Raw genomic sequence first — 288,358 nt, 5'->3', positions numbered from 1 at the left:
TTACACCAGGACATTTAACCGAAAGACCCTGAAGCTCCCGCATCTAGTATTCTTGCACTCGTTTCACTAAATTCTTGCTTTCTCCAGACGATGACATTTACTTAAGGATGAACTTTGTAACTCCAGGTGTGAGATTATAGCCTTAATTAACTTCTCAATCACTGGGCTCACCTAAGTTAATTAAAATCGACTGGTGGTGCAGGAGAGGGACGCCTTCATGTGGTGGCACTGATATGACCAGATGGCTCTGCTGCCAGGTTATACAAACGTCCCTCATGTCTCTCTCCCTATCCACTCAAAAGGAGGACGGTGGAATGCAGGAAAGGAGTAATTTCTCTGAATTCACGTTCAGATGAACCTTGGGTTACTAGGACTACTACTACTATTACTACTACTACAATAATAATAATAATAATAATAATAATAATAACAACAGCAGCAGCACCAAGTATAAGGCGTGGTCGGATTGAAGGACACAACACCTGGTCACTTCCACTCATAGTCTTCTAATCCTGCTCATAAGTCGTGTTGCTTTTAGTCCCGTCACACTCTCTCCGTGCAATATTTATCAACCCTCTGTTAGTCGGGACAGCTCTAGATGATTTTATTTATCTGAGTTACGTAAGTGTAGGAACCTGAGCGAGTCAGTATTGTCACAGTTAACCCTCTCTTGGTCGGGTCAGCTCTTGTGTTTTCTTCCAGCCAACGCCAGACGATTTTGATGAGATAAGAGTCATTGGAGCCTGAGATTGTGGATGTCACTGTTAGTGCTATTTCTGTGTGTGTGTGTGTGTGTGTGTGTGTGTGTGTGTGTGTGTGTGTGTGTGTGTGTGTGTGTGTATGTATGCATAGTCCGTAATTTTTTATCATCTCTTCTTTCTAATTACCATTCTTCTTTATGCCCTCCTTTGTGATGCTCGTTCATCTTCTTCTTCCTTACCTCTTTGGTTTTCCCTCCTCGTTCTGTCTCTCATTTTCCTCTTCCACTACTTCTTTCTTTCCCATTCCTCCTCCATTCCCATTTCTTCTCTAGATCACACCTTTTTCTTCTTCTCTCTCCGCGTCCCCTTTCTCTTCCTCCTTTTCTTCTCCTCTTCCGCTTCTCTTCAGTTACTCTTACTCTTTTCTACTTCCTCCTCATTGTATATCTTCTCTATTCTCACCTCAATCCCTGTAAAAGTTTAAAGTCAGAGAGAGGTTGCGAGTAAGGTGGGACAGGTGCAAACCACACACGATGAAGTATAAGAGAGTGGTAGCAGAGAAGTGGTACCGTAGAAGTTGGTGCAGTGACAGTGGTATGGTATTATGGTGCTGTGATATAGTAGTTTAGTGGTATAGTAGATAGTGGTATATTAGTACAGTGGTATTGTAGTAGAGTGGTGTAGGAGTAGAGTGTTATAGTAGACAGTGGTAGTAGATAGTGGTATAATGTAAGGTTGCGTATATCTTATTGTTGTGAATTGGCATTACCTTGTGAAATTCCACCCCACAAATTCAGAGGCAGTCAATGGGACTCGAACCCACTCCAGAGCGTCCCCGGAACATGAGACCCGTACCCAGACCGACCAGACCACCGAATCCTCTCTTCTTCCCATTCCTCTTCCTCTTCCCTCCCTCTCCCTTTGCTCCCTTCCCTTCTCTTCATTCCACTCCCCTCATCTCCCTCTCCCATCACCTCTCTCTTCTCTCCACTCATTCCTTCCCTCTCCTCTCCTTCCTTCATATCTTTTCCTCCTCTTTCGCTTCTCCTCTCCCTCTTATTCTCCCTCTGATATTAGCTTGCTTCTTCTCCTTCCCATTCTCATCCTCCTCTTCCTTGTCCTTCTGCCTCCTCCTTTCTCCTTCATTTTCTCCTCCGTCCACTCCTTCCATACTCCTCTTGCTTCTCCCTCCTTCTCCCCGCTTCCCTCCCCTTCCCTCCTGTTTTTTCCACTCTCTCCTTCTGTCCAGTTCCCTTCTTTCTCCCTACTTTCCACGTCCCCTCTTCTTCCTCCCTCCTCTCCCTCCCTCCAGTTCCCCTCTTTTTCCCCACTCCCCGTCCCTCTCCTTACCTATTTCCTCCCCTCCTCTCCTTCCCTCAAGTTCCCTTCTTTCTCCCCATTCTCCGCATCCCCTCCTCTCTCCCCTTCCTCGCTTCCTGTCCTCCCTTCCAGTTCCCCTCTTTCTCCCAACTCCCCTCTTTCCCACTCCTCTCTTTTCCTCCCCTCCAGTTCCCCTCTTTCTCCCCACTCCCCTCTTCCCCACATTCTCATTACTCCCCTTTTCCCCTCTCCACTCTTCTCCTTCCCTCCAGTTCCTCTCTCTATCCCCACTCTCCACTTCCCCTCTCCTTCCCTCCTCTTTCCTCCCTGTCCTCTTTCTCTCCTCTTTCCCCCCCTCTCCTTCCCTCCACTTTCCCCCCTCCTCTTGTTCCCTCCTCTTTCCCCCTTCCTCTTTCTCCCCTCCTCTCCTTCCCTCCTCTTTCCCCCTTCCTCTTTCTCCCTTCCTCTCCTTCCCTCCTCTTTCTCCCCTCCTTTCCTTCCCTCCTCTTTCCCCCTTCCTCTCCTTCCCTCCTCTTTCCTCCCTCCCCTCCCCCCCTTCCCCTCCCCCTTGTCATAAAACCGGTGGTGTTATCAGCATTCATACCGGCTGCCATTACCCGCGATTGGCGCCCCACACACCGCCATTAAGGTTAAAACTTCATGAGCACCAACACGCGTCCAGGCAGGCACAGGCACGGGTGAGGCAGGGCGGGGCGAGGCAAGGTGGGCTTAGGCAGGGTGGGGTGAGAAAGGCAGGGTTAGGCAAGGTGAGTTGAAGCAGGGTTGGATGACGCAGGGCGGGGTGAAGCAAGGTGGGATGAGAGAGGCAAGGTTAGGCAAGGTGAGTCGAGCAGGGTGGGGTGAGACACAGTGGAGTGAGGCAAAGTGGGTTGAGAAGGGTGGAGTGAGGCAGGGAAGGGTGAGGCAGGGCGGGGTGAATAGGGATGGGTGAGGCAGGGCGGAGTGGTGCAGGGTAGGGTGAACAGGGATGGGTGAGGCAGGGCGGGGTGAGGCAGGGGGATAGAGGATGGAGAAAGCAATAACAGTGGAAAAGGGGAGGAGGGAGGGAGAGGTAAGGCGGGAATTGGATAGATGAATGAGAGGCGAGGCGTAGAGGGAGAAGGCAGGGAGAGGCGAGGTAGGGAAGGGAGAGACGAGGAAGGCAAGGGAGAGGCGAGGTAGGCAAGGAAGAGGCGAGGTAGGCAAGGGAGAGGCGAGGTAGGCAAGGGAGAGGCGAGGTAGGCAAGGGAGAGGTGGGGTAGGCAAAGGGGAGGCGAGGTAGGGAAAGGAGAAACGAGTGAGGCATGGTTGAAGTAAGGATGGGTCAGGCAGAGACAAGGGTGTAGGCAGGATTGGATTGTAAGGCAGTAAGAGAGGAGGCAGGCAAGATTAAGGCAGGGAGAGGCTAGGTAGGGAGAAGTCAGGCAGGAAGGGGAGAGGCAGGGAATGGTGCTTTTGGCTATGATGCGAGAAGGGCAGAGAGAGAGAGAGAGAGAGAGAGAGAGGGGGTTGGGGGTGGGGGGGATAGAAAAGGCTAGTAGGGTAACGATATAAGCTTGTGCCAGGCAGAATAGGAAGTGAGGCAGGAAAGGATAGCAGGATTCAGAGAGAGAGAGAGAGAAGGGGAGGATGGATGACCGACAGTGTGTGTGTGTGTGTGTGTGTGTGTGTGTGTGTGTGTGTGTGTGAGATTCCTTCAAGACATAACACACACTTCCCTAGCTTAATTTTTTATTACTCTTGCTTCCTCCAGACGATTTTATTAAACTTCAGAACCGCCTGTCGTACTGGAGGGGTTAATTAAGGCCTAACTAACCCCTCCAGTTCCAAAGCTCTATCCTGGGCTGAGTAAAATCGTCTAGACACTGCAAGACGAAAATTAAAAAGAAAAATCCCCCGACTCAGCTGAATAAAATCGTCTGGCGTAGGCTGGAATAGAGTACGAGAGTTGTGCCGACCATGGGAGGGTTTGTGGGTCTACTATTGACACTCCCAGGCTGCCAGGACTTGCATACAGCTGAGGGAAATAGTCTGAAGATAGTTGGAATAGAAAGGTAGAATTTGGTGGCAGAATAAGACAGTACTACGGTCTTCGCCCTTCCTGGAGCACTTCTTCGTGATTAGCACCATGGTCTTCAGTTAAGTGACAGATAAGAGTACCGTGGCTCTACATTTTTCCAGAGCACTTCTTCGTGACTAGCGCCATATTTTAATAATCTTCAGGTCAGTGGTAGATGAGTACCATGGCTGTACATTTTTCCATAGCACTTCTTCGTGACTAGCACCATAGTCTAGTAGTAATCGCTTGTTACAGTTCGGTGTCAGAATAAGACAATGTTACGGCTCTACATCCTTCCCATCGCACTTCTTCGTGATTAGCATCATTTTTTTAGCGTCAGTCTCTAGTTTCAGATCAGAATATAGTGGGATAGATGGCAATTTCAGGCCAAGTTAAAGTGAATAGAGTATAGTTAGCATGGGAGACATCGTAACACCTCCTCCTGTGCGATTTATTTGCGTACTACACCTTAATGTTTCTCTCGCCTCGGATGGATAGATACGTAGATAGACAGACAGATAGGTAGATAAGTAGATAGTTAGGCGAAGAGACAGACAGACAGACACAGATAGATAGGTATAGATAGATAGATAGAAAGATAGGTCGGTAGAAAATAGATAGGTGAATAGACAGATAGATAAATAGATAGCTAGGCAGATAGATAGATATACAGATAGATAGATGTTACTTGTCGCCGTAACATCGATATTATGGATACTGAATTTTCTCATAGTCCTGTAAGTCTCACCTGAATGAAATCGTCTGCCAGTAGAATCGAATATAGAGTTGTCCTCCCATCAGAGGGTTAAGGGCGACGGTACTCACACTCGACCTCCTATCACTCACCCTCGACCTCCTATCACTCACCCTCGAAAAAAAATCCTAACACTCGAGCTCCAATAACTCATCCTCGAAAAAAAAAAATCGTCTGGCTGGAGTAGTAGAGCTTTCCCGACCATGAGGGGGTTTTAAATAGACATAGGTTTTATCAATCACAAAGCACTTCTTTCCGAGGACGTGTTTTATTTATTATCACTGCCACCAGACGATTTTCCTTAACTGTGGAGGATTTACATGTAACTCTCATAAACCCTTTCACCGGTATGGGTCCTTTCTCTCGTTGATATTAACATACACAAGGATATTAACCTCCCATATCCGAAAATAAGTTGCTAAGGAAGAGGTGTTAGGGAGCTTCCATAACCGACGAGAATACGGGTCATAGTCGGCTTGTTTTCATCTGACTTAACTAGGTCACTCCCACAACTCAGATACTAAGTCGTGGTTACATGGAAATCGAGTCTTTTGAGGTGCGAGTATCCTTGGTTACTAGTCAAATTTCCCCTCCAATCTGACTACACCTGGCCACCAACTAAGCTGAAAGGGAGGCAGAAAATAAGAGAGGCAGTATTTTTAACCCTGTGCATGACATTTTCCATACAGTGTCCTCTTATAGGCTAAACACAACAGCCCGTAGTCTCTTTGGTTAAGGACGCTCCCAAGCACACCTTCCTTACCGACTTATTTTTTAATGCCACTGAACAATAAAGTTTTGTACGCTATTTATGGAGAGTATGACGATATTAGAATGGTTGATATAACTTTGAAGATAATGATAAGTTGTAGTGAATAAAATAAATGGCTTAGGAAGAGGCGTTAGGGAGCTTCCTTAACCAACAAGAATATAACCCAAGAGCAATTTCTCTCGTACATAAATAACAGGGTAGAGGGCCCTGTACCGCAGCACATTCATAGGCAACATCCACACGAAACAGTTGTAGGTGCGGATGGGAGTTCTTCATTACTGTAACTCACAGAACGTCTCACCCGCACCCGCCCGCGTCCGGTGAGGCCACTTATATGGGTTACAGAGATGCAAAATTCCCGTTCGCACCCGCCGTCACCAGCAAGCATTCGAAGGACGCGCGGCCTTAATCGGACAGAACACATGCCTTTATTGGGACGCTTGTTTCGGCGTGTGGTGGTTCCTCGTCCGTATTTCGATGGTTCCTCTCCCGTTTTTTACACTTCGGGAGTTTTAAATTAATCTTAAACACCTAAATCGAGAATCTGAGAAAGGAGCCTCGAAATACCAAGCCGTACAATTGTGTGGCTAGTTTTAGGCCAATCTGTCCAAAGGTAAAGACGTGAAAGCGTGGCAGGAAGCGTTGATGAGAAGAACGAAAACACCAACACCACTGCTAAGAAGAAGAAGAAAAGAGAGAGAAAAAAAGACGTTATCGGACTGAAGGGGTTAAGGTGTAGGCTAATGTGCCAAGTAAATCAGTGAGAAAGAGGCGATACGGAATCTCCAGAGTCAACAATAACACGGTGCTGTGAGCGTGACACAACATCCATGGCGGTGGTGTACGTCCGACCCCTTTGCACTTTATGGCGAGTTATTTGAAGCCTTCCCTGCAGCCCCGCCGATTATGGCAAATACGGAGGAATTGTTTTGGCCCAGTGATACTTCCTGCTGCCTGCTACGAGGGCATTAGGCGAGGAGGGGCCGCCCTGGAATTGTCTGCAACACTTGGCCGCGTTTTCTCGTCGACTTAGGTAGGAGGCTCTCTGGCTAGCACCTCTTCCTTACCAGTATATTTCTGTATTTCGATACCTTATATAGTTTTTTTCTTTTTTATGTTACGTATGCAATGTGTCGAAAAAACAAAAAGATTAATGATTTACAGAACGATACTAAGCTGTAAACTGTAAAATCGTGTCTCATACTAGAAAACCTGCTAAGTTGACGGGAATACAGGACTTGGGGACGTATTGTTGTCGGTTAAGGAGACTCCCTAGCACTTCCTCCTTACCAGTTTATTTTTGTATCATGTATGCTAATGTGTTCTTGTATGTTATGTATGGAATGAAAATATGAAGGTATAAGTAACGACACGGGGAAAATAGTCTATAAATAACAAGGTAAAGAAAATAAACAGTATAACATTCAGGTGTATTACGCAGAATAAATCGCTAAGGGACAGGTGCTAAAAGATTCCTGAGCTAACTAGAATACAGGTGTTGGTCAAGGGAGCCTCCATGACCCATGAGAACACAAATACTTGGTTCCCTCCCGCGGCCTGCCAATTTGCAACACGAGACTGGCCAATGTATCCACCTACCATCACACCTGCATATTATTACACACACACACACACACACACACACACACACACACACACACACACACACACCTCTGGGCCTTACCACCTCTGCTTTACCTCCTGCCTCGCCTTCCCTTACCTCTCTTACCTCACCTCCCCTGCCTTGCTCCCTTACCTCACCCTGTCTCATATCCTTTACTTCTCTTGCATTACCTCCCCCACCTAACTCTGCCTCACTTCCCCGCCTCGCCCTTTCTCACTTCCCTAGATCACCCTGCCTCACCTCCCTCACCTTGCCCTGCCTCGCTTTCCTGCCTCACTCCCTTTACCCTGCCCGGCCTCACTTCCCTGTCTCACCCTCCTTTACCTCGCCCTGCCTCACCTCCCTGCCTTCCCTTGCCTCCCTGCTTGTACGATGATTATCCTCTCGTAACAAGCAGATACATTGGAACCTTGTCAGTTACTGTCACAATCACCCTGCCTTGTTAATTGCCTCACCCTGCCTTATTTGCCTCACCCTGCTTTGTTATTAGCCTCACCCTGCCTTGCTATTAGCCTCACCCTGCCTTGTTATTTGCCTCACCCTCCCTTGTTATTTGCCTCACCCTCCTTTGTTATTTGCCTCACCCTGCTTTGTTAATTGCCTCACCCTGCCTTGTTATTAGCATCACCCTGCCTTGCTATTTGCCTCACCCTGCCATGCTATTTGACCCACCCTACCTTGCTATTTGCCAAACCCTCCTTTCTTCCCCCCACCTCAGCTTCCCACCTATTCACCATCACTGAGGTGAATAGGTGGGACACTTCATACTTCACAGAGTGTCTTACCATGATTTCCCTCCCGTCATTAAGATGCTAGTCACGAAGAAGTAGCAGGATCTCTTGAGTGTTTGATCCATCGGTATTAGTTTACTTAGCTTAAATGTTTGTGTTGATCGCTTCGTGAAGTTGCCTACGTCACCTCCCTTCCACTGCCCCGCCACATCACGCCTCACCTCCCCGCCCGATCGTCTGCTTCAGAACTTGCGATTATTTTCCTTTCGTAGCTAAGATTATATTTTTCAAGAAGAGTTATGGAAAGTATGGCAGAGTGGGAACGTCCGCGGTATAGGAGGGATCGACGTTTGTGTAATGTAGTTATGATTTAGTGGGTCCTGTCAGAATTTCACATGAGGGATAAATATGTGCCGCCTCTTGGATTCGAATCGTGGCCCATTAGCGATAATAATAGTATAAAAAAAAAAGTCGAGGAGCATTGCGCAAGGTAAATCGCCGAAGAAGAAGTACTAAGAACCCTCCATGCCGCTTAAATTACTATCGCCGCTTAACTGTCGAGAATACGAGCCTAAACTATCCTGCCTGCCTGTCTGCTTTCTGCCTGCCTGCCTGTCTGCTTTCTGCCTGTCTGCCTGCCCCTCACACTCCTCTCTCGCCTCACTGAGCAGAAACAGCCTGATGGTTATGGTAGATACTCAAACACATATCTCCCCTTACCGTCAGTTGAGGAAGCTCCCTAACACCTCTTCCTTTGCGATTTGTTTTTTGATATGGGTGGTTAATATCCTTTTGTACTTTATATTTGCAGAGTATGACGATATTGGAAGGTTTTATATAACACAGAAGAGGACTGAGATGCAATGAACAAAATAAATCGATTACGAAAAGGTGTTAGAGAGCATTCCAACCGACGAGAATACGGGTCTTGGGATCGTAAATAGTGACTTTGGAGAATTCGTAACATCTCCTCTTAACTGATTTATTCTGCACATTACACTTCCATATCCACACGTATGTTATTTATGCAAACTACGTTGATATTAAAACGAAAGACGTAGACTGCAAGGGAATGCCAGGATGGAAAACGCTAAATAAATCGCTAAGAAAAATATGTTACGAAGCCTGTAGTGCGACTTACAATACAGCCTCATTTCAGTACCGTGACGTCATGTACTTAACCCTCCTACCTCAGACGATTTTATTCATCCAAGAGAGAGAGAGAATGAATGGGAGTGTGAATAATGTATGGTATTTCTCTCCTACAGCTCTCAGACGATTTTTTTTTTTTTTTTTTTACAATAACCCCTCCACTCTTTAAATTTTACTATTCGTATCTCCAAGCGATTTTCAGATAAAGGAAAGGCCTCATATATTGGAGGGGTTAATGAAGGCTTTCTCTAACCCTTCTTGCTCCAAAAGTGTCTCCTGTGCTGAGTAAAATCGTCTGGAGGTAATAAGGATTAACCACAAAATACGTCAGCGGATCAGCGGGTTAAACTTATCACATCATCATCATCATCATCAACCCCTCCTGCTTCAAAAGTTTCTCCTGTGCTGAGTAAAATCGTCTGGAGGTAATAAGGATTAACTACAAAATACGTCAGCGGATCAAGGGGTTAAACTTATCACAGCATCGTCATCATCATCATCATCTTCGTCGTCGTCGTCTATAGTACAAAGATATATACATCAGGATAGTTGACACATTTCCTTGCCGTGAGCCGTTCTAACTTTGCAGGCTAACCTAAGTCTTCCTTTCCTAGGCTGATCATCCTTCCAGTAGTTACCCCTAGCCTAGATTTAGGAGAGGGATGCCTTCATGTGATGGCATTGATATATCCAAGCGGCTCAACTGCCTGGTTATACAATTTTCTCAACTCCTTCCCTGCCCCCCCGAAAGGAGGATGGTGCACTGCAGGCGTAAGACAACTTGAGCCTACAGTCAATCGGGTTCACGTTTCAAATGAACCTTGGACCATAGCAATAACAACCCCTAATATAGCCTGTAATCTAACTCAGCCTTACTTAACCCAGGCCGTCTTAGCCTAATCTAACCTAAGCAAACCAAACCAAACCTTACTCTAATCACGCTCACCCTGTCCTAATCAGTCACCCTTTGTTACTCAGACTCACCCGAACCCTGGCCTGACCTAATCACGTTCACCCTTTCCTAATCTGCTTCATCCTAACCTAATTACACTCACTCTGTTCTAGTATGACTCAATCTAACCTAACGTAATCCTAACACATTACCCTTACCTGATCCTGACAAACAAACCTAATCGGATCTACACTTTCTTGGAGGAGAAGAAATGGCGAAATCAACACCTCTGAAATTTGCATCTAAGGAGCTAACTTTTGTCCCTTTTAGTCGTCGTTCTTCACACGCAGGGAATACGTGGGTAGTTCTCTATTCATCGGGTCGTTTTGTGATTGACCTTGCAGATTTTGTAGCTCTTATGTTTTACCGATTTATTCCGCATGTTATATCTTCATGTCCTCATATGTTACTCATGCAGACTGTCCTGTGTTCACTTTAACTAGGGGTATAATTTCCACGTCACCATCTTAACTGTGGTGCTGTAACAAAAGATAAACCTTATACTCAGTTTTTTTTTATTGAGGCGAAGATGCACTTGACAGATTGGTGATTATTGGCTGAATGCAACGTTACTTCATACTCTAGCATTATTAACTGACAACAAATATCTGAGGGGGAAATCTGGGTTAGTAAATATTTTTTGGACATGTTGCATTCAGCCAGTCATCGTCAACGTGTCAAGTGCATCTTCGCCTCAATAAAAAAAAAAAAAAAAAAAAAACAGTATAGAATAGAATGCTAGTCACGGAAAAATGCTTTGGAATGGATAAAGAGCTATTGCATTGTATTTTGCTGTCTCAGAGCAACCGGAAATATAGTTCAAAAGGACGAAAATCTCCGGCTACTTAAAATGAATAAAGTATATGTCGGCATTATCTCGACATGAATACCATACAAGTGAATGCTAAGGTGTATAATAAAAAAAAAAATGCGAAGGAAGAGACGATATGAAGCCTCCTCTACCACTTGTAATACTACCCGTTGTGTCTTGTGGTCTGGCACCTGTTTTTTTTTTTTTTTTTTTTACACTTCTAGAATGTTAAACCTCAGTACTCATCTTTATGCTGTCTGTCTTTTTTATAATGACGTAGTTCGCATGCATAAAGAAGAAGAAAAAAAAAAGGGAGGGGCACTTGGAAGGCGCAACACCCTAGCCCACCAACTGTTCCAGGCGTAACATATTTAACCTTGTCGTGTGACCTTAACCTTCTACAGATTACTCCTAAAATCGAATTACTTAACTCTTACATAATTCTTAACCCTTCCACCAAGTTTTGTTCAGTCTGATCAAAGTTTGGGTTGACTTTACTCATTGACGTTAATTATTGATATTTCCCTGTGACCCTGACCTTCGACTGATTGCTCTCAAAATCGAATCTCTTTGTCGTTGTTTTTACCTGACTACATCCACAAAGTTATTCAACATCAAATAAAAGCCGCTTTAATTGACTTTGCCATGTGACCTTTATCTTTAAAATATTCCTCTGTTAAACAATATACTTCTTGGGTGACCCTCAATTCATTCATCACATTTTATCCAAGTCAGATCAAAATTGTCTTATTTTTGTTCACGCAGACACACTTACCGTATCGATCTTTGACCTTTCTTGTGACCCTGAAAACTTTCTGCTTGTTCTCAGAATTGAAGCTCATCGTTCTTGCCTGACCGTCAACTCTTCCACAGTGCTTGGTTCAAATCATATCATAACTGTTTGAATTGACTTTGACATATGGCCTTTCCCTGTGATCTTGACCTGTCACTGATTGTTCTCAAAATCGAGTCCTTTGATTCCTGCTTTATCTTCAGCCCTTCCACAAAGTTTGGTCTAAATCGGATAGCTGCTTAAGTTGACCTTGCTACGTGACCTTGACCTTTGCCCTAGTGTTTCAGATTACTTGAAGTTTACTTATTCTCTGAAACTCAAATCTTCCACCAAGTTTAGTCACAGTTGGACATATATACTACTTGAGTTATTTAGTCAACATACACACGCATGGGTCGAGCTTTGACTTTGCCTGTGACCCTGACCTTTGACACATCGCCCTTGCCTTACTCTCTACGTTTCCTAAACTGAATGAAAAATACACACACACACACACACACACACACACACACACCTTGTGGGATTTTCATTATTATTATTATTATTATTATTATTATTATCATTATCATTATCATCATCATCATCATCATCATTTCCAGGATCATTTATAAACTGACACGACTCTCAAGCGAAGGAGAGTAGAAAATGCAGTAGGCTGGTGTGTGTGTGTGTGTGTGTGTGTGTGTGTGTGTGTGTGAGAGAGAGAGAGAGAGAGAGAGAGAGAGAGAGAGAGAGGAGGGAGGGGGGAGAGGTAGAGAAACTGTGTTGAAGGGTGGGAGGGGGGTGCGGGGGGAGAGGTAGAGAAAATGTGTGTTTGGGGGTGGGAGGGGGGGTGAGGGAGGCCATTAGGAGGCTGGGGAGAGCAAGTGTCTGGCCCAACGACGCCCAGGAGTGCCGGGGAGCGCCGACCCCTGATTGTGGCATCAAATATTCACATGCAATATCCCGCAACCTCGTCACTACCCACACCCACTCTCACCACACCGGGTTTCTTTCCTCTCTCTCTCTCTCTCCCTCCTCCATCACTTCGACCCCTCCCCTACCCCCCCTTCTTTCTGTTCACCCCTCCCTTCCACCCTTCATCTCCCTTTGCCCTCTCACCCCTCACTCCCCTCTCCCGCACCACCACCCTTCATCTCCCTTCCCCCTTCACTTTCCCCCACTCCACTTCCCTCCCTCTCCCACCCCTCTTTTTTCACCTCCACCAAAGTCTTATTTTTCTCACCCTTCTCCTTTCCACACTCCTCCCTTCTCACCCTTCTCCCTCCCACACTCCTCCCTTCTCAACCTTCTCCCTCCCACACTCGTCCCTTCTCAACCTTCTCCCTCATTTCTCTCGCATTTCTCCCTCATTCCTCACCCTCCAGCCCCCTCTCTCCTTCCTGGGACCTCCCCCATTTAATATGCCTTACCTCCCTCCCCTCTCTCTTTCCTCCCTCCACCCTCATTCCCTCTCCCCCCTTCCCCTACACTGCCTCGTCATCATCCCTCACTTTTCACCCTCACTTTCCCCTCTCCCGCATTCCCTCTCAGCTCCCCCCCTCCCCAATCCTCTTACTCCTCACTCTAGCACCCCAGATCCCTCTCTCCACCTACTAGCCCTTCTCTTCTCCCTTGTCCACCCCCCTCCCCTTTCCCTACACATCATTCTCTCCCTCCCGCCCTTCTCACCTCTAGCCTCACCTACATAGACCTACATCTCACCCCTCTCCCTCTTCCCCCTCTTACTCCCCTTCCTATTCCCTCTCTCATTCCTCCCCCTCTTCCCGCGCTCACTTCTTCTTTTAGCTGTCTCATATCTTCCCCTTTCACCCCTTCCCCCTCTCACCCCGTCCCCTCTTCCCCCTTCCCCTCTTCCCCCTTCCCCTCTCACCCCTTCCCCTCTTCCCCCTCTCACCCCGTCCCCTCTTCCCCCTCTCACCCCGTCCCCTCTTCCCCCTCTCACCCCTTCCCCTCTTCCCCCTCTCACCCCGTCCCCTCTTCCCCCTCTCACCCCTTCCCCACCTCCCACTCTCACTCCTCCCCTCTTTCCTTTCTCTCCCCTCGCCTCCCCCAAATCTCTCTCTCCAGATTTCACTTATCTCTCCTCTTTCACTCCCCCCCTCCCACTCGTCACACTCCTCCCTCACTCCCCCCTCCCACTCATCACACTCCTCCCTCACTCCCCTCCCCCACTCATCACACTCCTCCCTCACTCCCCTCCCCCACTCATCACACTCCTCCCTCACTCCCCTCCCCCACTCATCACACTCCTCCCTCACTCCTCTCCCACTCATCACACTCCTCCCTCACTCCCCTCCCTCACTCATCACACTCCTCCCTCACTCCCCTCCCCCACTCATCACACTCCTCCCTCACTCCCCTCTCCCACTCATCACATCCTCCCTCCCACTCATCACACTCCTCCCTCCCCTCTCCCACTCACCACACTCCTCCCACTCCCACTGGGGCAGGAGAGGGACGCCTTCACGCGGTGGCCTTGATATAATTGAGTGGCTTCTCTGCCCAGTAACAAACCTCTCTCATCCCTTTCCCTGTCCCCCGAAAGGATGGTGAACTGCAGAGGGAGAACTTCAGTCTACCGTCCACTGGGTTCGCGTTTCGAATGAGCATGTGATTACAAAAACAACAATTACTACTACTACTACTACTACAACAACAACAACAGCTACTACTACTACTACTACTACTACTACGGTACTACTACTACTACCACCCTTTCTTGTTTGCATCAGCCCTTCAAATCAGTTACCATAATTACCTCAGCTAGCGGAGTTGGAGGAGGTAATGTATTCACCCTTTTCTGTTTGTTTATTTGTCCACAAGATATCAAAAAATGTTATTGATAGATATCCAAAAAATTATAGGTGTTGGCGGAGGTATGCGCTCTCTCAGTACTGTATTTTCGTTTCAGTGTTGTTTTTGCTATCTCCAGACGATTTTATTCAGCTTTGGAGAGACTTTTGTAACGGGAGGGGTTGGATACAGGCTTCAGTCGCCCCTTCAATACGAGATGGCCTTCCTGATTTGAATAAAGTCGTCTGTAGGAAGCAACCATAAATAGAAAATACGCCATCGGACTGAAGCGGTTAGATCCTGGAGAGAGAGAGAGAGAGAGAGAGAGAGAGAGAGAGAGAGTAGCGAAGTGGTGACATGTGGAAGTGTCTGGTACGTAGGAGGAGTTGAGCGTCAGGGAACAGGCTGTTAAACCTCTGTCCAGAATCACTCATAAAAGCAAAATATAAATAAATGATGATGATGATAATAATAATAATAATAATAATAATGATAATAATAATATAAAGGAAATGGAAGAACGACAAATATAACGAAGCCGATACATAGACAGCGAAAACATCGAACACACACACACACACACACACACACACACACACACACACACACACACACACACACACACACACACACACACACACACACACACACACACACACACACACACACACACACACACACACACACACACACACACACACACACAGCGTAAATAATAACCCCTGCTGGCTCCCGGACATCGCCTGTAGGGAGATTAACGCAAAGTCCAGCGTAAAAATCCTGCTTCATGTTAAATTTACGCAAAAGCCGAGATCAGAATGACGGATGAATGACCACAATCAGACTCCGTGATACCTGGGCGCGTATTCATAAATCCTCCTAAGCATCAGTCCTAGATAAGATTGGTTTTATATATACAGGGTGGTCTGTAAATAGCGCTTCACGTAAACTCATTCGCCTTTCGATATGTCCTGTGTTCTGAAAGGATCTTAGTCTACTCGAGTGGGTAAGAGGGTGGTAGAGGGTGTGGGCTTTCGATGTGTTTTGAAATGACGCATCCACCTACAGAGTGAAGTGGAGAAATCGCTTGACAGTGGAAGAGGAGCGTAATATATGGACCACCCCGTGTCTTTGTCTGCACTCCTGTAGCTGCCAGACACTTCACTAGCCTAGTTTTAAGTTGTCTTCGCTCCTATTACTGCCAAACACTTCACTAGCCTAATTTTATAAGTTGTGGGTTTGTTGTGATATTGTGTGTCTCCACTTACGAAGCTTCGAAACACTTCACTATCAAATTACAATGAATACTGAAATAAAAAGATAGGATAAACAAAACAGTCGTTGGTAAGAAGGGGAGGAAGGAAGGAAGGAAGAAAAAAGGAGAGAGAGAGAGGAGAAGGGAGACTGATAGTGGAGAAAGGTAAAGACTGAGGGGAAGAAAAGAGGAAGTGGAAGAAAGGGGGCATGGAAAGAAGGGGGAGAGAAAAGAGAGGGTTGAAGGAATGAAGGGGATAGTGGAATGATAAAAGAAATGGTCATGATACTATATATTAATGGTTTCTGCATCACACTTTTCCCCTCAGCATTCGACCCCCTCTCATATATTAGCCCCTTCAGCACGATAACGTCTTCTTCGCTTTGTTTATGTTATTTTCAAACAATTTTCGGCACAGTCACCCTCCCTGTTATCTGATTCACAATACACGTCGACATTTGACACCATAGTTTGTCTTGTGAGCCTTTGAAAGATTTTGTTCCGCTTTGAGACGCCTCGTAACAAAAGTATTTAGTGTTACAGTCTGTTTGGTTTCATCTGACAAATATTCGTCACCACTGTCATGTCAGGTGATGGCCAGGTATAGTCAGATTGGAGGATTAATCGTACTAGTAATCAAGGAGGCTCATCTCTGTCTCATAACTAAGGTTCATCGAATTTCATGCAACCACGACTAAATATTCGAATTATGAGTGTCCCAACTCTGCAAGACGAAAACAACCCGACCGTAGTACTTTCAAAATCGTTAAATTGTTTTCAGACTTCCTCCATTCCTTGTACTGTCTTAATTCTTTCTGTGTTATGCCTCCAGAAATCTTTATTATTATTCTTGTTTATAGTATTCTGACGCTTGATTTTTTTTTTTAAGGGGATCCGCCTTTATTCTTATACTTTGTCACTCTCCTTTTGAAGTTCTTTAGTACCTTCTGTAAATGTGCTGTTGTTGTGTTGTGCTTCCCTTCCTCCTACTTTTAAATTTTTTCGTTTAGTGTTCTCGTGACATTTTCGTTCATTTGTTCTTTTTTGTCGTATGGTTTAATTTTTAGCTACATGGACGTAATCTGCACTATACTCTGTTCACTTTAACTCAGCGTAAAAAATTATAATTCTCTCTCTCTCTCTCTCTCTCTCTCTCTCTCTCTCTCTCCTCTCCTCTTCTCTTCTCTTCTCTTCTCTTCTCTTCTCCCTTTCTTCCACTCCTCCTACCTTCCTTCGTCTCCATCCTCCTCTTTCCCTCCCTCCCATTCCTCCTCCCGGCTCTCTCTCCCTTCCATCCCTTCGTCCATCCTTTCTTCTCCCCTTCCATCCTGTCCTTTCCCCTCTCACCCGTCTTTCTTCCCTCCGTTCTTCCCTCTACTCATCTTCCTCTTCCCTCCCACTATCCCTCCCTTCTTTCTTCCTCCTATCTCTCTCTCTCTCTCCTTTCATTTTCAGTCTCTCTTTCCACTCTCTCTTCTTTCTTTTTTCTATCCATCCATGCTTGCTTTTTTCTCATTCTTCCATCCCTCCTCTCCTTCCTCCTCCTCCTCCTCCTCCTCTCTCTCTCTCTCTCTCTCTCTCTCTCTCTCTCTCTCTCTCTCTCTCTCTCCCCTCCTCCTCCTCCTCCTCCTACCTCCATCCCATCCATTTTCCAATCTCATATCCCTCCCTCCCTCCCACTCCTCTTCCCCTCTTTCCTTCCTCCAGTCTCTTTCTTCCCTTCCTACCCTTCCCCTCCACATCTTTCTCTCTCCCTCCATCCCTCCCATCTCCCTCCATTCTTTCCTTCCTACAGTTTCTTTCTTCTCTTCCTACCCTTCCCCTCCATAGCCTTCTCTCTCCTTCCATCCCTCTCTTCTCCCTCCATTCTTTCCATTCTCCAGTCTTCCATTCCTCTCTCTTTCTAACCTTCTTCTATCAGCCTCTCTCCCTCCTTCTCCCTCCCTCCATCCCATCCTTTCTCCACTCTCCCTGCCCGATCCCTCCCTCTCCGCTCCCCTTCTTTGCTTCCTCCTCTTCTCCTCACCTCTCCCTCTCTCCTTTCCTCCTCCTCCTCCTCCTCTCATCCCATCCTTTCTCCAATCTCCCTCGCCGCTCCCTCCCTCCCTCCACCCCCCCACTCCCCCAGACACCACTCACAGTTTGTGGAGATCCGGCTGACTTTCATGAATTCGTAATATGACAATCTCGCGCGGAATTCTTCCCCATTTGCCCCTGTAACTCATAATCGCGGCCGAGAGAGGCAATTTGGACATTTTTGAGAAGCGGAGGGGAAATGAAATTTTTCTCCACCCCGACCTTTTTTGTGTTATTTGTATTTTTGTGGTGATTCTTGTGGCGGGTCTGGCGGGAGGTGTGAGGTGCGTGTGTGTTCTGGCGTGATCGTTTTAATTAAAAGCACCGGGTTTAGGATTATGCTCCAGTTTAGAATCTGACTCTTTTTCGCGTCTTATTTTTGATTCCGCAGCGCCTACGCTCAGATACAGGTGGTAAATCGCCTTCAGGAGATTCATATTTACGCCTTATTGCTTGAAAGGGATCGGAGACACTGATTAAAAACTTTTTGCTCAGGATTATGCTCCTGTTTAGAATCTGACTCTTTTTGTGTGACTTATTTTTGATAACGCTGCGCCTTTTCCAGCTTGCACACATATACAGACGAATCTACTTGAGCTTCATTTCTGCCCCGTACAGCTGGAGAGACGAACGAAGAATCTGTGAAAATCGCAGGGTTTATTATAGCACTCCAGCTTAGAATCTAACTCTTTTCGTTTCTTATTTTTTGTACCACAGCACCGACTCTCAGACACAGCTGGTAAATTGGCTTGAGGAGCGTCATTTCTACACCTCGCTGGAGAGAGCAACGAAGAAACGCAAGACGAAGGCTAAATTTAACCCCACCAGTTCGAAAATTGTCTCCAGAGCTGAGAAGATTCGTCTGGAGGTAGCAAGAATCCAATATAAATGACGTCAGCTTAAGTGGAGATGTTAAAGACACAATTTATGCTGCTCCTTACAATCTTACGCTTAGCCTTTTTACCATCGCCTACCAATTTTTCGAACAGTTGGCAAATCTTCAGGATTTTTTTTTTCTCCTTCGTTGTTATTATTATCGGAATGAGACACTATCAGTTAAACCTGTAACATCCATTCCTGTATTACCCCCTTCTTAGTGTAGGGACCCTAGGCTAGGCTACTGTATAATCCAGAACTTTTACGGGTGCATGACCAACATACGCCCCTGGTGGTGTTAGTTGTATAGGACCGAAAACCCTCTAGTCACTTAACGCTTTCGAACCCATGTACTGAAGAATGGCGACTGCGACTGGTGCCTTTAGCCATTAGACTATGATACGTGTAAATTAACATAAGAGAAATGAAGGACACGAATGAGCGGTGGGAACTTTCTCTTTCGATATCCTATACACACACGCATGGGACTGTAATATTTTCGTCAGCGTAAGAGGCCATCTGGAAGCGAGAAAGGCTTTTTGGAGCAGGGCGAGAAACAGATGTGGAAACTACGTTAGAGTGGCTTTGTTTCTGAGTGAGAGATTCTAAATAAGCCAATAACGGAGCCTCAGCAGGGTACTAACATAGGAGAACACATGAAAGGTCTTACTACTGTAGCTCTTTCTGTCCACCTTCGTTTGGGACTGAACTAAGATCAGGAGGATTGGTAGACAAGCACGCTACCGACTCGACCGCCGGAGACAATAATGAATTATAATAAGTACCGTAAGTCTCTAAGGGTGAGATGTTTGAACACCTAAGCCGACCAGAGACCAGCGTAGGGCTTACTGTCTCTGGGCAACTCGGGGTATGCACTCTGGCTCATATTCGAAGTAGCACTGGAGTTTCGTAATGTCTCTTCCTAATCGAATTTGCACAGTACACTTAAAATATCCTCTTGTGTTATTGATGCAATGACATCGATGTTAAAATAATCGGTATACAACAGAGGAGAGAACATGGTGTAACAAGCAAATTACAGGATGGTCGATATATAACTCTTCCCTTCCATTACGCCGAGCGATTTCTGCTTTGTGGCGGGAACAGCACATCCAGCGTTATCAGTGACTGACTTGCATCATTTATATCCTACTCCAAATGCCACGCCCACATCAGCAGACTGAACCATCCTCACAACACATACTACCAGGTGAGTTTCTAGTGCAGCGCTGTTTATGGACTACCTTGCAAATCGGTAAATAAGATGCACCACCAAGCCTCCCATCCCACCCAGTGCTGCCCCTCCGCTGCGTCACCAGGCACAGGGACACATAAATCCAACCTGTCCCGGCCAAATTAACAGCCAGTTCGTTTTTCTCAAGCATTTTACAGAGTTTGTTGCGGACTTTTAACTGTGATTTTTACACGCTCAGGCTTCAGTAACTCTCACACGGTATGCTCTGCTCCTCTCTTGGCGTGTGTACCATCACACATACGCGCGCGCGCACACACACACACACACACACACACACACACACACACACACACACACACACACACACACACACACACACACACACACACACACACACACACACACACTTCAACATAGTTCGCTGGCACCACCAATGCATTGGCTGAGTACCTATCATTCCTAGTTGCAAACTACCAGCCCGATAGCGCAGGGATGTGACTCTTGATGCGGGTAGGCGGCATCACTCGATTCAAATCTCCATCCACCCTTTGTGGGTTAATAAGTAAAACTAGTACCTAGGGTGACACCTATACGGGAGGTAGCCTAACTGTGGTAACCTGGATTTACAGTGGCCCTGTATCCCATAAGAGTGGGATAATAACCCGCCACAGACTCGAAGGCCAAAGTTATGGAGATACGCATGGTGGCTAAGTACCTGATGGCGTCTGCCACACCTTTATTAACCTTCAGACCGTCGTATAAACCAACGTTTTTTAATCTCTCGCCAAATGTGATCTAAAGTCTCTTACCAGCGACTTTAAGACAAGCCACAGATGTCTCAACAAAGAACTAACTTTGACGGGTGTATCCCCACGAGCACATTACTGTGAGTCTCTACTAGCGTCTGTTGGATAGGAACTGCTTGGACTTATCATTTTATATCCTTACAGAGACCAATAATCATGCAACTGTTAATGACGTCTACAGAAATGACTGATGGACTACGAGTGTTCAAAATAGCTCTCTCTCTCTCTCTCTGTTTACCCGCGCCACGGAGCGAAAGCGGGAATTAAATTTTACTCACCGCACGCGCGCGCGTGTGTGTGCGTGCGTGCGTGTGCGTGCGTGCGTGCGTGCGTGTGTGTGTGTGTGTGTGTGTGTGTGTGTGTGTGTGTGTGTGTGTGTGTGAAAATAACTCAAACTGTTGTATCCAACTTTAACCAGACTTGGTGGAAAGGTTAAGGGAACCATGGAAGCGACCTGTTGTTTTTTTAGAACAATAGATTAAAGTTGAAGGTCACGTGGTTAGGTCAGAGTCTGGCCTAACAGAGTCAACTTTAATATCTTGTGTCAGATTAAGATCAAACTTGAGGAACGGTTGATGGTACAACAAGAACGAAGTGACTCATTTTACAGATCAATCAGTCAGAGGCCAAAGTCACATGGGAAGGTGAGAGTTCGACCCGTTGCATCTGTGTGTGAACAAAATAACTAAAAGTTTTGATGTGATTTGTACCAAACTAGGTGGAGTTGTTGGGGATCAGCCAAGGGCTTGACCAATTATTGTTGATAATAGTAGACCAAACGTCAAGGTGACATTGCAATTTCAGCTTAAACAGAGCCTATCAGTTTTAGACCAAACTTTGCGGAAAGATTCAGGATAGGGGAAGGAAAAAGGTATTCGATTTTGAAGACAATCAGTTAAAGGTCAAGGCCATAAGAAAAGGTCAGAAGTCAGGGTCACAGGGCAAGGTCAACTCAGCGTTATTTCGGTTTGGGCCAAACCTAGTGGAAGTGTTCAGGGTCAAGTAAGAATGAATAATTCCATTTTGAGAGCAATCATTTGAATGTCAAGGTCACAGGAAAGTCAGATGTTTGGCCCATAGGCCAGTTGATGGGCGAGTGTATCGCATCATCTGAGTGGTTCCTCTTGTTCTTCATATGTTGCGGTATAACTGCTATACTCCCGAGTTACTAAAAATTGAGGCTGATAGAAGTGAATATTGTCTTAATGAGTAACATAATTTAATATAAGGTAACTGAGATAAGATCAGCAGCACAATACCTCAGACTTCGTCCAGTGGGAGAGTCCGCACATTTCTTTTGATTCTACCCTTACGGTACTCCTGTCTTCTCTTAATCTATGTATCTCTTTATTTACCGTCCCCGCCCCGGAGGGGCTCGGGGACAGGTATTGTTTTCACTTGGTTTGTCTGTTTGTTTGTCTGTTTGTCTCTGTCCGTCTGTCTGTTTGTATGTCTGTCTGTTAACAACTTTACGCGAAGATTACTGGTGTGATTTTGACTAAAATTACAAGGATGATGGGTTATAACCTTCTCATCACATGATTAATTTTTGAGCCAAATTGGGCCAAGGACCAGGCTGTAGAGCCAAAAAATGTAAAAAAAATATATATATTTTTTTTTCGTCACAGCTCGTTTCAGATTAGTCATATCGACATGAAACCAAAACCTAAAGGTGCATTTTTCAAATCTGCATCCTACAACATGCCTCATTGTATCAGGGGGGTCACCCTCCAGTTAGCGTTAGGGGGGTCAGTGTGAGGTGGGTCGGGCCTAAAATTTCAGATGGCCATAAAATCGTCATTTTTCACCCGATTTACTCCAAATTTGATATGTGACATCTTTGACTAGATATCCTGTTGTGTTTATACGTCAGCACTAAAATGACTGCCGGGGACGGGTTTGCTGTGCCTTGGTACCGCTTTTGGTTTCTCTTTAAGATCGCAGAGAAGTACTAAGCCCTTCACTACGAACTCCCTTTCCTTAGTTGAATAAAATCCTTCCCTAAACGTGCCATGATTCCCGAACTAACGATCACTTCCCTTGAAGAATTCCTTGTGTCTCTTGCGGAAGGACAATGGAAGGAGAGTGCATAAACTTCCCATATCTCCTGTTCATCGAGAGAGGGAGAGAGAGAGAGAGAGAGAGAATCATAGTTACGTCACAGAATTAATCGTAAGTTAGACCGTGAGTCCGGTCCCAAAACATCAACAAACAAGCACCCCTGGCGGCAGAAAAGAGAACCTTCCATGGGATTTGCAAAATTAATGCGGCTCTGGCCCTGTGAAAGAGCGCGCCATAAATTTTATCAATACCTTACCAGATAATCATTCCATAATTAACAGAGGTTACTGAATATATCTACCTCATTTACATAATTAACCCTACAGGAGAGCTAAGTCTGTGCCGGCCCGGGAAAAAGGTTAATTTAGTCGTTGTGCGTTGAGAGATACACCGGGTTCTATATTAGACTCTTAAATTGGGATAAGTTGGGTTTGCCTGTTTTGTTTATGTTAAGTTTTAAGTTGGGTTCGCCCGCTTTGCATAGGGTTAGATTAGTTTAGGCTGGCTTGGTTTAGGTTAAGTTTGATTCGCCCGTTTTGCATATAGGTTAGATTAGGTTAGGTTAGAAGTTCGGTTAGGTTAGGTTGAGTTAGGTTATGTTTGATAGTCGAAGAGATACCTTCATTAGATTACATTTCAGTAGCCTTATTAGTTTCCATTCGTTTGGCTTATTAATTGCATTCGTTGGGCTTATTCATTTACGCTGATTTACAGGTAGTGTACAAGATAACGTTGATTAGGCTTTTTACGTTTCCAGGCTTATCGGATTGCACTGGTTATTGCGTTTGCTAATTACCTTACACCGATGATTAATTAGAGGTCTGTGGTTTGATTTACTTAATTAACGAGGCCACTACGATGATATATGGTAGTTCTTTCTTTTATTTTATTGATTGATTTATTTTTGACCCAGATTTTCGTCTGTTTGGAGCTTATTTCCCGTAGCTCAGTAACCGAAAAAGACAGTGCTATGGCTCCACGTCCTTTCCAATGCACTTCTTTGTGACTACCATCATAATGTTACTCTCTTATTTCAACTCAGTATTCAGGACTCAGAGATGGCAATTTTAGGCCAGGTTAGAGTGAAAGGAGTCTACCATAGTTTATTCTGGTTACCTGCGTAGGATTTTGTTCATTTTAAATAAGACTTTTCGTAATTAAGGAGAAAATGAAAGCTATATATATTACCCCTCCGATTTGAAAAAAAAAAAAAAAAAAAAAAATCGTCTGGAGGTAAGAAGAATAAGGTAAAAAAAAAAATACGTTGTGGGACTGAATGGATTAAATTGGTTAAAGTTAATTACTCTATTATTGATTTGCCCTGGTAAAGTTAACCCCTTCAGTTCGATGACATTTTAAATAGATAGATAGATGGGTAGATAGGTAGAGATAGGTATTTATATATTTATGTATATATGCAAGTGTTGAAAATCTTTATGCCTCCAAAATGACCTCTGATGAAGTGTATTAAAAACTGCCTCCATTAACACTTTCACTGCTATTTCATATGACTCATTCTGGGATGCTGATGATGAATTATGAAGAAAGGATGGAATATGAAAAAAAAAAATGATGATGATAGTGATGATGTTGATGGTGGTTATGGAATATGAGAATGATGAAGGAACATAAGAAAAGAATGATGATGGATAAGAGAATATATAAAAAAAAATGATGGATGATAATTTAATGCAAAAAAGAAAACTAGCCGATAATGTTGATGCTATGTAACAGGAAAAATGAATGACAACTGTGTAAAACCTGAAATTTCAAGTTTTCCTCCATAAAACATTCCAATCAACACTGCTACTTAGCGAAAAGTTTAACTGGTGGTGGTGGTCGAGTGGTCAGAGAAATGGTCGCATGTCTGATAGGGCGTGGGTTCGATACCTTTTGAATTTCTTAAAAATAGACTATACTGATTTTTCATGTCTTAAAACACCTTCGCTAATATCAATGCATCTGTTATGAGTTAGGGAATGTTGGCATGTCAGAGAGCCCCCTTCTTTGCTATCCTTGTCCTATTCTGGTATTTTGGTCACAGTTTTAGAGGAGTTGCCTAGCATGGGCCAACCGTCCTACTGTAGGTATCCTCTTTTCCTATTATGGACGGTGGGTATTGGTGCCGAAATCCTGACATGTAAAGGTGTATTGCAGATGGGATGGCTGATGGCTCTCTCTCTCTCTCTCTCTCTCTCTCTCTCTCACACACACACACACACACACACACACACACACACACACACTGGAGAGGCAGAGGTGCGCTATGTATGGACCACCCAGTTTAGCGAGACAGTGAGCAATGATTTTCGGAACACGGCAATGCGATGCTCGAAGCGAGAGAGAGAGAGAGAGAGAGAGAGAGAGAGAGAGAGAGAGAGAGAGAGAGAGAGAGAGAGAAAGAAACAGGTCTTCCAGAATGTTTTAAAAATTTTCGACCTAAAAAATGGGTCGATGGTAGTGTCGGCAACTGTACAAAGGAAAAACTAAACACCAGAATATAAATAGCGTTGTTGGCTTCGTAGTTCCGTTTTGTGAGCGATTTTTTCTGAATATTGGACCTCAACATTCTTTTGTACGTGATATATTGGGTGGTCGATAATATAACGCTCCTCTTCCACTCCGCTGAGGCAGTGTTGTCAGTGTCTACAGTATCTTGCATCATTCACTCATTTCACCAGCCCTACGGCCACATCCTTGCCCATATCAGCAGAGTGAGCCGTCCTTGCAACACATAAAATACCTCGGGGTGAATTTCAGGCGGAGCGGTATTCATGGACCACCTACTGTAGGTTGTATCAGTAACATACAAGAGGATTCTGAGGTGGAAAGCGCAGAATAAACCACTGAGAAGAAAGCGTTACGGTATCTCCAAAAGTCACTTGTACCCTCATAGTCGTTTTATACCTATAGTCAATTCACTCCAACTTGACAGTGATTTTTGACCTTCTGCCGCCTGTTTCCCTTACTTCAGTGTCAGAAGAAACTAATTTTAAGACCTATATTATTTTCATAGCACTTCATCGCTACTATAGTCGTTTTACGTTACCTTGGCCCAGATATTTGTTCCTTGCGGCTTATTTAACGTAACTCAGGCGCGGAATAAGACAATACTGTGACTGCATCCTTTCCACAGCGCTGCTTCGTGACTTGCATCATGTTCTGACGTTAATCTCTCGTTACAACTCGTTATTCAAAATGGAGAGACGGCAATTTTAGTCCATGTTAGAGTAAAACGGTTAAACCACCATACTCTAGTGTTAGTCTCATAAAAGCTTTGAAGGTGGACAGATGGCAGCCTTACGCCTACTTAAAGCGAACAGAGTATAGGATTCTCAAACACCTGGGTTGAGCAGTTAGAACAGGTCATCCCATAGAAACCAGCTTATTCGGCGTCTCACAGCCAATCTTTTGACGACCATCAACCTGTAAATAGAGAGTTTTTTTGGTACTATACTGTTTCCACGTCAACCTGGCCTAGATTTTCGCCCTTTTGAGGTTTGTGTCACGTATCTCGCAGCCAGAAAGACAATGTTTATGTTACAGCTCTGCGTCCTTGTCACAGCTCTTACTCGTGACCAGCTTCATATTCTAGCGTTAATCTGTTATTCAAGATTTAGAGATGGAAATTTTTGACCAAGTTAGAGTAAGAGGAGTATTGCAGTGGTAGTAGTGCCATGGAGTTATTCATCCCAGACGGTGATGTGAAAGTGCCGGCAAAGGTAAGAGAGAGACTGCCTTATCCCTGACACACAAGAACGGGATCATTTCTAGTTGACGAGTTAAAGTAGGGAGGTGAGGAAGTGGCAGCATCTTCCCCCCAAATACCATCACCTGATGCCACCCCCCCACTCTCCCAACTGTAACCCGTCAGCCAGAAATGACTCAGTTCTTGTGCGACTGTTGTTTTTGTCGTATCTGTACAAGGCAGTGGGATATATGTTCTAAATGACGAAAATCCCGAACTCCTTTCAGCTCAGTTGATGGTCAAGTGTAGTCAGATTGGAGGGTCGATGTAAGTAGTAAACCAAGGAGATTCATGCATGTCTGATAACTAAGAATAATCGAACTGCTTCCATTCACGACTTATTGTTTGGAACGTGGCAGTGGTTTAGTCCCTTTAGGTGAAAACAAACCGACTATATGGGAGTGCGAATTTTCAATACCTCTCCTTTTTATGTATATGTGAAGTACGTTAAGGGTTTATTTTTGACCTTTTAAGCTCTGGATAAAGTTTTGATGTTTTAGTTATTTTGTCTCCAGTTTATGTTCAAAAATTGTGTGTGTGTGTGTGTGTGTGTGTGTGTGTGTGTGTGTGTGTGTGTGTGTGTGTGTGTGTGTTTTACCTGTTACTATGTTATTTCAGTTCCGTAATTTTTGCTTTATTGTCTGAGTGCTTTAACGTTCTTTGTTATTTTTATTTGTACCTGTATTGTAGCGTTTTTTATTTTTTTATCTTTAATGTTTTTTATTGTGATGTTGATTTGGCTCATATTTTCCTGATGTTTCGTTAGTTTTGTTAGTATCGTTAGTTTCCTGATGTTAGTTAGTTAGTGTATGTGATCACTGTCAGGTCTGATTATTTTTTGTATGTCAATTCTGGGCATAGACTTGATAGCGTGTTCCCTGAGGTCCAGCAGTTCTTTACGTGCCACACACCTCCTGCTCATGAGATAGTTAATTTTGAGAACTGGCCTCTGTACACACTCAGCTGAATACGATCACATTGCGGTGGTTTGAATAGCGTACCAGGGTTTTGGTGGACGTGAGAGTTATGGTGACATCATTAACACTCTCAGGTTCCTGTGTTCATGCTCAATTGAATATAATGGTCTAGCGTTTGCTGAAATTAAATACTAGAGAAAATGCAACATGGGAGGATTAACCGCGTCAGTATGCTACCGTCTCTTTTCATATTTTGTTACTCCAGCCGATTTTATTCAGTGTAGGACAGACCCCCACTTGCGAAGAAAATGAGAGCTGCACACCATATAGTTACACCACCGTTGATAATCTGGAAAAAGTTAAATTAAAAAAAAAACAAACTATAGAGCATAACCACAAAATTAATACGTAACAGGAAAACGGGAAATACTGAGAAAATAAGATAATTATAAATATCAGATAACAAAATATCATAAATTACAAAAATAAAAATGAAAATAAAATAACGACAAAACAAATACTAATAACAAAACAGAATACCCGGTACATAACAAGAAATGACAAACTGAAACTGCTAAAATTCTTAATCTGTTCACCAAGAGAGCTTAATAAACCCGTGTGGCAGTATTAAGTATAAATTAAAGTAGAAAGACACAGTTTACGAGACAGTCTTAGACATTTTCCAGACTACTTCTGTGATGTGAATAAATGTACTTGTTTTTATTTGTAAGTGATACGAAAGAATTACAGAACAAACAGGCTACGGAGCACATTTGAACTGAACTCGTCCCGTACCATAACCGCGTTCGGAGCCGAATACAACTCGAGCTTTTTTTTGGTGTGATTGTTTTGACATCTGGTGGTTCCTCGCCCTTAATCTGATGCTCCCGTGTCCGCCTTGTTACACTTTTGGGCTATAAAATAATTCTGAAGGCCCAAATCGATAGTTTGAGAAAGGCGTCTCGAGATACCAGGCGTAGAAACATGCATACAAATCCTCATGCCATTCGACCCAGAAATACAGTCGTGAGGCCGTGGCAGTGAGGGTTGGTAAGAACGACAATACTAATACCAAGAAAAAAAAAAAAAAAAACAGCGTAGGAAATACCAAGAAAAAAACCAGCATAGGAAATACAAAAAAAAAAAAAAAATCAGCATAGGAAATAGCCCCCCCCCAAAAAAAAATAAAAAATAAAAATAAATAAAAATCAGCTTAGGAAATACCAAGGAATTATCAGCTTGGGAAATGCCAGGAAAAAAATTCAGCTTGGGAAATACCAAGAAAAAATCAGCTTGGGAAATATCAAGAAAAAGAAATCAGCTTGGGAAATGCAAAAATGTGTTATGGTATCGAAAAGGCTTTAAACTCTTCGCTAGGAAAGGCCAATCCATTGCTGAATAAAACTGTGTAGTAGCAGCAAGAAGAAACCAAAGCGCCTGACCTATGGGTTCATTTCCTTCCGGGTCGAACACTGAAAAGTATGCAGTATTATATCATTATGTGTTCAGTCATGTTCGCACCCTGTTAAAGTTCCCTCGACGAAAATATATATACTCTCGCTCACAACTCAAAATTTCCACATCCTTTCTTCCAACATACACTCGCCTTCCACACCCATACTCGTGTGTGAAGCACTGGATAGGGCCGAGAGACTTATCCAGCGACAAAGTGGTGATCCTCTTCCCTTAGGATTATTAGTGCTCTTCAGGGCTCGTAAAACAACGGATTCAGCGTGTATAGGCACAGTTTTCCACGCGTGTCAGGTGTGTGCGAGCCGGTCGCTGTAATACCTACGTAAGAATAAAGACCTTCAACTTTGACAAAGGAATGCAGGATGGTCCCCACACAGCTTCGGTACAGTGACATACTTCCGTGCAGGTTGTCGGGATGATTCATGGACGTAAGAACACAGGATTCAAAATTTGTCTCACTGCATAGTCTGATCTTTTGACCCCATAAATCCCTTCAAAAGACGTAAATTTAAAATAATGATGATGATGATGATAATAATAATAATAATAAAAATAATAATGATAATAATAATAATAATAATAATAATGCGTCTGTGAGTATTATACCCAAGGAACATTATACCAAGTTTGAAGCGAGCTGGTGAAGAAATAAAGGACTGGCAGCAAATTCGAAAGTGTTTGGAAGAAAAAAGAAGAAAAAAGCCGAGTAAACACAGTACGTCTCCGCCATAGTGTGGAAACCTGGAAAAAAAGAAAAGAAAAAAAGTCATGGTAATAAAGGAGTTAATGAAAAATTCGAATTTCTCCACGAGAAGAGGTATTGCAATTTTACTTAGCATAAGTGAGACCTGCTGTGGCGAAGGCGTTGGAACTAATCACTATTATCGATTTTATCATGGTGGCATTAATAATAATAATAATAATAATAATAATAATAATATTATTATTATTATTATTATTATTATTATTGTCGTCGTCGTCGTCGTCGTCAAACCTGACTAAGATCCCTAACCCCTTTTACCTCAGTGTAATCAGATTAGAGGGTCGATTTCACTACTAACCAAGGAGGCTCATTCCTGCCTCGTAACTAAGGCTCTTTGAATTTCGTGCAACCGCGACTTAGTATTCAAGTTGTGAGAGTGGCTCAGTTCCGTCAGAGAGAGAGAGAGAGAGAGAGAGAGATCTATACCAAATAATTGTATGTTTGGTGATCTTTGGTAATAGTATAGTTAAAACCATCTCCATCAACCCCATCACTACTGTGGCATACTTCATACTGTATCCTTGCTGCCACCACACGATTTTGTTTATCTTAGGGAAGTCCTTAAGTAATGAGAAACCAACTTAAACCTAATCAGTATGCCTAATCTAACCGAGTCTAACCAAACCAAACCAAACCTATCCTAACCTAAATAAACCTATAATTTAAAGGTTTGAATTTCGTTAAACTCGATTTTGCTGATCTACCAAAACCCTTTCATGTCGTATAAACACCCCCGCTAATACCAATACACCAGTCTGACTCAGCCTTGGCATGTATTCAGTATGGACGGTAAATGTCAGCGCCGAAGTGGTGATAAGTGAAGGTGTATGGTAGGTAGGAAGACTGCTGGGCCTTAGGGAACCAGGTACTTAGCCTACACCCAGCGTAAGACGAATGAAAAAAAAAAAGCTAATCCAATAACCTAATCAACTTAATCAGTGAAACTCAGTCATACCCAGTCTTAATAATGTATTGTTATTATTATTATTATTATTATTATTATTATTGTTATTATTGTTATTATTGTTATTATTATTATTATTATTATTATTATTATTATTATCATCATCATCATCATCATCATCATCATCATTATCATCTCAATACAATAACGATTATCCATATTTTCTTGATTACCCCATACCTTTTTTTTTGGGGGGGGTGAAGTAATGGTACTCAAAATTCAAAAAACGTTTCCCTTACCTCTTTCACTCATTGATTTTTCTAGTATATTTCCTCTAATGACTGGCGATTAAATTTAAGCAGGTGAGAGACAGGTAAAGGTGATAATTGATTCCAGGTGTGTGTCCAGGTGATGTCATTATTATTCTCTCTCTCTCTCTCTCTCTCTCTCTCTCTCTCTCCATTTATCTATATCAGTCTGTCTCTCTGTCTTTTGTCTTTATGTATCTATCTATTTATGTCTATCTATCTGTCTTTCTGTCTGTGTCAGTCTGTCTATCTTTCAGTCTGTACAATCTGCCTAATCAGTCTATCTGTCTATCTATCTGTCTATCTATCGGTATGTCTATCTATCTATCTATTCCCTCGCCAGTCCGGAGCCTCGTTAACACAGTATATTTACACTGTTTTTCTTTTTATCTATCCATCTATCTATCCGTCTATCTGTCTATATTCCTGTCTGTCTCTACTTGCCTGTATACCTGTCTATCCTCCCAATCTATTTATCGCTTTACTTCGCTGTCCGTGTATCTGTCTATCTATCTATCTGTGTTTTATCTATTTGTCTTCAGCTCATAGAATAGATATCATAGGCAGTCATTGTAACACACAGCCCCCTTATTGTTTTCTTTCCTTTGTGCTTCTTTTTACTCCTTTATTTATATATCTATCCGTCTGTCTGTCTGTCTATTTGTGTTTACCTATTTCTCTGTGTGTGTGTCTGTCTGTCTATCTGTCTGTCTTTCTGTCCATCTATCTATCTATGTCTATCTATCTTTCTGTCTATCTGTCTCTTTCTGTCTGTCTGTCTGTCTGTCTCTATCTATATATCTATCTATCTATCTATCTACCCGTCACCTGTCCTGAGAGCCTCATTAGCACAGTTTATTTACACTTTATCACCCTGTCCCTCCATCCATCTATCTATCCGTCTATCTATCTCTATATCTCTATCAGTCCATTCATCTCTATCTATCTGTCTATCTATCTATCTGTCTATCTGTCTATCTCCTTCCCTGCCTATGCTCATTAACGGCAGGTGGCCCAGGTGTTAACGTTAATTGCATCTCCTTAATTGTCTACTCAAGGTGTGCCAAGACGCTGAGAGAGAGAGAGAGAGAGAGAGAGAGAGAGAGAGAGAGAGAGAGTGGTGTAATTAGGGAGGAAATGAAGGTAGGAGAGAGAGAGAGAGAGAGAGAGAGAGAGAGAGAGAGAGAGGAGGGGGGTTCAGCCTTTGTTCTTATAAGAGGCTGGAGCTGAACAACAAGTCAAGGGCCTTATTCTCGTGGGCATAAGAGGCTCCCTAACACCCTCTCTTTAGCGATTTATTTTCTGTATTTGCATAATCTCCTGGCCTAGGCAGGTTCTTTAGCACGTCTGCCTCAGTGATTTATATTTTATATTAAACCTCAGTATTCCCCAGCTTAGGAGTCTACCTGGCACCTCCTACATAGCGAATTATTCTGCATGTAATTACTTTGTGTTTTCGTAGGGAAGGCGCCTTTCTAGAGCTTCTTCCTTAGCCATGTTACGCCTCGTTTGTGAAATTACCTAATCCATTGCTGGCCAGTTCTTGAAAATGCCTGATTGCGTTAAGAGATCAAAAGTTTCATACGCATATATTTTTTTGGAGAAGGAACCAAAGGCTAATTTATTCTTTGTCGGAATAAATTAGTGAACCTGTGACATCAAGTGATCACGGATACAAAAAACGTTCGACTAACTCACAAATTACTCAGCTGTAACAAGCACTTCATGACGCCATTTTTGGATACCGACTTGACGCGACAGGAGTTGTCACTACCCTTTCAGGTGTTGTTACTGTGCCTCCATAGTGAAATGTGTGTGTGTGTGGGGGGGGGGCCAGGATATTATTGAAGGTAACATGAAAATAACTGGTTGAAATGTACTGTGCAGTGCATATTGTGAACAAAAATTTACTGAGGTATGAAAATGCTAAATGACGAAACAAAAACTGCCAAGCGAGTACTTTCACTGTAAACAAACTTGACCTTGTTTCTCTTGGTGGTTCAGATAATGTTGCCAAAGGCAGTGGCAAATAAATGGCAACTAAGGACGTCATAGTGAAGAACATTGATCATGAATAATGTGTTGATATTAATCACGGGGGAGAGAACCTACAAAGCAGTGTCTAATCATTATAACAACATTCCACAATCGCTTATACGGCAATATATCAAACAGTGCAGGTTGTCTAGAAAGTGCAGACAGGAAATAGCCTTACGAACGTAGAGTGACATACTTTTTTTTTAGTAAGTGTGCATTTAACATTTCATAGTGTTTTTTTTTAATGGATGTTTATTACTGCATCAAGTTAGCAGTGTCGTAGCCAGAGGGAAGGCCAGGGTGGCACTGGGCATCCCTGAAATATGTCTGTTCTCCCCAGTGGCCATCCCAAATTTCCGAGGGAATATCCCCGGATTCCTCTGAAGAATTTTTTCGTGGGTCACCCTAAAAATAGGTTTCGTCATTCTATGACAACCCCAGTTTTAGATCCCAGCTACGCCCTGCAAGCAATCCCAGTCCATGATAGTGGGCAAGATCCAGTTTGTCCAACTGAGCAGATTTATTGTACGATTCATGAACTGGGTCACAAATGGGCCGTAACAGCGATATAGGCTATTTTCCATTTTCCATCGTAGTATTGTCTTGCACGGTATATTAGTCAAATAACACGCAAGATTTTACTATGCCACACTGAGGAAGCTGGTGGTACAACGGTAGCACATCCAGCTTGCAACTGGAATATTTCGAGTTTGCATCTCAGGCCAAATGGCATGTTTGGCAAAGTTTGTTTCCCCCTTACCCCTTATCACCTGGAAATGAAATGGGGATCAGGATGTAAAGATTTAATGGGTTGTATTTTAGGGGAAGATTGAGCCTTAGCAAAAATTAGTATCTCCTTTAGTGACCTCCGTGTAGTCGATAGGTGCCACAGTACAGCCGTATGTTAGGTGACATGGACATTTTGTAGCACCTACTGCACAGCGAAGAATTTGTTTACTACTCCTTACTATTCCTTTGTATGCCATTTAAATCGTTCTAATACTGACATAGTTAACTAGAGTTGCGTCAAACGGATGCTGACCTGTAGTGTTCAGAATAAATTGCTAGGGAAGAGGTGTTACGAAACTCCAATGCCACTTAGAATGCGACCTTTAATCGTAAGCCATCATCTTTTTGTACCTTATGCAGACAGTCAGACAGACAGACGGATAGATTGATAGGTAGGTAGGATGATGGATAGACAGACAGACATTGAGAGAGAGAGAGAGAGAGTACACTTTACATACACTGTAAAACCACAATACACACGCACGTATCACAGAACACCATCCACCCACAGTCACACACAACACCATCACTCCGCGCAACACCCCTCCTCCCCCCAAAACCATCTCCGCACAGAACACATTGGCTATACCCGCCCCGAACACACACACACACACACACACACACACACACACACACACACACACACACACACACACACCAAGCACACAGCATCCTCGCCCCCCATGACAGGAGGTGAGGGTCTGTGAGCACCTGAGGTAAACAATATCCTCACCGTCCATTAACCCGCCAGCCGCCGTCGCCGCCTCAGCCTGCCTCGCCGCTCCTCCTGCATTCAATTTGGCATTCATTTACGTTCTGTCTTTGATACCGGAAAGCCTCTTACCCGGCGACCGTAATCCCAGGAGCGCCTATTACCCCAGCGTGTCCAATTAGCCCCGGCGCCTGCAAAACACTGCCATCTAGCGGCTTAATTAAGGTGCCAGACGTCAACGCCGCCTCCTCTTTGTCTTCGCTCCCCTAATGGCGCCAACTCCTTTGTCTTTATTGCAGTCAATTTGTGTCGCCAGCCATGAAAGGCCCTGAGGGAAAACACTTGTCAGCGTTTGTCACACTAAGTGGCACTCGAAGGCTCCGCCCACTTACACGCCTGGACCAATCGCACGCTGTGTCCCACCGTAGCTCCGCCCACATCGAATTATCCAATCAACAGTCGTGATTTGGAGATTTTCGAGCCACTCACGCATGAGGTACCATTAAAGACAAGGCTAAGTTTCTCCAATGAGGGTAAGTGTTACATCAACTGGCATAATGACCCTCTCACTACCCCCGCCACTTCCTCAGGAGAAAGGCCAAGACACCAGGGAGCGCGGTTCGACTCTGCCTGACTGATTCTTAACTTGGTCGGGCGTGGCCAGGCAAACCAGAGATGATTTTTCCTCAAAGGTCGTTTACTTTATATCCAGTTTTAAAAGTCAGTAATCCTTTTTCGGAATATACAATACACTCATTTTTAGATATTATATTAACGTATTACAAAAATACCATCCATATAAGTTTAAGTTTGTAACAGTGTGGCCCGTGTTTGGTGTAGGAAGGCAGACTCTGGCTGGTGCCAATAGATGGCAGCACCAGACAGCATCCCAGTAAACACGTCTGGCTTATTAGATCTGCAGCACGTCAGAATTAGAAAGACTTAGATAATTAAGGAACGTGGTAGAAGTAGACCTTTAGATATTTATGTACAGAAATGAAAAATACTCTACTGTCAGTCTTTGTGGATAGTGGATAAATCAGACATTGCCAGCAATGCCTAAATTATAGCCAGTCCATTCTTCCAGCACCTTCCTGGACCAGCTGATTTATTTAGACCCAAAATGGCGGGAAGTGACCAAAATTTTACACCCGAGGGGTTGAAGAAAGTGTGGTGGGAGGAGGTTGGGGGATGGGGGAGTGGAGGTAGCGCCACGATCAATAATCCTGTATAAGGCAGTCAGGTTGTTGGGTATGGAAAAAAGACCACATTCTCGTTGGCAAAGAAGATATCGTAACACCTTTACCTTAGCGATTCATTTTGCGTGACAACATCTTAATCCCTTTAAGCTGGTGACGTCTGCTTTTAGTTTACTCCAGCAACCACTGGACGATTTTCGAATTGTGGGTTGCCTTCATAAAGCCCTTCACAGCGAGACGGCCTCCCACCCTAAGTAAAAATCGCGAAAAGACAAAATAAAGGAGACGTCCTCAATGTGAAAGGGTTATCATCCTCTTAAATTACTGATACAGACAGTGGAATGGATAAAAGATAACATAAAGGCGAGCTACAAAGTGTCCTGTACCAGCGAGAGGAGGCTACGAGTCAAAACTAATCTAACAGTCTAAAATAATGAACCTGTATGTTGCGGTTCGTCAGTGTTTCGTCAAGCTGGGGGTTACGAATGAACGATGGAACTTTAACCTTTTTCTTCTTCATCAGCTTCTTCATCAACTTATCTTTCTTCGTCATCATCATTGTCATCTTCTTTTTCTTCTTCTTCTTCTTCTTCTTCTTCTTCGTCTTCTTTTTGTTCTTCTTCGCCGTTTCCTCCTCCTTTTTTTTTTTTTTTTTTTTTACGCCACCAGACCATTTAATTCAAGATAAACATTGTAATTTTAGTCACCTAATGGGAGACTTACAGCGAAAAGTTTCCATTTAAAGTCTCCATTAGCCCTTTCAGTACGAGTTTCTCAGATATTTTTGCTTCCTCCATTTATTTTAAGAGAGACATGGTAGGAATTGGGTTAAAAGGCATTCTCCATTAACCCCTTCAGTGTGAGGACGTCTTTTATAGTCTTGCTTCAGGCGATTTGATTTCAACTGACGGGGATCTGTAAACACCTCAGTTCAGTTGATGGCCAGGTGGAGTCAGACTGGAGGGTTGGTTTGAGAAGTAACCAAGGAGACGCATTCCTATCTCATAACTAAGGGTCATCGATATCCATGTAAATACGACTTAGGGTTGGAGTTGTGGGATTGGTCCAGTTCCATCAGATGAAAACAAATCAGCTATATCGCTTTATGATTTTATTGACGTAAGGGGAGACCTCGTAGGGAAGGGGTAAGGAAGTGCCAGTTAACCCCTTATGCACTATGGTCTTATTCTTTATTGTTGCCGTTGCCATACTACTTCATTCATTTTAGGGTGAGATCTCTTTGAAGTGGTTGACCCCTTCAGTCCGATGACGTTGATTGATTGATTGATATTGGCTGCAACCAATAACAGTAGTAAAGTAGGGGAAATAAAGTATCATAATACATTTGCTTAGCTTCGAAGGGCATCCAGTAGTGGAGGAATTACTGGAGGCTAAGTATATAACGCCCCAGTTCGAATTGTCTGTCCTATAAGGTGGAGAAATTCGTCCGGAAGAAGAAATATGAAGTACGTCCTCGAATTGAAGGGGTTTAGGGTTAGGTGGGACTTGAAAGAGTAGGTCAGACTCGAAGGGATGGGACTTGAAGGGATGAAACCATAAGGGGATTTTAATTGGTGGGGTGTTTAAGGGTGAGACTTTAAGGGGTGGGTGAACTTGAAAGGTGAGACTTGAAGGAGTTTGACTCATGAATCTTCTTCTACCCCTCTACCCTTCTCCTCCTCCCTCCGCTCACTTCTCTTCACCATTCTCCACCCTCCCCTCACCTCTCTTCTCCTTGCACCATTCTACTGTACACCCTCCCCTCGCCCCTCTTCTCCTTGCACCATTCTACACCCTTTCCCACCCTCCCCTCACCTCTCTTCTCCTTGTATCATTCTACATCCTCCCCTCCCCTCCCCTCACCCCCATTTTCTCTCATCCCAATTTAATTTCCCTCCACCATTCTCCACCCTACCTTTACGTCACCGCACCGAATTTTCACACTTAGGCCATTATGATTCACTCTAAGCTGAATGCAATCGTGTGGCGTTAACTGGAATAGCATACTAGAGTTGTCCTAACCGTGTGAGAGGTGACGTTGACAATATGTACGCTTTGAGGCCCGTATGACAAAGTATCGCATGCTTGAACACTGAACTGCTAAGTGGCATGCAAAATCCTTGTTTTTTACGACAATTTCTGAAGCAAGTAGATGCGATGGAGCATGTTTGGCTCTCCTGTATATGTGGTTGCTGACTGCGCTTAGTAATGTGGGATGCAGGCTAACCATAAATAACTATGTGTTCCAAAAATTACAATAAAATATTGTGGGTTTCCATTCCACTTTCGATTTAACGTTAGTATTCGACATTTACTTGCCACTGAATTAAACCGTCAGGCGTTAAGCTACGTGAAATATAACACCGTGAGTTGTCCTGACCATGAGAAGGTTAATTGGAATAATGTTAGCATTCTCAGGCTCCCGTGACTCACTCAGTTGAATAAAGTCGTCTAAAGTTAGCTGGGGTGAAGTACGAAAGACGAGGCCATGTCAGGGTACGCTTCACTTCATTGCCTTCATGTGGTGACACCAGTATAACCGGGCAGCCCCATTGGCATAAGACAAACATCTTTCACTTCCTTCCCTGTCCCCCCGAGAAGAAGATCGTGGACTGGGGCAGCTTCATCCTGCAGTCCACTGGGTTCACAGTCAGATGCACCTTGGAACAGAACTACTACTACTTGGTCATCATACCAAATCGCATTCCCGTCAGACAAGAGGCTTTCCAACACCTCTTCCTTAGCGATGTACAGGGTGGTCCGTAATTAGCGCTCCCGAAAATCTGCTCAGTCTGCTGGTTTGAACGTGGTTGTGGCGGTGATAGTAGGAAATGAATGAATGCTGCAGGTCGGACATTGGTAACGCTGACATACCCGTCCCCGCAACACACAAAAATTCACCCGGAGTGGAAAAGGAACGTTATATACGGGTAATTTAATCCTCGGCGACTTATAATGCATATTACTCTCGTGTTATGTAGTAAGAGGAACGTAACGTCTTAGCAACTTTTAAGATGGCCCCATTTCAACTCCAACGCTCGTGAGACTCTGCCCGTTATGAAAGCTCACGACATCGCTCAGAGCCTAAACTTCATGCCTCAGATTAGTAAAGGGGATACTCTCATTTTATACTTTGCCATGGCCTGGAACAAAGTCTTACAGAAAGGACTTAGCGAGATTAGACGGTAAGAGAAGACTACTTTTCCTTTGGACTGTCACATCTCTGACTAATCTAATGACAGTCTAGTTGTCGTCATATTCTTTCTCATTTCAGTCACCTCTGGGTTACCATGGACCATTGTACTAGAATATTTTCTTTTCCTTTCCTGTATGAGTGATCTCCCTATATCAGTATCCTCATCAGCTACTCCTTCTATAGACGATAATTTAGTCCATAGTGAAGTTAGGGACAATTGCGTTCGATTTCAGCATATTCATGCGCCCTTAAACGCTGGTAGGCAGAATGGTAAAATTAATGACATTCAGATTAAACATGCACGACCTATCACATACATTTTACCTGATCGCGCCGCCCCCCCCCCTCCCTCCCTCTTCACACTTTTCACCCCAGTTGCATTCCAGCACAAGCTACACACCACCACTCCTGCCACACCTATAAATCACCACCTTAATAAGTAAACTACAGTACTTTGGTGCCCACCTCTCAGCAGACAGAGATGGGCCTTGCACATGGACGGCATCAGAAAAAGAAAAACTAATGGTTCCCTAGGTTTCCATTACATGAACCAAATAACATGTAAAGCAGACATTGAAGGTCTTGTTTTAAAAGGACTTTGTATTTATCTCTCTTTTGAATATTGCGACACCGCTTGAGATCTACACAATGAAAATCATATCAACGACGTAAAACCAAACCTACGAGTACAAAAAGGAATCTAACTTAAAGTCAAACGTACTACATCTGTCACTTCGCTAAACCATGACATCAGCCTTGACCCACTGGCAACAAGAAGGCAGATAAACGAGTAACGCAGGAAGCATTCCAGCACGGGGGGAAGGAGAGAGAGGAGAAAGTACAACAAGTGTGGGTAAAAGTAGCCTACAGGTCGTACGATGTGTGTGTGTGTGTGTGTGTGTGTGTGTGTGTGTGTGTGTGTGTGTGTGTAAAAGAACCTGCGAATGGAGTACGGTATAATAAGTGGAGTAAACCTGTAGGTGCAGGTGTAAGAGGGATGCCTCCAATCATGGTGGGAGGACTGAGCTGAAGAATATATGAAATTGGTGGAATAGGATGAGAAAGCAGAGATTAGGATGTGATGATTTTATGTTTAGGCAAGGATTGCTGGAGGCTTTTCTGCCGTGTGGCCACCCCGTGGAGGGAGTTACCGGAGGGAAAATGCATCAGAACTACAGACAGAAAATAATTAAGCTACATCTATATCACCCTCGTATTTATTTTTAGATTTTTGACCATATGAATGATTTCAGTGGTGTACACAAGCAAATACAGGCAAAAACACGCATCTGGGGTACGATGGATGTGAAAATGGGCGAGTTTTGTAGGACACATGAATCTGTTAATCCAGTGTCTTAAAAAACACAGCACCCAGAATGTGGACTTTAGTGCGATTTTGAGTCCCAATAATTACCAACGATAACATTTGGACGCATAATCACAGGGTTCTCCATACATCACAATGCTTCGTCCTTATTTCAGATTGATACTTGTGGTAAGAGGCTCTGTACTTTGGTTGACTGTACGTGATTAATTTGTAACGGAAAACTCCCCTTTTTGAGAGTAACATAGCGTAGCATAGGTATTCTAATTTGTATCTTGTTGATAGAGCTGCATAACATATCTGTAATGAGATTGCAACGATATGCTGGAGGCATATAAAACCATTTACCCCCACTAATAATTTAGGCATCTGCCCCCCTTGCTCTCCCACTTCCATCGTGCTTGACTACGCATGTTATACGAAATCACAAACAGCTGAGTTGGAAGAGACAAAGACATGCATTTACTTCCTGCACATATACTTTACCTTCCATGAGAGACAGTCACAACCTACCACATATATCAAGCAAGCATTTGACATCTTATTTTTCTCATTCATTCCCTGAACCATCCACGTGTGGAATCATTCATCTCTCATCTCATGTGGTGAACTCATAATAGATATTTTAAAAACTTGGATAATCAACCATTACATTCCTATATTCCCAGGCCTTGATTCCTCACACGATCCCTGCCTATTCTAAACTGCCCACGACCAGCATCCTGCGGGGTATCAATATCAGTATGAAGATCAAGGACAGAGATTAGGTAGGCTGAAACCCGAATGAATTCTCAATGGTAAAAGTGTTGTTCGTGTAGAATTTCAAAACATGAACCATGGATTTACCAAGTTTATGAGCTCTGTTGTAATGCATGTTAGTACGGAGATATAGGCTACAGGACAAAGGATTTAGCTTTATTATCCCAAGAACGTATTTTGAGCTTAATTCTTGCTGTTGTTATACAATTTCATTCGATTGAAGAGTACCTTGTAATTATTGATAAAGGGGTTGATGAAGGCTATTTCTAACCCCTTTCACCCCCTCAAAATATCCCCTTATCTGAACAAAACAGACTGAAGGTAGACGAAATACAGCAAGAGTACCGTACATCATCTGATTAGATAAGGACCACGGAAGATTAGACAAGTGGTGAACCTGTTGGCAGCAGGGACTTAGACACTTTAATATATTTCATTTAATATTAATAAATTATCAGCAAATCTAACTTCTCATCTCGTTAAAAGATAGAAAGTACCATCATGTCTAACGTACTTTATATATTGTGTGCCGTGTAAGAATTCATAGCATTTTGCAATGTCTTATTTAAATCGTGACAAGGGGAAAAGCGTTTTGGGGTAATCAAAAAAAATATAACCATGTAAGGTCCTGCAGTCCAAAAGGTTAGCAAAAAATATATTTGTTCGGTTTAAATAGTACTTAGTTCCTCTGATTTCCAATATTGCCACGCAGTGCTTGGCCCATCACTTTGGGGATCGTTGTCTCTGAAGGCCAAGCAGGTTTTTCTGAAGTAATGACAAAAGTTCGGGAGAGTGGGTGAAAATCTCCGCCTAAAGATTTTACACAAACTATCAAACAATATGCCAGGGGATCTAAATCGGTTAATGAATGGACGCGTCTCCAAATAGTTAAGTTAGACCTAGTAAAGCTAAGAGAAAATGTTGCTTCCGATCATAAAAACTGTATGAGGATATTCCCCAACTCAAGTATTTACAGAACTGTCAAAGCTATACCAGTAAGAATAAAGAGTTTACAGGGTCTCAGTCTGTATAGCTCAGTACTAATGGACAGAAAACACTTATAACAGAAAACTTTAAAAACGATGACCTAAAAGCGTAGACCAAAAAGACACTATTTTTCTCTGATCAAAAGGGTAACCAAAGAAGTGAAAAACCTGGTTCCTTTATATCGATGCAGAGTTATCAGTTGTCACAAATCACCTCTTTTTTTCGTATATGAGTCAAATTACAACCCCGGTAAACAGTTCATTGACACCTGAGCGGTTCCAAACTATATGCCTTGTTGATTAATTCGGCAGCATTTCATATTTTAGATTCATTTTTCAGTCTGGTTACTTGCTTTTATACTTACTTCCCTACCCCCTAGAACGAGGAGGCTGTATTGCAGAGGCGATTTCACCTCGTCCACCCCCCTCCCCCCCAAAAAGGAGGGTGGGGGGGAAGTGGACTGCAGAAGAGGAATGTCAGCCTGAAGTCCACTGGGATCACGTTTCGGGTGAGACTGGAGCAACAGCAACAACAACTACAACAACAACTAGGCTACTACTACTACTACTGGTACTACTACTACTACTACTACTACTACAATTTTTCATATTTCCAGACGATTTTGTGAACATACAGAACACCATAACACAGAAGGGGTTATGGAAGAATAGATCTAACTCCCCCGGCCAGAGAAATGCCCTGATAAAGTTGTTAGGAGATAACAAGAGTAATACGAAAAACTTGTCCTTAGATTGAGGGGATTAACACTATCGAGACGCTGTAAAGGAACAATTGACCATAACTGATATACCACCACCACCACAACCACCATCCACCTCCTCCTCCTCCTCATCATCATCATCATCATCATCATCATCATATATTTTCCCCAGCCCAGCCAAGGAAAAAGAAAGCCTGTCGACTACATATGGGTCGTGAGGACAGATAAATTTTTCCTAGGCCTCAGTTGTCTTGCAGTGATTTTTACACTCAGGTACCCATTTTTACTGCAGGGTGAACAGGATCAAGGAGTTGTTGTGGTGGTCCCAGGCTCATCTATGGAATGCTGGCCTAACTTGTCCTCCTCCTATAGCCCACAATCCTCCTTCCAGGGCATAGGGACTTTGTTGATGGACGTTTGTATAATCAGGCAGTTGGGTTGCCAGGTAATCAAACTGGATCCACCAGTCTTACCGGTACTAGAATCGAACTTGGGTTTTCCCAGTTGGAAGTTGGACGCAGTAATCAACGCGGCACCGACTCGCCTATCAAAGTGGCGGTGAGATAATTGGACAGGATAGAGATTGAGAGACTGCGTTGGAGAGTAAGATGGAGGTGGAGGGGAAGGGAGAGACTGAAGATGAGATAAAAGGATGCTGTGCTGAGAGAGGGAGAGAGAAGTTGTGAGCTGGAATGAGGGCAGCCTGATTGCAGAGAAAGATAGCATGACATAGGGACGATTCAGCTGTGGCCACCCGTTATGGGATACAGGGTCTGGCGGTAAATATATGTTCAAAAACGTACACACACACACACACACACACACACACACACATACACACTGTACCATAAACTGTAGCGCATTAAATATGAGAAAGATCCCAAACCCTTTTGTGCTCAGTTGATGGCCAAGTGAAATCAGACTGGAGGCTTGGATTGACTAGCAACCAAGGAGATTCATGTCCGCCTCACAATGAAGGATCATCGAATTTCATTGACCACGGCTTAAAATTGAAGTTGTGGCAGTGACCCAGTTCCCTCATGTGAAAAACAAAGCCACTATACTTAAAGCATGAATACAAATATATAACAGAAAGTAGGAGGGTTGCGAACTTGCGACTTCGGAAATGAGCACTGATTTCGGATACAAAAACGAGACGCATTTTTTATTTTTTACTGCACAATTTTTGTCGCTTTATTTTTCATACTATTTATATACTCCGTTCACTGCTTGACATGAGGGAAATATACTTAATTCGATTAATCTTTTGTCAAAGCACGAATAGAAAGCCTTAGGGGTGATGGAGGAGGAGGGGAGGGAGAAAGAAGAAGAAGAAGAATTAAGATTAATGCCTGTCAACTGCACGACGGTCTGTAAGGCAGACAATCAATTTTTACCAAGTCACAGTCTTCCCCGTAAAATACTTAACCATCCAGATCCCCAATACTGCTACTAGGTAAAAAAAAAAATGTCCAAAAGTCAGTTCGGTCTTGGAATCGATCTCGGGTTTTCTGTTTACTACTACTACTATTATTATTATTAACCCTTTCAATGCTATGATGTGTTTTTCTGAAGTATTTATGCCACCTTTAGGCAGTATAATTCAGCTTTAGGGAAACCTGTTGTATAGTAATAGGGCAAGTGAAGGCTATATCTAACCTTTCCAGCATTGTAAATCGCTCCTAAACTTTATAAAACTCGTTTGAGGATCGCAGGAATGAATTGAAATTGCGCCATGTGAGTCAAGGGGAAGGAGTAAGGGTAGAAATGGAAGTAAAGTTGTACGGAATTCGAGTAGGGAGGGAAGGAGGGAGGGAGATGAGAAGCCAGTGAGAGAGGGAGAAAAGGTGAGTGGGTAGGGAACTAGTGGGAGGTAAAGTGCAGCTTGGTTTTCGCAGGTCTTAAGGAAAAGACAGGGATAAAGTAGAGAAAGGAAGAATGGGTGGAAAGGGTGATGGTTTTGTGACCTGTGGATTGGCAGGAAGTGTGGGAGAAGAGGCAGTGAGATGAATAGTGGAGGGGAGGAAGAAAAGGAGGGAGACGTTGAGGGTAGGAAACAAGAAATGGATGAGAGGAAGGAAGAGGCGGGAAAAAGGGAACACGGTGCGAGGAAAAGCAAGGACAAGAGGAGAGGAAGAGGGGGCGAGAAGTCATAAGGGTGAGGATCTAAAAGGATGGATGCGTTGAGAGGGGGAAAGAACTGTGAGAGGAGGAGTAAAGGAGTGAGGGGGGATATTTGAGGGACGGAAAGTACTGAATGATGAGGGATATGAAAGAGATGGAGATGTGACAGAAGAGATCGAGACAGGTGTAGATAATAGGTAAATGAGTTGAGGTGAGGTGAAAGAAGGAAGAAGTCAAGGAAGTGGCAGGAGGATGCATGGTGGAGGAAATAGAGTGGAGGGTGGAGAAGTGGAGGAGCGTAACAGTGAGGTGAGGATTGGGGTAGCAGAGAGATAAGGGAGAGAGGAAGTGGAGAGATAATGGGAAATAGTGTGGGGGATGGGGGAGAGAGGGAGGAGGCAGAAGTCGAGGAGGGGAGAAGAGCAGGACGAGAGAGAGAGAGAGAGAGAGAGAGAGAGAGAGAGAGAGAGAGAGAGAGAGAGAGGAATACTACCTTACCCCGCCGTGTCTTCAGAATCAGGTCGTGTTTTCATCTGGATTTTTTGTTGGTCAGTTTATCGCCTGCACGAAGCTTACCGAATATTTAAGCCTTTATCATGCCTCTTATCGTGGCTGGTTTCTGCATCCTGAAATTAATTTGCTTTCTTGCGATATTTTTTTTTTTTTATGATCAAGCTTCGTATCCTGGATGAATTTTAGATTTTGAGTTTTTGTTGATATACCGTACTTGGACTATTATCTAAGGCCAATTATGAGTTATTATTTCGTGCCAATTATGAGTTATTATTATCTCTGGCCGTGTATGAGTTATTATTATCTCTGGCCATTTATGAATTACCCGTCTCTTATTCTTTTCGGCATCATCACAACGATACACCGCCACCCTGTCAACCCCTTCTACCCACACTCAGAGTCGAACTTCGCAATAAGGGGTAAAATTGTGTTTCTTAGCAGCAGTCAGGGAAAAAAAAAAAAAAAAAAAAAAAAAAAAAAAAACTTTGTTCATTGAAAAGAATGTAGTGGAAAATTACGCCATTGAAGTGACATTGGAGATTTCGTAACACCAATTTCTTATCGATTTATTCTGTAGGTTTCATTTGATTATCATCTTGTATCCCGCCGAAGCAAACTGTGTGGCTATTAGAACGCTGTAAATAGCATACAAGAGAATGTTTAAGTATATAAGCAGAATTTATGCAAAATAGATCGCTAAGGAAAGGGAGTTACGAATCTTATGCCACCTAAATACTGCCCTTAGACCCCTCCAGTTCAGAGATTACCTCGAGCTGAATAAAATCGTCTGGTGTGTGTGTGTGTGTGTGTGTGTGTGTGTGTGTGTGTGTGTGTGTGTGTGTGTGTGTTAGAGAGAGAGAGAGAGAGAGAGAGAGAGAGAGAGAGAGAAATATCCGCTTTCGCAGGAATATATATATATAGATAGATAGGTAGGTAGATAGATAGATAGATATGTATATGTGTATGTATATGTATGATACATATTGAGGGAGAAATGATAAAGTGCGAAGGAGAAATGGAAGTTTACGGGAGATGGCTGAACGAGTTGAACAGAGTGATGCGATGGTTTGGGCATATGGAGGGAATGGATGAAGAGCGATCGGTGAAAAAGATAACTGGATCAGATGTGAGAGGTGTAAGGCTAAGAGGAAGACCACGAGTAAGATGGACAGTGTGAGGAGGGCGTTAGATGTGAGAGGATGTCCGTAGAGCAAGGAAGAGTGGCTGTGCGTGATAGGGATGATTGGAGAGAAATCGTGAGTGAATAAATGGTGACGCGGCTCCGAGGGGATATTCTCCCACATATGGTCTGATCAGCATATCAGGTCAGGTGTGGGTATGGGGATGGGGCCATTATGATGTGGCAGGGGCAAACCAGCTCTGCTGTCAGGCCATGCTGCTGATGCCTCTGATTGCAATGTGCAGTTGACCCTGGTGCAGTGTGGTGCGTCTTAGGGCTAAGTATGAGTAAATGTGTGTGTGTGTGTGTGTGTGTGTGTGTGTGTGTGTGTGTGTGTGTGTGTGTGTGTGCGTGTGTGCGCGCGCGCGCGCGCGTGGAAGAGTAAAATAGGAGTGTGTCGCCCTGTCTCGGCTACCCCCCTTTTTTGGAGGAAAGCAGCCTAGGTAGGATATATATCTACACCTATCTATCTATATATCTATCTATCTGTCTGTATATATATGTAGACTATATATATATATATACATATATATATATATATATATATATATATATATATATATATATATATATATATATAATCATCATCATCATCAGCCGTTGAGGTCCACTGCAGGACCGGCCTATCCCTACCGAAGCAGGGACGATACAGCCAATGTATCTCTACCCAGTGGCTTAGTCTGTCTGGTAGAGACTGTATGTAGGGTGAGAAGTGCCTGTAAGTGTAATTGTAGTGTTGTAGTGGCTTTGGATGTGTGTGTGTAGTCTGTGAACCAAGTGTAATCGGCCCGCCTTAAGCCGATTGGGTGCAAGCATACTAGTATGCGACGCTGGTTCAACCACAGCATCCCTTATGTCCGCCAAAGTAGCAAGTGGCTCGGTGAACGATTCCCAAAGTTTTTACATCTCTGGCGGGAGGCGAACCCTCGTCCACCAGCGTGCGAAACGCACACTCTACCACTGTACCACAGAGGCTCTCTCTCTCTCTCTCTCTCTCTCTCTCTCTCTCCACACACACACACACACACACACACACACACACACACACACACACACACACACACACACACACACACATAATCGCGGTGTCATCAGTATTCTACTCATCTCTTGATGCATGTACTCAGAATTTAGAGTTCAAACCTAGGCTGTGGTGGACATTGTAAATGGGTGCTGATAGTACATATCCATTCATTTGTTCCCGTTCAGTGGGTCCCGCCAGTGGCACACACACACACACACACACACACACACACACACACACACACACACACACACACACACACACACACACAGTCATAATAACTACAAGCATTTCGACTTTTACACGTATCACTCAATTATTACAGGCACCTTCTCCATCAGTACTTTCCAACATGGGGAAGGGCTGATTTTGGCTATCGCCCTCCTCCGACAAGACTGTTTTGAAATGGACTTAATATGGACCGATATAGGTACAGGTACAAATTAAAATGGATGTACAGTTAGTCTGGAAAAATTAAAATAAGGAAGGAAAAACGATTATTTGTGATCAGTTCTTCCACTTTTTCATTTATTTTTGTATAAGGAAGAAGGAACCAAAGGCCAGGAGCCCGCAAACCATTCAGTCCAAGAAAAAAACAAAAACAGTACAACAGAGAGCCTAATTCAAGATCCATTCATTTCGAGATGCCCTGACACACTGCGTTTGAAAGACTGGAGACAAGTAGGAATATAGACAGAGTTAGTCAGTGCTAGAGTTGACCTGTTGCATAAATGAAGGACTGGGGGTAACGGTTAACTCTTGCATTAGAGTTGGATAGGAGAGGGATGAGAGTTTGTTGCTAAACGGGTGCTACGCGCCCGTCTTAGAGGTGGAGGAATGCAAGCAGACAGTTCAGAGGAGCAGTGACTATTGAAGTAGCGATAGAAAAGAGATAAAGATGCAACAGTGCGGCAAAGAGAAAGGCTGAAAAGAGCCAGTAAGAGGGGGAGAGTTAATGAGACGAAAAGCCTTTGACTCCACCTTGTTGAGAAGAGTTGTATGTGGGGAGCCTCCCCACACATGAGAGTTGTACTCTATACAGGGGCGAATAAAATTCGTGTATAAAGTCAACAACTTTGCAGGGGTAAAGAAGGTACGGAGTCGGCTTAGCACACCTAATGTCTTGGAAGTAGATTTTTACAAGAGATGTAATACGATCTTTCCAAGATAAATCCCGAGAGAATGAAACCCCAAATATATTTATAGATGATGCAGGATTTTGCTGGATATTAAACATTAGTGGGTACTCCCGTGGAAGATTTTGTCGAGTTGATAGGTGTAAGAACTTTTTTTTTTTTTTTAATGGATGGAAGAAGGAACCAAAGTCCAGGAGTCCGCAAACTGAGTCTTTGATGCATTAAAAACAACAAGATTACTTTTACCCCAGTCAGAGATACGAGCTAAGTCAGACGTTAGGTGTGCCATAGCAGTTGAAGTAACTGCTGAGATGAACGTTGTGAGAACAGAATGGAATGGTGTTATATCTCTTGCACCCCCCCACCTCCTGAATGTGACACGTAACTAATTTGTTCTGGAGAACACTTTAACATGGTGACAAGAATGTCCCTCAAATCCCTTCCTGTCCCCGTAAAGGAGGATGGTGGGCAGCAGAAGAGGGGCAGCTTAAGCGTGCAGTCCACTGGGTTGGCATTCATTTGAATCTGGGGCTGCAACTACTGTTACTATGCTAGAGACCTAGACTGGACAGCCAATATTTTCAGCTGCTTGCTGATTGGTCGGCTGACATGGCGCCATTTCTGTGCAAACGCCTCACAGTCCGGGTGCAGGCTGACTGCAGATTCGTTTACAAATACGTCTCGTAACCTGCTGTGATACATAATTGGTTCATGAATAAAATGCTCTAATTGTTATATATTTTGAGCTGCTGAAGATTTTTGTGTTAATCTTCATCTCTACTGTACATACGGATTTTACTTCAAATTACACATAAACGCCAAGATAATCATTATATAGGATCTCTAGTTACTACTGCAATATTTTAGGTAACAGATTACTCTTCGTCGCACCCCTTCTTCAGCGATGTATTTTTGCATATTAAACCTTAACATCTACGTATTTAATATAAAATTGACGTAGTTTGCATCAGTAACCTAAGTCTAGGCAGACGCCTTAATCCTGTAATGGGTGGCCACAAACGAATCTGCTGCATATCGCCCACTCCCCTGCCCTCCTCCCAACTTAACCCCCCCCCCTCCTCTCTCATATACCTGTCTACTCCATCCCTCCATCTCATCCTCGGTCACCTCCTTCCCCCCCCCTTTTCCTCCGCCCACCTCACTCACATACACTCTCCGAGTTAATCTCTCACTCCATCCTCTCCACATGGCCAAACCGGCTCACTGTGCTTCTCCTGACGTTTATTTTCACAACCACATCCACACCATAATGCTGCTTCATTTCCACATTTATCAGAGCTGAATCGCGGCCGTTTTTTTCGCCGATTTGCGGGGGAAAAAATGCCGATTTTCGGCATTTCTCCCGGAAAGGTGTTCACACGTACGGGGACTGCAGAGGCAGGAACGCGGTAACAGTGTTTACAAAGATGGACCACCGTACTCGTAGTAGGTGTGCAGCTCTTGCACTTTTCCAACTTCAAGATGAACCCTCACGGCCGCGATTTAGTTCCTGTGAATAGGCCTTTACTGCCACTCAGCTTTCCGGTGGCTTCAGGGTTGTATGCATAAATTTTCTTAAACATAAATCATGGACAAGATTTCTTTACCTTTAACTCATACTTAAATAATCATACTTTTATACTTGTGCTTATATCAGATACACCCAAACTGGAAAGAGCGCTAAAGTGAGATTATTTGTGGTAGTAGTGTAAACAAGATGTCGTATTCGTCTTCGTTCCCAGAGCTTTGCCTTGTTCGGTGCTTCCATTTAAATCGGCCCGGCTTCTTCCGATTCCGGCAAAAAAAGACCGACATGTCGGTCTTTCCATACCGGCGAAAAAAGCTGCCGGAATTTCTACCGGGAAGCAAATTCCGGCAAAAAACGACCGCTATTTTGCTCGTGTGAACCGGCCTTTAACTCCACATACTCCACCCAAACAACTCATTTTCCATTGCAAGGTCCAAACTTCGCTTTCACACGTTGTAGAGTGGGGATTACAATACTATCATCCAGTGACTTTACTTCCATGCTCACTTCTATATTAATTATCGTCACTGATTTTAACGAACCAACAGCTTTTCTTCCCTGCGGTACACTTTTAAGCATATCTTCCTCCAAATCTCCAGTCTTACTGATCACGCCACCCAAGTACTTAGGTGCACTCACATTTTCCATTTCCTCATACTATTCCAGCTTCACTTTGCATTCATTGACTTAATTTCTCTTGAAGACCCAAACGTTACCCTTTCCTACATTCGCCTGTTGATTCCTTTTCCTACATGCTATCCCAGACTCATTCACCAAGCCTTGTAGTTCCTCTTCGTCTTACATCTGCAAACAGAACAGGAAGTTTCCAAACGCTGCCCTATCTTATTAGGGCCGCTCCAGCATGCACTGTCCTACCTTGTATCTCTTTTATAACTTCATCCATATAATGTACACCCTGAACAACCATGGAGACGACACATCCCTGTTTCAATTCAACTTTCAGATAGAAAATTCACTCAGCTCACCATTCACACGTACCCCTAGTGCCTCCATACGGGTACACTACATGGTCGTCACGGCATTCAACAGCTTCCCATTTATAGTAATCCATATGTAATAACAAAAGATACTGGGGATTAAATGTAACAGCAAGATACGGTATATCGATTGAAAAATATATAGCGTAAGGGAGAAGTAGCGAAATATCACTGCGTTCTGTGGTATAGAGAGGCTTTCTCATGGGTAGCGCCGCGTAGTTTGTGAGCCCGCCCGGCGCGTGCCCCGCCGCCAGGGGCCCTGGGCTGCGCTGATTATGCTTATACACTACACCCGACACCCGCGCCTTTTGAAAACAGTTGATGACTTCGGAAAATATAGTGCCATAGTCCACAGCGCAGCTAAAATATAATGCCATGGCCCACTACTCATCTTATGCAAGCAGCATCGAAACAGCAAACTAAGTACAGTGTTCCAATTGCATTATTATGGTGGAGGCGAGGAGTGCGGGTGTTTCAATGTGGCGGCCAAAGTCACACGCTCGCTGCGGAGATAACCCCTCCATACTAGAGCTCATTGCGAAATACCCAAGGCCACTTAAATACGAATCTTCTATAAAACACATGAAAACCTCTCTGTTATAGCATATTTGGTGTACTATAATTACAATACTATTTTCAGATCTAATTTTGCTGGTTTGTGAAACGCGTTTTGTCTAAACGTATTAAAGCACCTCGGTTACATGAGTGTTGATTCAGAGTTCTTGGTTCACATATAATTTCAAGCAAAGTGCCAATAAAAAATCGTACATGAAAATATGCAGATAAATATGAAATGTGAGACAATAGTATAATTTCGTGTATATCCTTCTCATTAGAATGTACGATATGCTAAATTTACGAATGGCGACACTTGGCAGCTGATTTGCAATGGTAAATAAACAGAAATTGCCGCGAGATCGGAAGTCCGTAAGTATTTAGCGATTTATTCGAGGTGTGGAGTTTAAATCGTACAAAAGTATCATATGTGACAAGGTGGTATGATCAGGTACAAGTCTGAAGAATATACGGGAGCAAATGAATTAGTGTTGAAGAAAATTACTTGCCTAAAGGATTTACTGCCCAGAGTGAGGGTAGTGTCAAGTACAGTGGAGTCTCTTATCCGAAAATCATGGGACTTTCAGAGTTTCGTTTAATCGATTTTTTCGGATAAAAGACACTGTAATAATATGTAGGAAACAAGGGAACAGTACTGTACTCACCCATCACCCAGGGCTAGCGATGTCTAGCCCACCACCACCACCATCACCCCAAAAGCCACTTAGCCATCACCCAAACAATACACTGTAGTAACTACGTATGTAACTCCACTTTGTAACTAACAGAAACTGTCAAATGCACCACTAGTGTTAGTTTACGGTTGCGGAGCAACTGTAAACTAACGCTAGTGGCACGAAACAAGCCTGCCGTGTTTGAATTTTTGGATAGATTTCAGATTTTTGCAGTTAATCAAAATGAGAACGTTTTAGTAAAACTTATGGTTAATGGTATATTATGGTTAAAAAAATTTCAGATAAAAGAGACTCCACTGTAATAGGTACAGCATAGTTGTCGCTCAAAGTTAGAGTTGGATTGCGACTTTTCAGTTTTATTTTCTTTTACACTTTGGATTGCCTCTCTCCCCAAACCACTAAATCACAATGCCGTATTCTTGGTGTCAGTCAAAGGTAGTTTCAAAATGGTAAATATTCAGACAAAATAATTGGAATTCAAAAGTTATTGAAAGATAGTGGTGAAGCGATTCCAGCTGTTTTTATTAGAAACTTACATTCCTAAGGAAAATAATTTATTGATCTGGTATTACTCTAGTTTCAGCCAAAAACAGAATTACAGGATTTTGATCCATTTTTTTCAGTATTTGAGTTCTAGGACATTTTTCTTCAGTGGTATTTTTGTTGCAAATTATTTTTTTATTTTACTCCAGAAGGTTCGGTTTGGTTAGGTTAGGCTGTCTTCAAGAGTAAAACAAAAATAATTTGCAACGAAAATGCCTTAGAAGAAAAGTGTCTTAAAATTGTCAAAAATACTGAAAAAATGGGTCCATATCTCATAATTCTGTTTTTGGGTGAAACTATAGTTTTACCATTTTTTACCAAAGAGGCATGGCTTTTCCATATTTTCCATTGAAATGAGTCTTTCTTAGGTTACTTGTTATTTTTCCTGGATTATCATGACTATTGGGGGTTTTTATAAACTCACCTTTGACATCTATACTTGAGGATTTAGAATGCATAAATATTACGCCGACATCCACCAGTAGCTGGCCATATTTTATGTTGCTTATGCTCATTATTACATTTGAAAGCTGGTTGTCAAATGCAAGTTAGACTGGATTAGGTTTGGTTTGGTTAGGTATGATTAAATCATTTAAGTTTCCCATAACTATGACACAAGATACACTGGAACGTCCAGTTGGAGCGATGGTTTGTAAACAACGCGGCCAGTCGGAGAGATTGTTGGTAAATGCTGCTGCGGGCGACCTGGCTGCTTCCGTAAATACCCAAAAATAGGTATGTTTTGTTTTTTCCAGTCTATTCTTGCAGTCACAATTCAAGAGTTAACTATCTGTGTTGCATATGTACCAAAATTACTTATGGCACCTTGACGTCATGGGATTGTTATAATAAACAGTAAACTCTCAATTATCCTTTGCAATGCAGCCAGGTCCCATACTGGTTGAAGCAAAATGCCGGATATTGGATATCCAACGCAACATTCGGCTTTGAGCCGGATATTTTGATTCTATCCATCTCAGCCCCCTATCTTAAAAGCTTTACCATGAGTAAAAATTGAAATCTGAGCATACCCGGTATTGGTATAAAAACACTGCAGTAATGATACAGTACACTAATACAGTACTGCACATAGTCTACTAGCCTATTGTATGTACTCCCCAAGTGTTGGTTTATGAGCAAGACCTAGGAGTGACAATTCATAGATTACTGAGTCAGAGTACCCAGGTAGCCATAATAGTGACCAAGGCTAACCAAATTATGGGAGATATCAAGAGAACAGTAGACAACAGGAATATAACCAATATCATACGCTTATATAAGTCTCTGGTAAGACCGCATTTAGAGTACCGGTACTGTCAGCAGGCTTGGAGACCTTACAATCAGAAAGATGTAGATAATATAAAAAAGGTGCAAAGAAGAATGACAAGAATTGTAGACAGTATAAAGGAGGATCCCTATGAGATTAGATTGAAGAAGACTGGACTGATATCACTGGAGATGAGGAGATTACGAAGTGACCTAAATGAAGTTTTTAAGATAATAAAAGGTTTAGAAAGATTAAAGAAAGAATTCTTCATTATGGACCAGGAATAACAAGAGGGAACCTGCTCAAGATTTTCAAACAAAGACCACGACAATATGAGGAAATTCTGCTTTTCAAGTAGAGTGGTGGACGAGTGGAATAATCTGACAGGCGAAGCCGTAATGGGTAATACAGTGAACAGTTTTAAGGCCAGAATTGACCCACTATTTAGGCAAGTAGGGGGGCTATATATGAGCCAGCGCAGGCTTACTGCCCCGATCCTGAACTGACCACCTCATTGAAACTAGCTTTGGGGTGGCCATGGTAAACTAATGGTATCGATGGGGAGAATCAGCACTGGGGGGTTTATACTCATATACAGTACAGTACACATACACCACAGGGGTAGTTTAACAGTCACAATAGAGCACTAGGACATGAGCACTGACAGGCCATTAGCTTTGCAATACAATAAGTACAGTACGGTAGCTTGAATATAAGGTGCCACAGAGGTAGTCAAATCACTAGGGTTACTGCCGCATGGCCAGAAGAGTGGAAGTGCACAGGCATGTCTTGACTTTACGACATCCACAGGTGAGAATGAGAGCGTGGCGGTATTCTTGGTACATGGGATAAAGCTACACCTGCGACGGATTCTAATTGACTGGCGCATAGCGGGCGTTTTGATTGTCTCCCAAGTTTTGGGACTTCCCCTGGTGCCAGCTGGCTACCGCTTACAAGCCAGTTGAGACCCATCAATGCTGGATATTGCATTGGACCACCAGTGAAGTCATGTTTCAGCACTGGATGTTGCATAAAAATTGCCGGATATTGCTTTAGCAGAGCTGAGATAGCTGTGCTGGATATTGTGATGACAGATAAGTAAGAATTTACTGTAGGTGGAATTGCCATGCCCTTTTGGTAAAGAATTACCAGTAATTTTAGTACTGGCTTAGGCCTTGGTACATCACAGGTAATTGACATTTTATTAAAGAAGAAAAAAACTAAGAGAATAAAATATGTCTAATTTTTAATCATGGAGAAAACTTCCTGAATGCCCATGACGGCATGTTAATTGCTGATCCTGCCAGCCAGACATGATGTCAGTGCACCAGAGAAGCCCTGATGATTATAATCTGAGGACATGTGGTATTTCCAAAGTTCTGAAAGGAATGAAGTGTTGACTGGATTTTTTTTTTTTTTTTTTTTTTTTTTTTTTAAAGCATAAATTGTGGGCATTTTTTAATGTTTGTTTTTAAAATTTTTCAGAAATAAATGTTACATTATTGTACTTTAAACTGGGTATGTCTTAGATTTTACCAAATATGAAGTGTTTTAATTAAATTGACAAACATTATTTTGCTAACCTGTTCATTTGTATTGTTTGTAAAGCATCTAACATGTTTTTGTGCCTTGGCCTTTGTCACCTAATGGCAGCCATCCTTGCTGTTTGATCTCTGGCAGCCTTCCTATTCAGTCCCTTAGTCTTGACGTCACACTCTATGACCTTTCCCCAGGTCATTTTCAGTCTGCCTTTCACAACCCAAACCCTGATGTTCACACTTCTCACTTACTGCACCCAATTGTCATCCTCTGTCTTCTCCACATGCCCAGTCTGCCCTTCCTCATTACAGCACCAATACGCTCCAGTCCTATCCTTTATCTCAACTCTTCAGTTGTAAACCTAGCCTCCCTCCTGGCCTTGCATCCAAGGATGCACTTACATCCATCTAATCATTGTCATTTCTGTATGTTTGAGCCTATGAATATTCTTTTCCTGCACTGCCCAGGTCTTACTACCATGCAGCATTACCATACACTCCTAACATGTGCTGCATGTAAAGATCTGATAGCATGGAGGGAGAGCCCTCTCAATGTCAGGAGAGGCAACAGCTCTCTGAACTTCCTTCAGTCACTCCTTATCCTAACAATGGAGCTAGTTCCAGCCCCACCTCCAGTACAAAACATGTCCCCCAAATAACAAAACTCTTCCATACATTCAAGAGGCTCACCAGCAAGATCAATCCTTTCATGCCATACAGTCGCTTTGTTGTCTCCCCGACACACTGCACGCAGGAAATCAGCATTATCAGCAGTCACCCTCTAATACCACTACATCTCTTATGTATCCACAAATCACAAATACTGCACAAATGGAGTTACTTCCCACACCCTTTTGGCAAACTGCACGTGGCCACACTCCGTCTGCTTTGACATTACTGCCACAAACCATAGATATCGTGACTTGTATTTTATCCACACTCTTGTACCCCGTTCTATCTCTCCACTTCCTAAATCTTTCCTCTACCTCCCTTTCATTTTCTTCAGTCAATCACAAGTTACCAGCCTACAATACTAGGTGCTTCCCTAAAGTTCCCAAAATCTGATTAAAAAAGAGAAAAAAATTTATGTCAAGTCCTAATCACCACCTTTCCCTTCAAAGTAGTCTCCTTGGACATGAGACATCAATCCCAGTGCTTCGTCTTTGATCAGAATGTGTTGTGGAAGTCCATGAACATTAGCTTGTGTAGGACCTTGCGCGATTTTCTCCTGGATCTCCTCTGTGGTGCCAAATCTTAGTCCTTTCAGCTGGTTTTTCATTTTCGGAAGGGGAAAAAGTACAGGAGGCCACTTCTGGTGAATGCGGGGATTGTGGGACAACTGGGGTGTTTTTTGTTGCCCAAAACAAAAAGGGTTGCTTGGGTGGACGTATTGTCGTGGTGAAGCACTCATTCGTTTGTGTGTCTCTTGTCTGGACATATTTACCTCACATCACCAGACAAAATGTGTTCGTAAGTTCCATAGGATAGGCTAACAGTATCACAAATATCATGGATTTTCCTTCTGCGATCTTCGGGGATGAGTGCACGAACTTTGGCCATATTGTCAGGAGTTGAACTGATGGAAGGGCGACCAGAACGTGCATCGTCATATGTTGACATTCATCTGCTGTATTTTTGAAATGCATAAACAAGTCATAGGTTTGTGTAACCCCAAAGCATTATCACCAGATGCATATTTTAGCATTTTATTGTTTTCTTGGTGGTAGGTGCGGGCGTCCACCACCCACTCACTCGATGTAGTGCCGCTCTCGGTTGTCTGCCCTTTCCTCTCTTCCTTCTTTCCTTCCTTCCTGTTCTGGTTTTATTTCCTTCACTCTTTCCTCTTCCTTACACCTATGGGTGACTACATTCCCTCTTCTGTCTGTCTTTCCTTCATTCTTTCTTCTTCCATCTGCCTGTGGGTGACGCTACAGTGAGTGACAAGCCAAAATGTTTTCTGTACACCAGGAAACAATTTACTGTGCTGGGTGGTAACTATGTAACCAGATTTTGGCGCCTGTCGGTTTAGTGGATAATTACAGCACTCCAGTTCGTGCAGGTTTATATCCAAGGGGTGGATGGGGTTTATTGCTTATGTAATGCCGCTTAGGGATGAGTAAGGTTAGTCACTCTCATCTTAATGTCAGGACCAACTTGCCTAGCCCCGGGCTCTTGCACTCCTCATGGGGCGACGTAGAATTGGATGATGAGTGAATGAATGAATAAGAGGAATGAAAGGGAGAAGTAGTAAGAGAGAGGGGCAGACACAAAAATAAGTTATAGAGGTAAAGGAAGAAGTAGGCAGCACCACATCATGTGTGAATGATAGTTGCCATTGCCTGCTACAAGGGCCACCAAATAAAAAAAAATAATAAAAGCCTGAAATGAACTTCTGAGGCTTGATACAGTAGTGGGTGCATAGTTGTGTACCATATCTTGTAAATTCATAGTCATTTCTTTCATATCAACCAGCATTATTCACATTACAGTATTGTACTGGATTCATTGTACATACACATTCCTGTATTGCTCATTTTTATATAGGTAAGTATTTCTGATACTTGTGTATTGCACATTGTTAATGATACATAATTACTGTTGTAAATTAAGTATTGGTATTGTACTTTCCAGGATGATACAAAAGGATGAACATCAAATCCAGTGCTTCATCGGGGACTGAGATCCGAAGATTTTTATTTTCTGATATTCCGGAGGAGTCACAGGTGGTGTACAAGAAGATAGTTGAAGCACTTGGAGGCATTGTTGAGTCCACCGCCAAAAATTTCTTTACCCCAAATTGCACTCATGTCGTCGCCAAAACTTTTACTAACACAGAAAAGGTTCTTTGTGCATTGGCAGGAGGTAAGATACATTTTATAATGCTTTTTTCTCCTTGTAGGAAGTGGAGAATGTGAATGCCTTCAAATATTTTGGTAGTATGATGAGTAAGGATGAAGTTTAGAAGAAGAAGTACATATGAAAGTGTAGAGCAGGGAAGTAAGATTTCAGGATCATGGAGAGCAGTGATAAGGAAGAGGAGAGTAAGCATGGGGGTAAAAGAGTTGCTGCATAACAGAATTGTGATCCCCACTCTAACATATGGAAGTGAAGTTTGGACTTTTATGGAAAGACAAGAGTAAGAGCAGTGGAAATGAGTTGTCTGAGAAAAGCTGTGGAGGTATATGGAGAGGCAAAAAGCCAAATGAGGAAGTGAAGGAGCATTGTGGTTCTGATGTGGATATCATAGAAAACAGTAGGAGAGATATTTTGGAGCTGGTTTGGCGCTGTGGAGATGATGATGAATGAATGTATGCTTAGGAGAGTGTATGTGAATAAGGTGAAGGGGGGAAGGGGGTCCGAGGAGGGAGACCAAGGATGAGATGGAGGGATGGGGTGGAGAGGTATATGGGAGAGGAGGGTGTGAGTTGGAGAGAGAGCAACCAGATGGCAGAGGACAGGGTGATGTGGAGCTGATTTGTTTGTGGCCACTTCTTACGGGATTAAGGCATCTGGCAAAATATTCTGTACATAGTTAGTATAGGTAGTATACTCTGTAGATAATATTATGGTAGTCCATTTCTTTGCCGTTTTTACCAGATAGTGAAGAGCTCTTTTTAATTGTTGTGAACTCTGGCTCATATGCTTGTGAACCTAGTGGAGCAAGAAAACCAGACACTTCAGCCAGGTGCACCCAGATATTATTGTTTTTGTTGAAGGATTGTGTTGAAAGAGAGAGATGCATGAGTAAGTATGTTGTGGTGTGAGGGGCCGCATTTCAGTGAGGACAAGTGGATTGTTTTGAATTTGTACAGTGTTTTGTGTTGGTACTGGAACAGGGAAGGACAATGACAACATTGTAATCTGGTTAGGCGCACTAGTGTGTCTCTGGGAAGGGGAGTATCTTAGGAATGATTGGCTGATGATGGTTATGAAGGATGCTGTCTGGCTAGAAAATCTGGAGAGCAGTGGTGGCTCTGTGTATTTGTGATTATGTTTGGTATGTGTAGTGATGGATGGAAGAGAACTATGTTGCATTCTGTGTTATGCTGGAAAGTTGTTCATTTTATGTTTCTCTGCGATATGGGTGGTACAGCATAAAGTGGATCCTGTGCTGATGGGGTGGATCCTGTGCTGAAGCTTTATATTGGGCACCTCTCATTGGCCCTTGTTGATTGCATTCATTTCTTGGCACAGATGATCCATGGTTTTGTAGCTATATTGTGTTATTGTTTTAAAGCTTTGGATTGTGTGTTTTGGATCTTTTCTTGTTTGGAACAGTTAAGGCCCAGTGTGGCTGGTATATTTTATTGTTGTTCAGATGACCTTTATATAGACTGTGCAGTGATTCCTCAGCTTTCTGAAGGTAGGGCTTGTGAGAGATTTCAAGGAATAGAATTTAATAGATTCCTTCTGGACTGATGTTGCCTCTGTGTTGAAAAAGTCATAAGTGAATCAGGAATTTGGGATGTCTCTGTAATGTGAGTGACTGGTTAGATGAGGTGCCTTGAGGGTGTTTAATATTTTTAATATTCATGACGGACTGGAGTTACGGGAGTGATAGTTAACTTCGTTGACAAATTATATAATCATTCTAGTAGCATAAGCCAGTGTTTTAATAAGTGTATTGCTGGAGCTAGCCATTTGCAGCAGGTATAGTAGCTGGTATTCTCCTTCAGCAGGGAGGAAAGTATGTGTTAGCTTTGTAGTATTGTGTACTGTATTTTCAGCTGTCACCCTCATTGTAAGTAACCAAATTGATCAGGATCTCAAGTGCCTGATAGTATTTGCCCAGGTTATATGAAGTCAAATATTGATTATTTTTATTATGGTACTGAATCACTAGCCATTCAGATGTCTGAAGAGAAACTCAGACTGTTTTGAGAGAGTTATTTTTTTGGGGGGAGGTGTAGGGGGTGTCACCCCTTAGGAGTAAACTATTGGTTTAGGAAAGTGACATTAGATTTTAAGATTATTAACTTACTTATTTGTTTTACCAGGAAAATGGGTTCTGTGTGCAGACTATTTGAGTGATTCCTCTAAGGTGGGTCACTGGATTGATGAGAGGATGTATGAATTGCCAGACCATGAAGAGGTGGCACGATACTGTCGCCTTTACCGGTCAAAGTTCAAGGAGGGTTTCTATTCGGGCAAAACCATATACATCAAGTTGTCCAACCAAGGCATTACAAAATCCTTTCGCAAGTGAGTGGGCTAATGTTTTGTCATTTATAAACGTGGCTTAGCATAAAGACCAGTTTTAGCTTTCCAGGTGAAAACTTGTGCTTATCATGCAGGCACTCCCACCTCAGGGGAGAAAGAAAGAATGAAAGAAAAAAAAAAGCATTCATTGGTTTCCATTGTAGTTTGTTTTGGTTGTGTTTTGGGTACAGGTAGTGTTTGAGTGGTTAAAATTGAAGCAGTGGGTGATGCTTGTAGCTTCCATCAGCATTATAGGTAACGTATCACGAATTGTAACAATGTGCCAATTATATACTGGTATTGAATTACAAATTACTGTTCATCCATCCATCCATCATCCAATCCTACGTTGCCCCATGAGGAGCATAGGAACCCTGGGCTAGGCAAGTTGGTCCAGACATTTAAAATGAGAATGACCAGCCTCACTCATCCCTGAGTGGCATAACGTGAGCAATAAACCCCAACTACCCCTTGGATTTAAATCTACACTGGTTCAGTGTGATTGGAGAGCCTTAATTACCCACAAAACAACCAGGTGCCATAAAATGGTTATTTGGTTACCACCCAACATAGCAAATGGTTTCCTAGTGTACAGGAAACCATTTAGCTTGTCACTAAGTGTAGAGTCACCCATAGGCAGAAGTAAAAGGAAAGAATGACAGAAGACAAGTACGGTAACTTAAAGTACAGTAATCCCACCAGCGTCCTTCCTAAGAACCCCCACCTCAACCTTCTGCTGCCAGGTCTCCTATCAGTACTCTAGATGATGCTAGCTCTCCAGCCAAATTGCTTCTGACAAGAGCCACTCATGGCTACCTTTTGATATTTTGTCTCCTGAGGGAGGCACTGTTGGAGGAGAGGCACTTGTAAGCCACCTGAGGCAAATGCAGCAGTGAAGGATGCTGTCAGTTTATTCCACAATTTCTGCAATGAAGCCATGTCATACCTTGTGGAAGTCAGTAGCAGTGTCCCAGTCACTCACAAAGGAAGTCAATGTGTGGATCTTTGGCCAGACAGTCATGCTGTCAGTTCATTCCACAGTTTCTGCAAATGAAGGTTCCTTGTTGTCCCTTGTGGAAGTCGGTAGCAGTGCCCCAGCCATCGTGAAGGAAGCCCTGTGTGGATCTTTGACCAGGCAGCCATGCTCTTTGACCAAGAGTCCTCAGCGGAGCTCACCATTTCTTCTCCATCCCATCCCCAAGCTTTATTAACCCCTAAAACGCGGATCGTCGCGTTTGCGACGCTCGGCCAAAAGGACAGGACGGCGGGTCGTCGCGTTTTCGATTTTAGTAAATTTTGAATAACCGTGGGCAAGCAGGCTCCAGCTGGTTTTGTCTATCAGTACCACCACTCTCTAGCTACAACTAGCATACTTTACCTTTGTACTACTGACCTCAGTTGTTGCCAAATATCACGTTTTCCCCCCGTCCACCCCCCACCACGGCCCGGCCAGCCTGGCTGTGATACTTGGCAGCGCTCTGAGCACTCAGAACTGTAAATCTGCGATCTCCTCTCACAAGCAGTTTATGCTACTAGGAAACGCTTGTTTCCCCAGTTGTAACACTAGCTTTTTTTCTCACGGTTTGCCTCTGTTTAGCGTCAGTTTACTGCAGGCTTTCAAAGTGAGATTATGGCGAGTTCTAGCTCTTCCCAGTCAGTGCAAGCGGCCGACAGGAACGAGAATAAAGTGGCGGACGTAAGGCAGAATAAAGAGCGCGCCGTGGTGATCTTTTGGGAAGTAATATGATTGAAAATAATGTAGTATACATGTTTTTAGCTGTGAAAATGGAAATGTTTGTTGAGTGACAGGAAGACCGCCGCCACAGTGCATGTCGGCCGTATGCTTCGTTGATTTTAGCCTTATTTTCAGTGCTTATTGTACAAATACGGATTCCTAACTACCTTTACGTTGTAGTATAAAGTTTACTGTGACAGAATGAGGCTGTGGTAGAGGGGAAACCGGGTTGCTGGAGGTGTGAAAGTGAAGATTTGGTTACCCAACTTTGCAAGTCTCCACAAGTCCTTGGGTAGTCCATGAAGGCTCAACACCTGTCTCTGGAGAAAGGTGAATGTAAGTACTATCTGCCATACCAAGTATAATGTTCTAGGGTTAATCTCTGATTTTTGGCGAATATTTTCCTACAGGTGCTCAGACCGCGATACAACCCCGCCACTCGGGGGGGATCGACTGTACACAGCCGCGTTTTAGGGGTTAAACCTTCCAGTGCCATCTTTCATCATTAACCCTTACTGCTTAAGTGCTGTCTCGTAGGGTTGAATACAAGGAGGCCTTGAACATCAGCACTGAGTATGAGCAGGCGAATACCTGAATCAGGATGGAGTTTTACTTTTAACCTCGTTATTAATGTTGTGTTATAATTATTATTATTTTGTATATGTGTGTGTGTGTGTGTGTGTGTGTGTGTGTGTGTGTGTGTGTGTGTGTGTGTGTGTGCTGCTACTAGATGATTTTATTCAGTCCAGGAAGTCATTTGTGGATACCAACAATCTACCCGTATTTTACTGTACAATACAGTGTAACCTTCAGATCACATATGAAAGAGACAGATAAAAAAAAACATGACTGGTGAATAACTTCTGGTTTCTCAAGGCCCAAAGGATCACTTATTTCATGGTATCAAAATTCATATCTCATATGCATTACTCATCCTTGGGGGCTACGCCTCCTCTATTTTCACAGCGCCTCACCTTGTGGAAGAACCCTATTCCTATCTGGTAAGGTGCTGTCTGTCACAGGCTGCATGCTTGTGATTGTTGTTACTCTTCTGATGTCGCTGGTGTCGAGCAACAACAATTGACAGTACACATTTACAGTACAAATTTGCAGCACAAATGATATGGAAAGTTGACAGAGTTCAGAACACATTCCAGACCTACAGTGAAGAATTTTTGTTCATACACCCACAGAGTACGGTACTTAGTATATATCAGCATATGTGTCTGTCTGTCATTCAGTCCCTTATTATGCCATCAGGAGTGTAGTGGCTTGGGGCTATAGTCCTTCCAAAATATCCAGATCGTGTAGGTGTTGTCCCTCATGGGAGTTCCCCTACGTGCGACGTTGCCACAGTTTCTACGGGGCCAATTATCAGATTAGAGACAAGGGTTAACCCTCACTCCCAGCTCACTACCTCTCTCCCCAACTCTCTCTCTCTGGATATAAAATCAACATTTTATGAAGATTTATTTCTGTAAAAAGTCTATATGGTTTTATGAACTATTAGAATTTGAGAAAAAATCTCCTGACTATGTCTGTCTGTCTGTCTCTCTCTCTCTCTCTCTCTTTCTCTCCATATAAAATCTACAGTTTTTGGAGATTTATTTCTTTATAAAATCTGTACGGTTTTATGAATTATTATGATTTGAGGAAAAGCTTGTATCTTTGATGGTGGTCAGAGAGGAAGTGACCTGCGGATTGACACCTGACCTACTGTCACTGACTCGCCTACAAGCGTGACAGTGGTGGACAGCAACGTTGCCAAGTGTTGTGATATTTATGAAGTGACCTGCGGATTAATACCTGACCTACCCTCACTGACTCACCTACAAGCATGACAGTGGTGGACAGCAACGTTGCCAAGTGTTGTGATATTTATAAAAAGTCATTGTTAGTATTAAAAACAGTAGGCATTTTCTTAAACTATATAGCCTTATTATATATATATATATATATATATATATATATATATATATATATATATAAAATAAGGCTATATAGTTTAAGAAAATGCCTACTGTTTTTAATACTAACAATGACTTTATATATATATATATATATATATATATATATATATATATATATACGGTAGAACCTCTCTCATTCGGACTATATGGGGGGAAGGGTTGTCCGAATTAGCAGATTGTCCGGACCATCAGGGTAATCTAGAAAAATAAATAAATTAATTAACTGTAATATTTGGAATAAAAATAAAACTTATGTAGGCAAAAAATACATTGTCATCTTTGGCATATTGATAATGCCCATATTGGCAAGAAGCTAATGTTTGATGTACAAGTAAAGTACATTTAAGTACAAAAAATAACCTACAGTAATCATTAAACACTGCAGAATATTCTGACCCATTTTTGTGTAAGCAAATTCCTCCTTTTAACACTTTTATTCATTGCAGAAGCTACACTTGCATTAAGGGGCATGGTAAGGAGGATTAACTTTTGAAATACAGCATAAAAATATAAATGGTTGGTGAACTAGTTGATGGAACGAATGCTAGTGTGTGTTTAAACAGGCGCCCATGTTGCGACCTAGCGTGATCTGAGACTAAACGAATGACGGATCGCTTTCTGCGCCGATACTGAAAATGACTTTAGATATATATATATATATATATATTATAGATATATATATATAAATATATATTATATATATATATATATATATATATATATATATACGTATATATACGGTATATACTGTTGATAAATTTCATTTAGAAGTGGTAAATAGCTGACATGAGACAGAGAGGTGTGTTTTGGTACAGATTCGGCAGCGTCGCACGAAGGGGAATTCCCGTGAGGGACAGCGCCTAAACGATCTGGATATTTTGGAAGGACTATAGACTGTTTAGTCCAGATATGCAAGGCAGGAATGACCAGTTGTGTTTTCAAGAGTTGCTTTATGTGAACAAAACCCCTTTGTCATTCAGTCCTTTATTGTGCCATCAGGAATGTAGTGGCAAGAGGCTAGACTGTTCAGTCCAGATATGCAAGGCAGGAATGACCAGTTGCTTTTCTTTGAGTAGCATTATGTGAGCAAAAACCCCTAACCATCCCCTTGATTTAAACCCTTTTGCCCAGATCTGGTTGGAACACCTTAACCCACTTTGCCCCTAGGCATCAGTTTGTTAATTGTAAATATGATCTCATACTGCAGTATATGATCTTTTATAGGATTGTGCAAGAGGGTAGTGCACAGTTTGTTAATTGTAAATATATCAGACTGAAGTATATGATCTTTTATAGGATTGTGCAAGAGGGTGGTGCACAGACTGTGTCATCATCACATAGCAAGATTGCAAACCTGGCCATCACTGATGAAGAACTTCTGCCGTTTGTAAGAGCCATAGTGTGTCCTGAGATTCCCGTTCTCTCTGTCACATACATTAAGGAGACTCTGCTTATGGTAAGTTACTTGAAATATAACTGTACCTAAGATAAGACTGCATAGCAAGCTTTAAAAAGTTGCACTATCATCTTCCATCATCTGCAATAGTGTGTGTTTTTGTTCTCTCTCTCTCTCTCTCTCTCAGCATCCGTGTGTACGAGTGGGGGGGGGGAATAGATTGTATAGCTACAGTTGTATGTAGTTCCTTCAGTACTTAATTCATTTATAGTGCCCAGAGGAGCTTATATCATGAGCATGAGCATGATCCTGAAGGTAATGAGGAACACTTCCGTTCGTGTACTCAGGCATCAACGAGACTGACTAGGGTAGTCATTGTCATCTTGGTATATCCACATATCAGAAGTTCAACTTATGAATAATCTTCAGGAATTAGTTTAGTTCATAAGTACAGTGATCTCTTGGTTACTACGCTTAGTGTGTGATGATGAAAGCACAGAGCCTTTGGGTATTATCCTAATTGGTATCAGGCACCTCATGTGTAAACCCAAATTTTCCCATTTACAATTTAGACACAATAACGCTGGTGAAAAGCTGGTGACAGGAAGAGCTGGAGCTCCTGTTTCATCAGTCCTCAGGACTAGTTCCTGACCATCCCTCTTTGCTGTACTTTTTCAGTGTTTCAGTAACACAGAGAGTAAGCCAGCATACTCTCCAATACAAGTTTCACTAACTGTCAACACCAGACTTGATGCACATTACACACTACACTTCCTATTCAGAATTAACCAAAATGGCATTGTTTAACTAAGCCTTGGAGTCCTCGGGGGGGTATAAATGCCCCTCTCCTGGTGACGACATGGGAAGATGCCTGGAACCACTGTCTGACTCTTCATTTTCATTTCTGCAACATTCGTGGCCTTTCCTCTGACTTTCCCTCAGTTGAGCACCACCTCTCCTCCTGTAAACTTCATCTTCTCTCTTCGTAACTGAGACTCAGCTGTCTGAGGCATCTGATAGCAAACCCTTCTCTGTATCCTCCCACTTTCTCTGTACTCATTTCAAAGCCAAAGGTGGCTGTTGCGTACATGTACGCAATGACTTATCTTGCTTTTGTGATCCAGAACTTGATTCTTCTGAATTCTCAACTCTCTGGCTTCGGCTTTCCTGTCATTCTCTGTTCTGTTTGCTTATTCCCTAATTCTGCTGACTCTGAAAAATTCTTCTACTGCCTTACTTCTACAATGGAACATATCATAGACTTTTCGCTGAAATCTCCATTCTAGGAGATTTCAGTGTTCAACACCACCTTTGGCTGTCCTCTTGTTTCACTGATCCACCCAGTGAACAAACCTACAAGAATCTTTTCTACCCTTAACCCTTTCATGTTTATGGGTGTGGTACAAATTTCACTTACTTGTAACCATTTGATGCAGGCTTCATCTGTGCATATTTCACCTGCTCATAACATTCGACGCCAGTTGCATCAAACGAAATGTCCCCAGTTGTTTTGGTTATTGAATGATTTTGCATCCATTTTTGGACGAGAATAAAGCACTACTTGCTTCTCAGTGTATCCCTCTGCTGCGCTTAACCCACGCCACACCCAGCATCACCCCACTGCCCCAGTTAGTGTGCTACGAGCCTTGCTCGAGCATAAGATAATTTCCTTTCACTTTTCGTAAAATCGGACCTGATTGACCTACAGTAATTCTTTATACACTAAAATGTAACCAAATGAATTCCCTGTAACTTTTTCTCAGTAATATTTACCATAAAAATTATATTTTCTTGAGGAAAAACTGAAGTAAAAAAAAAAAAAATTAAGGTATAATTTACATTCAACTGATGTTTTTTACACCATAAAGCAAGTACATTTATTCAAGATTACGGTAAGAAAAATTATGATTATCAAAGCATAAATAAGGGTGTAAGGAAAAATTGTTTATGAACTATCGAATGTGTGGGAATAGCACGGTGACATGGGGGGGGGGGTCTCAATATTTGGCCTTGGGCGCCGAGGCTTGCATCCCAAGCACTCGCCTACGGTAGGATGCAGCCTATGTCGAATGGTAACACAAGGGTTAATGACCTAGAGGAACTTGTACAGCACCCTACCGGTTTCCCTTACTGCCTTGGAGAGAGTTCCAACATACTTGACCTCTTCCTTACAACTAATCCTGCTGCTTATGCTGTAAATCTTTCCTCTCCATTGGGCTCCTATGATCAAAAGCTTATCAACTTAACCTGTCCTATTGCTCCAGTATGGCCTGTGGATCCTCCAAAGAAACATTAGTTGTGCCACTGTGGAGCTGCTGATTGGGAGGCGTTGAGGCAGTACTTCTTTTATTTTCCCTGGAATGATCATTGCTTCCATGGCCCAGAGCCATCTGAGTGTGCCATGTGCATTACAGAGGTTATTCTCTTGGGCATGGAAGCATACATTCTTCCTTTGACTAATGCTTAAAGCCATGGTTTAATCATGCTTGTTCTAATACTGTCCAGAACAAGGAGAAGGCTTACAAAAGGTACCGGAACCAACTCACCCCTGAATCTCATCTCATCTTTATGTTTCTGCCTGGAATTGTGCTAAGTCAGTTATTCGCTCTGCTAAGAATAATTTGATCAGTTATATGTAGAAAGGAAGAGAGAGGTGAAAAGATTAGTAAGAGGGAGTAAGAAGAGAGAGGATGTGGAATTTGGAAGGAATTTGAGTGTCAAGTGGATGGAACGTAAGAAAATGTTCTGGAAAGAGGTAAAGAGAGTCAGACAGGGTGGCAATGAAGGTAGTTGGGGAGTGAAAGATAAAAATGGTAGTTTACTAGTTAAGAAGGGAGAAACGTGAGCAGATTGAGAGAACACTTTAAGGAATTGTTGAACATAGAGAATGAAAATAATGCAAGTATAAATGGCTGGGGAATGGCTGGGAGAAGGAGGGAGGTGAGAAGAGAGGAAGAAATCAGTTGAATGGAAGTTGTAGAAGCAATGAAGAAGGTAAAAATGGGGAAAGCCCCAGGAATTGATGGAGTGTGTGGTGAAATGCTGAAGCATGGGGGAGAGACAGTAGTAGAATGGATGTGGAAAATGTGCAGATTGGCATGGGAGGAAGGTAGAGCCCCGGAGGATTGGAAGTCCGGTATAATTATTCCCTTGTACAAAGGAAAAGGGGAAAAAGAAGTGTGTGATAATCATAGGGGCATTTGTTTTCTTAGTGTAATAGGAAAAGTATATAGTAGGATACTTATTGACAGAGTTAGGGAAATAACAGAGGAATTAGTTGGAGAAGAACAATGAGGCTTTAGGAAGGGAAGAGGTTGTGTAGATCAGATATTCATTCTTAGATCTTTAGTGGAAAAGTTTCTAGAGAAGGGACAGAAAGGTGTATGCGGTCTTCATGGATTTGGAGAAAGCATATGACAGGGTGGATAGACAAGGATTGTGGAAAGTATTAAGAATATATGGAGTAAATGGGAAGTTGTTGAATGCTGTGAGGAGTATGTATGAGGGTGCTAAGGCTGCAGTGCATGTGGATAGTGAACTGAGTGAGTTTTTCTATTTGAAGGTTGGATTGAAACAGGGATGTGTCATGTCTCCGTTGTTGTGCAATCTGTATATGGATGGGGTTATAAAAGAGATACAGGGTAGGGCAATGGTTGTTGGAGTGGCCCTAATGAGAGAGGGCAGTGTTTGGAAACTCCCTGTACTGCTGTTTGCAGATGATACTGTGTTGTTAAGTGAAAACAAAGGCGAGCTGCAAGGCTTGGTGGATGAGTTTGGGAGAGTGTGTAAGAAATGGAATCTAAAGGTGAATGTAGGGAAGAATAAAGTTATGGTCTTCGAGAGAGGTGAAGTCAGTGAATGTACAGCGAGGTTGGATGATGAGGAAATGGAAAATGTGAGTACGTTTAAGTACTTGGGTAGTGTGATGAGTAAGGATGGATGTTTGGAGGGTGAAGTGCATGAAAGGGTGCAACAAGGAAGAAAGGTTGTTGGTTCCTTGAAGGCACTGATAAGAAACAGGGAAGTGAGCATGGAAGTGAAAAAGTTATTACATGACAGTATTGTGATACCAACTCTAATGTATGGAAGTGAAGCTTGGTCGTTGTTGGAGGGACACAAGTCAAGAGTGAGAGCGGTGGAGATGAGTTATCTGAGAGGAGCCTGTGGAGTCACAAGGAGAGACAGACTGACAAATGAGGATGTGAAGGAGCATTGTCGTGTGGATGTGCATGTGATAGGAAGCTTTAGGCGAAACACACTGAGGTGGTTTGGCCATGTGGAGAGGATGTAGAGAGAGAGACTGATGAGGAGAGTGTATGTGAGGTGGAGGGAGAGAGAGGGAGGGGGAGGCCAAAGATGAGAGTATGGGGTGGAGTGGAGAGGTATATGAGAGAGGGGGGTGTGAGTTGGGAGCAAGGCAGTGAAATGGCAGGGGACAGGGTGATGTGGAGGCAATTTGTTTGTGGCCACCCCGTATGGGATTAAGGTGTCTGGCAAGAGATAGATAGATGGACTAAATGCTCTGAACTCTCCAACTTGAATTCTTCCAGCTCCTTCTGGCACTTTAGCAAAAACCTTTCAAACACCTTTACCGTATCATCCTTCCCACCCCTTTTCCATTCTGATGGCCTGTAACTATTTCTTCTACTGATAAAGCAGAACTCATTGCTCAGACTTTCTCCTCCAGTTCTACCTAAGGTGATTCTGGTGCTGTCCCTCCATCTCTTCCCCCCCTCAGACTTCTTCATGGTTGGCATTAAAATTTCATCAGTTGATGTATTTTCTGCCATCACTGGCCTCACTACTAACATGGCATGTGGGCCCAATGGGTCCCTCCTGCTGTCCTCAAGAACTGTGCTTCAGTGCTTACATCCTGCCTAGATAAACTGTTTTGTCTTTGTGTATCAACTTGCATCTTTCCTTCTTGCTGGAAGTTTGCTCTCATTCAGCCAGTCCTAAAGAAGGGTGACCATTCCCAGCCCTCTAACTATCGCCAAATTGCTTTAACGACCTGTGTCTCAAAAGTTTTTGGGTCAGTTCTTAAAAAATTTTTAAAACAGCTTCCTATCACAACCTTCTTTCTGATCGTAAGTATGGCTTCCACCAGGGACACTCCACTGGTAATCTTCTCACTTACCTTTCAGACTCCTGGTCATCCTCCTTTCGGGACTTTGGCGAAAGCTTTGCCATTGCACTTGACTTCTCAAAGGCTTTCTTTGGAGTCTGGCATAAATCTTTAATTTCCAAACTACCCTCCTGTGGTATCTATCCTTCTAGCAGTGCCTTCATCTCTAGCTTCCTTTCTGGTCATTCTGTAGCTGCTGCTGTAGACAGCCAGTTCTTCTCCTAGAGCTATCAGTAGTGGTGTTCTTCAGGGCTCTGTCCTGTCACCAACTCTTTTTTTATTCATCAATGACCTTAGTTGTACATCTAATCCTATCCACTCATATGCTGATGACCCCACTCCTCGCCTTTCCATTCAATTCCAGCAGCATCCATCTCTGCAGTTGCTTCAACAAATTAAGGATGAGGCTGTGGCACACCTAATGTCTGACTTTAGCTCGTATCTCTGATTGGGGTAAAAATATCCTTGTTGTTTTTAATGTATCAAAAACTAAGTTCTTTCATCTATCAACCTGACAAAATCCTTCACAGGAATACCATCTTATTTTTAACAATATCCAGCTCAATCCTGCATCATCTCTAAATATACTTGGGGTTTCATTCTCCCAGGATATATCTTGGAAAGATCATAATACCATCCATCATCCAATCCTACATTGCGCCGTGAGAAGCGTAGGAGCCTGGGGCTAGGCAGTTGGTCCTGACATTTAAGATGAGAGTGACCAACCTCACTCATCCATGAGTGGCATTACATGAGCAGTCAACTCCAACCACCCCTTGGATATAAACCTTCACCGGCTCAATCCGATTGGAGTGCAATAATTACCCACTAAACCACCAGGTGCCAAAATTTGGTTATATGGTTACCACCCAGCATAGTAAATGGTTTCCTGGTGTACAGGAAACCATTTGGCTTGTCACTCAGTGTAGAGTCACCCATATTACATCTCTTGTAAAATCTGCTTCTAACAGATTGGGTGTGCTAAGCCAACTCCATACCTGTATTAACTCTGCACAGTTGGTGGCTTTATACACGGGTTTTATGTGCCCCTGTGAAGAGTACAACTCTCATGTTTGGGGAAGCGCCCCACATACAGCTCTTCTCAACAGGGTAGAGTCAAAAACTTTTCATCTCATTAACTCGCCTCCTATTTCTGGCTCCCTTCAACCTCTGTCTCTTCGCCCCATTGTTGCATTTATATCTTCTGTTGCTGCTTCAGTGGTCACAAACTGTCTGCTTGCATCCCTCCTCCACTATGGTGGGCACGTAACACCCATCCAGCAACAAACTCTCATCTCTCTTCTGTCCAACTGTCTAATGCAAGAGTTAACCTCTACTCCTAGTCCTTCGTGTATACAACAGGTCAACTCTGGAACTGTCTCCCTCTGTCTGGTTTTCTTACTGCCTACAATCTCCAGTCTTTCAAACGCAGTGTGTCAGGGCATCTCGAAATGAACAGATCTTGAATTTGGCTCTATGTTATCTTGTTTTGTTTTTTCTTGGAGCAATTTGCAGGCCCCTGGCTCTTTTTTTTTTTTTTTTTTTTTTTTTTTTTTTTTTTTTAATACTGTTAAGTATCAGAAACACACAGGCATCATTAGGCTAATAGATGATGATGATAAGCCCACAATAAGGAAGAAACACATGCCATATACAGTAGAGACTTGAGATGGCTTGAGGTAAGGGGTCCTGAGGCAAGGGGGTGGAGAGCTAGTGGTCTCCACCACCTGGGATTAACTCCTCAGTTGTGGCTTATCTTTGAATCTCAGAGCCGTCAGAAGCCATAGACTTAACACCATCATTGTCATCAGAAACAGCTCAGGTGTGAGATAATGAAGTTTTTTTTTTTTTTTTTTTTTTTTTTTTTTTTAAATAGCCAGAACAATGCACAGTAACAGCAGGAGTGCAGATTTTCATCTAGCATTGATAACGAAAACCGCTGTAACCAAGTATGTAGTAACCAAAGGATCACTGTATAGGATTGCTTGTAATGAGGATTGGAAATTAGTATCATCAGGCAAGTAGTCCACTGGATTACCAAATTAGAAAGTGAATAGTTTTAATATCATCATCATCATCCAGACGTCCTTTCACACCCTAGGGCAGAGTGATTGCAAGTAGTCTTAATATTTACATATTGCTTGAAATTACTGTATAATGGATCAGAATTATTAGCAGGACACTAAATAATAATATAAAAGTGTTATTTAAGTAAGGGACATAAACAGTGGTGAAGTCAAAACTGTTATTTAATTTCTACTTTACTGTTGGGTAGGTCTTGTACTGTTTTGGTGTACAGTCTGTCCTTGAACGTGGGTATTTGCTTCCGCACCGACCTCGCATTAGGCAAATATTGTGTTACAGGGACTCTTGAAAACCCCTATTTCCTTCCGCACCCGTTCCCAAAGTCCACTTTTCCCTCCCCTTATGGTGCAAATTATTTTTTATATCCCCCCAATTTAAACATCTTAAGAGCATTAATATGGTTATAAAAAATACATTAGGTCAATAGGACTTTTTTATTTTTTGTACTGTACCTTATGTGAAGAGAAGAGCAGACACACGTCACCAGATATGAGGTAGAGGAGGGGAACACACACTAAAACCCATCAAAGTCTGTTTCACTAGCAGCACTCTAAACATCACTTTCTAGGTCCTCCATAGCTTCTTCAACCTGCTGTTGCTGGATATCCTCTTGCTGTAGACCAGCGGCAGCTTGTCTGGCGAAGTAATGAGTGATCAATGACTGTTTACGGCGGTTTACTCGGTCGGTGTGCGTACGATTGTAGACACTGACTGCATCAACAATCTTCTTAATCATGTCGTTACCTCTTGCAAGGGAAGGGTTACTGTCAAAGGTGAACTCCTTGAGAGACTCAGATCGACTCAGGATTCAAATTACCGCATTACGCTAACAGTGCCTGCATTAGAATGTTTATTTCCTTCTACAAAATCGTGCCGTGTTAGAGCAGTATTGTGTTACAGCAAACTGCATTAGGGGAGGACAGACTGTACATTGAACTAGTAGTATGGAAAAATTTTGTTCATCATTTCAGGAAGTACCAGGCATATGGACTACTGCCAGTTTTAGACACTGCCTTTAATGCATTACATTCAGTTTCCTTAGTAATATATATATATATATATTCTGTGTACAGTATATACCAGCATGTATTGTAGCAGCTTGCTTATTCATGGCTGACATGTTCAAGCTGTGTTTTAACATGTCCTGAAGAGCAGCTGTAATGAAACATACCTGTATTACCAGTGTTTTGGTGACAAGATTCATGGCACCACCTCTACGACGGGTGCGTAGCACCCATCTAGCAGCAAACTCTCATCCCTTTTCTGTCCAGCTCTCTAATGCAAGAGTTAACCGTTACTCCCAGTCCTTCATTTATGCAACAGATCATCTCTGGAACTGTCTCCCTTTGTCTGTATTTCCTGCTTCCTCTGATCTCCAGTCTTTCAAACGCAGTGTGTCCAGGCATTTTGAAATTATCAGATCTTGAATTTGGCTCTCTCTTGTATTTTGTTTTTCTCTTGGAAGGAACAATAATTGCGGGCCTGTGGCCTTTGGTTCCTTCTTCTTCACATTAAAAAAAAAAAAAAATGGTGACAAGACTCATGGCAGTGTTTTGGGGCTGAGACACAGCAGTGTTTTGGTGGTGAGACTTAAGGGTGCTGAATTGTGTTGGTGGCAAGACTTTCAACAAATGGTGTGGATTTCAGTTTTTTTGGCTTCTCAGAATTTTAAAATTCAGCACCATTTGCTTCAGTGGATATTGATGTCTGCCAGAAGATCACCAACAGGTATACCTGTATTAGAATGTACTGTATTTGTGATTTTACCTGTCATTAAAATACATTTTCTTATACTTTATTTTTCTTTCACAGAAAGCTCACCCTTCAGATTTTTCACCTTATCTGCTGGATGGTTCAAGAATTGTTGATATAAATGGAACACCAACTAAGTGTAAGTACTCTAGCATAATCTTCATCATAACTTTATTTTAAATATTTTTTAGTAGTCACACTACATATGGTACTTAGAGTGAAATATGGAAAAGGAAAAATTTGAGAAGCTGTTCAGTGGCAGATGATTATCAATGAAAGTTTGTCAGGGAGATCAGGTAAATGAATAGGAAGGTAATGGATTTGCAAATTTTGTTAAGTGCATACAAGAAATGTTTCATTAGGAGAAATCAAACTGTGTGTGGTATTGCAAGGGTGGGTGCCAGTAAGAAAGGCTTGGTTTGGTGGAGTGTGGAGATTGAAAGAACAGTGTAAGGGAAGAAGTAGAAATGGTTTGTGTTGATCCAAAAAAGGAGCTTAGAGGAAAGAAGGAGGGAGTATTTTGAGGGTAAGAAGTACAGTGCAGTTTGCCCTTGTTATATGATTGGGATGTGTTCTTGAAAACCAGTCGTTTAGTGATCGATCATGTATTGAGGCCTAATAACTTAGTTTCACTGGGGATGTGTTTTTGGCCAGTGGTCAACCACCAGACATAAGTTGAAAAGTAAGGTTCCAACCCACCTAAGCTTTAATATTTTCACAGCTCTGCCTTCCCTTTGCTGCTTGAACTCCAACACCACACTATTGTTCCAATACTGACTCCAACACACCCAGTAGCGACTGAGTTTAGAGGCCATTTTGGAACAAACAGATGACAATAGGCTTGCATGTTGATGATCACATAAGTGAAAATAGCAATTGTACATCAGCTAGTAAGGTTTCATACATCATACATGCATCATCTAATCCTGTGTTGCCCCATGAGGAGTGCAGGAACCCAGGGCTAGGCAAATTGGTCCTGACATTTAAATTGAGAGTGACCAGCCTCATTCATCCCTGAGTGACATTATGTGAGCAATAAATCCCATCCAACCCATGGATATAAACCTGCGCCAGCTCAATCCAATTGACGTTCCCTAATTACCCACTAAACCACCAGGCGCCATAAGTTGGCTTTATGGTTACCATCCAGCTTAGTAAATGGTTTTCTGATGTACAGGAAACCATTTGGCTTGTCACTCAGTGAAGAGTTACTCATAGACAGAAGAGGAAAGAATGAAGGAAAGAAAGATGGAAGAGGAAGGAAGGAAAGAATGAAGGAAGAGTGGCAAGGGCAGGCACCTGAGGGCAGCACTACATCAAGTGAATGAATGGTGAGTGTCCCCACCTACCAACATGTTTGTGTGGGCGAAAATGTGATTGTAGCTATATCAAAAAGGTCCTACTTATTGATCGTGTAAGTGAATGATCACGTACCGAGTGATTATAACAAAGGTATGCTGTATCACGGTTGTGGAGTTGGAGGCGTCTGTTTTTGGTTGGAGTCTGAGTCAGAGTCGATAAAATTCCCACGACTCCGACTCCAAGTTTTTTGGTTCTGAAATGGTATCAGTCATATCTTTTCAATACTTTATTCAGTTTATTTTAAATCCATGTACCATCCACTCACTTGATGTAGTGCTGCTCTCGGGTGTCTGCCCTTTCATCTCTTCCATCCTTCTTTCCTTCCATCCTCTTCTTTCATTCTTTCCTTGTCCTGCTGCCTACGGGTGACTATACACTCCCTCCTCTTTCTTTCCTTCATTCTTTCCATTTCCTTCTGCCTGTGGGTGACTATACTCTGAGTGACAAGCCAAATGGTTTCCTGTACACCAGGAAATCATTTACTACACTGGTTGGTAACCATATAGCCAAATTTTGGCACCTGGTGGTTTAGTGGGCAATTATTGCGCTCCAGTCAGATTGAGCCGGTGAAGGTTTATATCCAAGGGATGGTTGGGGTTGATTGCTCATGTAATGCCACTCAGGGATGAGTGAGGCTGGTCACTCTCATCCTAAATGTCGAGATCAATTGCCAAGCCCCGGGCTCCTACGCTCCTCACGGGGCAATGTAGGATTGGATGATGGATGGATGGAATATAATGGTTTACTTGTTAATATGCAAGCATTATAAATGGAGAATTTAAAATAATGATGTAAGAATTGCATCTATCAAAATTTACGAATATTATTCATTTACAGTACTTGCATCTTGTCCATGTGCCATATTATTAGTACGGTATATACTTAAGTTGGAGTCAGAGTCATACTTGTAAAATTTCTGGAGTCGGAGTCGGGAAATATTATCACCGACTTCACAACCTTGACTGTATGTGATGAAGTTATATTGTAAAGAGAAAGTAGATGGGAAAGAATGAATTCAGCTGAAAAATTAGCTAATGATCTGTAAACTACGGTACATCTGCTATACCTGATTTGAGTGATTCTGGGTTGCATATAAAGAGGACAGAATTTTTTTAGTAGTGAAATGGATGCCGAAAAGTAAATTGTGCACACTGGTACTGACATAGTGTATATGAAGACAATGAATATTCAGTTGTACCTTTATTTTGTACCTTGGGGTGGGAAAGGAGATCTGGGTGATGATGATGTGTACAGTATTTGGAGAGTGTTTGGGGTCTGAGGTTAGTGCATTGGAAACTGCACTAGCCCACAGACTAATAGAAATTTATAGGTTGAGAAAGCCAGATTTCAGTACACATCATTCCCTTTTTTTTACTGTCTCTTGTGTAGCATTGCATAAGGTAGCTTATTTTTATGTTTTAAATTGAGAGACTCCTACCTTATTACACTGAATGTCCCACTATTATCTGTCTATCTATCAGTCTAGTGCCAGATGCCCTAATTCCATATGGGGTGGCCACAGACAGATTGCCTCCATGTTGCCATGTCCCCCGCCATTTCGCTGCCCTGCTCCTAACTCACACCCCTTGCTCTCATATACCTCTCCACTCCATCCCATATTCTCATCCTTGGCATCCCCCTCCCTCTCTCCCCCACCACCTCACCCACATACATTCTCCTTGTCGGTCTCTCACTCTCCATCCTCTCCACATGGCCAAACCACCTCAGTGTGTTTCTCCTAACGCTTTGTATCACATCCACACCACAACGCTCCTTCACATCCTCATTTGGCAGTCTGTCTCTCCTTGTGACTGCACATGCTCCTTTCAAATAACTCATTTCCACTGCTCTCACTCTTGACTTGTGTCCCTCCAACGAGGTCCAAGCATCACTTTGATACGTTAAGTGTTGGTATCACAATACTGTTATGTAGTAACTTTTTCACTTCCATACTCACTTCCCTGTTACTTATCACTGCTTTCAGGGAACCAGCAACCTTTCTTCTTTGTTGTACCCTTTCAGGCACTTCACCCTCCAAACTACCATCCTTACTCATCACACTGCCCAAGTACTTAAATGTACTCACATTTTCCATTTCCTCCTCAACCTCGCTGTACATTCAGTGACTTTACTTCTCTCCAAGAACATAACTTTACTTTTCCCTTTATTCACCTTTAGATTCCGTTTCTTACACACTCTCCCGAACTCATCCATCAAGCCATGCAGCTCCCCATCGTCTTCACTTAACAACACACTATCATCTGCAAACAACTGTACAGGGAGTTTCCAAACGCTACCCTCTCTCAATAGGGTCACTCTAACATCCACTGCCCTACATTTTATCTCTTTTATAACCCCATCCATGTACAGATTGAACAACAATGGAGACATGACATCCCTGTTTCAGTCCAACCTTTAAATAGGAAAATTCACTCAGTTCACTATCCACATGCACTGCAGCCTTAGCATCCTCTTACATACTCTTCACAGCATTCAGCAACTTCCCATCTACTCCATGTATTCTTAATACTTTCCACGATCCTTGTCTTTCCACCCTGTCATATACTTTCTTCAAATCCATGAAGGCCACATACAACTTCTTTCCCTTCTCTAGAAACTTTTCCACTAAAGATCTAAGAATGAATATCTGATCTACACAACCTCTTCCCTTCCTAAAAACCTCCCAGTTCTTCTCCAATTAATTCCTTTGTTACCTGACTTCCAATCCTCCGGGACTACCTTCCTCCCATGCCATTCTGCACATCATCCACATCCATTGTACTACTATCTCTCCCCCATCCTGCAACTTTTCACCACACACTCCATCATTTCCTGGGGCTTTCCCCATTTTGACTTTCTTCATTGCTTCCACAACTTCCATCCTACTGATTTCTTCCTGTCTTCTCATCTCCCTCCTTCTCCCAGCCATTCCCAAGCCACTTATACTTGCATTACATTCATTCTTTATGTTCAACAATTCCTTAAAGTGTTCTCTCCATCTGCTCACTTTTTCTCCCTTCTCCACTAGTAATCTACCATTTTTATCTTTGACTCCCCAGCTAACTTCATTGCCACCCTGTCTAACTCTATCTTTTTCCAGGACATTATATTAGAGTCCCTCCACTTTACACTCAAATTACTTCCAAATTCCTCATCCACTCTCTTCATTCTCTTACTAATCTATTCACATCTCTCTTCCCCTCTGCATGTAACTGTCTCTTCCATCTCTCAACATCCTCCATGCCCCTATTTCTCATCCACTTTATTATATGCTTTCTTCTTTTGTGCCACAGCCTGTCTCACCTCTGCATTCCACCATGTTGTTCCTTGCACCCTCTTTCGTCTTCTCTTCACCCCACACACCACCTCCATGCTGCGCATATTTCTTCTGTTAATATCTTGCACACACCTTCCACGTCCTCCATCTACTCCAATCCATATTTACCCAATGGCTCCTTCACTTCTCTCTTATATTCTGCCTTTTTCTCATCCTCTTGTAACCTTTCCACTCTCCTTGCATCTACTTCTTCCTCCCATCCTTCCCCTCTTCTGTTCCTCCATTTTGCTTGGACCGTGATTCTCACTACCACTAAGTGGTGGTCAGAAAGCCCACTCCCCCAACCTCTACATGCTCTTGCATCCATTACACACCTTCACATCCTTTCATTCACACACACACGAACAGCCGGAGAGAGAGGACGTCCCAGGCATCGCTCCTAACCTTGAGTAGTTTCAGGAATTTTGTCTGTCCTGTCTCCTAGGGTCTTTCTTTAAATTTAAAATAATGAAAGTTAGTAGACTACCAAAAATGTAAAGATTTGTTGGCAATAGTATACATGAATGTTTGTGGCTTATTCGGTAACAGCTGTTTAGGTACTTTACATTAAGCATGGCCGAAAATGTAAACAATGAGGGAATGGAATTTCAAGGATTTGATGCTAATACTAATGTCATGGACCTGGTGAAAACATTAATTATGAGGATTAGTGAACTCGAAAAAAAAGTAGAGAATCTAGTGATAAAGGATGTGTCAGAAAATACGGAAACCACCATACAGAGTCTAATCCAGTCCAACGAAACAGCCAGTGAAGAGATTAGGAATTTGAAGAGGGAAAATGTTGAACTGAGGAGGAAACTTGAAGAGAGTACTAATAAAATGGAGAAGGTGAGTAATGTATTAGAAGAACATAAGGCAAAGTGGGCACACGTAGAAGAAGAACAGAAAGAAGTGGTCAGCTTAAGAGAGATCATCCAGGAAGAAAGGGAAATGAACAAGAAAGAAATGGAAGAAAATGTAGTGAAAATACTGAAGAAAAAAAGAGAAAATAGTGAGAGAAACTGTAGAAAGGAACAGATGTGTGGTAGTATTTGGAAACAGGGAAGAGGAAGAAAAGGTTAGGTTCACAAGACTCGAGAGAGACACGAACATGGTGAGAGGAATATTAGGCAAGATTGACCCGAAGGAGACAAGTGGGTAAAAGAAATTGAGGAAGTAAGGAGGATAGGGCCTTATAAGAAAGGGAAACAAGACCAATGAGAGTCAAGTTTACATCAGAAAGTGTAATAAATGAGATACTTAAAAAGTGACCTGGAAATTAAGCAAAGAGGCGGGGATGGAAAATATTATAATAAGAAAAGATCTGAATGAAGAAGAAAGAGAAGTTTTAAAATCATTAAAGGAAGAAGTAAAGGGAAAAAATGATAAGAGGACAGAGGAAGAACGTAATACTTTTTTTTTGGAGAGTATTGGATATGAAAGTAAGGAAATGGTATTTAAGGAAATAGAAGTGAAGGAAACTAGGGGGGATGGTTGTGAAAGATCAGAAGTTGAGGAAGTGGTACGGACAGAGAGTAGGAGGGAAGAGGGTATTAATAATGTCAAAAATAATTTGAAGGTGATATATACTAATGTTGATGGTTTCATATCGACAAGGATCGAAATTAATGATTTCTTGAGAGAACATGAACCTGATGTCATGTGCTTTGTAGAGACCAAATTAAGAGAAGATATTGATGTTCATTTGGGAGATGGTAAATACAAACTGTGGAGAAAAGACAGAAAAGAAAATAAGGGAGGAGGAGTGATGATAGCAGTGAAGAACAACATAAATGTAGATACTGTGGAAATGGGAGAAGGCAGGGCTGAAGTGATATATATGAAATTAGAAACTGGAGAGAATGTTAAGAGAGATATGGCGGTAGTGTATGTTCCCCAAAGACGCGAGAGCATGGAAGGATGACGAATACCATGAGATGTTGTCAGATATGGCTAGCTATTTGCAAAAAATAATTGAGAAAAGCAATAATATAATTTTGGTGGGTGACTTTAATTGTAAAGAGGTGAACTGGGAGGAATGGTACTCGGGAGGCGGCGAGGATTCATGGGGCACTATGTTATTAAATATAATAATGAATAATGTGATGACGCAGTGGGTCAAAGAAGAGACACGGTTTCGAGGTGAGGACACACCAGCAAGGTTAGATTTACTGTTCACCAAAGAACCCGATGTAATAGAATCATTGGAATATCTCTGTCCTTTGGGAAAAAGTGATCACGTGGTCATTGAGTTCCAGATGTTAATAGGAAACGTCGAGCCAAGAGACGAGCTTCATAGACAGGGAAGATACAACTTTGGCAAAGCAAATTTTACAGGATTGAGAAACTTTTTTGAAAATGCGGATTGGAGAAAATTCAGAGAAACAAGAGAGATACAGAGGAAGTGGGATATCTTTCTAGACCTCTATAATTTGGGAGTGGAAAAATTTGTACCAAGAATAAGAGGGAAAGAAAACAGGAAAAAGGAGTGGTTTAATACAAGGTGTATGATAGCCAAAAAAGAGAGAGATAAGGCGTGGAACAATTGGAGAAAGAGAGGTAACGACAGAACAAAGGAAGAATATAAAAGAACAAGAAACGAATACACAAGAATACGTAGGGAAGAAGAAAGGAATTTTGAAAAAGGTATAATTGACAAATGCAAGGATGAACCCAAACTGTTTTATAGATTTGTTAATGGCAAACTGAAACAAAAGGAAGGAATCACCAAGCTGAAAGTAGATGGAGAGGTCTTTAAGGATGCGGCAATGCAAGCAGAAATAATGAACAAACGTTTCCAGTCAGTTTTCACTAAAGAAAAGGAGCTTGTGGAAGGGGAGGAGTGATTAGAAATGTTCCGGTGATGAAAGATATAAAAGTGGAGGTGCAGGAAGTGTATAAATTACTGGAAACTCAAGATGTAAGGAAAGCCCCAGGACCTGATGGAATTTCTAATTGGGTACTAAAGGAATGCAGAGAACAACTGGTGGATAAAATTCACAGCTTAATTGTATGCTCACTGGAAGAGGGGAAAGTGCCAAAAGAATGGAAGAGGGCAAATGTGGTACCAATTTACAAGGGAGGAAACAGGGAAGAACCCCTGAATTATAGACCAGTGTCTCTAACCAGCATGGTCGCAAAATTGTGTGAGAGAATCCTGAAAGACAGATGGATAAAATATCTGGAAGAGATGAATATTTTGGCTGAATGTCAGTTTGGATTCAGAAGTGGAAGGTCATGTGTTTCAAACTTGTTGAGCATTTACTCAAGAGCGATTGATGTGGTACAGGAGAGAGATGGTTGGGTGGATTGTGTGTACTTAGACTTAGAGAAGGCCTTTGACAAGGTACCTCATAAGAGACTAATGTGGAAACTAGAATATATAGGAGGACTAAAGGGGAAACTTCTGGAATGGATGAGAGACTTTTTGAGAGACAGACAAATGAGGACAGTAATAAAGGAAAAGATGTCTGGATGGAGGGAAGTAACAAGTGGAGTCCCTCAAGGCTCAGTGTTGGCGCCAGTAATGTTCCTGATTTACGTAAATGATATGGTAGATGGAGTGAACAGTTATGCGAGTCTGTTTGCTGATGATGTAAAGATCTTGAGGAAGATAGAGGTTGAGGAGGATTGTAAACTTCTGCAGGAGGATTTGGATAGGATACACAATTGGAGCCGGACGTGGGAAATGAAATTTAATGTAAAGAAATGTAAAATATTGGAAATGGGTAAAAGTACCAGGAGACCATCACTGAATTATTTTTTGGGTAATGAATTAATCACAAAAAGGAGAGAAGAGAAAGATTTGGGAGTGCTGGTCCAAGATAGTTTGTCACCAGAAAAGCACATTAACAAGATAGTTGGAGAGACTTATAAGCTCTTGACTAACATAAGAGTAGCATTTCATTATATGGATGAGGAAATGATGAAAAAATTGATAGTGGCCATGATCCGCCCCAGGTTAGAATATGCAGCGGTAGTGTGGTGCCCACACAAAAAGAAAGATATAAACAAGATTGAGAGAATACAAAGAACAGCAACTAAGATGGTCCCCAGTCTGACGGACCTGTCATACAGAGAGAGGCTGGAAAAACTGGATTTGCCTTCGTTAGAGGAAAGGAGAAAGAGGGGAGACATGATTGCGGTGTTCAGGACCATGGTGGGAGTAGATAAAATTGACAAAGAAGATCTGTTTGTATGGGATAAGAGAGCAACAAGAGGACATGGAATGAAATTGAAAAAGTCAAGCTGCTTGAAGGATATCAAGAAATATAGCTTTCCTTACAGAAGTATAGACTTATGGAATAGCCTGGACAAAGAGATCGTCCAGTCTAAAAACTTAAACGAGTTTAAAGTTAAATTCGACTTATTGAGAAACAGCGACGGAAACCCACGAGCATAGTACATTCCGTGTATATCACAATTAGGTATATTCTTAAATATTTGGAACGACTTAGACAAAGAGGTGGTGCACGAGAAAAACATTCATGTGTGTAAAGGTAGACTTGATAAATGTGGATATGGAGACAGGACAACACGAGCATTGCTCAATTCCTGTATACTACAAATAGGTAAATACAAATAGGTAAATACACACATAATCAATCATTGCCTTCCTTTCATTCAGTTCTCCTCCCACCCTTCTCATCACTCGCCATGTATACCACTATTATCAGTTATGAAATTTTCCTTTATATTCATGCAGTTTTTTGTTAAACTTTTTTTTTTTTTTATATATAACTTCAACAATCAGTATTGGTATCAGTATTTTGAATGATGGTACTATTAAAATCAGTATTGGTATCAGTATTTTGAATGATGGTACTATTAACGTCCTGTCATGCTGACCCTTTGCTTACATCTTCATTTTATAGACTAATACCATTGTTTGATATGCAGCCATAGCTGGGCTTATTAATAATAGTATTGCTTCTGAATAGTATTGCTTCTACATAGCTGTCTTTGTAAACCATTTACTATTATAGCTAATGAGGAAGACCTTCATGTGGTGGTAGTGATACTTGAGATTAGAGAATATTTCCACTCAGAATGCAGACATACCTTGAATTCCCTACTTTTCGTCAATGAAAGCTTGAGAACTGTGGCAACAGTTTTTAACCGAAGGCTGTGGTGTACCTTCCAGACATCTATGATTTGACATTTAGTAGTGAAACTTACTATTTTTCTAGCTACTTAATTTCCAGAGAAATACAGTAAGCACATAAAAAGGAATAACTGCAACATTAGGCAAGTTGACCTATGTTAGGCAGCTTTTGTCAGAGGATATAGGTAAAGCATGAGAGTAACACAAGAGCTGTAAATAAAAAATATACTTTCAACTGTCTGTCCGTCTATAGCCAGACACCCTGATCCTGGAGGGGGTGGCCACAGTCAGATTGATTCTGTGTCACCCAGCTCTTTGTCATCAGGCTGCCCAACCTCCATATCACACCAGCCTCATTCATGCACAGGTAAATCAACCATCTAGCTTACCTTTAAGAATAACAGCAGGTCTCAAGGTTTTCCTATTTCAGAGTAGTGATAAAGTAAAAGCACTTAGTTTCATGGCTTTTGGCATTCTTTAGAGACTGGTCACTGGATTATTAGGTGCAGTTCTTTGAGTGGATATCTTACATGAGTACCAGTCCGTGGACTATATTGGCTTCTGCACTCCTCATGGGGCAACATAGGATTGGATGATGGATGGATGGCAAACCAGATTAGAAGAATTTGTTGATATAAAAGTCTTCACTACAGTATGATCTGTATCACTCCTATTAGATCCACTACAGAACAAGACATTCTCCTTAGAGGAAGAGTGATAGCCAGAAGGAACCCATCACCATGCTCGTGAAGTACAAGTGGGGGATGGGTGTCTGTAGAAGAATGATAAATATGAAAGTGGAAGCCCAATGGATGTTTGTGTGTGTTAGGGTTTGTGCAATATGTGCCATCAGTTATCTGATAGGGACTGTAGCTTTGTGCTGACATTAGTTCACCATCCTTCATTTGGGGGGATAGGGAGGGGTGAGGGCCATTTGCAAGCCCAGCTGGAACCTTGGGGTGGGATGTCTCCTCATATGGGCAAGTCCTCCATCCAGGCCCAGCAGTGCCATCAAGGAAAGTGGCCCACTCCAGCAAAGAAAGCTGTAAGAAGAACATCAAGATTTTAAAAAATCAAGAAACAAAACTATTTCCGGTAAAAAATCATATTAATATAAGAGGCATGACATTCATTGCTTCAGCTCAAGACCCATGCCACTCTTGTAACATCATGTTGCATCACCCCCATTCACATAGAAACAAGAAAGACATAACTGCCCAACACCATACAGAGTGTCTTAGCAATCTTCCTCCACCTCCAACCAACACTACAATTCACAAACGTATACATAACACAAAAGCCAAGACAGCCATTCAAACTTTCAGCCAACAGCATCCTTCAAGACACCACCAGATATATACCTCTGGGAAACTTCCCTACCCAGAGAGACATCAGTACACCTAGCCACCCACCACCACCCTTCTCTGTTACAATACCAACACAAAATACAACTCACAATGTACTTTACCCACACAACAATGCAGCCCCTACACCACATCACATTTACTCACCATATGTACCACACTATCACAACACAGACAGTCCTTCAACATAGCCTCAGCAAATGACCTCTGGAAGTAACCATTTGAAATCATCAGTTTCCTGCAGTCCACTGGGTTCACAGTGAGGTGAGCTTGGGAGTTGCAGCAGCAACAACAACAAAGATCTAGATTCCATGCCATGACCCAGTGATGGGCATCAAGTAACAAAATTGTCCAAGTCAGTTCTGATACATTGGTACGTGGGAATCATTAAGAGTGATACTGATACAGTGGTACTTATTACAGTAGTTGGTCAAAACGTGTCCGATACTTATGCATGTGTCCCCTATACTGCACTATTATATCCCCAGTTTACCTGCTTTAATTACTGTTTAGCTATGTTATGATAATTTTGGTGTTATCAAAAAAATTAGCTTATGAAAATTTATATACGATAAATGCAGTAATCCCTCCAAGATCCAACGTAATAGAGCCAGAGGCACGTCCAGGACTTGGTTTTGTCCGGGACTTGGGAAAAATGCCCCTGGACAGGTACTTACAGACCCCAACCCAACCTAACTTTAAAAGCCACCTAAATAACTCCCTACCGGACATGCACAGCACCTATTTAAGACCCTATTCACACAAATAAGGAACCTAAACTATAAAATAAATGTAAAGGAACCAGAGAATGAAAAATTAGAAGTGAGTATGGAAAATATTTAGGAGTGTACAGGGTACTTACGACACGTCTGTGACCATCGCGAAGATTAACCCACCTCTATGGCTCCAACAGTGGTGAAGGTGCACTTGAAGCACGTGCAGTAATCCAGCGTTGTACTGCACTTAATCCTTTACACTGTGATTTATTATTGTTTAACACTGCATTCTGTTCTTACTTGCAACATGCCAGTGTTGCACTCAGCACTTAATCCTTTGCACTCTAAATCCTAATTTCTTAGCACTGCATAACAGTGTAAATTCCCATGTGGTCTAGTGATGAGGTATTGCAGTTTATTCACTGTCCACAAGTCTAAAATGTCCAGAACTTTGGGTGTCCGGGACTTGGGCGTCCGGGTCTTAAAGGGATTACTGTAACTCTAAAACAATCCGAAATACAGTACACTTAACAAAATACGGGTTTTCAAGTTACAACAGGATGATGAGCACTAATAAAATCTCCAGGCTTCTCTGAGCACATGAGAGAGGAACATGACAGTTATAATTGTTTGTCATATTTCACAGTCCTGAAGAAGGATTGACTTAGAAACATATCTTTAATTTTCTTGATATAATTTTCAGCTTCACGGCCATGTTCTTTTGTTTCATCTCTTGCATCTTGTCCCAACTTACTAGAATAGGGAATAGTCATATATTCACTAACTGACACAGTGAATTGCTTAGTTCTGTGAATGTCCATTAACTTATCAAAAATAGAGGAATGGAATTCAGCTGAGAAGAGTCACAATCTTGTTGCATTTAGCTGTAATTATTAGGCTATGTTGTAGAAGTAAAGTGATGGTAATTGAGAAAGAAGGTGACTCCCAGTGTGATATTACAGTGAATGGAGTGAAACTGGAAGTGGTGAGAGAGTTCAGATACTTGGGTACAGTGGTAGAAAAGAGAGAAAAATGTGCAGAAGTGGAAAGTAGAGTGACACAAGGAAGAAAAGTAGCTGGTACTATGAAGGCCTCATAAGAAACAGAGGCTTGAATATTGCAGCTGCATGAGGCTTACATGCAGGAGTGTTAGTGCCAGCTTTAACATGTGGATGTGAGACTTTGGTGTGGCATGAAAATAAAAAGTCGAGTGAGAGCAATGGAGATGGGACTGTTAAGGAATGTATGTGGAGTGCAGAGAGTGAATAGGATACAAAATAATGTGATTTGTGGCAGATGCAGAGTAAGGAAGTCTGTGGACACCAGAATCAAAATGAGTGTGCTGAGATGGTATGGTCATGTGGAGGGAGTGGATAACAATAGAACGGTGAAAAGGGTATATCAGAGCGACTTTGAAGGAAGGAGGAGGTGATATAGGCCAAGGAGAAGGTGGAGGGATATGGTGGATGAGTGTGTGAGGAAGAGAGGTATAGAAGTCAATGAGACTAGGGGACTGACAAGAGATCGAGCTGGCTGGATGTTCATTGTGAGAAGAAGTACATGATCAGGGATTTGGCACCCCATTTTAACATGACAGCATTCGGATTGACTCTGTCGGATACGTTTATTTGAAGCTTCAGAGTGCAGTGAAAGTTTCTGTCATATCAGATAGCGCCAGGATTCCGGGGGCTTGAATGATGACTGAATGGAAGTGTGGCCCATTGGATTGGGCAAACTTGGACTGTCTGGACGTTGCTACTCCTCACCCTACCCTAGAGTGGGAAAGGAGGTCTGAATGATGATGATGGTGATGTAGAAGCTGTACAATAAACTCTCAGTTATGAGGCGTAATTCAGCCAACCTCCATTTATGTTATTGCAGAACACCGGATATTGCATAGTACCCTTCCACCGGCTCAACATTTGGTGTTGAGCTGGAGAATGTGTTACCATCTGTCTCAACCCTCTATCCTGAAAACTTTCTCATGAGAAAAAGAAAATTAAACTTAAAATACAATACAGTATTGATACAGTACATAGTGTACTATGTACTCACCTAGTGTTGGTATCAATGGAGGGTAGAGTTGTACATTGTGGCATACAGTGCAGTGCTTTTAATCTCTTGTGGTCTAGTGGCAGTAATTATTTGGACAGGAATTTCTGAATCACAGTGGAGCACTAGGACACGAAGCATTGAGAGGCCACAAGCCTTGCAACAACAACAACAACAAGCAAGGCATGGATGGCTGCAGGGTAAGTCACAGTACTAGGGTTTTGCTACCACATAGTCACAAAAGCAGAGGCATAGATATGTCTTCATTGTACAAGATCCACAGGAGAGAATGAGAGAGCAACGGTAGGCTCGGGACACCGGGTGGGCCGTTCCCACAACTCATTCTGAATGGCTGGCTTGTTGCGGGCATCCTGATTGGCTGATGCATTGTGGACTTTTCCCGGGCACCAGTTGGCTGCCGCATCTGAGCCGGATGATACGCCTTGCCGCAGGATATTGCATAGGACCGTGGGTTGGTTTCCATTTTGGCACTGGCTATTGCTTTAATAGAGTCGAAAAAATAAGCACTGGCTGTTGCGTTCGGCCTGATATTGTGATGACAGGTATTTGAGAGTTTGCTGTAGTACAAAACTAATGTGCAGCTGTGCACATCAGCATGAAGGTGCAATCTGCTTGCTTGATGCCAGGTGCAAAAATGCCTGATTGACACTGATGACTGTTGATCTGTGTCCAGACTGGTGTAGGCTTGCAGCCAACAGATGACAGCTGTTTAATAAGTGTACATGATCAGTTTGTCTGCTGCAGTGTTGCCCTGACTGTTATATGATGTTTTGCAGTTAGAGGATGATGTATTCATTGGCATTTATAGGTTGTGTGTAAAATGGGGTTGGTGGAGGATTAGTGCCCCTCCCTGTAAAACAATTAACTCTAAGCCCTTGGCCACCCCGTCTGGGATACATGGCGTCTGGCAATGAATGAATGAATGAATGTGTAAAAACGAAAAAGAAAGAAATTATGAGTAATGCACGTGTATTTTTGCTTTGTGATATTATTACACCAAATGTTGGATCTTTGGATAATTTTTTAAATGCAGACCTATTAAATTAAGTAATACAAATAAGACTGCTGTATTGATGGATCTGCCAACATTTTGCATTTTGTAAATCTTAGGATTCTGATTTTAATTAATATTCAATAATGTATTACTGTATTTTGTGGTAGGTAGTGGCGACCATCATCCAGTCACTTGATGTAGTGCTGCCTACTTCTTCCTTAGCCTTTATCATTCTTTTTCTGTGCCTGCCCTCCTCTCTTCCTATTTCTCCCATCTTTCCTGTCACTTCTTATTGCTTTTCTTTCCCTTACAGGTGGCTTTACATCGAGTGACAAGCCAAATGGTTTCATGTAAGCCAAGAAACCATTTACAATGCTGGGTGGTAACCATATAACCAAACCATACGTGCTCCCTACGTGTCAACAAGTGGGTTGGTGTAGGGTTAGTGCCCCTCCCCATAAAACAAATAACTCAAAGTCAAATGACCACCCCTTACGGGATTATGGCGTCTGGCAATAGATAGATAGTATTAGAGTATCATTATTTTTTATACATTATGAGAAACAGACTAAAATGATAGTACTGTATTAGTGTATCGTTATTTTTTATACATTATGAGAAACAGACTAAAATTATACCAGTACAATGATATTTCCATTATGTAACTGAAGTGATATTGATACCACAACAGAAGTATCAGTCAGTATGTATCAGATTAGTATATTGTGACACTGCCCATCATTTCCCGCACCCATGCATCACAGTTTGTGGACACCATATCTGGGTAGCCAGGCCACCTTTTATTGTTGCAGTTAAAGCAAAGGTTCTTGATTTGCAGGGTTTTGTGTCCCATCTGCAGTGACTACGATATGTTATGTTACAGTTATTTGTTTAAACAAACAACTGTAACATAACATAAGATGGTATGGAGCACAAGGGCTTAAGAGTAAATACAGATAAAACAAAAGTGATGATATCTAGGGTTGGTGGCAGTACTGTCAAAGAAGAGGGAGAGTGGCCATGTGCAGTTCGCCACTAGAGCATGGGAAGTCAATTTGCCACTAGAGCATGGGAAGTAAGTCCATCTTGTGCGGTGTTTATGATAAGTATGTGCATAAGAGGTGTAATGGTATTAGAGGTAGACTGAGATAATGCTGATTTTGTGTGTGCAGCATATTGGGGAGAGCAGGTGATTGTCAGGTGTGAAAAGATTGATCTTTCTGATGAGTCTCTTGAGTGTTTGGAAAAATTTTCTTATTTGGGAGACATGTTTTGTGCTGGAGGTGGGTCTGGAGCTAGCTTTGTAGCTAAGGTGAGAAGTGGTTGAAAGAGGTTCAGGGAGCTGTTGCCTCTCCTGACATTGAGAGGGCTCCCCCCTACGTGCTAAGGGATCTATGTATGCAGCATGTGTTAGGAGTGTAATGCTGTATGGTAGTGAGACATGGGCAGAAAAGGAAGAGGATATTCGCAGGCTCAAATGTACAGAAATGACAATGACTAGGTGGATGTGCAGTGCGTCCCTGCGTGCAAGGCCTTGGGGGGCAGGGTTTATGATGGAAGAGTTGAGAGGTAGGATTGGACTGGAGTGTATTGGTGTTGTGATGAGGAGAGGTAGATTGAGGTAGGTTGGGCATGTGGAGAGGATGGGGGTTGATAATTGGGTGCAGAAAGTGAGAAGTGTGGGGTGGGGTTGTGAGGAGTAGACCGAGAAAGACATGGGACAAAGTCATGAAGTGTGACTTCAGGGTTAAGGGACTGAACAGGGAGGCTGCCATAGATCGAGCAGCATGGAGAGCTGCCATTAGGTGACCAAGGCCAATGCATGCAAGCATGTTGGAGCCTTCAAAAATGAAACATGGACTATGCGTAGTTGTTTTCATTTAATGGCAGGTCCTTTAGTTTAGTGATCTTGAGTCATTTTCCTCAGTCCCATATCCCAAAGTCCTCCATGCCTTATCTCATGTATTCCTCAGTCTGTCTCTGGCCATTATTCCTTCCACATTCGTATCAGTGACCCCCCCTCAACCAGTCTCCCTTCCCCTTCCTCTCAAGTTGCCCAAACCATCTTAACCATAATTTGGACTTGCTATGTAATTTGATATTACAATTAAATGTTACTGTCATCCATAGAAAATACCACTTTATTCTTCTTTGTTATAACTGGATTTTCTGTCATCTAACTGGTAGACATTAAACCCTAAGCAACTGTTGTACTTGAGTATCAGAAAATCAGTGGCACAAAGAATTATCAATATTATCAGTTGAGCCAGTGCATCAATATGTAGTGAGTTCATCTGAACCTTGCAACTGAAGACTACCTGAATTTTCATTCTTGCAGCTGATTGGCTGTCATTTTGAACATAAGAAGAGAAGATAACCTCAGTAGGCTGGTTGGCCCATGCTAGACAGCTCCAAGAAGAGTAACTGAACTACTAGAATGAAATAAGAATAGCAAAGAAGGCTTTCCTCTGCCCTCAAAACCCTCCAGCCGAAGCCGGGAGGAAAAAGTCAGAAAGAACACAACACAGTATAGAAAAACTGGCTTGGACATTTTATAGGAAAGAGTGAAAGGAGAAAAAGAGACTATCATAGTGTAACCTGAAAAGGAAAAGGAATGGATTAGTACTGGTCATAAGATTTTTTTTTTTTTTTTCTATATCCACCCCATATTTGTCATATGCTTATCTAGCCCATGCTTGAAACTCTCAGTGGAAGAGGCAGCAACTACTTTACTAGGTAGCTTATTCCATTCGTCTTCTACTCTATTGCCAAACCAATTTCTACCTATTTCCTTACTAAAATGTAATTTTTCCAGTGTGAAACCATTACTTCTAGTTCTATCCTGTATGCTCATTTTAACCTCTCCATGGCCGCCGGCGTCGAATGACGTCTAGCCGATAAATTGCCACAGGTGTCGTTTGAGCGCGGCCTATGAAAAGCTGCAAAAAATTTTGGGAGGTGAACTAACGTTCTGAATATCTTCACACCGACCTACACTACACTCCCATACACCTCATCAAGCAGTTCAAAGCCTGCTGCTGTGATGAGTGGATTTTCGATTTTTTCGCTCCTAGCCATGCCTAAAGAAGCGCAACTACACCCATTATCTCGACCCAGGCAGAACATATCATCTTTGTCCTCTCTTGCAAAACACACACAACCACCTATTTATGATTATGAAGTAATACAGGCATATACAAAAAAGACATGATAGTAAGTGAAAAATACATTTTTGTTTTGGTATCTTTACCCGTTTGCTCAGGCCTGCTGTAATGGTTTGGATCATTTGATGCAGTGCAACTTGTAGAAAACTAGAAACCTTCGGGAAGTGAATGAAAATCAGGGACATGAGACTGACCTTGACTTCACCCGGTCACATATCATCTATCAGTTCACCACCAGCTGTCATTACGGGTGGATGTACGATTTTTTTGCTCGTGGCTATGGCTAAAAACACATAGTTACACCCATTATCTCGACCCAGACAGAAAATACAATCTATTTCCTCTCTTGCAAAACACATACAACCACCCTGTTTATGATATATATATATATATATATATATATATATATATACTGTATATGTCTGAGAGAGAGAGAGAGAGAGAATGATGGCAAAAATACTCAAGGTCACTGATGGCATTTGAACAAAATGAGGATTTCCACCTACCATTTATGACTGAAATGACTGGAGGTTTGGTTGCTTTCTCTGCTAACAGGACAATGTATTATGCATAAAGACTCCAGGGAATATGACTGATAAATGGTGTGGAAACTCTGGCACCTTCTTTGCCACAGATTTCATAAACCCGGGACTCTGTGGATGAGTGGGATCATCAATATCAAATTTAAAACTTGCCTATGTTTCTTTCCGATATCTGCTATCACTACTGTGTTTCACAATCTACTTATGACTTCCCAGACTGGGAAACTTGCCTGTTAATACTGTATTAACCTTTCTGCGGCGGATGATATACAGTAACCTTATGTGATTCTAATCAGCAGCGGACAACATAAACGTATATGATGCTTTTCTTTTTTTCATACTTAATCAAACCATATCAAGCTGAAATGCTGTCGAATGAACTATTTTAAATGTGTGCCAGCCCTCACCATTGCAGCTGACCTGCCAACCACCACCCATGGATCAGTTCTCATGGGCCTCCAGCCTCAGCAACTTCCCTGTAGCCCCCCCCCCCCATTGCCCAACAACCCAATCATTCTTAATAATGTGACTATCTGGCTGCCTGCCATGCCCCATCTTTGTCCTTCACCCACAGTATACCTACCAAGTGGCTGCCTGCCATGCCCCATCTTTGTCCTTCACCCACAGTACGCCTACCCTTGGTTAGTTCCCGTATTCCTCCAGCTGAAATAATCACCCAGTACCCTTGTCTCTCACCTCTTACTCTTTTTATGCAAAATGACGTTATTACTATTAGTATTAGTGTTATTATTAGCATTACGAATTATTATTATTATATGATGCAGATGAGTACTACTTAGACGGCCAATAAACCTCAGCGCACATTTGTTTTCCCATGAACTTGTGGGTGGCATGACTATTTTACACAGACAGACAGAATGACATACATTATAGCCATACAGAGAGCTATAGATTGATAATCAAAGACAGGCATGTACGTAGATATATATATAGATGAGATTAGATCCAGTGAGGTTAGAGTTGATCACAAAAAAAAAAAGGAAAAAGAAACTATAAATATTGCCCACTGATACGTGTGGCGCCCCACCCAGCCATGTGGTGCGTTACTGGGCCCATTCAGCATGCCAAATAATGTGCAGTAATTGCCCATAATGGCACCAAATGAGGGGACAGACCCAAAATATGGTTATGTTTTTTCTATCTATCTATCTATTGCCAGACGCCTCAATCCCGTTTGGTGTGGCCACAAACAAATCGCCTCCAAGTCGCCCTGTCCCCCGCCATTTCACTGCCCTGCTCCCAACTCACACCCCCCTCTCTCATATACCTCTCCACCCCATCCCTCCATCTCATCCTCGGCCTCCCCCTCCCTCTTCCCCCCTCCACCTCACTCACATACACTCTCTTCGTCAGTCTTTCACCCTCCATCCTCTCCACATGGCCAAACCACCTCAGTGTGTTCCTCATAACGCTTCCTATCACATCCACATCCACACCACAACGCTTCTTTATATCCTCATTCGTCAGCCTGTCTCTCCACGTGACTCCACAGGCTCCTCTTAAATAACTCATTTCCACTGCTCTCACTCTTGACTTGTGTCTTTCCAACAATGTCCAAGCTTCACTTCCATACGTTAGAGTTGGTATCACATTACTGTCATGTAGTAACTTTTTCACTTCCATGCTCACTTCCCTGTTTCTTATCACTGCTTTCAAAGAACCAGCAACCTTTCTTCCCTGCTGTACCCTTTCAAGCACTTCACCCTCCAAACCTCCATCCTTACTCATCACACTACCCAAGTACTTAACGTACTCACATTTTCCAATTCCTCACCATCCAACCTCGCTGTACATTCACTAACTTCACCTCTCTCAAAGACCATCACTTTACTCTTCCCTACATTCATCTTTAGATTCAGTTTCTTACACACTCTCTCAAACTCATCCACCAAGCTCTGCAGCTCCCCTTCGTCTTCACTCAACAACACAGTATCATCTGCAAACAACAGTACAGGGAGTTTCCAAACACTATCTCTCACCAGGGCCACTCCAACATCCACTACCCTACCTTGTACCTCTTTTATTACCCCATCCATGTACAGATTGAACAACCATTGAGACATGACACACCCCTGTTTCAACCCAACTTTCAAAGAGAAAAATTCACTTAGTTCACCATCCACACGCACTGCAGCCTTCGCACCATCGTACATACTCTTCACAGCATTCAGCAACTTCCCATCTACTCCATATATTCTTAACACTTTCCACAATCCTTGTCTATCCACCCTGTCATATGCTTTCTCCAAATCCATGAAAGCCGCATACAACTTCTTTCGCTTCTCTAGAAACTTTTCCACTAAAGATCTAAGAATGAATATCTGATCTACACAACCTCTTCCCTTCCTAAAGCCTCCCTGTTCTTCTCCAACTAATTTCTCTGTTCTTTCTCTAACTCTGTCTATAAGTATCCTACCATACACTTTTCCTATTATACTAAGAAGACAAATGCCCCTATGATTACCACACACTTTTTTCCCCTTTTCCCTTTTCCTTATGTTTTTTACTTAGGACAATATTTCCCGTCATCACAATGGGGTTTCATTTATTTCTGAATACTGTACCTTCATTTTCCCCGATTCTGGGGGTTGCATTTGGTCTGGTATGCCTGCTATGGAGGGGTTAATTATAGGTACATGGTATAAAGATGGAAATGGAAAGAAGCTTTAAATTGCCTCATATCAAAGCAACAGTGTATTAATGTGAGAAATAAAGCAAATAGGGTCAGGTGGGGGTGCTCACCATCCACTCACTCAATGTAGTGCAGCTTTCGGGTGTCTGCCCTGTCCTCTCCTCCATCCTTCTTTCCTTCCATCTTCTTTTGTCTTTCTTTCCTCGTCTTTCTGCCTGTGGGTGACTTTACACTCCCTCTTCTGTCTTTCATTCTTTCCTCTTTCTTCTGTCTGTGGGTGACACTACACTGAGTGAAAAGCCAAATGGTTTCCTGTACACCAGGAAACCATTTTCAGCCCTGGGTGGTAACCATATAACCACATTTTGGCACCTGGTGGTTTAGTGGGTAATTATTGTGCTCCAATCAGATTGAGCCGGTGAAGGTTTATATCCAAGGGGTGATTGGGGTTTATTGCTCACATAATGCCACTCAGCGATGATGGAGGCTGGTCACTCATCTCAAATGTCAGGACCAACTGCCTAGCCCCGGGCTCCTACGCTCCTCATGGGGCAACAGAGGATTGGACGATGGATGGATGGGTCCTTGGAATTATTTTGAGAAAAGCGAGCAGTAGGTCATCAAAAGTAATATTGCAACTTTATCTTGCATTAGTAAGGCCACATTTCGGCTCCGCCATGCAATTTTGGTGTCCTTACTACAGAATGGGTATAGACTTATTAGAAAATGTACAGAGAAGAATGACAAAAATGATACATAATGTTCGGAACCTGTCATATGAAGTCAGACTAAAAAAAAAAAAAGATTACATCTGCACTCACTAGAGATGCGCAGAGTAAGGGGAGACTTAATTGAGGTATTCAATTGGATGAAGGGAATAAATAAGGGAGATATTAGCAAGATATTTAACCCCTCCGTGGCTGAAGGCCGGGAATATTCCGTGCACGCCAGGCCGATGACGGGGCCATTTTTTGAAGTTTCGAAAATTGATTTTTTTTTTCTTGCCATATTGAAGAGAAAGTTCAGATGCACCTAACAGTGCAAATTCCAGCTTCCTAGATGCATTTTATGGCTTGTAGTGGAGCGCGGAAGTTGCGGAAATATCGGCAACCGAAATCCACCACCCAGGGGTGCTGCTGCAATGCAACTGGGCAGGTGGTTATTTTTTTTTTACCTCCAAAAACAATGCAAACAGTGCTGAAATGTTGTGCATATATGAGATATGATGGTATCAAATGATTTCAGTATATAATCTGTTAGGAATGGCTGGAAGAAAAAATTGTTATGAATACTTTTTCACCTTTTTGATATAAAATATGTTTATGGTAGTTTTGAGTTATTTTTTACGTTATTGTTGTGCCTATGCTTGGAAAAGGGAGTGAAAGAGTTGAATTTTCGGTCCTAAATGAGAAAACTGCACGTCCTCCAAGGCTAGACTCTGCCACAGGAGAATAAAGTGGAGGGTCAGATCCGATTAGGAATGCGGAAGTTGAGTTGCAACTTTGAGATCCCACACCACTAGCATGGCTAAAAATAGAATCGTAATGCAGTTTCAGGAGCCTAATTATTATGAATACAGATACAAAGCAAAAATAAATAAGTTTACAGACGGGGGAAAACGTATTTTTCCTGTAATAACATGTTCATCTTTCTCTTTCATTTTACGTTCATCTTTATCATTTTACCTTGTTATTTTCGCAATACTGTATTACCTCAAAAAAAGGAGAGGTAAAGTTTAGGTGGGGGGTCCAAGGGGGTCCTGGGACGCATCCCCCCATTTCTATGTATATTTCAATGGGGAAAATCATTCGGATATGTGAAATTTCGGATTACGGAAGTTTTTTTTTTGGTCTTTATCTCTTTTGTATATTGAAGACTCACTGTATTAAGGTTTGAAAACAAGCTATTTACAGAAAAATGCCCATACTGAGAGAATTACAGTGCCACAATGTAAATAGCCAGGCGTTAAGAATAGAAGTGATGTAGGCTTGTTCACCAGGTGAATCAGCGAATGGGGAGGAGAGCCAAAGGTGGTGGTGAACACTGAAATCACCCAGAAAGGAAATTTCAGACAAAGGAGTAACTGGTAGAATGTGTTCCATCTTAGAAGTAATGTAGACAGAATTTTTCTTAGTTGGTAGTGTTGGAGGAAAAGTACACAGCACATTTATTTAGTGATGAAATAACATGACATCCAAAACCAGAGTGTTGAAAATTCAGAGGATTGAAGCTTGGGAACATGAGAGCAAGGTATGCTGTTGCATACATATATACACCAACCACCCTTGGCTTTGAAATTAGTATAGAAAAGTAGGAGGATACAGGGAAGGATTTTCTATCAGATGCCTCAGACACTTGTGTCTTAGTGAGAAGGTCAGGTTTAGATGAAGAGAGGTGGTGGTCAACAGAGAAAATTATAGGAGAAGACTTGAATGATGCAGTAGTGAATAGAGAGGTAGTCGGATAATGGTTCCATGCATCTCGTTTAGTTGTCACCAAGAAATGGGAGGATGGTAGGGGCATTTATGGTCCCCCCCCCCACACACACACACACACATCCTGGGGACTCCAAGGCTGGGTGTTGAGATGCACTGAGCTGTTGAAAAATTGTGAAATAGGAAGTTTGGTGTGTAATGCACATTTTATTTGGTGTAAACAGTTAGTGGATAATTTATAGGAGAGTATGCTGGAACACTCCTCATGTTACTGAAACACTGAAGAAGTTCAGCAAAGGGGGATGGTGAGAAGCTGGTCCTGAGGGCAGGTGAATTGGGAATTTCATCTCTCTCTCTCTCTCTCACCAACTTTCCATCCAACTTGGGAGTTCTGCCATGTTTGCCTGGTATTTCAGTCCGCTTATCAGTTGTGAGTAACACTCATCTGTTAATATTATACAGCTGAGTACAGTATAAAGATGGAAATGGAAACATGACATGCATTCTTTTACTTGAGTTCCTCTCTTAATGAAAAGCAATGAGGTTCAAGAATAGAAAATCAGGTAGGCTTCAATTGCAGGGTTCAGGTGAACTCACTGTAGTTTGCCATGCTGGTAGGTTTCATGAATATGGTAATTAAATACTGGCAGTTGATCACCTGCTTGGTGCTCCTCTATCTTACCACTTGCCTCCACATGGCCTTAGCTATCATGAGGAGAGGGTTTGTGTCTGGGTTTGCTTCTGAGGACAGGGGACCTGATGCGTAGTGCCTGCTTCTGAAACGGACCGCATGCCTTCCCATGTTACGGATATGGTACTTATAATTTAGCAGCAGTAAATAAAAAATAAAGTAGTGGATAGGATTATCATGAATTTAGTAGCAGAGATGGAGAACAGTGCTTATCCAATTGTGGTAGTAGCAGTGGATCCCTGCCACCTGCCATTGTCCAGATACACACAATGCCATTACCATTATTACTCACCTCATACATACGCAACCGGTAGACCTAGCTGTCTTTTCAGCATTACATTCATGAATAATTTCATTTCTTTTTCCAGTGAAAATATGCATTTAAATTTTGTCTAAAATTGCATTTTGGGGGAGAGGTAAGTTAAAAAGATTGCATACTTAGGGGTTAATGATGCTCTTTCTTCTCTGCAGGTGTTTATGATCGGGTGAAGGAAAATGGTTGGACAAGAAGTCCTGAAAAGCGCCTTTGTTCTGAAGCCTGTCACAACAGTAATAACAGCACTGGCCTGAATAACAATAAGAAGTTTCAGTCATCCAAGGTAAAAATTATCCGTTATTTAGCTGTAATGAAGTGCTGCTGAGTACTTTGTCTCCCCAAGAAATATAGGGTTCAGGTACAGTATTATAATCAGATTATACATTCACCCGTCCCTATGTCTGGTTTTTGATTGGAGATCTGAATGGAAAAGTAGGGCATGTGAAGGTGGATGGAGTAGTTGGAGAGTGGGGTGCCTGCAGAAGTGGATGAGAATGGCAGTGCTCTAGTGGACATTTGTGGGGGGAGGGGGTTGATGATAGCCAGTACCCTCTTTAGACACAAAATGATTATACATTCACGCGTCCTTATGTCTAGTTTTTGATTGGAGATATGAATGGAAAAGTAGGGAATGTGAAGGTGGATGGAGTAGTTGGAGAGTGGGGTGCCTGCAGAAGTGGATGAGAATGGCAGTGCTCTAGTGGACATTTGTGGGGGGAGAGGGTTGATAATAGCCAGTACCCTCTTTAGACACAAAATGATCCACAGGTATACGTGGTGAGTGATGAGAAGGGTGGGTGGTGAACTGAATGACAGTAGGCAATGATTGATTATGTGTGTGCGGATGATAGCCTGAGAAGGTGTATAATGGATGCAAGAGCATATAGAGGTTGGGGGAGTGGACTTTCTGACCACCACATGGTGGTGGTGAAAGTCAAGGTTCAATTGAAATGGAGGAGTAGGAGAAGGGAAGGACTGGAGGAAGTAGTCCATACAAGGAGGGTAGAAAGGTTGCAAGAGGATGAAACAAAAAGCAGACTATAAGAGAGAAGTGGAGGACCATTTGGGTAAATATGATATGAAGCAGATGGGGGACGTGGAAGGTATGTGCAAGATATTCACGGAAGAAATCTGTGCAGCATGTGAAGTGGTGTGTGGGGTGAAGAGAAGACAAAAAGGGATGCAAGGAACAGCATGGTGGAATGAAGAGTTGAGACAGGCTGTGGTGCAAAAGAAGAAAGCATATAGTGAGTGGACTAGAAACAGGGGGATGGAGGAAGTTAAGAGATGGAAGAGAGAATTATAATGTAGAGAGGAAGAGAGAGGGGAAAAGATTAGTAAGAGAGAGTAAAAAGAGAATGGATGAGCAATTTGGAAGGAATTTGAATGTAAAGTGGAGGGAATGTAAGAAAATGTTCTGGAAAGTGGTAAAGAGTGTTAGACAGGGTGATAAAAAAGCAAGTTGGAGAGTTAAAGATAAAAATGATAGATTGCTAGTGAAGAAGGGAGAAAAAGTGAGCAGATGAGAGAACACCTTAAGGAATTGTTGAACATAGAGAATGAAAGTAATGCAAGTATAAGTGGCTGGGAAAGGGCTGGGAGAAGGGGGGAGGTGAGAAGAGAGGCAGAAATCAGTAGGATTGAAGGAGTGGAAGTAATAAAGAAAGTCAAAATGGGGAAAGCCCAAGGAATTGCTGGAGTGTGTGGTGAACTGTTGAAGCATGGGGGAGAGATAGTAGTAGAAAGGATATGAAAGATGTGCAGATTGGTCTGGGAGGAAGGAGTCCCAGAGGATTGAAAGTCAGGTATAATTATTCCCCTGTACAAAGGAAAAAGGGAAACGGTGTGTGGTAATCATAAGGGCATGTGTCTTCGTAGTGTAATAGGATTAGTATATGGTAAGATACTTATTGGCAGAGTTAAAGAGATAACAGAGGAATTGTTGAAGAAGAACAGGAAGGTTTTAGGAAGGGAAGAGGTTGTGTAGATCAGATATTTATTTAAAAAATATGTAGAGAAGGGAAATAAGTTGTATGTGGCCTTCATGGATTTGGAGAAAACATATGACACGGTGGATAGACAAGGAATGGGAAAGTATTAAGAATTTGTGGAGTGAATGGGAAATTGTTGAATACTGTGAAGAGTATGTATGAGGGGGCTAAGGCCGTAGTGCATGTGGATAGTAAACTGAGTGAATTTTTCTATTTGAATGTTAGATTGAGACAGGGATATGTCATTTCAATCTGTATATGGATGGTGTTAGAGGTACAAGGTAGGGCAGTGGATATTGGAGTGACCCTAAGAGAGGAAGTGAAGTGAATGAATTTTTCTGTCTGAATGTTGGATTGAAACGGATATGTCATGTCCCCATGGTTGTTTAATCTGTAAATGGATGAGGTTATAAAAGAGGTAAAAGGTAGGGCAGTGGATGTTGGAGTGACCTTAATAAGAGAGGGCAGTGTTTGGAAACTCCCTGTACAGTTCTTTGCAGATGATACTGTATTGTTAAGTGAAGATGAAGGGGAACTGCAAGGCTTGGTGAATGAGTTTGGGAGTGTGTGTAAGAACTGGAATCTAAAGGTGAATGTAGGGAAGCGTAAATTTATGATCTTTGAGAGAAATGAAAGCCACTGAATGTAGAGTGAGGCTGAATTAGGAGGAAATGGAAAATGTGAGTACATTTAAGTGCTTGGGTAGTGTGATGAGTTAGCATGGAAGTTTAGAGGATGATGTTACAATACAGATGTACTGACTACAATAAATGCTCTGAATAACTCATAAGAGTACAAGAAATTTTATCGGCCACACATAACAGTATAGGTTGGGTATTTGTGGATTTTTATTGTTTTCTTAGTGTCTAGCATTATATGAGATATTCCCATGTGTATTTTGATGTCTAAATACAGCTGAAAGACCAGAGAACACAGCCACAATTAGAAGGAGTGCTGTACATACAGATTTAGTTAGTAGGTTGAGTATAGGTAGGGTATAGGTACAGTAGAGGATATTGCTCCATATCTGAATTTTGTCCATATTCGGACATGCCTTTGGTTCTATTATGTCGGGTAACCGAGAGATTACTGTAGTATGGAAGAAGCAGGTAGTGAAGAAAACAACCTTTGCACCCAGGAGGAAAATATGGAAGTTGAAAAAACAAGCAGTAAGGGATGCCGTTGCACCGAGATGAGAAGAGCAGTGACCAAAAGGGGAGCTGTAAATAGTGTTAATGAGCAGTATAGAGCTCTGGAGAAAAATCTCCCAAGAGTTACTGATTCAATGTTTTGATGGACAAAGGCCCACCAAGACATAAGGTAATATGGTGGTGGGATAAGAGTGTAGAAGCTGCAGGCAAGGAGTAAAGAAAAGTTTCCCAGGAATGGAAAAGGGACGGCAACAGAGAGGAATATTTGGTTTCCAAGTGTAGGGCCAGAAATTAGGTAAACAGGGCAAAACCTGAGTCTCAGGGAGCTTTACTGGGTAGTCATAATAGTCTAGAAAGGAAGAATGTGGTATTTAAGGCAGCAAAACGGATGGAGAGGGAAAACAGGAATATCGTGAATGAGCAGTATGTTAAGAATGATAAAGGAATGGTAGTGGTGGACAGAGATGTTAAAGATGGTTGGAGCATTATTGCTGGATGCTGAATGAGGAGTTTGACTGGAACAGGGAAGGTTAGGTGTCAACGGATCCAGTGTTTTGCCCTTGGCCTTTGATTGATGCTGCTGCTGTGAGCAGGGCAGTCTGCAGGATGCAGTTGTGGAAGGTGGTGGGTGTGTATGGGTTGACTGCTGAAATGTTGAAGGCCTCAGGATATATAGGAGTAAATTTAGTTACTGACTAATAAATTTGATTATGTATGAGTGTGATTCTCCAAAAAAATTGCTGAAGAGCGTGAGTGTAAATGTGTATAAGGGAAAGGATGATGCCCTGGAAAGAGGGCATCATACAAACGTAAAACTTTAGGACCAGATAACGAAGGTAATGGAGAGACTCCTGGAAGGCATGATAAGGGAAAGAGTGAGTTTTAACCCGCAAACGCCAGGCAGTATTTAACCCCTTAACCGCGGGGCGTCACTTTCGTGACGCTCGGCCACAATGTATCATATCGCGGGGCGTCACTTTTGTGATTCTGTGTTATTTTGAATTATCCCGGGCTCTCAAGTGGTGGCTTGTATCATCTATCAGTACTGCCAGTGTCCAACACTAGTTAGCATTCCAAATCTCATCTGTACTCCCATCCATTGTTGACAATTTAGCGATTTTACCCCCTTCGTGACTCCCCTCCCTACCTGCCCTCCATTACCCTGTCCTCTCACCTCCCACGCCGCGCTGCGCTACACAAATTTCCCCCGGATTTTTTCACTGATTTCATCCATTGAAATAAGCCCTATGCCCTATACTTATACAAAATAATATATACCAAAAAAAAAAACAGGTAAGTGATAGTGTTATACACCAGGAATTGGCTAATTATCACCTGACAACACCTCACGTGCATTCATTTGCTACATTACCACGGTAATTTCCCCTTTGAATTATGCCTTGTAATCGATGTCTGTAATAAAAATAAATATCAGAAAGGAAGGGAGAAGCCTAAGTGACATTTACATTCACCTGGAACTACCTATTTCTTTATGTATTGCCGAGATTTTCTACCTATAAAAAATTAGCATGTAAGGTAGCAGCAGTCAGCCTGAGTGTCATTGTCAACCCTTCCCTTCTCAGATAAGCCACGGCATTTAGTTCCTTGTCCTCCACTGTAGTGAAACAATGTCGCACTCGCGCCCCGCCATTCCTGCCGCTTCTGCGCCCATTGCAAAGGGCCCCGTGACCACTACCCCTAAGAAAAGTAGTGAGGGAAGCAGGAAAGGCCTTAGTGACTCTGCAGTGGCACATGAACTGGCAGAATTGTCCATGGTGATGATGGACAGTGATTTTGACGATTGAATTGTGTGATGAGCCGGGTGAGGTCATCGTGCCAGAAACTGCTACAACGAGTGCTTCAGTGTCGGAAGTAGTCTCTAGCTCCAAGGGAAAGGAGCCTTTAGTGCAGCAAGGCCAGGAATTTGGGAAGGAAGTGAAAAGGCGGTGTGTTAGCCCCAGAACAATGCCCCCACGTGACCCAGCCCGCCATGAGTCACAAGTGCATTCACCTCCCCGTTCCCCAAGCCCCACTTCACTCATTTCTTCATCATCGTCGGCTGAGTTATCTCCAGAGTCTTCGTCGTCGGAGTCACCACCAGCATCAACAGTGAAGGCAGGCCATAGAGGTAGAGGTAAATCAAGGAGAGGGAAAAGTAGTGTACCTAGTAGGGTAAGGTCTGCTAGTGCTGTACGGCAACCTAGGGTCAGTACGAGTGACCTTGACCCGAGATAAATCTGCCTCACAGCCACCCAGCACCCTCACCCATCCTACACCACCACGACAGGGAATCCTGGACGCCTTCACGTGGGCGGAAGGGTCCAATTTTGTGCCGGAACATTTAGTTTTTGATGAGAGTTCCTCAGGAGTACAGCCTGCCTTCACTCTTGACAATGATGCTGAGTGTGTGGACTTCCTTTTGGCCTTCCTAGATGACGAAGTCATGCAGCACATATGTGATGAGACCAACAGGTATGAATCACAACGTGCTGCAAGTGGTACAGGTGCAGCCAAGATGCAACAGTGGTCCATGCTGGGAGTGCAGGAGCTGTATGTGTTCTTTGCCCTCATGCTTCTCATGCCACACTCCAAGAAGCATGAGTTGGAAGAATACTGGTCCATGGACCCCTTACTACCCTCACCCACCATCAATAAGTACATGGCCAGAGATCACTTCCGGAACATCACGGGAAACCTGCACTTTGCCGACAACGATGTACCTTCCCAAACCGACCCACTCTGGAAGATCCTGGAGATTCTGAGCAGAATGAAGGATAAGTTTATGTCATTCTTCCACTCCTTTCAGAAGGTTGTCATTGACGAATCCTTGGTTTTGTTCAGAGGACGTCTTCGGTTTGTTCAGTACATTCCAAGCAAACGCCATCGCTTTGGAATTAAGTTCTTTGTACTGTGCGACTGTGAGATGGGGTACATCCTTGACTTCATCATATATTCAGCCAGCACTGTCGATCTGGATAAAACACACCCCCTTGGCTTCTCAGGCTGTGTAGTGAAAGTGCTCCTAGAAAAGTATTTTGGTGGGAATCATGTGCTGTATACAGACAACTACTATACAGCACCGAAACTTGCCAAATACCTTTCTGAGCACGGCATTGGTTCCTGCGGCACTGTCAAAAGTAATCGTGCCCACTTCCTCAAATTCCCAGAGGCATGAACCTCGCAGCAAGGAGACGTGCACCTACGCAAGTCTGAGAAGATGCTGGCAATACGGTGGCATGACAAGAGGGTCGTGCACATGCTCACCACCGTACATAAAGGGGAGATGACAGACAGTGGGAAAGTCGACCGTAGAACAGGCGAACCTGTGATGAAACCTGATGCTGTGTTGGACTATAATATCAACATGCGGCTGGTGGACAAGTCCGACATGATGATTTGTGAGATCGACTCCCTCAGGAAGAATACTAGGTGGTACAGGAAAGTTTTTCTGCATCTCATAGATATGACGATGCTGAACGCTTTCATCCTGTGCAAGGTGAAGGTCAAGCCACCTAAGTCCTTCTCCCTGAGGTTGTTCGCCAGGACTTGTGTCCAGCAGCTGCTGGAAAGATATGGTAGGGTGACAGCAGCAACTCCAAGGCGCCATCCAGTAACGCTTCCCGACCGACTTGAGCAGAGGGCGTATATGGATCGGCACAGACTTGAGCTTATGCCTGCCACAGGGAAAAGGAAGGCTGCAATTCGCAGGTGTCAGGTTTGTGCACATACCTCCCGCCGCACACCTGAGCACAAACGCACCTCTTGGCAGTGCGCTGAGTGCTAGGTTCCCCTCTGTGTTACCTGCTTCTTCGATTACCACAGCCAGAAGCAGTTCTAACAGTGCAAGTGTGAAAGCAGAATACCTGTAATTTGGAAATAATGTGTAAATAATGTTTAAATAGCAGGTGAAAGCAATGGATGTTCAGTACATATGATTGAACAGTGTATTATAGTTTTATCTTACTGAAAGTGACAGTGAAAAACATAGTGTAAGTAAAATAGAAGGGTAAATATTGAAGATAGAATAGAAAATGTAAATAGTAATGTAAGTAATTAGTAATATAAGAATATGAGTACAAATAATTTATGTTATAACAGTGAAAGTGAATCCGTGGCTCTCTACGTATTTTACTGAATGAAAAATTGAATGACTTCAGTGACAATAAACTAATACTACTGAAGGAAACTTATGGAGAAAGACTCCAGATATATATAAGTGTGATATAGTAATAGAAATATAAAGTGTGAGGGGTTTTATGAATAATAAATGACAGAGTACCAAGAGCGAACTAGCGCAAGTGCGACGATCAGACACGCTTGTAATTTCCATTGCTTTCACAGATGCCAAAATCTGGTTATATGGTTACCACCCAGCATAGTAAATGCTTTCCTGGTGTACAGGAAACCATTTGGCTTGTCACTCAGTGTAGAGTCACTCACAGGCTGAAGGAAGAGGAAAGAAAGACAAGAAAAAAAAAAAAATTGGTGAGTACACAGACACAGGCTGATCATGGCAGGGAAGTAGTGCCACATTCAAGACAAACGATTGGGAAGGAGGAAGGTGAAGGTGAGGTGGGGAATCTCTGGTGGGGGTGAGGGGGGATGAGACACCCCCAAGGTGGGGGTGTGGGGGGGGTATTATGGTGGGAGGAAACACACTCAAAGGGATCGTAGCAGTGAAATTGCCACATCATTACAAAGAGGGGGTTGTGGGAGGTGGAGGAGGGGTGGGGGGTCTCTGGTGGGGGTGAGGGGGGATAAGACACCCCTCCCCAATGTGGGGGTGGTGTGGGGGTATTTTGGTGGGAAGAAACACACACACAAAGTGATCACAGAAGGGAAATTGCTGAGTCATTTGATTTGAAAGGGGGTGAGGAGGGGTGGGGGGTTTCTGGTGGGGCTGAGGGGGCATGAGATACCCCCCATATGATGTAGATGTGATATTGGTGAGTGGTTTGGGTGGGAGGGGACAGAGCTGGCTGTATTCAATCAGCCAGAGGGAGGTGAAGTGGCTGGGTGGGTAGTCCCCCCCCAGACCTGGAGAGGGCGGGATCTTCCTTCCAACCACCTCATCCCATAGTTCTGATTGGGTAGGAAACATTTACGTCATCAGAGGGGCTGGCTTAGTGCTCAACAGAGTTTGACAGACCTCCTACAATGATCAGTCATAGGATTCTGCATGGCAAACTAGCAAACTGACTAATGTCAGTCATAGCACTTTAGGGATTAAGGGATACCAGCTGTTACTAGGTGTCCCCCAGCCTTGAGGGGGACCAATGGTGATGACTCAGACGAGGCAGGGAACCATTTTAGATGAGGTGGAAACTTTTTTTAGGCATATTATGGGGAGTGACGAATGACCAAAAACATATCCCCATTGAATTAATGTTATAATACCATTGCTTTATTATCAATTGCTTAACGATCAGTTGTCATGTGACAACCTGACCATATACAGTAGCGAGATAGGACTGTATAAGGAAAATAAAGTCTCAGCTGCACTTCTGTTTTTTGTTACTTTCATCAAAAGTATTCATCCATTGAAATTCTGATACCATACCTATGTCAGTCTATATATAGCCACACTCAAGGGGTGGCCATTCGTCTGTGGTTAAGTGGTTTTACAGGGAGGGGCACTAACTCTCCGCCAGCCCTCTTGTTGACACTTTTGCAAATTCCAGTTCTGATGCACTATAAATCACATGTGAAAAACAGAAAGTCATGGATATCATTTACAAAAGATAAAAAGAAGTTTCACATTGGTGCTTAATCATTTAGTTTTCTAAAACTTTCTCAGTAATTATTGGTTGCACTGGTAATCAGATTACACCATTGGAAAGAGCAGAAAAAACACTTTTAATGATGTTTAGCATACAAAATGTTGCCTAGAAATTTTTCTAACTATAATGAGAAGTTTGAATTCTTTACTTTATTTGCAGTCCCCCAAATGTCTTGTAGTGTAATGTGCTGTACACTATTCACTTACTGTGTGTGTGTGTGTGTGTGTGTGTGTGTGTGTGTGTTTTTTTTCCATATTGTAGAAATTTTTATACTGAAACCTGTGGTGTATAATTATGTAAAAAAAAAAAAAAAAAAAAAAAAATGGTGGAGGGTTGAAAATTAATTTTGAAAAAAGTTGTGTCCACTGCACCCACCAGATGAGGCCTCCCACAGCCTGGTGACTGTTATATCACAAAAGACTTAGCCACAAGTTTCTGCATGTGCCTGAAAGGATTAATGATTGATTCCTCATAGGAAGACTATCTATCTATCTATAGCCCGATGCCCTAATCCCGGAAAGGGTGACCCTGTTCTAATTTCATATCTTTCCAGGAGTGTAAAAGGAGTTACATCCAGAAGAGAGATTGTATCCAGTCAACACCTCCAGATAATGTTGTTACCAGCACAGTCCAGGCCAACCACGCCATTAATAGCATTAATAAAAGGAAATACCAAAGAATACCCTTCTCACCAGCAAAGTACCACTCTATAAAAAGTTTCTTCACTCCGAAATCTAGAAGTGAAGGTCAGGGAGCCAGGAAATCACTTGGACAATCCTTCAATTGCAGTCAGTCAGAACAAACTATCACTAAAAATTCAAGTTTTCCAGGAAGAGAACATTTTGATTCAGAACATCAGCAGTTGCCAGAAGTGCAAGAAAGAAGAATAGAAAATAATAGCCAAAGACACACAACTTTAAACAAAAGCCCTAAGAAAGCTTACGGAAGAACAGAAAGTAGCAGCCCAAGACCTTCTCAGCCATGCATAAATGGAAGTTGTAGGGATACTTATAGGATAGAGGGAAGTAGCGCAAGACCTTCAAAGCCAACTGCAAATGGAAGTTCCAAGAGAGCTTATGAAAGAATAGAAAGTAGTAGCCCAAGACCTCGAATGCAAAGCATAAATGGAAATCCCAGGAATGCCTTTGAATGTACTGTAGAGAGTAGTTACCCGAGACCTCCCGAGCCAAGCATAAATGGAAATCCGTGGAAAGCTCATCACAAAATACACAATGGTACAAATGTTCGTGCTGGTGTCAATGATGAATGCAAGGTTGCAGGAAAGCTTGGTGAAGAAAACCAAAGTTATATAAATAATAGTACAGCACAGAAAAAGGTTAAAACTATATCAAGACTTTATAATTTAGAAGATTGTACATCACATTTAATGTCAAGAAATAATCCAAAAACTTTTACAATTAAATCTAACTTTTTGAACAAAGAGGTTACAGTAGAGTTGATAAGACTTGAAGAGCAGTACAGACTTAGTGAGAAATGTATGAACTCTCTTCGTCGTGGTGAAACAGTAAAATTAAAAAATGGTAGCACTTCACAGCAGCCATCATCTTCCATTCCTGTTAGAGTGGTAGTTTCTCAGGAAGATATGACGAGAGGGGTAATGAAGTTTATAAGAAGGAGCAAGACACAAGACAATATTTACTGTGGTAACATTCAGTGCCTACATATGGAATGTTCACCAGGTAATTGTGCTAAGATAGGTGAAGTGTCTATTGACAGCTCACACAAGCATCCCAGAATGCGACAGTTGTCACTGAAGGAAACATCTTATTATGAGTCCTGTTTGGATCATGAAACAAGCATGGAGGGACTCATTGCTAATGGGCTTGACTCACTATGGCTCAGCATCACTCCCACTACCTATCCTTCTGCTCAGCTCCTGGGAGATCTTCTTAGAAAGCTGGTTTTGGAGGTAAGAGCCTTTCTTTGTCAGTAAGTCCTCAGTTTGTGTTGGAGATCCATCCATCCATCATCCAATCCTACGTTGTCCCATGAGGAGCCCGGGGCTAGGCAAGTTGGTCCTGACATTTAAGATGAAAGTGACCAGCCTCACTCATCCCTGAGTGGCATTACATGATCAGTAAACCCCAACCATCCCTTGGATATAAACCTTCACCAGCTCAATCTGATTGGAGTGCCATAATTACCCTCTAAACCACCATGCCCAAAATTTGGTTATGTGGTTACCACCCAGCATAGTAAATCATTTCCTGGTGTACAGGAAACCATCTGGCTTGTCACTTAGTGTAGAGTCACCCATAGGCAGAAGGAAGAAGAAAGAATGAAAGAAAGAAGAGGGAGTGTAAAGTCACCCTTAGGCAGAAGGATGGGAAAAGAATGAAGGGAAGAAAGACAGAAAAGGATGGAAGGAAAGAAGGATGGAGGAGAGGAAAGGGCAGACACCCGAGAGCAGCACTACATTGAGTGAGTGGATGGTGAGTGTCCCCACCTACCACATTGTGTTGGAGATATGTTCTAAAATATCACATCTTACACAGTTTTCGTTTTTAAAGGCTCCAACATGCTTGCATGTGTCGGCCTTGGTCACCTAATGGCGGCTCTCCATGCTGCACGATCCATTGCAGCCTCCCTGTTCAGTCCCTTAACCCTAAGGTCACACTTAATGACCTCGTCCCATGTCTTTCTCGGTCTACCCCTCATAACCCCACCCCCAATATTAACACTTCTCACCTTCCTCACCCAACTATCATCCCCCATCCTCTCCACATGTCCAAACCACCTCAATCTACCTCTCCTCATCACAACACCAATACACTCCAGTCCCATCCTACCTCTCAACTCTTCCATTGTAAACCCAGCCCCTCCAGGCCTTGGACGCAGGGACGCACTGCACATCCACCTAATCATTGTCATTTCTGTACGTCTGAGCCGGCGAATGTCTTCCTCCTTCACTGCCCAGGTCTCACTGCCATACTGAAAGACACAGTATTGCATACAATTGGTAAGCTATGTTAATAGGGGGAAATTCTTAAATTAACTTTATAGGCAGTCTTTATGTACTGGAGACTTATTCATCCCCCACCAGGAAAAAAAAAAAACTACTATATCCGAACAGTGTCCTATTTTTAAATGTAAACCCCTACACTGTGAATGAGTTGTATGGAAATGTCAACATTTTCCCCTCTTTTATTTCATAAACACTACTTCAGTTTAAAATGTAAAAGATTTGTTGAGTTTAATATTTGTTTACAGGTATTATTAGTGGTTGGTGGGGGTGCTCACCATCTACTTGCTCAATGTAGTGCTGCTCTTAGGTGCCTGCCCATTCCTCTCGTCCATTTTTCCATTCTTCCTCTTCTGTCTTTCTTTCCTTCATTCTGTCCTCTTCCTTCTGTCTACGGGTGACTCTACACCGAGTGACAAGCCAAATGGTTTCCTGTACACCAGGAAACCATTTACTGTGCTGGGTGGTAGCCATATAACCAAATTATGGCGCCTGGTGGTTTAGTGGTCAATTAAGGCACTCTAATCAGATTGAGCCGGTGCAGGTTTATATCCAAGGGGTGGTTGGGGTTTATTGCTCCTGTAATGCCACATAGGGATGAGTGAGGCTGGTCACTCTCATCTTAAATGACAGGACCAATTTACCTAGCCCCAGGCTCCTACACTCTACATGGGGCAACACTGGATTAGATGATGGATGAATGAATGAATGAATTACAGGTACTGCATTAGTTTTTCATAATGAAAACCAATTTTGGATATCCCCCCCCCCCTCCCCCGTATGAGTAATGATTTCCACCACCTATATAGGCGAGTACACAGTGTCAAGGTATTATCTGTGTCATTAGTTTCATATTTGTTATTCCATTCATATACCAGTTATGTTGTGGTGCCCAAACTCATGAAATATTGATGCTAGTATCACTTAAAGTCCAGAGGTATCAGCACAGTGCATGAATTTAGTAGTAGAGCAACATGGTGTGTGTGTGTGTGTGTGTGTGTGTGTGTGTGTGTGTGTGTGTGTGTGTGTGTGTGTTGGCATTTACCTATTTGTATTGAACAAGATTTGATTACTATATGGGATTGTCCTGTCTCAAGTTTGTATCATATTGTGTCATTTATAAAGGCTCCAATGTGCTTGCATACATTAGCCTGGGTCAGATAATGGCTGCATTCCATGTTGCATTTTCTATTCAGTGTCTTATCCCTGAGGTCACACTCTGTTAATTGTCGCAGATCTTTTTCAGTCTGCCTCTCACAACCCTACTCCCGACATTTACATTTTTTACATTCCGCACCCAGTTGTCATCTTCCATCCTCTCCACATGCCCAAACCATCTCAGTCTACCCCTCCTTATCACAACAGCAATGCATTCCAGACTCTTCAATCTTAAACTTAGCCCCCCCAGGTCCTGCATTCAAGAATGCACTAAACATCCATCTAATCGTTGTCATTTCTTTACATTTGAGCCTATGAATATTCTCTTCCTTTACTGCCCAGGTCTTCCTCCTCAGGTCTCCAGTGTTACAACCATCCAACTTTTTCCCTGAAAGTATGATTATTCTTAACTCTTCCTACACTTTCATCTAATTGGTTCCATTTAGTTATTCAATACTTCTGTGTGGAAAATTGTATTTTCTTACGTCACTCATTTACTGTGGCAGCTTACTCGTAAGTTTATAACTATGTCCTCTTGATCTTCCACCACCCCCTATCTCTCGAGTACCATGTATACACCTGCACAGTGTTATTATGTCTCCTCTTTTGCTTCTCTCTTGCAGTGTAGGTAATTTCAGCCTTTGTAACCTCTCCTTATACTGCAGTTCTATCAAGTTTGGTATCATCCCAGTATGTTAGTTTGGAAACCACACAGCTGCAGCATATTCTAATCTAAGTCTTACCATTGTCTATCTATCTATTTATTGCCAGACGCCTCAATCCCGTTTGGGGTGGCCACAAACAAATCGCCTCTAAGTCGCCCTGTCCCCCGCCATATCACTGCCCTGCTCCCAACTTACATCCCCCTCTCTCATATACCTCTCCACCCCATCCCTCCATCTCATCCTCGGCCTCCCCCTCCCTCTTCCCCCCTCCACCTCACTCACATACACTCTCTTCGTCAGTCTCACCCTCCATCCTCTCCATATGGCCAAACCACCTCAGTGTGTTCCTCATAACGCTTCCTATCACATCCACATCCACACCACAACGCTCCTTTATATCCTCATTCGTCAGCTTGTCTCTCCATGTGACTCCACAGGCTCCTCTTAAATAACTCGTTTCCACTGCTCTCACTCTTGACTTGTGTCCTTCCAACAACGTCCAAGCTTCACTTCCATACGTTAGAGTTGGTATCACAATACTGTCATGTAGTAACTTTTTCACTTCCATGCTCACTTCCCTGTTTCTTATCACTGCTTTCAAAGAACCAGCAACCTTTCTTCCCTGCTGTACCCTTTCAAGCACTTCACCCTCCAAACCTCCATCCTTACTCATCACACTACCCAAGTACTTAAATGTACTCACATTTTCCAATTCCTCACCATCCAACCTCGCTGTACATTCACTGACTTCACCTCTCTCAGAGACCATCACTTTACTCTTCCCTACATTCACCTTTAGATTCCGTTTCTTACACACGCTCCCAGACTCATCCACCAAGCCTTGCAGCTCCCCTTCGTCTTCACTCAACAACACAGTATCATCTGCAAACAACAGTACAGGGAGTTTCCAAACACTATCCTCTCTCACCAGGGCCACTCCAACATCCACTACCTTACCTTGTACCTCTTTTATTACCCCATCCATGTATAGATTTGAACAACCATGGATACATGACACATCCCTGTTTCAACCCAACTTTCAAAGAGAAAAATGCACTTAGTTCACCATCCACACGCACTGCAGCCTTCGCACCATCGTAGATACTCTTCACAGCATTCAACAAGTTCCCATCTACTCCATTGCCATTAACAATTTTCTTTGCATATCTTCGCTCACATAATTAAATGCTGTTCTTAAATTCGTTAAAAGATTGTTTGCCCCACTGGTTATCTTATTTATATGCTTCTCTGGTGATAAGCCCTTGCTGTATTATTTTACTCAGATACTTCTCATGTGTTGTCTTGGCAGTGTTTTCGTCCCTGTTTTATAGTTCCATTTTGGTTTTACCTACACCCACTCAGTCACATGATACTTTCTAGCATTAAATTCGGTCATCCATTTCTTGCTTCTTCTGTATAGTTGATCAAGGTTATCTTGCAGCCCCCTCCAGCTTATGTCATGTACAGTTTGTTTCATAATTTTCATATTATCAGCAAGCATATTCTTGTACGATCAAACATCTCTTTCCATATCATTTTACATACATGTATATAAGGATGGGGTAATAAAAGAGATAAAATGTAGGGCAGTGGATGTTGGAGCGGCCCTAGTGAGACAGGGTAGTGTTTGGAAACTCCTTATATTGTTGTTTGCAGATGATACTATGTTGTTAAGTGAAGACAAAGGGGAGCTGCAAGGCTTGGTGGATGAGTTTAGGAGAGTGTTTAAGAAACGGAATCTAAAGATGAATGTAGGGAAGAGTAAAGTTATGGTCTTCGAGTGAAGTGAAGTCAGTAATGTACAGTGAGGTTGGATGAGGAGGAAGTGGGAAATGTGAGTGCATTTAAGTACTTGGGTAGTGTGATGAGTAAGGATGGAAGTTTAGAGGGTGAAATGCTTGAAAGGGTACAACAAGGAGGAAAGTTGCTGCTTCCTTGAAAGCAGTGATATGAAGCAGGGAAGTGAGCGTGGAAGTGAAGAAGCTACTATTTGACAGTACAGTATTGTGATACCAACTCTAACTTAGAGAAGTGAAGCCTGGATGTCGTTGGAGGAACAGAAGTCAAGAGTGAGAGCAGTGGAAATGAGTTATTTGAAAGGAGCATGTGGAGTCACATGGAGAGACTGACTGACAAATGAGGAAGTGAAGGAGCGTTGTGGTGTGGATGTGGATGTGATAGGAAGCTTGAGGAGAAACACATTGAGGTGGTTTGGCCATGTGGAGAGGATGGAGAGTGAGAGACTGATTAGGAGAATGTATGTGAGTGAGGTGGAAGGGGGGAGAGGGAGAGGGAGGCCAAGGATGAGATGGAGGGATGGAGTGGAGAGGTATATGAGAGAGGGGGTTGTGAGCTGGGAACAGGGCAATGAAATGGTGGGGGACAGGGTGACATGGAGGCAGTTTGTTTGTGACTACCCCATATGGGATTAAGGCATCTGGCAGTAGATAGATAGATAGGTATTATATAAGGAACATTAAGAGTTTCCAAACTGCTCCCTGCGGCATACCATTCTTTTCCATAATGAAAACTGATCTCTAGTCATAGTTCTTATTTGCTTTCCGGCTAGGTATCTTATCCATCTTTGTAAATTGCCGTCAATACCACTAGTATTTTTAAATTTCCATATCAGCTTATCATGTGGTACACTGTCAGATGCCCTACTGAAGTCGAAATAAATACAATCTTCCCACCCTTTTCTCTCATGCAGCACATCAACAACTCTGTCATAAAATCTCAGTAAGTTTGTGACACACAAAGTACCTTCTTTAAGCCAAATTGCTTCGAGGTGATTATTTTCTCAGGTATGCAACCTGCCCCTTCCTGATGATTTTCACACAGTTTACAAATGATGCTGATGAGTGACCGGTCCAGAGTTTAATGGATCATCTCTGTTCCCACTCTTATATATTGGTACTGTGTTTGCTATCTTCCAGACTCTTGGCAGATCTCCCGCTTTTAAAGAACTCTTTTTATTTTCTCATATTGGTTTAACTAATTAATCAGTACATTCAGTAACCATCTGACCACATATATTGTTTAGCCGCATGGCTTTTCGTGCATTCTTATTTTTCATTAGCTCCAGGAGCCCCATAGGTTCAAATTTTATAAAATTTATCTTATTTGCCCTGTTATGTTTCAGGTCTCTGGAACTCCTCTTCCCTTACAAAAATTGTCTAGAATTATTCATTCATAATCATAGACATGTCCTCCTGTTTTTCATAGACTGATCCACCAACTTTGTCATACAATCTCTTCTTTTCATTGCATTTTACTATTTACAGTAACCATGCATCCAGTATGGTTATTAGATCAGGTAACACTGATGTGCTGGACTAATTCCTTACTGAACAAATAATAAACATCATGTGGAAAAGTATTTAGACGACCAGAATAGTTCAAGACACAAAAATCCCTAGAATGTTGTAAACGGTGATAGGCAAACAACAGTGCAATTTAACATGTATTGAAATACTTACCATGGTATTATTGTGTGGCATGATAAATAAGGGCATGTAGGAAAAAATATTAATACTGGTACCGGTGATAATAATAATCTTGAATGAGACATAAGACCAACGTCTTTTGCAGTTTTCTGATGTTTTTTTTATTGCTGTACCACATTATGGGATTCGTTGAATATTTTCTGAATCTGTTTTCGTTTTGAAGTGTTTTCTTTGAAAAATGCTAAACTTCTGTCAGATCATATGACTGGTATGCAAGGTCAAGCTGAGAAGACTGAGGTGGACCAGGACAGAGAGTTGTAGTCAGGGAGAAAAACTGAAAGCCTAGAAGTTGAAGATCAAAGAAATGGCGGATGAATACAGGACCAAAGTAGGGGAGGAGCTGGAGTCAGTGAATTGGAATGAAATGGATCTGGACAGCCTGTGGAATGCATATTGGGATTGCTTAATTAGGTATGCTGAAGCGGTGTATGGTGAGGCAAGAGTAACAACAAAGAAGAAAGATATGGCATGGTGGGATGAAGACATTAAGAGAGCAGTGGAGGAAAAAGGAAGAAGTGGCTAGAGTGGTTACAGAAATGGGGTTCAGTTGAAATAAGAACTGAATATGTTGAGAGCAAGAAGCACGTAAAGAGACTAGTGAAGAGGAAAAAGTAGGAGGTACTTAACCCCTTAACTGCGGGTTTGTTTTGCTTTGACTTGCAGCTCCTGCGGGCATATTCGCGCTCCGACAGACTCTCTAAAAATATTTGCCAAAAATCAGTTATTAGTCCTAGAATATTAAAATCACATATGCTTATGGCACATACCTTCAGCTTTCTCCTGGCGTGTTTGTTGAGCCTTCGTCGAGTACCGTAGGACTTGTGGAGACCTCTGAAGTTGGGTAACGAAGTCTCCACTTTACACTTCCCGACAACCCATAATATGATTACCACAGCCAGATATTATCACTAGAAACACTATTCTATGATTCTCAAATAGTTTGGAATCCATATTCCCAAAAAAAACAACAACACTGTGAAAGCAATGAAAATTACGAGGGCGTATGACCTTCCCACTTGACATCGTTCGCCGCTGGTGTTCTGTCATTTATTATTCATAAAAACATTCACGGTTTATATTTCTGTTATTATGTAACATATATATACCTACAGTCTTTATCCATAAGTTTCCTTCAGTAATAGTAGTTTATTGTCACTGTAGGCATTCAGTTTCTCTTTCAGTAAAATACGTAGCATTCACTTTCTCGTCCTGTATACTAGCATTGAGAGTGAATGCCACTTTCACCTTCACTCTCATAACTCATAGTATTCATACATGCTAGAGTGAAACTTTCACTTTCATTACTCCTAGTATATATACTGTACTCGTATTCTTATAATACTACTCATTTACATTTCTATTTACGTTCTCTATTTTATTTACGTTATTTACATTTCAGTTTTATTTACACTTTAGGCACTGTCACTTGCAGTAACTTATAAAACTATTTTCCACTGTTCACTTATATTTACATTCATTGCTTTCACCTGCTGTTTACACATTATTTACACATTATTTACAATTCCACTTGCACTGTTTTACTCACCAGAAAGAACGTAGTCACTCTCTATCATTTGTCAGCCCTTTACTTCTTTCCACACGAGGTTTAGTAGAGGGTAGAGGTCACAGGGCCCTTTGCATGGGGCTAAAAAGCGGTGGAATTTAGCAGGCGCGAATCCGACTTACTTTCACCTTGAAAGACGACAGTAAACTGATACTGGTGGGCCAGGGTGGCCTACCTAGGGAGAGTGCATTACTGCCAACGTCAGCCTCGTGAGAGCTGCTAATATATAGCTATGAAATGATTGGCAGGAAATCTAGACAATACATTATAAATTAGGTAGTTCCAGGTGAATGTAAATATCACTTGGGCTTCTTTCCCTCCTTATATACATTTTTATTACGAGAATAGATTATACGGCATATTTCAAGGGGAAATAAACAGCGAAAATTAGCGAACGAGTGCATGTGAGGTGTTGTCAGGTGATAATTAGCCAAGTCCAGGTGTATGGCACTATCACTTACCTTATTTCTTTTTTGTATATATTATTTGGTATAAGAATGAGGCATAGGGCTTATTTCAATGGATGAATTAAGTGGAAAATTCCGGGAAAATTTACTTAGCATAGAATACAGTATGGTGGCCTGCAATAATTAGGTAATTCCAGGTGAATGTAAATATCACTTAGGCATCTCCCTTGCTTTCTTATATATACAGTAGAACCTCTTTAGTCCGGACCCCTTTAATCCGGACTTCTGTTAATCCGGACAAAACTTAAAAATAATAAGCTCCAAAAATATGTTGAAAGTACTTCTAAAGTCATTTTCAGTATCGGCGCGGAAAGCGATCGTCATTCATTTAGTCTCGGATCACGCTAGGTCGCTACATGGGCGCCTGTTTAAACACACGCTAGCATTCGTTCCATCAACTAGTTCACCAACCATTTATATTTTTACGCTGTATTTCAAAAGTTAATCCTCCTTACCATGCCCCTTAATGCAAGTGTAGCTTCTGTAATGAATAAAGGTGTTAAAAGGAGGAGTTTGCTTACACAAAAATGGGTCAGAATATTCTACAGTGTTACTGTAGGTTATTTTTTGTACTTAAATGTGCTTTACTTGTACATCAGACATTAGCTTCTTGCCCATATGGGCATTATCAATATGCCAAAGATGACAATGTATTTTTTGCCTACATAAATTTATTTTTATTCCAAATATTACAGTTAATTAATTAATTTATTTTTTTGCCTACACGGGCCTTAGTCGCTTACTACAATTTAAAATGTAGGCTGGTTTCTTGTCATGGCCATACCTGTAAATTATGCAGTACAAAACTATCTTACATGATTAGTTTTGTTATTTTAGTACCGGTATCCTTTCATCTTTTGCAGTTACGTAGGGTTGACATATGCCACATATGTTAATAATTAACAAACATACCATATGTAGATAGAGTTTGTATGAACTTAAGATTACCCTGATGGTCCGGACAATCTGCTAATTCGGACAACCCTTCCCCCCATATAGTCCGGATGAGAGAGGTTCTACTGTATTTTTATTACGAGAATAGATTATACGGCATATTTCAAGGGGAAATAAACAGTGAAAATTAGCGAACGAGTGCACGTGAGGTGTTGTCAGGTGATAATTAGCCAATTCCAGGTGTATGGCACTCTCACCTACCTTATTTCTTTTTTGTATATATTATTTGGTATAAGAATAGGGCATAGGGCTTATTTCAATGGATGAAATCAGTGGAAAATTCCAGGGAAGATTTACTTAGCGTAGCACGGCCTGGCAGGCGAGAGGATAGGGTAATGGAGGGGAGGTAGGGAGGGGAGTCAAGAATGGGGAGAAATGGCTAAATTGTCAACAATGGATGGGAGTGCAGATGAGATTAGGAGTGTTGGCTAGTGTTGAACATTGGCAGTACTGATCGATGATACAAGTCACCACTTGAAAGCCCGGGCGAATTCAAAATAACACAGAATCACAAAAGTGACACCCCGCGGTATGATTCCTTGCTCCCAAGCGTCACGAAAGTGACGCTCCGCGGTTAAGGGGTTAACCAGTTAACTGTACATGGCGGTTTTTTGGAGGTGTCCGTGGTGAGCAGACATAGGGGTAAAAATGAAATTTCCCAAAGGCCAAATTTTGTCTTAGGAATTGAGAGAACACATGCCAAAGTACAGTATATAGTAATGAAATATTTGCTCGATATTTACCTTGGTAAAGCCATGGATGAACATCGAAGTGTCTGATTCCCTATTGGAATGTATGGTTTTCGTTTTCTTTTTCGGTTTTGGTTTCAGTTTTGAAGGCTCAAACATGCATGCATGGGTCGGCCTTGGTCACCATGGCACTATATTCGAAATTGACCTGCGCAGCCAGGGGTGTATTGAGCAGTCGCACTTGGAACAGCCCGGGCTGTATAGAGCAGTTAACGGGTTAATGATCTAGGAAGAAAAAAGAATGCATATTACTCTGAAAAGACAAAGTTATTCTGGAAGGAGGTGCAGAAATGTTGAAGTGACAACAGAAAGAAATGTGAAAGTGTGAAGGACGTAAGTGGTAGATTATTAACCCATGGGGATGAAGTAAGGACCAGATGAAAAGAATATTTTGAAAACTCAATGAATGGAAATAGAGAGAGCAGAGCGACTGTAAACATGATTGGTTTTGGGGGTGTGCAGAGAAGGAATGCAGTGCCAGGAAACGTGACACTCTCACAGGTGAAGAACACTGTGAAGCAGCTGAAAAATGGGAAAGCAGCTGGGGTTGATGAGGTATATGCAGATATATGATTAAGTGTAGTGGAGAGAGCAGAGTGAATTGCTTTCTGGAGATGTGTCAGAAGGCATGGATAAGTGAAACTGTGCCAGCAGAGTGGAAAAAGGCTGTGATTGTACCTCTGTACAAAAATAAAGGTGAGCGAAGTGAGTGCAAGAATTATCTTGACATAAGTTTTTTGAGTGTTGTAGGGAAACTGTATGGAAGAATTATTATAAAGTAAGAGATGTATCCTAGTAAGTGATGAACAGGGTGTCTTTAGGAGTGGCAGAGGATGTGTGAATCAAATATTTGCAGTGAGACAGATAGTGGAGAAGGCTTGTGAGAAGGACTATAAGGTGTTTATAGCATTTATGGATCCGGAAAAAGCATAGGACAAAGTAGACAGAGGAGGATTGTGGAAGGTTTTGGGAATGCATTTTTTTTTTTTTTTTTTAATGCAAGGAAGAAGGAACCAAAGGCTGAGCCCGCAAAACAATTCCTTCCAAGAAAAAAACAAGAGAGCCAAATTCAAGATTCGTTCATTTCTAGATGCCTGGATATACTGCGTTTGAAAGACTGGAGATCATAGGAAGTAGGAAATACAGACTGAGGGGACAGTTCTTGAGTTGACCTGTTACATAAATGAAGGATTGGGAGTAACAATTAACTATTGCATTAGAGAGTTGGACAGAAAAGGGATGAGAGTTTGTTGCAAGACGGGTGCTACGCACTCGTTGTAGAGGTGGAGGGATGCAAGCAGACAGTTCAAAGGAGCAGTGACCATTGAAGTAGCAATAGAAAAGAGTTTAAAAATGCAACAGTGTGGTGAAGAGATGGAGGTTGAAGGGAGCCAAAAAGAGGAGGAGAGTTAATGAGACTAAAAGCCTATGGCTCCACTTTGTTGAGAAAAGCTGTATGTGGGGAGCCTTCCCACACACGAGAGTTGTACTCAACACGTGTGATTAAAACCCTTGTATAAAGTCACTCACCATCCACTCACTTGATGTAGTGCTGCTCTCGGGTGTCTGCCCTATCCTCTCCTCCATCCTTCTTTCCTTTCATCCTTCTGTTTTTCTTTCCATCATTCTTTCCTCGTCCTTTTGCCTACGGATGAATTTACACCCCCTCTTCTGTCTTTCTTTCCTTCATTCTCTCCTCTTTGTTCTGCCTGTGGGTGACTACACTGAGTGACAAGCCAAATGGTTTCCTGTACACCAGGAAACCATTTACTACGCTGGGTGGTAACCATATAACCAGATTTTGGCCCCTGATGGCTTAGTGGGTAATTATGGCGCCCCAGTCAGATTGAGCTGATGAAGGTTTATATCCAAGGGGTGGCTGGGGTTTATTGCTCACACAGTGCCACTCAGGGATGAATGAGGCTGGTCACTCTCATTTAATGTCAGGACCAACTTGCCTAGCCCAAGGCTCCTACATTCCTCATGGGGCAATGTAGGTTTGGATGATGGATGGATGAAAAAAGAGGAAAACTGTAAACAGCTGCAAATGGACCTTGATAAGATATCTGACTGGAGTCAAAGGTGGAAAATGCAGTGTAATGCAAAGAAATGTAAAGTAATGGAATTTGGAAAGAGCACAAAGAAACAAACAGGAAAATACAGAATGGGGAATGAATGGATTAATAAAACTAAAGAAGAGAAGGACTTAGGAGTACTGTTTTCAGACAACCTTTTGCCGGAAAATCACATACAGTAAAATCTCAAATTTTGATGGACATATGTACCAAAAAAATGCATCTAAATTTAAAACATTGAAATTTAAACTGAACTTCGTATGGAAAAAATCAATTTGGGTCCAGGGCCTTCCAACTTCTCTATCTATGTATCTATTGCCAGACGCTTCAATCCCGTTTGAGGTGGCCACAAACAAATCGCCTCCACGTCGCCCTTTCCCCCGCCATTTCACTGCCCTGCTCCCAACTCACACCCCCCTCTCTCATATACCTCTCCACCCCATCCCTCCATCTCATCCTCAGCCTCCCCCTCCCTCTTCCCCCCTCCACCTCACTCACATACACTTTCCTCGTCAGTCTTTCACCCTCCATCCTCTCCACATGGCCAAACCACCTCAGTGTGTTCCTCATAACGCTTCCTATCACATCGTGGTGTGATGGTGATGATTGTATTATATTTTAATCTCTTTCTGATCAGTAAAGTTTCATTATATCTTGCCATGTAATGCTGGTACCTGTCACCATCATTTACTCTTCACACAGAGTATTCCGAAGCTTTATTCCTAAGGACCCTTTTTTTTTTTTTTTTCTCTCTCCCCCCCCCCCCCCCCCCAGTTAGGGACTTCTGTGGGCCGTGTTTCTGGTTTTCTGACCCTCCTCTAAGATTGTTTGGTTGGTTACCAAATCCTTCTTCATTTTGTTGTGGGCAGTGGGTGTGCCTGGGTTTACTGTTGAGATACCGAAGGCCTCAGGAGATACAGGAGTGGGTATAGTTAATACTTTAATTAATTCTGTTCCATCGATCCATCCATCACCCAATCCTACATTGCCCCATGAGGAGCGTAGGAGCCCGGGGCTAGGCAGTTGGTCCTGACATTTAAGGTGAGAGTTATATTAATTTTATTCAATTCTGTTATATTAATGATCTCTTATCTGTCATCCACAATCCCATCCACTCATATACAGATGACTCAACACCTCACAGGTCATTCACACTCAAACACCCATTCACTAAGTTTAGTATCTCTACCTCTCAGCTCAGTGCAGCCATCTCCATAAATCAAGACTTATCTAAGATCACTGAATGGGTACAAAATAACCTTGTCACATTTCATGCTAATAAAACCAGATATATACAGTTTACTAATAGACAGATATTGCCCGATTCGTATAGTACGTTCAGTGCTACTAATATTTCCATCTCCAAAAGTATTGAAATTCTCAGTGTTTCACTTAACAGTGCCCTCAGCTGGACCACTCATGTGAGTTCACGTGCTAAAACCGCCTCAAAGAAACTTGGATTATTGTACAGAATCCATAACTTCTTCACTGACGAACAATTAGCTATAATGTACAAGAATCATGTGCGCCCACAGCTAGATTGCTCACCCTTGCGGAATAGATGTTGAGAGGTTGCACTAAAACAACTAGACAAAATTCAAAACAAAGCTGTTGGAATTAATAATAACCCTGCTGTTACAAATAAACTACCTCCCCTACAAGTAAGAAGGAATGTTGCCTCCCTTGGATTATTTTACAGATACTTTTATGGCAAATGCTCAGACAAAGTTGCATCCATTGTGCCACCTCTCCATGCCTTCCCTCGTGCTACACGGGCATTTGGTAGCACTCGTGACTGGATTGTCACGCAGCCATATTGCAGAACTTCTGCCTATCAGAATGCTTTTATTCTCCAAACTGCTTCTTCTGGAACTTGCTTCCCTAGAGGTGTTTCCCCCCAAACTTCAGCCTACAGCTATTCATGTCCAGCTGTTACAGATTTTTTATGAATGGAGGATACCAGTAATCTGGTGTATGGATTATTTTTTTATTCATTTGTTTTCCCTTCCTCTGTAGTAGTAGTAGTAGTTGTTCCCTAGGCAGTCTGGCCAACCAGAGGTGTTTCCCCCCAAACTTCAGCCTACAGCTATTCATGTCCAGCTGTTACAGATTTTTTATGAATGGAGGATGCCAGTAATCTGGTGTATGGATTATTTTTTTATTCATTTGTTTTCCCTTCCTCTGTAGTAGTAGTAGTAGTTGTTCCCTAGGCAGTCTGGCCAACCAGAGGTGTTTCCCCCCAAACTTCAGCCTACAGCTATTCATGTCCAGCTGTTACAGATTTTTTATGAATGGAGGATGCCAGTAATCTGGTGTATGGATTATTTTTTTATTCATTTGTTTTCCCTTCCTCTGTAGTAGTAGTAGTAGTAGTAGTTGTTCCCTAGGCAGTCTGGCCGAACAGCCCTGAGTCCCTTAGGAAGGCCATGGCCGAGACCGGGCTTTCCCACAGAGCTCCCAAAGAGTGTATGTTGTGTTGTTGGCGTAGGTGATTGTGTGCAATGCAGTCTTCCATAATGTGCTTAATAGTATGGGGTGCTGTGTTGCATCCTGAACAGGCATCAGCGACGGAGTCATCCAGCCTCTTCTGGTAGCTTAAGAGGGCTGGATGGTGCCCACGTCTCAGCCTGGCCAGGTGGTCCCTGTCCTCACGAAGGAGATAAGATTCAGAAGGGTGGATGTCAGGAGGCCGTACATGTAGCTGTGTGTTGTCTTTAAGTGACTGAATGGAGCAGCGAGTGATCTGAGTGTGGATATGCTTCTGGAAGCTGGTGTGAGGTGGGCGAGGGAGGAGAGATGACAGTACTGTATTTGTGTATGGTATCGTGTGCTGGGTGTTGTTTTGATGTTCCTTGGTGTGGGTGGATGTGCTGCCATGTAATATAGTGGATGTTGTGGGTTTGTGGAGGCTGCAGCAAGAAACTGGGTTCCTCTCATGTCTAGATGATCCTTGACTTTGAGGACTTTGGTTTCTTGATGTAGGTGGTTTGTGGGTGTAGTAGCTGTGTAGCCTGTGATTATTTTTAGGGCCTTGTTCTGTATGGTCTGTAGAGTGTTGTAGTATGTTTTGGTGAGGTTAGGAGCCCAGGCAGGGCTTGCATAATTCATCACTGAACGTATGTATTGTTTGTATACTGTGGTGGTGGTGGTTTCTTTGTTGTGTCCGAATGTTGTATGGCCATGTGACCTCAGAGCATTGAGTCTTGGTGTTATTTTATTTTTAATGTTTGTGATGTGTTGTTTAAATGACACTGATGTATTGTATGTTACACCAAGGGTTTTGGGTTTGTGTGTGTGTGGTAGGAGAGTGTTGTTTATGGTGAAGTGTGGGAATATATATATATATATATATATATATATATGTATATATATATATATATATATATATATATATATATATATATATATATATATATATATATACGTTTATACAGTACCCGGAGCCTTTGTGGTAGAGTGTCCGTTTCGTACACGGGTGAGCCAGGGTTCATGCCCCGCCAGGGTAATAAAGTTTGGGAGTGTTCACCCGGCCACGTACTGCATTGGCGGACACAAGGGGTGCTGTGGTTGAACTAGTGTCACTTACCATAAAGTATGCTTGCACTCAGTCGGCTTGCACAGGCCGATTACACTTGGTTCACAGACTACACAGACATCCAAAGCTACTCCAACACTAATATTACACTTACAAGCACTTCTCACCCTACATTCAATCTCTACCAGACAGCCTAAGCCACTTGGTAGAGATACATTGGCTGTATCACCCTGACTTCGGTCTGGATTGGCCGGTCCTGCAGCAGATACTCAAACTGCTGAAGATGATGGTGATGATGATGTACAGTACCCTCACGTCCAGTACGCGTTTGTCCAGTACTATTCTTGTCCAGTATGGTCGGCAAAAAAATAAAATAATTCATTATTGTGGTACAGATTTGTTGGGCTAGTATGGATTGGCCATGCAAAGTGGGCCAAATCTGAAGAGTTCTTTTCTAGTACTGATGTTCTGCGTCCAGTACTATTACCCTCCCAGACGCGGGAGGATGGCAAGCACCGAGGAACGTTTCCCTGGTACTGCTGCGCCAGTCCATTACGCCCTCCTCGTGACTTGTGTCATGTGCCAGTCACATTGCAGTATTGCACTTCCCCCTGATGACGAAGACGACGATGTCAGTGTGTGACTATGAGGGATTTACTGAGGGAGGTTGAGGCAGAGAGGCCTCCTCAGGATCCTGAAGGCCCTCCTTCAGGGGATCAATAGGACCTCCTACAGCCTCGGATTTCCCTCTCCCTTCCCCTCCCCAAGCCCATCATCACTCACCTCAAAGGTTGGTAAAATCTTAGTTATGTCAAAACGTAGTTAAGTTGAATTCAGGGGGGACTTTTTCAAGGCTTGTCTGACATTATTCATATTTCCCATAAAGTCTGTTGTTTGTCCAGTATGGATTTAGTTCAGTACGGTAGTACTGTCTGACAAAAATACCATACTGGATGCAAGGGTACTGTATATATATATATATATATATATATAAAAGGGGGTGCTCACCATCCACTCACTCGATGTAGTGCTGCTGCCGGGTGTCTGCCCTTTCCTCTCCTCCATCCTTCTTTCCTTCCACCCTCTTCTGTCTTCCTTTGCTTCATTCTTTCCTTGTCCTTCTGCCTACTGGTAACTATACACTTCCTCTTCTGTCTTTCTTCCTTCATTCTTTCCTCTTCCTTCTGCCTGTGGGTGACTCTACACTGAGTGACAAGCCAAATGGCTTCCTGTACACCAGGCAACCATTTACTATGCTGGGTGGTAACCATATAACCAAATTTTGGCTCCTGGTGGTTTAGTGGGTAATTATTGCTCTCCAGTCGGATATAACCGGTGAAGGTTTATATCCAAGGGGTGGTTGGGGTTGATTGCTCATGTAATGCCACTCAGGGATGAGTGAGGCTGGTCACTCTCATCTTAAATGCCGGGACCAACTGCTTAGCCCCGGGCTCCTACACTCCTCATGGGACAATGTAGGATTGGATTATGATGATGATGATGATGATGATATATATATATATATATATATATATACACACATATACAGTTGACAAACAACAGACCCTATGGGAAAAATGAATAATGTTAGACAAGCCATGAAAAAATCCCCCCAGATTTCAACTTAACTACATTTTGACACAACTAAGATTTTATCAACCTTTAAAGGTGAGTGGTGATGGGCTTGGGGGGGGGGGGTTCTGAGACTGTAGGATGTCCTACTGACCCCCTGGAGGAGGGTCTTCAGGATCCTGAGGAGGTGTCTCTGCCTCAACTTCCCTCATAAATCCCTCATAGTCACACGCTGACATTGTTGTCTTCATCATCAGGGGGAAGTGCAATACTGCAACTTGACTGGCACATGGCGAGTCACGAGGAAGGCATACTGGACTGGCATGGCAGTACTAGGGAAACGTCCCTTGGTGTTCGTTATCATACCGCGCCCGGACGGGTAATAGTACTGGACGCAGCACATCAGTACTAGAGATGAACCTCCTCGGATTTGGCCCACTTTGCGCGGCTGATCCGTACTAGCCCAACAAATTCATACTTCAGTAATAAATTACTGTATTTTATTTTTTTTGCCAACCGTACTGGACGAGAATAGTACTGGACAAATGTGTACTGGACACCAGGGAACTGTATATAGATAGATAGATATAAATATAGATATAAAGTGCTGTTTGAAATTACTGGTTGAGGAGCATTGTTGTCAGTGTGTATAAGGGGAAGGCTAATGGCCTGGAAAGAGGAAATTGTAGAGGCATAAGACTTTTGCACCAGTTAATGAAAATAAAAGAGAGTCCTGAAAGGTATGACAAAGGAAGAAGGGAATATTGATGAGATCTAGTTTGGGTTTATGCCAGGCAAAAGGACCGCTGATTCAGTATTCATAGTTTGACAGCTTAAGGAAAAATATGTTGGAAGGAAGAGAGAGCCATACTTTATTTTTGTTGATTTGGAGGAGGTCCCTGACAGTTCTTAGTGAGAGAATGAAGTGGGAAATGAGAAAGCTTGGGGCTGAGGAATGACCGGGTAAAGGAATTATGGCACTGCACCCAGGTGAGAGTGATTGGAGGTTTAAGTGATGAGCTCTCTGTGAATGGTGTTGTGCAGCATTGGTCATTAAGCCCCATTTTGTTCATTGTGGTGGTTGCAGTTCTCTCTTATGACATTAGAATTGCCTTCCATGGCATGTGTTCTATGCTGATGACTTGGTGTTTATTGCGGAGAGTGAGAGGTCAGCAGAGGAAGGATTTAGGAGGTGGAGAGATGGAATGAGATACAAGGGTTTGAAAGTAAATGGATTTGAGAAAAAAGTGACGACATCTAGGGCAGGTGGCCAAGGCAGAGGGAGTATGGTTGTGCAGTTTGCCACAAGGGTATGGGAGGGAACTCCATCTTGTGCAGTGTTTTTGATATGCACTGTAAGTGCATAAGAGATGTTGTGGTATTAGAGGTGGGCTGCAAAATCATGCTGATTTTGTTTGTGTGTGATGTTGAGCTGGGAGCTTGCAGGGACAGAGAGGCGTGAAAGGATTGTCCTTGCTGGAGAGTCTCTTGAGTGTGTGTGGAGGAGTTTTGTCATTTGAGGGACATGATCTATGCTCAAGGTGGGGCTAGAGCTAGCTCTGTGGCTAGAGGAAAGAGTAGCTGGAAAGAGTTTGGGGAACTGTTGCCTTTCTTGACACTGAGTGACTTTCCTTCCATGCTAAGGCATCCTTGTTGGCAGCTTGTCTTGGTAGTGTAATGCTGTATGGTAGTGAGACCTGGGCTGTAAAGGAGGAGGATATTCATAGGCTCAAAAGTATGGGGATGATAGTGATTAGACGGGTATGTAATTTGTCCTTGAATGAATGCCTGAGAGGTTAGGATTGCAAATGAAGGGTTGAGAGGAAGGATGAGACTTGAATGTAGTGCAGTAGTCTTGTGTGAAAGGAATAGATTTAGATGGTTTGGGCGTTTGGAGATGATGGAGGATGGCATCTGTGTGTGGAAGGTGAAAAGTGTGAATGTTTAGGATAGGGCTACAAGAGGCTGATGAAAACAGACCTGGGACAGAGTCATAGAGTGTGATCTCAGGGATCAAGGACTAAATAGAGAGACTACTACATTGAGCAGTGTGGAGAGCCACCATTAGGTGACCAAGGCTAATACATGCAAGCATGTTAGGGCTTTTATAAATTAAAGAAAATGAAACAAATGAAATGAAATAGGGTAAAATGAATATGTTGACCTGTGTTTTGTTTATCATATTGCAGACCAAGGTTAGCCTGATCCACCACCAGGGATTGAGTTTGGCTCATCAGATACTGTTACTCCATCCCCCTGCTACCCCTGCCATGAAAACTTACTACCTCAGAGTTATTGAGGCTGCCACACAGGTAAACACACCAAGATGCCCTGTTTTGTGTACAGTAACCAAATTTTGGCGCCATGTGGTCTAGTGGGTAATTACGGCACTCTAATTGGATTGAGCCGGTGAAGGTTTATATCCAAGGGGTGGTTGGGGTTTGTTGCTCACATGGTTCCACCCGGGGATGAGTGAGGCTGGTCACTGATCTTTAATGTCAGGACCAACTTGCCTAGCCCCAGGCTTCTATGCTCCCCTTGGGGCAATGTAGGATTGGATGATGAATGATAAATGAAATTTTCTCAGGATCAGATTGATGCTTTCCCATATGCACCACCACCTTTCTCATAGTACCAGTAGTTTCATAAAAAAGAGAAGAATACCATTGAGTGCTGGAAAGCATCTCATGGAAAATTATTTTGGAAAGACTAAAGAGGAAATATAGTAGACTCTTGCTATACTGTAACTGACTAAGGCAAGTCCATTACAGCCAATAGTCCATTACAGCTGAGGGTTCCACCCTGAGTGGGGATTTCAAGCATGTTTGAAAATAAGTGAGTACATTAGCATATTATAGTACTAAAAATGTAAACTATACCCATGTTACACTAATTTTACCTATAATTTCACCCTTTTGCAGCTTATTTCACATCCTTGTCATAACTTCTTCATGACTAGTACAGTATGTTACTACAGGTATACAGTAAACTCTCAGTTATTCAGCGTCATTCAGCCAACTCCTACACCGGATATTGCATAGTACCCCCCCCCCATTGGCTCAACATCTGGCGTCGAGCTAGATAATGTGTTACTATCCGTCTCGACCCTCTTCTGGTATCCTAAAAACTTTCCCATGAATAAAAGATGAAAATTAAGTATAAAATACAATACAGTATTGATACAGTACAGTAATACAGTACATAGTGTACTATGTACTCACATAGTGTTGGCATCAATGGAGGGTATAGTTGTACTCCCTGTGTTTCGGCTGTATGGATTCCTCAACTAGTCACCAATTTCTATATATCAGCTGAGTCGTAACCTCACAGTTCCAAGCAAGGTTTTAACGTTGCGCCTGGTCGAAGTCACTTCCAGCTGACACACTCCACCAAAACGTCTTGTCACACACTGGAGATGGTGGAATCGGTGTAGAATCCTGTTGAAGAATTTAGAAGGTAGTGTGTGCAGGTGAACTGAAACTGTGCAGATTAAATCTCTTTATTGGCCACAGAAAGATACAACTGCGACACAGAGAGAGCTGAGAGATAACACGTCCCTCTCATTCTAATGATACGTGTGTTCTGCCCTAGCTGGCCGGCGTCCCCTCTGGGTGTGGCACTGGGTCAGCATAGAATAGAGATGCCAGACATAGACCTTCTTCGTCAGCTCAGTTTTTAAGCTTGGTGTGAAACTCATCTATTCCTTCAGTGTCTGCTTCCAAAGCTTCACCATAACTAAGCTTGTTAGACAGCCCATGTCCAAGTTTGAAGTGAGTCAGCCAACTTTCAGAGATCCTGAAATCCGCAATCCCGAGTTGCTTAGCGAACTCGGTGGCTGCAGCTCTCAGCTTGACAGGATGCACAATCACATCACTGGCATGCCGTTGTCTGACACACTTCAGGCAGGCCTGGTCAAGTTCTCCAAAGCATGGCTTGGCCATTGTCTTGTGCTCATTCTTTTACACAGTTGTGCATCTTGATGGAGTGCTTGTTCTTCTGCAGATCCTGCAACATGATGTGAGGCATGTTGTAGTGCCAGATCAGCCTTGTGATGGTCCAGCCTTGCTCCATCTTCTCCATAGAGAAAATGATACGATTCCTCTTAGCAGATGGTAGAGATGCCGTGAAGATAACAATGAGGACCACGTATAAGGCCAGCAGGATGTGCAGCAGCCAGGGCACCACCACAAAAGCCACAAACTCAACCATCTTGCAGAACTTGGGTCAAGTATTCAGAGCACTAGGGCACGGAGCACTTAGGGGTCACAAGCAAGGCACATGGGACCACAGGCAAAGTCATAGCACTTGGGGTATGCACCATGTGTACAGTTCAGTAATTTCAAAATCACAATACAGTAAAGCACTAGGACACGAAGCACTGAGAGGACACAAGTTTTGTAACAGCATCACAGCAATGATCAAGGCATGGGAGGCCACAGGGAAAGTCACAGCACATGGTTTTGCCACCGCGTGGTCACAAGAGCAGAGCACACAGATACGTCTTTGCTATACAAGATCCACAGCAGAGAATAAGAGAGTGATAATAGGCTCTCATGCACCGGGTGGGTTGCTTCCACAGTGCATTCTGATTGGCTGGCGCGTTGCGAGGTTTTCCCAGGTGCTGGTTTGGTCCCATGTCTGAGCCGGATGATATGCCTCACCACCAGACATAGCATAAGACCGCCGGTTGCTTCCTGTTTCGGCGCTAATATTGCTGTAATAGAGCCGAGCAAAAACCCCCCGGATATTGCGTTGGGACAGTTATTGTGACAACAGATAATTGAGAGTTTACTGTAGTCTCTTATTACAACTCAGCAGTCATGACAAGGAGAGGGCAATTTCAGGCCAGGTTGGAGTAAAAAAAAAGGTAAGATGTTCATGAATTGCAATCCATCGTTCCCAGTTTAACTGACATTGTTTGTTATAGCTGATGGAGTTCCATGGGCTTCGTGGTGTCCATTAAATTGCGACAGCTGCAATACTGGAGTCTGTTATGTGAGAGTCTTGTTCTATGAAATGCTGTTTTTTTTTTTTTTTTTTTTTTTTTTTTTTTTTCCAGCCTGGCTGAGCAGACCTGTCAACCATAAGTAAGCACCTGCTTCTGTAGGGCCATCCTGGAGGTACAGTACAGTTCATACTCCATGTAGGGATCCAGCACCCCCTCAAGGGTTGGACAAGGGTCCTTTTCACAGTGAGGTGCAGGAAGATACAAGGAGGTTTGACTTCCTGGTAGATACTGAAGTTGCTCTACAGGAGGTGCGCAGTGGCACCATATGTAGGCTTCTCATCAGCACCTCTCTACTGCACATTTCTGAAAGTGACAGTTGCAGAATACGACTAGTATTATCTGTCGTAGGTGGTAGGTGGTGATCATCATCCACTCATTTGATATAGTGCCGACTATTTCTTCCATCACCTTTATCATTCTTTTTCCATGTCTGCCTTCCCCTCTTCCCATTTCTCCCATCTTTTTTGTCATTTCTTATTGCTCTTCTTTCCTTTTCAGGTTGCTTTATTTTGAGTGACAAGCCTAATGGTTTCTTGTGAGTCAGGAAACCATTTACAGGGCTAGGTGGTAACCATATAACCAACCCATATGTATTCCTTATGTACCAACAAGTGGGTTGGTAGAGGGTTAGTACCCCTCCCCATAAAACAACTAACACAAAGTCAAATGGCCACCCTTTATGGGATTTTGGCATCTGGTAATAGATAGGTTATGGTATCTATTGTCACTTAGCTTGCATATGTGTCGACTTGAAGAATCTACAGACTTAAATAGTTGAGGTCCATGCTCTGTTGAAATCTTAATATAACTGAATTTCAAATAAAGCATGTGTTTAGATTTTGCACTGGTAGCTGATTCTGTTAGTTGATTCCAGTGTTCCACTGTATGAACATTGTTTTCTGTGGGTATTGTATCATACCCTTATGCCATACAACAAAGATCAACAAACCCGGTAATTAGTAGTGTAAGAATCCATTGTTGTTAATACAGTGTGTCACAGTAATTATCATTCTTTGGGGAGAAGTTCAGCCCCAAGTGCTGGTGCACAGAATCAACATCCAAACACTGACTCTTACATTGTTGAAGGTGTTGTTATACATCAGAGATTTTTTTTTTTTTCCAAATTCCTTCCAGCAACTCTTGAGTAATAAACTAGTGTAGTTAGACATCTTCCTAATTATTGACTGGAGTTACATTCCTAAGATATATTTGATACACAGAACCCGTCATACTGATTTTTGGATGGATGCTTATATTCACTATATAATTCTTATGCTACCACTCATATGTTATGTTAACATTATTTTCATCATCGTCATCATCATCGTCTGGACCTCCTTTCCCACGCTAGGGCAGGGTGAGGAATAGCAATGTCCAGACAGCCCAAATTAGCCCAGTCCAAAGGGTCATGCTTCCATTCACTCATCACTCAAGCCCCCTTGAATCCTGGCTCTATCGGATACACCAGAAACATTCACCATGTTCAATAGCTTCACATAAACGTGTCCGATTGAGTCAGTCCGGACGCTGCCATGTTAACCCGTGGATTTTGCAATTACCTGTTATTATCCCACCCCACGGTGCGCAAAAAATGAATTTTTTTTTTTTTTTTTTTTTTTTTTTTTTTTTTTTTTTTAAATAAACTTGAAGATAAACATCCAGGGCATCATCTGGTGAAGAAAAAAAAATCTCTCTCTCCGTCTTTGCATAGGACCATGTGTAAGTTTACATAGGGGAGCAGTGAAAAAAAAAAAAAAAATGTTTTTGTTTATTGTAAACTTGAAGATAAACATTCAGGGCATCATCTGGTGGAAAGGAAAAAAATCTCTCTCTCTCCTTCTTTGGGTAGCACCATGCGTAAGTTTGCATAGGGGTCAAGTAGTTAACAGTGATGCACGGCCAGCACAGCCTGAGGTGTGGCTCGTCATACGACGCTTCCCAGCCTGAGCTATGGCTTGCAATCCACAGGTTAAAAAAGGATGCCAGATCTCTGATCATGCACTTCTCACAACATTCGTCCAGCCAGCTTGATCTCTTGTCAGTTCCCTGGCCTCACCGACTTCCAAACCTCTCCTCCTCACACACTCATCCACCATATCTCTCCACCTTCCCCTTGGCCTACCTCACCTCCTGCCTCCTTCAAATTCGCTCATATTATTTTAATTATTAAAATGCATATCCTTATTGTTTATCATTTCACTTTAGGCCTGTTGCATCTGTATTGAAGAGTTGTTCAGGTACAGGCACTAAGAATATTATTATTTATTTAAAAGTGAGAATGTGATGGATGGATGGAAATGAGTAGAGCCAAAAGTAGATTACCAGCTACATACAGTAGGATCTCGCCAATAACGTCTAATTGGTGCCAGAAAAACGCCGTTATTAGTGAAAATGTTCCTTGCGTGACATTAAAATACATGTACAGTACGGTCACTACTCGTTTTACAGTGGGGTTACGTCAGGTCATACCTTATCGTATACCGATTCTGTCGTAAATTGGGAGATTGAAACAATTTATAAAAGGGGGGTTACGTCAGCTCAGCTTCCCAAAGTCACCTACCCAAGACTGAAATGAAAATGACAACCCACCTTAATCACTTCCTGTGTCGGTCCAAGTCATCTCCAAGACGAAAACAAACACTATCACACCAATACAGGCGGCGTTACTCACGTACAGTAAATTGTTGCAACAACACAACAATCACACTTGCGTAATGTTGGCCTGGTGCTACACAATGTATAGGCCTACTGTAGCACGATGCTTGGCTGAGAGGTGACAATGGGGGAGGGGGGGGGGCACACACGAATGAGTGGAAAAGACAGGGCTTTGAAGGGATGGCGGGACCGCAACTGAACCAAAACAATGATCTGCACGCAGGGGCTGCCATCTTGCGTGATACAAGCGACTGTCGCCTTGCGTGTGCCTGGCACTTTGTACGAAATTTTCCCAGGGCAGTATCGTTATAGTGGGAAATTCATTGGAAATCGGATTTTGGGGTGGAACTTTTCTGTTATCATTGTAGCGAGTTATCGTATACCAAATCAACGTGAAACAAGTAGTGACTGTATAAAGGGATTATTGGTGCCACCCCCAGGATTTTTACCCATTTTTCCCTTTTGAAGCCCTCATATCACTATTTTTTTAAGCTGATATAATGAGATTAGTTTTTAAATCATAATGATCAACGTAAAACTTACCGTAAAGGAGTTTATGAGGTGTCTGGTGTGATGATTGTTCCGAGGCTTGCGCATGAAGGATTCCGCAGTGTACCCCCTGACCCCTCACTGGCCTCGTTCCCACTCCTTCCTCTCGCGCCAGGGTCACCCACTTCCATCAATAAACCCCACAAGTCAAAATCTTCAGGCAAGTCCCCAGTGTCATCACTGTTTTCATCTGCTTCAACACCTCTTTGTTGTTCTTTCTTGGCTGGCCAGCGTTGCGAAAGAGGGCGATGAGTGACTGACAGTTGGCATTCACTCGGTCATGATACTGTTTCTGGTATTTTCGTGAAATATGATTTACAAGTCCGATCATTAGTCATTAATTCAGATGGACACTCATTCTTTGTCTTAGCAGACTTGAGTTGTGGCAGGAATGCCAACCAGGCTTGTTTAACGGTTGCCAGTGTTGCATTACTCCAGGCTTTGACGAAAAAATTTACGGGCTGTCGAATGCTATATTATATTTCTTCCAGAAAGCAGCAACATCATTATGATGGGGATTGCAGGTATGCCAGGTGGAGCTGTGGAGGTGAAGGGGGAGGCAGCTGATGAGTCAGGTGGGGTAGTGGAAGTGGAGGGGATGATGCTGGGTGAGTCAGGGGAGGCAGCGAGGGGAGGATCCTCCATCTCCTCACTTTTGCAATTTTTTTTCATCACTTCTTGTTTGTCTGTATCATTCCTCATCTTGGCATGGACATTTTTGTAGTATAATAGCTTGGCATTCGCGAAATAACTGCTATTCGAGTGAATCCAAATGTTATACAAACTGGGTTTCCATTCTAGCCATTATTCCCGAAAGCATTAATGTCGAAGTCGTTATTGGTGAGAGCCTACTGTAAATAACACAAAGGAGACAGGCTGGCACTGCCTGTGTGCATATGTACCTGGTATTTTATTTTCCAAAGCAGAGGCTACAGACACTAAGAATAATTTGTTATTCATTAAAAGTGAGAATGAGGTCATAGGTGGAAGTGAGTCAGGCTGAAAGCAGGCAGCTAGCTGTATATGTAACACAAAAGAGACAGGCTGTTGCTACTTGCATGCTTGTTTGTGGAAGCATTTGTATCATTTTCCAAAGTAGGTACTACAGGCACTAAGAATATTTTGTTACGTATTTAAAGTGATACTGAGATGCATAGATAGAATTGAGTAGAGCTGAAAGCAGATGGTAAGTGGGTTGGCAGCAAGATGCTGCCAGTGATCCCAAGTGGAAAGAGCAGAAAAAAATTGTTTTGCCTGCCATGGGAGTACAAACAGTAAATAAATAATTTCCAGACTTTAAAAAAATCTTTTTAGTTGAATGCACTGAAAAAATCCCGTCGATTATGGGAGAGCACTGTGCAGTGCTTGGTTAGGTTTCCAGCCTTTAGAGCAACTCCTTTATAACATAACCCCCACCCTGATTTTTTGTTTTTAAAGTAGGCCAATTATTATATTTTATTTTGTTTAATCTTATACAAGGATGTTAATGGGAGCCACCGTGCTTGGGGGTTCGTGCATCATCTGATCGAACTGCTACAATACTCCTGTGATATGGAGAGTGAGATTGATTCCCTTAATGACTCCATGGATACCACCCCACCTGTTGTCATCAACCATGCCCTCCACCTATTGCAGTTCCTGGTCATGCTCCTGAGAGAGGACTTAAAGTACTATGTCACAGGGTAAGATACTACATTCATTGAAGTGTTATACCTTTTGTGAATAAGATTTTGGCATTGTGCTTTTTGTGTAACCATAAAACACTCTCCAGTTCGATTTATTTTAAAATTAACTTATTTTTATGAAGAGGAAAATGAGTCAGTAACCGCTGCAACCTCTACAAATTCTCCAGTGACTCCGTGAGGCAGCTGTTGATATGGAAAGTGTTTCTGGGTCATGCATATCACCTGTCAAATGTCACACCACCCATCAAGCAATTGTTACAGCGATGGGTGTACATGCAGTCTGTTCATCCAGCAGTCAGACAGTGTTTAACAGTAAGTATAGTGCTGCTTACATTTTTAACTTAAGATCTAAACAGGAAATTTGTGAAGGGGAGTGGAGGTGATGCATTGTGAGGGACTGAGTACTGTATTTCAATTCTGTTGTATGCTGATGTTATTGGTGTTCCTTTCTAACCATGAAGGCAGTCTTAGAAACATACTACTGGTTGTGATTATCTGTGAACAGTGAGGTATGAGCTAAAGAATTAGTATACAAGAATGAACAGATGGTTGTTGAATGAGAAGGAGATTCACAGTGTGATATGTTGGTGACTTGGGAAAGACAGACTGTTGTAAGAATTATGTAACTCTATGCACTGGTAGAAAAAAAGATAAATAAGTAAAAGTGTTGGAGATAGAGTGGTTTAACCCATAAAACCGTGAATTACCTCAGTTGAGGATGTGCTTCTGGTTGCAACATGCCTCAATAGAGAACCAAGTATACAATAGAACCCCACTATACCGGGTCAGTTTGGGGAAAGCCTGATCTGATAAAGCTGAAAATGTGTTATATCCCATATCCCCACATGAGGTGGGATTTCAAGCACATTTTCTTAAATAATTGAATCCATCTGCATATTCTAGGATTGAAAATGAAAACTGTGCCCATTTTACACTAACTTGTTCATAATTTTGCCATTTTGTAGTTTATTTCACATTCTTGTCTTTGCACTTTGTGAAACACGTGTACTGCATTGTGACCCATGGTGCCCCATTTAATGGACATTTACACCAGGAAACTATTTACTACACTGGGTGGTAACCATATAACCAAATTATGGCACCTGGTGGTTTAGTTGGCATTGAAGGTGCTCCAGTGGGATTGAGCAGTTGCAGGTTTATATCCAAGGAGTGGTTGGGATTTATTGCTCACGTAATGCCACTCAGGGATGAGTGAGGTTGGTCATTCTCAAATGTCAGGACCAACTTGCCTAGCCCCGTACTCCTACGTTCCTCATGGGGCAACATTGGCTTAGATGATGAATGAATGAATGTTAGTTATTGCCAACGGAAGTCCGGTGGCTTTATAGTGCCTGTTAAATCTGATATCCAGTCTATTGAGGTACATTAAATCAAGATTTTACCATTATTTATTGTTGTTTTGTTTCATTTTTATATGGACATCAGCATGCTTGCATGCATCTGCCTTGGTCACCTAATGGTGGCTGTCCATTTTGCTCAGTCTCTAGCAGCTTGAATTCCATTGTTGGAATAAATATAAGATGGAGGTGAATCACAGACCCCAAACACACAGCCCCAAGCTTAGACAGGTGGAACAAGCACAGCCTCAGCCTCTTGCCACCTCAGATCCACTCTGGGGGAGCCTGCTCCATGCCTCCCCTCACAGTGGCCAAGTCTTGCATCTGCATTCCCCTGCTGGTGCCATCCCCTGGGTCATAGTAGCATATGATGTGTAGTGTGTAAACTGCATGTACTGTACTGTAGTATACAGTGGACAGTTGGGGAAATATATTTGGGAGAGTATGCTGGCCTATTCTTCATGTTAGTGACACTGAAAAAGCTCAGGAGAGGAGCATGGTTAGGAGCTAGCCCTGAGAATTAATGAAACTGAAAGTCCAGCTTTCCCTGTTAATAGCTTTCCCATCCTCCTTGGAAGTACTGCCCTGATTAGCTGGAGCAAAAACCTTGTCCCTGCTCCTGCAAACTTTTTATTGGTATTCATTACTGCTAAAGTAAATGGTGGTAGTTGGTGCCGACCATCATCCACTCATTTGATGTAGTGCTACCTACTTCTTCCTTCCCCTTTCTCATTTTATCACTGTGTCTGTCCTCCTCTCCTCCTGCTTCTCTGTCGCCTTCCTGTCATTTTTTCTACTCTTCTTTCCACTTCAGGTGACTATACACTTATTGACAAGAGTAGTGTTTCATGTAACCCAGAAACATTTTCATTGCTTGGCGGTAACCATATAATCCCAGTATGGTGTGAAGTGAAACCTGTGTTAGTGCCCGTTAACTTGGTGGAGAGATGCAAATGTGGCCTTCATCCAGGAGCTAAACTCTACTCTTTTCCTTGACCTCTCTGGGGTGAGGCACTATCAGACACAAGTGAACTCAGGGGTGGTTGCTTGCCTTTGGTTGATTGGTCTGCTTTGTCAGACAGACTTGAGATTGTTCAGGAACAACAGCTGCAAAAATAGAGCAGATTGACCTGGAGATTTGTATACAATACTGTACTTATACTACAGCATGCCCTTTTCTTAGTCCATATTTCTGATCTCTGATTCTATATTTTTGGCCTGCTTTAACACTTTGCTGCAGGAAAGTATATTGGAAAAACTGTGGCACACATCACCTTAAAAATTGATGTACAAGTATGCCATCCCATTCCCTGTGAACCATTATGACCAAAAGAGCAGTTGGAGAAATTTTAAAAGATTAATGGATTATGGACATGGGATGAGGCAGTTGATTTCTCCATGTTAGAGTTTCGGGGTTAAGGTAGAAAAGTGGGAGGCCTTGCTAGCCAGGCCTCCCAGCTACCCCCTCACTCCCTCAGTCCCTTCCCTTCCCTCACGCTGAAAGCACTGACCTATGACTTTTAGAATTTTTTGGCAAATTATTCTAATACTTTTGGTCTTATCAAAATTCTACAAAATCAGTGAGAAAGCTCATGAAATTCTGCATCTAGATATATGCGTAACTCTTGCACGGTGCGGCAGAATTTTGCGCTAGGACGGTGGGAAGTTATATGAAGGTAAGCTTTACTCAGCACCAATTGTTCTCACTGCTGTTGTGTTGTTTTGCTCATCAGTTTGCCATGTTTTTATTAGGTTATCCTCTAGTATAAACACCAGCAAAGGTGATGGTATACCATTTATACCAGTAAAACCAATTTCAAACCAATTTTCCAGTGGCATATTTGACCGTGAATTTTTTTGTGTGTGTGCCCAGGGAGCAGCTGTCACAAAGATAACTGATTTTTCAACCATCTTCAGTTTTTTTGTGGATTTTCATTGTTTATGCTTTGTTTTCTTGGTGTTTAGCATTAGTGTGGATATTCCAATGTTTGTTTTGATGTCTCAGTATGGTAGAGTGACCAGAAAACTGCCAAAATTTGGAGGGGTACTGTACATACTGGAAGTTTTTGATATTTCTGTGTGTGTTTTGATGTCAAAATATGGCAAATTGACCTGAAAATAGTGCCAAAATTAGGAGGGGTACTGTACAGTACATGCAGTGTATTTATTTATTTTTATTTTTTATTTTTTATTTTATTTTATTTTTTTTTTGATATTCCTATGTGTTTTGATGTCTGAATATGGCAGGATGTCCAGAAAGCACTGCCAAAATTAGGGGGGGTACTGTACATGCAGTAGTGTATAGATAGGGCATTTTTTGGTTTTCTTTTTTCTTTTTCTTTTCTTTTTCTTTTTTTCATTTTCTTGGTGTTTAAAAATATTTTGGATATCCCTATGTGTGTTTGGATGTCTAAATATGCCTGAGTGACCAGAAAACACTGCCAAAGTAAGCAGAAGTACTGTACAAATACAGTAGGTTAAGTATTTGTTGGAGGTTGGGTATAGTTAGGGTGTGGGCTTAGTAGGGAGATATTGTTCATTATCCAGACATGCTATTGGCCTTGTTATATCGGATAATGGAGGGACTACTGTACAGTAATCCCGCTGTTATCTGGACAGCCATTACCCTGACAATCCATTACCCGGACGTTGTGATCTGGCTGTTCAAAACCTTTATTTGTACATTTTTCATCTTTATCCTGACAAAATGCACCCATCCAGATGGAAATTATGACTCCAAGAGCATTTTCACACCCTGCCAGGCAGGAATAGCCTGGTGGCGCCACCCTGTCTGGCTGGGTAGTTCACCCAGCAGCCGCCAGAGACCCCCTTGGTCATTCTCAGTTCCCGCGCAGCGACAGTGTAGTGAACGGTTCCTCTCGGACAGTTGTTATGGCAGCGCACGTGGTAACTTTTGTGGTTGTTTCCCACCTGCTTCAGGCCTTGTTATTCCTTTCATCCTTCTTCCTAGAGTGTGTGATGATGGCCCCTCCATTAGGGAAAAGGAAGAGGGTAGTGTTGACTCTGGAGAAGTGGGAGATCCTTGGTAAGGTTGATGTGGGATGGTCGAATCATGAGTGTTGAAGCTGATTTTATTCTGGCCTACTGTACTGTACCATGAACTTATTCTGGCTTAATGTACTGTACCCTGACTTTATTGTATTTTACCCTGGTTTTATTTCATTTTACCATTATGTTTTGTGTGTCCATTGCATTTTTCTTTTGTTTCTGTTTATTCATGTTTTCATGTCACAGCAGGGTATAGTCCTGCAGTGATGATTACTTGACTGTGGTTAATGGTTTCTGCTTGACCATAGTAATTGCTTGGCTGTGGTTTATAGGTCTGCTTGACCAGACAGAGTGGTGTTAAACAACAGAAACAAGTGTTGTACGATGTACAGTCAGACCCCTATTTACGAAGGATCGACTTACGAAAAATCCGCAGATATGAAAAAAAATTGTGTGTGTGTGTGTGTGTGGCAGGTCTGTCATAGCAAGGAAGGATGGGGTTAGGTGGAGACACTGACAAAGAGGTGAGGTGATAATTGCAGTCAGGGAAGGTTAGGGGATAAGTGGAGGAGTGGAGACAATAATGGGCTTTAATCTGGGGGAGAGAGAGAGAGAGAGAGCGAGAGAGGATAGCACAGAAATAGGTATGGAGTAGATCAGTGATGGGGTAGAGGGAAAGAACTTCGTGACCTCAGTAATTATGGAATTAGTGTTGGGTTGGAGAGAGAGAGTGAGAGAGGATAGCACAGAAATAGGTATGGAGTAGAACAGTGATGGGATAGAGGGAAAGAACTTCGTGATCTCAGTAATTATGGAATTAGGGTTGGGTTGGAGAGAGAGAGAGGATAGCACAGAAGTAGGTGTGGTGTAGAAAGGCAATAGGGTAGAGAGAAAACTTTGTGTCCTTAGTAATTATGGGTTTAGGGTTGGGCTGGAGAGAGAGAGAGAGAGGATAGCACAGAAGTAGGTATGGAATATAAAGGAGATAGGGTAGAGGGAAAGAACTTTGTGTCTTAATAATTATTGGATTAGGGTTGGGTTGGAGAGAGAGAGAGTATAAGAATGGGAGATGGACTTACGAAAAAAATTGATTCCTCACTGTTGTAACAGTCGACTCATATTAGGTTATTGCATTTCCTCTGTCCTTCAGTTTCTCATTGCTCTCTAGGCATATGGGAATTTCCTGTTTCTTATCCAGACATTTTTTTAAAATTACCCAATTTCCCATGTTTTATGGCAAAAGTCCATAAAAAGTAAAATGGCAAGTCATCAATACTATCAGGTTTCAGTGAATCTGCTGTGTGTGCTCATGGCTGTGGCCTCGCTCAGATTATAGTAGTGAAAATTTTTTTTTGGTAGGATGACAGTTTCATTTATATACAGTACTGTATAATGTCATATGCCTCATAGGCTGTTGGATGATAAAGAAAAAAATAGATTCTGGGATGACTTAATATATGTGTTAGGAGGTATGGTGGATGATGAGATTGTAGTTTTGGGAGAGGACTTGAATGGTCATGTGAGAGAAGCAGCTCAAGAATATGAAGGAATACATGGGGATGCCCGTATGGTACGAGGAATGTGGAAGGGGAAAGGATACTCGAGTTTGGGGAGGCACTGAGCAGGAAAAGAGAGAGTTGGTTGATTACATTTAAGTCTGAAGGAAATAGTATCCAGATGGACCCTGGTCAGGAGGGCTAGTAGGAGGTCGGTGAGGGATGTTAGAGTTATAGGGCGCAAAGAGTGTGTGCAGCAACACAAATTACTGTTACGGTATGTGACATGATGCTTGAGGAGCGGGCAGTAAAGAAGAGGACCTATGCACCTAGAAGGAAATGTGAAAGTTGAAAAACCAGCCTGTAAGAGTTGCCATATTAAACGAGATGAGTAGAATGGTGGCTGAACAGGGAACAGTTGACAGAAGTGTTAATGAACAGTACAGAGCTTTCAAGAACAGTCTCCTGAGAGTTACTGATTCCGTGTATGGATGGACCCCCATGACATAAAGTAACATGTTGGTGGGATGAGGTTGTAGCAGCTGCAGTTAAGGAGAAGCAAACTTCTGGGAATGAAACAGGGGTGATAACAAAGAAGAATACATGGCTGCCAAGCATAGGGCTAGAAAAGAGGTATACAGGGGAAAATCTGTGTCTCAAAGACCTTTGCTGAATAACCTAAATAGTGCGGAAAGGAAGAATATGATACTTAAGGTGGCAAATCAGATGAAGAGGAAAAACGGGAGTATCATGGGTGAGCAGTGTGTGAAGAATGATGAAGGAAAGGTTGTGGGAAAGGTCGTGGTGAAGAGCAAGGATATTAAAGACGCTTGTGAGACCAATATAACTGGTTGCTGAATGAGGAGTTTGACTGGAACAGGGAGGGTTTGGAGTCGATGGATCCAGTGTTTCGTCCATGGCCTTTGATTGATGCTGCTACTGTGAGCAGGGCAATAGGCAGGATGCAGGTGAGAAAGGCAGCAGGTGTGTGCGGGATGACTGCTGAAGTGCTGAAGGCCTCAAGAGGTACAAGAGTGGGGTTAGTTAGTGATTTGATAAATATGATTGAGTGTGTTGTCCCATCCCAGGTGATTGGCTGAAGAGTTCGATTGTAAATGTGTACAGGGGAAAGAGTGATGCCCTGGAAAGAGAAAATTAAAAAGACATAAAACTTTTGGACCAAATAATGAAGGTAATGGAGAGAGTTCTAGGAGCATGATTAGAGAAAAAGTGAATATTGAGGAAATGCAGTTTGGGTTTATGCCAGGCAAAAGGACCACTGATGTCATATTCACTGTTCAGCCTCAGGAAAAATAAAAAGGGATCTGTAATTTGTTGATTTGGAGAAGGCTTTTGACAGAACCCGTAGAGAGGTAGTAAAGTGGGCAGTGAGAAAGCTTGGGATCAAGGAGTGGCTGGTTGGAGTGGTTATGTCTATGTATGTGAGTGCTCACACCCAGATGAAAGTGAATGGAGATTTGAGTGATGAGTTTTCTGTGAATGTTGATGTGCTTCTGGGGTCAGTCTTGAGCTCCTTATTGTTTATGGTGCTTGAAGCCCCCTCATGTGACTTCAGAAATGGTCTCCCATGGGAGATGTATGCCAATGATTTGCTGTTGATTGCAGAGAATGAAAGGAAGACAGAGGAAAGATTTAGGAGGTGGAGGGATGGTATTGGGCACAAGGACATGAAAGTAAATGCATGTAAAACAAAGGTGATTAAACAAAGGGTTGGTGGCAGTGCTGTCATAGAAGGAGGAGAGTGGCCATGTGCAGTTTGCCACATGGGCATGGGAAATAATTTCATCTTGTGCAGTTTTTTTTGACAAATGGGTGCATAAAAGATGTAGTGGTATCAGAGGTAGACTGCAAAAAAAATGCTGATTTCATGTGCGTAAAGCATGTGGAGATTGTCATGTGTGACTGGAATGATCTTGCTGGTGAGAGGCTTGAGTGTGTGGAAGAGTTTTGTTATTTGGGAGACATGTTATATGCTGAAGGTGGGACTGGAGCTAGCTCTGTGACTAGAGTGAGAAATGGTTGGAAGAAGTTCAGGGAGCTTTTGTCTTTCCTGGCATTGAGAGGGCTCTTCCTCTGTGCTAAGGGATCTTTGTTTGCGGCATGTGTTAGAAGTGTAACTTTGTATGGTAGTGAGACCTGGTCATTAAAGGAAGAGGGTATTCATAGGCTCAAACATATAGAAATGACATTGATTAGGTGGATGTGCAGTGCGTCCTGGAATGCAAGGCCTGGAAGTGGCTAGGTTCTCGACTAAAGAGTTAAGAGGAAGGATGGGACTGGAGTGTATTGAAAGAGGAAGGATGGGATTGGAGTGTATTGATGCTTAGTGTGACCTCTGGGATAAGGGACTGAACAGGGAGGCTGCCAAACATCAAGCAGCATGGAGAGCCACCATTAGGTGACAAAGGCCAACGCATGCAAGCATGTTTGAAACTCAATGAATGATATGATCCGTGAGGTACAGTCATAGACTTGTTCCACACCACTGGTAAGGTTTCAGTTATTCACATACTCTTACATACCTCTAACAAACGCTACATTCTGTTCTCTCCACCTCACTTAATCATCTCTACATACACCTCATCAATGCCAGCTGCATTACCTTCTTCAACTGCTTCACAACACTGTGCACTTCTGTCAGTGTCGTGTTTCCTGACATTACAGTTCTTCTTGGTACACCATTAAAACCAGTCATGCACCAGCGTGCTTTCATGCATCAGCCTTTGTCACCTGATGGTGGCTTTCCACACTGCTTAATCTCTGGCAGCTTCCCTATTCAGTTCCTTATCCCTGAGGTCACACTTTATGACTTCATCCAAGGTCTTTTTCAGTCTGCCTCTCACAATCGAACATATATATATATATATATATATATATATATATATATATATATATATATATATATATATATATATATATATATATATATATATATATATATATATATATATATATATATATATATATATATATATATATATATATATATATATATATATATATACACAGGACATATATAATACAGGTATACCTTGATATATGATACCCCTGGATGCAATACCCTGTTTTAATGGTGGGGATAGGAATACCACCATACCCTCCCTGTCATGTGGAGCATTTGGAGTGTCATGGAAGGACAGGTTGACGAATGAAGTGAAGGAACGTTGTGGAGTGGATGTGGATGTGGTTGAGAAGATTAGGAGAAATACACTGAGGTGGTTTGGACATGTGGAGAGAATGGAGAATGAAAGACTGACTAGGAGGGTTTATGTGGGTGAGGTGGAGGGAGGGAGAGGGAGGGGTAGACCGAAGATGAGGTGGAGGGATGGGGTTGAGAGGTATATTAGGGAGGGGGAAGTGAGTTAGGGGGAGGGTAGTCAAATGGTGGGTGACAGAGCGACTTGGAGGCGTTTTGTCTGCGGCCACCCTTTGCGGGATTAGGGCGTCGGGCTATAGATTGATAGAGATCAACAAAAGACAAAGAGAAGAAAAAAGAAAGAGAAGCTTGGATCCAATCAAAGAAACCATCAAAAAAGGAAAAGTCTGAAACAGGTCCGAAGTAAAATGGCACTCGAAAAGCAACAAATTACATCACCAAAAGAAAAAAACAGTGAAGCCATTAAATGCAGAGATAAGATGTTGAAGAGAGTTGAAGAATTTTGCAAAGAACTGTATGCATCAAAGACAGTAGTACCAATAGCTAACTTTTTAGTTGACACAAGTGAAATACTTAAGGTAACACCAGATGAAGTAAATATTTCTCTTTAAAAATATGAAAAGAGGGAAGGCTCTGGGAGAAGATGGAATATTAGCAGATTTACCGTTGGATGCAGGAGCAGATGTACGAAATAGGCTTGCTCCCTTATTTACCCAATGTATAAAACTAAGCAACATTGGGTCTGGTTAGTACTTGGATGGGTGACCGCCTGGGAACACCAAATGCTGTTGGCATAACGTTCTCCCTACGTGTCAAGTGGGGTTGGTGGAGGATTAGTGCCCCTCCCTGTAAAACAATTAACTCTAAGCCTTGGCCACCCCATTTGGGATACATGGCATCTAGCAATGGATGATGAATGAATAAAACAGAAGAAAATTCCCAAAACATGGTGTAGTGCAATAGTTATTCTACTTTATAAAAAAGGTGACTCAAAAGACCTAAGTAGCTATCGACCCATTTGCATGCTATCAGTCATTTACAAACTCTTCACTAAAGTCCTTACAAACAGAATAGCTACAAATTTGGAGGAAAACCAACCTCATGAACAGGCAGGATTCCGAAGCGGATACTCGACTACCGATCATCTACATACAATGAATCAATTAATTGAGAAAACTACAGAATATATAAACCACTGTGCTTAGGTTTGGTGATTACGAAAAGGCTTTCAACTCAGTGGAGCACATAGCAATTATAAATTCATTGCGGGAACAAGGAGTGAATGAGAACATTGTAAAACTGCTCGAAAACATATATAAAGAGGGAACTGCTACAGTTAAATTACATAAGGACTCAGAGAAAATTAAGATTGAGAAGGGCGTGTGTCAGGGAGATACAATTTCACCAAAGTTATTTACAGCATGCCTAGAAAGTATTTTCAGAAAGCTAGACTGGGAAAACAAAGGAGTGAACATAGATGGAGAAAAAAAAGCTAAACCATTTAAGATTTGCAGATGACATTGTCCTAATCTCAGAAAGAGCAGAGACATTAAAAGAAATGGTAAATGACCTGAACAGAGAAAGTCTCAAAGTAGTGCCAAAGATGAACTGGAGTAAAACTAAAGTAATGTTAAATCCTCAAACACCAAAGAGTATCATTAGAATAAGTGGAGAAATTTTTGAAGAAGTCTATCTATCTATCTATCTATTGCCAGACGCCTCAATCCCGTTTGGGGTGGCCACAAACAAATTGCTTCCAAGTTGCCCTGTCCCCCGCCATTGCACTGCCCTGCTCCCAACTCACACACCCCTCTCTCATATACCTCTCCACCCCCTCCCTCCATCTCATCCTCGGCCTCCCCCTCCCTCTTCCCCCCTCCACCTCACTCACATACACTCTCTTCGTCAGTCTTTCACCCTTCATCCTCTCCACATGGCCAAACCAGCCTCAGTGTGTTCCTCATAATGCTTCCTATCACATCCACATCCACACCACAATGCTCCTTTATATCCTCATTCGTCAACCTGTCTCTCCATGTGACTCCACAGGCTCCTCCTAAATAACTCATTTCCACTGCTCTCACTCTTGACTTGTGTCCTTCCAACAACGTCCAAGCTTCACTTCCATACGTTAGAGTTGGTATCACAATACTGTCATGTAGTAACTTTTTCACTTCCATGCTCACTTCCCTGTTTCTTATCACTGCTTTCAAAGAACAAGCAACCTTTCTTCCCTGCTGTACCCTTTCAAGCTCTTCACCCTCCAAACCTCCATCCTTACTCATCACACTAGCCAAGTACTTAAACGTACTCGCATTTTCCAATTCCTCACCATCCAACCTCGCTGTACATTCACTGACTTCACCTCTCTCAAAGACCATCACTTTACTCTTCCCTACATTCACCTTTAAATTCCGTTTCTTGCACACTCTCCCAAACTCATCCACCAAGCCTTGCAGCTCCCCTTCGTCTTCACTCAACAACACAGTATCATCTGCAAACAACAGTACAGGGAGTTTCCAAACACTATCCTCTCTCACCAGGGCCACTCCAACATCCACTACCCTACCTTGTACCTCTTTTATTACCCCATCCATGTACAGATTGAACAGCCATGGAGACATGACACATCCCTGTTTCAACCCAACTTTCAAAGAGAAAAATTCACTTAGTTCACCATCCACACGCACTGCAGCCTTCGCACCATCGTACATACTCTTCACAGCATTCAACAACTTCCCACCTACTCCATATATTCTTAACACTTTCCACAATCCTTGTCTATCCACTCTGTCATATGCTTTCTCCAAATCCATGAAAGCCGCATACAACTTCTTTCCCTTCTCTAGAAACTTTTCCACTAAAGATCTAAGAATGAATATCTGATCTACACAACCTCATCCCTTCCTAAAGCCTCCCTGTTCTTCTCCAACTAATTTCTCTGTTCTTTCTCTAACTCTGTCAATAAGTATCCTACCATACACTTTTCCTATTATACTAAGAAGACAATTGCCCCTATGATTACCACACACTTCTTTTTCCCCTTTTCCTTTGTACAAGGGAATAATTATACCTGACTTCCAATCCTCCAGGACTCTACCTTCCTCCCAAGCCAATCTGCACATCTTCCACATCCATTCTACTACTATCTCTCCCCCATGCTTCAGCATTTCACCACACACTCCATCAATTCCTGGGGCTTTCCCCGATTTAACGTTCTTCATTGCTTCCACAGCTTCTCAAAGAAGTCAAGGGGTACAATTACCTGGGACAAATACTAAAATTAACGAAAGATAATGATAGTGAAATAAAAAGATGCATTACAATTGGATGGAAAGCTTTCGGTAAACATAGGGACATTATGAAAAGTAGCTTGCCAGTATAATTCTAGTATAATTCTAGCTATGACGTATGATTGTTAGACTTGGAATCTGACAGAATCGATGGAAAATAAATTAATTCGTTCTCAGAGAGCACTGGAAAGGTCAATGTTGGGAATATCTTTAAGAGACAGGAAATGATCAACTTGGGTGAGAGAGGAGACTAAAGTCAAAGATATTATAGAAGCTATAAAAGAACAGAAATGGAGGTGGGCAAGCCGTGTAGCAAGAATAAGGGATAATCAGTGGAGCAAGAGGTTGACTGACTGGACACCAAGAGATTGTAAAAGCAGAAGAAAAAAGCCAGACAGGAGGTAGAGGGATGAGATAGAGAAATTTGCAGGGAAAACGTGGCAAAGATTGGCTCAGTCAGGAAATTCGTGGAGAAGGTTTGGGGAGGCCTTTGTTCAGCAGTGGACTTGTAATGGCTGATGATGATATATATATATATATATATATATATATATATATATTTATTTATTTATTTAATATATATTGTGGTAGGTGGGGGCACTCACCATCCATTCACTCAATGTAGTGCTGTTCTTGAGTGTCTGCCCTTTCCTCTCCTCCATCGTTCTTTCCTTCCATCCTTTTCTGTCTTTCTTTCCTTCATTCTTTCCCCGTCCTTCTGCCTAAGGGTGACTTTACACTCCCTCTTCTCTCTTTCTATCCTTCATTCATCCTCTTCCTTCTGCCTATGGGTGACTCTACACTGGGTGACAAGCCAAATGGTTTCCTGTACACCAGGAAACCATTACTTTGCTGGGTGGTAACCATATAACCAAATTTTGGCGCCTGGTGGTTTAGTGGGTGATTATTGTGCTCCAATCGGATTAAGCCAGTGAAGGTTTATATCCAGGGGGTGATTGGGGTTTATTGCTCATGTAATGTCACTCAGGGATGAGTGAGGCTGGTCACTCTCATCGTAAATGTCGGGACCAACTGCCTATCCCCGGGCTCCAACGCTCCTCATGGGACAATGTAGGATTGGATGATGAATGGATGTATATATATATATATATATATATATACAGTATATATATATATATATATATATATATATATATACAGTCTATATAATATAGAGAGAGAGAGAGAGAGAGGTAGATAGATAGATATAGATATAGATATAGATAGGTAAATATATATATATATATATATATATATATATATATATAAAATGATCATTATACTGTTTTGGGGTATTTCTAATTATATTAACCCAATTGTCTTCTCCAAGCAACTGGTATCACTGCTGATTGAAATGGCATGGAGGTTCAGCACTACCCCTCTGTACCCAGCCAGCCCCGTACCCCACACCCTCTCTGCTATTGGTACTGAACTCGTCATATGTCTCAAAGGTAGGTGCTTCTTTAAATCACTTTCATTCAAAATGAAACCTATTTTTGTGCAGCGCTTGCAAGGGTACCTGTCCCTTCGGGTCCTGGGGGGTTCAGCCTGCTTAATGCATTCTTGCCCAAGGTTCCTGTTTGGGAGATTTTGCTGGAAGAGTATGTACTTAGTTTACTTCCCTTTGCCTATCACCTCATCATTCTGAAGTTCATGGGTCCATACCATGGGGTTCCCCCCTTTATTAACTTTAGAGAATGCTTTGTTCCATCCTCATTTTTAGATGATGCGTGCTAAGTAATTAAAACCTTATTTGGGTGGAGATCTACCATTGTATAAGATATAATTTTCCTGGATAACTTTGGCTGTTCATTGAGGACAAATATGCATTATTTGTGCTTTATACTATATATTAAAGACTGAGATGATGATGATAAATAGTTTGTGTATGTGGTGGAGGTAGGAGGATTTGACTGAATGAGAAGTGTAGAGCATTTGACTGAATAACCTACCCTCCTCTCTTCCTATTTCTCCCATCTTTCCTGTCACTTCTTATTGCTTTTCTTTCCTGTACAGTTGGCTTTACATTAAGTGGCAAGCCAAATGGTTTCCTGTAAGTCAAGAAACCATTTACAACACTGGGTGGTAACCATATAACCAACCCATACGTGCTTCCTATGTGTCAACAAGTGGGTTGTTGGAGGGTTAGTGCCCCTTCCCGTAAAACAGATAACTCAGAGTCAAGTGGCCACCCCTTACTTGATTATGGCGTCTGGCAATAGATAGATAGATAGAAGAAGTGTAGAGATTGATGAACAATTAGGAATTTAAAAGTCTGTTTGAACGGCTGGAAGAGGGCTCACTGTAATGATATCACAAAGACACTCTTGAATAAGTATAAATAGTGGTGAGAAGAGTATATGTGAGTGAATTTTAAGGTAGGAGAAGGTGTGGTAGGCGAAGGAGAAGGTCAATAAAGCTGATAAACGTGTGTGTGAGAAAATAAGGTATAGATGGTGAAGAAACTAAGCAGTTGACAGGGGGATGAAATGGATGGGTGAAGTATGCAGTTTCATGCACTTGATGCACTACCATACATCTATCAGTCAATTGGCCAACTTGGAGAAACTCATGTAATAGCCCTTGATATTTCTATAGCTTTTGACAGTGTGTGGTACCATCCTGCTACCCTGACTCCCTTGCTATGGCTTAATGTCATTTGTTCCTCTGATTTCTTCATATCTCAGCGACAGAAAGATAAGAGTTAAAATAGTTCTGGAAGTTTCTTAAAGTGTTTTCTCTTAAATCTGGAGGACTTCTTGCTTGCAGTGATTTCAGTTACTGAGTTGACAGTCTGCAGTCAAAACTGTTTTCTTCAGAATTCTTTGAGTTGATCAGCCAGAATAATATTTTCAATCATGTGAGTGATCCTACTAATGTCTCATGACATGCCCTTGACTTGATCTTGTTCCCTGTTGGTTGCAGGTGTGTATCTGATGTGGAGGTTAACTCATTTGACCCTCTCATCTCTGACCATACTCTGATCACTTTTAGTTTTGATATCCCGAAACCCCCTTCCTTGAAAAGGTCATCAGTTCAGAAACTACAGGAACGTTGACCACCATTCGATGTGTCTTAAAATTGATCAGTATTTAAACTATGTTGATTATTCAGGTCTTTCTTCTGATGATTTGATTGATATATACTGTACAGCAATGAGCTTAGGTCATTTTTTTACTATTATTGTCCTGAGGTAGTAAAGCAGTCATTGAATGTGATAATTTTCCTTGGTATGGTCCATCCGTTAATTCCCTGCATAGACAGTGTAGAAAGGCAGAACGTAAGTGGTGCTTGCAACGGACTTTATTAACTCGTTTACATTATGTTCATGCGAGAAGAGCAGTTGTTCACGCTGTAAAACCCCAAAAGGTATTATCAAAACAAAGTTGATTCATGTGGTGGTGAAGAAAAAAAAAAACTGTCTGCAGTTGTGAACAATTTGGTTGGTTGGAGGAATGTAATTGTTAAACCAACTTCATTTTGTACAACTAAGATATCTTGCAGAAGAAATTTTTTAGACAGCAGTTCTTCATGTGAATTGTACTCAGTTGACATCCAATCATGGTGCATAGAGGGTCATTTGCCTTCAACATTTCATCCTGTGGATGTAAATAAAGTCAAATGATACTTAAGAGAACTTAAAACGTTTTGCCCACTTGATCCCTGTAACAACTGCCTGATGTGTACGAGCATGCAGTAGACTTTATCTGCAACATAATGAATAGATGTTTCTTAGAAAGCAGTGTTGTGCAGTCAGAAAAATGTGCCTTGCTTAGGCCTCTACTCAAGAAACCCAGCCTTGATGTAGAGAGTATGACGAATTATCATCCTGTCTCTAACCTGTAGTTCTTATCCAAGATTATTGAGTGGGCTATACTTGATCAATTCTTACCACTACTGGAACATAACAGAGTTATTCCTGTTGTTCAGTCAGCATACAGAAAATACCATTCAACTGAAACTGCGTTAACAAGGATTCATAGTGACTTAATGGCAAACACCTGTAGTCGGTCGTCCTCTCTCCTAGTTCTGCTGGATCTGTCTGCAGCTTTTAACACAGTAGATCATAAACCATTGTTGGGTGATCTGGATTTTTTTGGTGTTCATGACAGTGCTCTTTTGCTTCATAAGTTGTATCTGTCAGACAGATCTGAGAGAGTAGTTGTTGATTATGCCAGCTTAGATTCTGCTCCCCTTCTGTTTGGAATCCCTCAAGGATCACTTTTGGGTCCAATTCTATTTACAGTCTACATGAGTAATTTGTTGTCTGTACTTGATGCTCAGAACATGTCCTATCATTTTTATGCCGATGACAATCAGCTGTATGTTAAGATGTCAGATATTAATGATACCAAAACTATCCTTGAATCTCTAATGTCTGAAATTAAGATTTGGATGGCAGGGAGGAAATTTAAGCCAAATGATGGTCAAACCAAGATCATCATCATCGGAGGAAGCAGTAGGGGTAACGACACTGATAATGCCCTGGCTTCGAACATTGGTATGTCACAGCTTCATCGAACCAGTTCTCTTCGAAATATGGGTGTTTAATTCAAAGTAAAGTTACAAAGAATATATTAACCCCTTCTTTACCGGAAATGTGTTTTGATGTACCCCTGTACATTGCCTGTAAACACCCGTGAGACACCGGAACCGCTACTGTGGTGCACTGGTGCACCATCTAATGAATGGCGATATATGGGCCTTAGGGTAGCCCGGTAAGGCTGTTTCTGAGGACCTCGTGATAGCAACAGCTCTGTGTTTTGACAACAAAGACTGTGACGAAGTTCTGACGAATTCTGACATCATAAGATACGTCATGACTGAGTTGTGGTGGCACCCATGGCTTGTTCACTCATCTGTGTTGTAACCTTTTTTAGACCAATCATTATTTTATTTATAATCTCTACTACAGATATCGTACTATATTTTCTGCTAACATATGGCAAAATTTACATCCCTTGGCCTGCCTTAGTTAGTCAGTTACCACGCATTTGATCATGAGAGAGGGTGTACAGGATATTTTACTCTCATGGCATCTGTGGCGGATTTCGATAGTGACGAGTTTATTCCTCATGAAGATACTTATTTAGATGTATCAGATGATGTTGGAGTGGCCCTGGTGAGAGAGGGTAGTGTTTGGAAACTCCCTGTACTGTTGTTTGCAGATGATACTGTGTTGTTAAGTGAAGACAGGGGAGCTGCAAGGCTTGGTGGATGAGTTTGGGAGAATGTGTAAGAAACGGAATCTAAAGGTGAATGTAGGGAGGAGTAAAGCGATGGTCTTTGAGAGAGGTGAAGTCAGTGAATGTACATTGAGGTTGGATGGTGAGGAAATGGAAAATGTGAGTACGTTCAAGTACATGGGTAATGTGATGAGTAAGGATGGAAGTTTGGAAGGTGAAGTGCTTGAAAGGTTACAACAAGGAAGAATGGTTGCTGATTCCTTGAAAGCATTGATAAGAAACAGGGAAGTGAGCATGGAAGTGAAAAAGTTACTACATGACAATATTGTGATACCATCTGTAACGTATGGAAGTGAAGCTTGGACATTGTTGGAGGGACACAAGTCAAGAGTGAGAGCAGTGGAAATGAGTTATTTAGGAGGAGCCTGTGGAGTCGCATGGAGAGACAGGCTGACAAATGAAGATATAAAGGAGCGTTGTGGTGTGGATGTGGATGTGATAGGAAGCGTTAGGTGGAACACACTGAGGCGATTTGGCCATGTGGAGAGAATGTAGAGAGAGAGACTGATGAGGAGAGTGTATGTGAGTGAGGTGGAGGGGGGGAGAGGAGGGGGAGGCTGAGGATGAGATGGAGGGATGGAGTGAAGATGTATATGAGAGAGAGGGGTGTGGGTTGGGAGCAGGGCAGTGAAATAAATGGCGGGGGACAGGGCGACATGGAGGCGATTTGTTTGTGGCCACCCCGTACGGGATTAAGGCATCTGGCAATGGATGGATGGTATATTCCAGTTTCGATTCGATTAATGTCCATGTGCCACAAGGATCAGTTCTGGCTCCAACCCTGTTCCTAATTCACATAAATGATCTCTTATCCGTCACTCATTATCCCATCCATTCATATGCAGGTGATCAATACTTCACAGTTCATTCACACTTAACCCGCCCCATCCCAACATTTTCTGGGCAGTGGTATGCCCCAGTCCCGACATTTTTGGATCTTTCCCCCCCCCCCCCTCAAACATCCGCTTTTGGTGAGAAACATCGAAAATTCATAGAGAAATCGCTCACCTGAGGTTTAAAATACTCATTCCAGGTAGGAGTACCTCCTTACCTTACAGGGTTTTCTATCAGGCTGGCTGCAAAGAAAACGAGTTCAATGGGAGGATAACTATTCTACACCACTCACAAACGGTATTTATTTATTTATTTGGTACGAATTTATATGTAGTACGAGAGTATATTGGTTTTCAAACGGTAATATAGGCATTATAAGCATTGTTTCACTCACTAAATCATCGCCATTCCTGACCTGTTTTTGCCACATTACCTGATCATCATTTCTAACTGTTTTTTCCTCTAATGTGTTTGTCCTCCACATTGTCATCGATTGGGGAATCACTCTGGCCCTGATTTTCGTACCGTGGCATGACATGGCTTTACTGGCCAGGTCACTGATAACAGGTGAATTGCTGAGAAAAGGTCATGCAGGGGGGGGAGGAGGTCATGCTGGGTAAGGCATTGTCCCTGCCTGGCATCTTGTAGAGGAAGGTGTCCCATGTATACGTGCCAAAAATCACTTGCGAAAATTGAAAATTGTGCAAATTAGGGACCTTGCAATGTCCTTGCAATGTTGCCGTGTTAATTTACGTCTCCGGGATATGAGTGCACATCATGTGAGGACGTGAATTCACGTCTCCGGGACGCGGCGGGTTAAACACCCATTCACAAAGTTCAGTATCTCTAACTCACATTCAGTATAGCAGTCTCCATAAATTACGACATATCTAAGATCACTGAATGGGGACAAACTAACATTGTCTCATTTAATGCTAGTAAAACCAAATCTAGACAGTTTGCTAATAGACAGATTTTGCCTAATTCTTGTGTTACCTTCAATGCTACTAATATTGCTATCTCTAAACATATTGAAATTCTCGTTGTTTCACATAACAGTGCCCTCTTCTGGACCTCTCATGTTAATTCATTTGCTAAAACTGCTTCAAAGAAACTTGGATTATAGTACAGAGTCCGTTACTTCTTCACTGACGAGCAGCTGGCTATAATTTATAAGGGTCATGTGCTCTTAGCTAGAATATTGCTCATCCTTGTGGAATGGATGTGGAAAGGTTGCACTAAAAAATCTAGACAAAATTCAGAACAAAGCTGTTAAAATTATTAATGACTCTACCATTACAAGTGAACTACCTCCCCCTACAAGTAAGAAGGAATGTTGCCTCCCTTGTATTATTTTACAGTTACTTTTATGGTAAATGCTCAGACGAAGTTGCATCCATTGCACCACCTCTTCATGCTTTCCCCCATGCTACATGGGCATCTGGTAAAACTCATGACTGGACTGTCACTCTGCCATATTGCAAAACTTCTGCCTATCAGAATTCTTTTATTACCTGAACTGCATATGTTTGGAACTTGCTTCCCCAGAGTGATTTCCCTCCAAACTTCAGCCTACAGTTGTTCAAGTCTAACTGCTACAGGTTTATTTGATTGGAGGACACCCATAATTTAGTGTACGGATTGTTTTTTTTCCATTCATTTGTTTTTTGTTCCTCTGTTCTGTTATAAAAAGGGGGGGAGGATCCCTTTTTTCCACTCATTAGTCAATGGAATGACTTTGTCCCATTGATGTGTGTGAAGCACGTTTACAAGGTCTAATAAAAAAAGTATCCAGCCATTAGTTGTTGGGGGGGAAGGAATCCTTACTGAGTTCAGACTTTAATCCCCTTCAAAGTATCTGCCTTGGGACTCGACACCCTTAAACCAGTGGTCCTTCCATTGCTGAAAACATTTTGCAAATTCAGTTTATGGGATCACCAACAAGATCTTTGTTGCATTTTTCTATATTTGTGTCCTCAAATCTCAAACTCTTCAGTGGCATCTTCAGTTTAGGAAATACAGTAGTCGAAAGTTGCAGGGAGCCATGTAAGGAGAGCAGGGAGCCTGCCAAACTTGTGTGATCCTGTGTTTGGCCAAATAATCCACAAGAGACGAGAGTTGTGGGAGGCAGAGGACTGGCAGCTCCACCACGACAGTGTTTCAGCTCACTCATCCCATCTCATCCAGGGTTTTTTGCCCAAATGCAGGATTACACAGGTCCAGCAGGGTCCCTGCTCAACTGGCATAACGCCATGGAAGTTTTGGCTTTTTCATAAATCAAAGATTTACAAGAGGATGAGAAAAAGTCAGAGTATAAGAGAGAAGTGGAGGAACGATTGGGCAAATATGAATTGGAGCAGATGGGAGACGTGGAAGGTGTGTTTAGGATATTTACAGAAGAAATATGTGCAGCATGTGAGGTGGTGTGTGGAAGGAAGAGAAGACGGAGGGGGTGCAAGGAACAGCGTGGTGGACTGAAGAGGTGAGACAGGCTGTGACACAAAAGAAGAAAGCATACAATGAATGGATGAAAAATAGGGGCGTGGAAGAAGTTGAGAGGCGGAAGAGAGAGTTATATGTAGAAAGAAAGAGAGAGATGAAAAGATTAGTAAGAGAGAGTAAGAAGAGAGTGCATGAGGAATTTGGAAGGAATTTGAGTGTAAAGTGGAGGGACTGTAAGAAAATGTTCTGGAAAGAGGTGAAAAGAGTAAGACAGGGTGAAAGTGAAGTTAGCTTGGGAGTGAAAGATAAAAATGGTAGATTACTAGTGGAGAAGGGAGAAAAAGTGAGCAGATGGAGAGAACACTTTAAGGAATTGTTGAACATAGAGGATGGAAGTAATGCGAGTATAAGTAGCTGGGGAATGGCTGGGAGAAGGAGGGAGGTGAGAAGACAGGAAGATATCAGTAGGATAAAAGTTGTGGAAGCAATGAAGAAAGTTAAATCGGGGAAAGCCCCAGGAATTGATGTAGTGTGTGGTGAAATGCTGAAGCATGGGGGAGAGATAGTAGTAGAATGGATGTGGAAGATGTGCAGATTGGCCTGGGAGGAAGGTAGAGTCCCGGAGGATTGGAAGTCAGGTATAATTATTCCCTTGTATAAAGGAAAAGGGGAAAAAGAAGTGTGTGGTAATCATAGGGGCATTTGTCTTCTTAGTATACTGTAATAGGAAAAGTGTATGGTAGGATACTTATTGACAGAGTTAGAGAAAGAACAGAGAAATTAGTTGGAGAAGAACAGGGAGGCTTTAGGAAGGGAAGAGGTTGTGTAGATCAGATATTCATTCTTAGATCTTTTGTGGAAAAGTTTCTAGAGAAGGGAAAGAAGTTGTATGTGGCTTTCATGGATTTGGAGAATGCATATGACAGAGTGGATAGACAAGGATTGTGGAAAGTGTTAAGAATATATGGAGTAGATGGGAAGTTGTTGAATGCTGTGAAGAGTATGTACGATGGTGCGAAGGCTGCAGTGCGTGTGGATGGTGAACTAAGTGAATTTTTCTCTTTGAAAGTTGGGTTGAAACAGGGATGTGTCATGTCTCCATGGTTGTTCAATCTGTACATGGATGGGGTAATAAAAGAGGTACAAGGTAGGGTAGTGGATGTTGCAGTGGCCCTGGTGAGAGAGGATAGTGTTTGGAAACTCCCTGTACTGTTGTTTGCAGATGATACCGTGTTGTTGAGTGAAGACGAAGGGGAGCTGCAAGGCTTGGTGGATGAGTTTGGGAGAGTGTGTAAGAAACGGAATCTAAAGGTGAATGTAGGGAAGAGTAAAGTGATGGTCTTTGCGAGAGGTGAAGTCAGTGAATGTACGGCGAGGTTGGATGGTGAGGAATTGGAAAATGTGAGTACGTTTAAGTACTTGGGTGGTGTGATGAGTAAGGATGGATGAAGTGCTTGAAAGGGTACAGCAGGGAAGAAAGGTTGCTGGTTCTTTGAAAGCAGTGATAAGAAACAGGGAAGTGAGCATGGAAGTGAAAAGTTACTACTGTACATGACAGTACTGTATTGTGATACCAACTCTAACGTATGGAAGTGAAGCTTGAACATTGCTGGAAGGACACAAGTCAAGAGTGAGAGCAGTGGAAATGAGTTATTTAAGAGGAGCCTGTGGAGTCACATGGAGAGACAGGCTGACGAATGAGGATATAAAGGAGCATTGTGGTGTGGATGTGGATGTGATAGGAAGCGTTATGAGGAACACACTGAGATGGTTTGGCCATGTTGAGTGAATGGAGGGTGAAAGACTGACGAAGAGAGTGTATGTGAGTGAGGTGGAGGGGGGAAAGAGGGAGGGGGAGGCCGAGTATGAGATGGAGGGATGGGGTGGAGAGGTATATGAGAGAGGTGGGTTTGAGTTGGGAGCAGGGCAGTGAAATGGCGGGGGACAGGGCGACTTGGAGGCGATTTGTTTGTGGCCACCCCGAACGGGATTGAGGCGTCTGGCAATAGATAGATAGATAGAAAGATGCTGCTGAAAGGTCTGAGATTTGAGCACACAAATGAGATTAAGACAAATGTGACAAAGATCTTGCATTCAGTCCAAAAAACTGACTCTGCAGAATGTTTCCAGTAAATGGAAGGACTGCTTAGCTAAGTGTGTTGAGTCCCAAGGGGCATACTTTGAAGGAGGTTAAAGTCTGAACTCAGTAAGTAAGCTCCCCCTCCCTCTTACCACCACCAGCAACTGCTAAAGACTGGATACTTTTCGATCACACCTCATACTGTAGAGGGAAGAAATGCAAACGGATCCAAATGAAAGAGGAAGGGGAGGGAGGGAACAGATGAGGTGAAGTGGAGTCAAGATTTTGAAGACTTGATTGATGATTCAGTGATGTGCCTGGCTCATTTGACTTAGCACAATGTTTTATAGTTTTCCTACTTTTGTTCTATCTCCCTACGTGTCAAGTGGGGTTGGTGGAGGATTAGTGCCCCTCCCTGTAAAACAATTAACTCTAAGCCCTTGGCCACCCCGTTTGGGATACATGGCATCTGGCAATGAATGAATGATGAATGAATACTTTGTTTCTGAATCCTACCTTATCACAACTTTTGTTGGGAAAAAGGATGATGATGATGATATGAAGTTATTTATCTTTGGCAGACTCAGGGCCATCTACAGTCGTTAGGCTGATGAGAGAGCTTCCATCACCTTGGATCAAGGCTGTGGTGGGGGCTGTTATTTTCCAGGAGGTCACCCAATCACCAAATGTAGCACTGATCCTCAGCAACTTAGTAAGTGATGTGTATTTGGGTTTGTTTCATTTGTGGCATTGCGATTGTTTTCCGTCTGTCTGTTGCCAGATGGCTCAGTCCCGCAAGTGTCTTCTGCTTTTTTATTTATTTTCATATATTTTTATTTTATTTTTTAAAAATCTTTGGGTGGTGTTTAACCACCCCGTGCCATTGCCGTTTTAAAATGGCATTATGCAACTGCGCGCTCAGTGCCAGTGCCATTTTAAAATGTCATATTTTCAAAAAATCATGGAGAGTGCAATTTTCAAACTAGGTTTGCAAAAATTGGTGAGGATGTACATCAACTCTTCCACCACCTTTCCTTAGGCACTCAAGCCTATACACGCACGTATTGAGTCATCGCCCTTGCTCAGCCTCACTCTACTTGTACCACTCATACTGTTCAGCCATGTTTCACCGCGGTCTCTCAGACAATGAGATTCAGGAGCTCCTGAAGGTGCCCTACACTGGCGAAAGTGACGTTGACGACAACATGCATGATACGGAGTATGTGCAACCGGAAGAGGAAAGTACTAGTGAGGAGGAAATACCCACACCATGGAAATCCAGGTATGTGGGGTATGCTAGTACCCGAGGGATGCAACCATCAGCCCATCGTCGCCTAGCCCTACGTGATGATGAGGAGGATTCAGATGAGGAAGGTGAGGCTTCTAGTATTCCTGGGTGGCTGAGAAAGCCAAGGATTTCCCCACGTGGGGTTGTAAGTGTTAGGAGGAAGAGAGGGAGATCTGGAAATATTCCACTGGCTGGGGACATTGGTGAGTCATCTTGCCCACGCTATCCCTTGCACCAACGTGACCCAGCCGGCCCTAGCACTTCAGGACGAAGTGTTCCCCCATTCCCCACACCCAGCACATGCACAGAAAGTGTTCCCCAATTCCCCATACCCAGCACATCTCGTGAAAGTGTTCCTCCTTTTGTTACATTTCCCAGCACATCGAGGGAAAATGTTCCCCAATTCCCCACACTTCCCAGCACCTCCAGTGAGACTTTTCCCTCCTTCCCCACACTTCCCCACAGCCCTTGGATGAGGGAGGTGATGAGGAGGAACTGACGTGGGAGTGACTATTCCAGATATACACCCGTTCACATACGAGCATGTTGCTGGGTGTACTGTACCTGAACTAACCCCATTTTCAAGTAGGCTGGATTTCTTTAGAAATTTCTTTACTGTGGACTTTGTATTGAGAATTGTAGCCCTTACAAATGCCTTTGCTGCCTTTAAGAGTGCAGGGGCAACACAGACACCACATAGCCAGTTGTTTGAGGTGGACTTGAGCCTAAAAGAGATGTATGTGCTCCTAGGCTTTGCACTTTTGATGGTGATTTTGAAAAAGAACCAGCTCCTCTCCTACTGGACCGTAGATCCACTAATGGAAACACCTATCTTTGGGAAAGTAATGGGGAGGAATCGGTTCCAATACATCCTGAGCAGACTGCATTTTTTTTTGACCTACTTGACCCTGCAGATGCAAACAACACGGACAGGATGAGAAGGATATGTGTGGTTTTCGATGACCTACGTGAGAAATTTCGTACCTCCTTTTCTCCCTGCAGAGACCTCGTCATAGATGAGAGTCTTGTACTATGGAGAGGTAATATTGCCTTCAGGCAATATATCCCCAGCAAAAGGCACAGGTTTGGTTTCAAAATCTTTGTGATGTGCGACTGTAAGACTGGGTGTGTGCAGGACATAGTCCTGTACACAGATGTTCAGACAGACATCGTTGAAGATTGAACCTGGGTCTGTCTGGGGCTGTGGTGAAGATGATGATCGATGAGTACCTTCATCATGGGCACATCCTGTACCTGGACAACTGGTACACAAGCCCCCTTCTGGCCAGGTACCTTCACCTTCAGGAGACAGGTCTGTGTGGCACTGTGAAAAAGAGCTGCAGGCATATGGTGAAGGTGGGGAGGAAGCTGCAAAGGAACGAAGTTGCCTTTTACAAGGCCAAAAACATCCGTGCAACAGCCTGGTATCACAATAGAGAAGTCTTCGTCCTCTCATCTGTACACAGGCCACTTGTACACCACACCGACAGCATCGACTACAGGACAGAAGGGCGGCATCACGTCTGGAACAGAACCTGTCCTGGTCTACAGTGTTAATTGCGACAGGTAGATCAGTCGGACGCAATGATTTCCAGCGTGCATTGTGCCAGGCCTACGATGAAGTGGTACAAGAACCTATTCTTCCACCTCCTCGACATCACAGTCCTAAATGCTAATCTGCTCCACACTCAGGTAACCGGCGTAAACGAGACCTTTGAGGGCTATGTTCATGAGCTGGTGCAGGAAATACTGGGGGAATACTGAGAGGAAAGGACTGCTGCTCGCCACCGCCGCACCGCTGCAACACCTATCCACCTCACCGGTCGCAACTTCCCCATGATCATCCCTCCCACTGAGACTCCTCAGAATCCGCAACGAAGGTGTCGTGTGTGCAAATAGCACTGCAAGGCCACGTACTCAGCGAAAGGACTCTGGGTATATGTGTGCACAATGCAACATTGGTCTGTGCATCTATCCTTGCTTTGAGGAGTACCACACTCTTCAAAACTGTTAAGACAGTGAAAGACTCTTGTAAATATTTTCTCATAAGTGTAGGGACTGTATGTAGTGAAGTAATGTTGGGATCATAAGTGTAAGATGATGTATTCACAGTGAGACACTCAGAAATACTCTTACAGTGTCTGTGTACATTGAAGGCATGTTGTAAATAATTTACCGTAAGTATAAGTGCATTACTTAGTGAAGTAAAGTTGTACGTAAGTTACTGTAAATGTAAGATGAAGGATGCACAGTGAGAGAGATACGTGACAGGTGTTGCAGTACTAAGTGATATATATGGGAAAAAAATAAAGTTTACTGCATGAAATCAGGTGAAAAAAAAAAAAATTATTCGTATGAAGTGAACTGAAAAGTGTAAAAAACATTACTAGACCTTCCCAGAGTAACATTGGCCAGAATACTTGAGTTTACCTTCATAGAAAACGAGGTTTTCTCCCACCTTCGCTGCAGGCCGTCTGGGAAACCACACGTGAGGGGCTGACCGGGGACTTCCAGAAAACGCACTTGTAGCCTCTGGTGAGTCCTTTAACCCCTAAACCTTGATTTGCGTGTCTCACGGTCATATTCGCGCGCCGACAGACTCTCTAAAAATATTTACCCAAAATCAGTTATTAGTCCTAGAATATTAAAATTACAGATGCATATGGCACATACCTTCAGCTTTCTCCTGGGATGTTTGTTGAGCCTTCATCGAGTACCGTAGGACTTGTGGAGACCTGTGAAGCTGGGTAACGAAGTCTTCACTTTACACTTCCCGACAACCTGTAATATGATTACCACAGCCTGATATTATCACTAGAAACACTATTCTATGATTCTCAAATAGTTTGGAATCCATACTTTAAAAAAAAAAAAAAAAAAAAAAAAAAAAAAAAAAAAACACTGTGCAAGCAATGAAAATTACGAGTGCGTATGACTTTCCCAATTGCGCTCTTTCACCGCTGGTGTTCTGTCATTTATTATTCATAAAAACACTCACACTTTATATTTCTATTACTATATAACACTTATATATATCTGCAGTCTTTATCCATAAGTTTCCTCAGTAATAGTAGTTTATTGTCACTGTAGGCATTCAGTTTCTCTTTCAGTAAAATACGTAGCATTCACTTTCTGGTCCTGTATACTAGCGTTGAGAGCGAATCTGTCACTTTCACTTCCACTTTCATAACTCATATTATTCATACATGCTAGAGTGAAACTTTCACTTTCATTACTCCTAGTATATATACTCATATTCTTATATTACTACTCATTTACATGTCTGTTTACATTCTCTATTTTATTTACATTATTTACATTTCTGTTTTATTTACACTGTGTTATGCAGTGTCACTTGAAGTAACTTATAAAACTATTTTCCACTGTTCACTTATATTTACATTCATTGCTTTCACTTGCTATTTACACATTATTTACATTTCCACTTGCACTGTTTTACTCACCAGAAAGATCATAGTCACTGTCCATCATTTTCATTGATAAATTAGCCAGTTCACGTTCAACAGCAGTCACTTAGCCTTTTACCCCTTTCCACACGAGGTTTAGTAGGGAGTAGAGGTCACAGGGCCCTTTGCAAGGGGCTAAAAAGCGGCGCAATTGGACAGGCGCGAATCTGACGTGGTTTCACCTTGAAAGACAACAATAAACTGAATACAGCGTGGTGGCCTAGGGGGAGTGCAATGCTGCCAATGTCAGCGTGGTGACAGCTGCTAATATATACGCTATGAAATGATTGGCAGGAAATCTAGACAATACATAATAAATTAGGTAGTTCCAGGTGAATGTAAATATCACTTAGGCTTCTCCCTTCCATTCTTATGTATATTTTTATTACGAGAATAGATCATACAGCATATTTCAAGGGGAAATAAAGAGCGAAAATTAGCGAACGAGTGCATGTGAGGTGTTGTCAGGTGATAATTAGCCAAGTCCAGGTGTATGACACTATCACTTACCTTATTTCTTTTTTGTATATATTATTTGGTATAAGAATAGGGCATAGGGCTTATTTCAAAGGATGAAATCAGTGGAAAATTCCGGGGATGATTTACTTAGCGTAGCACGGCCGGGCAGGCGAGAGGAGAGGGTACTGGAGGGGAGGTAGGGAGGGGAGTCAAGAATGGGGGAAAATGGCTAAATTGTCAACAATGGATGGGAGTACAGATGAGATTAGGAGTGCTGACTAGTGTTGGACACTGGCAGTACTGATAGATGATACAAGCCACCACTTAGAAGCCCGGGCGAATTCAAAATAACACAGAATCACAAAAGTGACGCCCTGCGGTATGATCCCTTGCTCCCAAGCGTCACGAAAGTGACACCCTGCAGTTAAGGGGTTAATGGTCATATTCGTTTTTTTCACGTCAAAATCTATCATTTTATCCTTAAAAAAAAAAAAAAAAATGAAAAAAAAAATGAAAATTGGCCAGCACTGACATGCCATTTTATGTCTGGGGTATCCGGCACATGGCGGGTTAATTGTCATATTGTCACTGCATTGTCATAAAAGCCATGTAACTGTTCCAGCGGGCTTAAGTGCTTCAACCCTCCGGCCCTCTCCTGGTGATGACCCAGTGAGATGCTTGGAACCACTGTCTGACTCACTTCATCATTTCTACAACATTTGAGGCCATTCCTCTAACTCTTTCTCTCTGTTGAGCACCACCTCTCCTCCTCTAAACATCATCACCTTTTCCTAACTGAGACCCAGCTGTCTGAGGCAACTGATAACAAACATTTCTGTTTATCCTCCTACTTTCTCTATACTCATTTCAAAGCCAAAGGTGGCTATTGCATATATATATACACAACGACACATCTTGCTCTCATGTTCCTGAGCATGATTCATCTGAATTCTCTACTCTCTGACTTCGGCTTTCCTGTCATTCTCTGACTTAATATATTTGTGCTGTTTACTTATCCCCTAATTCTGCTGACTATGAAAAGTTCTTTGCCTATCTTACTTCTGAGATGGAACACATCCTATCCATTTCTCCTTTCTCTGAAGTCTCTGTCTATCTATCTATCTATTGCCAGACGCCTCAATCCCGTTTGGGGTGGCCACAAACAAGTCGCCTCCAAGTCACCCTGTCCCCCGTCATCTCACTGCCCTGCTCCCAACTCACACACCCCCTCTCTCATATACCTCTCCACCCCATTCCTCCATCTCATCCTCAGCCTCCCCCTCCCTCTTCCCCCCTCCACCTCTCTCACATACACTCTTCATCAGTCTTTCACCCTCCATCCTCTCCACATGGCCAGACCACCTCAGTGTGTTCCTCATAACGCTTCCTATCACATCCACACCACAACGCTCCTTTATATCCTCATTCGTCAGCCTGTCTCTCCGTGTGACTCCACAGGCTCCTCTTAAATAACTCATTTCCACTGCTCTCACTCTTGACTTGTGTCCTTCCAACAACGTCCAAGCTTCACTTCCGTACGTTAGAGTTGGTATCACAATACTGTCATGTAGTAACTTTTTCACTTCCCTGTTTCTTATCACTGCTTTCAAAGAACCAGCAACCTTTCTTCCATGCTGTACCCTTTCACACACTTCACCCTCCAAACCTCCATCCTTACTCATCACACTACCCAAGTACTTAAACGTACTCACATTTTCCAATTCCTCATCATCCAACCTCGCTGTACATTCACTGACTTCACCTCTCTCAAAGACCATCACTTTACTCTTCCCTACATTCACCTTTAGATTCCGTTTCTTACACACTCTCCCAAACTCATCCACCAAGCCTTGCAGCTCCCCTTCGTCTTCACTCAACAACACAGTATCATCTGCAAACAACAGTACAGGGAGTTTCCAAACACTATCTTCTCTCACCAGGGCCACTCCAACATCCACTACCCTACCTTGTACCTCTTTTATTACCCCATCCATGTGCAGATTGAACAACCATGGAGACATGACACATCCCTGTTTCAACCTAACTTTCAAAGAGAAAAATTCACTTAGTTCACCATCCACATGCACTGCAGCCTTTGCACCATCATACATACTCTTCACAGCATTCAACAACTTCCCATCTACTCCATATATTCTTAACACTTTCCACAATCCTTGTCTGTCCACCCTGTCATATGCTTTCTCCAAATCCATGAAAGTCGCATACAACTTCTTTCCCTTCTCTAGAAACTTTTCCACTAAAGATCTAAGAATGAATATCTGATCTACACAACCTCTTCCCTTGCTAAAGCCTCCCTGTTCTTCTCCAACTAATTTCTTTGTTCTTTCTCTAACTCTGTCAATAAGTATCCTACCATACACTTTTCGTATTATACTAAGAAGACAAATGCCCCTATGATTACCACACACTTCTTTTTCCCCATTTCCTTTGTACAAGGGAATAATTATACCTGACTTCCAATCTTCCGGGACTCTACCTTCCTCCCAGGCCAATCTGCACATCTTCCACATCCATTCTACTACTATCTCTCCCCCATGCTTCAGCATTTCACCACACACTCCATCAATTCCTGGGGCTTTCCCCGATTTAACTTTCTTCATTGCTTCCACAACTTTTATCCTACTGATTTCTTCCTGTCTTCTCACCTCCCTCCTTCTCCCAGCCATTCCCCAGCCACTTATACTCACATTACTTCCATCCTCTATGTTCAGCAATTCCTTAAAGTGTTCTCTCCATCTGCTCACTTTTTCTCCCTTCTCCACTAGTAATCTACCATTTTTATCTTTCACTCCCCTGCTAACTTCACTTCCACCCTGTCTTACTCTTTTCACCTCTTTCCAGAACATTTTCTTACAGTCCCTCCACTTTACACTCAAATTCCTTCCAAATTCCTCATCCACTCTCTTCTTACTCTCTCTTACTAGTCTTTTCACCTCTCTCTTTCTTTCTACATATAACTCTCTCTTCCGCCTCTCAACATCTTCCACGCCCCTATTTCTCATCCATTTATTGTATGCTTTCTTCTTTTGTGCCACAGCCTGTCTCACCTCTTCAGTCCACCACGCTGTTCCTTGCACCCCCCTCCGTCTTCTCTTCCTTCCACAAACCACATCACATGCCTCACATATTTCTTCTGTAAATATCCTACACACACCTTCCACGTCTCCCATCTGCTCCAATTCATATTTGCCCAATCGTTCCTCCACTTCTCTCTTATACTCTGCCTTTTTCTTATCCTCTTGTAACCTTTCCACTCTCCTTGCAACTACTCCTTCCTCTCGTCTTTCCCTTCTTCTATTCCTCCATCTTACTTGAATTCTAATTCTGGCCACCACCAAGTAGTGGTCAGAAAGTCCACTACCCCAACCTCTGTGAGCTCTTGTATCCATTACACATCTTCGTATCCTTTCATCCACACACACATAATCAATCATTGCCTTCCTTTCATTCAGTTCACCACCCACCCTTCTCATCACTCGCCATGTATACCTGTGGATCATTTTATGCCTGAAGAGGGTATTGGCTATCACCAACCCTCTCCCAAATAGTTTTATAGATTTTTCAGTGGCAAATTGAAACAAAAGGAAGGAATCACCAAACTGAAAGTAGAAGGAGAGGTCTATAAAGATGCGGCATTGCAGGCAGAAATAATGAACAAATGTTTCCAATCGGTTTTCACTAAAGAAGGATTTTGTGGAGGGGGTGGGCGTGACTGGAAATGTATCGATAAAAGACATAAAAGTGGAAGTGCAGGAAGTGTATAAATTACTGGAAACTCAAGATGTAAGGAAAGCCCCAGGACAGGATGGAATCTCTACCTGGGTACTGAAAGAATGCAGAGAACAACTGGCAGATGAGATTCACGATTTAACTGTGTTCTCTGAAAGATGGGAAAGTGCCTTGTGAATGGAAGAGGGCCAATGTGGTACCAATTTATAAAGGTGAAAACAAGGAAAACCCCCTGAATTATAGACCAGTGTCCTTGACCAGCGTAGTTGTAAAATTGTGCGAGAGAATACTGAAAGACAGATGGATAAAATATCTGGAGGAGATGAACGTATTGGCTGAGAGCCAGTTTGGATTTAGAAGTGGAAGGTCATGTGTTTCCAACTTGCTGAGCTTTTACTCAAGAGCGTTTGATGTGCCACAGGAGAGAAACAGCTGGGTGGATTGTGTGTATCTAGATTTGCTGAAAGCCTTTGACAAGGTACCCCACAAACGACTAATGTGGAAATTGGAACACTTGGGAGTGAAGGGAAATATCCTGGAGTGGATGAGAGACTTCTTGAGAGAGACAAATGAGGACAGCAATAAAGGGCAAGATGTCCGGATGGAGTTGAAGTAACAAGTGGAGTCCCACAGGGCTCGGTGTTATCGCCAGTAATGTTCTTGATTTACGTAAATGATATGGTAGATGAAGTGAACAATTATGCATGTCTGTTTGCTGATGATGCAAAGATCTTGAGGAGAGCAGAAGTTGAGGAAGACTGTAAAATGCTGCAGGATGACCTGAATAGGATCCAAGATTAGAACCAGCTGTGGGAAATGAAATTTAATGCAAAAAAATGTAAAATATTGGAAATGGGTAAGAGTGCCAAGAGGCCATCACTGAATTACATGATGGGTAATGGACCAATCAAGAAAGTGAGAGAAGAGAAAGATTTGGGAGTGCTGGTCCAGGATAGTTCGTCACTGGAAAAACACGCTAACAAGATAGTTAGAGAGACGTACAATCTCTTGACAAACATGTGAGTGGCATTCCATTACATAGATGAGGAAATTATGAAAAAATTGATAGTGGCCATGATCCTCCCCAGATTGGAATATGCGGCAGTAGTGTGGTCCCCACACAAGAAGAGAGATGTAAATAAAATCGAGAGAATACAAAGAACAGCAACCAAGATGGTCCCTAGCCTGGCAGATCTGTCTTACAGAGAAAGGCTGGAAAAGCTGGATCTGCCTTCCCTAGAAGAAAGGAGAGAGAGGCGCGATATGATTGCAGTGTTCAGGGCCATAATGGGACTAAATAAAATTGATAAAAATGATCTGTTTGTATGGGATGGGAGAGTAACAAGAGGACACAGAATAAAACTGAAAAAGCCAAGTTGTTTGAAGGATATCAAGAAATATAGCTTTCCATATAGATTCATAGACCTGTGGAACAGTCTGGACAAAGATATTGTCCAATCTAATAACTTAAACGAGTTCAAAGCAAAATTTAACTTAATGAGAAAAAGAGACGGGACCCCACAAGCGTAGCTCTTTTCCTGTATATCACAACTAGGTAATACACACACACACACACAAAACAAAAAAGGGGGGGTGGGGGCAGTCCTGATTGACTTGAATACAGGTGGTTCCGAGGCAGGGAGATACATTTAGGGTGTCCCCGCCGCATCAACTTCAACTCTCTCGTTCCTGTCGCCAGTCTCACCCTCATCACTTGACAGAACCATTTTCTTACATGCCTCTGCCTCATTCACCTCTCTCATAGAACCTTAAGTCCAAAGATGACACGACTGACATCACATCATCATCGTTTTTCCCACGAACTGTAGCAAACGATGTAGAGGCAACTGGGTCCTGTTGTTCTTAAGTTCGGTAGTAGCTTGCGATGAGTGTTTGTTTTCTTCTGTTGACTTCAATAGTGTGCCTATCAATGTACTAATGAAGAGTGGTTTCTACTCCACTGAGCACTTCCTGTGTCCTAAGGTAGCTGGTTTCACTTGCCTTGACCTCTTCCCTCATAACATCCACTGCCGCTAGAATTGTACTGATCTTCCACACTGGTAAATCTTCATCCTCCATTGGATCCTGCTCAACAAGTTGCTCAGATCTTGCCTCTTGTCCAGTGTTTACTGGGGGGGGGGAGGGGGGGAGGTTGTTCAGTATAGGAGATAGCGGTTATGGCCTACTGTTTCCCCAATTTCGTTCACTCGGGGTTCAACTCGTTCATTATAGTTTTGTTGACCTGATTACCCCCTGCTCATTCACTTGGCGAATCGTTTACTCTGAATACATTCACTGTGCGAGGGCACTGTATATATACCGTACTCGTCAGAAGTATCGAGCTCCCTGCGTCCCTACTACGAAACAAACCTTTCAACATTGGAAAAACATATATGATGCATTTTATATCCCTTTAGTGCTTTGTAGGGTATCTTTACGCTTCTTCACGGACCTGAGACGTCTTGGAAGTGAAAGGGCGAGGCTCCTGAGGTGCTGGAGGGGTATTTTCTCCCAGAAGTCATGAATTGCGGCTTCCAACTTAGGCAGAGAGCTCACGTCCTTCCCTTGGAGACTCTTCTTTACAAGGTACCAGAGGTTTTCAATTGGGTTGAGGTCTGGGCTCTTTCCTGGCCAGTCTTTCATGAATGAGACCTCGCAGTCATGAAGCCAATTGGTGACCTTGTGAGCAGGTGCATCGTCCTGCTGAAACACTCGTGCACCTGTTAGCCAAAGGAGTCTGGTAAATGATCACACAGAAGCTCCAGGTAAACATCCTGATTCACTCTAATGTTCTTTGGAAGCACAACAAGCTTCCCCAAACCTTGACCAGAAAAACAAGCCCATACCATGAGTGAATCAGGATGTTTAACTGTGCTTTCTACATACCGTGGGTCAAGTAGGTCACTACCTTTGCGTCGGTACACACGTGCTCCTCTGTTACAGGTGACACTAAACGTTGCCTCATCAGACCACAACACTGACAACCATTGCTCCTCATCCCAGTTGAGATATTTATTAGCAAAGGAAAGCCTACGAAGTCACTGTTTTTTTTGTGAGAAGAGGCTTCTTCACAGGCTTGTGACTTGTGTAACCAAGTTCATGAACCCTACGAGACACAGTTCTCACAGACACCTCACCAAACACTTCCAGGTTGCTTTCCTTTATTTTCCTTGCACTTACACGAGGATTAAACTCCACTGCACGTTTTAAAACATTAACAGACCTTGGGGAAGTTTTCCTAGGCCTACCAGACCGCGATTTCTTTGTGGGAACTTCACCACTGTTTTCCACTTGAAACCGCGCGCACCAACGACGCACTGTCGATCGTGCCACACCAACCAATTCACTAATTTCCTTTGTCTGGTGGCCTGCCTCCTTTAGAGCAATGATCTGGGATATGATTTCACTCGATAGTTCATGGGTAGGTGCCATAACAAAGTTGTGAAAGCCAGAACACTGCGGGGCACTCTGTAAAAAATGGCGCAATAAGAGAGGGAGACGTGGCGGAGTTCCTCTCTCTCAGGCACCCCATGGGCAACTGAGGCGGGAACCAACCAGCGCGTCGGAAGGCCTCAGGGTACCGTGACGTCATGCTAGCGCCGCAAACTTGTGGCTCAGTTTTTACCCCCAGAAATGGGTGATTCTTTTTGGCCATAAGTATTGCGCGCCCGGCGGAAAGCGCTGCATAATTTTGACGAGTACTGTATACCTATACAGTAATCCCTTGATTATCCAACGCAGTAGAGCCAAAGGCATATCTGGATACGTGCAGTGTCTGGATACAGAGCAATATCCTCTACCATACCCATACCCTGCCTCTACCCAACTTACTTTGTATAGCACCCTTCCTAATTTTGGCAGTGTTCTGCCGTCCTTTTGCTGTTTATAGACATCAAAACACACATACAATATGCAGTATAATCCTAAACACTAAGGAAAAATGCATAAACAACAAATGAACAAAAAAAAAAAAAAGATACCAGGATGCACAGTACCCCTCCTAATTTTGGCAGTGTTCTGCAGTCTTTTGGCTCTTTTTTGAGATCAAAACACACATTGGAATATGGAATATATTCCTAAACACCAAGAAAACGATTCATAAACATCAACAGCAAAAAACTACCAATATGTGCAGTACCACTCTTAATTTTGGCAGTGTTCTGTAGTCTTTTGGCTCTTTTTAGACATCAAAACACACATTGGAATGTGCAGTATAATCCTAAACCCAAGAAAACAATGCATAAACAACAAAAATACCAATATGCACAGTACCCCTCCTAATTTTGGCAGTGTTCTGCAGTCTTTCAACTGTTTTAGGCATCAAAACACACAATGCAATATGCAGTATAATCCTAAACACTAAGAAAACACTGCATAAACAAACAAACCAAAAAAAATACTATATATGCACAGTACCCATCGTAATTTTGGCAGTGTTCTGTGGTCTTTCGGCTGTTTTTAGACATCAAAACACACATTGCAGTATCATCCTAAACACAAAGAAATCAATACATATATATATACCTGTATAATAAAAATTAAAAAAACACAGTACACTTACCACCCAGTGAACAGCAGACATCGTCATATCGCGCCAGGCTGCACCAGCTCTACGGGTATCCCATGTGGTCTAGTGGCTAACACACCCACCTAACAAAGGTCAAAGAACTCCTCCTCCTTCGTTATCGTCATCGTCATTAGCCCTGCCCACCTCGAGACTCTCTGAAGACAGCCGCAAGTTCACGTCTAATAGCTACTCAGAGGCTGTTGATGTGCTTGGTTGTGGGTCCAAGAATGAAGACTGGGGTCGAGAGGGTGGTAGTGGTGGTGGGGAGAAGGGGTTGGCACCTGTGGGGATGTCGGGCTTGAAGAAGGGGTCTATCTTCATCTGAAAATATGAGTGGCGATTTTGTTGGAGGATGACAGCGTCCCTGACTGCCCGCAGATCCATCACCAGCTTGAACGGCACCAACTCCCTGTCACAATGAAGGTGCTTAGCATATTTGAGTACCTGCTTAATGCCGCCCTGTAGTGCACCAAGACAAGGGAGTGATGGGGTGGCCAGAGTTGGAGCATTGCTTTCCTGTGTCAGCCCTGCAGAGATAGCAGCAGTGATCTCTTCATCAGACAACATCTGAAAACCTGGATTGCTGCCATTGTCGATGTCCACATGCTCGCCTATGTTTTGGAGCTAAAGGTGGAAATTGTGCACAGCCTCACATCCCTGAAGGAGACAACCAACAACATTTCCAAGGTTTTGATGGAGACTTCCTTTTAAGCAATGGCCCAATTGAACACCACAGACTTGACTATCGCCGCGGATCCTCCAGAGTCCGCTTCCCACGTGTGTCAGCCCCTTCCTCGTCCTCAAGCACCACCATCACCTCGTCAAGGAACCTCCAACGGTACAGTCTCTTGGCCACCATGATAACACCATTATCCATTGATTGAATGAGAGCAGTTGTATTAAGTGGCAGAAACACAGCCATTATCACCAACCAAATCCTCCTTCGATGGATGCGCAGGGGCATTGTCGAGGATCAGGAGAGCCTTCACCTGGCTACAAGGGATACTAGGTTCCTCTGTTTGATAATGGATAACCCCCATGACAAAGTGTCTGTGGAACCAATCTCTGACGATCTCTGTGGTAAACCAGGCCATCACAGAATGGTACCACACAACAGGCAGGCTATCCATCAACCCACGGCTGTTTTGCACATCCAACAGTAACGTGTTTGAGGCAGTGCATCCCGTTAGCATTGGCACAGCACAACACCGAGACACGTTGTTTGGATAACTTCTGACCAGGCATAGTCTTCTCCGTCTTTTCTGCCATGGTGTTGGTGGGCAAGGAGCGGAATAACAGGCCAGTTTCGTCAAAATTGTATACATGACCAAGAGCAATGTCCTCTTTCTCAGTCAGGTGCTGCACTTTCTGGCGAAACGGCTCAACATCCTCCACTGCCGCCCCCAAAGCCTCACCCTGTGCCTTACCATCAGTAAGTCCATGCCGAAGTTTGAACCGGAAGAACCAACCCTTGAATGCCTTGAAGTCGTGCACATTGTGCAGGCGTGCAAACTTCTTGGCTGCAGCCTTCAACTCGGTCCCTTATACAAACACGCTGGTCCCATGTACAAGCATGCTGGCACTCCTTTGCTGGCAGAACCAAACCAAAGTCGACTGGTCAGTGCTGGCATGGCGGGGCTGGAACATCACCTTCCGGTCGCCTTTTTGAGTGGTATCGCCAGTGTCCTGTCCGTACTGAGGAAGCTTGTCCCATGATTTCCTGATATCAACCAAGGATGAGTGGGCCAAGTCATGTTCACGAACAATGCATGAAGTTGACCATCCCGCGTCATCCTTGCGCAGTATCTCACACATCTTCTCCAGAGTCAAAAACCTCTTGTTTTTCTTGGGCGGTGGTGGGGCCATCATCACACACGCAAGAACACCACAGAGGAGGGTTAAGGCCTGCAGAAGGTACGGCACCATCACAAATGCAGCAATGGAAGCTGCCATTGTTTAACCTCAGCCAAGCATGTCCACAAGCGGAGAGATAAAGGCAGGAACAGAGGTGCAGTAGCGCTGGGGAGTGTACGGGATTGCCATGTCTCTGCCCACGCTTGGCTATGAACATGCAAGCAAAAAGCGGCACACTGACCTACGAGCGCAGGCTTGCGTAGGCAAATGTCAGAATGTGGCAAACACTGGGTCCCTGTACATCATGGGCCTAAGGAGTGCCCGAGTATTGCGGATGACGATGTGACTTTGACCATTTGGTAAGGAGGCAGATGGTTGTGCATGGCCGGGAGTTTCTGACCAATCCGGGCAGCCAGGGGATTTCGGCCATTCGGTAGTGAGCCGGACAGCCATTCTCGCTCAGCTTGTGGGTTATGCTCTGTTTTCCTCCCTGCTCCTGGAATGTTACCAGTGATTGGGGTGGCTGGGGGATTTCAACCATTTGGTAGGTAGCCTACCAGCCATTCTTGCTCAGCTTGTAGATTACAGTCTATTTTCCTCACATACTGCTGGTATGTGTCTGGTGATCAGGGTGGCCAGAGTATTTCAACCATTTGGTAGGGAGCTGGACAGCCTTGTTTTGCTCTGCTTGTGTGTAATGGTCTATTATTACCTGCACGTGGACAGAGAGGCTGGTGAGCCACCCAACGGACTTTTTTTTTTTGACTTAGTAGGCCTGCTGGCCAGCCAGGGTGGCAGGGGGATTTCGACCATTCGGTAGGGACAGCCATTCTCGCTCAACTTGTGGGTTACGCACTGCTTTCCTTGCCTGGTGCCAGTATGTTACCGGTGATTAGGGTGGCCAGGGGATTTCGACCATTCGGTAGGGAGTCGGACAACCTTGTTTGGTGTGCTTGTGGGTTACAGTCAGTTACCCAAGCATGGACAGAGAGGCCAGTGAGGCACCCAATGGATTTTTTTTTTTTTTTTTTTTTTTTTTTTTTTTTTAAGGCTGTAGGCCAGCGGTTCGCTAACAACTGAACTTTTATGTCCAGTTACAGACAAATATATCCGGATACGGACCTAATAGGACCAAGGTCTAACATCCGCATACGGAGCATGACCAGATATGGAGTGGCCGGATAATTGAGGGATTACTGTTTATATATATATATATATGTATGTATATTTACACACACATGCATACAGTATTTAGCCAGTGATCCTTTGGTTATAGCGGTCCATCCCATCACTGCGAGATGAAAATCTGCACTCCTGCTGCTATAGCGCATTTTTTGGCTCAAAAACTTTATTATCCCACACCTGAGCTAGACCAGCCCCAAAGCTCACCAACTTTGACCTGGTATGTCAGCCTACATCATCATCACAGGAGTGAATAGTTTTCATTCGTCAGGACCTTTTAGCCATGATGCTTATTTTTCATTGGCCCACGCCATCACAGCTGGGGTAGAAGATGAGTTTCACGAAGCTTTATCCATGCCCCAGAGTTGTGAAGAGCAATAATCGAGGTAAAGTGTATGCTAATACAGTATAGTAAAACCCCATGTTTAGCAACATCTTCTTCCATGGTTTTATGGTTAGCGCTCACCTGCAAATATTCCCAAACTCTGGGTTTGGCTCCAAAAACCCCTCTGTTTGTGGCGAGAAAACATAAACCAACTGCACTTACGGAAAGTGATCATCACTTGTTTGTCACCATTGCCGCAAACCTGCCATGCACCCCGTTCTGTGTGTTTAAACCCGCTCCCTGTCCCTTTTTTTTTTTTTTTTTTTTCTGTGCCTTGCCACTTGTGTTCCTGGTTTTACTCTTGCCCTATGGCTTCCTGCTGCTCTGGAGGTTTCGGAGGTGGTCCTTGGGGTGAGAGAAGTGATGGTAAGAGGTCAGAAAGGTAAGGGGAAAATGAAATGTGACTACCGTGTTGGTGCTAAGAAGTGTGTGAATGACAGTGATTTGAAAAGTAAAATTGTGGTGCAGATGGAGAAGGGTGCTAAGAATTCTGAAATTTGTAAAATGCTTAAGACTCCTGAGTCAGCAGTGAGAAGCATGAGGAAGAAGTGCGACAAGTTAGCCTCACCACGTACCTTGGAAATTACACCCTGATCCCTTCCATTGAGCACCTCACACCAGCCTTCCAAGTAAGCTTCCTTGCCAGTTATAGTAAAAGTTTGATAAGTCGGCCCTGCAGAAGGTGGAATTTCCGGTAAGTCGAACTCTGACAGAGGTGTGTAGTGTTTATTCAGAGTTAAATTTTAGTTTCTTTTATTCCAAGTGCTACATTTTAGTTCATTATATTCCAAGTGTTACATCTTAGTTTATTTTATTGTAAAGTGCAGTAAATAAGTGCAGAACTTTACGTAATTAAGTGACTGTTGCACCCTCCAGCTATGCAACCTTCTATCCTAGCATAGCCAGTGACATGCACCAAATTGTTTTTCTATCTTTCTGTCTATTGCCAGATGCCTCAATCCCGTTTGGGGTGGCCACAAACAAATCGCCTCCAAGTCGCCCTGTCCACCGCCATTTCACTGCCCTGCTCCCAACTCACACCCCCCTCTCTCATATACCTCTCCACCCCATCCCTGCATCTCATCCTTGGCCTCCCCCTCCCTCTACCCCCCTCCACCTCACTCACATACACTCTCTTCGTCAGTCTTTCACCCTTCATCCTCCCCACATGGCCAAACCACCTCAGTGTGTTCCTCATAACGCTTCCTATCACATCCATATCCACACCACAATGCTCCTTTATATCCTCATTCGTCAGCCTGTCTCTCCATGTGACTCCACAGGCTCCTCTTAAATAACTCATTTCCACTGCTCTCACTCTTGACTTATGTCCTTCCAACGACGTCCAAGTTTCACTTCCATACGTTAGAGTTGGTATCACAATACTGTCATGTAGTAACTTTTTCACTTCCATGCTCACTTCCCTGTTTCTTATCACTGCTTTCAAAGAACCAGCAACCTTTCTTCCCTGCTGTACTCTTTCAAGCACTTCACCCTCCAAACCTCCATCCTTACTCATCACACTACCCAAGTACTTAAACATACTCACGTTTTCCAATTCCTCACCATCCAACCTCGCTGTACATTCACTGACTTCACCTCTGTCAAAGACCATCACTTTACTCTTCCCTACATTCACCTTTAGATTCTGTTTCTTGCACACTCTCCCAAACTCATCCACCAAACCTTGCAGCTCCCCTTTGTCTTCACTCAACAACATAGTATCATCTGCAAACAACAGTACAGGGAGTTTCCAAACACTATCCTCTCTCACCAGGGCCACTCCAACATCCACTACCCTACCTTGTACTTCTTTTATTACCCCATCCATGTACAGATTGAACAACCATGGAGACATGACACATCCCTGTTTCAACCCAACTTTCAAAGAGAAAAATTCACTTAGTTCACTATCCACACGCACTGCAGCCTTCGCACCATCGTACATACTCTTCACAGCATTCAACAACTTCCCATCTACTCCATATATTCTTAACACTTTCGACAATCCTTTTCTATCCACCCTGTCATATGCTTTCTCCAAATCCATGAAAGCCGCATACAACTTCTTTCCCTTCTCTAGAAACTTTTCCACTAAAGATCTAAGAATGAATATCTGATCTACACAACCTCTTCCCTTCCTAAAGCCTCCCTGTTCTTCTACAACTAATTTCTCTGTTCTTTCTCTAACTCTGTCAATAAGTATCCTACCATACACTTTTCGTATTATACTTAGAAGACAAACGCCCCTATGATTACCACACACTTCTTTTTCCCCTTTTCCTTTGTACAAGGGAATAAGTATACCTGACTTCCAATCCTCGGGGACTCTACCTTCCTCCCAGGCCAATCTGCACATCTTCCACATCCATTCTACTACTATCTCTCCCCCATGCTTCAGCATTTCACCACACACTCCATCAATTCCTGGGGCTTTCCCCGATTTAACTTTCTTCATTGCTTCCACAACTTCTATCCTACTGATTTCTTCCTGTCTTCTCACCTCCCTCCTTCTCCCAGCCATTCCCCAGCCACTTATACTCGCATTACTTCCATCCTGTATGTTCAACAATTCCTTAAAGTGTTCTCTCCATCTGCTCACTTTTTCTACCTTCTCCACTAGTAATCTACCATTTTTATCTTTCACTCCCCTGTTAACTTCACTTCCACCCTGTCTTACTCTTTTCACCTCTTTCCAGAACATTTTCTTACAGTCCCTCCACTTTACACTCAAATTCCTTCCAAATTCCTCATGCACTCTCTTCTTACTCTCTCTTACTAATCTTTTCACCTCTCTCTTTCTTTCTGCATATAACTCTCTCTTCCGCCTCTCAACTTCTTCCACGCCTCTATTTCTCATCCACTCATTGTATGCTTTCTTCTTTTGTGCCACAGCCTGTCTCACCTCTTCAGTCCACCACGCTGTTCCTTGCACCCCCCTCCGTCTTCTCTTCCTTTCACACACCACATCACATGCTGCACATATTTCTTCTGTAAATATCCTACACACACCTTCCACGTCTCCCATCTGCTCCAATTTATATTTGCCCAATCGTTCCTCCACTTCTCTCTTATACTCTGCCTTTTTCTCATCCTCTTGTAACCTTTCCACTCTCCTTGCAACTACTCCTTCCTCTCGTCTTTCCCTTCTTCTATTCCTCCATCTTACTTGAATCCTAATTCTGGCCACCACCAAGTAGTGGTCAGAAAGTCCACTCCCTCAACCTCTATTAGCTCTTGCATCCATTACACATCTTCGCATCCTTTCATCCACACACACATAATCAATCATTGCCTTCCTTTCATTCAGTTCACCACCCACCCTTCTCATCACTTGCCATGTATACCTGTGGATCATTTTATGCCTGAAGAGGGTATTGGCTATCACCAACCTCCTCCCAGCACAAATGTCCACTAACGCACTCCCATTCTCATCTATCTCAGCAGGCACACCCCACTCACCAACTATTCCATCCACCTTCACATTCCCAACTTTACCTTTCATATCATCGATCAAAAACACTCTCATTCCTTCCAAACTTTTCCATGCACACTTCTACATTTGTCCAGAACTCTTTTCTCACTCTTCTAGCACGATCTTGCGTTGGCGCATACACACACACAATCGCCCACATTTGTATTCCAACTTTCAACTTTACCCACACAATCCTTGACCCAACTGATCCATACTGTCTTATGCTCTTCTTCCATCTTTTACTCACAACTATACATACTCCTTCCTTTGCCCTCTCATTCTCACCTACTCCTGCACATGTACCCCATCCATACTCCCATTCTCTCACACTTTCTCCTCTCCATTTTGTTTCAGTTATTCCACATACATCCACTTTCTCACCCTCAAGCACCTGGACAATCTCTCTCTCTTTCACCTCATTATTCGCTCCTCTTACATTCCATGTACCCATTACCAAGTCCTTTGTCCGGTCCTGGGTCGTCATCGTTTGGTCAGTCCTTGTCCGAGGCTTCTTGTTTGTTTTTTTAGTTAGTTGTTTTCCGGGGAGGGGCACTAACCCTCCGCCAACCCTTTTAGTCGCCTTTTACGACAAGCAGGGATACTGGGGGAGTATTCTTGAAAAACTCCCCTACCCCCAGGGTATTGCTTTATAAATGCTTCTTTAGTTTAGTGTTAATAAACAAATAATCACATATACAGTACTTTGCGAGTATCAGGGAAGTCGGAGGGCGTAATATAGTTTTTTTATGCAATTATTCCCGGTTAGTCAGAAAATTAGGTAAGTCGAACAACCCAAAAGCCCCATATAGTTCAACTTATGAAGAGTTCACTGTATGTACTTTGTATTAACCCATAGACATACCGATGACGGCCTGGCCCATCATGCATTTGTCAACCTTTGACGTTAGTATGACAAGTTTGCCCGTCATCTGATGTAATCTCTAAGGAACTATTTTGGGAGTTGTCATTCTTGTTGGATGACAGGCAAAAAAAAGCCTATATAAAGCAAGAAGAATTTATTGCTATTTTGATTATCATATTTCTACATTTCAGGTGGACTATTTCTATGCTGCGAATGTACAACAAAAATACACACATTCCAAGGTGAGTGTAACTTATTTTCTGTTGAAGTTCCACTGTTTGCCTTGCATTTCCTTTTGAAGATTCCCAGGCTTGGGTACTCTGAAAATTTTTTGGCATTATTGGATATACAGGCAAACACCGATTTATGATACTCCTATATGGAATACCCCAGATTAGTGATGCAGGTAGAAATACCACCCCACCCCGCTGAACGATGGCCAAGCCCCGGTTTAATGATTGGTTTGTTAAGTCTCCCACTACCATCGTCCCACCCTACCAGGCTTACCCCCCACCCCCACCCCCCTGACCTTCCCTGGAGAGGAAAGTTTGAAGGCTTTGAGGAGGATGAGTGAATGCTAGGGAGCAATGCTTGTTCCCTAGCCTTGAGGAGGATAGCAAGAATGACAACCAGGATTGGACATAGACTTACAAGAAATAAGTGATGAGAGGTGTTTGATAATTTCTGAGGTATTTTTTTATGATTTTCAGATTTTATCTGTTGGTTTTAGTGAGTTATTTACAGGTGTTAGGCTTAGGTTAGCTTCTTTTACAGCTGTTAGGCCATTAAGAAGGGCTTTAAACTTTTTTTTTTTTAACTATTTGGGTGGGTTTAAGGCTTGGTTGGGGGAAAACCCAAGGCTCAAGAGCACATCCCTATACAGTAAAACCTCGATATAATGGACTTCAATAGACCAGAATTGGCTTTTATCGAACTCGAGGAGCTACCGGACTAAATTCCTTTGTATCAGAGAAAGTCCGATGAAGCCAGAATCAGTCCGGACTGCCTGACCACTTCAGCTATGTTCACCAAAATAAAGTAAGTAAAAGACATGTTTATCAGTGTATATTACAGTATCATTATATACAGTATATTATACTGTTCGTTTAATGTAGTGAAGTTATAACACAGTACAGTACTGCAGTGGTAGTCAGAACAGTTTAAAAACCATTCATGCAGTCCAGACTAATGTCTGATATACATATCGGAAAAAGTCCGGATTAGCAGGGGGAAGTCCGGATGTCGCTTTTATCGGAATTTCACATTTTTCGGAATGGTTTGGCCCCAATTAGTCCGTTATATGAGGTCTTACTGTACTTTACATGTTAAATTGTCCCCTATTTACGATACCCCATTTAATGATGGGTGTTTACTTAACCCTTACACCACGTGGGCATGTTCCAATGTTTTGCGTCTCCCGCGGGGTTATTCGGGCTCCGACAGACTCTCAAAAAATATTTTGCCAAAAATCAGTTATTAGTCCTAGAATATTAAAATTATATATGCATATGGCACATACCTTCAGCTTTCTCCTGGGATGTTTATTGAGCCTTCGTCGATTACCATAGGACTAGTGGAGACCTCTGAAGTTGGGTAACGAAGTCTCCACTTTACACATCCCGACAACCCGTAATATGATTACCACAGCCAGATATTATCACTATAAATACTATTCTATGATTATCAAGCAGTTTGGGATCCATACTCCAAAAAAAAAACCCTCTGTGAAAGCAATGAAAATTAAAAGCATGTATGACCTTCCCACTTGGGCTAGTTCATTGTTGGTATTCTGTCATTTATTATTCATAAAACCCCTCACACTTTATATTTCTATTACTATATAACACTTATATATATCTACAGTCTTTATCCATAAGTTTCCTTCAGTAGTATTAGTTTATTGTCACTGTAGGGATTCAGTTTCTTTCAGTAAAATACGTAGCATTCACTTTCTCGTCCTGTATACTAGCATTGAGAGTGAATGTCACTTTCACCTTCACTCTCATAACTCATAGTATTCAGACATGCTAGAGTGAAACTTTCACTTTCATTACTCCTAGGGTATATACTCGTATTCTTATAATACTACTCATTTACATTTCTATTTACGTTCTCTATTTTATGTACGTTATTTACATTTCTATTTTATTTACACTGTGTTATGCAGTGTCACTTGAAGTAACTTACAAGACTATTTTCCACTGTTCATGTATATTTACATTCATTATGTTCACTTGCTATTTACACATTATTTATAGTTCCACTTGCACTGTTTTACTCAATAGAAAGATCGTAGTCACTCTTTTATCAATTGTCAGCCCTTTACCTCTTTCCACACGAGGTTTAGTAGGGGGTAAAGGTCACAGGGCCCTTTGCATGGGGGTGAAAAGTGCCTGAAGCTAGCAAGAACAAACAGACGTACCTTCCCATTGGAAGATGAGAGTGAACTGGTAAGGGTGGGTTGGGGTGGTGGCCTACCTAGGGAAATGCATTACTGCCAACGTTAGCCTCTTGACAGCAGCTAATATATAGCAGTGAAATGATTGGCAGGAAATCTAGACAATACATTATAAATTAGGTAGTTCCATGTGAATGTAAATATCACTTAGGTGTCTCCCTTCCCTCCTTATATGTATATTTATTACAAAAATAGATTATACGGCATATTTCAAGGGGAAATAAACAGCGAAAATTAGCGAACAAGTGCACGTGAGGTGTTGTCAGGTGATAATTAGCCAATTCCAGGTGTATGGCACTCTCACTTACCTTATTTCTTTCTTGTATATATTATTTGGTATAAGAATAGGGCATAGGGCTTATTTCAATGGATGAAATCAGTGAAAAATTCCAGGGAAGATTTACTTAGCGTAGCACGGCCAGGCAGGCGAGAGGATAGGGTAATGGAGGGGGGGGGGTAGAGAGGGGAGTCAAGAACGGGGAGAAATGGCTAAATTGTCAACAATGGATGGGAGTACAGATGAGATTAGGAGTGCTCACTAGCGTTGGACATTGGCAGTACTGATAGATGATACAAGCCACCACTTGAAAGCCCGGGTGAATTCAGAATAACACAGAATCACAAAAGTGACGCCCCGTGGTATGATCCCTTGCTCCCAAGCGTCACGAAAGTGACGCCCCGCAGTTAAGGGGTTAACCAGCTGCATTGTTAAACCGGGGTTTTCATGTACTAGTATTTGTACTGGTATTTTGGGATTTAAAATTCCAGTACAGTTTACTGTACCTATATTTATTCCTGTGTTACTTGTACAGCAGCCCCTTGCTTTCTGTGGCTTGAATTATGCTAACCACCCTTTACTCAGCACCCCCAGTCTCTGCCTTTTACACTGCCCTTTACACTGAGCATTCCATGGTTTACGCAGGCAGAGTGCAGTGAACCCTGGGTTACCGCCTTCATCATGAAAATACAGGCATACCCCGATATCTGGCAGTGTTGTGTACTGGTGGGAATTTTCGGACAGCGAGTTGCCAGATATTGAAGCAGTTTTCCCCATAAGATACTGAAGAAAATCCAGAGATGTGTTCTAGGCCCACACCCAAACTCTCGTATTCCATAATCAATAGAGACTGACTCGGAAACTTTATAGGGAATGTTATCCTCATAAACAGTACTATTGCTATAAAATGAGTCATCAAACATCAGGTGCAGGAAGGTAAGGTGGTGGGAGGTGCGGTGCTGAGATGTATTCAGGGCGACAGACACAGCGAGAGTGGGAGAGTGGACAAGTGCAGGCCAGGCAGGCAGCACGCTAAGTGGGGATGGGGGAGGGCAGGGGGATGGAGAGGGAGACAAGCAAGGGTGAGGGGATGGGGAAGGAGACAGGCAGGGGGTGGGGAAGGAGATAAACGGGGGTGGGGCAGGGCAGGAGGTCGGGAAGGGAGAGAAGCGGGGGCGGGTGAGTTTGAGGGGACGGGGAGGGTGACGTGCCTGGCAGTGCTGAGCGTGGCGGGGGATGGAGGAGGGACCAGGTAGGGGGAGATAGGGGGAGAAGTGAGGGGATGGAGGGAGGACAGGGAGAGCCGCACGCACCACCACATATGCATTCAGACACACTTGTCTCAAACGAAGGGACCAGCTGAGTGTTTAGAGTAGCGAATCGATGGCCATTCGGATTGTGGGAATGTTTCCCAATTTCTTTTGTTTGGTGTTATTGGGATGCCAGATTTTGGGTATGCCTGTACCTGCATGGTGACCTGACAGTCACAAGACACTGACATCATGGCCATGACACATGCACATACACATTGCTCTAGATGTCTTTCCCTTGCACCTTTCACCCATGCTGACCACCTATTGTATCCCACCCTTGACCTGTAAGCACATTAGAATTCCGTGTAATCCACCATCACTGTAACACTTACCATGTTCTGCATTACTTGAACAATGATGTTCTCCAAGCAACAGAAAAGCCCTCATTGTGGTAGAAAGGGGAAATAGGTGCCACATACTATTGGAGGTGGGTGGGAAACAGGACATTCTCAACAACTTAGACATTGGAGAATGAGTGGTGCAACATGAGTTGTTAGGGAGTACCCATTGACAGTGTTGTTATATCAGCAAAGGTGAGGAAACTTATACCAAGGTGATGAACTTTCGTGATGCCTTCCTGAAACTGGATTTCTCAACTGAGAGGTTGTATGACATCTGTGCAGACATTGATAGGGTTGTGGCTAATGAAAAACAGTTGTTAAATAAAATGGTAAAGTTACAGTGTAATTTAAGCAGCAGAAATACCTTACTGGTTCACCTCCTCGTCTTGTTTGTTTATTGTATTTTTCTGACCAATTTCATTATGGTAAATGGCTGTTTCCATGTCAGTTTTTTTCCTTATAGTTTTAATTTGTTCATTTTCCCAACATGTTTATGTTTCTCAAGTGTCATGGCAGAGACGTACTCAAACCTACTAAAATCTACCAAAATTATTGTTACTAAGCTAGCCTTACATAACCATAACTTGACCTTACCTTTACCAAACCTAACTTGGCAACACTGTTAAATAACCTAATGAAACTGTGTAACCTGAACCTAATTTAACAAACTAACCCATCCTATTCTAAGTGAACTTTACTTCATCTAGCCTAACTTTGTCCACCAAACTTTCAGTAATTTGTGGCAATGAATATTTCATGTGGATGGCGTAGTTGGTGAGTGGGGTGCACCTGCTGAGATAGATGAGAATGGCAGTGCTTTAGTGGACATTTGTGCCAGGAGGGGGTTGGTGATAGCCAATAATCTCTTCAGGCACAAATAAATCCACAGGTATATATGGCAAGTGGTGAGAAGGGTGGATGGTGAACTGAATGAAAGGAAGGCAGTGATTGATTATATGTGTGTGGATGAAAAGTTGAGAAGATGTGTAGTGGATGCAAGAGTATACAGAGGTTGGGGGAATGGACTTTCTGACCACCACTTAATGGTGGTCAGAATCAATGTTCAAGTAAAATGGAGAAATAGAAGAAGGGAAGGACGGGAGGAAGGAGTATATGCAAGGAGAGTGGAAAAGTTACAAGAGGATGAGAAAAAGGCAGAATATAAGAATGAAGTGGAGGAGCGATTGGGTAAATATGAATTGGAGCAGATGGGGGACGTGGAAGGTGTGTGCAAGATATTCACAGAAGAAATATGTGCAGCATGTGATGTGGTGTGTGGGGTGAAGAGAAGACGAAAGGGGGTGCAAGGAACAGCATGGTGGAATGAAGAGGTAAGACAGGCTGCGGCACAAAAGAAGAAAGCATATAATGAATGGATGAGAAATGGGGGCGTGGAAGAAGTTGAGAGATGGAAGAGAGAGTTATATGTAGAAAGGAAGAGAGAGATGAAAAGATTAGTAAGAAGAGAGTGGATGAGGAATTTGAGTGTAAAGTGGAGGGAATGTAAGAAAATGTTCAGGAAAGAGGTAGAGAGAGTCAGACAGGGTGGCAGTGAGGTTAACAGGAGAATGAAAGATAAAAATGGTAGATTACTAGTTGAGAAGGGAGAAAAAGTGAGCAGATGGAGAGAACACTTTAATGAATTATTGAACATAGAGAATGAAAGTGATGTGAGTATAAGTGGCCGGGGAATGGCTGGGAGAAGGAGGGAGATGAGAAGACAGGAAGAAATCAGTAGATGGAAGTTGTGGAAGCAATGAAGAAAGTCAAAATAGGGAAAGCCCTAGGAATGGGAGCCCCCAGAAACTGGAAAAAGATGCCACCTCTTGCCAGATAAGTTAATGTAAAGTGCAAAAGTTGGGTCAACTTGAATTACTCACTGTTATACAATTTTTATGTTACATTACTGAAAATAGGATATTTATTGATTTATCTACATATAATACTGCAGAAGAAATGGCTTCTTGATCAAAATATAAAAGAAACTGAAGGTTGCGTCCATCTCAGTGTAGGGACAGCCTACATACGAGCATTATGTTCCCCGAGTATTGATCACTGTCGTGTTTTTAAGTGACGAATGTACATTTGTAAGGAAAAAATGGTAAGTGGGTATAACAAAATTGTACCTTACATAGCAAATGAAGGAAATATGGTACTTAAACAATCAAAGATCGTATGAACTAACTGCGCTCATATCGAGGCGTTTTCTCGTGGGCAGTGTGGCGTAGTTTGTGTGCCTGCCGCCAGGGGCCCAGGGTGGCGCTGATGATGTGTATACACCACACTTGATGCTCGCGGCTTTTGAAATCAGCTGATAAATTCGGAAAATATAGTGCCGTGGTCGACTGCGCAGCTAAAATATATGTGGAAAAATAGATTGTAGCAGAAATGAGACGTTTTTTCAAAGCAAGAGAAATACCACGCCTTTAAAAATTCGGGTCGCTGATCTCGGCCACATAAGATTTCGGCAGTACAATTCTTACTATTACTAACTGTATAATGGATAGAATCATGTCAGGATTTGCCAAATGAAAGATTACGATCTTTGGAAACTGTATGTTAAATTTTTTCAACATCTGAGATTCATAACACTTGATAAAAATGTGCTGAATGCAAAAACACACAGTAAGCTTTAATGGGTTTTAGTAAACTCTGTGGAGGACTTTTCGGAGTAAATCTCGTTTAGAGCATCCGTAAGATGTCTTAAGATGAAAATAATGCTGGTATAATGCTTTATGCACGGGTAATAATCCCAATAGGAATTTTTTTGAAGGAGTTTACCAACTCTGAGCAGGGAGTGACCCCACGCTATTTAGTGATCCGGCGAACACTGGCAACTTTCAGGAGTTTGTGGGGGCTCCTATTGATGGAGAGTGTGGCAAAATGCTGAAGCATGGGGGAGAGATAGTAGCAGAATGGATGTGGAAGGTGTGCAGATTGGCCTGGGAGGAAGGTAGAGTCCTGGAGGATTGGAAGTCAGGTATCATTATTCCTTTGTACAGAGGGATAGGGGGAAAAGAAGTGTGTGGTAATCATAGGGGCAATTGTCTTCTTAGTGTAATAGGAAAAGTATACGGAAGGATACTTATTGACAGAGTTAGGGAAATAACAGAGGAATTAGTTGGAGAAGAACAGGGAGGCTTTAGAAAGGGAAGAGGTTGTGTTGATCAGATACTCATTCTCAGATCTTTAGTGGAAAAGTTTCTAGAGAAGGGAAGGAAGGTGTATGCAGCCTTCATGGATTTGGAGAAAGCATATGACAGGGTGGATAGACAAGGATTGTGGAAAGTATTAAGAATATATGGAGTAGATGGGAAGTTGTTGAATGCTGTGAAGAGTATGTATGAGGATGCTAAGGCTGTAGTGCATGTGGATAGTGAGCTGAGTGAATTTTTGTATTTGAAGGTTGGGTTGAAACAAGGATGTGTCATGTCTCCATGGTTGTTCAATCTGTACATAGATGGGGTTATAAAAGAGATACAAGGTTGGGCATTGGATGTTGGAGTGGCCCTAATGAGAGAGGGCAGTGTTTGGAAGCTCCTGCAGCTGATACTGTGTTGTTAAGTGAAGACGAAGGGGAGCTGCAAGACTTGGTGGATGAGTTTGGGAGTGTGTGTAAGAAGCGGAATCTAAAGGTGAATGTAGGGAAGAGTAAAGTTATGGTCTTCGAGTGAGGTGAAGTCAGTGAATGTACTGTGAGATTGGATGATGAGTAAAATGTGAGTACGTTTAAGTACTTAGGTAGTGTGATGAGTAAGGATGGAAGTTTGGAGGATGAAGTGCTTGAAAGGGTACAACAAGGAAGAAAGGTTGCTGGTTTCTTGAAGGCAGTGATAAGAAATGGGGAAGTGAGCATGGAAGTGAAAAAGTTATTACATGACAGTATTGTGATACCAACTCTAACGTATGGACGTGAAGCTTGGACATTGTTGGAGGGACACAAGTCAAGAGTGAGAGCAGTGGAAATGAGTTATTTGAAAGGAGCCTGTGGAGTCACACGGAGAGACAGACTGACAAATGAGGATGTGAAGGAGCATTGTGGTGTGGATGTGGATGTGATAAGATGCATTAGGAGAAACACACTGAGGTGGTTTGGCCATGTGGAGAGAATGGAGAGTGAGAGACTGATGAGGAGAGTGTATGTGAGTGAGATGGAGGGGAAGAGAGGGAGGGGGAGGCCAAGGATGAGATGGAGGGATGGAGTGGAGAGGTATATGAGAGAGGGGAGTGTGAATTGGGAGCAGGGCAGTGAAATGGTGGTGGACAGGGTGACGTTGAGGCGATTTGTTTGTGGCCACCCCGTATAAGGGATTATGGTGTCTGGCAATAGAAAGAATAGATAGGTAGATAGTTTTAACCCGACAAATGCCAAAGTTAGTTAATTTTGGTAGAGTTGAGTAAGTTTTATTAAGTGTACCATAATTCCCAAGAAACAGAAGATACATTGGATAAGCAAAGTGAATAAAAACAACAGGGAAATTACATTTCTATGGAGAAGTTACTTGCCACCATGAAATTATCAGAAAAATATAAAAAACAAGTTGCAAGAATAAGAATTGAATTGGTAAGGTCTTACTGTTTTTTAAACCAAACTGAATGAACCCTCACAGTGACTTATCACTTGCTTCATGAGTTGACCAACACCACCTTAAGCAAGTTTAAATTCCACTCATATTACCATAATTCTTGTGTACTGTCAGTATTTGATATGCCAAATGATAATCAGTTTATTCATGCATGTGTTTGATGAAGGCACAGGTTTCAATGGGACCATAATAGGGACCTCTTAAAGATTTTTGGGTCTTCCCCGACATTAGTCAAATACAGTGTTCAGTGATCCCTCAGTTATCACACGTGATAACGGAATTGCATGATGACGAATACACAGAACTTTCGGTATTTATCCTAATTGGTCCAAGGTGCCCCAGGCTTAATCCGCAATTTGCCTTTTTACATAATTTACACCCGCCAGTACAGGACATAATGTTAGATAGGCCTGATTAGGTTAATAGAAAATGATGACGAAGACACAGGAAGGGTGAATATTATATTTGTTGCTGGGTACATATACCTTGTCGATTCCTGATCAGGTACTTGCCTTGCACCAAGCTTTAGACTCAAAGTAATTGTGCGGTTTATTTTAAGGAAGAACAAAACATTAGCAGTTTACTTGTTATTCTTAAAGTGTGTTTTCCATATTTTTCTGATTATTATTATGAAGGTAAACGATTGCCAGAGTGTACAGTACCCAACGGTGCTGAAGAGATGGATGCCATCATGTGGTGTGCTTAAGACAGACGGACACCAATTCAGAATGCCATTTTTGGCATGAAATTATCCTTATCAATGCTGATCTGTCTAAACCTAGCCAATTTTTTTTGTAACTTAACTGAACCTACAATTTCCCTTTAATGTGCACTTTTTCCGAAAAATTTTGTGCAAAAAAATATACAGCATACCTCGAAAGTCATGATTTGGGATAGGCCCATGGCTTGGGGTGACAGGCATGAAGGCCACCAACAGTCAGAAGCAAATCACTCAGTGACCTTACTGCTGGTCAGATGCAAAAGTGGTTCTCACATGTGAGTATGTGTCCCTGACTAATTTGATAGTACTGATTTCAAATCTGATATTCATTTTGTGCTATCGGACCAGGTTTCTTGAATATCAGACTGAAAACATATTCAGTGTGGCATAACTCATCTCAATCTTCCAACATATATTGAGGCACACACAGATAATATTGTGATGATTTATGGTACAAAAATATGGAAATCCAAGGCACATTTTATTAGCAAGCAGTGAAGTTCTAAAAATTCTTCTGCACTTTGCTTTTCTGCTTGTTCAGCTAACTCTCTTCACTCTGGAGCATCCAGCAGTAGTCACCCATCATGTTGGGACTGAATCAGCCATAATACCTGCTCTCCATTATAGCAATGTCTTGGTGAAACCTTCCACCTTGCTTGTCACTGATGTCTCTGAGGTTACCTGGGAAGAAAACGAGGTGGGAGTGAAAGAAATGAATCTTCAGGGACATCTGTGAGTCTCAATAACTCCGTAGCATGCCTGCCACAGTTTCTTTGTAGTTGTCTGCACGATGGTGTCTTAGGTAGTTTTGTGAGACATTCATGAATGATTCCCATCATCCTTCTCCAGCAGGTTTAATGCCTTGATAAAGTCACCTATCATTAACCAGCATGTGGATCTGAGGACCATTCAGGACCCCTACTTTCAACTTGGCTCTGGATACCATGCCACCGAGCTTCATAGACAAGTAATGAAACCCAGTACCTGTTTGATCCGTGGCTTTTACGAAATTATCCACTAAATCCAGCTTGAGATGCAGTGGAGGCAAGAATATGTTTTCTGGACCCACAAGGGGTTTGTGAAGACAGTTGAACCTTCTGGGTGCATCTTTTGGTCTTGCCGGCCATTCTTTTCTTACATAGTGCTTGGCATTAGCTTTCCTGTTCTACAAGCAGAGGAAGCACATGTGCTTTGTGTAACCGCTCTGAAGGCCCAGAAGTAGACTGATTACTTTGAGGTCCCTGCATGTTTTCCACGGATGCTTCTCGTACTTGATACTCGATAGCGGAAAGCTCTCAGTCACCTTCTCTAAGTATGCTATTGGCACGGATGGAAGCTGATTTCAGTTGTGTAGGAGGACTGCTTTCAAAGTGTCTTTTCCTGAATTCATAAACAGCCTCCAATCATCTGGCTTGTATGGATCAGAGTTGTTGCATGAGAGACACCGCGTCATTGCAATAGCAAGGGTTGTTTGCCATTGTGAAAAACGCAGACAGTTGTCGATGTCAATGACGTGATGTAGTGATGCGCACTCCATCCTCCAGCAGGTTATTCTGCTTCAGTCGTGATCCCAAGAGCTCTGCCTTTTCTTTAGACAAATCAAGGTCCCTTATGAAATCATGAAGGCTCCCTGGTTGAATGATTTGGGGCACCTTTTCCTGAGTCGTCCTAGTACAGTAGTCATCATTCATGGGGCTTTGACTGGAATCAGATTCGCTGCTTAGCTCATGTTCAGCGGGTGGGTTTGGAACCAGTAGTTCTGCACTGTGTGGCACTGGTTGGATTGCAGAAGCGATGTTGGGGTACCATACTGTGACTTGTGTCTTGACAGGTATTCCTTTGATGTTTGTGAGACAGAAGTAGCAATCATTGCTGTGGTCTTTGGGCTTTCGCCACACCATTGGTACAGCAAATGGCAAACCCAAACTTTGTTCTCCATGCATTCATTCACTCAGGTGATTGACACAGGACCTACACGCAATGTGAGGCACCCATTTCTTGTTTTGGTCACCCAACTGACATTTGAAGTAGCTTGTTTAGTTCACTCGAACAGCCTTCATGATGGCTTTCTTGAAGCTTTCTGGGGTGAACACTTCACAAGTGTAACAGAAACGGTCAGGATCGTTTACACATTTGCAGCATTCCATCTCTCACCACTGTCAAAGTGATTGAGAATTTCTGCAAGAATATAAGTGGATACAGTACATGTAACCTGCAACAAAAATACAAATTTAATCAGTGGAACTAAACAGACAAATATATGAGTCACATCCTATGAGCAAGGTACACTGATATACTGGTTTTCAAGAACTGGTTCTGATACATCCTTACTGATACCATATTCAGGTTCAGCACCTTCGATTACCCAAGAATCAGACCATTTCAGTTCAGAACCACGAAGTAATCTTATTTTCGTTGACCAGTGTTATTAATTAAGATTTCAGCAATGCAGACTTAGATGTAAACTAAGCATTCTGTGTGTTAGATATGCACACGTGTCAGGCATCACGTGATTGCACCTTGCCAAGCTCATTGATAAATTGTAAGCAAAGTCAGCAGATTGCATTGAATGTAAGGTTAAGGTGAAAGATTTGTATGTTCATGTATTTTCAGTTTGGTGGTGGTGACCATCATTCACTCACTTAATGTAGTGATGCCTACTTCTTCCTTGACCTTTATCAATTTTATTTCTGTGTCTGCCCTCCTCTCTTCTTATTGCTCTCATCTTTCCTGTCACATGTTATTGCTTCTTTCTTTTTTGGGTGGCTTGACATTGAGTGACACACCTAGTGGTTTCATGTAAGCCAGGAAACCAAGTACAGCACTGGTTGTTTACTATATATCCAACCATACATGTTCCCCACGTTCCAACAAGTTGATTGGCGGAGGGCTTGTGCCCCTCCCCATGAACAACTGACTCAAACAACCACCCTTTATGGAATTATGGTGTCTGGCTGTAGGTAGATAGATAAATTATCCTAACCAAACCTAACCCATTTTATGGTATTTTGGCATGTTTGGCTGAGTAGCTTGGTTAGGTTAGGGTAGATTAGGCTAGGTTATGGTTAAGTAAAGTTTGTTTAGATTGGGTTAGGTTAGGTTTGGCTTGGTTGTTAGGTTAGGTTAGGCTTGGTTGTTAGGTTTGGTTTGGTTGGTTGTTAGGTCAGGTTTCATTAAGTTTGGCTTGGTTGTTAGGTTAGGTAAGGTTTGGTTTGGTTGGTTGTTAGGTCAGGTTTGGTTAGGTTGGGTGGTTAGGTTTGGTTATTTTTGACTGGCTTAGGGTATATTGTTTTGTCAGGTTAGGCAAGGCTCGTGAATGAATATATAATGTTAGACTTGTAATAATAAATTTCAGTACAGTAATCTCTTGAGTATCTGGACAGCCATTGCTCGGACCATCTGTTACTCGGACACTATGATCTGGCTGTTCCAAACCATTATTTGTACATTTTTTCCCACCATCCGGACAAATTGCTTGCGTCCATTTCAAAATTATGGTCGCACAAAAAATTTCACCTGGATGGGCGAGAACAGCCCGCTGGTGCCGCTGTGACAGACTGGTTTGTTTACCCTATGTATGCCATACACCTCTGTTGCTCATCCTCAGTTCATGCGCATCGCTTGTGTAGTGAGCAGCTCTTCCCGGACTTTTGTTATGGTGGCACACATAGTAGCTTTCATTATGGTTCCCTACCTGCTTCAGGCTTTGCTATTCCTTGCATGCCTCTTCCTAGGATATGTGATGATGGCCACTTCACCAGGGAAAAGGAAGAGAGTAGTGCTGACTCTTCAGAAGCGGGAGATTCTGGGTAAGATTGATGCGGGATGATCGAATCATGAGGGGTGACATTGATTTTATTCTAGCTTACTGTACCGTACAATGATTTTATTCTATTTTACCATGATTTTATTCCATTTTACCATTATGTTTTGTGTGCCCACTGCATTTTTCATGTGTAGCTGGTTTTTCATGTTTTTTCATGTCACTGCAGGATATGGCCCTGCAGTAGTGATAGCTTGTCTGTGGTTGATGGGTCTGCTTGACCATAGTAATTGCTTGGTTGTTACTCATAGGTCTGCCTGACCAGAGAGAGTAGTGTTAATCAGCAGAAACAAGTGTTGAGTGATTTTCTGTAGTGGCCTTTTACATTGGCTTTCAGAGTCAGGTTATGGACAAGTGGGGGCCAGGGGAGAAGTCCACTATCCGGACGGAGCCACTACCCAGACAAGCCTTTGGCTCTATTATGTCGGATAATTGAAGGATTACTGTAGATCTGAATAGGTTTTAAACAGCCTGCCACTGCACTTGAAAAACAAACACAAGTGAATCGGGATCGTTTCGTTTCGTTTTTAAAGGCTCCAACATGCTCGCATGTGTCGGCCTTGGTCACCTAATGGCGGCTCTCCACGCTGCACGATCCATTGCAGCCTCCCTGTTCAGTCCCTTAACCCTAAGGTCACACTTAATGACCTCGTCCCATGTCTCTCAGTCTACCCCTCATAGCCCCACCCCCAGTATTAACACTTCTCACCTTCCTCACCCAATTATCATCCCCCATCCTCTCCACATGTCCAAACCACCTCAATCTACCTCTCCTCATCACAACACCAATACACTCCAGTCCCATCCTACCTCTCAACTCTTCCATTGTAAACAGGGAAAAGAAAATCATTAGTAAACAATCATTTACCACCATAAGGTGGGGGCACTCACCATCCATTCACTATATGTAGTGCTGCTTTGGGTGTCTATCTTTTCCTCTCTTCTTTCCTTCCTCTTCTGTCTTTCCTTCATTCATTCTTCTTCTTTCTGCCAGTGGGTGACTTTACACTCCCTCTTCTGTCTTTCTTTCCTTCATTCTTCCCTCTTCCTTCTGGCTGAGTGACTTTACACTGAGCGACAAGCTAAGTGGTTTCCTGCACACCAGGAATTCATTTACTACACCAGGTGGTACCCATATTACCAAATTATGGCACCTGGTGGTTTAGTGGGTAATTAAGGTGCACCAATCGCATTTAGCCTGTGTAGGTTTATATCCAAGGGGTAGTTGGGGTTAATTGTTCACATAATGCCATTCAGGGATGAGTGAGGCTGGTCACTTTCATCTTAAATGTCAGGACCAACTTGCCTAGCCCCGGGCTTTTACGTCTCTCAGGGGGGCAACATAGGATTGGATGATGGATGGATGGATGGATAATTATTAGAATAATTTGGAAAACAACCAGGGAGAAGTGGATGAATTGGTAAGGTATTTCTGTATAAAGTGAGAAAGTTTGTGACCTTGAGTGGCTGGCTTGGTTGTAAACAATATCTGGTCAAACCAACATTAGTTGCATACTACTCCCATGCTTTGAATTGTTTGAGTATTTTATTCATAATGATATTAATGTGTTGCAAGTTTATGAAGTCACTGCATGATAGTATTGTGATCCCTACCCTGACGTATGGAAGCGAGGCATGGACCTTGCGAGAGGGGAACAAGTCAAGAGTGAGAGCAGTGGAAATGAGTTACTTGAGAGGAGCATGTGGAGTGACGTGGAGGGACAGGTTGATGAATGAAGAAGTGAAGGAACGCTGTGGGGTGGATGTGGATGTGGTTGAGAAGATTAGGAGAAATACACTGAGGTGGTTTGGACATGTGAAGAGAATGGAGAATGAAAGACTGACTAAGAGGGTGTATGTAGGTGAGGTGGAGGGAGGGAGAGGTAGACCGAGGATGAGGTGGAGGGATGGAGTTGAGAGGTATATGAGGGAGGGGGGGGTGAGTTGGGGGGAGGGTAGTCAAATGGTGGGTGACGAGCGACTTGGAGGCGTTTTGTCTGCAGCCACCCTTTGCAGGATTAGGGCGTCGGGCTATAGATAGATAGATAGATAGATAGAAGTTTATGAACCATAAAATGAGCATTACAATTTGTATAATTGAAAATGCAGCATTTGCATTATTGCCTGTATAAGACAAGGACCCACTGTATATCCAAGTATGGCTGTCAGCTTAACCCCTTAACCGCGGGGCGTCACTTTCGTGACGCTTGGGAGCAAGGGATCATACTGTGGGGCGTCGCTTTTGTGATTCTGTGTTATTTTGAATTCACCCGGGCTTCCAAGTGGGGGCTTGTATCATCTATCAGTACTGCCAATGTCCAACACTAGTCAGCACTCCTAATCTCATATGTACTCCCATCCATTGTTGACAATTTAGCCATTTCTCCCCGTTCTTGGCTCCCCTCCCTACCCCCCCTCCATTACCCTATCCTTTCGCCTGCCCGGCCGTGTTACGCTAAGTAAATCTTCCCTGGAATTTTTCACTGATTTCATCCATTGAAATAAGCCCTATGTCCTATTCTTATACCAAATAATATATACAAGAAAGAAATAAGGTAAGTGAGAGTGCCATACACCTGGAATTGGCTAATTATCACCTGACAACACCTCACGTGCACTCGTTCGCTAATTTTCGCTGTTTTTTTCCCCTTGAAATATGCCGTATAATCTATTTTCGTAATAAATATACATGTAAGGAGGGAAGGGAGAAGCCTAAGTGATATTTACATTCACCTGGAACTACCTAATTTATAATGTATTGTCTAGATTTCCTGCCAATCATATCAGTGCTAGACAAAGCTGTTTCAAGATCTAACATTGGTAGCTCTGAATATATATCTCCTAAGTAGGCCTCTAATCTATTTTCGTAATAAATATACATGTAAGGAGGGAAGGGAGAAGCCTAAGTGATATTTACATTCACCTGGAACTACCAAATTTATAATGTATTGTCTAGATTTCCTGCCAATCATATCAGTGCTAGACTTAGCTGTTTCAAGAACCAATATTGGTAACTCTGAATAACCCCTAAGCAGGCCTCCAGGCTGGCCCTCCGTTATCAGTTTACTCTCATCTTCCGAAGCGAGGGTACGTATGTTTCTTCTTGCTGACTTCAAGGCCTTTTTTCACCCCCATGCAAATGGCCCTGTGACCTTTACCCCCTACTAAACCTCTTGTGGAAAGAGGTAAAGGGCTGACAATTGATAAAAGAGTGACTACGATCTTTCTATTGAGTAAAACAGTGCAAGTGGAATTGTAAATAATGTGTAAACAGCAAGTGAAAGTCTATCTATCTATCTATTGCCAGACGCCTCAATCCCGTTTGGGGTGGCCACAAACAAACCGCCTCCAAGTGAAAGTAATGAATGTAAATATACGTGAACAATGGAAAATAGTTTTATAAGTTATTTCAAGTGACAGTGCACAACACAGTGTAAATAAAATAGAAATGTAAATAACGTACATAAAATAGAGAACATAAATAGAAATGTAAATGAGTAGTATTATAAGAATACGAGTATATACCCTAGGAGTAATGAAAGTGAAAGTTTCACTCTATCATGTCTGAATGCTATGAGTTATGAGAGTGAAGATGAAAGTGACATTCACTCTCAATGCCAGTATACAGGACGAGAAAGTGAATGCTACGTCTATCTATCTATCTATCTATTGCCAGACGCCTCAATCCCGTTTGGGGTGGCCACAAACAAATCGCCTCCAAGTCGCCCTGTCCCCCGCCATTTCACTGCCCTGCTCCAAACTCACACCCCCCTCTCTCATATACCTCTCCACCCCATCCCTCCATCTCATCCTCGGCCTCCCCCTCCCTCTTCCCCCCTCCACCTCACTCACATACACTCTCTTCGTCAGTCTTTAGCCCTCCATCCTCTCCACATGGCCAAACCACCTCAGTGTGTTCCTCATAACGCTTCCTATCACATCCACATCCACACCACAACGCTCCTTTATATCCTCATTCGTCAGCCTGTCTCTCCACGTGACTCCACAGGCTCCTCTTAAATAACTCATTTCCACTGCTCTCACTCTTGACTTGTGTCCTTCCAACAATGTCCAAGCTTCACTTCCGTACGTTAGAGTTGGTATCACAATACTGTCATGTAGTAACTTTTTCACTTCCATGCTCACTTCCCTGTTTCTTATCACTGCTTTCAAGGAACCAGCAACCTTTCTTCCCTGCTGTACCCTTTCAAGCACTTCACACTCCAAACCTCCATCCTTACTCATCACACTACCCAAATACTTAAACGTACTCACATTTTCCAATTCCTCACCATCTAACCTTGCTGTACATTCACTAACTTCACCTCTCTCAAAGACCATCACTTTACTCTTCCCTACATTCACCTTTAGGTTCCGTTTCTTACACACTCTCTCAAACTCATCCACCAAGCCTTGCAGCTCCCCTTCGTCTTCACTCAACAACACAGTATCATCTGCAAACAACAGTACAGGGAGTTTCCAAACACTATCCTCTCTCACCAGGGCCACTCCAACATCCACTACCCTACCTTGTACCTCTTTTATTACCCCATCCATGTACAGATTGAACAACCATGGAGACATGACACATCCTTGTTTCAAACCAACTTTCAAAGAGAAAAATTCACTTAGTTCACCATCCACACGCACTGCAGCCTTCGCACCATTGTACATACTCTTCACAGCATTCAACAACTTCCCATCTACTCCATATATTCTTAACACTTTCCACAATCCTTGTCTATCCACCCTGTCATATGCTTTCTCCAAATCCATGAAACACGTATACAACTTCTTTCCCTTCTCTAGAAACTTTTCCACTAAAGATCTAAGAATGAATATCTGATCTACACAACCTCTTCCCTTCCTGAAGCCTCCCTGTTCTTCTCCAACTAATTTCTCTGTTCTTTCTCTAACTCTGTCTATAAGTATCCTACCATACACTTTTCCTATTATACTAAGAAGACAAATGCCCCTATGATTACCACACACTTCTTTTTCCCCTTTTCCTTTGTACAAGGGAATAATTATACCTGACTTCCAATCCTCCGGGACTCTACCTTCCTCCCAGGCCAATCTGCACATCTTCCACATCCATTCTACTACTATCTCTCCCCCATGCTTCAGCATTTCACCACACACTCCATCAATTCCTGGGGCTTTCCCCGATTTAACTTTCTTCATTGCTTCCACAACTTCTATCCTACTGATTTCTTCCTGTCTTCTCACCTCCCTCCTTCTCCCAGCCATTCCCCAGCCACTTATACTTGCATTACTTCCATCCTCTCTACGTTCAACAATTCCTTAAAGTGTTCTCTCCATCTGCTCACTTTTTCTCCCTTCTCCACTAGTAATCTACCATTTTTATCTTTCACTCCCCTGCTAACTTCACTTCCACCCTGTCTTACTCTTTTCACTTCTCTCCAGAACATTTTCTTACAGTCCCTCCACTTTACACTCAAATTCCTTCCAAATTCCTCATCCACTCTCTTCTTACTCTCTCTTACTAATCTTTTCACTTCTCTCTTCCTTTCCACATATAACTCTCTCTTCCGCCTCTCAACTTCTTCCACGCCCCTATTTCTCACCCATTCATTGTATGCTTTCTTCTTTTGTGCCACAGCCTGTTTCACCTCTTCAGTCCACCACGCTGTTCCTTGTACCCCCCTCCGCCTTCTCTTCCTTCCACACACCACATCACATGCTGCACATATTTCTTCTGTAAATATCTTACACACACCTTCCACGTCTCCCATCTGCTCCAATTCATATTTGCCCAATCGTTCCTCCACTTCTCTCTTATACTCTGCCTTTTTCTCATCCTCTTGTAACCTTTCCACTCTCCTTGCAACTACTCCTTCCTCTCGTCTTTCCCTTCTTCTATTCCTCCATTTCACTTGCATCCTAATTCTGGCCACCACCAAGTAGTGGTCAGAAAGTCCACTCCCCCAACCTCTATACACTCTTGCATCCTTTACACATCTTCGCATCCTTTCATCCACACACACATAATCAATCATTGCCTTCCTTTCATTCATACGTATTTTACTGAAAGAAATTGAATCCCTACAGTGACAATAAACTAATACTACTGAAGGAAACTTATGGATAAAGACTGTAGATATATATAAGTGTTATATAGTAATAGAAATATAAAGTGTGAGGGGTTTTATGAATAATAAATGACAGAGTAACAAAAGCGAACTAGTGCCAGTGCGACGATCAGACGCGCTCGTAATTTCCATTTCTTTCACAGTGTTTTTTTTTTTTAGTATGGATCCCAAACTACTTGAAAATTGTAGAATAGTGTTTATAGTGTTTGTATCTGGCTGTGGTAATCATAATACGGGTTGTCGGGAAGTGTAAAGTGGAGACTTCGTTACCCTACTTCAGAGGTCTCCACAAGTCCTACGGTAACCAACGAAGGCTCAACAATCATTCCAGGAGAAAGCTGAAGGTATGTGCCATAAGCATATGTAATTTTATTATTCTAGGACTAATAACTGATTTTTGGCAAATATTTTTTGAGAGTCTGTCGGATACCAAATAACCCCGCGGCACACGCAAGTCATTGGTAAACAAGCCCGCGGTGTAGGGGTTAAATGGTAGGACCAACTTTCCCAACCCCGGGCTCATACTCTCCTCATGGTGCAGTATAGGGTTGAATGATGGATGGATGGATGGTTTCAAATTTCATTTTGTATGGTCAAGTATATATTTTTTTCATATATATTTAGAGATGCTTATTAATCTAATCAGAAATAAAATTGCTGCAATTAATAATGGCAGTTCATTAGTCAGGTGACAACTTCTGACAACAGATAAGCTTATTGATGCTTAATAGGGATATGGCATACATGAGTACCTTTATGTACAGGCAGTCCTTAGTGTAAATCAGGGATGTGCTCTGATATATCAGTTTTCCCACAAATTTAGTACAGTACTGAAATTTGGGTGGAATAGGTAAATCATCTTACTATGCAGCAGTGGAACTTATATAAGCAGTATTTGTGTTATTTATTGTGAACCTAATAATAAAAAAGAATATGGAACAAAGTAGCCTATAATAAGGACTGGGTGCACTGGATGTATATTCCTTACAATCTTTCATTGCTAATTCAGGAAGTGGTTAATATTTATACAGTACCGTATGTAGAGAAAACTCTCATTTATCCATCGTCACAATATCCAGCCCAATGCAAAATCAGGTGCTGCTGGCTCGGCTTTGTTAGAGCAATATCCAGAGAAATGCAACGTCCATCGCCAAAATGGGACGTAACTGGCAGCTTTATGTAATATCCAGCGTTGAGGTGTATCAACCAGCTCATAAACAGTAGCCAAGCGGTGCTGTACTACTGGACAGGTTGCCCCCAAATTACAAAAATAATTGGTTCTTGAAGGTCTTTCGTAAGTCATTTTTTTTTTCGTAAGTCCATCTCTCTCTCTCTCTCTCTCTCTCTCTCTCTCTCTCCCCACACAGATTAAAGCCCATTATTGTCTCCACTCCTCCACTTATCCCTTACCCTTCCCTGAACTGCAGTTATCACCTCACCTCCTTGTCAGTGTCTTTGCCTGACCCCATCCTTCCTTGCTATGTCTGACCTGCCACACACACATGCACGCACGCACGCACGAGTCAGTGTTAACAGAAAAGTTTTGTGAATACAGACCCCAGTATCTGTAGTTTTCTTTGGGAAACAGAATTTTTTCAGATCATTGAGATGCCTCCACCTCTTCAATTCGCATTCATGTTCTTCCATCATCCTTTGCAAAAAGATCCTTACTCTCCAGTCATTCTAGACTTCTTACACCTTTGTACATCTCTCTTGACATTGAGAGGGCCCTCCCTCCATGCTAAAGGATCTTTGTATGTGGCATGTGTTAGGAGTGTAATACTGTATGGTAGTGAGACCCGGGCTGTAAAGGAATGGATATTCTCAGGCTCAAAACATACAAAAAGGACAATGATTACGTGGATGTGCAGTGCATCCTCGAGTGCAAGGCCTGGGGGGCTAGGTTTATGAAGGAACAGTTAAGAGGTAGGATGGGGCTTATTGGTAGTGTGATGAGCTGTGGTAGATTGAGATGGTTTAGGCATGTGGAGAGGATGGGAGATGACAGTTGGGTGCAGAAAGTGAAAAGTGTGAATGTTTGGGGGAGGGTTGCAAGGGGCAGACTGAAAAGACTGGGACGAGGACATTCAGTGTGACCCCAGGGATAAGGGACTGAATAGAGAGGCTGTCAGAGATGAGCAGCATGGAGAGCTGCCATTGGGTGACCAAGGCAGACACATGCAAGCATGTTGGAGCTTTTAAAAATGAAACAGATCAAGTCTCCTTCTTCTCTCCTTTCCCGTAATGTAGGCAGTTTTATCTTCACTTGTCTTTCTTTGTGGGGAAGCTTTTATTCATGTATGTGTGTGTATTTACCTAGTTGTGATATACAGGAAATGAGATACACTCGTGGGGTCCCGTCTCTTCTTCTCAGCAAGTCAAATTTTTCTTTGAACTCGTTTAAGTTTTTAGACTGGACGATCTCTGTCCTGGCTATTCCACAGGTCTGTGCATCCTTATGGAAAACTGTGTTTCTTGATATCCTTCAAGAATTTTGGCTTTTTCAGTTTCATTCCATGTCCTCTTGTTACTTTCCCATCCCATACAAACAGTTCTTTTCTGTCAATTTTATCTACTCCCATCATGGCCCTGAACACTACAATCATGTCGCCCCTCTCTCCTTTCTTCTAGGGAAGGCAGATCCAGCTTTTCCAACCTCTCTCTATGACATCTGCCAGGCTAGGGACCATCTTGGTTGCTGTTCTTTGTATTCTCTCGATCTTGTTTATGTCTTTCTTTTTGTGAGGGAACCACACTACTGCCACATATTCCAACCTGGGTCAGATCATGGCCAGTATCAATTTTTTTCATAATTTCCTCACCCATGTAATGAAATGCCACACTTATATTAGTCAAGAGATTGTACATCTAACTATCTTGTTAATGTGTTTTTCCGGTGACAAACTATCCTAGACCTGCACTCCCAAATCATTCTATTCTCTCGCTTTTGTAATTAATTCATTACCCATCATATAATTCAGTGATGGCCTCTTGGTACTTTTACCCGTTTTCGATGTTTTACATTTTTTTTGCGTTGCATTTCATTTCCCACATCTGCGGCTCCAATCATGAATCGTATCTGGGTCTCTCTGCAGCATTTTACAGTCTTCTTCTGCTTGTTCTCTCCTCAAGCTCTTTGCATCATCAGCAAACAGACTTGCATAACTGTTCATTCCATCTACCATATCATTTACCTAAGTCAGGAACATTACTGGCTCTAACACTGAGCCCTGTGGGACTCCACTTGTTACTTCCCTCTATCCAGACATCTTGTCCTTTATTACTGTCCTCATTTGGCTGTCTGTCAAGAAGTCTTTCATCCATTCCAGGAGGTTTCCCTTCAGTCCTATGTGCTCCAATTTCCACATCAGTTGCTTGTGGGGTACCTTATCAAAGGCTATCTCCAAATCTAAATACACACAATCCACCCAGCTGTCTCTCTTCTCTAACATGTCAGTTGCTCTTGAGTAAAAGCTCAACAAGTTGGAAACATAATTCATGACCTTCCACTTGTGAATCCAAATTGACTTTCAGCCAAAATGTTCATCTCCTCCAGATATTGTATCCATCTGTCTTTCAGGATTCTCTCGCACAATTTTGCAACCATGCTGGTCAGGGACATTGGTCTATAATTCAGGGGTTCTTCCTTGTTTCCTCCCTTATAAATTGCTACCACATTGGCCCTCTTCCATTCCCGAGGCACTTTCCCTTCTTCTAGAGTACATACAATTCAGCCGTGAATCTTATCCGCCAGTTTTTCTCTGCATTCTCTCAGTACCTAAGTAGAGATTCTGTCTGATCCTAGGGCTTTCCTTACATCTTGAGTTTCCAGTAATTTATACACTTACTGCACTTCCACCTTTATATCTTTTATCATTACATTTCTAGTCACACCCTCCCCCTCCACAAAATCCTTTTCTTTAGTGAAAACCAAATGGAAACATTTGTTCATTATTTCCACTTGCTTTGCCGCATCTTTATAAACCACTCCTTCTACTTCCTTTTGTTTCAGCTTGCCATTAAGAAGTCTATAAAACAATTTGGGTTCGTACATTTGTCAAATATGCATTTTTCAAAGTTCCTTTCTCCCACTGTACGTATTCTTGTATATTCCTTTCTAGTTCATCTATATTCTTCCTTTGTTCTATGTCCTCTCTCTCTCTCTCTCTCTCTCTCATACACCTTCTGTTAAACCAGTCCTTCTTCCTGGTTTCTTTCCCACATACTCTTGGCACATATTTTTCCACTCCAGAATTATAGAGGTGTAGAAGGATATCCCACTTCCTTTGTATCTCTCTTGTTTCTCTGAATTTTCTCCAATCTGCTTTTTTGAAAAATTTCCTCAATCCTGTAAAGTTTGCTTTCCCAAATTTTTATCTTGCCTGCCTATATAGCTCCTCTCTTGGTACCACGTTCCCTTTTATCATCTGGAACTCGGTGACCACATGATCACGTTTTCCTATGGGTCACTGATATTTCAAAGAGTCAATTGTGTCAGGTTCTTTGATCAGCAGTAAATCTAGTCTTGGTGACATGTCATCACCCCTGAATCTCGTCTCTTCTTTGACCCACTGGGTTATTACATTATTCATTGCTGTATTTAACAGTACAGTGCCTCATGGATCTTCACTGCCTCGTGAGTCCCATTCCTCCCAGTTCACCTCTTTACAATTAAAATCACCTATCAGAATTATGTTGTTGATTTTCTCAGTCATTTTCTGTACATAACTGACCATGTCTGACAACATCTCCTAGTATTCATCATCATTCCTTGCCCTTGTCTTTGGGGGAACATATGCTACTGCAATGTCTCTCTTGCCATTCTCTCCAGTTTCTAGTTTCATATTTATTGCTTCAGCCTCACCCTCTCCTAGTTCCACATTTTCCACATTTGTGTTGTTCTTCACAGCTATCATTGCTCCTCCTCCCTTTTTTTCTTTTCTGTGTCTTCTCCACAGTTTGTATTTACCATCTCCCATATGGATATCAATATCCTCTTTTAACTTGGTCTCTACAAAGCACATAATATCTGGTTCATGTACCTTCAAGAAATCGTTGATTTCTAACCTTGCCGATCTTAAACCATCAACATTAATACAGTATGTGCCACTTTCCAACTTTTTTCGTTGTTCTTTATTCTCTCTCTCTCTCTCTCTCTCTCTCTCTCTCCATCAGTGCCACTTCTTTAATTTCTGATCCATAACTCTCCAATAGAATATTGTCTTCTCTTCCTCTGTTATGTGTTTGTGTTCTTGTGTTCTTACCTAATTGTATCTTCACAGGAATGAGTCAAGCTTGCACTGTCCCATGCATTAAACCATTTTTATCATACATATCCTTAAATTTGTGAGTTGTTTTGGCACACACTGCTTCATTCGGTAGTGCATCACACTGATCAATTGCCCTATTTGGGAAACTGAATTTCCTTACGTCCTTATCACCGCTCTTTTTATGTAGTTTTTTTGCAGTGTCCTCTTGTTGATGCTTCCCCATAGGTTTTATATTTATGTCTATTTACTCTTCCTCTGATGTGCATTTATATAGCATAATCATGTCTCCTCTTTTTCTTCTCTTCTGTAGTGTTGGTAGATTCAGTTTTTCTAATCTTTCTTTATAGCTTAGATCCCTTAAGCTCGGTATCCATCTTGTAGCTGCGCTTTGTACTTTTTCAATCTTATCTGTGTGTTTTTTGAGATGAGGATTCCATACTACTGATGTATATTCCAGGGTTGGTCTGATGAATAATGTTATTAACTTTCTCAGCATGTCTTCATTTATATATGTGAACGCTGTTCTCATATTAGCAAGCAGTGTATACTTGTTATGTACCTGCTCACTGATATGGTCATCTGAAGATAGTCTGTTATTGATAATTACTCCTAGGTCCCTCTCTCTTTCTGATATGTGTAGGGTTGATCTTCCTAGCTTATAATCCCAATCTGGTCTTTTCTCACTTTTATCAAATTTAATTGCATGACACTTGTCCACATTGAATTCCATTTGCCATTTATTGTGGAAAGGACTTGTATTTTTAATGGGTTTTTGAAGTTAAAATCTACCCTTTCCAACTCAACTAGGCTGTCCCAAACTACATAAAGGAGGAGTAAACTGACAAATCTGTCACTGGAGTGAAGGGGTTAAGTCTGATTATTGGGATTACTCTGTTGTATAATTTCCTTAATGTTAAATGATTTTAAGCAGCTAAGAGTGATTCACAGAAACCTGGTAGTAGTGTAGGAGTGTTAATACTATTACCATGATCTCTCTTATGGCCAGGACAGCTTTAGTATTTTATCCCAGCTAATGCCAGGTGATATTGTTTAGTTAAAAGCGAGTACAGTTTAGGAGCCTGATAGTGGTAATACAATCACCAATAAGTTTTATGGTTGAGACAACTCTACATTTTATTTCAGCTAGTGCCAGATGATTTCATTCTCCTAAGAGTGAGCCATAAAAGCACTGAGAGTGTTATAACGGAACAAGCTGATAATAATAAATGATGATAATGTGGTCAGTGGGGGCACCGTCAACCACTCATTCACTGTAGCATAACCCTATTTCAGGGTAACTCTGCATTGTGTGACTAGCCCAATGATTTCTTGTAAAATAGGAAATCATTTAATACACCAGATGGTAACCTTATAACCAACCAACACATCTTCAATGTGTCAACAAGTGGGTTGGCAGAGGGTTAGTGCCCCTCCCCCCAAAATCAACTAACTAAAAATACAAACAAGAAGCCTCAGATTAGGACAGACAAACAGGTGACAACCAAGGGCCAGACAAAGCACATGGTACAGACTGCAACAGAGAATGTAAGGGGGTGCCAATGATGAGGTGAAAGAGGGGGGGATTGTACAGGTGTTTGAGGGTGCAAAATTGGACATATGCGGATTAACTGAGACTATATGGTGTATATGGTGAGGAGAGAGTGGGAGTATGGATTGGGTATATGCACTGGAGGAAGTGAGAATGAGAGAGCAAAAGAGGGTGTATGTATTGTGTGCAAGAGATGGAAGGAGAATATAAGAGAGTATGGATCAGTTGGTTCAAGGAACCAACTGATCCAAAAACAGCTGATGACTTACCCACATGTGCGTGTGGGTAAGTCATCAGCAATTTGTGATATGCTGCTTTCAGGTCCCAGATATGGTTTATTAGGTACAGTATGTGCACACTTGCTCACAGGGGGTAATTTGCAGCTGTAGAGGCATTTACGGGAGGGTGCACCAAACATTTGCGGAAATTCCACATTTGCAGGGGTCTTTGTCCCCTAACCCCAGCGAATGAGGAGGGCCTGGTGTATTTAGGTGAAGTATGCAAGATAAATTCCTAAGTAAGAGGTGCTATGAAGCCTCTTATGTCACATAAAGTACAGTCATGAGCACTGTAATAACGTCAGAAGAGAGAAAAACAGTTCATGTTGTTAAACTCTAATGAATACTTTATTGTTTTCTTTCTTTTTTATTCAGGACGGTCAAAGAATGAGTGCTGAAGATGGAAAATCCTTCATGCAGAAGAAAATACGTGTGGGACCTCATAATGTCAATAAACAGAACTTTAAAGGTAAGTATTCCGTGTTGTACTTCCATTTTGTTTTATGCAGCAGCTGTTATACATTAGGTACCAGATGCATGGTTATTTCAGTTTTTTCTTTCTTTCTTTTTTTTGAAAACAGGAAAACCACATTTGTTTTGTTATCTCAAGGAGGTTATGTTTTCACCCCTGTCCTTTTCTTTACTTGTTGGTTGGTTGGTTTGTGAGCAAGATTACACAAAAACTACTGGATGGATTTCCACGAAACTTAGTAGAAGAATGGGCCTTGGCCCAGAATAGACTCCATTAAATTTTGGTCCGGATCCAGATAAAGGTGCGGATCCAGGATTTTTTTTTTTTTTTTTTTTTTTTTTTTTTTAAATACAAGGTAGGGCATTTTTTGACATTTTCATAAATTTTTCAGTGAATATTCCATGGATCTGGAAAAAAATCAGGCATATTTAGGATGTTGGTGTCTACGAATGTTTACAGTTTGGCGCGGATCCAAATCAGAAGGAACTGCATGTTGGGCCTTGGTGGAGGTATGCGCTCTACTGAGTGCCGTTCTAGTTGTTACTTAGTTTTGATCCAGATATCCTTAGTTGAGAAATTAGTGAAACATTATTTTGAGCATATATAACCATGTCATTGAGATCTGGTGCACTGACTGATAATAAAAACATTTTGGTAGGTGAGGGTGCCTGTCACCCACTTACTGTAAGTTTACCCTTAGGTGACTGTGCTGAGTGGGAAGCAGATGGAGTCCCGTAAATCAAGAAAGCATGAATTGTGCTTAGTAGTACAGTAACTGAATAACCAAACCGGCGTTTCCTACATGTTCTGAAAATGACGGAGTTGGTTAACAGAGAATTAGTGACACATCCTGTATGAAAGAAATTTGTTTAATTCATTCATTATCTAATCCATTGTTACCCCATGAGGAGCGTAGGAGTCAGGGGCCAGGCAGATTGGTCCCGACATTTAAGATGAGAGTGATCAGCTTCACTCGTCCCTGAGTGGCATTACATGAGCAATAAACCTCAACCATCCCTTGGATATAAACCTGCACTGGTTCAATCCAACCATAGCACCTTAATAAATAAGTAAATAAAACCCTCGGACCTAGACGAACCAACTGTAGATGACCAAGGAGCAAAGAGAAGGATATTCAGAGGATGGTGACATGGAATGTAAGGGGTGCAAATGATGAACTGAATTAAAAGGAGATGGTGCAGGTGCTTGAGAATGCAGAAGCAGATATATGTGAACTGACGTAAACCACATAATGTTACTGCATTCCATGACTCTATCTTAACATATTAGAGTCTCTCTTCAGTACTGTATATATATGTTTGGTGTCTTTATTTTTATGTAAAAGAAGGGTACAAGACAAGAAAACAAACAAGCCCCTTCCTTATAAAATGTTACTCCATACCACGACGCCATCTTAACACTACTGGTTTGTTTATGAAATATGAAGTCCAAAGTGCCCGATTCCTTTTGTACAATAATTTGAGACATGATGTTCATCTCTATTAAAGTACACTAAATATGTGTCAGTATATAGAGATACGTATTATTTTCCGTGAAATGAACTTAAAAAAACAAAACTCAATAAAACCTGTTCATTCATTCAAGAAAATACAAAAGCCATTAAGTGAAGGAATACACTATATCTCCAAAACAAATGCCTGCATGTCTTCAAATGCCTGCATGTACTGAATTTTAGAATCGCAGACAACACAACCAAGTTTTCACAAATCAGTTACAAGGAATGTTTACACCATTTTATGTACCCTAAAAGTACCAGAAACCATCCTAACATGAGGTGATCAAATTTCCATATTGCTAGGCGCTAAACTGCTAAATTACTAAACCACTAATAATGCTGTAATTTCGGGAAGTATTATTTAATGTTGCAACTGTTTTTCCCATTTTTCACTAACAGTAATATAAGACTGCTTCCTTCTATGATGCTCTTGTATCGAATGAAACAAAATATCAGTAAGAAATGCCAGCCTAACAAGGGTTTTTGAATTTGCTGTTACAATGACTCAACAAAAGTCATGCTAGCCAACATCTCTAGTATGTTTCCCTTGCTAGTTAGCGATTGGATAGCAAGTGATCATTATTGCCCTTCTGAAGGTTAGCAAGGGGTTCAGATGTGATCATGTTCTGGGAGTTGGGGGAATGCTAGGTGCTAAACTGCTAAAAAGCTGTAATTTCAGGCAGTACTGTTTAATGTTGCAGTTGTTTTTCCCGTTTTTCAGTAACGGTAATATAAAACTGTTTCCTTCTATTATATTCTTGTCTTGAATGAAACAAAATATCAGTAAGAGAAGCCATCCAAACAAGGGTTATTGAATTTCCATATGAGACAGACGTCTGCTACAATGACTCAAATGTCATGCTAGCCATCATCTCCAGGATGATTCCCTTACTAGTTGCTGAGTGGATGGCAAGCAAAGTGATCATAACTGCATTTCAGATTTTTTTTTTTTTTTTTTTTTTTTTTTTTTTTTTTTAAAAAACAGAACGGAGGAAGGAAAAACAAATGGGTAAAAAAAAAATAATCCATACACCAGATTACTGGTGTCCTCTGTTCATAAAATATCTGTAACAGTTAGACTTGAACAGTTGTGGGTTGAAATTTGGAGGAAAACAACTCTGGGGAAGCGAGTTCCAGAGAGATGCAGTTCGGGGAATGAAAGAAATCTGATAGGCAGAAGTTCTGCAATATGGTTGAGTGACATTCCAGTCATGATCGCTACCAGATGTCCGTATAGCACGAGGGAAGGCATGGAGAGGTGGCACCATGGACGCAACTTCGTCTGAGCATTTGCCAAAAAAATATCTGTAAAATAATGCATTTCAGAAGGTTAACAGGGTGTTCACCAGTGATCATGTTAGCCTGCTAAAGTAGGGTGTATGCTAGATGCTAAACTGCTATACCGCTAAACCCCCAGACCGTCACATGGCCAGTTGTAAACAAACCCTAAATTTTTTCTTGAGCCTGGGTGTTTCTAATCGTAATATCTGAGTATATACACAAGTGAATGTAACTTTTACAATAAATCAAAGGTGTTTATACTCTAAAAAATACTCGACTGACAAACAGTGAGATGATCCTCTGTATAAGTGATTCTTCTAAATGGAGCCAAGGTCTTAGCCTCGCCTCCAGGACGCAGGGGGATATTTGAAGTTGATTTTGAGACAAAAAAGTGCATCTTCCACCTCACGAAATACGGTATTTGTGGGAATTGCTGTAAAGTATTGAGATATTTAAATAAAAAAGAATACTTACTTGCTTACTTATATGTATTATTATTATTTTCTGTTATTTGTAATTTGCACAAGTGCTCTATCTAATATTTAGCCTGCGCAGTGTCACAAAGTGCTAGCGCAAACCATTTGCATATATTTGTGGGAATTAATGTAGAATATTGAGACATTTAAAATAAATTAGGTGTATGGTGTGAGTCGTGTGGGTGGTGGTGTAAGAAAAGGAAGTGAATGGTGGTGCGAGGAAGTAAGTATGGCTGTGGCTGAGAAGAGATGTGCATATGAAGTGTGGCTGCAGAGGAAGGATGAGGTGTCATACGAGAGGTATAAGGAAAAGAGGAATAGGATGAGAAGGGCTGTGCGTGATGCTAAAGTGGCAGTAGATGAGAGGTGGGGTAGGCGGTTGACTGAGAATTTTCAACAGAATAAGAAAATGTTTTGGAAGGAGGTGAAAAGGGTGCAAAAGGGAGAGTCTGGGAAGGAAGAGCGAGTAAAAGCAGAGGATGGAAGGATGTTAACTGAGATGGATGCAGTAAGGAAGAGATGGGCAGATTATTTTGAAAGATTGTTAAATGTAGAGGAGGAAAGGGTGGCTGAGATTGTGGCGGATGGAAAGGTGCAAGGAATAAATGTGTTGGGAGAGTTGAATGTTTTTTTGATCATGAAGGAGGAAGTGCAGGAGGCAGTAAAGGAGTTGAAAAAAGTGAAAGCTGCAGTATGGATGGGTGTGCTGTGGAATGCCTGAAAGGTGGTGGAGCAGCTATTGTTGAATGGTTAGTAAAATTGTTGAATGTGTGCTTTGTGAAAGGTATGGTTCCAGTTGACTGGGCAAGTGGTTAGTAAGATTGTTGAATGTGTGCTTTGTGAAAGGTATGGTTCCAGTTGACTGGGCAAGTGCTTGTGTGGTCCCGTTGTATGAAGGTAAGGGTGATAAGTATGAATGTACTAGCTTTAGGGGTATAAGTCTGTTGAGTGTTGTGGGTAAGGTGTATGGTAGAGTGTTAATTAAGAGAGTTAGAGAGGGTACAGAGGGAATGATTGGTGATGAGCAGTGTGGCTTTAGGAGAGGGATGGGATGCATGGATCAGGTGTCTGCTGTGAGACAGAAAAGTATTTAGCGAAAGGCAAGGATGTGTTTTGGTCATTCATGGATTTAGAGAAAGCGTATGATAGAATTGATAGGGAGGCTTTGTGGACTGTTTTAAGACTGTATGGACTTGATGGTAGGTTACTAAAAGGGGTGAAAAGTTTTTATGTAAATAATAGAGCGTGTGTAAGGGTGGGAAATACTGTGAGTGATTGGTTTCCCATGAGAGTGGGTCTGTGGCAGGGATGTGTGATGTCACCGTGATTGTTTAATATTTTTGTGGATTGTGTTGTAAAGGAGGTGAATGCAAGAGTTTTAGGTGGAGGTCTGAGTCTGGTGAATATTGATGGTAGAGAGTGGAATCTGAAGCAGCCGCTGTTTGCAGATGATACTGCACTGGTGGCTGATTTAGAGGAGAGATTGAGACAGTTGGTAGAGGAGTTTGGAGGGGTATGTGACTGGAGGAAATTGAAAGTAAATGAGAATAAGAGTAAAGTGATGAAATGTATGAGGTCGGTAGCTGGTAGGAGGACGAATATAGTTTTGATTGGTGAGTTGCTTGAGGAGGTAGAGTGTTTTAAGTAGTTAGGGTCACATGTTGCTGTGGATGGAAGAATAGATGCAGAAGTGAAGTTTAGAATGAATGAAGTAGGAAAGGTGCTGGGAGGAATGAAAAAAGTGTTTAGATTTCGTTCGCTTAGAATGGATGTAAAGAGAAGGCTGTAAGAGGGTGTTGTGGTACCGACTGCACTTTATGGGGCTTAAACATGGAATATGGGTGTAGCTGAGAGGGAAAGTTTGAATGTAATGGAGGTGAGGTGTCTGAGGAGTATGTGTGGAGTGATGCGTATGGATCAAGTGAGAAATGATGTATGAAGGAGAACTGGAGTTGTTCGGGAGATGGCTGATCGAGTTGAGCAGAGGGTGTTGCAATGGTTTGGGCATATGGAGAGAATGGATAATGAGCAATTGGTGAAAAAGATAACTAGATCTGATGTGAGAGGTGTAAGGCTGAGAGGGAGACCACGAATAGGATGGATGGACAGCGTGAAGAGAACGTTGGATGTGAGAGGGATGTCTGTTGAACAAGGAAGAGTGGCTGTGCGAGACCGAAATAAATGGAGGGAAATTGTGAATGAATAAATGATGACTCAGCCCTGAGGGGAGTAGACCAGCATACTCTCCCAAACATTTCCTCTAACTATCTATGCACTACACCACATGCACTTTACATTTCACACAACGTATCCCACTACGTTACAGGGGTTGGCGCCAGCAAGGGCATGCGGCCAGAAAACTTTGCCCCCGCTACCTAGTGGCGGACTTCTGGGGGGAGGCGTGGCGGGGGTTCCGCCGGCATAGATCATGGGTCCAGGGCGAGATGGGGCTCGGGCCTGTGCTAGAGGGTACAGGGCATTGCGGTTCCCAGGCTGCCGCTTCCGCCCAATAGAGAGGGGCCCGAACCTGGGAGTAGCGTCCCAGGAGGCTGCCCTATCAGTGGGTGTATAATGGCGGGATAGTTGCAGTGCCAAGACGCGCTTGGAGGGTGTCCCTGCAGCTGTCCTGGCAGGGTGCCCCGAGGCCACTACCACAGCCACTGGTAAGCTGGTGGGCTAGGGGTCCCAGATCCATTGCCTGGACCTGGGATTGTGCGGTGAGTGGGACCTGTGCTGTGTCTGTCCCCATTTATTAATACTGAAGATGACAAAACAAAAAAGGTTTCAAAGCAAGCCTGAGGACAGTAAATCACCCATGGGGATGAGGGTGGGTTCATGGAATGTGGGAAGTTTGAGGGGAAGAGCAGGGGAAGTCGTTGAGGCATTCAGTAGGAGGTGGGTGGACGTGGCGTGTTTGCAGGAAGTCCGGTACAGGGGTGGATCAGCCAGAAAGATTGTTGGGAAGGACTGTTGCTATAAGTTGTTTTGGCAGGGGAGGACAGACGGATATGGAGGTGTTGGTGTGATGGTTGCGGAGAAATGGGTGGAATATGTTATGAATGTTTTGAGAGTAAGCGATAGGATATTGGTTGTGAAAATTCTATTGGGAAGAAAGATAGCTGTGATTATATCGGCATATGCTCCACAGGCAGGATTGGATGAATCAGAGAAAGATAGATTTTGGGATGATTTAATACGTGTAGTGGGTGGTATGCGGGATGATGAGATAGTGATTTTGGGAGGGGACTTAAATGGTCATGTAGGTGAAGCAGCCCAAGGTTATGAAGGAGTGCATGGGGGATGTGCATATGGTCTAAGGAATGCAGAAGGGGAAAGGATACTCGAGTTTGGGGAGGCAACGGACATGATTGTGTGCAACACATATTTTAGGAAAAGAGACAGTAGGTTAATTACGTATGAGTCTGGGGGAAATAGCAGTCAGATAGATTAGGAGGGCCGATAGGAGGTTAGTGAGGGATGTTAAAGTTATAGGAAGTGAGGAGTGTGTGCAGCAGCACAAACTATTGATTTGTGATATGGTGCTTAAAGAACAAATGATGAAAAAGAGGACTTATGTACCTAGGAGGAAAATATGGAAGCTGAAAAAACCAAGTAGTAAGGAATGCCTTCTATAGCGAGTTGAGGAGAGTGGTGGCTGAACAGGGAGCTGTAGACAGAGGCGTTAATGAACAGTACAGAGCCCTCAAGAACTATTTCTTGAGAGTTACTGATGTAACATGCGGCTGGATTAAGAGGACCACCAAGACATAAAGTAACTTGGTGGTGGGATGAGGGTGTAGAAGCTGCAATTAAGGAGAAAAGAAGGCTTTTCCGGGAATGGAAGAAGGGTGGTAGCAAGAGGAATATTTGGCTGCCAAGCGTAGGGCTAGGAGAGAGGTATACAGGGCAAAGTCTGAGTCACAGAGACAATTACTTGATAACCTAAATCATGGGGAAAGGACAAATATATTTAGGGTGGCAGGTCAGGTGAAGAGGGATAATCGGGATATCATAGGTGAGCAGTGTGTGAAGAATGATGAAGGAAGGGTAGTGGTGAACAGTGAGGATATTAAAGATGCATGGAGAGAGCATTATAACCGGTTGTTGAATGAGGAGTTTGACTGGGACAGGGAAGGTTTGGAGCCAGCAGATCCAGTGTCTGGCCCGTGGCCTTTGATTGATACTGCTACTGTGAGTGAGGCAATAGGCAGGATGAGGGTGGGGAAGGCAGCAGGTGTGTCTGGGTTGACTGCCGAAATGTTGAAGGCCTCAGGCGATATAGGGGTGAGTTTAGTCACTGACCTGATAAATAGGATTATTTATGAGTGTGTTGTCCCAGATGATTGGCTGAAGAGTGTAATTGTAAATGTGTATAAAGGGAAGGGTGATGCCCTGGAAAGAGGGAATTATAGAGGTATAAAGCTTTTAGATCAGATAATGAAGGTAATGGAGAGAGTTTTAGAAGGTATGATTAGAGAAAGAGTGAATATTGATGAGATGCAGTTTTGGGTTTATGCCAGGTAGGGGGACCACTGATGCCATATTCATTGTTCGACAGCTTCAGGAAAAATATATTGGTAGGAGAAGGGATCTTTATTTTGTTTTTGTTGATTTGGAAAAGGCCTTTGACAGAGTCCCTAGAGAGGTGGTGAAGTGGGCAATGAGAAAGCTTGGCTTGGAGGAGTGGCTGGTTAGGGTGGTTATGGCCATGTATGTGGGTGCTCACACCCAGGTGAGAGTGAATGGAGATTTGAGTGATGAGTTTTCCGTGAATGTTGGTGTGCATCAGGGGTCAGTCTTGAGTCCCATGTTGTTTATCATGGTACTTGAAGCCCTTTCACGTGACTTTAGAAACGGACTCCCGTGGGAGTTGTTGTATGCTGATGATTTGGTGTTGATTGCAGAGAATGAAAGGGAGGCGGAGGAAAGGTTTAGGAAGTGGAGAGATGGTATGGGGCAAAAGGGTTTAAGGGTAAATGCAGATAAAACAAAAGTGATGATATCTAGGGTTGGTGGCGGTACTGTCAAAGACGAGGGAGAGTGGCCATGTGCAGTTTGCCACAAGGGCGTGGGAAGTAATTCCATCTTGTGCGGTGTGTGTGATAAATGGGTGCATAAGAGATGTAGTGGTATCAGAGGTAGACTGCGAGATAATGCTGATTTTATGTGTACGGCGTGCCGAGGTGAGCAGGTGGAGATCGTCAGACGTGAAAGAATTGAACTTGCTGGTGAATCTCTTGAGTGTGTGGAAGAGTTTTGTTATTTAGGAGACATGTTGTGTGCTGGAGGTGGGGCTGGAGCTAGCTCTGTGGCTAGGGTGAGAAGTGGTTGGAAGAAGTTCAGGGAGCTCTTGCCTCTCCTGACATTGAGGGGGCTCTCCCTACGTGCTAAGGGGGTCTTTGTATGCAGCGTGTGTTAGGAGTGTAATGCTGTATGGCAGTGAGACCTGGGCAGTGAAGGAGGAAGACATTCGCCGGCTCAGACGTACAGAAATGACAATGATTAGGTGGATGTGCAGTGCGTCCCTGCGTCCAAGGCCTGGAGGGGCTGGGTTTACAATGGAAGAGTTGAGAGGTAGGATGGGACTGGAGTGTATTGGTGTTGTGATGAGGAGAGGTAGATTGAGGTGGTTTGGACATGTGGAGAGGATGGGGGATGATAGCTGGGTGAGGAAGGTGAGAAGTGTTAATATTGGGGGTGGGGTTATGAGGGGTAGACCGAGAAAGACATGGGACGAGGTCATTAAGTGTGACCTTAGGGTTAAGGGACTGAACAGGGAGGCTGCAATGGATCGTGCAGCATGGAGAGCCGCCATTAGGTGACCAAGGCCGACACATGCAAGCATGTTGGAGCCTTTAAAAACGAAAATGAAAACGAAAACGAAAACGAAAACGATTTTGTCTGGATCAGCTATGGTAATCAGGTCAGGTGCGGGTAAGGGGATGGGTCTATTATGAAGTGGCAGGGGTAAACCAGCTGTGCTGTCGGGCCCTGCTGTGGATGCCACTAATTGCCCTGCGCAGTTGACCCTCGTGCGGTGTGGTATGGTGAGGATCTGTCCCTTCTCCCCTTTGGGGTTAAGATGCGAATGAATGTGTTTGAGTGGATGAGTAAATTGGGAGTGTGTCGTCCTGTCTCGGCTACCTCCATTTCCGTGGGGGAAGCAGCCCAGGTATATACAGTAGATAGATACTGTAGATAGATTATTATTCTGTCTATCTATCTATTTTCACATGCCTTAATCCCATAAGGGGTGGCCACTGGCCACTAAAAAGCAACAAATCGCCTCCATGTTACCCTGTCCCCCACCATTTCACTGCCCTGCTCCCAGCTCACTTCCCCCTCTTATATACTTCTCCATTCCATCCCTCCATCTCATCCTTGGCCTCCCCCTCCCTCTCCTCCCCTCCACCTCACTCACATACACTCTCCTCGTTAGTCTTTTACTCTCCATCCTCTCCATATGACCAAACCACCTCAGTGTGTTTCTCCTAACATTTCCTGTCACATCCACATCCACACCACAATGATCCTTCACTTCCTCATTTGTCAGTCTGTCTCACCATGTAACTCCACATGCTCCTCTCAGATAACTCATGTATTTCCACAACTCTCACTCTTGACTTCTGTCCCTCCAACAAGGTGAAAGCTTCACTTCCATACATTAGAGTTGGTATCACAATACTGTCATGTAACTTTTTCACTCGTGGAAGTCGGTGGCCTCGAGTGAGCGGGCTGCGGAGCGGAGGGACAGGGAAACTAAGGCTGTGATGATGCCAGTTTTACTTTTATCTGCATTTTCGCAAGACGTTTTATTTAATAATTCAGTATAGATGTACAATAGCTTATGTAATTCCTTACAAAAATCATTAAAACATATTACATATTTAAATCAAATATCCACAGCCTAATAAATTATTAGGCTGTGGACATTTGATTTAAATAATATGTTTTAATGATTTTTGTAAGGAATTGCAGACGCTACTAATACTGTAATGTATTTTTAATTTATTGTTATTTAATAATAATTCATTCATTCATTCATTCATTGCCAGATGCCATGTATCCCAAACGGGGTGGCCAACGGCTTAGAGTTAATTGTTTTACAGGGAGGGGCACTAATCCTCCACCAACCCCACTTGACACGTAGGGATGCCAACAGCATCTGGTGTTCCCAGGCGGTCACCCATCCAAGTACTAACCAGACCCAACGTTGCTTAATAATAATAATAATTTATAAAATTAAAATACATTATCTCTGTTCAAGCATTTTAAGAAATGCTACTACCCTCCGTCCCTCCCGCCTCCCCCCAGCAATCCGACCCTCGTGACCTGCCCAAGCCTCCCCCATCCCTTGTCCAGACATATGTAAGCTTCCAAGACCACGTGTCCCTTGGATTGTGCAGTGCACAATCCACAGGACAGGTCTGCAAAGCAATTGCAAAAGCGCAATTTTGCACATGGTCTCATGCGGTGTGCAATGCGCAAACGATATTCGCCGAAGCACAACAGTGCGCAATTGCGCTTTGTACAAATGTTTGTGCACCAGCCCAGCGATGGGTTTGGGCGTATGGAGAGGATGGGGGATGATAATTGGGTGCAGAAAGTGAGAAGTGTTATTGTTGGGTGTAGGGTAGTGAGAGGTAGACTGAAAAGACCTGGGACGAGGTCATTGAGTGTGATCTCAGGGTTAAGGGACTAAATAGGGAAGCGGACAGAGATCGAGCAGCATGGAAAGCCCCCATTAGGTGACCAAAGCCGATGCTCGCAAGCATGTTGGAGCCTTCAAAAACGAAAATGAAACTCTTGGCTGTTACAAATAATATGACTGTATCTATGCCATCCCAATAGTGCAAGCTACAAATTATTGTGTATAGTTTTTTTTTTTTTTTTTTTTTTTTTTTTTTTTTTTTTAAATAATGTTGACATGTAAATCCAGTTTATAAAATGGTAGATGTACATCCTGTGGTGTACATTTGAGGGCCTAAGCACCCTCCCTCCTCCCCCCACCTAGACCTCACCTTCTTTATTTTGATATTTGCTCAATACTTTGGCAGTGAAACATGAATTGTGGATTTTTAAAAGCCTTCTCTTTTGTGTAGTAGGGCTGTGAAACAACAAATACTGCCACCAGTTCTTCAGATATGCAAGTTGAGATTGGAGGCAGGCTCCCATTGCATTGCCTGTTCAGTGTTCATGCCCAGTAACTGAGATACATTTTGACTCTCCCATGCAGTAATAATATACATCTGTAGTAAGTATTTAATTATTGCGCAGAAATTTAGCGATGTTGGTGTTTAGTAATTTGAAATTCTGCAGTACATACATGTTGAATGTCAAATGAATTAATTTGAAAACACTGTCTTCAGGCCTTTGTAGGACAGGATGTCAAAACCTTACTGAGCTGAGGGAACCCCTGCTCAAGAAAGGATTAATTAGCTATGCACACCCTCTCTTATACAGTATTATTCCAGAATTTATTAGTCATTGGAATGCCATACCGTTCAGGAGTGAAATAAACAAGTCTAACTGCCTTTTTTTTTACACACAGGAGAAACTTTCCTAATGCGTGCTTGCATAAGGGAGGATGCAGACCGTGTGCAGGTGCTGCTGACAGTGCCAGGTGTAGATGTGAACTTGAGTGACCACTGTGGCTGGACACCACTTCATGAGGCTGCCATCAGGGGAAATGAGGCCATCATTCAGCTACTCCTCAGTTTCAACTGCTATGATGCTCTGGGAGCGGACTCATTCCTAAAGCGAGGTGTGTAAGGCCAAGAGTTGTTTTTAATGCACTTAAACTACAACAGAACATGAAAGTGACCATTATAGTATTGATACCATTGGTAAAATCTCACGAAAGACGTGTAATGTCTTTATCTGGTCTGTAGAGATGATTTGTCCAACATAGGTGAATTTCCAGCTTAGAGGAAGAAGTAACAACTGGCAAACAGTGAATGATTATATGGCTAGTTACCAAGCTTGTGATCACATTTCACTTTCATGGTAGTACCTCCCAGGTCAGTGTTAGCCATTCATCGGCTACAGTACTTTAATCCGTAAACTTTGGTTCATAGAAATCAACTTCCTCACGCTGTGTGCATTAGATCCTTACATATATAAAAGAGATAGTTTGTTTGTCTGTCTGTCCTCTATGGAAATCAAGGAAGATGCATATAGAGTAGACCCCTGTTATAACGAACTACTTGGGGACAGCCAGGTTTGATAAATTCAAAAGGTTGATAAATCCTAGGGTTCCATCCTTCCCCACTCAGATGGGAATTCAAACACGTGTTTGAAAATAAATGAGAACAGTATCATATTCTAGTGCTAAATATGAAACTATACCCATTTTACACTAACTCGGCCCATAATTATGCCCTTTTCCATTTTATTTCATCTTATCATAGCACTTGGTCATGACTAGTGCAGTATTACTGTACTATAATCTGTTATTACAACTCAGCAGTCATGATGGGGAGAGGGCAACTTCAGGCCAGGTTGGAGTAAAAATGGTAGGAAACACGTGTACAGTGATCCCTTGCTTATGGTGTACTTGGTTGTATCGGTTTTCTTCATCACTGCAAGATGAAAATGAGCATTCCTGCTGGTATTGCTTATTTATTCAGCTAAACAGCATTGTTATTTTGCACCTGAGCTGGTTTCTGCTAATAATGATGGTGCTAAATCTGTGGTTTCTGATGACCTTGAAGGATTCAAAGATGAGGCCTTACTCAAGGAGTTAATCCCAAGTGGTGGAGACCACAAACTCTCCACTCCCTAGCCTCAGAACCCCATAGCTCAAGCCCATCCCAGGTCCCCATATGGTACATGTTTCTGCCTTATTGTGCCATTTTCATGATTTCCTAGTAACCTAACCATACCCCTGTGTGTTTCTGGTATGTTCCATAACATTATGTATGTATTTAGTGGGTCTAAGTTGTTGTAAAAAAGAAAATCTGGGTTTACGAGTAGGGTGCCCAGCACCAATTAGAATAAATCTCATAGAGTCTGTCTCCTTATTATTGTGCAGTTTTGTTATCACGCACAAGGTGCGGTACCAATTATGCACAGTAGCCAAGGGATTGCTGTCTTGTACACACTACCTGTGTAAAAAAAAAAATTGTAAAGCATCTTTCCTGTCACAACCTTCTTTCCAATCATCAGTATGGGTTCTGCCAGGGATGCTCCACTGGTGATCATCTCGGTTACCTTTCAGACTCCTGGTTATCCTCATTTCAGGACTTTGGCGAAAGCTTTTCCATTGCACTTGACATCTCAAAGGCTTTTGATTGAGCCTGCCATAAATATTTAATTTCCAAACTGCCCTCCTACAGTTTCTATCCTTCTATCTGTGCCTTCATCTCTAGCCTCCTTTCTGTTTAGTCTGTAGCTGCTGCTGTAGACGGCCACCGCTCTTCTCATAGAGCTATCAGTGGTGGTGTTCCTCAAGGCTCTGTTCTATCACCAACCTGTCTTTCTGTTGTTTATCAATGGCCCTCTAAGCTGTACATCTAACCCTATCCACTCATATGCTGATGATTCCACCCTTCACCTTTCCATCAACATCCCACAGCATCCATCTTAGCAGTTACTTCAACAAACAAGGGATGATGCTATGGCATACCTAATATCTGCAATATGGGGAAAGACCCATTAATTGATGGAGTGTGTGATGAAATGCTGAAGTATAGGGGAGAGATAGTAGTAGAATGGATATGGAAGATGTGCAGATTGGCCTGGGAGGAAGGTAGAGTCCTGGAGGATATATATATATATATATATATATATATATATATACTGTATATATATATATATATATATATATATATATATATATATATATATATATATATATATATAGCCAGTGAAGGTTTATATCCAAGGGATGGTAATGCCACTCAGGGATGAGTGAGGCTGGTCACTCTCATCTTAAATGTCAGGACCAACTGCCTAGCCCCGGGCTTTTACGCTCCTCATGGGGCAATGTAGGATTGGATGATGGATGGACTCTCTCTCTCTCTCTCTACTGTAATATATAGATATATACGGGGTGTCCACAAAAACACTCCCTGATTTCAAACAGGTATAACATGTAACTTTATTGTAATAATCCTTCACAGTTAGTAGCCTCAGATGCAGGATTTCATTCAGTTTCATGTGGTATAGGGTAGCATTAAAGGCACTCAATGTGTGCCCCTCTGGTTGCTCGGCAAACATCGATGCGATAATCCAGTTCGGTCTAGACGCTCTGCAGCATATCTGGAGTTATCATGCAAACTGCTTCAGTGATCGAAATTTTCAGCTCCTCCAGGGTTGCAGGTAGTGGTGGTACATGAAGAGCACAGTTTACGTACCACCATTACCTGCAACCCTGGGGGAGCTGAGAATTTCGATCACTGAAGCAGTTCGCATGATAACTCCAGATATGCTGCAGAGCGTCTGGACCGAACTGGACTATCGCATCGAAGTTTGCCGAGCAACCAGAGGGGCGCACATTGAGTGCCTTGAATGCTACCCTATACCACATGAAACTGAATGAAATCCTGCATCTGAAGCTACTAACTGTGAAAGATTATAACAATACAGTTACATGTTATACCTGTTTGAAATCAGGGAGTGTTTTTGTGGACACCCTGTATATATATGTACAGATAGACAGATAGATAGATAGATATTTGAACCTGTGTCTGGTAGGACTGCAGGCCACCTTTCTACTGCCTGAGCCACCTTCTCAGGTATAATTATTCCCCTGTACAAAGGAAAAGGGGAAAAAGAAGTGTGTGGTAATCATAGGGGCATTTGTCTTCTTAGTGTAATAGGAAAAATATATGGTAGGATACTTATTGATAGAGTTAGGGAAATAATTGAGGAATTAGCTGGGGAAGAACAGGGAGGTTTTAGGAAGGGAAGAGGTTGCGTAGATCAGATATTCATTCGTAGGTCTTTAGTGGAAAAGTTTCTAGAGAAGGGAAAGAAGTTGTATGCATCCTTTATGGATTTGGAGAAAGCATATGACAGGGTGGATTGTCAAGGAATGTGGAAAGTATTAAGAATATATGGAGTAGATGGGAAGTTGTTGAATGCCATGAAGGTGCTAAGGCTGCAGTACATGTGGATAATGAACTGAGTGAATTTTTCTGTTTGAATGTCGGATTGAAACAAGGATGTGTTATGTCTCCATGGTTGTTCAATCTGCTTATGGATGAGGTTATAAAAGAGATACAAGGCAGGGCGGTGGATGTTGGAGTGGCCCTAGTGAGAGAGGACAGTGTTTGGAAACTCCCTGTACTGTTGTTTGCAGATGATACTGTTTTCTTGAAGTGAAGATGAAGGGGAGCTGCAAGGCTTGGTGGATGAGTTTGGGAGGGTGTGTAAGAAACGGAATCTAAAGGTGAATATAGGGAAGAGTAAAGTTATGGTCTTCACGAGAAGGTAAGTCAGTGAATATACAGTGAGGTTGGATGATGAGGAAATGGAAAATTTGAGTGCATTTAAGTACTGTACTTGGGTAGTGTGATGAGTAAGGATGGATTTTTTTTTTTTTTTTTTTTTTTTTTTTTTTTTTTTTTAGTGCCCAACTCTGGGCATTGGCTTTGCAGCCTGCTCCCAAGGCCCAATGGTCCTCCTACATACCATACACCTCCACATGTCACCACTGCAGCGCTAACACCCACCGTCCATGTTGAATACGTGCTAGGGCTGTCTCAATACAGGACTTGTGTATTGGTATTAGCGGGGGTATTTTTACGACATGTCGGCAGGTCTTCTGGTAGATCAGTAAAGTCTGTTTTTATTAAATTCAAATCCTTAAACTGTTCCCTGCCCCAGCCGGGATTTGAACCTGGGTCCGGTAGGACTGCTGGCCACCTCTCTACCGATTGAGCCAGCAAGGAGGGTACAGCAAGGAAGAAAAGTTGCTGGTTCCTTGAAAGCAGTGATAAGAAACAGGGAAGTGAGCATGGAAGTGAAAAGGCTACTGCATGTCAGTATCGTGATACCTACTGTAATGTATGGAAGTAAAGCTTTGACCTTGTTGGAGGGACAGAAGTCAAGAATGAGAGCAGTGGAAATGAGTTATTTGAGAGGAGCATGTGGATTCACATGGAGAGACAGACTGACAAATGAGGAAGTGAAAGGGCATTTTGGTGTGGATGTGGATGTGATAGGAAGTGTTAGGAGAAACACATTGAGGTGGTTTGGCCATTTGGAGAGGATGGAGAGTGAGAAACTGATGAGGAGAGTGTATGTGTGTGAGGTGGAGGGGTGGGGAGAGGGAGGGGGAGGCCAAGGATGAGATGGAGGGATGAAGTGAAGAGGTATATGAGAGAGGGGATGTGAGCTGGGAGTAGGACAATGAAATGGCAGGGGACAGGGTGACATGGTGGCGATTTGTTTTAGGCCACCCCTTACAGGATTAAGGTAAGGCATCTGGCAATAGATAGATAGAGAGATGAAAGTAGTGGGAAAGAAATAACAAATATATCAACAGGTTGAAGAGTTTAACAAAATATAAGAGCTGTGTATCCTTAGCTTATTGAGACCACTTGAGTAAAATCATGTATAGTAGAAGGAATGAAGTAAGAAATATGTCACTGGACCGAAAGATTAATATTTGTGTGTGTGTGTGTGTGTGATCTTAGTTTTCCGTCTACTGTACTATGATGGTAGTTGGCGGTGACAATCATTAGCTCCCGATGTAGTGCTACTTATTTCTTCTTTCTCCCTTCCCATTCTATATCTGTGTCTGCCCTCCTCTCTTCCTACTTCTCCCTTTCCTTCCTGTCACTGTTTACAGTATTACTCTTTCAGTTTCAGGTGGCTGTACACTGAGTGACAAGCCAAATGGTTTCTAGGGTTCTAGGAAGCCATTACAGTGCTAGGTGTTATCCATATTACCAAATTATTGGGTGAAGTTGGGCTTGCTATGGTGTCCCTGTTAACTAGGTGGAGAGAAGCAAATGTTGCATCCAGGAACCAAACCACACTTTTCCCTGCACCTTGCTGTGGTGAGGCACTGTATACCATAAGGGAACATCAGTTCGCAGCATGAGACAGTCCTGCAGGGGCAGTTGTTTGCCTGCTGTTGGTGGGTCTGCTCAGCCAGACAGACTGGGGTTGTTCAGCAACAGTAACAACAAAAACTTTTTCTGGACATTTTTGAATAAAATCATGTGAAGGTAGGAAGACTGATGCATCACTTGAATTAAAAAGGGTTTCGTTCAGATGACTGTGTGGCAGCAACAACAAAACAGTCACAGCAACAAAAGCATAATGCAACCCTATCTTTTTTTTAGATCACTGCTCCAAGATAGTGAATGCACAGGCACGTGGAGGAGAGGATAACAGAACACCACTACATGATGCTGTGGAAAATGATCACCAAGGAGCAGTCAAGTTGCTTCTGGATTATGGAGGTAAGGATGACTGTTGAGGTGGTGGTTTCCCTTTCTCTTTGAGCAGCATTTGAGAACTTTGTCATATTTTGAAGGGTAAGATGATTAGGATGTGATAGGAAGCATTATGAGGAACACACTGAGGTGGTTTGGCCATGTGGAGAGGATGGAGGGTGAAAGACTGACGAAGAGAGTGTATGTGAGTAAGGTGGAGGGGGGAAGAGAGAGGGGGAGGCCGAGGATAAGATGGAGGGATGGGGTGGAGAGGTATATGAGAGAGGGGGGTGTGAGTTGGGAGCAGGGCAGTGAAATGGCAGGGGACAGGGCGATTTGGAGGCAATTTGTTTGTGGCCACCCCAAACGGGATTGAGGCGTCTGGCAATAGATAGATAGATAGAAGATGATTAGTATGGAGGTTATGAGAATCCTGCATGAAAGTATTTTACTGTGGTCACTCTTGTGGACGTGAAACTTGGGCAGTAAGTAACAGAGAATTTAAGTAAAAGTTAATGGCTGTAAAAATTATCTTTTACAAAAAAGCTGCAGACATTGAAAGAATGGATAATGTAGGTAATAGACAGATTAGTGAGTACTGTATTATGGACTGGAATAAAGGGCGGTGTCAAACTACGGTGGCCTCACATCCAACATGCATTTCTTTAGTAATAATTGCCTTTTGTATGGTAGACTTTAAAAATATTCAGTAAAAACACAAAAAATAAATTTACTACACAAAACTTGCATTAGTACAGTTTGCTTCCACAGATGTGCATGAAATCTGATTTTTTTTGGGGGGGTATGTTATTTTGGGAAGTTGAGAGGCGCCACAGCCAATGAGAATGTGCATTGGCCGGGAGGGTTCATGTCTCTGAGCATTAGTCCCCTTCTACCTGCCCTTATTCATTTTGCCAAATTCCAATTTTGTTTGTTTGCCTATTATTTTTTACAAAACACTAGGAATTCTCATTCCTTTAATTGATTTTATATCATGTGCAAATATATACAGCTATAAAACTGAGGCCAAAAATATTACTACCCGTAACTTTAATACGATGTATACCTAGACAGTGTGCAGTAACTTTGTTTGCCACACTGTTGCATCTTTATCTCTTTTCATCGCTACGTCAATGGTCACTGCTCCCCTGAACTCTCTGCTTGCATCCTCCACCTTTACGGCGATCACATAGCACCTGTCTTTTAACAAACTCTCATCCCTTTTCTGTCTAGCTCTCTAATGCAAGAGTTAACTGTTACTTCCAGTCCATCATGTATGCAACAGGTCAACTATGGAACTGTCTCACTCAGTCTGTTTCCTCCTGCCTATGATCTCCAGTCTTTCAAAGGCAGTGTGTCCAAGCATCTCAAAATGAATGGGTCTTGAATTTGGCTCTCTGTTACGTTGTTTTGTTTTTTCTTGGAGGGAACAATTTCCCAGCTCTTGGCCCTTGGTTCCATCTTCCTTGTATAATATACAACAATACAGTAATGTATATATATATATATATATATATATATATACACAAACACACACACACACATGTATCTCTCTCTCTCTCTCTCTCTCAATAATATATATATACAGTTAGTCCTTCCCTAACGAGGTTTGCTGTAGCACAATATTGCTCTAATGCGGCATGATTTTGCAGAAGGAAATAAACATTCTAACGCGGGCACTGTTAGCGTAACGCGGTAATTTGAATTGGGCGGGCTGTGACTCAGTGTGCATCACGCAGCCTCAAAATACTTGACGTCATCGCCTGCTGATCACATTTCACCTTTCTTGCTTTCCTAGCCACCCAACCAATCAAGACCCCTCCCTCCCGCCTCCCGTGTCCCCCACTCGGCCCACTCCTACTCACACCATCCTTCTCAGCTTGCCTCATGTTGCGAGACATGCTGCCTGCATTAGCTCCACGTCGCATTTTTCCCTGCTCAGTTTGGCTTCACTCAGTAGTGAAGTGTTAAGCCAAATTCTGAGTCGAGCTGAGTCTCTCAAGGAGTTCATCTTTGACAGCGACCCTTCCCTTGCAAGAGGTAACAATGTGATTAAGCAGATTGTTGACCAGGTAAACCAGCATAAACAGTCACTGATCACTTGTTACTTCGCCAGACAAGCTGCTGCTGGTCTACTGCAAGAGGATATCCAGCCACAGCAGGATGTAGAAGCTATGTTGGACTTAGAAGGTGATATTAGGAGTGTTGCTAGTGAAATAGACTATGATGGATTTTAGTGTGTGTTCTCCCCCTCTACCTCATCTCCGGAGAAGCGAGGTTGTGGGCAGGATTTTCATCCTTCTGTCACAAGGTGGACAGGCGCTTTTACCATACATTTGCACATGGCTTGCGGTCTGTTAGACACCCAGTGGCCATGCAGAAACGCAACTCCTGGTGACTGGGTGATTTTAGACATTCGGTAGAGAGGCGGACGGCCGCTGCCAGCAAACACGTACTCGTTGCATTTTGGTCTGTGTTACAATCTCAGTAGCAGTTAGGAAAGACTTAGCCCGGTGGCCGTGCAACTTTTAACATTGGGTGGGGATGCATACAGGCATTTTGACACCGCTTGTGGGTTACAGCCGTACTACTTGGGTGCTGGAGGTTCGTTGGGAGTGATAGGATGATTGTGCAACTTTGACCATTCAGTATAGGGGTGGACGGATATTTTTGCTCTGGTTGTGGGTTGCGGCCTACTTCCCACTCATGGCTTGAGCCCAGCAGCCACAATGCTGAATGTATGAACATGTTGGCTGGCTGGCTGAAGTTCTCAGGGACTTTTATGTCTGGATAATAGCAAGTAAATTTGGATAATGGTTTAATAAAGCCAAGGTCCAGTGTCCGAATAATGAGCATGTCCGGATACTGCGCATCCGGATAAATGAGGGACTACTGTATGTATGAGGCCCTGCACGCCACAAGGGGTAAAGTGACACATTTACGATTTTCCACAAATCGCCTTCAAGGTGTGGCGTCATAGACAAGTTCATAGAAGTGTTGTTTTTTAGTTTTAGTTTCTAAAATTTGCACATAAGGTGCATAAATGTGAGTACACTGTGGGAAATATCTAAGAAATTTGACACAATAATATTTTCATTATTAAAATTGCATCATCAGCAGAAAAATATTTTTTGCTAGTATCTTGCCAGACTTTGTGAGCATTTTGCAGCCATTTTTGTTTTGTTTTTTGTATTCAGACCAATAAAGTACAGTAGAACCTCTGGTCCGGACCCCTTTAATCCGGATTTCTGTTAATCCGGACAAAATTTAAAAATAATAAGCTCCAAAAATATGTTGAAAGTAATTCTAAAGAAATTTTCAGTATCGGCGCAGAAAGCGATCGTCATTCATTTAGTCTCGGATCCCACTAGGTCGCAACATGGGCACCTGTTTAAACACACGCTAGCATCGTTCCATCAACTAGTTCACGAACCATTTATATTTTTACGCTGTATTTCAAAAGTTAATCCTCCTTACCATGCCCCTTAATGCAAGTGTAGCTTCTGCAATGAATAAAGGTGTTAAAAGGAGGAGTTTGCTTACACAAAAATGGGTCAGAATATTCTGCAGTGTTTAGTGATTACTGTAGGTTATTTTTTGTACTTAAATGTGCTTTACTTGTACATCAGACATTAGCTTCTTGCCCATATGGGCGTTATCAATATGCCAAAGATGACAATGTATTTTTTGCCTACATAAGTTTTATTTTTATTCCAAATATTACAGTTAATTAATTCATTTATTTTTTTGCCTACACGGGTCTTAGTCACTTACTACAATTTAAAATGTAAGCTAGTTTCTTGTCATGGCCTTACCTGTAAATTATGCAATACAAAACTATCGTACACGATTTGTTTGGTTATTTTAGTATCCATTCATCTTTTGCAGTTATGTAGGGTTGACATATGCCACATGTGTTAATAATTAACAAACATACCATATGTAGATAGTTTTGGGTATGAACTGGAGATTACCCTGATGGTCTGGACAATCTGCTAATTCGGACAACCCTTCCCCCCATATAGTCTGAATGAGAGGGGTTCTACTGTATCATATCCATCCAGTACTATGATAGGGGTAAATTGTTTTTCAAGGGCAATATGGAAGAAAACAGTAAAGTGCAAAGCACCACCAGAGACAAAGCGTAAGTTCTTGGGGTGCTTTGCGCTCAGCAGAGGTGACACTAAGACTTAGCAGGTAAGGCGCCACCCTTGAGAAAACTGGCAGCTCTAAGTGGCTGTGTGGGGGTGACATGGCAGTTCTGATTGACTGACTGGTCACCACTGTGGGTTGACATACGAATGGAGTTTACTCTTTGTGGCGTGCGACAGAACCTACACCCCAGACCATGTGTCAACAAGGTCGCGTAGAGCATACTTCTCATTTCAGACTTTCACCCTTACTGCACTAATTGGAATCGAGCAAAGCAACTTTGCACAGTCACAGGGTAGTGTTTGAGGGAACGGCTGGTGGAAAAAAACAGGTTTCAGCAGGTATGGCACTTTACCCCTTGTGGCGTGCAGGTCCTTATATATATATACAATAATTCCCGTAATATCTGGACACCCAATATCCGAACATCCCCACTTACCGGACATTTTTGTCCCGGGATCCAGTGTTCCCAAAATGAGCCAAAAATCGCAAAAAAATCGAAAAAAATCCGACTTTTTCTCGCCCATAATTTGAACTTGGCGCGCTCGGCGCGCCCCTGCATCCTCCCCACTTACCACCCATCTCTTGTTGTGTGTGCGCGCTCGTCGTCATGCCCGCCCACGTGCTCACTTTTGTGGTGGTGCCTTACTTGCTGCAGGCTCTCCTGCTGCTCTCGTGCCTCTTCATCACGTGTGTGATGATGGCCCCGCCGCCTGAGAAGAGGAAGAGAGTGGTTTTGACTCTGGAGAAGAAGAGGGAGATATTGGACAAGGTGGATGCGGGATGGTCTTCCTCACGCATCCTTCGTGAATTCTACCTGGCCCGATCTACTTTGATATCAAGAGATCCCGAGACAAACTCATGCAGTACACGGCTGACTTCTCGTTGAAAAGCAAACGCAACGTGGAGAGGAAGGTGATGTTTACTCCCAAGTATGCAGAAGTCGACCGCTCCACGTTGATTTGGTATCAACAGCAACGTGCTGCTGGTGTGATGGTGTGTGGCATGGAGCTGAAGGCTGCTGCTGAGAAGTTCGCAAGGCTTCACGACGCCCTAGACTTCAAGGCATCTGAAGGTTGGCTCTTCGCGTTCAAGTTACAACATGGCCATACCAACTGCAAGTCTCATGGCGAAGCTTTGAACGCCAACGAGGATCGAGTAGAGAAGTTTCGGCACTAGGTGAAGCGCTTGATCGACAGGGAGGGCCTCACTCTCGGTCAAGTCTACAACGCTGACGAAACTGGTTTATTCTATTGCTCTTTGCCTACAAACACTCTAGCCGAAGAGATGGAGAAGCGTGTACCTGGCCGCAAGCTCTGCAAGCAACGGATATCTGCTTTGTGTTGTGCCAATGCTAACGGCATGCACCGGCTTAAGCCCGTTATTGTTGGCCGTGCAAAGCAGCCTCGGTGTCTTTGTGGGGTGATGAATCTCCTTCCTGTCGTCTGGTACCATTCCTTGAAGGCATGGTTCACTGCCCACATCTTCAGAGACTGGTTCCACCGCTATTTCGTCAAGGAGGTCATACATTACCAGACGGAGAAACTGGGAATCCCACGCGACTAGGTAAAGGCCCTCCTTCTCCTCAACAATGCACCTGCTCACCCGTGCGACAAGGATTTGGAGGCTGAGAATGGCCACATTAGGTGCATGTTTCTGCCACCTAATACTACTGCTCTCATCCAGCCAGTGGACCAAGGAGTGATCGTGGCAACGAAGAGGCTGTACCAAAGGAAGTTCCTGGATGAGGTGATGGTTGTTCCTGAGGACGAGGACGAGCGCAGGGAAGGACGGGACACGCGAGGCCAGCGGAGTTTGGAAAGCCTTTGCCGCTACAACATCGAGTCTTCCATCTACAGCTGGGCCAGTGCATGGAAGGAAGTCCCTGTCAAGACTCCAGAAAATGGTTGGTCTCGTCTGCTTTTTGGAACGGATGTGGAGCACAATTTCCTAGGTTTTGACGTGGATGACTTCCATGCACGTCTACATGCGCATGGGGACGATGTTGATGTGGACGAAGTGCATGAGTGGTAGGATGGCGACGAGGACGATCCTGGGTATCAGACCATGTCTGATATTGAGATTGCATCTTCAATTGCAAGTGTCAGTACCCAGCTTGAAGATTTCGACGAGGACGGTGATGATGATGCAGACTCCTCTCAGCATGACACTACTCCAGCCATCCCCAAGCTGAGCGCACTCCAGGAACACCTAGAGTTCGTTCTGGACTACCTGGAGCACCCTGACTGCGACAGGGAGATGGGGCCCTTGGGACATGTGGAGGAAGTGCGCACTTTCAGGCAGTGCATCAGTAATCGTCAAAATCGTTGTTCCTTGCGACAATGAACCATTGACAGCTTTTTCAGGCCCGTGACCCCTGCTGTGCCCAGCCCTGGCTCCACTCCATTGCCTTCCCAAGACAGGCCCTCATGCTCCGAGCCACAGCCCAGCACATCAGGTACGGTGGAGTCACCACTCGACGTGAGTTTGTGCCTCTCATCAGAGTTGTTTGTAGTGGATACTCCATCACCACGACCCAGCGGTGCATCCCTAGGTCACCTGCATCAGCTACTCTCAGACTCTGACAGTGATTAAATGCCTAGAACTTCTCCACTAGACCACACAGGAATTTACAGTGTTGTGCAGTAAAAAAAAAACAGTGCATAGTGTTAAGAAATTAGAATTCTGAGTGAAAAGACAGAGATTTAATTGACTTTCAGTGTAATGTAAATTAACTAGAGTGTGTTATGTTTAGAAAATGGTTTTATGAGTGGAAAGACTTTAAGTGTAGAGTGCAACACTTATTTCATTAAGGTACAATGGAGCTCAAGTAAGACAAGAGTGCGCATTGTTAAGAGAATGGAATTCTGAGTGCAAATGACTAAGTTCAGTGCAAGACTTCATGTACAGTGTACTGCAAGTGCTTCAGGAACTCCTTTTTACTGTCAGAGTCTGAGAGGAGGCGGGTTATTCATCAAGATGGCTAGGGACTTGCTGTAAGTACCCAGAATGTTTCATATTGTGCTGTATTTTCCATACTGTACTTACCTCTAACACCTCATTTCACTCTTTTATGTCCCTTATTGGTGTGAATAGGGTCTTAGGTGTTATGCATGTGCAGTAGGGAGGTGTTTTTCTTAGTTAAGCTAGGTTAGGGTCGATAACTACCAGTCCAGGAGCCAGGGACTTGTTGTAAGTACCCAGAATGTTTAATATTGAATAAACTCACCTCTAAAACCTCATTTTATGGTTCTTTTGCATTTATTTCAGTCTTTTATGTCCCTTATTGGTGTGATTTGGGTCTTAAATAGGCGCTATGCATGTCCAGAGGGAGTTGTACAGGTGTATCTCTGATTTAGGGTCCATAAGTACAAGTCCAGGAGGCTGGGGCCCACTGTCCGGACAGGACCACTTTCCGGACGTGCCTTTGGCTCTGTTACATCGGATATTGGAGGGATTACTGTATATATATTTGTGGTAGGTTGGGGGCACACACCATCCACTCACTCAATGTAGTGCTGCTCTCAGGTGTCTGCCCTGTCCTCTCCTCCATCCTTCTTTCCTTCCATCTTCTTCTATCTTTCTCTCCTTCATTCTTTCCTCGTCCTTCTGCCTACGGATAACTTTACACTCCCTCTTCTGTCTTTCATTCCTTCATTCTTTCCTTTTCCTTCTGCCTATGGGTGACTCTATACTGAATGACAAGCCAAATGGTTTCCTGTACACCAGGAAACTATTTACTATGCTGGGTGGTAACCGTATAACCAAATTTTGGTGCCTGGTGGTTTAGTGGGTAATTATTGTGCTCCAATCGGATTGAGCCGGTGAAGGTTTATATCGAAGGGGTGGTTGGGGTTTATTGCTCACGTAATGCCACTCAGGGATGAGTGAGGCTGGTCACTCTCATTTTCAATGTCGGGACCAACTGCCTAGCCCCGAGCAACGTAGGATTGGATGATGGATGGATATATATATATATATATATATATACACACACACGCAAAACTATTTTCCAGCAACCTTGGTTCCAGAGCCTTACCAGATGAACCATTTTGATGAACTATTTAAGGCCACATTTTTGACACAGCAAAATTCAACAGGTGCTAGTGGAGGTCACTTACAATAATTCAGCAACATACCTCTGACCTACTGTTCTTCATTGTAATTATATTCATATTCTAATTTAATATCTTTATGGAACCACTGACCCTGGTTCATTATCAAGCCACCTGACAAGTCCACTTCATCCAACGCTGTCAAAACCACTTCATCATCCTTCGATCTTTCTGAGTACTCATACCATCTTTCTTAGTTTTTGTAATGTTGATTTGCTTCTTCAAAGCACTTTCTGCATAGAATTTCAGTACTTTTTCCCTTTACTTCTTCATATCATAAACAGCTGACGAACCAACACCATATGTGTCAAGCAACTTCTGCACAGGATCACTGCAATCCTTTTTTCAACAGTTCTATCCTGTCTTGCTTTATTTTGTTTTTAGCCTAATAAAAATGTCATAATGCATTAAATCCCCCCAAATAGCTGTTAATACATCTTTGTGACCAGACAGGTGATTGAAAATATAAAGTATGTGAAGATTTTGGCTGCCAGCGCAGTAGGTCATTGGGTTGGTTAGAGTGTTTTATATTTGTAAGCATTCTTCAGTTTGTTCATATCGCTTGTGGCTGTGATCGATTGCCCCCAAAAATTATTCCTGCAAAATCTCTCTGAAATCAAAGTGTATTTTGAGGCTGCACTCATTTGCCACATCTGGGCTGGTGATATGGTGTTTGGTTATTTCTACCAGTCATGACTCAAGAATTTACCAAGGCCCCTCCCCCCCTCCTGAAGTTGAGCAGTGGGTGAGTGGTGTTGCAGTGCCTTGGGCGACATTCAATGTCACAGTGTGAGTTGCTTGTGAGATGGTGTCATGGAAAGTGCTTAATGTGTGGGTTCTTGCTTTGTGTACTGTCTTATTACAGTTGTTAGAAATTTTGCCAGTCTTACTGTACCTAAATCTGGTTGATCTGGTTATGTAGCTAATTTGATTATCATATATTTACTGTTGCCTGATCACATTTTTCAGTTGCCTGATAACACCAACTTTGATCTTATCTACAAGTCATTTCAGGCCATTTCTTGTGGTGTGTGGCTTGTCAATATGGCCCAGTTTCCAGTTTTTTCATTGGCCCACTTTCTTTCCAAACATGATGTTTTGCTTGTTTTTATGTGACATCACAAGGACCAGAAGGCACCAATTTGAATGCAGCAAAGGTGGTTTCAACAAAACTGAAGGAAGATTGGAGGCGGGCCAACCTGAAGAAGCAGATTAAGCAACTCCACGAACAACACATGGCATTGAGGAAGGATGTGGTGAAGAGCACACCAGCTGTTATCATACCAAGCAGGGCCCAAAAGAATGATCTGGACTTTCTCAAGAACCTCCTCAACTTCTCAGACCAGGAGGTGGCATCATTGGCAGAGAAAGCCCTTCGACGTCACCTCTGGTATCTCAGTGAGGAGGCCGTCTCCGTGGGCTTCGACAAGAGACTTGAACTGAAAACTAGGCAGGGGATGCTGGAAAACCTTCACCAGCCAGCCAGGAAGTGTCTGAAGAGGCTGGAGGGAAAAAATCTCAGATTTGTTACCAGCAGAACGAAAGAAATACTACAGTGGCAGGCTGCTGAGACTAGGTTCAGCAGGAGGTTCCTGAAACCATCTGCTCTTGGACCTCAGTGACTTGGTAAAAAATTTGAAAGTTATAAATGATGCTCCAGAATGAGGAATTGCAATAATCCAGAGGCTTAATGCACGATGCAAAGACAAAGAGCAGAAACAGTTCCTTCTAAAAATCGTGCACAGTGACAAAAATGGTTCAGAGGACAAAGGTGGGAGTGGCGCAAGAGTTTACCTAACTCCATTGGAGTCTACATTGAGATTGTCGCATTTGCATAAACGTCACAAGTAAAGTTCCACTTTTTGTCACTGTTTCTCCGTTCCTGTAAGAATGTGCCAACCTGCACGACCCTTAAATGAATGGTAATCGCCAAAAAAAAATTGGTAGGACTCTTTTTCTACTCAGATGGGATAAGGGATCAGTCAGTATGAATTGCTACAACAGTTTTCATTATCTACTATATACTGATAAAACACCCTAGGGTATGTACTGTATGCATCGATTATTTTCACATTAATGGCGTGCCTTGTGGTGACAGGCTTCCACACGCAAACAACACCGAACCCTAATACAATAACATTTTATGCACTTTGCACTCACTTATAAAGTGTCTCGGTACATATCAGCGATGGAAATAAGCTTTTGATATGACTGTGTGTTAATTTTGAATAAACTGAGCTCATGATACCGTATATAAGGATATACTTAACTAAAAGAACAAGACATTTGTTGAGAAGCGTCGTATGCACAAGAATAGAAATTGATGGTTAGGAATGGTTAATTGTGAAAATTTCACATCGTTTCGATTCTTTTTGTATATAAAGGATCCAACATACTTGCATGTGTCGGCATTGGTCACCTAATGGCGGCTTTCCATGCTGCTGAATCTCTGGCAGCCTCCCCACTTAGTCCTGTATCCCTGAGGTCATATTCTATGACCTTATCCCAGGTCTTTTTAGGTCTCCCTCTCACAACCCAACCCCCAAAGTTAACACTTCTCACTTTCTGCACCCAGTTGTCATTCCGCATCCTCTCCACATGCCCAAACCATCTCAATCTACCTCTCCTCATCACAGCACCAATACACTCCAGTCCCAGTGACTAAGTGACATGGCATAATGTGGATAGTGTTAAACTAAAGCTCAAAGTTTCTGCTACACAGCATTCCCGTCGCAATCACACTACGTCGGCTAGTTGGTCTGCTATTTAAAAAGTTTGGTTCCTTTGGGGACAGGTGTCTTATGTCCATCTTTTTCCCTTATACAAACCCAGATCCATTGAGACAGAAGTGTATTGTATATTTTTCTTTCATTTTACATTATGAACAATATTTTACATGCTTTTATTTATTGTTAATAACATACACAGTTTTAAGCTTGTGATTAACAATACTGAATACTGTACTATACATTAGGGTGTCCCAAGCAAATAAGGGTGGGAAAAAATATCAAGATGCAATCTTGCTTGTGTTTTGCCCCATTGGTGCTCCCCATCAGAAAACTTTATGCAAAATTCAGAAAGATTGAAGGGATAATTATTGGTCCCAATGATTGAAGTATATGAATACTACATTTCATATATTCAGTGTCAGCCAAATGAAACAACTGATATTGACATACAAATAGCTTAGTACTTTATTTCACAGGTTCTCCTTTAGCCAAACTTAATAGAAAAATGGACTTTCTCAGAAATGATTAAAATAAACATAATTCCTGAACATCATATTAGCATCAGTGTATTTTACATAAACACTTGCATCAGGAGGTCTGCCTTCGTTTTCTTCCATGTTACAGTCTTTCGGTGGAAGTGGACAGTCTGTAGGAGGAAGTGGAGGCCTTCTTCATCACGGCACAGAAGTTTGCTTGTGAATTTTTCTGTGAATGCGATGCTTCTCTCTGCTGTATCATTGACCTTCTTCAGGTCTTCTGCTTGCTTCTTTGCAAGACAGAAGTTATCATCAGAGTGCCATGTTCAAGGGTTTCTGGCAAGGAATGTGGGCTCAGCTTGGAAAGGCTAGAGCAGTTTAGTGGACTGGCTTGTCACCCATGGACTCAGACAGCCATCCAATTGCAGCTCTTTGCTTTGAACCCACTTGAGTCCTTTCCCTGGGACCATGGAGTTTGCAGTCGCAGCAGAGGCTGTTGTCTGCTAGAGAGAAAGGTCCTCACTGTCCCAAGTCACTGCCAGGCCGAGATCACTAGTACTGTACCCTCTTTCAGGTGATCTTTTCGTGAAGCTTTTGGAGTGTTTGGTCCACAAGCAATGGCTTTCTTCATCATCAGCCAACGTATGTGCCACTATTGCCACAGAATGCCTCCCCTGTGAATCCAACGGCTAGGGCCTCTTCTGCATGTCGCCAGTGAGCTCACTTGAGAGAAATTTCATTTTCATGCCTCTTTTGTGCAGCTGAATTGAATTTGCAATCTGCAGTGTCCATAAAACACTCTTGTGGATCAGCTCTTAGAGAAATGAGAAATTTCTTGTCTTCAAGAGGGATATCCTGCCAATTCAGAGCATGTGAATGGGCAGTATCAAAAATATCCTCATATCAGCCAAGAATACCTCCCACTGCATGTTGTAGGTCATCCCAATCTTGCTCTTGTTTCTCTAAGTTTTGGTACCTCTTAATCAAATATTTCAGTTTAGTTGAAGTGCAGATGAAGGTGGTTGCCATATTCAAGTTGGCTCTAGACCACACTTCAGAAAAGCTGTTATTACAGTCTTAATACTTTGTGAATCTATCTTCTTTTGGATGCAGTGATGATGAAAGAAGAGGAGTGGCACATCCATGTTACTTAGTAAATGAGATTTATGTGGCTCAGATATTGGAGACTTTTCAAGAAGCCACACATTGGTATCTGATTCTGTCGTCGCCATTTTCTGAATTAATGAAAAAAGTGGTCAAATGTCAGGACCTCTAAATATCAGGTCAAGTTAAAAATCACACAGCAAATATTTTATCCATAACACTCCCTGGACAAGACATAAGCAGCCAGATCCTGTCAACATTGCAAACTTGGGACACTCTACTGTACATACACTGTACAGCTGATACCTGGAAACAGAGTTAGAAAGGATGAGACATTTTAGCAAGACAAACAGAAAACAGGATAGGCAGACCTAACCAAGCATGAAAGATTTGTGAGGTATGCATGACAAGAATAAAAGAGAAGGCAATAGGGGGAATAAACTCACCAGAGAGCACACCCAACCCCTGTTAATCGAGGGGTTACATGCAGGACCCCCCGCGAATAAGTTAAACTTACGAATAATCTGTACTTTCCACAAAAATCACTGGTTTTACTGTTTTAACCATTCCCATTATGTACAGACCCACTATGAGACCTTTAAATGCATTTTACGGCACATTAATACTTACCGAATAAAACAGTATAGGATGACACACAGGCATTTCTGGGTGCAGCATACTGTACTCACCATGCGATGATGATAATGAGAGTTTGCCATGTGCAGAACAGCACATACCTATACAAAGTAACTGCGCAGTTTAACTGTATAGAAGCGTTTCTCACAGGAAACATGCAAAAACATCACGTGTTCTGGTGTCAACATCTTTTTCCATAAGAAGTTGTAGTATCACACATTTTACATAATAATTTTTAAAGCTGTTTAGTCATAATTAACAGTGTGTAATGAAGTGTGAATGATGAACAACCAAATATCATTTTGCTGTTAGCTGTGGTATAGAAGAAGGTGGATTGGCAGACCACAAGTGCCACCCTGTTTCAATTATAAAAAGAAGGTTAGGAGAAGTGAAAAGATATTTGAATAGTGCGTAAGTGTAAAGTCCTGGGGAACCATTTATTATGTTGGTATATGTGAATGTACTTAATACCATTTTATAGAGGTGTATAATGTGCTAGTAGAGTTGTCATTTATCTCTACTTTTTGCATAAGCCCAGAGTATGTGTAATGCTCGGCACCTCACTTTTTAGCTGACCTCAGCACCGCGCCCTAGTCCGCTCGGTGACTGTACAGCGTCAGAGGCCGTTTTACAGTTTTAAAGGGAGGTGGTGTCGCTCCTACATATCTCTCGGGTCGCAGTTATATTATTCTGTACCCAATAAAGAGAGATTTAATCTGCTCATTTCTGTCACCTTACGCTACCACTTAATAACAGACCAGCTTCCACCTTCTCGTGGCAGAGGACCTTTGGTGGGAAGTGTCGGGCAGTGACGGCGAGAGCTGATGTGTACTACAGACAGTGTCGTCGATCCAACACGGTGGTCTAGTTATACTATACAGCAGAACACTTAATATGTAGTCAACTGCTACTCCATAACGGCTACATTATTTTATTGGTGCTAGCGGTGGCACGATATTTAGTGCTAGCCGTGTACCGATACATTAAATTGGTGGCCAGCAGTGCGACGATACATTTTATTGGTGCTAGCGGTGGCACGATATTTAGTGCTAGCCATGTACCGATACACACGTATGAACCACTGGGAACAGCTGATGTTGTGGGAGAAGCAGGAAATATCTTCAAATAATTTCCCAGTGAAATCCATGAATATTGTAACACACGAATAGCGAGGGGTTGACTGTAGCTGGAGAATCCCATGTGGTTAATGTTGTAAATCCCATGTGGTTCAGTGGTATAGGAGGCGATGTTGCACTATGCCTCTGTCTCTGTCCAGCACGCTTCATCCCTTGTCCAGTGTTCTGATAATCTCCCATTTCTTTTCAAGGGATAGGACATTCCTGATGCATTTGGCAGGTAGAGGTGCCATAGTGACACATGCCAGCAGAAGGCATGAGGCCAGCATGACATTCAGAAGGACAGGGATGATGAAACATGCAATAAACTCCATCGTATGTACATCTCCCACACAGTGATACAGTAGTGGACTGGAGGGAGAGGCAGAGAGATGGCCTTGGAGATGGTGAGGGGGACCAACAGGTCATCCATTCTGGGATGAGATACACAAGGAAATAAGAGTATGAAATGTATTGAAGAGGAGGAGTATACATACATATTGAACATGAGAAGAAAACTAACAATAGGGACATATAGGCAACAAATGAGAAAGAAAACTGCTAGATTTAGCAGCATCAAAAGCAGTGTTTTGGTGATGAGACTTACGGCAGTGTTTGGTTGGTGGGTCACCTGATGAATGATACAGAGTTTTAAATTCGTGTTTTCCGCGAATTTAAAAAAAATCACCCCCCATTTGCTGAGACAGATTATGATGCATACTGGATTATGCAGTGATGGATGAGAGAGAGCGTTGACTGTGTATGGTTTATGGCATCACTGATTTCTCAACAAAAATTACAGGTAAAGAACTTCTGGAAGACAGGGACATAAAAGAAAGAAGTGCAGTAGACCTGGCCCAGAATATGGAGATGCTCAACATACTGAATTCATACAAATCAGTGAGTACAGTACTGTCATTAATGGTGGCAGTGAAATGTTAATTATAATGTAAGGATTTCACATTACACCAGCCCCCTTCTCTTTCTGTTACTTAGAACATGAATAGGAAGGTAACAGCCAGATCCATATCATTCCCCCCTTCATGCATTGGGGCTTGGGACTAGGTTGTCATACTTTAGAACATTTGAGGATAGGAGACTGACCAGTGCCTGTGGTAGTATTATATTACTGGAAAGTCTTCAGATACCTCTGGGAAATAGAAACCTTTATGCTCAAGGCACTCCACCTAGTGTTCCACCACCAGACCACCAGTTCTCTTTAAACATTTTACTGTAGCACAGAACCTCAGAGTAGCATATATCCTAGGTACCAACATCCATGCAGTAATGTAATTCTCTTTCAGTGCCTTCTGAAAAATACTTTTATTTGATTGACCATCATGGTGTAGAGGACTGTTATTACAAATTGAATTGCAACAGCTTCCCCACCCTAGCAATCAGTAACTGATAATATTCACTTCTGTCAGAACTGATTGTGTGTAGGTGTGGTGTAAATGGAAAACTGGTGAATGCTGTTTTTATATATATATATATATATATATATATATATATATATATATATATATATATATATATAAAGTGAAGTAACCCTTCCTTGGGTTGGAAAAAAGATCAGAATAAAGATATGAATATGTGATCAGTTCATTACCAATTTTGGAGTAAGACAAGGAGGTGACGCTTCATCATGTTAATTGTAAATTTCTCATTTTTCATTATTCTCTTAGCAGTAGTTTTTTGGTTAAGTTAGTTTCACAAGAGAGCACCACCTGAAATAAAATAGCAGCCAACTTAACTAGCGTTTTTGTGTATTGCAGCAGTACTGTCCAATCATATTCTGTGTAGGTTGAGAGAACTTTTTGCATGGGTCTCATACAAGAAATGCCTCATGGAGTACTTGAGATTAGTCTTGATATGCAGCTTTTGTTTTCCTCATAGAGCAGCCATATGGGACATCAAAATGGACATATGAGGTATCAAGGGCAGCTGTATGGTGAACTAGCCATATAAATATCTTTTTCATGCAGGATTGATGCTTGATTTCACAGAAGCTCACATTTGTTGATAAATGTAATCTAGAACAAAACATACATGAAATTAAGAAGAAATTACTTGCCAGCTTCCCATCAGACAGACAAGCCCATGTACTTTTCCATTCACAATACTATACTCTTTGCTGGTATTTCACAGGGCTCACTCCTCTCGCTCTTACTTTCTAACTTTTTCTTCCACAGCCATCCAACCCCTCTTCTTCAGTAACAGTGCTATCCTGTACTGACAGTTTCGCAATAGTTTCAAAACATACATAATCTCAACAAGAAGCAGGCCATTTCCAATAGTACTGACACTTGACTGGTGGCAGGTGGTTGTGACCATCATCCACTCATTTCATGTAGTGCTGCCTACTTCTTCCTTCATTTTTACCATTCCTTTTCGGTCAGCCATCCTTTCTTCCTATTGCTGTAATCGTTCCAGTCACTTTTTGTTATTCTTCTTTCCACTTGAAGTGGCTCTACATTGAATGACAACCCTAATGGTTTCCTGTATCCCAGGAAACTATTTACAGCACTGGTTGGTAACCATACAACCAAATAGTGGGATGATGTGGAGCCTACTATGGTGCCTTTGTTAACAGGGTGGAGACACAGATGTGTTGACCATCAAACCTTCACACCCTTCCCTGCGTCTTGCTATGGCGAGGCACTGTATGTCGCAAGGGAACACCGGTTTTCTGTAGTAGGTGGCCTTGCAGGGGTGGTTGCTTGCCTGCAGATGATGGATCTGCTGGTCCAGACAGACCAGGGTTACTCGTCAATAACAGTGAACAGAATCAGGTATCTCATTCTTCACTCCAATTGGATGCGAATCTCAGACTGACCCCTTTCTTGACACACAAGCAACATGAGTGCAAAGTCACCTCATATACTTGATGCCTTGAAAACAACCACAAGCATTACCTGGAAACAGTAGAAGAAACAACTGAAAATAGTTCGTAAATAGTTCATTTTAACACAAGAAATTACCTGGGCACAAACTAAGCCCCCAGCGTAGTGGCCACGAACATGAAAAAAGCTTAAAAAATACTAAGCTTTCAGAACAACAACAAGATGTATGAAGACCAGAGATATAAATTACTGCACTTGCATGACATAACAAAACTACTCCTGGTCAAGGACCACATGAACTTGGAAGGTACTTTGCACAGTTCATTTCTTCTTTACAGAATGCATTTAGGTTTAGGTTGTACCACCCCAACAATAAAGAAGCAAACAACAACTTCCCAATAGTATAAGGAATTACTCAACAATATCCCTCCTCCTTCACACAACACTATACTTCACAAATATATAGTTAAACACATAGCCACCACAGTCATTCAAAGCTTCCAACCAAACAGTATTCTTTAAAAATCCCAGTCAGACATTTCATCCAACTGAAACAGCCCATACCAGAAAGACACAAATGAGCCTAGCTCAAACTATGGTGTGGCAGCCTTAGTACCAACACAGAATACAACTCACAACAGGCCTGTGGCCAGGGAGGGGTCAAGAGGGTCGGTTGACTCTCCTCCCCACCTGCCTAAGAGTTCATTTTCTCACAATCTGTTTTTTAATATCATTGCAAAAGAGTCTGTTGTTCAGAAGTTTTGTTCTGCTTCTCAGCGTCGCTTATGCATAGACCCAGACCCCCACAGCAAGCATGCAACAGACCTTTGACCAGCCTGCTGCTATGCAAGTCCAGATTAACCAGAAATGACCCCCACCCCCACCCCCACCCCCCTTTGAAAGTCTGGCTGCGGGCCTGCACAAACAGTCCACCCTGACTATAATGTAGACCCCACACACAGCAGGCTTACTCACCTATGCACCATGGGCACCACTAAAACAGAACCTAAGATCTCTTGGTGTGGATTCTTTCAGTCCACTAGGTACACAATCAGAATAACCTGTGGTCAGAACAGCAGTCTGCGATAAATACTAATGTTTGATTCATCGAAAGTTTCTCTCTCTCTCTCTCTCTTTTTCTTTTTCTTTTTTTTTTGCATTTTTTTTTTTTTTAGTACCATATTGTTTTCTCCCTCTTCCCCCCACCCCCCTTACAGAAAGGATACAAAGGAGATTCTTTCACTAAGTTCAGCAAGCCATCAGTCATCACCTCAGGTCTTGGCTTACCCACTGGCCTCCTTCCATCACGTGAAGATCGCCTTGCCTTCATCGTTAGCCTCGCCAATAGCTACCTGGAAGTGAGCGGCTGCAGATGTGTTGTATTCAGTTTGAAAAGGAAAAATGAAGCTAAAAACAGTACTTCCAGCCAGGAAGATAGCAAGGAGTGTGACGCAGTTAGGGAAAGTGGTAGGTGGTCAAGTGAAAACTGTAGAGAAAGAAATGAGAACTCAGAATCTGCAGCAAGGAAGAGAAAGCATTCTACCGAGGAGCAGTTAACCCCTGAATCTTCCTTGTGCAAGTCTGATGCAGTACTCAGGGATAGGATATATGAGTATATGAAGCTTGACCTGATAACATACAAGGAGCTCCTGGAAGCAGAAGAGGTCAACCAGAGCTGTGATATTGTGCTGGAGCAGTTGAAACATTTGAAGTATCTGTTGCTTTGATAACTCTCTCTCTCTCTCTCTCTCTCTCTCAAGTGACCAATTTCCACCACCTGCAGATGAGGATGTATTTACCTGTAAAGTTCTGTCATAGAATAGAGGGGCAGGAATACTGTCGTCTGTACTACCTACTGCCCAGCACTATTAAGCCATGCACTGCAGGTGGTGCATTTTGGTAGTTTATTCAGCTGAGGGAAATCCTAATGGTCAGTGACTTAAAAGGCTATCACCGGTAACCCTTCTTCTGTTGTTAGTACACCCAGGAATTTTATTTAGACTAACAGCACACAGTTCATTCAGCTGAGAAAAATGCTGACAGTCAAAGGTTAAAAACTCTGTGAATGTGGGAAATTAGAGTAGGATGATGAATTTGAAACTTGTTTTAATTGCCTGTGACAGCAAATGCAGTAATATATACCTTTTATATTTAACATTATATTTAAGAAAAGACTTCCAGTGTACTCAAGTTATTGTACTGTACTTTTATAATTATCAGTAAGTGTACCTGAGTTATTGTACTTTTATAATGAACAGTAAGATATATTAGTAGGCTTATGATTATGTTGCAGTTTATTAAAAAAAGACTGATACTGTAAGGATTTTATTTTGACATCTGTCTGATTAATTGATTTAGCAGAGAGCAGCCACTGCCATGTCAGAGGTTTAAAAACACTTTTCGAGACAGTATATGTACATTCAGAATGTATGACTGTCACTAGATGATTTTACTTAACAGAGAAAAGCTCATAACGGGTTAAGACCAATGAGAATATTCATTGTAATCTGATGTATTGAATTCATATCATGGTCATATGGGTCGTGTTATTCTGGCCATGAGTGTTTTATATACAGTCCTGTACAGTATGTATATATTTATGTTTTGTGTATGTACAATTATCCCTTGGTTTTCGTGCATAATTGGTACCATGCCTAGTGCGTGACATCGAAATGCACAATAATGAAAGCACACAACCTATGCGATTTATCCTAACTGGTACTGGGCACCGTACTTGTAAACCCAGATTTTCCCTTTACAGCAATTACATTCATTGCATACATACTGTTGTGGCATCAGAAACATGCATAGGCATGGTCCGATTGATAGAAGACTATGAAAAGGCCACAGTAAGGAAAAAACACATATGTAGAGACCTGAGATGGGCTTGAGGTAAGGAGTTTTGAAGATAGGGAGTGGTGAGTTAATGGTCTCCAACTCTCCACCATGCCTCATCGTTAAATCCATCAAAGCCATCAGAAACCAAAGATTTTGCACCATCATTGTAAGCAGAAACCAGCTCAGGTGTGCCACTATGAATTTTTCTTTTACGTAAAAAATGCATGAGAATGGCAGGAGTGCAGATTTCATCTAGCAGTGATAATGAAAACCACTATAACCAAGCACATGATAACCAGGGAATCGCCGAATATATTTCGTATATACTCAATTGCTTACTCGTGCAATATTTTCTGTGGAAAGCTTTTACAGTGTTTGGGTTCTGTTTAGAAGTGGAAGAATAAGAAAGAAAAATGAAGCCAATAGAGTTTGCATGTGCCATATTATTTTCTTACATCCTGATTTACCGCTGAGTTAGCTAGACATTTCACCAAAGTAATAAGCAACATTATAGTCTTCCATGCTGCAGCCAAAATCTGTTAAAATTATATGCTGAGAGAAATTGACTAGATATAAATACTTGGTGCTGTTAAATTCATGCATACAAATTACAGTTTAAAATTTGTAAACAGTATTAGATATTGCAGATATTTATTAATCACGCCTCGGAAAGCAGTCAAGGTGAAGGCAGTGATGAAACAGGCCCTTCATTCTGGTTCTGTAAGATGTGTAATTTGCTCATTTGGTCATAGGTGGACTACCTATACTTTATTTTTGAATGACCATGTTGCTTCATGAGAAATACACTTTTTAGAGAGATATTTCATACTGTACAGTAAATACTGGTATGTAATAGAAATGCTTCTGTTGTTTTTAATTAACTTTTTAACATATATTTTTTCAGTGTTGTCTGTGCATATCTAGACAATTAAATTTGTACAATAGTATTTTACATGTGTATTTTTGAGAGCTTGAATGGTTAGTGAATGGGAATGTGGCTCATTCACTTGGGCAAACTTTGATCAGTACTTAATTCTGTCATTTTTTTTCTGGCTCGTTGGGCCCTACCTCACCAACCAAAGGAGTTCCTGATGATGATGATGATAAGGAGGAGGAGGAATATTTAAGTTTCCATTTTATGCTAATTTTTTTCAGCTGAATAATTAAGTTTTAAGCAGCACTTTTAATTTTAATAATACAGTAATTAACATTTTTCTTGTATTAGTAGTTGGTAGTATTAGAAGTAGCTTATCACCAGATCTCTTTCTTATATGAAAATTATTTATGCCATAAGTTGAACTGTTTTCATTCATTCCAGCATTGTTGTACACTTGTATTGTATTGTATTATTTATAAAGGCTCAAAAATGCATGCGTGTACCAGCCTCGGTCATTTAATGATGGCTCTCCACACTGTTCAATCTCTGGCAGCCTCCTTATTCATTCCCTTAGTCTTGAGGTCACGCTGTATGACCTCGTCCTAGGTCTTTTTTTGTATGTACTATTGCAACCCAACCCTCGACATTCATACTTCTCTCCTTCCGCACCCGTTTGTCATCCTCTATCTTCTCAACGTGCCTATACCATCTCAGTTTACCCCTCCTTATCACAGCACTAATACATTCAGGTCCCGTCCTTCCTCTCAACTCTTCAGTTGCAATCCTAGCCCCCCTCCCCCAAGTTTAGCATTCAAGGATGCACTACACATCCATCTGATCATTGTCAGTTCTGTACATTTGAACCTACGAATGTCCTCCTTTACTGCCCATGTTTTCTCCCCAGTGTTTAAGGACTCCTCATTCCAGCCACCTCATTCTCATACAGTCCATTTCACTCTTTTTCTATTTGCCCCTTATTGGTAAGCCACCTCAGAGTGTTTAGCAGAAATAGCTCAGTTACAGTTCAGCATCACTTCATGGGTTGATTTCTATATTGGCAGTCCATTAGATATTTTCACTTGCCTTTTTTGTGAGCTCTGATGATGTTACCAATAATTTAGTATTTTTGTTTCTGTCCTGGCTGATTTGTTTGTTTGGTAAGTTAGAGGTAAAGGAATGGAATTTATTATATGACCACTTAGAATGTGGAAGTTTTGTGTTGTCTTAAGTATTCAGATATATTAATTGTTGACTGTATCATTGGATAAGGAAGAGTTAATGTTGAATGTTACAGATATTGTTTTGGTCATATTGTTGTGACCAGTTGTTATTGTTGGGTAACCCCAGTCCCTCTGGTTGGGCAGATCCATCAAATGCAGGTAAGCAACCACTCTTGTATGGCCATCCTATGCAGTAAACTAAGCCAATGTACCCTTACAGTAGATAGTGCCTCCCTGTGGCAAGCAAGGTGCTGGGAAGAGAGTGAAGGTTTGATTCCTGGATAGATGCTGTATGTCTCTCTCCACCCAGTTTACAGGGAGCAACAAGTAGTCTCTACATCACCCTGTTTTTTAGTTATATGGTATATGGTTACCACCCAACATTGTTGCAGGTAGGTACAGTACATCCTCAGCATTTCAACAGCAGAACAGTAATAACATTACCTGTTGGTAGCAAAAACCTGATTGGTAAAATTTCTGCTTGTGATATTGATAAGCTAACTTCCTGCAGAATCTTTTTAAGAAACTTATATTCAACCATTTATTGGCTGATCTATGATAAAGTGATCCAGATATCTTCTGTGTTGGAATGTAAGATCATATTGAGAGTGTTTTTAGATTACAATCAGAAATTACAGGTAACAAATTTATTTTCTTATATTTTTGATACGTTCCCAAATTGGGAACGTTTGCATTTTTGTGCTCCAAATATTACCCCAAATAGAATATAAAAATCTTCGTCATTTTTCAGTCTTATTTTTATATACAGGATTGGAACTGAATTATGATGTGATTACATTAAACTCAAATGTATGAAACAAAGATGAAAGGATGTGATATGGAGGAGTGGGAGGGTGTAAAGTGTCCAAGGTTGGGCATGAATGGACAAGGAAGATGCAAGGAGGGAGTTGCTGTGTTGGTGAATGAAGTGTGGCAGAGTGGAATGAGAGATTACATGTGTGTCAGCTCTAGATGTATGTATGTCAAGTTCAAGTTTGTGAAGGTGGCAGTGAGAGATAGAAAGACAGGTTTTGGGATGGACTGGATGGAGGGATGGGAGAAATGCCCAGGAGTTATAAAGTGATTGTAATAGGCAATATGAATGGAAGAGTAGGCACTGGTCCTGAGGATGACATAATGGGGCGTAATAGAGTACATGGAGAAAATGATAATGGGAAGCGACTGATGGATGTGTCAAGAAAGGAGCTTGTGCATTTGTAACTCATATGTCAAACACAAAGATTTTTTCATTCATTCATTGCCAGACGCCATGTATCCCAAGTGGGGTGGCCAGAGGCTTAGAGTTAATTGTTTTACTGGGAGGGGCACTAATCCTCCACCAACCCCACTTGACTCGTAGGGATGAGATGCACATAAATATACATGGTATTGAGGAAACGGAGATCGTGTTGAAAGGAGCCTGATTGATTAGTGCTCATAGAGAGGTCGATGATGGGAATGGTTGCTGATATGAGGGCCATGAGAGGACGATGTGGAGGTCTGTCAGATCATATGGTTGTGGTATGCAAGATCAAACTGAAACAAATGAAGTGGACCAGGAGAGTGAGGAGCAGTCAGGGAGAAAGACTAAAAGCCGAGAAGCTGAAGACTAATGAAATGACAGATGGAGACAGGAACAAAGTAGGGGAGGAGTTGGAATCAGTGAATTGGAATGAAATGATCTGGACAGCCTGTGGAATGCATGTAGGGACTGCTTAGTTAGAAATGCTAAAGCAGTGTGTGGCTTGACAAGAATAACAACAAAGAAGAAAGGTATGGCATGGTGGGATGAAGAGGTTAAGAGAGCAGTGGAGGAAAAGAGGAAGAAGTGCCTAGAGTGGTTACAGGACAGGGGTTCAGTGGAAATAAGAACTGAATTTTTGAGAGCAAGAAGCACCTAAAGAGACTAGTGAAGAGGGGGGAAAAGGAAGGTAAATGATAATCTAGGAAAAATAATGAATCCAAATTACTAAAACAATAGGAAGTTATTCTGGAAAGAGATGTGGAATTCAGAAGTGACAATGGAAAGAAATGTGAAAGTGTGAAGGATGTAAGTGGTAGATTATTAACCTAAGAGGATGAAGTAAAGACCAGATGGAAAGAATATTTTGAAAGCCTGATGAATGGGAATAGGGAGAGCAGAGCTGCTGTAAACATGATTGGTTTGGGGGGTTTGCTGAGAAGGAATCCAATTCCAGGAAATGTGACACTCACAAAGGTGAAGAACGCTGTGAAGCGGCTGAAAAATGGGAAAACAGCTAGGGCTGATGAGGTGTATGCAGAGATAATTAAGTGTAATGGAGAAAGCAGAATGAAGTGCTTGTTGGAGATAGGTAAGAAGGTATGGGTGGGTGAAACTGTGCCAGCAGAGTGGAAAAAGGCTGTGACTGTACCCCTGTACAAAAAAAAAGGTGAGCAAAGTGAGTGCAAGAATTATCGTGACATAAGATTATGGAGTGTTGCAGGGAAGGTATATGGAAGAATTATTATACAGAAAGTAAGAGAGATATCAGAAGTCCTAGTGAATGATGAATAGGGTGGTTTTAGGAGTGGCAGATGATGTGTGGATCAAATATTTGCAGTGAAACAGGTAGTGGAGAAGGCTTGTGAGAAGGACTATACGGTGTTTATGGCATTCATAGATCTGGAAAAAGCATATGACAAAGTAGACAGAAAAGGATTGTGGAAGGTTTTAAGAGATTTTATGGTGGTTGTGAGGCATGTGTAAGGGTAAATGGGCATCTAAGTGAATGGTTCACAGTCAGTGTGGGTGTGCAACAAGGCTGTGTAATGTCCCCATGATTGTTTTATATATATATATATATATATATATATATACTCTGTGTCTATATATATCTATATCTATATCCAGTATATCTAAAATGACGGGTATAGTCACCGAGGGCATCACAACACCCCCAGGAGGAGCCTACGGAGGGGCAGACAGAGCGTGGCCCGATTCTGGGCAACGAAGACTTAAGTCCGCCCGGGCCACGCACCGCTATGATCCGGAACTTGCCCACCGCCACCATAACAGGAAATGGAGACTACCTCGCGGGTAAGCTGACCCTCAGCGGGATTGGGATGGAGCTACTTCCTTAACTCCAAGCAGCACCCCAGCGACGGCCAGTAGCCGCGCCCTTTAAAGCCCTGTCCACACGAGTGGGCAATGCCTGCGGGCACAAGCGAGCAGTTTGCCTGTTGACGGGCTCACCGCTTGTGCTCGCGGGCAAATGCGTAAATTGCCACGGGCAATTTACGCATTTGCCTGCGAGCACAAGCGGTGAGCCCGTCAACAGGCAAACTGCTCGCTTGTGCCCGCAGGCATTGCCCGCTTGTGTGGACAGGGCTTAAGAGACGGCCTGTAGCCGCTCAGACCTCCCAGAGACGGCCTGTAGCTGGGTTCAGGCGATGACCAGTAGCCACACCCTTAACCCATCGCGTGCCAGTGCTGTTTTAAAACGGTCTGACATAATTCCGCGGCTAGTGCCAGTGCTGTTTTAAAATGGTTTTAAATAAAAAAAATTCACTGTGACCACATTTTTCAAGATTCGCGGGTAAAATTGGCAGGCACGTATGGTAACTGTTCCTCTACCATCCCTCATGCTGTCAAGGCCATACACTCGCTTGCTCCCCCCCTCACGCTCTGCCTGTGTGCCTCACCCAGTGCTGTACGTAATGAAGGGATTCTGTAAATATTTTTGCCTAAATGTAAGTGTAAATATTTTGTTGTAAGTGTAAGGACTATATAGTGAAGTCAAGTTGTAAATGCCTTCTTGTAAGTGCCAGGACTGTACATAATGGAGTCAGGTTGTTCCAATCTTCAAGTAAGTGTAAGATAATGCATTCACAGTGAGAAAGACATGCAAATTGTGATAGATGCTGCAGTGATAAGTAATCAGAAAAGTTTACTGAACATTGCTATACCGTCCCAGCATAAATACCTGAGTATACTTTACATAGAAAACAGCTTTCACGTACGTGGTGAGCGTGAGAGAGCGGCTATACTTGTACACGAGTATGCAGGATTCAATAAAACCCGTTTCCGAGCCTCGGTGAGCATTTTAATGGCAAAATTTGTTGTTTCCACATGAAAATCTATTGTTAAAAAAAAAAAAAAAAAAGTCAAAATGGCCGGCACTGGGGTGACCCATTGGGCTAAAAATAGCGAGCACGCAGCGGGTTAAAATGCCACTGCTTGTTGCCAGGCCCAACAGTAGGAGACGGCCAGTATCCATTTCTCCATCAGGTGCTGCTATATCCCCCTGCAGGAACCAGCGACGGCCGGTAGCTGTACAAGGGAGAGAAGGGTATGTCCCCTCTCCTCCTGTAGTTGCCTCAGAGGACAAGACACAGGCAACGGCCGGTAGCTGCGCCCTTTGGCAGGAGACGGCCTGTAGCCGCTCCTCGTCGGCACGTTGTCCTCCATACGAGGCTCAGGCAACTGCCGGTAGCCGCGCCAACAGGCAAGTGACGGCCAGTAACCGCACTTCACCAATATCCCTGTCAGGGAATCGGGCCCAGGCGACAGCCGGTAGCTGTGCCTTCGACAAAGGAATGGTCTGCAGCCACCCTCATTTCGTTGCCCACGGGAACCCAGCGGCGGCCAGTAGCCGCCCCGAGGAGGAGCACCAAATCCCCTCGCCCCCTGTGACTCCACTACGAGAGGGCGTTCTGCCACCAAACCTGCCAACTGGCAGGAGTGCAGACGACTCTGCTGTCCACCACCAGTGAGGCAGTGTTATGCTAGGTGTTTAAGGGTCAGCTTCCCGTCCCTTGAACACCTAGTGTGCAGCTGGGTTCCCTTTCTAGATCGGAGCTTAGACACATAAGAGAGAGGCAGAGCACAAAAACTCTGGGCATCAACCTTACACATGTATTGGGATATGGTGAATGAGTGTTCGAGGGAGAGAAGTATGGAAGTCGGTGAGGCTAGGGGACTGACAAAATTACAACTCAACACATTTTATCACACATTTTACTTTTGGCAGAACGACTCGCTGCACCTTATATGTAGTCTTTTTCTTTCACATTTCGTGCATTACAGTTGTGTGTTCACGCATAGAGTGCATCTACCTTGAGATCATGTCACCAAAAAGTGACTGACTCCATCATATCTCACTGCTTTGGCTGAGGGTGCCAATGGCCCGCCGAATCTATTCCTTCATCTCTTCAACCCTTACCATGCCTCGTGCAATTTCTCTCTTGGGCTATAGGTGCGTTGTAGCTACTGATGGATCAGTATGCTCGTGGAACCTAAAGGCAGCTACTACTGCCATGTTTAGTAAGTTTGAAAAAAATGTTCCACTATCACTTCTTTGAACATGGTCTGTAGGATGCCAACATTCTGTCACAGGCATCAGTGCCTCCCATTCCTTTATTGAATGTCTTGAGATATGGCTGGGAGACTGGCTTGTTGCCCTCTTTCTTCACACCATAATAGTTACTCACAACAGTCACAGCAGAGTTATTCTATTACACACACACTAGAATACCATCTGACTTAGTCAAAACATCCTCTCACACGTTTTTCAACTTCAGTCTTTCTTGGGAGAGGACAGCGTCCTGTTCTGTTTTCACGAATGGTTCCACAGGCTCGAATATCCTTTTGAGCCAATTCTGTCAGTAGTTTGTGGCTTGTGAAAAAACAAACAACAAATGTTGGTATGCCCTCTCAACTGGCTGCAACATTTTAATGAAAATGCGGGATCCTAGCGGCGACCTCCCGTCACCTTTTTTTTTTTACCACAGTAGATGGAAAAGTTGTATGGACAGCCACTTGCACTACACAGCATCCACATTTTGTATCCAAAATTGTGTTGTTTCCATTGTCAGTAAAATACCCGCCGCCGCTGGACCACCCACCCCGCCACCAAGCCACTACCACACCGCCACCCCAGGAGGACACCACGGCAGGATTATTGACCCGGAACAAGAGGGTCACTGGGACACTCCTGTCCTGAGTCCGTCTTCCACGCAACTGTCCCAACACCATATAAGCGGGAAGAGACAACGACCCTGCGAGCGGGGCAGTCTTCACCAGGTTCGGGGTGGGGCTGATCCAGAGTCAGTCCCAGGTAACACCACGGTACGGCCACCGTACATACTGGGGAAGGAGCGGTTACTGTATGCCCTTCGGTTGTTTCCCCCTGTGACACCGCCATCACGGCCACCGTGCGTGAAGGGGGAGTGGCCACCGTATGCCCCTCAGTCACAGCCACCTCTGGGGACGGCCTCGGGACATTAGTTAATGAACGCGCCCCGACTGGCAGAGAGAGGAATAGCGGAACCGCAATCACAGCCACCGTACGCCCCTTATCTACTATTACCTCCTACTACGGGAGTAACGCCTCAGTTACTTCCCGAAGGGCAGGCAGGCCCACGGCTAAGGCCTTAGTACGTATAAGGGTAGATAAACCCTCGGCTACAGCCTCAGTACGCACCGGAGAGGGTGCTGCCCTTGTGCACCCCTCTCCTGCAGGAGTAACAACGCGTTCACGGCCGCCGTATGTGACGGGGAAGGAGCGGCCACCGTACGCCCTTCAGTTACTTCCCGGCAGGTGGGCAGGCACACGGCTATGGCCGCAGTGCGTGCAAGGGTAAGTAGACCCTCAGCACGCACCGGAGCTCCTGCCTTTTCCTCCACCTGGAGCAGCACCGCGTTCACGGCCACTGTACGTGACGGGGAAGGAGTGGCCACTGTCCGCCCTTCAGCTGCGAACCCTAGGAGTCACGAATCCGCGTTCACGGCCACCGTACGTGACGGGGAGGGAGCGGCCACCATACGCCCCTCATTCGTGACTCTGAAGGCCCTCCCGGAGCAGGAGGTCCATTGTGCGGCCGACCCCTTTACTCTTGGCTGCGTGGGACGCCCTTTGTCTCCCCACAGTAGCAGTTCCCCGAAGGTGCTGTCGGAGTGGTGGCGTGGCCCAGTCCAAGCCCTACCACCTACCCCTGGGAGGTCCCTGTCCCTGACAGACATGCGACGGAGGCGATGCCGCAGTTCACCCCTGATGGCGCTTCTTCCCGTAGGCAGCCGCAGTTCCCGGACTCCCAGGTCTGGCCAGCAGCCCCCAGGCCCAGACAACCCAGGCTCCCTCTCTCTTCGGAGCCAGAGGCGCCAGGCCCGCCTCCTGCAGCTGTTCGGCCCTAGTCCCGAGAGCCACCTCACAGGTCGAGGCCCCCAGACCGGAGGGCCTTCCTGCACCCCACCGACGCGGCCCCAGTGTGAGAGCCGCCTCCCAGGTCGAGGTCCCCAGATCGGAGGGCCTCCCTGCACCCCAACGACGACTACCACCCGGGCAGTGACGCCCCTACGGACAGTGCGCTGCCCCCTTCAGGAGGGCTCCCCTTAGGGCCCCTCTCTCACGCCCAGGACGTGCAGCAGGTGATACCCAAGGAAAATACGGGTACATAGTGACACTAATAAGGCTAATACAGTGAACAGTCAACGCAGTAGTGTACAGTGACAAATAACAGAGTAAAGGCCCATCTATAAATGACTATAGTTATACTCAGTGCACAGTGACCCGATACCTGGCAGAACAGAAAAGACCAATAACTATATACATGAGGACATATAGAAATCGTGGGTTAAAGAAGAGGCGTACGGGGTTCATCAGAAACTTGTGACCTAGTGCTACTGTGACTAAGTAACTCTCGCGAATGTCGCGACCCGCATCCTACCCACTTATGGTAATATTCCCCCCACTCTTGGTCACGTCCTGTCCTAGTGAAACGAACTCTGTATATAAAACACCATCTCTGCCCAGGAATATTATTCGGGTACTGTAATATTAGCATCAAATATCCATGTACAAGTGAAGAGTGACCTATTGTGTGTGTAACCCTACCCATTTATATTAAAGGCTAATTCTGTATTTCCTGTCTCTATACATATCCAATATCTCTTTGTGTATATTGTCATGGTGTAAGAGTTAAGGTAATAGATATGTTAAGGTGTACTGCCTGGTTTTTATGTCCTGTTCCTTTGTGGGTGCTTTACTTCCGGTCCGGAAAGAGGACTCCGCTCAGTCGCTGGTGTTCTTAGGACGAGAGGTCGGACTAAAAACACCCAGCATAACAGTCAGCAGACTTTTGGGATCTGCGTCTGAGACGAGTAAATAATATACTGTATTTCATTAATTCCTTCACTGTGAGATCATTTTTGAGTTTGAAGAAAGCCATCTAAAGGCAGTAAAATTAATAATGGGATTAAAACATCATTATTTCACATTTGAGAGAACATCCTGCTATGAAGGGGGTTAATTAATGTTATGGGTATATCTAACCCTTCTGGATTAAAAAAAAAAACTCGTCAAATAACATCACTTAAACATGGTGGGAATGAAATCAAGATACATCCCGGTAGGCACAAGATGAATATAATTGCAAGCAGAAATTGCAGTGCCGCCAATCCCTGAGGGGCGCATTTTGGTTCTAACACAGTCAGCATAATGTGGCAGGTCATAACTAACACGGGGAAAACTCGAGCTCATAAGTCAGTAGGCCTGGCAACGAAATTTGAAAGTCGAGCGCGATGACATCGCCTGTCAGACTCGCCATGACTTCATCTGCCGGACTTGCCATGATTGGCCGGCTTACATCCGGGTACCTGTCATGGGCACACAGTCCTTTCTTGCGTCTCACGGAGCTCTACCCGTGCTGTGCAGCAAGATTTGTGTGTTTGTGTGTGTGAAGCGAGGACACTGACTCATAGTCGTGCCGCGTGATCAGCCCCAGCCACCTAGAAAGTGGTGCATCTTCTCGCATGCCCAGAAAGTGCTTGTCCCAGTAGGCTACTCTGGTGATCGTTGTCTTTGGAGGCCAAGCAGGTATGTCTGAACTAATGGTAAACGATCGGGAGAATGGGTGAAAATATCCACTGGAATATGAGTAGGCAATGATGTTTTCTTACATACGTATATGCCCAGATGTATGAGGTTGTAAAAGAGTTAGAGCAGGGAAAAAGGCAGGTAGAAATGGTGAAGAAGCATGGCACGAACTAAAGCAAAAAAAAAAAAAAAAAAAAAAAATTTGGAAGGACCGGGAGAAGAGAAGATAAAGATCGTGCAAGGGAACCCTGGTGATGCAAACCTGGCAGCAGTGAAAGTTTGTAATGTTGAAGAGCACTGAGATGCTCATACAGCATTATGTTGAGCGCCAGAGAAAGATCAACGTCCCTACCGATGGCGAAAATTTATGACAACATTGGGGGTGGGGGGGCGGAGGAGAGTGCTGGGGAGCTATAATATATATCAACAGCACACTGGTATCCAGCCAAATTTTTGTTAGTGCTGTTTTGTTAATGCTGTTTTAATACCATTGATGTTCTTAATAACAATAGTTATATCTCTTAGTGTTTTACGTGATGGTGGGTATAAGTAGGGGATATGGGATAGGGTGGTAAGAAGGGGTAAAAATGAGAGTTTTGGAAAGTCGCCAGAACACATTGTACCGTTATACATGCAGTCAGTAATGTGGGTTTGAGTAGCACGGTTCTTGTCCAGTACCTGTTGTCATGCGGTACTTGATGTTTGACCGTACATTCAGTTCTCTTTGTCATGGTTCTAAGGTCATTTGAAACATGAACATGGTGGACTGAATGCTGAAGCTGGCTGCTATGTGCAGTCCACCATCCTCTTCTCAGGATAGAGGAAAATATTATATTGGTGCCACCATTTGAAGGTGTCTGTTTCCACGACCCAGTCCCAGTGGGGAATGTTCTAAAATATGAGCTCTCATATAACTGATTGTAAATTAGAGGAACTTTGCAAATCCCCTTGTTATGTAGCAAAGGAAATGCAGTACAATCAGAATTTCTTTAATTGGAGTGGATTTATTAGGAGAAAGAATGTACAGGGTCTTATAACAAGGATTTGCCGCAAACAATAGGAACTATAGTAAACTTTTAACCGTGTTGGGAATTAATGTACCTTAGTTAGGCCAAACTGACTGAACCAGCCCCAGGTCTGGTCACTTAGTTATTGCTGATGTTTGTACACCAGCCATCCTGCTAAGGAATCACAGTATCACTGTTTCACCTCCAAATACAGCCAGTGGACTAAAACTGCCAAGTCTGGAGAGCATCTGTTGGTCAGCCCTTACAACCACTCAGGTAGCCCGCAACTGTTTAAAGATTAGTATCCCCAGAGCACGACAATTATCCTTTCACCATGTACTTATGATCTCCAGGTGACTGCACGAACAAACCAGATGATTTCTTTTACCTTGGAACCATTTACTATGTTGGGTGGTAACCAATTAACCAAAGGTATGCTTAGTGGGCTAGTAGATTAAGGCACTTCATTTGGATGTGTATTATTATTATTATTTATTATTATTATTATTATTATTATAGACTGGTGGAGGAGGAGAAGGGGATGGGGGCACAGGATGAGATGTTGGGATGGGATGGAGATGTATATATGTAAAGAGGGTGTAAGTTGGAGAAGGAAGCCCGATGGTGGAGGACAGGGTGAGATGGAGGAGGCAAGAGGGACAGACTTGAGAATTAGGGGGATGGGATGGAGGATATACGAGGAAGGGGTGTGCAAGTTGAAGTGGACGAACTGATGGCGGAAGACGGGTGACATTAAGCTAATTTGTGGCCATTCCTCTATTATTTTTTAATTTATTTTTTATTTATTTATTTTTTTTAAGTAAAATACTAAGACCACTTAATTGCCAACATCATTTCATGACAAAGACCATTGCCAACATCATTTCATGGTAAAGACCACTTCATTGCCAACATCATTTCATGGCAAAGACCACTTCATTGCCAACACTACTACAACACCGAGATCACTTATACACCAAAACCATTTCAGCGCCAAAAATCACTTCTTCATTTCCTTCCCCATTTCTGTTCCATTGCTAGTCATATATATCTTTGCTTTGAATTAGTGCCATGTGGCCTTTGATACCTGGTGCTAGGAATCCATTATTAAATCAACTTAACTAAGGTCGGCCATATTTTCATTTAGAGCCTGTGATCAAGTTACAAGAGATCAACAGTGAGATTCATATGTTTGATACTTTTCATGATTTTCTTACCGTAATCTGGTTTTTTAATACAGGAAGAATCAGGTACAGGGGAATCTTTTATACTCATATTTCTTTGTCGTTCCTGCAAAAAATAGCGATTATATTTACGACAGGGTGGCAACACAAGTCGCTGTGATGAAGATGATTCGAACGTCGGAGTCGGAATTTTTCGCTCCTTTTTTTGTCCTTTCCACGATTTTTTTTTCTTTCATCAGAGACTTGTAACCGTAGGTGTCTATACAGAAAGAAGGAAACGAAGCAAAGATCATTATACTATTATGCAATATTTTATTTTTCTTGTCTGCAAAAAAGAAAGTCGGAGTAGATGTAAAAAATTTTATTCGAAAGTCTGTACTTTAGTTAAGGGTTTTCTAGGTTGCTGTTGTTATAGATTTATCCACCTGAGGGTCAGAGTGGAAACGGGCAAGCGAAGCCCGTCAGAGTGATTTCTAGGCTGCAGATGAGACTTCGTAGCGAGTTTTTCTTAGCGATTGTTTTGGGCTTTGCATTCAATATCCTCTTTGGTGCTATTGATGCAAACTATGTTGATATAACATTATGAGCGCAATGCATGAGAACGTTAAGATGTAATGTGCAAAATAAATCACTAAAGAAGAGTCTCTACGAAGCCTCACAAATTATCGAGAACACGAATCATTTGTGAATCGAGCGTCCAAGGCTTCAAATTCCAAACAGCCAGCATCAGTGCGTCGGAAGCAGCGGAGGGGAGAGGACGAACTCGGTAAGACTGGACTCCTACCCATAATGTAACTCTAGTTCACGTTAGAGGCCTTTTGCAGCTAATTTCCCGTTCAAGTAAGAAAATATAACTGCTCAGCATCCTTTCCGCATAACTGTGAGTAGCATCATATTACGTTAATCTAATGACGATAGGGACCAGTTATACACTTTCGACAGGGTATAATGACGTGGTCGGCTGAATGCCCTCCAGCCCATTTAAAGTTTTATACACGTGACCAACCATAAGAAGCTATTGTTAAACTGATGTCAGCTGAGGATTCCCTGTTGTCTTATCCAGAGACGTAAAACCCTGTAATTTCTAATGTCTTTGTTTAGGTGCTGAAGTTACTCTGCCTGGAGAACAGCTTAACTTACAAATATGGCAACTAGTCAATTTATTATCTAGATCAGTACGCCCTATTTCCAAATTTCCTGTTGGGCTTTTTTAAAGTGTTGGTTTATGAAAATATTCGTAAATAGGGGGTTCCAAATAATGCACGTAACTCTGCGCCTATCTTATATTTTACGGATTATGAAGTAATTTAATCTGATCCCCGAGTGCTGTTTTACTGTGTATCATATTTTGATGGATATCTACTGTGTGAAGTAAATAAAGATTTTCTTGACTGTACCTACCTTCACCATCACAAAGTCGTGTGACGATTGCGCCATGATTAACGAACGCTCTTAACGCACGATGCTGTTTTGGCGCAAGTTTTACGTAATGCACATTTTAGTTTGCACCAGGTTCGGTAGGTTATAATCACTGGAGCGTCTGGGGGGCAAAGCCCTCAGTTAGGTTTCAGCGCTTCCAGCTAGAGTTCCACTGGTATTTACGGTTTTAAATTGCATACATAAGTTTTCTTTTGGATGTGTTGACGTCATGACCTGCGGCGGGATAGGCAGTAAACACGCTATCGGGGGCGTTCAGGCGGCTGTCTGTAATATCACCAAGTAGGTATATTTCGTTTGTTCTCCAATAATTTTTGATCGAAAATCAGATGTTAAGCACCTGAGATGTATCAAGTACTAAAATATTTATCGTTGAGAACGTAGGTCTATAAGAAAACAGCTCGAATCCGTGCGTGACTCTTAACATTTCCTGTCTGTTTTCGAGCTGAGCCACTCGCAGCTTTGCACGTCTTAATAGTGATATGAAATTCAATAAAACCTACTAATGATGGCTCCATGGTCATCAGTCACACATCTAACTAAACTTGGCCATGAATTGGGCAGATATGGGGTTAGTGATCTTTGTTAAATGAAAATAGGGTATTGGCATAAAACGGGTATCAGTGAAATTTGAATTCTCAGTACTATAGTTTTTTTTTTTTTTTTTTTTTTTTTATTTTTTTTGAGGCGAAGATTCACTTGACAGATTGGTGATTATTGGCTGAATGCAACATTGCTTTATAATCTAGCATTATTAACTGACAATAAATATGTGAGAGGGAAATTTGGGTTAGTAAATATTTTTTGGACATGCTGCATTCAGCCAGTCATCATTAACCTGTCAAGTGCATCTTTGCCTCAATTTAAAAAAAAACAGGGTGTAGACCTATCTACTACCAGTGGATACTTTTTCCAATTTTCAGGCGCGGTATTCATTGCGGAAGAGCAGTGGATTGTTCTGCCTAGGGAAATGAGTATAACCAATATATATGGTGAGTAACTAGCTGAAATAAACTGCCATCATTCCGTATTGATATTCGAGTTTTAACAGCAGAGTAACTTGGATGATGCTGAGCTCTTTTTACTCTAACTTGGTCTATAATTACAGTCTCCATTTTGAATGTTGAGTTGTAGTAGATTATTAGTAGTATGTTAGTCACGAAGTGCTGTGTAAAGATAGAGCCGAAGTATTGTCACTTTCTGCCACTGGGCTACATGAAATAAGTTGCAGAGGGACCAAGGTTAGAGTAAAAATGGTTTAGTCAAAGTTTTATGGAAAGTATATTGTGTAGTATTGTCTTTATACCACTTGGCTTCGTGCATTAAGCTTCAGGGCTAAAATCTATATTAAGTTAAAGCAAAATGAATAGACAAGACACAAGTATACAAATGGATGTGTCACAGTTCTGTCTCTACCACCAACAGATGTTAATATTTATTCCCGTTTTCAGGTGGGGTGTTCATTGTGGCAGAGCAGTGGATAGCTCTACCTAGAGAACTGCACAGCTGACGGAAACAGTGAGTAACTATACATCATACTCTCCCTGGATGTCCCTCCCCAACCCAACCCATCCCTACCTTACTCTGCCATCCCTCTCTGTACCTTGCCTACATCTCCATACCCTGCATGCCTCTTCCTGCTATTCCCTATTGAGCCTTTCCATACTGTACTGTTGTGGCGTGTTAAGGTTAGGGTCACCACTATTGTTTTTGGTTATGGGAGTATATATTTTACTAGGGGCTACACCAAGGCAAATGGTTAGGATAAATAAACGCCAGTGTGTTGGGAAGAAATAGACAGGGCAATGATTATTGACTTGGAACAATACAGAGTTATTGCGTGATTTCAAAATAGTACAAGGCCATTACATTACAGTGTGTGTAGATCAATTACATGAATGAATAGTTACAGACTAAGAATGAGTAATGATTTTAGTGAGAAGCGGGAGTGCCGGGCTGTTGTGTTTATGTATCGTATGTACCACGTGGCCAGATATTACCAGGAGAGACTGAGAGCAAGGCAGGTAGTAGCCGGGTGAAGATCTGAGTGGAAAAAAGGCCGGAGCTAGGTCGCCCAGTCGGTTTTAAGCCCCCTAATGAGGTGGGCAGAGCACCAGTAGGCCTAGGTCGCCTGAGTACACAAATTTGGTTTAGGCACCAGGAGAGGAGGGAAGAGAAATTGAATTTTATTGGTAGCGGCACCAGTAGCAGTCTAATTCCGAGAACAAGGTGGGGAAAAGTCATGAGGGAAGGAAACCACGTGTGTAGGTGAAATGAGGAAAAAACCATGCTGAAAGAAAACCACGTGTGTAGATGAAATGCGAGGTACAATACTTTGTGGTGTGATATATGCCACACTATGCCTCTCCTTATCTTCTCCCCCCCCCCTTACACTCTCCTGCATCCCCACCCTGTCAGACTTTGCCTCTCTCTACCCTGCTTACCTCTCCTTACCCTGCCTTTCCTCTCCTTACCCCGCCCTGCCGCTCCATACCCCGCCCCCTCTCTCTCTACCCCGCCCTGCTGCTCCCTACCATGCCTCTCCCCGTCCTGCCCTCCCATTGCTTTTCTTGCTCTGCTTCTCCCTACCATGCCCTGCCTCTCACCACCAGACCCTACCTTGCCTCTCCCTACCAGACCCTACCTTGCCTCTCCCTACCAGACCCTACCTTGCCTCTCCCTACCAGACCCTACCTTGCCTCTCCCTACCAGACCCTACTTTGCCTCTCCCTACCAGACTCTACCTTGCCTCTCCCTACCAGACCCTACCTTGCCTCTCCCTACCAGTCCCTACCTTGCCTCTCTTTACCATACTCTATGCTGCCTTTCCCTACCATACCCTCTCCCACTTTTCCCAGCCATACTCTACCTTGCCTGTCCCTACCTTACCCTATCCTGCCTTTCCCTACCATACCCTTTCCAGTCCCTCTTTATCCTACTTTACCCTGTCCCTCATTATCCTAACCTGCCCTGCATTTCCTCAACCTTTCCAGTCACGTACCCTACTCATACTTTACCCTGCACTGGCCTGCCTCTTCCAACCCAACAATGCCTTTGTCTTGGACCCTTCTTCTCTTTACCCTGGTTTGCGTTTCCTTACTTTACACTGTGACTTCCAAGCCTACCGTGCCTCAATTCCCAACCCTCTCTCTCCTTACCCAGCTCTTTCTCTCGTCAGCCTATCCTGCCTCCTTACCTCTCCTTGCCTTTACCCTGTTGCCTTTTACTCTACCCTGCCTCTCCTTACTATGCCATAAGTCTCCCTACCATACTCTTCCTTTCCCTGCACTACCTGTCCCTGCCTCCTCCAACCCTTTCCTGCCTTGCCTTTCCTCTGCATCCTACCCAACTTTTCTCTTCGAATGTCTCTTGCTACCTTACCCTGTCTTTTCTTAACCCGCCGCATGCCGGCCACTCCCAGCCCTAAGTGTCACCCCAGTGCCGGCCAATTTTAGATTTTTTTTTTTTTTTTTTTTTTTTTTTGGCTAAAATGATAGATTTTGATGTGAAAAAAACGAATATGACCATAAAAAAAACTCACCGGTGGCTTGAAGTGCGTTTTTCGTAGTCTCTCAGGCCGCCCGCAGGTGTGAGCGGGCGAGGAATCTGGTGAGAGAAAACCCGTTTTCTATGCAAGGTAAACTCAGGTATTCTCGCCAACGTGACTCAGGGAAGGTATAGGAATGGTCTTTACACTTTTGTGTCCACTTGTCACCCACACACACAAAAAAAATCTTATTTCATAAAAAAAATCGTGTTTATTGGGGAAAAAATCACTTACCGGTACTCATGAAACACTATACATATCAGTGAATGCACTGTCTTGCAGTTACGAGAAAATATGCATAACGTGACTTCACAATGTACAGCCCTTTCGCTTACAGTAAATTATTTAAAACATGCCTTCAGTATACACACATTACCAGAGTAGTGTTGATCTTCTCACTGTGAATATATCGTCTAACACTTATGAGAACATACGTAAAACTTTACTCCACAACGTTCAGTCCTTACACTTTCATTCATTCATTCATTGCCAGACGCCATGTATCCCAAGCAGGGTGGCCAAGGGCTTAGAGTTAATTGTTTTACAGGGAGGGGCACCAATCCTCCACCAACCCCACTTGACACGTAGGGATGCCCTTACACTTACGAGAATATATTTACATGTCATCACTATGCAGTACTTATAACAACACTTCCTGAGCTTCTTTTTTCGTATTTACAACACTTTTTGATCATCTTTTTTTCGCTCGTCATTACCACACTATTGTTTCTCAATAGTTAGCGAGAGAATGTTACTCCTCGAAGCATGAGTATACGCACAGTCCTACATTTTTTTTTTTCTAATAACAGAACGGAGGAAGGAAAAACAATTGGAGAAAAAAAAAAAATCCATACACCAGATTACTGGTGTCCTCTGTTCATAAAATATCTGTAACAGTTAGACTTGAACAGTTGTGGGTTGAAATTTGGAGGAAAACAACTCTGGGGAAGCGAGTTCCAGAGAGATGCAGTTCGGGGAATGAAAGAATTCTGATAGGCAGAAGTTCTGCAATATGGTTGAGTGACATTCCAGTCATGAGCGCTACCAGATGCCCGTGTAGCACGAGGGAAGGCATGGAGAGGTGGCACCATGGACGCAACTTCGTCTGAGCATTTGCCAAAAAAATATCTGTAAAATAATGCAAGGGAGGCAACATTCCTTCTTACTTGCAGGGGAGGTAGTTTATTTGTAATGGCAGGGTTGTTAATGATTCTAACAGCTTTATTCTGAATTTTGTCTAGTTGCCTTAATGCAACCTCTCCACAACCATTCCACAAGGGTGAGCAATATTCAAGCTGAGAGCGCACATGACTTTTATAAATTATAGCTAACTGCTCATCGGCGAAGAAGTTACGGACTCTGTACAATAATCCAAGTTTCTTTGAGGCGGTTTTAGCAAGTGATCTGACATGAGAGGTCCAGCTGAGGGCACTGTTAAGTGAGACACCAAGTATTTCAATACTTTTGGAGATGGGAATATTAGTAGCACTGAAGGTAATGTACGAGTCTGGCAATATCTGTCTATTAGTAAACTGTATATATTTAGTTTTACTGGCATTAAAAGAGACAAGGTTGTTTTGTCTGCACACATATACCTTGAGTCCTTCCTCTGAGTACGTGGCCTTACAGTGCTGTTTGCACACACGTGACACCTCCGCTGGGGATTCTGACGTGTTGCACTTGGAGGGAAGATTTGGGGAAGTGTCTAGAGGTGAGGCGGAGAGGTGTGGCGGTGGCGAGCAGCACTTCTATCTTCACCATATTTACCCACTATCTCCCGCACCAGCTCGCGAATATAGCCCTCGAATATCTCTTGGATGCCAGTGGTCTGTGCGTGGAGATAGTGAGCGTTGAGGACGGTGATGTCGAGGAGATGGAAGAATAATTTTTTATACCACTTCATCGTGGGCTTGGCACAGTCAACGCTAGAAATTATGGCGTCTGATTGATCCACCTGTCGCATATTCATGTTGTACGCCAAGACAGGTTCTGGTTTCCAGACGTGGCGCCGCCCCTCTGCCCTGTAATCTATACTGTCTGTGCGGTGTACAAGGGGCCGATGAACAGACGAGAGGAGGAATACTTCGCGGTTGTGGTGCCATGCTGTTGCGAGGATATTATGTGCTTTGTAAAAAAAAAAAACTCATTTTTCTTAAGCTTCCTCCCCACCTTCACCATGTGTCGACGGTTCTTCTTTACAGTGCCGCACAGACCAGTTTCGTGCAGGTGAAGGTACCTGGCGAGAAGGGGGCTTGTGTACCAATTATCGAGGTATAAGACGTGCCCACGATGAAGGTATTCCTCGATCATCGTTTTTACCACAGCCCCTGAGAGTCCCAAACTTCTATCTTCTGTGATGTCCATCTGAACACCTGTGTACAGGACTATGTCCTGCATATACCCAGTCTTACAGTCGCACATCACGAAGATTTTGAAGCCAAACCTGTGTCTTTTGCTGGGGATATACTGACAAAAAGCAATATTACTTCTCCATAGCACTAGACTCTCATCTATGACGAGGTCTCTGTGTGGAGAGGAGGAGGTACGGAATTTCTCTCGAAGGTGATAAAAAACCAGACTCGTACTGGCTTCCTCCAACCTGTCTATTTGCCACACTGTTGCATCTTAATCTCTTTTCTATCGCTACTTCTATGGTCACAGCTCCTCTGAACTGTCTGCTTGTATCCCTTCACCACTACGGCCGGCGCGTAGCACCCGTCTAGCCACAAATTCTCATCCCATTTCTGTCCAACTCTCTAATGCAAGGGTTAACCGTTACTCCCAGTCCTTCATTTACGCAACAGGTCGACTGTGGTAGTCTTCCTCTGTCTTTATGTCGAACTGTCTGTGACCTCCAGTCTTGCAGTCGCAATGTGTCCAGGCATCTCGTAATGAACAGATCTTAAATTTGGCTCTCCCTTAGCTTGTTTTGTTATTTTCTTGGAGGGAACAATCTTGCGGGCATCGGCCTTTGGTTCCATTTTCTCTGCATACAAAAATATATAAACAGGAACTAACAACCATCTTACAAGTCACCATTATCATCATCATCATCATCTCAGCCTTAATAACCTCAAGTTCCTTTGGCCTACGCAGCCGAATACAATCGTCTGACGTTTAATGGAATGGAGTACAGTACCGGAATTGGAATAATATTGTCCTTACCGCCTAAGGGATGAAGTAATGTATTAGTAGTAGTAGTAGCAGTAATGGTGGTGGTGGTGGTGTAGTCGTAATAGTAGCAGTAGTAGTAAGCAGTAGTAGTAGTTGCAGTAGCAGTTGCAGTAGTGGCAGTCGTAGTAATAGTAATAGTAGTAGTAGAGGATTAGTAGTAGTAGTGGGAGCAGCAGCAGCAGTAGTAGTGGTAGTAGTAGTATAGTAGTAGTAGTGGTAGTAGTAGTATAGTAGTTGTAGTAGTGGTGGTGGTGGTTGTAGTAGTAGTAGTAGTAGTAGTAGTAGTAGAGGCTTAGTCGTAGTAGCAGCAGCAACAGTAGTAGGAGTAGTAGTAGTAGTAGTAGTTGTTGTTGTTGTCGTTATAGTTGCAATCCCAGGCTCATTTGGACGTGAACCCAGTGGACTTCGGATCAAATGGCCCGTCTCCTGCAGTCCACCACCCTCCTTTTGGGGGATAGGGAAGGACCTGGGGAAAGTTTGCATGCCTGGGCAGTGGACCCGCCTTGTTATATCGGTGCCACCACCTGTAGGCATCCCTCTCCATCATGTAAAATCCAAAAGCAAAGTAAAAGAATGAAAGTATGAAAACTATCAGCAGCATGCCAGGTGAAGTAGGCTACATGGTCATTCACTTATCATCCCAGCTCTCAAAATCCTGGCTCCATCTCACAAGCAAAACTGCACTTTATTTTTCTTGTCTTGTACACACACACACACACACACACACACACACACACACACACACACACACACACACACACAAAGAGAGAGAGAGAGAGAGAGTGAGTGTGAGTAAGTTTTAAGGCTACAAGTATTGAACATAAACAAGTACTATAATCATTTTTCATCCTGCATTAACATTGATAATTAAGTGTAAAAAGTGGAAGAAAACTAATGTCCCTCTTCCCGGCCACTACCTGCCATTTCTATCACGAAAAATCTTAATAATCTTCATATATTTGAGACACCTGGATGCAAAAATATTAGGATCATACACCCAGCCACAAAAGTATGAAGACTCCCGCTGTACTGCGCATTCTGAAACTCTGGACGAAGTGTTTTGAAATACTGTACTGTTATTCTCTCTCTCTCTCTCTCTAAGTATTTGTCTGCCTTTTGTGTCCCTCTTAAACTCAGATCTTTATTCTCTCTCTCTCTCTCTCTCTCTCTCTCTCTCTCTCTCTCTCTCTCTCTCTCTCTCTCTCTCAGCTATTCATCACCTTTATACCCTCATCCCCAGTCTTCCTCACACCCCATCCTCCTCTTCCAACATTATCAATCTTTCTTTATATATTCATTTCTTCTCACCCTTGCCATCGTCAATCCCCCTCTCTTTTATATTCAGGCCAAGTATTTATAAAGGATCTTAGCCAAACTTGCGTTAAAAAAGTATGCTTAGTAAAGTGTTGTGAATCTTTTTGTTTCCTCGTATTATTCACATTATTATTCACTATTTTTAAACTGTGAGTGATTGGTAGCCGTGTGATTAAAAATAAATATAAACCTTCTTGTCGAGAGCTTATGCTAAGAGAGTTAATAAATACAGCCTCAGATCAACACGCCATAACTCAGCTTACCGCTCGACTGGTTTGAGAACTAAGAGGTGCTGTAGCGTCAAAACAGAGGACATCTCCGCCATCTTGGATCCTGCTCAGCCAAGAGGAGGAGGATTTTACTGCGTGTTTGGATGAGATGCGACATGAATTTGATCATGGGGGAAGAGACAGTTAGTTAATCTTTAGTTCCAGTCGTACACATGATCTTAAAAAGCACCACATCTTTAGAAGAGGTGGATAAACTCGAAACAGATATGGCTCCGGTGGCCAATAGTGGGGACAGCTGGCCCTCTGGTGGCAGCGAGTAGAGTTGCCTAGTAACAAGACGCAAAGATGCTCTAAATCGCTAGAAATAATGCTAAGATCTCTAGAATATCGCTTAATTATGGATAAATTTAACAGTTGGAGGCACATTTGTCACTCAATAAATGTAAAAAACTATAGATGTGTTAAAAAAAAAAAAAAGAAAGGCTAAATTGGCATCTCTGACCCCAAATGGAGGCGCTAATCCCCTGGACGCTTACACAAACAAACGTACGATGGAGTCCGTGTCGTAAGCAGGATTTATTTTTACAGAACGGAAGAGGGATAGGATGGTGCAGCATTTTCTCTTACCACTTGCCTATCCTGCAAAAGCAAATCTTAGTTACGTGAGGAGAAATTATCGTAAGTTGTTTAGCGAGTCTGCCTCACCCCACTGTCTGCCGCCATTGAGGAGCTGACTTGTTTCTCTTGAGCTCGTGATGTTGTGAATGGCTGAGGTGATTTTAACCCCTCCTTACTCACCACCCGTCACCACTTCCTCTCTGGATGGCTGAGTATGGCTGTCAGATGGCTGTGTGTGGCTGGATATGGCTTTTTAAATGTCTGTTCAGAGAGAGACCCATGGCTTTCTATAAAATTTTCTATTGCTTTTTAAATGTCTTCGGCTGTGAATGATTGTTACTGCAGATGGCTTTTTTCGATGGCTGTGTGACTATACGGGTTTACTGAGGGCTGTGTATGTCTTTATTGATGGCTGTGTATGGCTGTTGGTGGATGTGTTATGGCTTTTTTATGGCTGTGTATGACACTATTGATGGTTGTGTATAGCTTTATTGATCGATGTGTAACTGTACCGTATATCGCTATTAGATGACTGTGGCTAAATGTGTGTGTGTGTGTGTGTGTGTGTGTGTGTGTGTGTGTGTGTGTGTGTGTGCAGGATACACTCAGCAAACTATAGTCATCATTTATATAGTAACACCGACATATACTATAAGTGATTTTATAGGATGGCATGCTGCTTATATGAGAGATTGTTATATCATTATGTAGGCAATCGCGGTAAAACATACTCAGAAAATGATTTATATTCGTCATTAAATTTTAGCGTAGGAAGAAATGAAGAACAGACGGACTAGGAGGATATTTGTTGTTTATTTTACGTAGTTCTTAGCGTCCAACTCTGAGCATAGAGTTTAGAGCCCGTTCCCTGAAATCCAGCAGCCCTTCTACGTTCCCCACACTTTCACATGTCTCAACTTATGCACTTACACCCTCCGTCCATACTGAATACATGCTAGTGCTGTACTGAGGACTGGTGAGGTGGTGTTAATGGGGTTGTTTTTATGTCGATGGGTCTTGTGGGGGATCGTTAAAACCCGTGGAAGAACTGGACAGAACGCCTGTAATCTGGTGTATGGATTTTCTTTTTAATTTATTATTCTTTATCTTTTTATCTTCTCTTAAAAATAATAATAATAATAATAGCAGTAGTAGTAGTAGTAGTAATAGTAGTAGTAGTAGTAATAATAATAATAATAATAATAATTAATAATAATCTGTTCCCTCGACACACGATCTTTTGGACAACAGACCTCTTCACTAAACTTGGCCACCACCCTTCCTGCTGTAATTTAGTCCTGCCGATTAGGTAACTGATATTCTAAAAGGCCTCTAGACTGACACTGCATTAATTCAATCTAATATTAATTTTCTTCAACACTTCCCAGTCGATGGAGATAAAAAAATGCGTATGTGACATAGAGAATAATATAACGTTATTGATTTATGTTAGGCGGACACTCTCTGACGTAGTGGAAGAGTGAAAGGTGTTCAGAAATGCTCATAAACTATGGGAGAACTTTTGCTGGTGATTAGACAGTAGTTCAGATGAGGGAGGGATGAGAGGACCTGGTTCCATATGTATAAATTTTCCTAGGCTTCAGCTGTGTGTAAGATTGTTTGTATATATGTTTGTCTTTGCTGATATAGCTACCAAAGGCTTCAGAATCAAATGGGAGAGAGAGAGAGAGAGAGGGGGGAGGGGGAAGACGATATGACAATGTATATAAGCCATTATGCTGACTTCTTTACGGCAAAAATTGGTTAAGATGTCTCATGAATCTTACCCAGGTTAGGTTAGATTGTCATGTTAGGTTAATTTACGTTAGTTTAGGTTATGTTAGGTTAAGTAAGGTTACGTCTGGTTAAGCAGGTCGCGTCGTGTCAGCTTTGGTAAGGATACGGTCGTAAGGTTGTTAGGTCAGGTCAGGTCAGGTGAAGTTAGGTTAGGTCAGGTCAGGTGAAGTTAGGTTAGGTCAGGTCAGGTCAGGTGAAGTTAGGTCAGGTCAGGTGCAGTCAGGTAAGGTTAGGTCAGGTTAGTGTGTACAGACGTGAGGAAAGCTTGATCGCCTGGTTCCATATTACGGTATAAGTTATTTCAGTACTGCCCCCAGGGATTTCACTTAACACGATAATCACCCTCACTTTGTTTAACCTCAGACTAACCTAACCTAAACCCAGCAGAGGAACCTAACAAACTAACCTAATCTGACCTAACCTAAACCAGCCTAACCTAATCAACCAAAGCCTTACATAACCCCAGCAACATAATCTAATTTAAACTGTTATAACCGTAACATACGAACGTATCATTTAATATACTATAGCAGTAGCCGTGTGTGTGTGTGTGTGTGTGTGTGTGTATTTTGGGCAGCCGAAACTACATATTCAAATCACACCAAAATTGGCACAGAAATCGCAAAAAATTCGCTGATGTGAAAAAACTTGGTCCCATCACGATTGAAAACTTTTACTATATTTAATGAGCGATCACATTTTGACAAAAAAAAAAAAAAAAAAAAAAAAAAAAAGTCGCTCCTGACGCCCGGCATAGGATCTCCGTAGAATTTTTTGCCCACAGGTATAACTCTAGTATTTCGGACTTGCGTTCGGACAACTTGGGTTCCATTCCGGAAGCTGCAAATAACACGATCAATTTGTTAGCTGCAAAAAATCCAAGTGACAGCGTTAAACTAGAATAGCACATAAACAGGGAGCCCTCCGCAGGAGCAAGTGCGAGGGGCCCGAAGGGCCCACGAGCACTTGTTACATACTATAGCATAACATGAAAACATAACAGCAATACATAAGACATAACATCATAAAACAAAACACAACAAAACATAACATGACAGCAAAACATAACAACATAACAAAGCATAACATGAAGTATAATAACAAAACATAGCATGACGTAGTAAAACATAACAAAACATGACACAACAAAACATAACAACATAACAAACCATAACAAAACATAACAAACCATAACAACATAACAAAACATAACATAACAAACCATAACAACATAACAAAACATAACCCTAAGAGCCTAATTATATCTTACCTAAGTTAATCTGACCCTAAGAGAAAATCCAACCCTACCCTAACCTGATCTAACGTAACTCAGGCGTCTAACCAACATTACCTAACCTAGACTTTGTTGGGAAGAAAATATACCAAATAGACATCACTTTGGAGTTCCGAAGTTTGGAACCGGATCAGCCATACTATCACTCTGTCTGTCACTGTCTATTTATCTGTGTGTGTGTGTGTGTGTGTGTGTGTGTGTGTGTGATCATCAATTACGTCTGGACCGTATTGTTGACACAGATATCCCTGGTGGGGGTGGGGGCTTTGTCGCACCCAAGACGACGCATTCACCAGCTTCCCTAATGAATTTCTCGTATTTTCCGATTACTGAGCACATTAAGGAGTTTTTGCCACACTCTGGAGAGAACACGTACCTAACAGAGCATTACGATAGCTGAATTATAGCCCTAGTAAATCCCTGTAATAGAGGTGAAAGTAGTCTGTCACACTGGTACGGTTTTCGCCCTTACTCCTCGGGGTAACAAAGCGAGGCCCTTGAACATGGATAATGGCCAAGTCACGTGACGTATTCCAACATGGCGGCTGTGATTAATGAGAGAGGCACGCGCGCGCACTCCGTCACCCACACACACTGCCTGGAACCATATACATAACACATCTGAGCCAATTTATATGATCGATAATTCTCCATAACCGATGAAATATTCGTTAGTATATTCCATCTAACTCCGAACGATAATATTCAGTATAGAAGGGACATTTTCAGAAGGGTGTGGACGTCAGCAGGATGGACGGTGTAAGAAAGTGAAATTGATAAGTATTTTGTAATGGGGGAACGGGCGATAGGACTGAGATGTGGAATTACTGAGTGGATTAAAGGGAATGTCCATTGCATCAAATGATATGGATATATGAAAGAAATTGCACATAGATAGGGTGCCAGAGAAAGTGTAAGAGTGAGAGTAGAGGCAAACCTTGTGTGTGTGTGTTTTCTGAAGATGAACAAGAGGAAGTAAAAACAAATTAAAAAAATATCTTACACCAAATTACAGGAGTCCTCCATCTATTAAAAATCTGTAACACTTGGACGAACTGCTATAGACTAAACTTTGTGGGTAACACTGAAGGGAGACGAGGAGGAGGAAGAGGTGTGTCCAAGAGTATGAGGGAGTATGTGAGGATGAAGTAGCCTGTCGGGAAGTTCCAAAGAGAGAGCAAGACGGTGGAAGTAATGATGATGATGATGATAGTTATTTCGTAATCGAGAGAGCCCTAGAATATGATAAGGGACAGAGTGAATATTGATGAGATGTAATTTGGGTTTATGTCTGGCGAAGGGACTAACTATGCCATATTCATTGTCCGACAGCTTCAGAAGTAATAATTATATAGGAAAGAAGAGGGATCTGAACTTTGTTTTTGTTGACATGGAGAAAGCCTTTGACAAAGTCCCAAGAGAGGTAATGAGTGGGCAGTGAGAAAACTCAGGATCGAGGACTGGCTGGTTTGCTTGGTTATGGCTATGAATGTGCACCCAGGTGAGAGTAAATGGAGATTTGAGTGATGAGCTTTCCGGGACTATTGACTTGCATCATGGCCCAGTCTTGAGCCCCTTATTGTTGTCATGGTGCTTAAAGCCCTCTCACTTGACTTCAGAAATGAACTCCCGTGGGAGATGTTGTACTCGTATGCTGATGCAGCTTCGAGGTGACTGTTGAGAATGAAAGGGAGGCGGAGGAAATATTTAGGAAAGGAAGAGGCCGAGTGGGGCACAAGGGTTTGAGAGTGAATGCGGATAAAACAAAAGTGATGGTATCTAGGACTGGTGGTGGTACTGTCAAAGCAGAGGGAGTGTGGCCATGTGCAGTTTGCTGCAAGGATGTGGGAAGTAACTCTGTCTTGTGCAGTGTCTGTGATAAGTGGGTACATAAGAGATGTGGTATTAGAGGCAGACTGCGAGATAACACTGATTTCGTGCGAGTGGTGTGTTTGGGAGAGCGTGTGGAAATTGTCAGGCGTGAAAGGATTGATTTTGCTGGTGAGTCTCTTGAGTGTGTGGAAGAGTTTTGTTATTTGGGGGACATGTTAAGTACTGGTGGTGGCGCTGGAGCTAGCTCTGTGTCTAGGGTAAGGAGTGGTTGGAGGAAATTTAGGGAGCTGTTGCCTCACGTGACACTGAGAGGGTTCTCCCTCCGTGCTGAGGGATCTTTGTATGCGGCATGTGTTAGGAGTGTAATGGTCTATGGTAGTGAGACCATGGCAGTAAAGGAAGATATTAGTATGCTCAAACGTACAGAAATAACAATTAGATGGATGTGTAGTGCGTCCTAGAATGCGAGGCCTGGCGGGGCTAGGATTACGATTGAATAGTTGAGAGGAAGGATGGCACTAGAGTGTATTGGTGTTGTGATGAGGAGGGGTATATTGAGATGGTTTGGGTATGCTGAGAGGATGGAGGATGATAGTTGGATGCAGAAGGTGAGAAGTGTGAATGTTGGGGATACGGCTGCGAAAGGCAGACTGAAAATGATCTGGGACGAGGTTATAGAGTGTGACTTCAGGGACAGAGACTGAATAGGAAGGCTGCCAGAGATCGAGCAACACGGAGAGTCATCATTAGGTGACCAAGGCCGATGCATACAGGCATGTTGGAGCCTTCATAAACGATACGATACAATACGAATACACACACACACACACACACACACACACACACACACACACACACACACACACACACACACACACACACCACACACACACACACACACACACACAGACCTGACTGAATGGACTAACCACTGTGGAAATCAATTTATCGTAAGAAAATATCAAGATCCTTCATAACTAATCTCCCCAGGTAAAATACAGGTAAGACCCTTAATAAGTACAGCCCCCGGTACCTCTAATAAAGCTTGTCAGGCCATTTACCTTCGCTCATCTACTCGCTATTCACACCAAATCGTGCAATACATCTTCCCTTCTGTGCCCGTATTTACTAAACATTACGCCCGTGCACACATCCCTAATGCTATTTACACCGTGATGAGCAAATGTCCAGGGAATTGATTGGGGATGTTTTGCCAATACCCGACGCTGATTTTACCCATAAAGAAAAAAAATGAGGCACGATTAGCCGCCTGACAAATATTTCTCTTACATATCCTTTTTTTTAAATTTTTTTATTTAATTTCATCCACCTTTTTTTCTTTGACTCTGGTTTATCACATTGATATGATTTTTTTTTTCAATAACAGAACAGAGGAAGGAAAAACAAATGAATAAAAATAATAATTTGCGTTTTTTTTTTGTTGCAAATATGAAAATTGGTATGTGATTGAATGAATTTTTTTTTTACATACTGTATACCTGTAAAGTACTTTGTGTGTGTGTGTGTGTGTGTGTGTGTGTTATCCAAGAATTTAATAATAAAGAAAAATCTGATCCATGACAAAAATTTCCCCCCTCTTAATCTGCCACTGGTCAAGAATGTCTCTAAAATGATCATATTTCGCGATTTGCCTCGATTTTAGGACTAATATTTTTCAATTTTACGTTTGGGTCCTCTCAATTTAATGCCTTTATTTATTTTTTTATCGATTTTGTCATACATTTCCCATTTCATAATTGCTTCCATTTAATATTATACTCTTATGTTATTTATTTATTTATTTATTGTTAGGTGAGGGGAAAATATGGCATCAGTGACGTCATTATTATTTTTCATTCGCATCTGGTGACATAATTGTTGTTTACGTTTTCATTTGTCCAGGGTGTGTGACGTCACGATCCCTGTTGTGTAGTCGTGCCGCGGGAGCTGCTTCGTCACTCACCATCTTTGCTCCACCACCCGTGAAATTCGTTTTGTGCCGGACTTGATTTACCGGAAAATTTTTATCTGTAAATATTTAAGCAACATTTGATGAATTGTGAAGGCCATTATACACTGATGAGGAACGGTACACTCTGTCCTACACCTCGTTGCCATGAGAGAGTTCGTAACGCCAATTCCACAGCGATTTATTTTCTCTGGCATACAATAAAATCCTCTTTTATATTACAGATGCAAATTACGTCGAGATTTCGGAGATATAAACAGCGTCCAGTAGATTAATAAGGTGTAAGACAATTAAATCTGTAAAGAGGTGGTGGTACGAACTCTCCAAAGTGAACAACAATATAAGCCAGTGAGTTGTGCCTTCCTCTCTGATTAATGACTGTCACCGTACACACAGTTCCATAATTTGTTTGTGCTTGACGCTGGCCCGTATGTTGATGGTGGCAGAATGAGTTTTATGATTTATTATTATTATTATTATTATTATTATTATTGTTACTCTTATCATTATTGTTATTGTTGCTGTTGCTGTTATTATTATTTTTGTTGTTATTATTATTATTGTTGTTGCTGTAGTTACTTTAACACAAAACCATAATTAAACTAGAACTCTGTAACTGTCCTGCGGACGGTCACGAGTCTCCTCGTGCTGTTCTGGATGGAGGTCCTTGACTAACGGTCACTAAGACATGAACAGGACACCTCAGTAGTGTTCACAGGTCATGGTAGGGTACAGTCTGTAGTAATTAAGTGGAAATTGGTCCAAGTTCATCCTTCAGATTCCTTGTGCAAGTCGGATTGAAATCTCCAGTAAACACGACCAACTTATCCCTCACTCAGTGCTGCCATGACTCCTTCTGCCATGCCCCTCCACTGCACGTAAAGGATTTGATTTTTTTTTTCCTATCAATAGTGGCCGATGCCAGGACACACAACCTGGGCTTTGATTCCTTCCGCAGTCTCCGATTCTCCTGGAATCGTCGCGAGGCTCTGAGGCTGGAATAATAATAATACCAGCAAAAACAATAGTCTCCACCTGTGTAACAGATGGAGACTAACTGAAAAAAAAAAAAAATATTGTGCCTAGTTCACCAAAGATATCAGTCCCGTGCTTTATTCAGTAGTGCGGTAAAAGATGAAGGGAAAAACAGTCCTGTAGATATCAGCGATGCTATGATTTACTAATTACTGTTTTTTTTTTTTTTTTTTTTTTTTGTCTAAACTGCAGTATTTTTTTTTTTTCTAAACTTGCCGAGTAGGATATATGAGAGGATACTACTACTACTACTACTGCTGCTACTACTACAGATTCTGCTGCTACTACTGCTACAAGTAACAAGTACTACTACTACTACTACTACTACTACTACTACTACTACTGCTACAAGTAACAAGTACTACTACTACTACTACTACTCTCCTACAAATACTACTACTGCAACTGCTACTGCTGCTACTACTACTACTACTACTACTACTACTCTCCTACAAATACTACTACTACTCTCCTGCAAATACTACTACTACTCTCCTACAAATACTACTACTGCAACTGCTGCTGCTGCTGCTACTACTACTACTACTACTACTACTACTACTACTACTACCACTCTCCTACAAATACTACTACTACTACTACTACCACTCTCCTACAAATACTACTACTGCAACTGCTGCTGCTACTACTACTACTACTACTCCTACAAATACTACTACTGCAACTGCTGCTGCTGCTGCTGCTACTACTACTACTACTACTACTACTACTACTACTACTACTCTCCTACAAATACTACTACTGCAACTGCTGCTGCTTCTTCTACTACTGCTACTACTACTGCTACTACTACTACTACTACTACTACTGCTACTACTACTACTACTGCTACTACTACTACTACTGCTACTGCTACTACTACTACTACTACTACTACTACTACTGCTACTACTACTACTACTCGTACTAGTCGAAATACAGATAACTTTACCCATTGGTGCTCAGCGTCCAAAATAATGGACACAACTGGGCATTTTCAAAATTTAATGAAGAAGGGAACCCCGGGGTAGGGACTTATGAGCTTCGCGACTATAAGCCGATAGGCGGAGGGCGGTACGCTTAGTACCCGTCCAGCAAAATCCCTCTCACAGGAACTCTGGCCACTAATGGGTTAAACATATCATCAGTTTAACAGTGATGCGTGATACTGGCCATTAACTCCTTCATTCTGGTTAGGTTGTTTTGGAGGCTGGAGAGGGACGCCTTCACGTGGTGGCGTTGATACGGCCGGATGGTAGAGCTGCCCAGTTGTATAAACGTCCTTCACCTCCCATCCTATGCCCCGAAAAGAGGGTATGTCGACTGCAGGATTAGGGAAACTTCAGCCAGCAGTCCACCGGGTTCACGTTTCCGATGAGCCTGGGGTTGCAAGTACTGTACTCTTTTCACTATAACTTGGCCAAGATTTTCGTCCATTTGTAGCTCATTTCACCTAGCTCAGTGGTGTAAAATGTCAGCACTATGGTTCTGTATCCTTTTGGCATTGCACTTCTTTGTGACTAGTACCATGTTCGAGTGATGTCAGTATTAGACCAGGTTAAAGTAAAAAGAGTATAGTAATTTTTTTTTTTTTTTTTTTACAGCTTTTCATGTTGCCTTCAAATATTTTACTTCGATTTTTAATATATAATTGTCTCGTATATTACGTATATGATTTTAACCCATTCAGCCCGGGAATGTCTTATCTAGTCTTATCTAGTTTTAGTGTTGCTAATTACACACAATTTTTCAGTATAGGGGCTGTGTCTCGTATTTAGGCGGTTAGTAACAAATTATACATTATTATCCTTTCACTTTGAAGTCTCTCCCAATCTGAAAATAAGCGAATTTTGGTATCAAGAATCTCTCTCTCTCTCTCTCTCTCTCTCTCTCTCTCTCTCTCTCTCTCTCTCTCTCTCTCTCTCCATCTATCTATCTCTGTCTATCTGTCGATCGATCTATCTGTCAGTATCTACAGAGGCCTAAAGGCCCGTCCAGACGATCGAGCAATGCCCGCGGGCACAAGCGAGCAGTTTGCCTGTTGACGGGCTCACCGCTTGTGCCCGCGGGCAAATGTGTAAATTGCCACGGGCAATTTACGCATTTGCCCGCGGGCACAAGCGGTGAGACCGTCAACAGGCAAACTGCTCGCTTGTGCCCGCGGGCATTGCTCGATCGTCTGGACGGGACTTAATCCCGTAAAAGGTGGCCACAAACTAATCGCATCCATGTCACCCTCACCAACACACACACACCCCATCCTCATATACCTCTTCACCCCATCCTCATATACCTCTTCACCCCATCCTCATATACCTCTTCACCCCATCCTCATATACCTCTTCACCCCATCCCTCCATCTCATTCCCGGTCTTCCCCTCCCCCTTACTCTCATACATTCCCCTAGTCAACCTCTCTTTGCAATTTCTCCACATGGCCATAGCGCCTCAAAAGTATTTTTTCCTAATGCTTTCCAGCACACACACACACACACACACACACACACACACACACACACACACACACACACGGAATAAACAAAGCTACAAAAAAACAAAAAACGCAGGATTGTGCTTAGTTTCGTTTTCTGTACTTCGTTTCCGTCCCTACAGAGCAAGAAATAAAATACGTAGACGAGTTTAATTCTTCATGCCTTTATTGTTTTGGATTATCACGCTGAAAATAAATCAGAGAAAAGAGCCTTAGTACTGAACGTTATTTATCTGGTTTTGAACTACACTGAGCTGTTGCTGTTGTTTTTTGCTGTTGCTTGGCCTCAGGTTCATCTAAAACGTGAACCCAGTGGACTGCAGGCTTAAGTTACCTTCCTCCTGCAGTCTGCCATCCTTCTTTTGGGGGATATGGAAATAGCGGAGGGACGTTTGTGTAACCAGGCAGTGGAGCCGCTCAGCTATATCGGTGCCACGACACGAAGGCGTAACTCAGCGCCAAGGAACAAACCTAAAAAAAATAAGACGAAAAAATGAAACGAAAAAAAATAAAGAAAAAATCCCTCCAAAAATCAGCTGTGTGTAATCTGAAACGAGAGAGAGAGAGAGAGAGAGAGAGAGAAAAAAGAAAGAAATTTGCCTCCCCTTTTAGCCAATTACCTGATATTAACCTTTTCAATCCGATGACTTATTTGTTCAATCTTTCTACCTCCAGACGATTTTCTTCAACTTGGAATAAATTTTTGGTAGTGAAAGATTTAGCTACAACCTTTATTATCCTCTTTAGTATGAGGGATCTGCCGTAAGTTGACTAAAATCGTCTGAACGTAGGAAGAGTAACTGCAAAAGGATGTCATCGCATTGAAGGGGTTAATAACGAAATAAAATCATCCTATAGTCTGTTTGTCTTCATCTGAAGGGACTGGACCACTCCCACAAATACTATAGTGGTAAAAAAAAAATGATGAGCCTTGTGTATGAGGTAGGAAAGAGTCTCCTTGGTTGCTAGTCAAATCAACCCTCCAATATGACTACCCTTGCCCATCGCCTGAGCTGAAAGGGGTATTGAAGCTTTGGCAGGCAAGAGTAAGTTCTATCTATCTATCTATTGCCAGACGCCTTAATCCCGTTTGGGGTGGCCACAAACAAATCGCCTCCAAGTCGCCCTGTCCCCCGCCATTTCACTACCCTGCTCCCAACTCACACCCCCCTCTCTCATATACCTCTCCACCCCATCCCTCCATCTCATCCTCGGACTCCCCCTCCCTCTTCCACCCTCCACCTCACTCACATGCACACACTTCGTCAGTCTCTCACCCTCCATCCTCTCCACATGGCCAAACCACCTCAGTGTGTTCCTCACAACGCTTCCTATCACATCCACATCAACACCACAACGCTTTTCCTTTAAACGTCTTCAGAACAAGCAAGATGATTTACTACTAAATTTCTATAACAGATAAGCATTAGATTTTCTTGTCAGAGAGAGAGAGCGAGCATTTGTGTGAGTGATAGATAGAATATGGTTGTGTGTGTGTGTGTGTGTGTGTGTGTGTGTGTGTGTGTGTGTGTGTGTGTGTGTGTGTGTGTGTGTGTGTGTGTGTGTGTGTGTGTGTGTGTGTGTGTGTGTGTGTGTGTGTGTGTGTGTGTGTGTGTGTGTGTGTGTGTGTGTGTGTGTGTGTGTGTGTGTGTGTGTGTGTGTGTGTGTGTGTGTGTGTGTGTGTGTGTGTGTGTGTGTGTGTGTGTGTGTGTGTGTGTGTGTGTGTGTGTGTGTGTGTGTGTGTGTGTGTGTGTGTGTGTGTGTGTGTGTGTGTGTGTGTGTGTGTGTGTGTGTGTGTGTGTGTGTGTGTGTGTGTGTGTGTGTGTGTGTGAGAGAGAGAGAGAGAGAGAGAAGGAACTGGTGGAACCAGTGATTTCATGAAATCCTTAGGGAATTCGTGAAATGAATTTAAATTAGGATGGGTTAATTAAGATTAGGTTTATTTAGGCTCCGGTTAGGTTAGGCTGGAGACAATCTAGGTTTTGTTAGGTTAGGCTACATTAGTTATGTTGGGTTGGGTTAATTAAGATGAACGCTTAACATAACTTAGCATTGGTCTGAATTAACCTAACCTAACTTAACTAACCGAGCCTAACCTAACCTAAGCTTAGATTATCCCAGCTTAACCTAACCGCAGCCTAAATTGAGCTAACCTTAATTAATCCATCCTAATTTAAACTTATTTCACGAATTCCCTAGCGATTTCATGATACCACTTGCTACATTATTTCCGTCAAATATATATATATATATATATATATATATATATATATATATATATATATATATATATATATATATATATATATTATATATATATATATATATATTTATATTCGGGCTCGCTTTCATTAAGTTGTTTGATAAACTGTTTTGTACTTCATTTTCCAGGTATGTGTCAGCACTTCACTGGGATATTATCTTTCTTCTTCCGACGACCAGACGATACCGTGACCCTTGATTACGAGGTAAGAATGAGTCTCCTTGGTTATTAGACAAATCAGCTCTTCAGTCAGCCCATGCTTGTCCAACAATGAAACGAAAAGGAGCTAGGGATCTTTGTCTGGTTAGAATAAGCGTACAATCGTTTCCCAGTATATTATCGCTATTTGTGTTTATTCATACTATTACCTACCAGTTTTATTCAGCTTAAGCGAAACCGTTATAGTTCTTTCACCTTAACTTGGCCCAGATTTCCGTCCTTTTGCAGCTTACAGCATGTAGCACAGTGGCAGAATGATAAAATGCCAGGGCTACATACTTTCCATAGTACTTCGCAACCAGCATGATACCTAGTGTTCATCTGTTTATATAAAGCAGCATTCACGAAGAAGATATGACGGTTTTAGACGAAATTAGATTAAAAGGAGTATAGGAATGCCGAGGTTAAAGAATGTTAAAATCAGGAATAAATAACAACAACGGTACGTATCATACAATAGAAAGGGGTATTAAATAAGTTATATATAGCTTGGACGAAATAAAGAGGAGATAAAAATAAAGAACAGGAAGAAATATACCCAGGAACAAAGGTGAAAGTAAAATACGATTCATGGGAAGGACTTGATGGATTATTTTGTCACCTGAGCATCATGTTTACTTCCTAGGCAGCTGCTACCTAGTCTCACCACCACCCAGTATCACCACCCCCCTGCCTCACCACCCTCACCACACGCCAGCACTACCACCACCACCCTACCTCATCACCACTGTGACTCGCCACCCTCATCACACACCATCACCACCACCGCCCAGTCTCACCCACACACCACCACTACCCTGTCCATCCACCCTCTTCACACAGTCACCACCACCACCCTGCCTGTCACCACACCACACACCAGCACGGCCACCACCACCCTCCCTGACCATGCATCACCACCACTATCCTGCCTAGCCACCCCCACCACACACCACCACCACTATCCTGCCTAGCCACCCCCACCACACACCACCACCACTATCCTGCCTAGCCACCTCCACCACACACCACCACCACTATCCTGCCTAGCCACCTCCACCACACACCACCACCACTATCCTGCCTAGCCACCTCCACCACACACCACCACCACCTCCCAGCCTCAGCACACGCCACCACCACCGTGCCTTACCAGCACCATCACTTCCCTGTCCCACCATCACCACCACCACCATCACTTCCCTGTCCCACCATCACCACCACCACCACCCAGCTCACCACTCACCACCACCACCACCACCCAGCTCACCACTCACCACCACCACCACCCACAACACATCATCACACATCACCACCCTCCTCTAACATACCATACTATACATATCACCCATATTATACCATACCGCACCACATCACACCATATCCCATTGCCATGCCATACCATACCATACCATACCGCACTGCACCGCACCACACCACACCACACCACACCACACCACACCACACCACACCACACCACACCACACCATTTCGCACCGCACCACATCGTGCCATATCCCATTATATCAAACCATACCATACCACACCATATCACACACCACACCACAGCACATCACATGACACCACACCACAGCACATCACATGACACCACACCACACCACATGACACCACACCACACCACACAATCCCATCCCATCCCATCCCACTCCATACCATACCATGCTATAACATGGCAGCTGCCCATGACTCCACACATTTCCTTGACACCCGACCCGGAGACGTGGATCTCTCTCTCTCTCTCTCTCTCTCTCTCTCTCTCTCTCTCTCTCTCTCTCTCTCTCTCTCTCTCTCACACACACACACACACACACACACACACACACACACACACACACACACACACACACACACACACACACACACACACACACACACACACACACACACACACACACACACACACACACACACACACACACACACACACACACACACACACACACACACACACACACACACACACACACACACACACAACATATTAGCACATAGGAAGGACAGACAGTAGGAATTGTGTTGGAAAAAATGCTAATTCTGCCAAGATGTAGCCAGCTTGTAAGAGAAAAGGATATAAAAGAGGAAGGCTCTCCCCCACCCACCACACCATCCTGTGAAACCAGAAGGAAAAGTGTAGAAAAAAAAACACTAACTAATGACGTGTAAAGCTTAGGAATTACAAAGGGCGTTAAGGTTAAATACACGTTCTTAATCAACTCGTTCATTCCTAAAGGTAAATACACGTTCTTAACTCGTTCAGTGTTAATGTTAAATACACGTTCTTAATCAACTCGTTCAGTGTTGATGTTAAAACTTTCTTAACTAGTTCAGTGTTAATGTTAATGTTAAAACGTTCTTAATCAACTCGTTCAGTGTTAAGGTTAAATACACGTTCTTAACTCGTTCATTGTTTATGTTAGAACGTTCTTAATGAACTCGTTCGATGTTAATGTTAAAACATTCTTTATCATCTCGTTGAGTGTTAATGTTAAATACACGTTCATCATCAACTCGTTCAGTGGTAAAGTTAAATACACATTCTTAATCAACTCGTTCAGTGGTAAATACACATTCTGAATAAACTCGTTCAGTGTTCTTAGTCGTGCCAAAAAAAATCCCACGACGTCAACGTGATTAAATAAAAGATATATATATATATATATATATATATATATATATATATATATATATATATATATATATATATATATATATATATATATATATATATATATATATATATATATATATATATATATATATATATATACGCCGTGTCATCGTAATGAAGGGGTAAAATATTTCTAGTTGCCACCAGACGATTTTATCCAGCTTAGGAGGGATTTGAACTGAAGGGGTTGAATGGAGATAGTCAGATTTTTTTCGTAGTGTGAAACACTCTCGTAAGCTGAATACCAGAAAGATGCTGAGAAAGACGTAATCGTAGTGAAGGGATTGATGGAGGTGCTTGCCATGCCTAATACTTCGTGTGTGTGTGTGTGTGTGTGTGTGTGTGTGTGTGTGTGTTTTCCCATTATATCTCATGAACGGCTTGAGCTATCAACATGACTCGGGGTCAAGGTCGTCACAAAAATGGCCGCCAAAGGTCAACTAGATCTGCCGCCTTTAGCACCATTACATCTCATGCTCGGCGTGAGCAATCAACATGAAACCTTCGGGGTATCAAAACATGCCCAAAATCCTGGACCTAGCCAACAGCATATTCTGGCTGGCGATTTGCATTCGGCTCCCAAATGCTTTTCTTTCATTCATCATGCAAAGTACACCCAGGATCAGCCACATGGGAAAATCGGTTTGTTGCACGAGATTGCCCACAGGAGCGGTTGCTTGCCTGTGGTTGATGGGTCTGCTCAGTCAAACAGACTGGGGTGGCACAACAACCACCACCAATGCAAGTCATGCCAAAATTAAAACCATATAAATACCATGCACTCGAATGTTCGGATGCAGTATACAAAATAAATCGCTAAGGAAGAGGTGCATCGAAGCCTCCAGTACCACTTAAACTATTGCCCTTCAACCAGCCTTAACTGCGACAGAAAGTAGAGCGAAAAAAACTATCTTAAGCTTGTTGATGGGCGTCCAGTGCGTGAGGGGGGGGACCTTATGATTTTCGAGCGGCGAGTTAAAGGCAGATTACATTTCAACGGCCGAGAGATGACGACTTAATCACTGCCCCGGTTATACCCCCGCCCACTGATACGGTCGGGGGGCCTGCCGGGAAGAGGGGCGTAAGAAGGAGCCATTCTAGATCCATATTCTTGTCAGTTAAAGAAGCTCCCTAACACCTTTTCCTCGGTGATTTGTTTTCCATCCCACACCTTACTGCTGTGTATGTTGGTTATATCTTTTAAACGCCAACAAAAGGAGCCGTCCTAGACTCGTATTCGCATCTGTTAAAGAAGCCCCCAAACACCTTTTCCTTAGTGATTTATTTTCCCTCCCACACCTTACTGCTCTCTTCTGTTTTGCTTGTATCTTAAACGCCAGCAGGGAAGGCAAAAATAACACACAAGGGGGTATTAACGACTTGTATGCAAAAATTAATCGGTAAGGAGAAACTGTTACTGACGGAAGTATGGATCCTGGACTCACATTTATAAAGTTTCACGAGCGTAATTCCTTCCAGCCGGTGACTTAGTATTTTATTCTTGCTGCCTCCAGATGATTTTGTTCATTTTCGGGAGACCATTTGTACTGAAGGAGCCAGTTAAAAGCCAGATCTAATTCCACTATAGTCCCTTCACCTTAATTTGGCCTAGATTTGTGTCCTATTGCAGCATATTAAACATAGCAGGAGAATAAGACAGTACTTTGGCTCTACGTCCTTTCCATAGCACTTCTTTGTGACTAGCATCTCCTACCGTTAATCTCTTCTTACTGTTCGATAATCAAGATGGAGACTGCCATTTTAGGCCAAGTTAGGGTAAAAAAAGATATAGTTGGAAGAGCCTCCCCTCAGCTGAATAAAGTCGTCTGGAGTAAGCAAGAATAAACCCATAAAGTAAGTCAAGGGAAGCAGTGGGTTACGGTGTGTATAAGACTGTTTGTTTGTAGTTTTGTTCCACTTAGATTAATATATAAAAAATTTCCTGAATTTAACTTCATCAGATAGGTGACAAATCTACCTACCTACCTATTTATCCATCTCGCTATCTATCTATCTATCTATCTATCTATCTATCTATCTACCTACCTACTTATCTGTCTGTATCTATCTTTATCTATCTGTCTATATCTGTCTATCTATCTATCTGTCTCTAGGGGTCGTATTTTAAAAGGCTACTAACCAGTTCTTACCAGACACAGGACTTACCAGTCAACCATTATCACAGATCATAGCATTTTCATTTTTTTCCCTTTAATATTCACTGTGGCTTTCTAATGCGTTTGGTAGCTACAGAAGTGAAGATAAATATATATACAAGCAGTCCTCATCGCGTCAGTTGTTTAGGAACCTTTATGAATACAGCCTCTGACGGATCCGTGGAAAGCAGCAGAAAAATTAACAGTGAATTCGGTAATGTGTAGTTAGTATTTATTTCTGCAGGGAGTGTGGAATATATACGTGTATATGTACAGTATCTCAGTTCTCAAATTCGTTTCCGGTCTAAAAATAAATAAATAAGTAAATAAGAGAGAGAGAAAAAAAATCAAAGGTACAAGAGTCGATCGTGAGTTTGGCAGCGA

General features: G+C 42.6%; 1 protein-coding gene across 1 annotated transcript; it reads left to right on the top strand.

Annotated features, from left to right (window-relative positions):
- The first annotated feature begins 51,977 nt into the window (after positions 1–51,977).
- On the top strand, positions 51,978–246,018 carry LOC145416939 (uncharacterized). The gene is made up of 21 exons (XM_080285794.1): positions 51,978–52,001; positions 58,304–58,534; positions 60,670–60,874; positions 65,873–66,032; positions 88,950–89,048; positions 110,031–110,516; positions 130,004–130,126; positions 131,406–131,437; positions 131,524–131,740; positions 131,848–132,376; positions 136,028–136,186; positions 136,518–136,606; positions 137,506–137,708; positions 137,879–138,023; positions 151,376–151,496; positions 161,229–161,359; positions 209,041–209,134; positions 220,962–221,174; positions 226,708–226,827; positions 241,930–242,027; positions 245,188–246,018. Exons 2-21 carry the CDS (start codon positions 58,318–58,320, stop codon positions 245,695–245,697), a joined length of 3,951 nt encoding a protein of 1,316 aa, XP_080141920.1. The 5' UTR covers positions 51,978–52,001; positions 58,304–58,317; the 3' UTR covers positions 245,698–246,018.
- The last annotated feature ends 42,340 nt before the right edge of the window (positions 246,019–288,358 follow it).

Source organism: Coenobita brevimanus, chromosome 108 (assembly GCF_032717465.1).
Source record: "Coenobita brevimanus isolate Jiangsu-jjx chromosome 108, ASM3271746v2, whole genome shotgun sequence".
NCBI lineage: Eukaryota > Metazoa > Arthropoda > Malacostraca > Decapoda > Coenobitidae > Coenobita > Coenobita brevimanus.
This window is presented reverse-complemented; position numbering and strand designations above follow the sequence as displayed.

Bases quoted from the DNA above. Each gene is read 5' to 3' on its own strand.
- LOC145416939 (XM_080285794.1), top strand. From the start codon at position 58,318: ATGAACATCAAATCCAGTGCTTCATCGGGGACTGAGATCCGAAGATTT. The intron at 58,535-60,669 runs GTAAGATACATT...TTGTTTTACCAG, and splicing joins TCTTTGTGCATTGGCAGGAG to GAAAATGGGTTCTGTGTGCA. The intron at 110,517-130,003 runs GTAAGAGCCTTT...ATCATATTGCAG, and splicing joins TTAGAAAGCTGGTTTTGGAG to ACCAAGGTTAGCCTGATCCA.